The sequence below is a fragment of the Bactrocera oleae genome, chromosome 6, assembly GCF_042242935.1.
Source record: "Bactrocera oleae isolate idBacOlea1 chromosome 6, idBacOlea1, whole genome shotgun sequence".
NCBI classification, from domain to species: Eukaryota; Metazoa; Arthropoda; class Insecta; order Diptera; family Tephritidae; genus Bactrocera; species Bactrocera oleae.
In genome coordinates, this window is record NC_091540.1 from 61,933,718 (window position 1) to 62,135,794 (window position 202,077).

A 202,077-nucleotide genomic window follows, 5' to 3' on the forward strand; every position below is an offset into this window, starting at 1 on the left:
TGGGCAAAATATATTTTCAATAATTAATTACACTACATGTAATGGAAGTCGGCAAAAATTTTTAAATATGGGTTGCCCTGAAGCTATAATACACTGACATATATAAAAGATTCCTTACAAGCACTAAATTTCAGATTTGAACAATTTCTTCGGAGATTGCTTGGACAATAACCCATGCCAAATTTTGTGCCGATATATCGTCAAATGAAAAGGGTTTCCATGCTATATGCTATAGTGGTCCGATATTGGCAGCTCCGACAAATGAGCAGCTTCTTGGGGAGAAAAGGTGCAAAATTTTAGATAGATATTTCAAAAACTCAAAAACTCAGGAACTAGTTCCTGTATCTTCAGACAGATGAACAGACGGGCAATGCTAAAGCATTCAGCTCGACATGCTAATCGTTTATATATTATAATATAATATATACTTTCCAAGGTGTCCGACATGCTAATCGTTTATATATTATAATATAATATATACTTTCCAAGGTGTCCGACGTTTCCTTCTAGGTGTTACAAACTTCGTGGCAAACTTAATATACCCTATTCATGGTATATAGGGTAATAATTGGAAGGTAAAATATTCTAATGAACAATTTCCTAATATTCCACATCAAAAATTATTATTGTAACCGGTAATAACCGATTTGAAGCAGACAAAACTATGTAACTTTGAAAATTTCGAAAAATTTCAATTTTTTTTAATTCACATGACTACAAACATGTTTTATATTCTAATCTCTTCTTTTAAGAGCTTCAAAGATGAATGACCTAAAAGGAATCATGAAATATTTATGGTATATGTATATAACTTATTATTATACAAATAAAATTATTCATACACATACATACGTACCTACTTTAACTCAAAAAACGCCTAACTACAATAAACCCAATTTTTATTAATTTCCTTAATATGATTAAATTTTAATTGTTAAAAGTTGTTAAGTTTTCAGCCATATTAAAATGTTATTTTTAAATCAAAATTTCTTTGCGCTCAACATATTTAAAATCTTACGAGAATTTCGTAATCCAATGACAATCAATCATAAATAATGCAAAACCAGTAAATGTCATCATTTTGTTACCAGATGCAATCAGTAAATGTCATCACTTTGTTACCAGATGCGAGTATTGAAAGTAAACACACATCGTTTTTACTAGAAATTTAATAGGCTTATATACACATTTATACATAGGTATAACATAACAGTAATCGTACCAGGCAAATGTTATCAAAAATCATTAAGAAATTATTTAACCTACTCTTTAAATCCATCGGCATCGATTATTTTCTCATGCAAATTGATAAGAGCAAACAATAGGGTGCAAATAATGTCTGCACCGGCAAGTGCTGGCTAGTCGGACTCAAGTTGCCTTGTAAGTCCATTAGCTAATTTTGAGGTAAGAATCGCATGATTGCACTCGACCAACAAGATCAATCATTTAAAAAACCAAATAGGAATTGATTTTCAAATAAATGTACATCTATATGCAGATATACTTATATGTTTATGTACATACGACTATATTTGTGTGCATAAGAAATAACAGTACATATGCATTAATATGCGTATAGTCAGCATACTTTTGTTTACTAAAGTAATTCATGACACTCTTAATCAAACTCATAAAGCTAACACCTTGAAATCCATGAACAATTTTAATTAAATAAGACAAAACCAGCCACGGAGATGTAGCAATTCTTTCAAAATATATAGCTGTAGATTTAATATAGAATGCATAAACCAACATATTAGCAGTACTAATTAGCTTTTATTTAATTAAACTTAATATTTATGTTTATTCAATACTTTTTCTTTATACTACAATATTTTCAGCAAAAATAAGGTATGCATATATATTTGTAAACAGATATGAGCTTTTAAGCTAAACAAATTTGCTAAAGCTATTAAAATTAAACAAGGATATAAATATTTTAAAATAGAGCATCTGTTCGAAAAGTTCTCGAAAATGCATTACCTTATCAATATTATGGCATACATATATCTAACCCTTCCCGCGAAAATAACGTAAGCGACATTTTGTCAGTTTTGTTTTTTTATACAATTATTTTAACAATTATCAAACGCATCAACACCAAAAATCACATAGTTTTTCGTTAGAGTTGGAAGTTTTTAGTATTCGATTACGTCTGAGTGTTGTACCGACTGAGGCAAATTCAAAGCAGCCGAGATATCGGGAGCATCAATTATGTTGTTAACAACTTTGTAGAAGAAACTGAGATCAGCAACCTGTCGACGTGCAGATTTCATCAGTGGAGTAGGTGTGACTTGAAGATGACAATTTATAGGCCAGTGACTTGCAAAATTTGCGTTGGACCTTCTCCACTTTGTATATCATTACATTTGAGAAAGGGGACCAGATAACCGAACCCATATTCAAGAACAGATAGAACCAAAGATTGAAAAAGTCTAGTCAGGGTGTAGGTGTAGCTGCTGAAATCTATCTAAATATTTTTGGAAAATACTCTCAATTTCATTAGCCGGTGACAGGTTATGGGGTAGTTTGCCATCATCAGATTTCCGGAGGTCTTCACATGTCTTGACGCTAATATCATTGAAATAGGGGGTGCAGTTCCAGACAGACTCTTTTCTCTTTATCCTAATGGCCGTAGCTTCAAACTCTTTAGGTGTGAGCTTATATAGTATCAGAAACAAATACCGCGAAATTGTATACAACTTAAGTTATTTATATGTTTCTTTATTTATTTTAGCTATTATGGCATATGTATATTGTTTTTCATCCAAAATTTGGCTAAATCATATTTTTATTTTCTCTCATCAATTTAGTACCCTCAACCCTCATGTATCACGCAACAGCTTTTCACAAAAACGTTTTTTTGGGGGGAAGCCGCCATTTTTAAAAAAATCTAAATTTGAGCTAATCCTTCGATCATTTCTTATTCTCTTCTATAATGATAATAACTTTGATTTCTCAATTTGAGATAATTATAGGGAGACAAATCTTTATCACCGCCAGACACATTTTTCGAAGGTCATTCTAGAGATCGGCTACGGGATCAAGAAAATCCAATTTTTTTCAAAATTATAATAATTCTTACAAATGAAAGATATGTGCGCAAAATCAGGGATTTGTTTACTTTGCTTTGGGTTTGCCACAAATTGCAGATATTTCTTTGTAATCGAGCTAAATAATCCACTTTAAAAATGGTACAGTGAAATTGTTTCGCAAACATATTATAAAAGGCGCGGTGTGTCAACCTATGAGCTCATCCGTTCATCAGTACTCACTTAGGTATATACTTGTACATACATACATACATAGCTATTATATTTATGTGTATATGATGATGTACAACGATGTAAGTTGTTGACCGATTGACCAAATTTCATTCAATTTTGCCTCTTCGACGATCATTGCAATATTATATGACACACATACAAACGACTACTTTAAAACTTGTACTTGCCCACAATTACCGCGTACATAAATGTACTTACAGCAGACATATATACCCAGATACTTGTATACATGTAAAAACAAATGCCTCATCTCAGACACCTACATTTATATGCGTAAAAGCAACTACTAATCTGGGCTTATACTTATAAATCGGTAAATATGAAGTATGTATATGTATATAGGTACATATATCCATTGTAATTTGTCTGGTTTTGCATTTATTGTTGACACTTCTTCTTCTTCTATCTACAAAACTTATTTAACAGTAAAATGCAGTTAACAATTTATTTTATTATATTAAGCTCAGCAGCACATATTTACATACATACATTGTTTAATGTAGATATACTTTTTCAACATTTGCTTATACACTTGGGTGGAGTGCAATTTATTTATATATTTTTTATTTATTTTGTTGGATTTCCATTTGTTTATATTATCAGCAGTTTGGTACTAAACGACTTTGCCTTTTTCACTTTTGCTTTTAATATATCATTTGAGGCATAACGACAGTTTAAACTTTATTTTTCGGCCGAAGATCCATCGTGTCATCGATATTGTTCATCGAAATGTTCGAAACGTCCGATGGTGTAATTTACGTGTAGATACGAGTATATTATTTAGTTATACTAAGTAGTTGGCGGTCATTAACGATACCCTTTCTGTAATATCAGCGCATATAAAAGCCCTGATAGTCTCTGCAGTAGCCACAGTCAGTTGTGAATTGAACCACTGAGGTAACCAAAAATTGCAGTTCAACGTATTTAACCACATTTGAAGAAGAAGTGAAAATCATCAATTGATTAAAATGAAATTCTTGGCTTTGGTATGTTGCAATCAGCGATAGTTGGTTAAAAAAAGTTAAAAAAGTGATATTTCTTAAATTAAAACTAAAATTTAAAATTAAAAAAATAAAATTTAAGTTTTGAGTGAAAGCATAAAAAATTACATGAGTAAAATAATTTTGGATGGTGAATTTGACATCATATGCAAATATTAATTTTTATGAGAAGTAATAAATTATAAAAATCTCACCAGAAAGAAGGCTGAAAGGAACACATAAAACCAATTTTGAGCCGAACTAGAAAATTAAAACCTCTTTGAGCATTTATAATATTTTTTTTTTTTTGGATATTGGAACATTGGAGTAAAATAATTTCGGATCGTGAATTTAACATTATATATAAATAATAATATTGATTAGCTCTACGACCTAATCTAAATATTAGATACCAGTAGTTAGTGTTATTAATTTTTGTGACAAGAAATTAACCATTATTCAATATCCAGGAATGGAAAGCTGAAAGGATAAGATAAGAAAAGAAAATGGAAACATTTTTTTTTTGCTTTAATCACACTTATATTGAATATTGGAAAATAGCTTTTTATATGTTCGAAAATACTGAAAATATATTCAAGCCTTAACCACTTCGTGAACGCAAAATTATGTCGCGGTTGGAACTTTAACGAAATTAAATTTATTTAATTGTTTAGATTCGTCAAAATACTACTATATTGTTTCAAGGATTTAAGAAAAGATAAAGATATTTTTTGCGATTTTAATCTGAAACTTATAGTTTTCTAAAATTTAAATCATGTATTAAAAATAAATGGGAATAATAATTCACTTTTTTGGAATTTATTTCGTTCAAACTCCAAGCCAAAGCAGGAATAGTTAATAGGAACTATTCCAAGATTTACTTTTTTCGGCATTCTTTCCGAATTGATACGATATAGATACGATCTAATTGTAATTAGTTTAGCAGTCTAATTGAATATTACTCTGTATACAAACTAAAGTTAGTAGTTCTTTCAGCCTGTTCATGAAACCATACCATATCTACTTGATAGTCAGAAAAACCCCGATTTTCGTGAATTTTTTTTTAAGAGACATTTTAGTTAATAAATAAAAAAATAATGTACATTTACAGAATTTAAAGTATTTTAAAAATTGTTGATCAATTTCAAAAAGCCGATCTCCAAGAGCACCCCAAAACAATTTGTCTAGAGCGGAGGAAGTTTTTTATGCTTAAAATTATCTCAAATCCAAAAACCAAAAAAAAAAAGTTAATATAATAGATTAATACCGGTAATGATCGAAGGACTAGTCAAAATTTTGTTTTTTTTTTTAATTTTATTTGTTGTGAAAAAATTTACACTTCATAGTGTATTGAAAAATTTAAAGTGTATTGAAAAATTTAAATTGTAAAAATCCATTTCGCAAAAAAACAAAGTTACAAAAAATTTTTAAAAAATTTAATCAACGTAAAGTAACAAAGAAGGAGGAAATTAATATTTTATCAATAGTGGAAATCTATAAAAACAAATCCTAAAATTTCTTTCGATATTAGAATTTTTTAAGATATTTTGAAAAATATTTTAGAGATTTTGAAATGTGTCTTTTTTTATGAATTTTAGGCATTGTTGGTGTGTTTGCTGATGGTTGCGCTGGTAGCAGCCGCACCCGCTGAAGAATCCCTGCCGGGTGATCTTTACGATCAGGATGAGCAAGGGCGGCAAAACTTCTTCAAACTGAAGAAGATCAAGAAGCTGCTTTTGGGTTAACTATAAAGCATATCCATATGTACCTATATACAAGCACATACCTCGCATGTGCTGAAATTCTTATTTTAGTTGTTATCACTTCAATGTGTTCATAGTTATTTTTACAATTGGTTTTTTATTATAATTTGTTTAGCAACTAATTTTCATACGTAGACGCTGTTAGAAGACCGCATAAGCTCATCTTTTTATTTGTACAAAATAAGGAAATTCTTATTGTAAATATTCAACATGCATACAATCATGGTTCTGTAAATATTGATTATCAATAAATATAACAAAAATGGAAAAACAAATTTTGACAGACAATTAATGTAAAGGTGTTAAGTTCAGGCCAAAAAGCGCTTAAGCGGATATTTGGATATTTGTGTGAAACAGGTTTGTTAAGAATAAAAATTTTCGATTTTGATGGGTGTACATAAAGTTCGTTATGGGTTCAAATTTTGCTTAGAAATAATTTGCATAAATTTTATTTTTACTTTTTTTATTTACAAGAATTTTATATGTAAATGAAGAATTTTGTAAAATCGTTTGTATAATATCAGAGTTTAAACAGGTTAACCCTAAAATTTTGATAAAGAATAGCTTCTATATCAACAAGAAAATTTTAATAAACCGGTTTCAATATTGCTTTCCTAGATATTCTTCTATTAACAGAAATGGAAAGATTTGCAAAATGGTATAAATAGGCAAACATTTACACTTCCCTTCGAATATTAATTAATGGGTTTTTGCATACATTTCACTACCCTAGTTTTTTTGTTAGTGTTATTAAGAGTTTTTTATTCTAAATTCTAGCGATTATTTTAGAAAATCACCTGACAAGGATACCCGAGCGCGTTTGGAAATAAAAATTGTATAAATTTGATTTTTTCCTAATTTTTTTAGTAAAACGTATCAAAATTTATTTTAAGTTAAGGTCAGCAGGCAAGGTCAAGCCCGTGAGTACCGTTTTGAATTTTTTTTTTTTTTTGCTTTGAAAAAATATCTGCTTTTCATATATATTTTTTTTTAACTTGAAGTTCTAACTTATGAATAAGCAAATGTAGAAAATATACTCATATCATATGAGTATATGTAAATACAGCAATTGATTGTTGTTGTAGCTACATTGCATAGCAAAAAACCGATAAAAAAAGTTCATAAATATAGAAAAGGCTATATATACATATACATATATAAACATATATATAAACGTACATACATACGCACTTAAAATTATATTATTTATAATTAGTAAAAACACATTTAGTTATATAAACAAATAAATGTATTTTATTATTTTTTATCTTATAAATAACAAATTATTGAGAGTATTTGAAGTTATGAACTGATATTTTCTTATAGATTTTTTTTTGCTTAGAGTTATCATAAATTTTTAAATAAACATCGTGAAAATACGACGTTTATGGGTATAGTATGACTGAATTTTTTTTTAATATCGGTATATGATGATACTGCATGTCGATGGAATTAACCCAAGAACAACAATTTCTTAAGCAACTTCAATTTCAATAGAACGCTTTTGTCGTCGGTGGCTTCGATAGTGTCGTGAGCACCCTCAATGCCTTCGGGAATGGCCTCTTCTACGGGCACGGCGCTGACAGCCATGAAGAGCGCGCAGCAAACAAAGATGGCCTAAATGAGTTTTAAAACAATTGAAAAAAGATTTATTAGATATGTTCAAAGTTTTTAATTTTTTTTTTTTTAATTTTTAAAGACTCTTTTTTTTTGTATAATATATAAAACATATATTTTTTGAATTTTTTATTTTTCTTTAATTATTTTAATTTTTTTAACACATAAATTTAACTTGTACTTTAATTTTTGTAATTTTCTTAATTTTACACGCACCAATAGCAGGAATTTCATCTTGTAGTAATTTATTTTGTCGAAATTTCTTTAACTCGAAACCGCGTAGATCCAATAGTGAACGTTAACTGATATTCAGTTTAAACTTAGTACTACTATTTATACCTAGCCTAGTTACGTATGCGGCCGGCGTTGACTGCTGGCAGCGACGCTACAGCGGCCGGCTCAACGAGGAACGCAAAAATCTGCGGCACCCACCCTAGCAATGAACGCGCGGTATGTACGTACCAAAACCTATGTACTTATATGTATATAGCTATAGACGTAAATGTATGATATGCGTACTATTTTCATAGATTTAAATCATGTTGGGGGTGCCATTAATCTTTTAACACTTTTGAGCTTTTTGTTGCTTCTTCTTTCTCTGTGTTGCAGTTAGTAATCGTCAACGCCTATTCAATTGTCAACTTTGTATTTGGTTATTGTTTATAGTCTAAACATTTTTTTTACGCAACGAACTAATTCCTTTGTGTTTTGTTTGCCCGTGAAATCACGTACGCACACGTTGATACACATATTTTTATATACTTGCAAATAACTTATCGTCAATATATGTATCAAAATTTAATTTATTTGCATATTAGCATCTTAGCAAAGATATTTGACTTCTAAATTTATGTATAAAATCGCATATGCAGAAAATGTTCTACGGATCATTCTATGTGTAAAACTGGTTTCGAGCCAGCGATTAGGCAAAGTTGTTCTAAATGATCCGTAAAACATTTTCGGTAAATGAGATTTTCTCATTTTATCGGCGCCCTACAAAACGACCCGCTTTAATGTTCATAAATAGAGCCATAAAATTAATTCTTAAAAATCATTACTTAAATCTACACAACATAGTAAGCTCACATTTTGAAGAATATTTTTTTTATTGTTTACAAAAGTTATTAAACTCATTGAAAAAGACAACAATCTGGAAATGCAAACTATCATGAATGCGAAATGATAACCATAAAAGAAGTAGAAGTGAAAGATTATGGAAGAATATTTTTTAAGACATAATAATCTTTGATACAGAGAAAATTACTACTATGTACATAGTGGGATTTTACTGCTATGTAATGGGATAACATGGACAGTAAACAGTTTAAGTTCCATCTCTGTTTTTGGAGCAGAACACCATTTAATTAAATGGGGAGTATAAGTTGTCCTTACGAAATCAAGGTAGGTCCCAACAGGGTGCTCACTTGGACAGCTTAAATTGCCGGTACCAAAAACTCCTATATAATTGATCATAAGACCCTCATAAATCGACAAAGCGTTTTGAGTCTTTCATAAATTTGTTAAGGCGGCTACCAGATGTAACCAAGTTATGAAAAAAATTCAAATTTTGTATCAATATGAGTAGCACAAGCGATGCATAACATGGGGTACCTTCAGAAGCCAGGCCGCAGCTGGACGGTATCCAGTAAAGTTGTCATCATCAAAATCACACGGTTGAATGTACACAAGACATTGGAGAAGTGATATATTACATTCGTGTAGATATAGTGTCAGAAAGCAATGTAGATTGGGCGACAAGTAGTTTCAAGCCTTCAAATCGTCGGAACCTGAGCTACATAAAAGTCTTTATAGTAACAATTCTTAAAGGAGCGCTGCAATTAAACTATATTCCCACGTTATGGATGAAAGTCAAAGAAATGTATATACTAAAGGCGGGCAAAGGCTCACATACAAGTCCAAAGCATTTCAGACCGATTTGTCTTTCCTCATTCCTCCTTAAAAAAACTCTCAGTTTCGCAGCATGCGTATTCTAAAGGAAAATCCACCGAAACAGCACTAAGCTCAGTGGTAGCAGAGATTAATAAATCTATGGAGGTAAAAGAATACACCCTCGTAGTCTTCCTAGACATAGAAGACACTTTCCATAACATACAGTCTAACGCCATACTGAGCGCGCTAAAAGATTTGGGCATCTCTGAACCTCTCGGGAAATCGACTGAACAGGGCATTCTACTTGGAATACTAATTTTAGACAGAACGCTTTCAAGGAAACCAAACTTAAACGGTAGGGTAAAGAAAGCTGTACTGCACATTACACCTCTAAAAGGATTGTGGGACAAAATGGTGATTAACGCTACGGGTAACTTATTGGCTCTAGACAGCAGTCGAAGGCCGATTATGACATACGATATATTGGTATGATAGCCAATAATGAAAAAAAATAGGCAGAAAGGCGCATAGAAACCATACAAAAAGCAGCTAGTATATGCATCAGTGAAGACCTTGGGCCAACGCCAAGTCAGGCACTAAACGTCATTTTACATTAGGGAGTTCTCCCTATAAGTCGCCTGTAATTTGTTCCACTGACTTTCGTAATCTTATAGAATTGAACCTAAGTTAGGTCCCCAATATTGTCTTCCCTTCCAGAGAAGAGTGGGCAAGAGACGAGATGAACAGGGACGCAGGGATAAGCACGGATGGGTCTAAATTCGATAATAGGGTGGGAGGTGGTGTCTTTTCAGCAAAATTAGATGCCAAATCGTCTTCCGTCTACGAGACCACTGAAGTGCCTTACAAGCGAAGATCACAGCAATTAAAGGGGGCCTTCTTGTTCTGACAAAGAGTGTGCTCACTACAAGGAACAAGGAATCACTAAAGTCTCTTAGTGTTTCGTCAAAGGTGAAATAATGCCTTGATCTCTTGTGGACCTATCATCATATTTCACGATAAATCTGCAATGGAATCCAGGAGTATTGGTATTCTTGGTAACTCTGAAGCATATGAATACAATTCGACTCTAGAAAAGAGGGAATTTATATAACTCTGGCTACTTGTAGATATTTAATGGAAAAACATGTTATAAACATAACTGAGGCTTGCTGGAGGCAATCCATAACTTGCTCAACATGCAGGCAAACATGACATGAATGGAATATAGGCCACATAAGAACTCTAATAGGTCATGCCAGCAGACTAGAAAATATTGACTTAGTAGAAGCTGACAGGATGTGGAAGTAGAGGAGACTATAAAACAACTTCTATGCGAATGCTAAGCTTTATATAGGAAACAAATCGCAACTATCGTGAGGGGATTTTAGTCCTATTGGCCTAGGTACCTACCTTTAATATGAGTAGTTTCTATTTTATATCGCTTTTTCCTTTTCCTTACGTTATTTTGCATTTTAGGTGACGGTATGTGTATATTATATTAATATGTTTATACATATGAAATGTAATATACATGTATTCCAACCGAAAATAAATCCATACAAAACATTGAAAATCGTTTCTAATATGAGTCGTAGGCACCATAAAATGGTGTTATAAATATACAAGTACATACATATAGTATATGTACATATCTGAGTAAACATTTACACACACATACAATTAAACCTCTTATTTATAAACAAATGCTCCTAAAATTGCGAATTCACTGATCTCAAGCAGGCAATCGTGTGCATACACACCTAAATCATACACATCTAGGCGACTTGATTTCACTTTTCATTCAAAAATCAAATTCAAATTGTTTAGCATGGTAGTAATTAGTATATTTAAACAAAGGCGCAGCGATGATATTGAAGATAATATTATATTTCAGTTGCCATTGTATTTCAGGTCGTCGTCACTTCAGGTTGTGCATTAAGTAACGAGCATTTATGCATTGAATCCGCGAAATAATTCAAAAGGAGATGTGAACACAAAAATACAAATATTCCAAGTCATTGCTGATAATAAAAAATGTTATTACTTACCAAAAGGCTGGAATGTAAATAAATGCTCTTTTATTCTATGAAGAAAATCGACACAGTGTTTGTAAGTAGCAAAATCACACATTTAAATCAAATAAAATGGAATATATGCCCTTCTTTTATTAAAATTCTTTCAAAAACCACAATGCTGTGGGAAATTCTTATTCAAGCTTATTTAAATTAGCAACATATGATTTGACGGCCATTTCCTGTCAAACAATCGATTTCCGAGTATTACATTGAACATACCATCAGTACGATTTGATACACAAGTTGCAGAGAGCAAATTATATAACTACAATAAGATAACACATTCAGATTTGAAATATACCAGTTCTTCCATGTAAAAGTAATGCAAACAAATAAAATATATAATATATATAAATATTTTAATAAATATAACACTTTTCATCACTTTAAACGCTTCGTTATAACTCTCCAAATATTTAGATTCTTGACATTTCTTCAGTGTATCTCAATCTAAAATGGCAACACTTGTTTAGTCCAGAGAAGAAAAGTAAAATCAGCATAAATCCAGAAAATTTTCTTTATTTTTCCAATTACAACAAAATTACCTCATTGCTAAATACTAAACGTTAAACTGAAAAACTTAAAAAATTCTAAATAATCGTGTAAAAATGACTGGCTCGTTTAGTGTTAAAATAAAATCGAAGAAAGGCCAATTCATTGTGAAGGACTTGACTGCTAAAACAACAATTGGCGAATTGAAAGTAAAAGTTTCACAATTAACTGAAGTCAAGGAACCACAGTTGCACATACTCGCTGGTTTTCCACCTCGTCCATTAGATTTATCGCAAAATGCACATTCTATATCCACGATAGGAGTTAGCAGTGGTGAAACATTAATTGTCGAAGAGAAACCAGCAAATACAGCCGATTATTGTTTAGAAGATGACGAAGCCCTTGCACGTAGATTACAAGCCGAAGAAGAGGAAGAGCAACTACGTCAAGTAGTCGCAGAAGCTACAAGGACAGAAGGTGCCAATGGGCCACAAGCACCCGTTGAGCTACCTAGTGGTTCGAGCGGAAATTTTAATGGAATTTTACTCAAAAAGGTTGTGCCGGCAGATAATTCTTGCCTTTTTACAAGCATACGTTTTGTACTAAATGGCAAAGTCGACAATGAAGGCAGTGAAATGATGCGACATATTATTGCTCAAGTTGTATCTGCTGATCCACAAGAATTTAACGACGCTGTTTTGGGCAAGTCAAACTCTGAATATTGCGCATGGATACAAAAACCTGATTCGTGGGGAGGTGCAATTGAAGTTTCAATACTCTCCAACTATTATGGCATAGAGATCGACGTTGTAGATATACAAAATGCAATTATTAATCGTTTCGGTGAGGATAAAAATTATGGACTACGGGTCTTCCTACTTTTCGATGGTATACATTACGATCCCTTATACATGGAAACAGTAGTAGTGAGTAATAAGCTTTGTACCGATCGACATATTTTATTTATTTAATATTTTATTAATTTCAGGGCGGTGCACCTGCTACTATATTTCCAATCGAGGAATTGGGAGTGTATCATCAAGCGGAGCAGTTAGCTAACGAAGCTAAATCATCAAGACAATTTACCAATGTTGATAAATTTTCTCTGCGTTGCTTGCAGTGCGATGTTATGTTGGTTGGTCAAGTGCAGGCACAACAACATGCAAAGTCGACCGGTCATACTAATTTTGGGGAAATTTAATACGCCGTAATATTTAGTTCGCTCTATTTCTTCGCTTTCTTCGTATTCGCCTATTACGTACTCACATCCTAAGACTCACAGATTGAATAAAATTATCTAAGAGAGACCAGAGGCAAACGAAGGGTTGTCCGGTTTTCTTATCATTTTCACAAAATTGTCATCATAGCTGCGTTAGAACTTCACATCGCATGACATTACTTATTTTTTTAAAGAAATTGTTAATTTATAGATATTTGTTAACCCAGTTTAAATCGGCAAAATAATAATATTTTGAACGTTTTATAAAACGCTAAGCTAATCAAAAAAGTAGCAAAAATTTGCTTCAAGCCAGAATTTTAAGTATATTTAAGATGTTTAAAAATAGTTTGAAATTAATAACAAATTACTCTGGATTGCAAATATGTAATACCCAAATGTATTTATGCTTTATTTAACTAAAAATCGTTATTTTTCGCAGCATCAAACGGTTTTATATATTCATGACAATTTTTATTCATATATATATGAAAGTAAGCTTATAGAAGGAATGCTATTCCGCTACAATTCACTATGGAGCAGGTACCCATGGTGGTGTCATCGGTGCAGGATTTTGTAAATATGACATAACTACCGCACTAACTGATAACATAAAAGATGAGAGCACCTGGGCAAAGAAAGAAAGACACCATGAGCACAAGTCTGCTGATTTAATCTTTATATTTTAGTACCTGTTTTGCGTCATCACTGACCCTTGAACTAGCGAAACTAATACAAGAACAATATAAAGCGAACCAGGCACACCATTTAAGCTTCATCATCAGTCCACACATTGAGAATATCATGCCTAAAAAATACAAGCTTTGTTGCAATTGCATATATATATAAATATTGCTTGTAAGTAATACCCAAAATATTCATATAATCAGGCATAAGATCTTCGCTGGAATTTCCCGCTTGACCTTGGTTTTGTGGGGCCTTATAGCGGTTGACCTTTTCTTTACGGCGTGGATCCACTTGCATGCTCATTTTATCTCATTTATTAAAATTAATTCTTGTGTTGTTACAAATAGGTTAATCACTCGAACATATAGTCGTTGTCAAATAAAAGTAATAAATGAAGTATAAGCAGAGACACAAACCGATTATTTAAAACCAATGTAAACCAAACAAATAGCTAACAATTATAAAAAAAAACTTTAAAATTGAAAAATAATCAGAACGAATAAAAAATACGTACAGTCAAATATGTTGAATTAAATTAATTATATTATTTTGCAAAAAAAAAATTTTTTTTTGGAAAAATTACTTCTTAAATTTAATTAACAAACGTAGAGCTGGTAGCTCTGCAATTTGTGCGTAAACAGCTGATTGCCTTATTTATGAATATTTTTGGAGCGGTTTCTTTACTTATTTTAAGTTAATTTGTGTATTCTTAAGTTCATACATTGCAAATGAAGGTTTTAAAGCAAGGCGCAGAAGGTCGCCTTTACCTTGGTGAATTTAAAGGAGAAAAGTGTTTGGTAAAAGAGCGTTTTATTAAACATTACCGTCATCCAGAATTGGACACACAGATTACAAGACAACGAATCAAAGCGGAGACAAAAGCGGCTACTCGATGTCAAAACGCTGGAATATTAGCACCACGTATTTTGCATACTGATCTAAATGAACGTAAAATTTATATGGAATATTTTGGAGACGCCATCACGGCCAAAGAATTAATTCAACGTGTTGTAGCTGATCATACAGTGGAGACAGCGGAAGTAGTTTTGAAAAATCTTTGCAGACAAGTCGGTACAATAATTGGAAAATTGCATGCAAATAATATAATACATGGGGACCTGACAACTTCTAACATACTTATCAATCCCAAAAGTGAAAATAAGGATTTTAAAGATCACGACGTTATCTTTATTGATTTCGGATTGAGTCATTACAACCAAGCAGCGGAAGACAAAAGTGTCGATTTATACGTACTGGAAAGAGCGCTTCTTAGCACACACAGTGAGCAACCATATCTATTTGATTACATTTTAGAAGCTTACCGTAAAGAATGTGGCAAGGATGAAGGAGCTATTATTTCTAAATTCGAAGAAGTGCGAGCCCGGGGACGAAAACGTACTATGATTGGCTAAAAAGACGTTTATCGAAAAATTTGTTTCATTTTTATTTTATTATCAAAAGCTTGATTGACTCTTAATCCTAACATAGCTTGTAAACACAACAAAAAATAAAACATAGAGCAAATTTTACTACTCTAACCGCTGTTGTGCGTTTTTATCGTTGGATAAAGAATCCTGTGTATCAACACGTAAGTTTTCAATTTTAATCTTTTTTATATATCTTCGAACTTTTTGCTGTTTAGAAAGCTTTTGATTTTTTAATGGCTCAACGCCTTCATATTCATCATCCCTATATTGCTGATATGGATGTTCATGAATTTTTTTAATTGCATCCTCTATCTTCAAGCCAGCAATTCCTTGTTCTTCATAGTAAAGACGCAATTTAGCACAGAACTTTTCGTGTCCCCTTCTAAATGACTTCGTTTTTGTTGAAGGATGCTAGAAAATATTGAAAATTATTAAATAAAATTAAATATAAATTAATAAGTAAATTTACTCTTGCGTCAATCGACCGTGCACATCGGTCGTAAAAATTGTGAAGATGTTTGAGAAAAACGTCGTTTGGTTTGATATTTTCATCCAAACTGATTTGTAAAATTTCGATGACATATGGGAAGTTTCTATTATTAGCTCCTTGTCGCAACATTGCACCCAAAATTTGTATGTTCATGCTGCAAGGTTGTAAACGCAATATAAATGTGTATACAGGAATACTATTATATTTGCCTTACCGTATGCCGTTTTCTTTCATTTGTAGCAATAACTCCCGAGATTCCACTTCTGTTTGACATCCTAACGCTAGCACACCATAGGTAACAATATCAGGCTCTAAACCGGCGGTACGTATCATTGACAACACTTCTTTCGCTCCTTCATAGTCGAAACGCATAGAACGTTTTTTTATTAGAATATTAAAAAAGTCAATGTCGGCTTTTAGGCCAATTTTTCGAACGTATGTTAACAACTGTTTTTCGGCTGCATACGTTGGTGGAATGACCTCCAATAATGTTGTGAAAGTTTCAATGTCAGGCGTAATTTTACATTCCTTCATAAGATTCAGAAATCCTGACAAGCCGCCCAAGAGTATAAAACGTTCATGAGGACGGGAAACTTCCGCTAACGAAACCAGGCTCCCGAGATGAGGTCGTGCTGCCAACAAATTAGGCATTTCTAATTGTTCTGCATTATTTTTAAATTCAATAAGTTGTGATTGTTTCTCCACATCTTGAGTGTTAGATGGCGATATTTCTTTAGGCAGTGATGTCTCTTTTTCTATAGATGTAGCCGTAGCAAGCAATTCTTCACGTTCTGCACATATTTGATTTAATACTTTTTCCATAGTATTCAAGTCACCGAATCCACAATCTCTCACACAACGTAAAACAGTGTTAAAAGTATAATAATCGGGTTTTAGTCCATGTTGCATCATTTTGTGCCAAGTAAGAAGACAATGGCTAAAAAGTAATTTCACAAATTCAAATGAAAAATATATACAATCGTGATTATAATAAGAGTTTTTACCGGAATCCATAGTCTACATCGCTTGCGCAGGCTTGCAACAAGAAATTAAATGTTTCAACATTCAAAGGCAGTTGTTTCTCCATTAACTCATCTGCAAGCAAATATGCGGTTTTTACGTCACCACATCGTCCAAAAGCTTTAATCATTGCATTATAATTTTTTACATTTGGGTCATAACCCTTTTCTAGCATTATTTCACGTAATCTATTGGCTTGTTCAATACCGTAGACCGTAGATGGAGCATTTGCACAAGCATTAAAAAGTGACGTATACGTCCCGCCTTTCACTTTTAATCCTCTTTGCCGCAGTTTAGTAAATAAATTAAATGCTTTGCGTGTGTAACCTGCCTTTGCACAACCGCTTATTAGTAAATTATATATATATGCATCAGGTTTGGCGCGATCTTGCTTTAACATTTGGACTTCGAGAACAGCAATTGCATCTTTGAGTCGTTTTTCGGCTAGATGGGATTTTATGAGACGAGCGTAATCAATTGTTCGTAATACTTTCTTTTTAGGATTATTTGTATATTCCTCTTCCATAACATCCCCAGCATCTTCTTTGATTTCAGATGTTTGATTGTTACCAAATATATCAGCATCGTTGCATTTTTCCACAAAATTGCCTCTATGACTATTTAGTTTATCTTCCTTCATTGAATTCTCACTTCGCAACGGCTCACGGTCTGGAAGACTCTCTTGTTCCTTGTTAGCTTGTCGTTGCTCTTCCAAACCGGCATCTTTATCATAAGTTTTAATGTGCAGATTACGAACACTATACTTTGATTCATCAAACAAACTGTAAAAATTGTATTTTAATTTAAGGTAGTCATTATGACGAAATTCCTGCGACACCTTATTGTTCATACACCACAACTGACGCAAAGCTCCAACCCGGAGCAAACGTATGGCCATTTTATTTATTTTAAAATATCTGTGTTATATTTATATAAAGTCTTTTAAAGTGCATGCTGTTTTATTCATTATTGATTAGAGTGGCCAGGTTAGTGCTAAAATTAGTATATCAAAGCTGATCACTCTTATAATCAATTAAAAGATATTTTAAATATATTTAGAAATTTACTATCATCATTGATTCATCCGGTTTAATGTATTCACGCTTGAATGTAATATTTTACAATTTTTTTTTACAAAATGTAATTTTTTTCCCAACAAGGCACTCAAAAAAATTTGAAATGCGCCTTGAATTGATAACATCAGAGTTGCCATACTTATAGTTAACTCAGCTGTTTTCTGTTTGTTTTCATTGTTCATATTTGTGAATGTCGGTTGGGTGACTCACGCATTTAATAATTTTCAACTAAAAGTTAGAGTAAATTAAATATGTTTAACAATTTATTTGGCAAAAAACCAACTGTTAAGGAACAGCAAAGGGAAAATGACAAAAATCTACGAAAAGCCAATCGCGACATAGATCGAGAGCGCCGAAAACTAGAAGAGGAGGAACACAAACTGCAGCAAGAAATAAAAAAGGCTGCGGCACAGGGCAATAATGATGTATGCCGCATATTGGCGAAACAACTTGTGGAAATAAGAAAGCAAAAGTCTCGGACATTTGCAGCAACCAGTAAAATTACATCGATTGGTTATCAAAATAAAAATATGGGAACAAATATAGTATTAGCTGATGCGATGGGAACCACTGCCAAAACAATGGGAGATATGAACAAGGTGATGCGGCCAGAAAGGATTGCTGCAAATCTTCGAGATTTCCAAAAAGCAAATATGCATATGGAAATGACAGATGAGATGATAAACGATACGTTAGATGACATGCTGAACGAGTCGGGCGATGAAGAAGAAAGTGATACCATTGTTAATAAGGTTTTGGATGAAATTGGTATTGAAATATCAGGTAAAATGGCAAACATTCCATCTACTGGCTCTGGAGATTTGGAAAAAAGTGCACGCACCGAAAAGGATATTGAAGACCAATTGGCTAAATTGCGCTCCTCTTAGTTAACGTTGTAACACTATACAATAAGTTAGTTTTTATAAATGTATACCCTTATGATCATGTGAATTTTAAATAAAATGCTATTACTTAAGACATACATATTTTACTTATAACGAAATCAATAAAAAAAAAACCGTACATTTCACATAAATGCAGTAAATTTATAATCTAGCTGACATACCACCGGCAGCGAGAATGGTTTCACCTGTAATATAAGAAGCGTCATCAGAAACTAAAAATGATACTACTCCACCCATTTCTTCTGGGGTACCCAGACGTCCCATAGGTACTTTTGAGATGGATGCTTCGTTAGCCGATTCAGTTTCGTACAGCTTAAATTTAAAAAAAAATTATGTTACTCTTTTTACATTTACTTTACCTTCCTCATACATACCGCACTTGAGAATTTGGTTTTAATAATTCCTGGTGCTAAGCAATTTACTCGAATTCCTTCGCTAGCCAACTCTTTGGATGCTGCTTTAGTTAATCCAATTAAAGCCGTCTTACTAACGGAGTATGCTCCTAACAACTATAAAATTTTCTTATTTGAGATATATGTATACGTAATAAAAAAAATTACATAGAAACAATATATATGCACATACATTGAAAGCATCGTAGCCAGCTATGGAAGACACAAAAACTATATTAGAACCTTGTTCCTTTCGTAAATAAGGCAATGCCTCCTTTGCAAGTAAATAAGAAGATTTAACATTGATGTCGAATATTTTATCCCAGACGCTTTCCTCGCACTCAAACACACCACCCACTGCTGGATTTGTAGCGGCATTAGATACTAAAATATTTAATTTTCCAAACGTGCGTATAGTTTCTTCAAATAGCCGTTTTCTATCTTGCTTTTCTCCAACATGACATTTTAAGCCCGTAACTTTAAGATTTAATTTTCGTAAACGTTCTACCGCATTTTCAACATTTCGCTCCTTCCGACTGCTGATTACCACAGCCGCACCGTCCTCGGCCAAACGTTTAGCAATTGCAAAACCAATGCTAAGAAAAGTACAATTTTACACATTTTTGCGTTCTATCAAATACATTATTTGTCATCAACATACCCTTCCGTAGAAGCTGTAACTATTGCTACCTTTCCTTCCAAACGTTTCATATTTTCCTCTGTTGCTGTATGAATGCCACTACTTGATAAGTGTTTACAACAGATATTTAAGCTTACACCAGATATATTAGCTAGTTGAAAAATATTTGCATTCAACCTTTAAGCAATGAGATTGAACTTTAAACATTGAGCACATGAACTTACCTACAGTGTAACAACTTTTTGCTTTTGTTATGAGTTGTCGTCTGATAAGAAACATTATTTTCAGAATAGATTCTTATCCTTTGTATAGGAACCTCTCTGACGATAAAAGTTTGAGCGGATGAGTTAATTATTAAATCACGATCGGTTAAATGCTAAATTAAAAAAACACATATATTGATTTGCAGAAGAATTATCTCCGGTTTCTTAACCCTTGAAAGGTAACATTTCAGAATTTTATTTTTTAATATATATCAGCAAAAATTAGTTATTGTAAGCCTTTTCTAAAACTAATATCAGCAACCGATCGATGCAGCGGACATAAATATTTAGGATTAAATATCTGATATTAAAAACTTTTTCTATTTAGTCAATTTTCAAAAGCATTAGCCCTCTCCGTTATGATTAGTTTCAACCTACTTTTATAAAAATGTAAATATATCTTGATTTACTTTTTCTTATATCATGTTCCCAAAAAAAATTTGAAGTGATTAGATTGCATTAAATGTATTCACTAATCTAGATCTAAATTTTTGTATAATGTATATATAATATTTAAAAGCTTAAAAATAATTGTAAGATTGTAATTAAAAGTGAATCAAAAATTATTTCTAAAAATGTGTAAAAAAGGGAAAATGGAACTATTATGTATAAACATGTATATAACAAAAATAATTGCAATTTTTTTTATAAGGAAAAAGGTAACCGATACGTTGGGTAGTGGTAACCAATCAATAACCAGGTTTTTAAACAAATAACCCATGAACCAGTTTTCTGTAACTTATAGGTAACTATAGCAATAATCAAACAAACTATTTTCAGTAACAGATGGCTAACCAAACAAATAGCCATTAAAAATTAACCAAGTAGAGTAACAGATAGTTTTCCAAAATAGTTGGCAAATTAAGGCAGTAAAATATTTGTATATAGCATTTGCACTAAGGAGAGGGAGTATGGCAATCACACCGACTTGTAGTGAAAGAGGAGAAATAGTTACCGAGCCTAGAACAATGGATAGAGTTTTCCCCTTGAAATTTAGTTACTTTTCGCTGATTTAAATTAAGGGTCCTTGGCTTTGTACACTTAATTTTTATAAAATAAACTTTGGATATATTTATAAAACAAAGCATGAACAAGAAGAAAATGAAAATAGTCATATATGCAATTTTTCATGTTACTATATAAACTGCTCTGAGAGCTACAACTCGTCAGCTCAAAAGGTACATTATATGAGATCCAGAAATTTATACTTATAATACGATTAGCTTGAGTCAAAAATTCTGAATCTGTATGCCACTACAACATTCTGGTAACTACGAATTCGCTGTCTAGTTACTTCTGGCAATTTATCGTCGGGTCGATTTTGTTCTATCATTCGTGTTCGTCACAATATTATTTATTTCGTGCAATTTTCAAGAATTTTAAGCGGTTTCCATGACAATAGCATCTTGACACTATTATTGATTATCAAGTTAAGCTGTAAGCAACTTAAATCAATTTTGAGAAGTAGTTTGTGTGTTCAACTTAAAAACAAAATCTTGTAAGACATAAACCATCGATAATTAAAATACACATCGATAGTGAAACGAAAATAAAACTATCGATAGTCCCATTGATTGTTTTGCAAGTTCTCACTGGCGCTGAAAATTTATAAAAAGCTGATTTTGAAATTGAAAAATTCACATCGTGTAATATTTATTAAGAGAAAATATGGGTCGGCTTTAGAATAACGTCCCACGCTTTCGGGGATAAAACGGGTATGGGCGGATAGAGGAGATCCTCCAGATCAAGAATATATATAGATATAGCCGCGGGAAACTTATAGTTTTCGAGATATTTACGTTTAAAGTTGAAAATTTCAACTATATAAAGTACGTATTTTTGCGAGTTAAAATGAATTATACACTTATATTTTTCACTTTTATATCCACTAACACTTGACTAATTCGTTTTTAGAAATTTTTTTTATATTAGATGCTGCAAAAATAGCTTTATTTCAATATTTAAATCATTCTTTAATTTTATTAATTTTGACAATAACAAAATGGTTGTGAATGTCAAAACATCAGTGTTGCCATACTAATATATTTTGCTAACGAAGAAAAATAAAATTAACAGAGAGATTGTATCCTAGATACAGGAAACAACGCAAAAAGAATTTCTGCGCGTAAAAACTTTGGTACACTCCGATGTTTGAAGCGCGGCCGAAGGCCGCCAACGCAAAAATAAGTTCTGCGCAAAAAAACCTTGATACACCCCGGTGTTGGATCGACCAGGGTTATTTTTTTGAAGCGCGGCCGAAGGCCGCCAACGCAAAAAGGAGTTCTGCGCAAAAAAACCTTGATACACCCCGGTGTTGGACCGACCAGGGTTATTTTTTTGAAGCGCGGCCGAAGGCCGCCAACGCAAAAAGGAGTTCTGCGCAAAAAAACCTTGATACACCCCGGTCTTGGATCGACCAGGGTTATTTTTTTTTAACGCGGCCGAAGGCCGCCAACGCAAAAAGAAGTTCTGCGCGAAAAATATTTTGATACACCCCGGTGTTGGACCGACCAGGGTTATTTTTTTGAAGCGCGGCCGAAGGCCGCCAACGCAAAAAGGAGTTCTGCGCAAAAAAACCTTGATACACCCCGGTCTTGGATCGACCAGGGTTATTTTTTTGAAGCGCGGCCGAAGGCCGCCAACGCAAAAAGAAGTTCTACAAGAAAAAAGTAATATTGTCATAGAGGGTATAACATAATACTTAACATCAATGCTTTGTAATAGTTTATTTCTCTAGATTTTGGATACCTGTATTTGGGGTATTATCTGTTTTAATTTCTTTCAGTTCAATTACAAAAGATGTCGATAAGGTAACACTGGTTATTTGAAATTTTGCAACCCTTTTGTTATTGTCAGAATTAATAGAATTTAACAATAATTTAATTATTGAATTAAACTATTTTTGCACTATATAATGTAAAATAAATGTGTACAAACGAATTAGTGAAGTGTTAGTGGATATAAAAGTGGAAAATATAAGTGTATAACTCATTCGAAATGGGAAAAATGCGTACTTTAAATAGTCGAAATTTTGAACTTTAAACCCAAATATCTCGAAAACTATAAGTTTCCCGCGGCTATATCTATATATATTCTTGATCTGGAGGATCTCCTCTATCCGCCCATACCCATTTTATTCCCGAAAGCGTGGGACGTTATACTAAAGTTTTCCCGAAAATATTGTAATGTCATACTTTGTTATTAAAGTGGTCTTTTTTTTTATAAATATTCTTCATTCAATGGAAATAATGGAGGAATTTTTTGTTTTTAAGTGCCTAGCAATGAGACGTTTACTGCTTGCCCACACAATGCTCAAAATAGCTAGTCAATATGGAACAAGTTCAACAAGGTCTATTTGGATAAAGGTATGTATATAAAAATTGGTATTATATGTATTATATGTAATTTGATTCGTTAAAATGCGTATATAATTCAGACTCGTGGCCAAATGTTTTGGGAAGTCGATTGCCAGGTTAATTCAGATGCATTTTTTAAAAGCAACTTCCGAATGAACCACCAATCTTTTAACAAATTGTGTATTATGTTAAAAAGCTTGGAGAAGAAAAACACTAACTACCGGAAGTCAATTCAATTAGAAAAACGTATTGCAATTGCTTTATATGCTCTTGGCTCTTCTGCAAAATACCGAGCAATTGGAAATATGTTTGGAATTGGCAAAAGTTCTGTCTGCAACATTCTAATTGAGTTCTGCCATGAAGTCTGGCGATGTTTGTGGCCTTTGTATTTGAATAAATTCCCAATGAACGAATTTCAATTGCGGGAGTATTTAAATGGTTTTGAGTCTTTGGGTTTCCCTCAGGTTTTAGGAGCTCTTGGTAAGAAGTTCAACTCTTTACAGTGAATTTTTTTATTTATTATTTTTAAGTTTTAGATGGATGTCACATAGAAGTTCGCCCAACAGCAGAAGATGCTGTCGATTACTTTAATGATAAAGGTTGGTATTCCACAGTTCTTCTGGCTTTAGTAGATGCAAGGCAAGTTTTTTCATGAAGCTCGTTCAAACCGTTAACGTATTTCTTTAATGTTATAGATGTCGCTTTCTATACATCAACGTTGGTAGTCCAGGTCGTTGTAATAACTCTTCAATATTTGAGAGTTCATCTTTAAAATGCCAGTTAGTACAATCTAGCTTATTTAATGACATGAGTAAGCAAATATCGTCAGTTAATGTTCCAGTCGTTTTGTTGGGCGACTCTGCGTTCAAACTTGATGAACATTTGATGAAACCGTACCCATTTCGTATAAACCAACCTTTGAATGAAAAAAAATTTAATCATGCACACTCGAAATGCCGCAGAGTCGTCGAGAATGCTTTCGATCATTTGAAGGCAAGGTTTAGGCGGGTTGGCAAAGGCTTGGATAACCACATGGTCAACACGAAAGCTGTCATCAAAGCGTGCTGCGTTTTGCACAACTTTTTGAGTGAGGAAAATGATGAAATTAATGAAAGATGGATTGGAGCACAACAAATCGAAAACCAAACTCGACAAATGCCAGAAAACATCCCTAACATTTCCGAAAATGTTAGCCCAAGGGCAGAGGCAATAAGGCAAGCGTTCGTTTCATATTTTGGTAAGTTCTTGCGTTCAATTTTGAAATATTGTTACAGTTCAAAAACTACCTGAGTAATCAGCAACATTACATACTTACATATACATACGTTTTTTTTTACAAAATTCAGACTCAAACACAAATACTTTTAGAAAATAGATATTTGTATTTTCATAAAGGTATGACTTAAGATTAAATAACAAACATAAAAACTAAAATTCCGAACAATGTACAAAGTCTAACTAAATACATAAAATTAAAAATACTAATTTGACACATAAAAAAAAATTTTTTGAGACTAATTTTGGCGACGAAGGAAGTCTATGAAAGCATCCTTCATCTCGCTAACGTCTCTTGCATATTTTTCTAATATACGTAGCCGTTTTTCATCGGCCTCCTTCATCGCCTGAGTCGCCTTCAAAAAATCCTGCCTCATTTCCTCCATTACTGAGACTGCTGTTTTGTTTTTTGTTTTTCCAGCGTCACTGGATGAAGGGCGATTGAAGGCATTGGAAGAAAATGCGCTAGGACTCGGTGGTGCATCAAGACTCGAAATTGGCGATTCTACTTCGACCTTAACATCTACAGGAATGGGAAATATACATACATATAAAAGACAATAACAACAAACAGATAAAAGCATTGTTCCCTTAAACGCCGTTTCATTAAATTAGTGGCATAGTACGAACTAATGTTTATATATATTTATTTAAAAGATACTGCGTATTATGGAACTTACTCCAATACAATTACAACCTACCCATAATGCTTTGCTCGACACGATCGGCGGAGCAAAAGGTTTTGTAACCGTCTACCGCTTCGTGGCTCGCTGGTGCGAAAGTATTCGAAAGTGGCGATTCTACTTCGGTTTTAATATCTACAGGATTTGAGCAAAAGCTTTTGTATCCGCCTACCGCTTCGTGATCCGCTGGTGCGAATGGATTCGAAAGTGGCGATTCTATGTTGTCAATATCAACTGAAAATATTCATACATATAAAAGACAATAGCAACTGAACAAATAAAAGCACAAAGAAATATTCCATAAAACGCCGTTTCATTAAATTAGTGGCATTGTAAGAACTAATCTTTATATACATACTTATACATATAATAAAGGATCAACGGCGCCGGTCATGTGCTCGCTTGTCATATGACATTTTTTCGCTGAATACTAATTTCCTAGACTTACTCCAAATGTACTTTGGAAATGTGATTTCAATAATTTGAAAGTTAGCGTCGTCACTCAGGATGATCTTGACCCTGAAAGTGACGAAGATGATAGCATTACCATGAATAAGCTTAAACGTCTGCTTGATGACGAATGTTTGAATCTCACTACGTCCTTTGAAAAAAAATGCAACTGTTTTAAGTTGGCCATAGAAAAGGACATCATAGATATCAGAAAGGATGTCATAAACATAATTTATCAGAGCAAACGCATGGGTGATAAATGTGACGGACTTGATAGCAGACAAACATCAATTTAAAATTGACCCAAGAATTTCACCAGTGTTTCAGCACCAACAGTAGTAACAGAAATCAAATCACGTCTCTTACAATATCCCTAGTCCAATGAGACTTTTTTAATTGTCGATTACAACTTACCCATAATGCTGTCCTCGACAAGCTCGGCGGAGCAAAAGCTTTTGTAGCCGCCTACCGCTTCGCGCACAGCAGCATAATGCTTCCACACCGAAGGCGAGCCACCCGATACTTTCTGTTTCTCCTGCCTAAAAATACACAACAAATAATGTTTGTTAATATTTTAATTCTTAATTTATTACCTACCTGTATTTATTAGTGAAATTATGTATTTTAATTTTTATTTCTGTGGCCGTATAATTGTGGCCCGCTGTGTTCATTTCTCTCGACATCTCTTCGTAGATGTGGCTGTTCTTCCTAGTCGATCGAAGTTGTGGCGTTTTTTCTTGCCACAACTGTATTAGATCGGCTTCGGCAGCCTCGTCCCACATTACTCGCTTTTTCATAACACTACTTGCTATTTTCACTTAAGTATTTATTTCACACTTATTTTGCCTTAAATTTTTTTTCACTTTATTTGTTTGTTTAGTTTTTTTACGTCAATGCTTTAAACACATTACGACTGCACGACGCGACGTAACTACAGCAATTTTCTTGTCTACAATGGCGTCTATGTGGACTTACACGTTCAATATATTGTATATTAAACGCGATCCAGGATCGCGATATTTATTGAACGTGTAGCACGCATTATTGAAGGACTGCGACCCCTATCACAAAATATTTTGAAATCCGGATCGAGGACCGTGGATTGACCGTTAAACGTTCAATATTCATCGCGCTTTCCACTATTTTTAACATATTTGTTTCAAAAACTCGATTTATTTCGAATAAATACTGACGTGATAGTTAGTATAGCATTCATTCACTATCCATCAATCTTTAATATCACAATAAATATTGAACGTGTGACAGGCGCCTTTAAGCCAGCTTCTTGAAAATTTTGAAGACGGTAGCGACATATCAAATTGCTGATGTGCACAATTTCATTGTTGCCGTACTAAAATCTTTCACTTCAATGAAATTTAGAATAATGTTCAAAGTTAAATTTTTTGTGCAAAAAATGAGAAAATAGGTCGATTTATTTGTTTTATAAACATAAAGTTTAATAAAACATGTAATATAGTAATTGTGAATAGGAATACTCAACTGTTTTCTCTACGCATTCACAATAATCAACCTATCTCTAGGTAAGCTAAACCAAACTTGGTGAAAACGGTTCTATAAGTTAAAGTTATCATCCAGTTAAATTACCAGCAGTTAAGGATACGTTTAACCACATAGATAAAGTTAACCAGGTATTGAGCAAACGGCCATAGCTATTTATATTAGACAATCCTGTTATTTTTTTAATCCAACTAAAAGATACTCTAAATGCCAAAAAATGACAGTTACTTGCGTTGGCGTAAATAAAGTAATCGCTGCGATGAGGAATTTTTGCATTCGATAAGAAAAGCACATATCTATCAAACGGAATCTTAACAAATTACCGCACAAATTCAATCCATGGGTATATCACTGTTTTACCCCATTATTGTTGTTTTATTTACAAATAATTATCCATCGTGTTGTTGGGACATAACACACAAGTAACTAATTCTGAAAAATAGAATTAAAGTACAACATAATTCAAAAATAAAGGCATGGCATAAACACAAGCTAATTTTTTCCCGTAGGAAGGATACTGATATTTCGTAAAAACATCATTTGAGACATCCATCAACATGAACTCCAACATTCCCAAACTATTTGCAACATCAAGCAAAATTCAAATTAAACAACATGTTCCCAATGGCTCTATTAGGAAAGGTCCTCACGCTATAGAACGCAGTTTAGTTCCAGACGAAGTTGTTATTAAGCGTAGATTCGGTAATTTTAATTGCTTACTAAATCTAGTGATATTAAAAAAGCTATCAGATCTTGACGCGAACTTAAATGAGACAAGGTGTTAAGTTTGATTAAGTTCTTTTGAGACACCAATCAACGTACCAGGATAAATTGAAGCATTATGAAATATTTTCTTGCCGCAGATCTACAATCAACATGCAATCGGTCTAATAAAGTGAGTATAAGCTCGAAAGAAGGGTACAGTATAATATTTTTCTCTAAAGCTTTTAAAAACAACTTAACAGTTTTTTATAGTGTGCAGTGTTAGTATCTAAAAGTATTGAAAACTTAGTCCTTATGTATTATGCGTGAGTTTGTGCAGTATATTTTGTGTCCTATTTTTTGTTCTTTTTACATATTATTTTGCAATGTTAAGGTTAGGTCGTTTTCAATAAACATCATTATATATCTACAATACTTTCAAAGTGTCTTGACAGATGAATCGGATATATAAAATAATTTTTTAACACTGGATAACTTTGTTAATTCAAAACTTTAAACATTTGTGAGAATCACACTCACTGGTTCATTGTAAGTGGAGAGTGGCAAGGATAGAACGATAATATTGTATATTATATTAAATAAATAAAATTCTTTTCTAGCCATAAGAAAAAGCAAAATACTACAATCAACAAATCAAACTCCCTACAACAACAACAGAGCAACTCAAACAACAATCAACATTCCATGAACTCGGGAAAACTTGGCAATTGATATCTTCTGACACATGCGGATTACAACAATCAACTCAAACATATTAAATGATGTAAATAGAAATAGAACTTCATATACAATAACATAATACGTCATAACAATTGAAAGTTAATTTAATAAGTACTTACGGTTTATTGGAAATTTGAACTTCTCGCTTTAATTTACTTTAACGTTTGGAAGATGATGTTTAAAATTTTGTTTAATCTTTTCAACAATACTGTTCAAAGTTCTTACCTATTATCATCTTAATTTATCAAAAAGATAAAAATTAATAAATAAATTAAAAATATTTCGTGGAGTTAAAATTAAATAATTAGCATTGTAAAAAAATATATTCCTAATTATTCAACACAAAATGCTGAAAGCTGCAATGGAAAATTGTTGATATACAAATCAAATTGCTTTTTTATATATCACTAATTTTGGCATTAATCGTGTTCACAGGTGAAGGTTCAAAGCCTTTGTTTCAAAGAGATGATATCGTGGTGAATCCAGAGAGTGTTACAAATACTGCAGATGCTCAAAACGACAAGCAAATTCAAGCCGAAACTAGAAACAACACAGAGGATATTTCCAATCGACGGCGAAAAGAACGTCACATTTCGACTGTAAGTAAAATATAATATGTAAATCTTAATCAAGTATAAAGTTTTAAAACTTCAAATTTTTCAAACTCAATTTAAAAAGGATTCCAGTAGTCCAGAGCGTTATCGAAAATATCACACTAGCCAAAAGAATGAGAGTGAAATTGGATCCAGCAATAATACCACGCGACGCACGAAAACAGCGAAACCTACTAGTGATGGCAAATATGCAGTTCGACGTGACGTATCGCCACCACCAAATCGTCACCGCAGGATTCCTGAAAAAATTCCATATTTTGTAGACGAAGTGAGGGAGCAAGACAGAATTCGACGTAAATATGGATCGACTAAAAATAAATCGCCTCCAGCGTCATCCAAATTTCGACGCAGACGTAGTATTTCAAAGTCACGCTCACGATCGCACTCTCGAGATTCAATGAAAACTAAACAACGTTCACAAACACGCAGAACTTATTTTCGTCGTTCAATTTCAGTGGATCGTTATATGGGTGACAATAGTAAACGGGAACGGGAAACAGAAAAATCACGTACAGATAAGGATTTGGGTGGGACACCGAGCCACTACTATCAACATACATCAAAAGATCGTGCTAAAAATTTGCGTAGACACCGAAGTTCTCGCACAAATTCAAGATCACGCACTCGTTCACGTGAACGTTCGTCGCGCATAGGTACACAAAGTAGCGAACGCCATAGATATCGTCATAATGATAATGACGAAAAGAATGGGAATGACGAAAGAAATCTGCCGCAACCGCAAATCATAACCATACCCGTGCCGGTTCCTGCGGATTTTATGAATTATGGTTATGTAAGTTGATTATGGTTAAGTTATTATATATAATATTATATATACATATGTACGTGACATCTTCCTAATAGCTATTTCAGCTTAGTTTGTTTCGATTTTGTAGTATTTGCAACTGAAATACAGTTATTTGTCCATAGCTGTGAACAATATTCGTCATAATTAAGAACAATTTTTTTTCGATTTTGTAGCCAACCTGGCCGACTCCAACGCAGTGGGCACCGCAACCGTCACGGTATGGAGCTCCCCCTTATCCTATGCCTACATTTTTGCCTGCTGTCTTACCACCATTGCGGCACCCAATGCCACCATATGGATTACCTCCGCAACCCATACGTTACGGTGGACCTGGTTATAGATTACCTTCACAATATGGTGCATCACGCCCTTGGCGACCCAATTTTCGATCAAAAAATTTATAAATTGTGACTGATAAATGTTGATTAAATTTGAATAATATGTTTAGTGCACTACATTTGATAGTTATAGTTAAAATGTTATCAACTTCTGGTGTGAAATTGTGAACAAATAGAATTTAATTTTCAAATTTACATTTTTTCAATCGAAATTTAAATTCAAGGAGTAAAAAAATAATTGTCGCATTCGTGATAACATTTTTAATTATAATTATTTCCAATTGGAGAGCAAGTAGACAATTTAGAAATGCACTAATTCTTCTTTTTAATTTTCTTTTATTTACAAATATATATATTTATATATGTGAATAGAGCAATTATGATTATTTGATATTGTTTTCGATCTTTTGATAAAAATTACAGAACTATAGAAATATAAAATAAGATCATCATATAATATAATAATAAATAAAATATGTAGAGAACAGCATGTTTGATATTTTGATTTGAAAAATATTAAATAAATACACTAGTATAGGAGGAGTTATATCTTACTACAAAATTTCTTATAAGAAACTAATTATTTAAAATGAGAACATTAATTGAAAGGTAGGAAGTCACAAAATGTTTCTATATATTTTGCAATGCTAAATAATAATTTCGTATTGGTGAAAATTCCAGCTTCAAAAGTACTCTACTCAAGACCTGTAGAAATTTGTTGAGATAATATCTAGATCAAGAGCAAAAAATTTAGTGCACTATAATATAAACACATACGTAACATACATATGTCAAAAGGAAGATTTGCCACCGTTAATAGTGTTTGCAATTTGTTCTAAATACATTACTTTCGCTTTTTATTACACTTAATCATTTTATACACATATGCATGCATGAAACTCTTCTAACCTCCGGTTGTAAATATATTACAATACTTATTTCGATTTTTCTATCTTACGGCTGAAATTCACTTTGAATTTTAAACTTTTTTACAAAACTAGCGTTTCTGTTTTTGTCTAATTTATATATATGTGTATATATATATATCTTTGTTATCGTTAATTAAAAAATTAAACTGTTGCGTTGGTATTCACTTTTGATTTCACTTAACATTGGTTTTCGTACAAATTTCTGTTTCACGTATGTTTTAAAAGCCTTCATACCAGATCAACTCGCGGTCGAAACTGTAAGCGCAGGGGTGGATCTCTAAAACGCCAACGCGTCACATACACAAACTTTAGCGTATGATCTTTGCCCAGTAATTCTTCATTGCACAGTATGTCGATCTAAAAATTAAGAAATTGTTGAAAAAATCATCTTTTTTTTTTTACTACAAAACTATCAATAAACATTTATGATAATTTTTTTAACACAATATTTTTGCAAAAGGTATTACCTCTCGATATTTGTCAATGCCATTCAAAATTTTCTTGGCAACCAATTTTTTCAAATGCGTTATAGTGGCTTGTGAGCTGCAGCGTATAAAACGTCGCTGCAAATTTTTAAAATTATTGCTCATACATTCGAGGCTTACGTTCACCTGCTCGTCTAGACGATGGAAATCAGATTCTGCATGTGCTTCGAGCATTTTCTCATCATCATCATGATTCTGCGGCATATCTTTGGGGCAGGGAATGTTTCGACTTTTATAAAAATCTCGTTCTCTTCTCATTTCATCTACATTACAAATTACAACATTTTATTTCATAGCAATTTCTTTGCATTTTTAATTCTTTGGAAATCTTACCTTCTTGTAGATTGGGTACCAACTTATAAACAATATCCTGCATGGTTCGATCAAAGCTGATGTACTGCAGTGGGTGTGACTGATGGATGACCATATCGCAAGTGGGACAGGTTTTCTTTTCTTCCAAATGTTTTACCAAACAACTTTTACAAACTACAATTTTAAATTAAATTAATCTAAGGTACAGATATACATGTATTTGATATTATTACTAACATGTATGTAAACACTCCGTGACGGTTGTGGCATCAATAAAGTAACCACCACAGATCTTGCACGTTATGTGCGGATTTATGGTCTTAAGCTTAACACGACGTTCCATGGCTTCTTTTAATCTTTTCTGCAGTATATAGATCGCAGGAATACTGCAGAGCTTCAGTAAACATTGCACTACACCCCAAATCCACAAATTACCAGTAGCAAATTTAAATAACCTTTTGTGACAACTTAACACTTAATATCGCATGCAATATTTTGGATCAGTTAGATTTCGAAAGTTCACAAAGGTTATACACCGCTGTTATATTTTTCATGCTACACAACGGCAAACACTTCACTCCAATTCACCTTGTGTATTTTAAAAGATTTTGATCGTCAATTCATTTTCTTTACAAGTGTCTTTGATTTATCATTTACATTATAAGACGAATCTAACTATAAACATAACAAAACATAAACACTGATTATGTTATTATTAAAAACAAAGAAATTAAACAATTACGCGAAACCGAAAAATTGACACGAACACGGGCTTTTATAATATTTTTTATTGAAGTAATGAAATAAATGATGAGGCGAATTGGAGGTTGGCAGAACTGACTGTCAACTTGCATTTTTGTTTATTCTTTATCAAGATGGCAATAACGTGCTTACAACATAACTAAATATGAGACATGGTAACTGTGTTATCATTCGTAATTATTAATGTTATACATTTTTTTTGTTATTTAATTAGTAGAGTTCAAGACAGAGGCAAAAGTTTTCACAACAGTCAACTCAAAAAATATTTTTTTTTTTTAAATTACTTCATAGCGTTATACTTAAAAATTAAACCAGTCTGGCAGGGCAGAAATTATATTTTATCAGCTGGACAATCAACAGTCGTGTGAATTTGCAAAAAGGTATATGTTGCAAATTTTGCCATTAATAAAATTGAAGTTTATATCCAGTACATTTGTGAAAGGTATATCTTGTTAACAAAAAGAGGTGTGCTTTATTTAAATAGTTCATGTTTAATTCATATGGTTTTTTTTTATTATTGAATGGTGAATTCCATCGATTTTTTACCGGGCCCACATTACAACATTTTGTAGAAAGCAATATATACATAAATATTTGTGTAGGATTATGTTGTTACTTTGTGAGCATTTACATGAGTGATACCAGTTTTATTATACCCTGAACAGGGTATATTAAGCTTGCCTCGATGTTTGTTACACCCAAAAGGAAACGTCGGAGACTGTTGAAAGTATGTACATAAGTATGTAAGTGATCAGCGTGACGGGCTGGGCTGACGATTTAGCCATCTGTATACACTCAAACGCACGTAATTTTCTCACCACAAAGCTGAGTAGTTTGTAGGAATCACCGATATCGGACAACTATAGCATATAGCTGCATTACAAATTGATCAGATCAATTTACCGTAGCATATAGCGTTCATACAAACTGACCGTTCAATATCAATATAAAGATATTTTTATATCCTTTTCCTATAAGAAATGCACCTGTGAAAGGTATTATAACTTCGGAGCGACAATTTGTTCTTGATCTTTTTCATTTCATATATAATATTGATTATATAAATTTAGTAGATATTTTTACATCCTTTGTAATCAATAGCATAATTTATTTCTTTAGTACCTATGAATTTCTATAACATCCGGGAAATCCTGTTGTAATATTTTAATAAACGATGTCAGTTATAAAATAAAGTCATCCGAAAATATCAAAAAAACCTGAATAGCAAATTGAACTTAATACGAAATTTTACGTATTTGTAATAAAGCCATAATTATAAAGAAATAAGTGTTTATATATATATATATATGTATATGTGCATATTAAATACGGAATACCCATTAGTCACTGAGGGCATGTTTAGATAAAAATTCAAAGCTGCATAGTCTAAAAACCGACTAATGTACATGGCAACAAAATCAACATATAATTATGCAGACCAAAATAAAAGTAATTTATTAATAATTATTAACATAGCAAAACTTCAATGTCGCGAAAAAATTACAATTATTTGTTTTAAGCTTGTATTTTTTTATACTTATGAATGTACTTATTATGGACAAAATCAAGTAACTTTCATTCTTTACAGGGCCATTGCCTTCTGTTTAATACAAAGGCAACACGTATACGCACAAAACGACAACAACAAATATAAATGCATATGTATATGAAACAACTGCAGTAGTACGAGTAATACGTTGCAAAAAGTAGAAAAACTAGTATTTGCTTAAAAATCTAACAAGTGTTGTTTTCCTTTCCACGCTCCTAACCCCAACAAATCACCACTCACTACAATCTAAATCGTAGGGTATTTACTGATACACAAACAATCGTCATCAGTTTCTGATTTTTACTTGTAATTTTATTCTTTCGGTGTTCGATCACAGTGGCGAATTCAGTAAAACAGTGTATCAACATGGTCGGTCGAGTACTGGTCTACGGCGGCAAAGGCGCTTTGGGCTCAGCCTGTGTTTCCCACTTCAAATCGAACAACTACGTGTGTATCAAATGCTTTTAATATTTTTCCTTTTAAGAACTTGATTTGATTGATGAAATAATTATTTTATTTGCAGTGGGTGGGTAGTATTGATCTCAGCGTGAATGAGGAAGCGGATGCAAGTATCGTATTACCTCGTGAGCTTAGTTGGGAGCAACAAGAAGCTGAAGTGTTAACAAAGGTCGGTGACGCTTTAAGCGGTGAAAAATTGGATGCTGTAATTTGTGTTGCAGGTGGCTGGGCGGGTGGGAATGCCTCCAAAGGTAAGTAATCTTATGCAAAAATTTCGTGACATCCTTTGGTACATACATATATGTGATATGTTACTTAGATTTGGCTAAAAATACTGATTTAATGTGGCGCCAAAGTGTTTGGACATCAACTAATTCGGCTGCAGTAGCATCCAAATACCTAAAAGATGGCGGTTTATTAACCCTCACGGGCGCACAACCAGCTTTACAAGGCACATCCGGCATGATCGGTTATGGCATGGCCAAGGCTGCTGTCCATCAGCTAACACGTTCGCTGGCTGGGAAAAATTCTGGTTTACCAACTGATGCCATTGCGGTTGCGATATTGCCAGTTACTTTGGATACACCAATGAATCGCAAATGGATGCCGAAGGCAGATTTTGGTACATGGACTCCTTTAAGTGAAGTTGCCGGGTAGGTCATATGACACAACCATTGGATCTTTTTTAACTAAATTTTTGTTGGTGTGTATTATAGGCTTTTCCATAAATGGACTCAAGGCAAGGAGCGACCAAATTCTGGAGCTCTAGTACAACTGATAACTAAGGATGGTGTTACACAATTGGTAGAAGCTGAGAGGAACTGAATATTGGCATGTTTGTGGAAAAGCGTCAAAATTCGACTCGTGAACGTTAGGGAAATAGGCGTATGATACAAACGTACATACATATGAACATGTATATATTTATCGATTAACAGATCGCAACTTATAGATAATATTAAATATTAATTCCAAAAGTTTGAATTTAAAGTTGATATGAATATATGTACATATATACCAACTCGCTTACAAAGATGTCTGCATTAAATGTTTAAATATATTGTATTGGATATACATACATATTAAAAGATGTGCGCATGTTTCTTTATTGTGAAGGGAAGTCAAAATATGTAGAGATTTCAGTATCTCTCAATAATATTTGATAACCTATAAACTTTGCTTTGTATAAAAAAGTAAAGAAGTAGGGCTTCCAAATGTTTATGCTACGGTACTAAATATGTATGTATGTGTGTATATTAATATAAAGTAAGTATTAATGATGAGATCAAGCAGTATCAGCACAAGACTTTTGAGAATGGTTACAACAACAACTGAATGTTTGAGTAAGCACACTACAGTACCAAATCCAAATGAAATAAGAGGAATAAATTTATAACATTGGGATAATTTAGTTTTTTTTGTTATGAATGTTTAATCTTTTATTATACATATACATATATATAAATAAATACTTAGGAATATCGAAGGGCAGCCCCGTTATACAAAAGTCGAAAAGTCTTAAAAAATATATTAACAAATCAGAATGTTGAATTTATATACTTTTATGCGTTCAATTCACGTTGAATTAATAAATTGTACTCTAGGTTAAATTTCTAAACAAAATTTGCTTATTATATTAATAAAGTAAATATTCAGTGTACATCCGGCATTATTCGTAAATGTTTTTTTGTATCTGGCAACGCTCAAATACACAAAGCAAACGTGAGCTCAATCCAAAATATAAATTTGGTAAAGTTTGAGGAAAAGGACTAATATTTGCAGACAAAAGTGTCTTTGTATTGCTTGTCGCAAATAGCAAGGGGAAAGTGAAGCGATATAAAGGATAAAACACAGGACATTCACTTTAAACTCAGCATCGTTTTGCTAAGCATCTCGTGTAAAGGGCCACTGTAAATTTTTGCTGTAACAATGAATAAACGCAACAATGTGAGTCTAATTACTAAATTATTAATAATAAAATTCCACTTCGAGCAATTTCTGTACTAGGTATTTGTGTGATTGCAGATTCGCTTACCTCCTGAAGTAAATCGTCTGCTATACGTGCGAAATTTGCCTTATAAAATCACATCGGATGAAATGTATGACATTTTTGGCAAATTTGGAGCAATAAGACAAATTAGAGTGTAAGTGTATTAAACATTTTGGTATAAAGTCAAATTGCACATTGTTAACTATGGGTTTTCAGTGGTAACACACCTGAGACGAGAGGAACGGCCTTTGTTGTCTACGAAGATATTTTTGACGCCAAGAACGCTTGTGACCATTTATCTGGCTTTAATGTGTGTAATCGTTATCTTGTTGTCTTGTACTACCAATCTAATAAGGCATTTAAACGTCTCGATGTGGATAAAAAACAAGAAGAACTTAATAATATTAAATCAAAATATAACCTAAAGACTCCAGAGGCGCCTTAGGTCCTGACCTTGAGGAGATTGTGGGAGGGAATTGAGTTGATCTTTATATCGTAAATCATAAAAGTTTCTATAACATTTTTGATTTAATATTGTGACTCTTTCACATGGATTTCTTCAAAATATGAAATTTAATTTATAACATAAATATTATTTTTGCTTAGAAGGCATTTATTTTATTACATTGTTTAAAATTATTTTAAAACTGATGTGGCATAACTCATTGGTATCATCTTATGTCCATCTAAACTTTTTAATATACTTTGTCTTCACAATATCATCTGCAATCATCATCATTCATACAAATCATACTAATTGATTCCAAACATCATCATAACATCATTAATAATAACAAGCAATAAATGTAAAATCGAATTTTATGGTCCTATTAATTTAGCATACATATTGACGTCATTTTAGGAGACATTAAACGTCTCAAAAGCCGAAGATATGATATATTTATATGTTTATATCTTTTTACATACAGTCAGGATAATGGACCATTTAACAATTTCCTATGTTTATATATTTAAAGTGTTTGTCAGTATATATATAGTATATAGATTTGAGAAAAATTATTTCCAATGTTTGCAGTGCCTTTCACAATTAAGATTCAAGTTTAAGTTCATACCAGTGTGGCAACCACGATCTATGCTATTGGGGAAATTCGTTGACAGCTGAAGCATTTTCAGACTGATTTAATATTGTTCATAGATTGTAAATAAATGTAAACTAGGAGATAATAATCAATTGAAATGAGTAACGAAGCTCAATACAGTATAAATGCGCTTTGTCGAATATGTTTGGAACAGCTGCAACATGGAAATACGTACGATCTATTTGCTATCCCCGGATTAGCCAAAAAGTTAGGTGTTTGTACATCGTTATCGGTGGAGCTCCACGATGGATTTCCACGGAATATATGTGGAGTTTGTTATACTCGTTTAAATGATATGCAAGATTTTTTAAAATTGTGTGTAGAGTCTGTAGCAAAGTTTCAGGAAATGGTAGCTAAAAATTTAATTAAAGATCAAGCTATTGTTATGGCTGTGTTGGAAACAGGTGACATAGATACACAAAATGCCGCAATTGAGGATGATGAGCCTACAGATTTTGATCCACTCTTAAATCATAAATTAGAAATTATAGACAATGCAGAGGATGTTTTTAAAATGTTGGAAAACGTTGACAAGGAAGTTATTGATAATGTGGTTGACATTAAACCCGAAGTTTCTTTTAATGATATAAGTATAACAAACGAAAAAAATGTAAACAGTGATAATTCCGATTTCCATGATATTGATGATTCTGACTATGAACCGTTAAACGACGAATGTGGGGATGATAAAATTAGTGATGAGAGTGATGATGAAAAACCATTGGCTGCTCGTTTACGGAAGTCTCGGAGATCCAAAAGAGCACTACGAGGTGACAATATAATCGATGATGGACTTGAAGCGGATGATTACGAGGAGCCAATTAAAAAGAAAAAGATTAAACGAAAACGACGTTCTCGAGTGGAAGGTGAGGACTCATCAGCCAATACTATAGAGTGCCACATTTGTCAAAAAAGGTTCAGAAAACCAGAAAGATATGAAGAGCATATGCGACATCACAATGATAAGTTACCGCACCAATGTACAGTTGAATCATGTTCGAAGGGATTTACTACAGCTAATGGACTCCGACTACATATGGAACATTGTCACGCGGAGACATGTGAAAGCTTTCCATGTCCCGAAGAAGGTTGTGGTCGCACGTTTCCCCGGACACGTTTACTTAATTGGCACTTGCGCAAGGTGCATAAAATAGCGAAAGAATTGCGGGAAGCCAAATGTTATACTTGTAATCAATGTGATAAAATCTTTCGTTGCCCCATGGCACTCAAAAAACATATGTATAAACATGATGGCAAAGAGCTGCCGTTCCCTTGTAACATATGTGGTAAACGTTTCGTAATCAATAGTGCACTTAAAGATCATCTAATGAGACATGCCGGAATTAAAAACTACGTTTGCCCTTACTGTGGTGTTGGAAAAACTACGAGACAAGAATGGAACACTCACATAAACACGCACACACAAGAAAAGAAATTCAATTGTCCACAGTGTGCATATGCATCACATAATAAGCAAAATTTGCGAATGCATGTTAAAATTGTGCATGAAAAAATCAAGGATTACGCTTGTCAGTACTGTGGTAAGACATTTGGTAAGTCGAACGCTTGTAAAATGCATGAAATGACGCATACCGGGGAAAAGCGTTGTGAGTGCAAAGTATGCGGGAAGCGGTTTCTTTATGCCAAAGCTTTAACAAAACATCTTAAGACACATGAGAAGCGTGTATTACGTGCCATTGAAGTATATCGTAAACGACAAATAGAAAACGGTTTTATGCCGGCCGACACGCCCGATATACCTCTTCCCGAATTGCTATCCACGGAATCACACACCCAAGAATCTCACCAAAAAGTAGCAGAAGAGATATTAAAAGTTTGTGCTGAATCTACCGCTACAATACCGAAAAATCCACGACGTGTTGAACGCGTTGATATATCGGAATTGGCAGGCACTGCTGTTAATCCTATACCATCTGTCGCTGTGCCGTCTTGGTCGCCACAAATAAATTTTATGATGAAGGAAGGTCCTTACATATGTCCGGATTGTGGTCAAGGCTTCAACGGTCAAGGAAATCTTAAACGACATCATCGCATTGTACACGAAGGTGTTAAAGATTTTGCTTGCCGTTTCTGTCACAAACGTTTTGCAAAAGCACAAACACTCAAACACCATGAAATGACGCACACCGGCGAAAAGCCACATGAGTGTAGCAATTGTGGCAAGCGTTTCATCCAGTATGTGGCATTGAAGCGACACATGAAAATTCATATGAGTAAACCACCGCCCGTTATACCGTCAAGCGTGTATGAAGCCCGTGAAGAGTTAGAGATGCAGGAGCGTGAGAAGTTGGAAAGTAAACGTAAAAAACTGGAAGCACGTGCTGCTATTGCCGAACTTGCCCGCGAACAACTGAATGAAATGGTAGTACAAGAGCCTGACGATAAAGTGCAGTTGCAACCAGATTCGGAAAAACCACAAGTACTGAATGAAATTCAAGAATTTATAAAAATCGATCCTACATCGGAACTTGAAACGAAAACGTTAATTAATTCGAGCTTAAGCGATTTCACGCATACGGAAATAAACAGCAAGGAATCGTGAGCGAAAAATGTTACGATTTGGATGGAACTGAGACTGCATTGCCTTTTCGTAGCATTCGTATACTTATATACTCAGGTATATATGGAGCCGATGTTATGTGCTTTCCCTGTGAAAGTTTAACGCCGATTTGAGTGGTCATTAAGAACAAGAATTGAGTTTCGTTACAATTTGTTTTTATAATTGAGTTAATTCAATATTGCATATTAATTTATGTATTTTCAAACAAAGTTACGTGTATCAAAAAGCATTTAATTTTTTTCTACGAATCTTAAAAATTTAACAAATCATTAATTGCATATGTGCCTCTTCAAGGGCCACAAACATGCTAAGCAATAAAGATTCGTAATGGAATATACATATTTATGTATATGAATAATGGCGTTTGCTAATTTACTTAAATAAAAATAAGTATAATTTGTTTTGAAGTTACGAAAAAAATATATAAAAATAAAAAAAATATGCTAAAAATTAGACACAATGCGTTATGTTTGTATTTAACGATTACCCAGACCATGCTAATGGGAAAGCAATAAATTAACTGTCATCAACATCACTTAACGTAGGGAGAGGGGTGTTAAGTGAGTTGGATTCATTAAGTGTCGTGCGGGGACTTGTTGCATGCAGGACATATGCAGGTTTTGTATGTCGGGGTCTAGTCTGATAAGTAGAAGTTTAACTTGCTACAATACCCGAAGCGAAGTTGCGTTTGGGTTACTCTGGTTTCACACGGCTACACGATATCTTGTTCTGCAATAGGTGGTGTTTGAACTCCAATTATGCCATTCTCTGGGGGGAGTCAATGAAGCTCTTAATAGTTCCGCTGTGAATGGTGTTCAGTGCGTTGTTGTTGTTATTGTAACGGTTATCTAGTCCCCGCTTGGATGACAAGTAATAGTTTGGTTGTCGTCGAGGTCATCTAACGGGTTGCTAGGAGGCAGCTCCGCTACAAGCAAGATACTGCAGGTATAGTTTCTGCGAAAACACCAGAGCAGAATTTTTTTGTTGAGAAGTATGTTGTTTCTTTACAGGAAGCACGCGGGTCTCACTATGTAGATGCTCGATTGGAGACATCCTGTTATATCCTGTGCTCTGTCAGGTCTGTATCTTCTCTATCTGCATCCTGCTGCATCCAGGCGACCATATTGGAGCAGCATAGTTGATGACCGACCGGCCGATTGCCTTGTATGTTGCCAACAACGTCTCTGTGTCTTGGCTCCAACTGCTGATGGCCAGCGACTTGAGGATCTTGTTGCGGCTCTGTATGTGACAACTTAGTTGATAATTTATATTGTATATATATCTTTTATAGGGTCTCCGACAGAGTGTTAAAATTTTCGAGGCAAACTTAATATAGCCTGATAAGGGTATAAATATACATATAAATAATGTGAAACATCCATATTCAGTCTGGTACAGCATAAAGCAACTAAACAATGCTTGGTTGCGGTCTGATTTGTTACAATGTTTTCTATAATAATTTTTACTTAAATATATGTTTGTGTTTAAGACTCTCTATTAAAACTCCTAATTACTTAAATACTTTAGTCTTTAGTAAAAATAAATTTAACATTTCTCTTGGCTGCTGCAATTTATTTTTAATTTTTAATACCAATTTTCAAAACGTTTTATCGCCTTCATCCAATCTCTCATACGTTCTCTAATCGCCAAGTGATATTGCGGTTGTGGTTCAAAAGTGTGTTCGATTTGACGAAGTTTATGTAGATTGGCAAAACTATTCCATAGACCTATATTATATCCAGCCATGTAGGTCGCGCCCAATATACTGGATTCAATTGAGGTTGCGCGCTCAACGCATATTCCTGTAGCATCCGCTAAAAGTTGACAAACAAAGTCGTTACGTGATACGCCGCCATCGACTCTGAAGTAGCAAGTGACAGCCCATAAAAGAGAATGAAGCATGAATTTATAAGAAAGTTTTAAGTATTATGTATATATGTTTACCTCAGAAGTTTCAAATTGTATTTGCTTTCCGCTTTCGCAGTTTCACATAATTGCACGGTACGGAAAACAATACTCTCCAATATGGCACGCACCAAATGGGCACGCGTCGTAGACAATGTAATACCAATAAAACCCGTTGCCGCTGTTGGATTATTTATAGGAGGCTGGAAGAATATCCATTATTTATCAATAACACATAACTAACAAAACGCTAAAACTCACTCCCAAACCGCTGAAGGCAGGTATAAAATAAACACCATTCGTATCTGGAACTGTTTGAGCAATATCTGAAGTTTCCATTGGATCGTTAAAAAGACCACATTGCTTTGCCCATTCTATAACAGTACCGATGTCGTGTGATGCACCCTCAACGCAGTAAACTGTGCGGGCTTCTTCTTTTGCATCACTGAATTGCCAAGCGACCAACGGATACAAACCCATTACGGAGGCATGACAATTACTGCCAGTGATTAGATTGAGAAAAGCGCCCGTGCCCAATGTTATCTTTACATCACCGCGTTCAAAACATTGTGAGCCCCACATGGCGGCCGTTTGATCACTGATGGAGGCGCTTATAGATATGCAGGTGTTATTCCATTCGGTTCCTAAGGCACTTGGATGTATATGGCCAAAACCGTTGTAGCCATTGTCCACAACTTTAGGAAGCAACGCAGACTGAAACACAAACGTACATAAAATAGAATAAAATCCATATTTCATAATTTATAAAAAAGTAGAGGGTCACTGAGTCATGAGTTTGGGAAAGTTTGAGAGAATATATGTACAATATATATTGATAAAAATAACCTCAATTCCGGAGAGAAACTTTGCAAGCGGCGTCCAGCAAAGCGTAAATGGGTCAAATAGAGCCGTGGCTGTTGCTGAAGTTATATCGCTGATATGATCGATATTTGTTTGTAAGCCATTACCCGATCTACAAAACATTGATCAAAAGCAAATTTTAGAAATCATTATTAATTGAAGTTCACAAGTTTTTCTAACCGCAATTTATAGAGTATCCAGGAATCCAATAGTTCCACTCGTGCTTCTTTGCGACGCAGTGCTTCCCGAAGTCGTGTGTTGGTCTGTACCTCATGTAGAAGTCTTGTTGTGACCTAAACAAGTTGTAAAAGTCAGAAATGTTGAGTCTAGCTTAAATTAAAGTCAAGTTGTTTAAATATATTTTGAATTCTAAATGTGATAGCAGCAATAATGGACTTCTTATTTAGCGTGTTTCTGTTTCGACCGAAAACATTCCTGAAGTAATTAGGAGGTATGCTGCCGAGATGACAGTCCTTCGTCTGATAAAAATCCACGTCCATTCCGGTTACGTAGACCCGACAGCCGCCTGAACGTTGTTATTTTCCATCGGCTTCATAAATCCCTATTCTTTAGTGATAGTTTTTGGAATATTTAATGACATAAAGGCTTTATCTCTAAAAGAGTTCGAAGCTTTCCAAAAGACCTCATATTCCAATAAAGAACTAAGCAACATCTTCTAGGTGTTGTTGCACACATACAAGTATTTACTAAATAAGTTTAGCTAGTATATCACTGGTTTTATTACCTGTGAATTCATCATTTTCAAAACGCTCGCCGCCAAAAATCGATTGCTTCGCGTTATCAAATAGAGTGCATAGGAAACTGTATTTAATGTCTTAATCACAAGTCCAGCATTCCATTGGTCCACCAAAGCATTTGCTCGTAAATCCTTCCACGTAATGAAGTTACTATAGTACTCTTGAGTCTCATGATTCCAAGTAAGGAATGTGCAGCGTTGTGTCGACAAGCCAAATGAATTAATGTCGGAGGGCTTTAAATGGGCTTCTGTGAGATCAAAGTGTAATCAAGAAATAATTTGTATTATTATTCATTAATTTTCGTACAATATATAAGAATAATTACAAATAATTTACAAGAACCCTTTTTAATAGGGTATTTGGCCGAGAGTAATGGGGATTTTTTATAGTATATTGATAGTCCCTAAAACTTTTTACCAGTAGAATATTATTTATTTGTAGAGTGTTAATGTTTGGTTTGGATTAAATTGACGGATAGTAAAATCAGCAATATATAGTACAACAACGTATCTTTCTCCATTTCATTTCGGCTTGAACTGAACTAATTAATTTTTTTCTGCTAATATTTTTGTACCCAGAACAGGCGATATTAAGTTTGCCACGAAGTTTATAATACCCCTAAGGAGACCCTATGAAATTTTTATACGCATAATAGCATATATGGAAATCTGGTTTTTTTTAAGAAATTATTTTCACGAAATTTGGCATACATTTTTGTTGAAGTAAATACTACAATATACCTATGAACAAATTGTTCAGAACGGATCACTACAGCTTTCATACAGACTGACCGATCCAATTCAATTCCTTGTATGGAAAACTTTTTTTATTTGACAAGATATCTTTACATAATTTGGCTTAGATTATTTTCCAAGGTAGCGCTAAAATCTTCGAACATATTGTTCAGATCGGATTACTATAGCATATAACTGTCTTACAAACCGATCTATCGAAGTTAAGTTAAATATCTTTTTATACCCTTTTATGCTATAACCAATGGACTTGCAGAGGTTATTTATTACAGCAGCCGAAGTTAACGTTTTTTATCATAATTTTTTTAATGTGTACATATATGGTATGTATGTATGTGTGTACTTATGTATCGATGTATATTTACAATTTAGTTATATGAATATATTCATTATATATTTACTAGTAATTAAATTCACATTTGAAAGCTACACTTACGTCTCACTGCATTATTAATTACCGCGACGATCTTTGCCCACAGCGACTCTGGTTCGATTTCAAAGTAGCCCGGTTGAGGGTTTAACAAATCAACCTGTGTACACAAACGTAGTTAAACAATTTTAATATATGTAAGTATCTCTGCCTACAAACTATTCCACATACATATTTATGTACATAAATTCTGGTGTTTGTTATTATAAAACAAGTGCAAAATCGAATGCATTACTTATTTACATACCCTTTCAGTGGCGGTGCCCAGAACCTCACAGTTATCATTTGTAATAAAGCAACGCACCGTTGTGGTGCCCACATCCAAAGTAGCTATATGAACCATATTAAGTGATTAAAAGTAAACTATTTTCACATTGACACTTATAAATCGTAGATTTTTCGCGATTCCAATAGAGAATAATAAAATAATTTCAGCTACAACGGCACCTCAATGGATAGTACTTTGATTGTCTACTTTAAATTAAATTGATAGCATCTATATGCATTTATAAACACATAACAATACATATACCTATAACGCTGCGTTTGTATGTATATTTGTATTTTTGTTACTGTATCACTTATCTTCTTTGTTGCTTATCAAGTTTTTTTTCAAGTCACCCAAGTTGTTATGCCAGCAGTTCGGCTTCAATAAAATTACATATTTTACTTAAATTACACATACATACATATACAGATGATATATATGTTGTATATTGTATATATTTATTATGTAAATGTTTTTCTTAATAACAAACAATTATAATTGCAATCAGCTAAAGCCTTTCTTCAGACTGCTATTATCGTTTAATTTGTACACATTGTGTAAATAAACTTCAAATTGACGCGCCAGCGAGTAAACAATGCCACGCGTCGAAGACTCAACTGCTACTAAAGTGGGGAACAAATGCTAATGCGAGACTTCACCCCTATGGAGTTTTGGTGAATGGATGGGCTGTGAGTTTTGTTGTTACGCTGAGAGCGCGTTGAGCGAGTGGCCGGTGTGCTTAAATAAATTTGTTTGCTTATTTTTACAAATATATGCACATATGATATGCATCTTAATTCCCGCCAAACAATTTGCAAGTACATTTTCTATATGCGGGACAAACTGCCTTGAAAACTCAATTATGAAGTTAGCATAGATTACAAAATTTTAATCTAAACCACATGCTCAATATAAGAGCTCTCTCTCACTGAAATTCATACATCTGCACATACATACATACGTACTATATTATAGTATAATAATATAATAACATATTATAGTATTATATAATAAATTGGATTAAGTGCGATTCGTTTTGAAAATTTCTGGATTACCTTGATTACGTAACCGATCTCCAGGAGGACATCCGAAAAAAGGTACGCTAGTGGGGAAGATTTTTCTACTTAAAATTATCTCAAATCTAAAAACCAAAAATTGTATTATTACAATCGATGATACAGATAATATTCGAAGGGCTAGTTAAAATTTTGTTTTTGGCCCAAACGGCGGCTTTCCAAAAAAAGTAGTGTTTTGTGAAAAAATTAAACTTCAGAATGGCTTGAATACCCGAAATTATTATCAAAAATTAATACCTGATAAATATATTTTAGAAGGTCGTAAAAGTTTTCTAGCCGAATCTGAAAACAACGTTTCGAGGAAAACGTGTTAAAGTTTTAGGAGCCGATTACACTAAGTTAAAAAATTCTTACAAATACGCTCGTAATTTCGAAACTATTTTTCGGATCAACTTCAAATTTTTGTAGAATATTTTCAAATATATGTACATTAGATATATATACATGTATAAAAAAAATTGATTTTTTTTAATTCACAAGGGTATCAGCATAAAACCAAGTATTATTACAATGAGAAGTATCCACGAATCCTACACACGCCCAAGTTCTTTTCTCCAAAAGAAGCTGCTCGGAACCACTCTAGCATACGAGGTCTGTTCAAAAAATAAGGTGAATTTTCATTTTTCTCGAAAAAATATTTATTTAATCATCAATTTATATTTTGTCTCCTTCAAAGTAGTCAGCCCTCAGATATAATACGCTTGTGCCAGCGTTTTTTCCAAGCGTTTTTTCCAAACCTCGAAGCAGTTCTGATATTAATTTTTTGGTATGCCCTTGAGCTTTCGCAGTTTTTGTTTTTGTGGCCTTGTCTCTCCTAGGCTCTTCCATCGGTACAATTGGACTTTGGTTTCGATGTCATAACCATATACCCATGATTCGTCACTCGTTATGACGCTTTTAAGCAGATCTGGATTGCCGTTGACGTCAATCTACAATTCCTAAGCGATGCTCATGTGACGGTTTTGTTGGTGTTCGACGATTCTCCATAACAATTTTCTGCACTTTCTCAACATTTTCATGGTTGTGTTGATGTGCTGGGGCGTCCAGCGCGAACGTCGCCATTTACATCTCCTCTACATTATTTGAAAAGCTTCTACCATTTGTAAACATTTTTTTGACTCAGAGTACACTCACCATAACATACCATAACCATATGTTATGCCATTGTCAAACTTTCAAGTGTTTTTGAGCACTTAATTCCATTTTTTACATAAAATTGAATACAAATTCTTTTAATAATTCTTTTTGACAGCAAGAAATTGTCGAACACATCTAACTTTTTTTTATGCATCTCACAAACAAAATAAATATGCTATATAGCTGAAACTGTGAACATATGCTCGAGACGAGTGTACCAACATAACAAAAAAAAATCGATAATCAAATGTACGTAGCCCGCTAAATTTTAAAATTCACCTTATCTTTTGAACATACCTCGTATAGCTGTCAAACAAACGGAACCATCTGAATACAGTACTTGTATGTAAAATTCTTTTATTGACGTGATATCTTTACGAAATTTAGTACGGATTATGGTTCAAGACAACTCTATAATCTCTGAACAAATTTTTCGGGTCGGACCACTATAGCATACTCGTATAGCTGCCAAACGAACTGAAGGATAAAAAAAAGTTCTTATATGGAGTCCGTTCAGGTCGTTCCACTAGAGATTATCTTATTGTTGTTGTGACAGCATGAAATAAAGTGCAGCTGTGGTGACACTTCTTGACAGGACGCAATTCTAAATCCATTACGCTTATGTATAGCCGATTTTTGTTGTAAAATGAAAAGTTGGCTTGCTGTTCGATGATTTTACATTCGAAAAATATAACTTTTCTGTGACTAAATAAAACACGTTTCAGTTTTACTGTTTAAGGTTTTATATTTTATATTACCTTAAAGCATACACATATACAACTATATCTATTATATATCTATATATATTTTGTGTTATATTCATTTATATGCTACTTTTAAGTATTCATGTATGGATAAGTGTTTGTATTGAATATTTAGTTGCATGCATATAAAACTTAACGGAAATTGAGAACTCTAAATATTGCCTGAAACTAAATGACAACAAATTAAGTAATTGAAAAACTGGTCTTAAGATATTTCAATAATATACTTTGATTGAAAAAAAATATAAATTATAAAAAAAAAATTGTTCGGCTTTTAAAATCCAAATTAGACTACTTTTAAAGTTTATTAATAATAAAAAATAACGCATAATGTTGTCGTTGGAACTACTATTGCTTACTAAAAATTTCTTTTTGAAAATTCTTCCGTTAAGAAATGTGTTAAAAAATTTAATTACACATATTATTCAGGTTTTTAGCAGATTTAAGCGCTTGAAATAACTGCAGTTGCGCACTATTTTTAAATTGTTACTTTTTTCGTATTTTTCTTCAACTTCAAGCGGAAAAGTTGTAAAAATTTGTATAAAAATAAATTTAAAAAAAAAAAAATTTTTTTTAAATATTTGGAATTAAAAAATTAATTGTTTTCTTAAATCTGAGCTTCATTCAAACCATTTAAAAACGTTTGGCATTATTCCACACTTACATATGTAACGGTATGTTTGTTTTTGGGCGTAGTTCTAGATAGAATATGTATGTAAGTATTTATACAATATTTATATGATATATTTCAAATATGTATGCTTTAGCAAATGTTTAATGTTTTTACTTTAAATTCGGATAGTAGTATATATAGTATATGTATTTAAGTATGTACGTGTATTATAGTATTGCATGTGTATACAAAAGTAAACAATTAGGAACAATTACAATCATATTTAGAACAGGACGTGAAAATATTTCTATTATCTTAGTCGCTTAATTTGCAAGTAAATGTTCCAAATAGTTCATACTTTTATGGTTGCTGCATATGTATATGTACGTATGCATGTATTTATGAACATAAGTTTAGTGTTTCATTTACGATTTTTCCAATTATTGTAATTATATTGAAATATACATATTAGATATGAATATTTATTGATTGTTCAATCTGTGTTTTTTTTTTTTGTCAATATATTCAAATAACTGTTTTGTTACTCATATGTATTTATGTATGTATTTATAGGCTGCGTTGCGTGCTCAGCCTTGTTGTGTGTTTTTTTTTGTTTTTCTAGAATATTGATATTCAGTTGTATACAACATAGAAGAAACTAAATAAAAAAACTTATTTTTTTACGTGTCTAATGAGTGGCCACAAACATATATTTTTCAATTACACTAAGAGTTTCATTCAGTTTTTATGCATTAGTAATAATACATGAAATAAATACCTTTAATATAAGAGTATGTACTTAAAATTGAAAATTTCCCTATATACGCTTGAATTTTTTTTTAAGGTTTTGTTTCACTTTGCTTGCATTTTTCACTTATAATTCATAAATTTTTATGGTTTGTCTTCAAATAATCCTATCATTTGAATTATAATTTTTTTTTGTTGTTTATTTTACTTATCCGTTAAGTTAAAATCACCCGAGATATATACGCGAACGCGACCAAATTCCGCGATGAATTTGGCTTAGGTACATACGAAATCACGATTATTTGCGTTTTATTTTGTTATATTATATTAATTTTTGTTTAAGTTAAGAATTAGTAGTTGTTTGCTGTTGTTTTTTTTTTGTTTTTGCTTTTGTTAATATTTTTGGTACATTTAATTTTTAATACTTTTTTGTGGATGTTTTCCCCAGCATCATTAGCGCTATTACGTTTGAGACAGCCCTGTTTAGCAGTGTGATTATGTTTAGGTTTATGCCAGACTTTGTTGTTTTCTTTTTTTTTGTTATTGTAAATTATATTGTCATTAAAATTAAATGCCCAAAAATTTCGTTTTGTTTTGTTAAGTACGTGCTCTGTCCAAGGAGGTAAGTGACAGTGAAATTTAATGTATATTTTAAACTTAGAGAGCATAAGGAGTATAAGAGAGAATTTTGTAATTTGTTTTTAACGTTAACCAAAGTGTGCTGGAACAAAACATAAAACAAAATAGTGGACACGTTGAAGACAACAGTCATAAATATAAGCTTGGCTTTGGTTTAAAACTAAGCTCTACAAACATACCTATACTTAAGCAAATTTGGCACTCATACATTCCAATTTGTGACATGCTACAACATTACAAAATAGCTCATTTATAATGCTTTTTAATTTTGAAACCAACAATTAAACACAAAATTCCTTCTCTAACAAAGCACGACTTCTTTTTTCTTACTTTTTGAAATATTAGTATTTTATTACATTATATTATTTTTAGTAGCAATTCTCTTATATTGGGATCCGGGGGCGGAGATCCTTAAATATCAGTTATTAACGCGACGACGAACGAGTATTTTTTATTATAACGCGACTTATGTGATTAGACCTATTTCTATTCCCCCATTCAACGTTACTATTTATTAGTTAATATATTACCACATTTTCAGTTTTATGTTTTTTGTTCTGTTTTTCAACACTATTTTACAATTAAGTTTATACTCATAAAAAAATAAATATATATATATTTTTAAGTTTGTTTGCAGTTTTTCATATGCATTTTTAAGTTTTCAGTTAATATCTTCACAAAATTCTAATTACTAAAAGTCTTCAAAGTATTCATTACAATTTTTAGGTAGGCTAGATTTGTTAAAATTTTAGAATTAATTTCTTTATGATAAAAGATTAAAAAAAAAATTAGAAAGTTTAAAAAACAAATTGAAAACTAAACAAAGTTAATAGTTATTAAAAAAAAAAAATTTAATTTAAATTAAATTGTGTATAACAACACAGTTCTTTCATATAAACTAACTGCAGTTTGCCGTTAAACCTTCATTTCATATAATAAACGAATTAATAATAAATAAAAAAATTTATTACTGGCTTCAATTGCATATTTTAGTATTAATAATTTTACTAAATAAACTTAAATATTTTTATAATAATACTATTGCCATTATAAAATTAAGTTTTTTTAAGTGATACATTTCTATTGTTAACATACATTTTATTTGAATGCGCACCGTTAGTTGTAAGTCTTATAGAACCGGATGAACACTAAAACCGATATACGACCGAATCAACGACGAGTTGGGAGTATGCACGTGCATACTCCATGGACGAAGAGTTAATAACCGAGCGAAATATATAACGAACGAACGACGATTAAAACGCGAAACGCGAAACCGATAAAACCCGAAACGCGCGCGGCTAATGTTTCAATACGAATGAAAGAGTTTGAAAGGCATGTGTAAAAAATGACAGTAGGCAAGAAATAAATTCACATATGTATAAAATGATTGAATTAAAGAAATTAGACTTTTTTAATATTTTTTTGGATCTAAATTTTAACCGCACAACATTGCTTAGAAAAAAATTAATATCCAACAAAAAAAAATTTTTTTCAGTAAACATAATTTTTTAATTTAATATGCTTATAATCAATCAGCTTTCATAAAATTAATTACAATTATATATATAAACTTAAAAACACAAGAAATATTAGCATGTATGCAGGACAACACACCCAAAATTGTTAAAAGGATCTTAATTGATTTACTTCTGCTTCGAAAACTGTCTCTCTCTCTCTCTCTCTTTCTCTCTCTTGATGTAATTAATTCAAGTTATTGCCCAAATATAATGCTTTTTTATTGCTCATTCTTTGTGCAAGTAAATCGAAATCGGTGCAACACCCACCTACACTTTGGAACAAATACTTCTTATGTTGATAAGTTTTATAGTTTAAAAACGAAAATTACTGTAAACAAAATATAAATGCATTAACAATATGTCTTTAATGTGAGAATATATAATATATTAAATTTCAGTCTTCTGGTCGATAATTAACAAAAAAAAATTATTGTAAAAAAATAGTTAAAAAAATGAATAAAATAAATGATAAAAAAAAATAGAATAAAAAAAATAGAATAAAAATAATAGTAATAAAAAGAAATAAGCTATTTAAACATGTATGTATATTTCGCATGCAATTTTCACAAATGACTTTACCCTTTCATTCAGTACTTTATTTAGTAATTATATAATAATTAAGTATATCACGACAGTGTTTTGTATACGCGACGCGACGACACGATGACCCGAACAAACGAACGGATGTTTGTTTTCAATTATTATGTACGTATTTTCAAGTCGATCAAAAAATTGACCGAAATATTAATAAATAAATTATTTTCCCTACAATTTTTAAAGATTTTTTAAGCTACGAAAATCCTACGCAATGTGAAATTAGTGGTGTAGTGAAAAAAAAATATACAAAATAATAATATAATATTACTAACATATGTTTTAGTAAATTTTAGCGCATATTACTAAATAGTTTGTGCCTATTTGTAAGGTTCAAAGCATAATCAAGTACATACGTTAAAAACCAAATGAAAATTTCCACACAACTTTTAACATTGAATTCTATTTTCTTTCATATGATAATTTTACGATTCAATGTTTCGATGGATTTAAATGTTTTTAATAAGGTCGTACTAAATTTTTGTTTTTTATATACATATTATGTAAGTATGTATGTATAAGAGATATATTTTATGCTTATGTTAATAAATGTTAGTTTTCATACGAAGTTATTTATGCTCACAAATATATATTTTGTTCTTCAATAAAAATTTTCTGTTTATTTTATTAGTTGTGATTAGTATGATTGTGTAAGATTTGTGTTAAAGTTGAGGAAAAAGTTTTGATTGAAACATTTTTGCCTTCTAATGTGTTTTTTTTTTCTTTTTACTTTTCTTCAAGCTTAAACCTCTTACATTTGCTGCTTTTCAATTTACGATCTCAAACGTATTTATTATTGAAATACTTTTTTTTGCGTAATGGCGATTAGCATCATATAGTTATAATAAAGGATTTGTGTACTCTTAAAATAGTACCTCAATATCGCAACTTTCACATATATGTATATATATATATATATAAGAGAAAGAGGACTTACGACTGACAAAAATTTTAAACCATCTATTGTTGCTGCATAACAAGCAAACGCTTTTGTAAATTCTTCTCTTTCCATATTGCCTGGTGTGATACAGTAGGCAATGTTGTATTAACCAGTAAGCCGATTCCGTTTCTATTGTAGTTTTTTCCCCAACTCCATTCCCTTTTTTGACTTTTTTCCCGGTACCTTTTTGTTTGGCTACTCATGTGTCTTGTACCAATTTGGTAGCTTTTATGTGTTTTCTCTACTCCTGCTCCAGTTTCAAGCAATTCCCCCAATGTTCAGTACACATTTGCTCTTTAAATGTTGTACATAGCGCCCAGACGCTCGGAAAGATTTGGCGGGAATTGATCGACGAAACGACGCCAATTTTCTTCACCCACCTGGGTTTTGAAGCCATGCAATATCTGTAAAAAACAAAACAAAATCAATAATAATAACAAATAAAATAAAAAAAAGAACATAAAGCACGAAAACAAACGTAAAAAAGGTGACTTTAGTGGTTTTGTGTATTTATGTGTATTGGGGTGTCCCTTATTTTCTAAGCTGATTTCTTTTTTGCAAACGCCCTCTGAACAAGGATCTAACGTAAAGAAGCTCTTTATTTTCAGTTTGAAACGTACCTAAATCATTTTACTTTACCCATTTTTATAACATGTGATTTTTTGTTATTTTGCATTAAGGAAGTAAAAGTACAACTTTGAAGAAGTGGTATTCTAATACAAAATTTTCTGCTCTGCAAAGAAGGTCTTAGTGATTTTTTACGTTAAACCACTCTTTTAAAAGTTATATGCAGCTATTTTTATATATGAAATGATCTGAGCATTCATAGAAGTAATTTATACATTATGTGTCGCTCATACGACATGGTGTACTGTTCGAATACAGTACACTTAATGTCGCTTCCACGACAAGCGAGTCTACGTAACCGGAACGGACCCGGATTTTTAACCGGCCAAGGACTGTAAACTCGAATTCCCGCCAACAACAACAAAAACAATAGTACACTTGATGCATAAGTTTAATTGCGCATAATTTTTAATGGAATTTTATGTAGAGCGAAAAATTCTGTATTAGAATATAATTTTTTCAAAGTTGCAGGTTTATTTGTTTTGGAGATAACAAAATTTATTGCAAAAAATGGGAAAAGTAAAGTGATTTAAGCACGGGTTAAATTAGAAATAAGAGTTTTGTTTTTAGGGCAAATAAATAAAATTTCAAGGGTCGTTTGCTAAAAAAAAACAAAATCAACATGGAAAATAACGGATACCGTAATATGCATGTATAACAACAACTGTTACCTTTTGTATCATTTGATGCAAGTCTTGTGGCGGATTCACCCATGAAGCCACTGCATCGCAGAAGAATATGAAATCTGGCACTACGCCACCGGGATTCACTGTAATCATGTGACACATTCCTCGAAATGCTGAATCCTTCTCATCATTATCTCTTATATGACGCAGAGATGTACACCTGTGTGTGAATAGATAGATAATGAATATGCAATTGTGAATTACACGTAAATATGTCATTATCAAATGAACCGAATTATTTTAATTTAACTACCAGCAGTACAGCCATAATTAGCAATTTTTTTTTTGTATACAAACGTAAAACGAAAAAACACTTACGCTTTTCTTGGCAAATTATAATTAAGTACAAAATGTAAATATTTTATATTACATGTAAAATTATACATATGTAAATGCAATGTGTGGTGGATTACTTTGCTTCATTATTACTTGTTTAAAAAAAAGCAATTGGATTATCAATTTTAAGTGGGAATGGGGAAGTGCTCAAGTAATAGTAGTAGTAGGGTGATTGATTTTCCAGGGTTGGTGGTTTAATTAAATTAATCGTATAACATATAGAAATCATATATAAAGTGTTACACACCACTGTCGTACAAATTCTGGCAAATAAGGAGCCACTTCAACTGGGCACACATAACCTAGACGACCGATTGTTATTGCTAAAAAACAGAAAAAACAGAAATAAATGAAAATCATAAATTATATTACATATGCGTTTAACAATTATACAAATAAGTTACATAAATCTTTTTTTTTTTTGTTTGTTTGTTTTTAAATCAATATTAATACAGGTGTTAATTAACTTTGTAAATATAAACTTTGCTATTCAACTGAAACCATCAATGCTTAAAGAATACAATGTATGTAATGCAATGACTGCTAAGTTACACGTAAATATGTATTGTATGTATGTATATACATTTTTGAAGAGAATTACAACTTACTTACATGTATCATAAGGCAAATGAACTTAATAAAAAAAAACGAAATAACATCATGTGACAAACACTTTAGATTTAGATAATTGAGTGCAATCGAAATTGATACATACAATTGTAAACAATTCGTTCAACATAATAAGTTAAATAAAGCTAAACACTTGTTAGATGTTAGCCAGTATACATTTTGTTTTTGATTGGAACCTGAACCGAAATGCGGTGAATCATTTCTTTCTAACAAACTACTGTTGAAATGAATCGATATTATTTTTTTATATATTTATCGATTTACATACTGATCTAGCTGACGTTTAGTACAAAATATGCCATGAAGTGTGATGAATAGGCAACATTCGTAATAAATGATCTAACTTTAAGTCATAGGTATACTTTTTTATTATTAAATTTTTTTGGTGTTGTAGCAATAAAATGTGTTAACAGTTTTTAATAGGGTAAAAATTCAGGTCTGTTTGGTATACCTAGTATATACGACTGCTACTGAGGCGGTAAAATATGACAATGAAATAAGACTCTGCGTATCTGCGTACATAAAGTAATAGAGCGAATATACGCTTGTACTTAAATTTTCCAGACTTTCTTTAACTATGGTGATATTAAAATGTGCAACTGTTCCCAAACTATGTGTGAAAGAGCGCAGTGCTTTTATGTATTAGTTGTAGTATATACGGACATGGAACAGCCATGCACTCACAAATGTTATTAGAGCAGATAGTTACAGTTGAATTGAGGCGTATATAAAAAATGCGACCAACAATAGCTAAAGTTGTAGATAAAAGTTCCAACTTATCAATTACATACCTGTATTTTCGAGCAGCGTTTTTGGTGTATTTGGTCTGTTTATAATCACGAACAATTCGTTGAGTACGAGATGTATGTACTGTCGAGTTTCCTCACCTAAAATTCATTAATTGCAGTTATACAAATGGGATTAATAAAAAAAAAAAAGATGCTAAGTTTTGAACAAACCTAGTTTCATGCATATTTCACCAATTGCCCAGGTAGCATTATTACATACAGAAATGTAATCAGGATTTAGATTTTGACCCAAAATCGGAAAGAATTCGGACATGAATGGATGCACATGTTGAAAACAGGCTTTTGTCAAGTCGCCCAATAAGGCAAACGATGATTGTCGCACCTGAAGAACGAAATAAAAAAAAGCACATGAAATCATATAAATATATATCTACAAATGTAGAGTACATATGTTTTGTAATACTTACCTCTGGCAGCACATCTTGCATACATTGATAGAGCAATTGCATTATATTACTCTTGACGACTAAAGATTCAATATGTCCATCTAAACCTTCAGCCAAACCTGATAGCAAATCTAATGCAACAATCATGCGCTCCTTATCGGGATGCTCGAAACCAGGATTTGTTTTACAAGCCTATAAAATATATATATACATATGTTTTTTTTTAACAAGTTGTACACTTAAACTCACCATATCCTGATTCAGTGTTTGTTCTATCAGCGATATGCAACGTTGGTAAACTGGTTCGCAATAAGGTAAGAATCCTGACTGCAATGCGGTGGCGATACTTGACAAACACTCCAATAGAGGAAACAAATCCTTATCATCATCCTTAAGTAAATTCCACTTCTCTATTAATGGTGGCATCAAAATGTCAATATATTGTGGTTTATTCAGATGGTGGCCAACCGAATCGGCTAGCGTGCCAACTGCATCATATAGAATAAGCAAGTTTTTATGCTGATATTTCGAAAAGGCGAACACTAGCGTTTTCAATATATATTCTAAATATGGCACCAGTTCAGTACAAGCCTCTTCCTCAAGTGTAGCGAATGCAGAGCAGGCTGCCTCTTGTACGCGCTTGTTGGAATCTAGAATACGCTTAAGCAATTCTTCCATTAATGGTTTTAAATATTGATCATGTGGCTGATTTACAACCCAATTAGCATAGCGTGATAATGTCCAACAAGTGATGGAACGAACTAGCGCTTTTTTATCTGACAAACAACTGATCAAATAGGGTATCAGTTCGGGCAGATGCGGTATCATTCCTTGCATGCAACCTTCGGCAATTGCGCCTAATGCCAATACACCACTCTCCTTGATAACCCATTCCTGGTGAAACAGAGTATCCTTGAGGATAGGCAAAACAATGGGTAGACATTCTTCGCGGAAGACATTTGCTAATACGTCCAGTGCGGCTGCACTACATTTTCGTAAATTCCATTCAGAGAGGGAACTATCGTCATCTAGCACGTCGTCTTCATCATCATCATCAACACCTGTTTCACCGGATTTGATTGTATGCGTACGAGATTTATGGAATCTGGGACGTATGTCCTCCTCTCGATCCGGCACCATATCATCCTCTTCAACATTTCCTTTTAATAGGATAATATCAATTTCAGAATACCGCATTCCGCGTACCAACACAGGTGCCAGTTGTCCCAAATATGGCGCCAACACTTCCTTGCAAATATTCTGCTCAGCAAGAGATAACCAGAATTCCGAAGCTTCAAGGGCCACACCTTCATCTGGGTCTTGAGTACGTATCAACATATACTAAAAGTTAAGATTTAAATTAATATAGAAAATATACTTATTACAATAGTAGGAAGGTATATATGAAGTGCAAACATTTGCTTCAAATTTTTTAAAACTATTATAAAATGTTTGGCAATTATTTATTTACTCACCTCAATAATTTGTGGCATATGCGGCAACAAACGATCCATGCGCACTTCCAACAACATAACCAACCCATGGCATACATTCTTTCTTACCTCGTGATCCTCATCAGAAGATAGGTTAAATAAACTTTCAATGAAGGTGTCTATGTGGAGCATCAAAGCTTGTGATCGATTTACAATAAATTGATTTATACAAGCTATGGCATGTGAGCGAATCTTTGGACTATTGTGACTGAAATACTGCAGGAATTTCGGTATCATAACGTTTAATGGTCGATTGAGTGCTGCCGAATCAAGTATTTCAGCCGAGTCTTCGCATATTTTCTGTAATGCACTGAAAGCACCTTCACACACATTGTAATCTTGTGAATCTAGCATATCGCATAGGGAGGGTAGTAGTTGAGGCCAATTTTGCAGACCGCCATTGCTGGCGATAGTCGTTATTAATATACCAACAGTAGCACGTATTAGCGGTGAGGGATCACCAATAGCTTGTAAACATTCATGCTTTATATATTCGACAATTTCAGGCTGCAAGTTATTTCCATGCATTCGTATATTATTTTTCAAAATTAGACCGCTTAGAGAGCGTGTTGGCTCCTCTTCCGTTTTGAGTTTAGTTAAAACATAGATAAGATAATTATTGAAATCGGGATACTGATTCAATTCCTCCAGTTTCTATAAATTAAAAAATCGCATAAACAATGTAGTAAATATAATTAATATACCAAAATTACTTTTCACATACAAATATTTCTATAACAGACTTTGTAACTTACCAGTTGAACTGCCATTTGAGTGGCAGTGTCCGGAGACTGAGACTGCTTGAGGATTGTAATTATTTGCTGTAAACCTTCGGCTTGCGGTTCCCACGTCATCTTGTCTTGCTTTGTTTTCTTGTAAGGGGTGAAATACCTGTAAGAATTAAAATTTAGCAATGAATAAAAAATAAAGGTTCGCTAAAGGGTGCGCGCTGGTGTCATGCGCGTATCAGCTAAGGGCACACACGGGTGCGACCACTTGGCAGACGAAATATACACTCCTATTTTATATTGTATATATGTATATAATCTAACGCAAAAATTTTACAATATGTAGTAATAATTTGCGAACTGTGCAAATTATATCGATTAATAAAAAAAAGCGGAATATTGAAGTAGTCGTTTGGCATTCAATGTATCATTCACCGTTTTTTAGCAGCTTTTCGCACGTTATTTTGTGTCTGGAAAAGTCTTTTTTATTTTAGCTAATATATACAACATACCTCTGATAAAAACACTAAAAATAGATTACACTTATTTGTCTTTAATTTGGCGACTTTTCAAACTGAAAAATACTATTTTTTCCGCAATTAAAATATTCTTTCACTAACTTTTCTCTTTTTTCCTTCTTGTCTAGTATAATTTTTTCAGGGAACAAAAAAACTTAAAATGAAGTTTCAACTTTCGTGACCTGAGTCGCGATCTCTTTCTAGCTTATAACTCAATAACAGGTGTGGGAAAGGGTCAACGTGAGGTTGCGCGAATTTACTAGGGTTGCCAACGTCTTGTATATAGAGAGCAATTAACATTACTGCCAGCACAAACTATAAGAGGTCTATAAAACTCAAAAAATTATTATTTTTATTTTGCAATTTGTCATATTGTTTTAACTTGTTTTCAAAATATGGTTCTTTGTTATCGCAGTTAATAGCAATCAATCAATGTGATTTCTCCGATATTGTCAATATCCAATAGATATCAGTTCACATATTTAAATAATATCAGAACTAACTATCGATAGAGTTTAAGTATTTTCGAAACATCGATAATAGCGATAGTTTACTAGCAATACTATTTGAAACGCCGGCAAGTTAGTAAAATTGGTGGGATTGTGTATTTTCTGATTTATGTTCAATTTCCGTATAAATTAAGTTTAGAACGTTTAATTCAGTTATTTTATTTAAAAATTGATAAGTAATATGTCCGATGATGAGGACATTCAGTATGTTAAAAGGCAACGCACACTGCACTACGGTTCTCTGGAAGAAGTAGAGAGAAAGCGCCAGACAGCTGCTGTTGCGGGGGCAAGCTCCACAGTAACTGCTGCCACTTCAAGTGGTGTTGTTACCAATCAACTCGAAGATATCGAATCTGATGAAGATTATGAGGAGGTGAAGAAACCAACGGCGCCTACGTTACCACCGACTTCTGGTGCTTTAGCTAATAAGATCGATGATGACTATTTCGACTTGGAAACAGAAGTAGCGAAAGACAAGGAAGCGCTGCTAAAAGAATTTGAACGCAAAAAACGTGCACGTCAAATAAACGTTTCAACTGATGACGCCGAAATAAAAGCTAATTTGCGACAGCTAAATGAGCCGATATGCTACTTTGGGGAGGGTCCAGCAGAAAGGCGGCGCCGTTTAAAAGAGTTGTTAGCTAGCTTAGGGGAGAATGCGATTAAGCAAAAGCAAACCGAAGAGGAAGAGCGAAAGCAACTTCAGAAAGAACAAGAAACAACATGGTATCACGAAGGACCGGAAGCTTTACGGGTGGCAAGAATATGTATTGCAGATTACTCCTTGCCAAGAGCTAAAACTCGCCTGGAACATGCGCGTTCTCTATTAGATGTGCCAAGTGCGACACGTGCAGGCCGATTAGTAGAGCTGCAAAAGCGTTTACATGCATTAGCGCCGCAATGCAGTCAAGTGGGAGATACGCGTCCAGTAAGTGGTGTAGCATTTAGCGAAGACTCTAAATTGATTATGACATCATCATGGTCCGGATTGTGCAAAGTGTGGACAGTACCAGATTGTAAGCTTCTATTAACACTTCGCGGACATGCAAGTTATGTTGGTGGTGTAGCATTCCGGCCAGGCGTGACGCAAGATGATAAAAATGTTGTAGCAATGGCTTCTGGCGGTCATGATGGAGCAGTGAAGTTATGGGGCTTTAATTCGGAAGAATCTTTAGCAGACATAACCGGGCATATGCCACATAGAGTTTCTAAATTAGGGTTTCATCCATCCGGCCGTTTTCTGGCAACAGCTTGTTATGATTCCTCCTGGCGCCTATGGGATTTGGAACAAAAAACCGAAGTTTTGCATCAAGAAGGGCATGCCAAAGCAGTTCATAGTCTTAGCTTTCAAATAGATGGCAGTGTCATAGTAACAGGTGGAATTGACGCATTCGGACGTGTATGGGATCTAAGAACAGGTTTGATTATTTTTTACTTTTCTCATAAAATTTTGATAAAATAAGTTATTTGAACTTTTTTTGGCAGGCCGTTGCGTAATGTTTCTCGAAGGTCATCTTGGTTCTATTTTTGGCGTTGATTTCTCGCCAAATGGATTTCATATTGCTACTGGCTCACAGGACAATACTTGCAAAATTTGGGACTTACGCCGTCGACAGCCAGTTTATACGATTCCTGCACATACGAACCTTATATCAGATGTTAAATACCAGCGAGATGGTGGTAGTTTTTTGGTTACATCCTCTTATGATTGCACCACGAAAATTTGGTCGAATAAAACTTGGCAGCCATTAAAAACTTTATTGGGACATGATGGCAAAATAATGGCCGTGGACATCTCACCCGACTCGCAACATATTGTAACGGCGTCGTTCGATCGTACCTTCAAGGTGTGGGCGTCCGAGAGCTGATGCTAATAGCAACTTTCTTTTTTTGCCTTTTGTCTTTTGGTTTCGTTCTTTATGAAGGACTAACAATCACAAAAAAAGTTACATACTTAATTTTCGTACTGTTGAATATAATAATGTTAACACTGTTAGATTACTCAATTTTTTGTTAGCTTGCTTTGCGAGTAGCAAGTGCATTTCGTGTATCTTTCGATTCGATAACAATAGACCAAATAACATTTTATCGAAGACTGTTGAATTATTTGAAAAAAAAACTGTATGTGCATTGAAAACGTATTGCGCAAAAAATCTTTGGTTGAAAAAAGATAACATAACTGTACGTTAAAAAAAGCATTTAAATGTGTATTTTGATGAAAATGAAAAATGTATGTAATTAATTAGCAAATAAAACTGGTTTGTTATGTATTTAAATAGATGTGAACTGGATTGGGAGTGGAATGAAGAGGGCTAAATACTTCATAGAAAATGCGATGGTTGCATTTTGTGAAAGCCGCAGCTTTTGTGATATTTTGTTGTTGTAGCGACACGTTTGTCAAACAATTTCGGTTGCTTTTCTTTATCTATTTCATTGCGCCAGCTTATGTCCTAGGCAAAATAGTTTCCACACAAGAACTTGATTTTGATCGGTCAGTCTGTATGGCAGATATATGCTATAGTGGTCCGATCTGATAAATTTCTTTGGAGATTGTACCGTTACCTTAGGTAATAACCTATACCGAATTTCGTGAAGATATCTCGTCATATACAAAAGTTTTCCATACAAGATCTTGATGTTTAACGATCAGTTTGTTGAAAACTACATGTAGTCCGATATGAACAATTGGTTCGGAGATTGTATCGTGGGCTTAAACTATGATCCATGCCAAATTTCAGGAAGATACGTTTTCAAAAAACAAAATTTTCCATACAAGAACTTGATTTTGTCGGCAACTACAAAAATTTCAAATTTTTTCCTATAAAAATCTTACTGTGCGTTCTTAAAATATGTTTAAATATACCTTAAAAATTTTAAAACAATTGATAAAGTAGTTTGATTTAATACCAAAAAGTTGCCGTTTTTTTAGGCTGTGACCCTTAATGTAGGAATATACATATATGTATATTGTATATTTACCGCAAGACTATGTATATTATATATTAAACTATAGTTTTATTTATTTTTTTTAATTGTTTTACTTTATTTTTATTTTCAACTTACATTTAAAATTATGTGTATATGGTATATGTATGTGTATATGTATATTAAATTGTAACTAAAATTTAACTACCACAGATAGGTTGCATTACATTAAAATTCTATACATTTTATATTACTAAATAGAAATTAATAACGTATGAAATAAAATATAGTGTAGGTATGTATAGGAGTGGTTCTATGTGTATGTGTGTTTTGTGTTATGCAATAATATATGCTACCATATACGAGTGCTTAACTTAATGCACTGCCTCGACTAATACAGCAGACTGCAGTCGATATATGATGTATAATATAAAGTACACTAAGCAAATATGCACATAACCATATACATATGTATATATGTATGTATGTATGCATGTGTAGGAAAATTACTTTTACTTTTTTAAGTTTTACTTTCAGAAAATTTCTATTGATATCGGTATAATATCGCTTACAGCGCATACATACATACATACATTTGTCATATATAAGAATTATGTAAATTTTTATGCCATTTAATTTGTTTACTGCAAAGTATATCCACTACAAATTAATTGAAATTTACACATGCACATACATACATATGTTTGTGTTCCCTGCTTCCATTTTTCTTACGCTGTAGTTTTTTTCATTATATTTTTTTTCGTTTTTAGAAACGTGCACACATTCATACATATGTATGTATTTGTTAATGCATAAATATTTAGTTTTGTTTTTTTTTCGTTAAATATATTTTTAGTCTATAATATTTTTTAGTCTATAACTGAGATTTATTTTGTTTAAATGTTGACATATTAATAAGTGTTCACTATATGGTACGCGGTTACATACATATGTATATACATGTTCTTAACATTTAAATTTGAAAATGCAAGCAGCATAACTTTAAACATAAATTTACAAGTAGTTTTGCGCATATACCTACATACATATACTATGCATGTATGTATGCACATATATACAACATATGTTAATTGAAGTCACAATATTTTTTTTAAAAATTAGTAAAAAAAAAATCAATTTTATATGTGGCTATACAGAGTTGTTACATATAATCTACATAAGCACGTGGAAACACCCAATTATAATTATTTTTTAATTTCTCTGCCGTCTATATATGTATGTATTTAGTTTAAAATTTTTTAATTTTAATTTTTTTTTATTTATGCTTAGTCACACATTCTAATCCTTGTGCATGCATATCATTAGTATTCAATCGTCGCGCTCTCTTTTGTTTTTGTTTTTCCTCTTTTCATAGTTTTTGCTGCTTATAACTAAACTGTCATTAACTAAACTTTAACTAAACTAACCAATAAATCAACTATCAACAATAAATGCAAAATCGCATTCCTTCGTCGTCAAATTCTATCAAAGCATGTGACGCACACACACACACATTCTGCTTTGCATTTCTCGCGTGCCTTTGTTTTGGACACATTGTGCGTCATGTTCACTTTTCATATTACATATGTATGTATGTATATGCTCATCCAGTTGCTCAACTCATTTTCTATATCTTTAACTGAATACCGTTTTGAAACTTTTTGTTTTGTTTGTAACAAGGCTATAAAGACACTTATTCAAATGTTTTTTGTTTTGTTATTTTTGTTTTTGTTCTTTCAGCTACATAAGATATGTCGCCACGCCTTAGCAACGAAGTGCTGTTCAGACGCTCGTATCCGGCGCTACCATTGACTTTTTGCACTCCGTCTCTGCGACTGTCTGTTTGCCGTGCGGTTCACTGCCGTCTTCGGGCGTTATGTCGATGCGATGCGCCTTGCTCCACACCACCAAATCCATTATGAATGCCAGGAACATTATGCCGGCGGTAATACCTGTAGAGATAAAAAATTATTAAGTGTTAATTAATTAATTTTTTTTTTTTGCACAAAGGGAATTCGACTTGCAATAAAGGTTAAAAAAGATTTTAGATTTGTTGCAGAAATGCGAGTACTTATTGTAGATCATACATCTTATTTTTGGCCAAAATTGTCGTCCATCCACCCCTGTTAATGGCTACCACATCGAAAAAGTTAATGAACATTGTTTGAAAATCGTTGTATTGGCATCAGAGAGATAATAGAGGATCTCAATATCTCTTATGGATCAACTTAACACATTTTGGTTAATGTTTTGGGTATGAAGCATGTCAATGGTAAACTCGTACCAAAAGACCTGAATCGCTTGCAAAAACGACAACGAGTAGTAAAAAATCAGAAAAGTGATGCTTGGCAACATAGTTGAGTATTCTACATTTATCAAACGCATCATTACTGGTGACGAGACGTGGGTTTATAAATATGACGTCGAAACTGTCGAACAATCTAGTGAATGGTGCTAAAAAATGTGCCGAAAGATAAAAAAAACAACAAAATTCGCTAAAGCCACTGAAGGATTATCACAGCCGAGACTTATAACTGTTGTAAAATCCAATCCCATAGGATTAATTGGCAACGGGGTTGCGAATTTTTTAATTTATACAAAATAAAAAAAAGTTATAGTTCAACTGTTAATTCAATTATTTGTTTAGTGCATTATTTGCCACCCTGATTGGCATGCTTGTATTGGCGTAGGAACATTTTTGACAGCGATAATAAAGTTTTGCATTAAAATACGTGAAAATATGTTTTTTGTTAGTCCGGGTCAAATTTGATAGATATTTTAAACAAAGCCTTTTTAAAATTTTCCGAATGGCCTTTTTATAGTCTAAATCTATTGACAAGTAGCGAATAGTTGGGTAGCCAAAAAGAATAATCAAGATTAACCCTTTTGTTAAGTAAAATTCCATTTTGTTTTTAATTTATTACGAATATTTTCTTACCCAAGAAATAATGTCTAAACGTGTCCGAATCGTACAGCGAGCAGGCTCCATGCTTGCCGCACACCGTTTTCCAAAGCAGACACGCCGAATCGACCACTGCGCCATATATAATTGGACAAGGAACGTTACCGAATAATCCAATCGCCGACTGTATGATGCCCATAGCCATGGCTTTGTCTGTAATATTATATATGGATGAAATTATGAAATTATAATTTACAAGCAAAATATTTGAATTATGAAGCAATAATAGAATTTATAATTAAATAAGCATAATGTTGTACGAAAGATAACCTGAAACTCAATTGTCAACAATAATATATGCGATAAATTTTAGGTTTTATAACTAGGCATTACACACACTCGAGGCATTACATATCTTCATACTTAACCTCACATTGTCTAGAGAATTGAGAATATTACGGGAAATTAATGTCCAACATATTTTTTTTTTAATTTGATGATTTTAAAAAAATAATTGTTATATACAAATTAATTTTAACATCTTTAATATTTTTGAGTAAATCTTATACTAGACCCATAACCCCTATTAGTATTTATAAAAATATTCAGTACATGTTGAATACGTCTTAGGGGGACCCCTTAAATGTCAAAATAACTTTCATTTAAATACGTTTAATATTGAACTTTCAGGCTTAAGCAGATTCGGTTTTGAATAATTTTTTTTTTAATATTAATTTCTTTCTGATACACTTTAACGTTATAAAATATGGACATACAAGTATTGTATATGTATTTTCGTTTACAGTTGTTGAGTATAAAAATTTGGGTTTTCGAAAATGAAAATGCACAAATTTTATTTCTGCATATTGGCACCACCCTCATATACATTTATATAAAATTATCCGTTCTAACGGCAGTTGAGTCTATGTAAAAGGTACGTATTCGGATTAATAACGGGTAATGGACTGTGATCTCAGCAGAATTTCCTGAAACTCTTTATGGCATTTATTTTCAACTACAAGAACAAAAATATGAACTCTCAAAATTTATTTTCGAAAAAATTTATGTTTAAATAAAATGATTAAATATTTAAGAAACTATTTAATTTGTCTTAGTTTTACTTACCATTTGGATGTGTGCAACGCATCACCAACAACATGCTGCCCACTTCCGACGTTGAATGCATAAACACACAAACGGCGAATATAATGATGAAGAATATGAAATTCTTACAGTTATTAGCGCAATATCCGCCGATCGCTTGGTTCTTAAAAGCTGTAAGAACAGATAAACACGCGCACGCAACAGAAAGTTGGTTGGGTGGGGTAGAAAGAAGAGAAAAGAAGAAAAATGGGGTAGGTTATGACAGTGACTCGAGGAAATGGGTAAAAAATAATTAATGTATATGAGAAAAAAAATGAAATAAAATGCAATAATTAATAAATGAAAATGAAAAAGCCATGCAAATGTATGTATGTCTCTAATTATACATACATATTATATGTTATATAGAGTACATGTACTTTATAATGAATATTAAAATGTGTACATACATATGTATGCATGAGTGTTATTAATATCTATTTACATACATATAAATATAGTACAATATGTAATATAAGAAAATAAATTAATAGTAATACATTAATAATTTTTGAAAATGTTTAGCAACTTCATAAATTTCAATAAGGGTCTAGCATAAAGATTTTCATTATGAGGAGGTTTTAAGAACACCAATTGAAATGAGTACCCTATCATTTTATAATTATTTATTTATTATGTATAAAATTAATAAATGAACAGCGCCAGCTCACTAAGCTATTATCGCTCTCTTCGGTATAACACACACAAAAAAAAAACGGCAATTTTAAACGCTAAAAATAATTAATTTCATGATACAAATAATTTTTATAAACAAAAAGTAAGAGGCAATGATAGCCTTCACACATAAGCAATAATCATTTTTTATTGATCGAACAAAATAGTGAATTGGAAGGTTTGATTCTCGTTCTTGTTCGGAGTTCTTTAACTTTCTTTAACATCAAGAACAAACTATGTGGCAACCTCGTTTTAGAGAATTCGAGAACCTCTTACCATAGTGATCTGTGATATAAAATCAGCTTATCATTCAAATTTTATTATATTTCCGAAGGCAGCTGAGTTTTAATAAAATTTATATGGTATGGTATAACAAAAAAAAAAAAAAAAAGAAAAAACGATTTTAATTTTGATCTATCATTTGTATATATACATATGGTAGTTATATGCTATAATGATTCGAAATAGTTTCAACAAATGAGCAGCTTCTGGAGGGACGTATATCTTATGGAAATATATTTAATTGTAGAAAGTCCAACAAAATATAATTTATATATGTATATTTAGTTTTATATATTTATTGAACTAATTCTAAATAATTAATGGAAATTCTTATGATTTAAATGAAAAGCAAAATAGGTTGCCTCTGGTGAAATTTGAATTTAGGTAAAATGTTACGTATACGCAATGCGCACATGCTTTGAGCGATTATGGAAATTGTGAGTATACATATGTATCTGTGTGTGTATGAGTATACGTGTAAATATCGCTTTCAAACTTACAATCTGGAATGCATGTACAGTTACTGAATACGGTGCCATTATCAGTCAATGCTGACGCTGTACAACCAGCATGACAGGTGGAAATATATATACGACCATCCATGCCGCAAATGGGGGCGTAATTACCCGTATCACAGGAACAATTGAGGTCACATGCTCGTTCGATCATGGCAGGACTGTAAACGCAAAAGAATTGCGAATATAATATATATGTACATATACAAGTATATAATATATATACTTGATAACGTTGCTTGGAACTTACGAATCACTTGTGGCACTCTTGTAACCAGCAAAATCTTTCATGCTACACCCAACAAACATCAGCACAACCATGCCGGCTGAGTAGAATAACGCTGTAAACGCAATCCAAGCGGCTACGGAACGCGCCGATGGCTTCAACTTTAAAATGACTAAACCGGATATTACAATGCCCACACCCATGACGAGTATGCCACAAAAGGCGGCAATCATGCTGGCATCGTAGGTGGTTAAACGGAACTGTGTTTCGAGGTATTTTGGTAGAAAAGTATAGAGTCCAGCGATTGGTAATAGATGGAAGACACACGAAGCAGTGCGGAACATTAAAATGTCATTTTTAAGTTGCCGTCGTACGGTCTTCGGAAAATCTTTTAGAATAGAAATAATAAGTCAACACTTTAACATTTAGCTTTTGTTTACAAGGAAGTTATAAAACCTCTCAATTTTGGCTTCTCATCCACCTCCACTGCTGCTGCCGCCTCATCACCGCCATCCGTTTTAGCCTCACCAACATTGGGATTCCGTTTGCCGCGCAACTGTTTTGGGAATGAGAACATTGCGAAGGATGACAGCAACATAAGTGTACCGATACCAACTGGCCCCAGCCACCAGGCACCAATCCAACGTGGATCGCTTGCATCGAAGCCGGGATTTGAGAAATTCACATACCAGCGTGTACAAAATGAACCCACTATGAAACCGGATGCGGGTCCCAAAATGCGTACACCAATCGTTATGGCCATGTACATGGGTGACTGTTTACTTGCCACATTATCATCTATGTAGGGTATGCCTAGTGTGGCTACTGCTGTCTGTCCAATACCAGAGCTCAAAAGACTAGCGAAGAATATGCACAGTACAATAACGGTGATTTTTGAGTGTGACGCCTGCTCCAATTTTTGATCCTCATCGCATTCTATAAAAAAAATATCGCAAAAAATTTAAAACAAGAAAATACGTTAATTTCGGTTGCACCGAAGCTATAATACCCTTCACAAATAGAAAAGGTTTCTTACATGAACTTGATTCCGATCTAATTTCGTGAAGATACCTCGTCAAATGAAAGAGTTTTCCATACAGCACTTGATTCCGATTGTTCAGTTTGTATGGTTTGATTGTTCAACTATATGCTATAGTGGTCCGATATTGCGTATATATAGACAGACAGACAGATGGACATGGCTAAATCAACTCAGCTCATCATACTGGTCCTTTACGTATATATTTTAAAGGGCCTCAGACGTTTCCTTCTGGGTGTTACAAACTTCGTGGCAAACTTAACCCTGTTCAGGGTATAAAAAGGATAAGGCCTGAATAAGTGTTTGGACTAAATTTGCGAATTATAAGAGTTGCTCTTGATTATCTAGAGAGAGACTTAGCATAGTACCCGAAACTACTTGAAAACAAGAAAACCCGTTAACTTCGGTTGCACCGGAAGCTAGAACACCCTTTATAGTTAAAAAAAGTTGCCATACAAAAATTTGATTTTGATCGGCCTATTTGTATGATAACTATACAATATTGTGGTCTGATCTGGACAATATGTTCGGAGATTGTACCGTTATCTCGAAGGATAAACTGAAAAAAATTGCCAAAAAATGCAAAATTTCATGAAGATATCTTGTCAAATAAAAAATGATTTTGATCGATCACTTTTAATGGCAGCTATAGCTATTGTGCTCCGTATCGGCGGTTTCTTGGGGAGAAAAGGACGTAAGAAAGTTTCAGATCGATATCTCAAAAACTCCTGTTCTGGGTATAAATATGGACGTATCTACCTTACTTGCTTATTACTTTTGAGCCACATTACTTCAAGGGGAAACCAGTTATTATATTGCAGAATACTGCGCTTTCTGGAGTCCTTATCCATCACTGGGTTCGTAGTGCGCTCGACACTTGAAGCCGGAAAGATCATAAATCGTTTGAAATTAACGACTGACGTAAAATATTATGCCAAGCGAACCATTTCTGACCTTGAACATTTTGAAAAGTTATAGGTCTTAAAAACTTAAGGTTTTCCATTTAGAGATACCTTCAAGATCCACAACATAAATTAATTGCAGCGCACACTCCGATTCCGGTACCTAATTTTCACTATGTCGTAACGTTTATACATATATTTTAAGTGATCTTACCTGAGTTGGAGTTCGTTGAGTTCTGTCCTGGTATACACAGATTCATTTCGTGTGAGCCTGGCACATTGGCCAACAACGCACTGAGGCCGCCTTCCAGTGCGTTCGCACTTGTTGCATTTATTGTGTCATTCATTCCATGCAGTCCATAACTGGCGTGCAGCATTTGACCATGTAAGGCGCGCATTGCCGCATTACCACCATTGCCGCCATTACTGAGAGTATCAAGTGATTGCATCAGTTGTTTGCCAAATATAAAATGCGGCAATGAGCAAGCAAAAGCTGCAATGGAGAATAATACCATGCCGCAAGCGATCCAACGTGGGCGATGACCACGTCCCGCAAAGTAGGTTAACAACATAGCAGTACTAATTTGACCCATCTCACTGGCGCTTAGTAGAAAACCCGTCGTTTTCGATTTAATCTGAAATAGTTTCTCGATGGTAGTGATCACCGACACGAAATATGTCATATACATGCCCTGTAAAATGTAAGCGAGCAAAAAAACCACCATAAAGACATTGGTCGAGGCAAAGTTGCGCGCCCATTTCGGTCGACAGCCAAATAAACCGCAGCCGGGTGCTGATCGATCGCCGTTACTCAACTCGGAATCAGTATCCGATTCATCCGGTTCACGCGTTCGTGTATTTTTTTGTGTGTATAAACCGGTAAGTGGATCTTGTTCATCATACTTGTCTGGTACGCCCAAGCCAATGCCATTCTTTCCGTTCATTAGCGAACCATTATTGTTGCCCTGATGATTAACCGGATAATGTAGCAGTCCATTTTTGAGGTTATTTATTTGTTCGGCATCTTTCCATTCGTTGTTATTACTGGTCGATGTGGTGTATAGTACAGTGGTGGGATCACCTAGAGTTCCATTCGTCTCTTGTCCTGCTAGACTACCGTCTTCCGCTCCATTAATACTTGCTGTGCCAACTAAACTGTTGTCAGTCAAGCCAGCGTTGCCATTACCATTGCTTAGTGCAGCACTGTTACCATTACCGTTAGATAGTAGTGGGGTCCAAGCTTGCGTAGAATCACGTCGTGTTCCATTCTGATAACCATTCGTGCCGTTCGCATTGCCGTGACCATTGTGTAATGGTGTTCCATTCAAACTAGCATCGCCATTGCTGCCATTCTGTTTATAGGGTGTACCAGCTGGACTTGTTGAGGCTGTGCCTGTCTTTATCTGGCGTTGTGGAGACTGAAAATTGAGCATTTGTTGATTTGCCGCGGCCTCGACGTCGCTAGCATTTGCCAAGGAATTCATATTTTTTTGTGGCTGTCGGTATTGGTAGTCGGGGTAATAGGTGTAGGTGTAGGAGTTTGTTGGGGTTAGGGTGGTGTAGCTGAGATATTAGTTGCGGGAAGGATTTGGATTCAATAAGGGTGTAAGTGAGACTTTGTGTTTTCCAAATTTAATAATTCTATGAGATTTCTACTAGATATTCATCCATTTTCGATATCTGCTTTTGAATATTGTTATATTGTTGATAACACTGAAGTTCACCGGTTAGAGCTTCTTAATTTCTTTTTGTATAGTTTTGTATATTGTTTATGCGTTTGTTGTTTTGTTGATGTCTTAACAAAGACACTGGCAGTTTATTTTTAATCTGTTTTAAGAATTATTTGCAATATTTTGTAGCTTATACGAGGTAGTTTTGAAGTTGAAGGTTGTAAAGTTTGCAGCTTCCGTTTTTTATATGGCAGTGTCTGGAAATAGAAAGAAATTAGATTATAAAATTTTAAAAAAATATTAAATAATTTAATTTTACTTAAGTTTAAGGATAAAATTGAATTATTTGTATATAAAGTTTATAATCGGACATTTAATATTTCTACTACAGTTTAGTTTCACTTGCTTATATACTTGTAATCAACTTTTGTCTATACCAAAATTGAGGTTGAAGTCTTTAATGATACCTAAGCGTTTATTATAAGTGTCGAAAAGTATGTTTCATTAGAAAGTTCGGTATGATAGAACTATTGGACTTTTCTTGATCCAGAGGCAGATCGCATATGCCATATATCATTGCCTCAGACGTATTGGAATGAGAATCAATAAAGAGTGGGTATTTAATGGTACCCAATATCTGCAATATCTGTCAAGGTGCATGTGTCCAGCAGATAAACTGATACAGCTATTATGTAGGACTTCTAGCGCGAAAATGGTACACCCTTTCCGTATACCATAATATGCTTTATATATGACTACCGGTACCTAATTTCAGGCAACTGACTAGCCAGTCGCTAATTTTCGTTTATTATGTATTATTATCACATTATTTTATAGTATGCACAAATGTCAAAATGAAAAAAAAACTGCTAAAGGCCAGTTTACTTTAGTATTTTGCTAGTTTTTGAACATGAAACATGTTTTATATTTGAAGGATGACGAGCTGAATCCATTTAGCCATCTCCGTCTGTCTGTTTATATATACGCGAACTAGTCCCTCAGTTTTTGAGACATCGATCTGAAATTTGGCATACGTTCTTTATTCCCTAAAAAGTTGCTCCTTTCTCGAAATAATAGGTATTAGACCACAATATTATCTAAGTCAAACTGATCGATTATAATCAAGTTCTTGCATGGACAACTCTTTTATTTGACCAATTATCTTCACAAAATTTGGCATAAATTGTTCAGATTGGACCATAGCTTATAGCTGCCATGCAAACTGATCGATCAAAATCAAGTACTTTGTATAGAAACTTTTTTATTTGCGCAGGTGATTCTAGATTCACTGAAACCGAAGTTATCAATTTCAATTTAAATTTTTTTTTAATTTTACGAAAATTTCCTAATGAATAATTTACCAAAAGTTTTTTTTTCAAAAATGGTGTGTTCCAATGTACTGAAATCAGTAGCTCTATGTAATAGATTGTTAACTACATAACACTTTAAGAACCACCCTGACACGTACACATATTAAGCTCTAATTACGACGTTAAAATAATGCAATCGCAATATACTATCCACTTGCCAAATTACGTTACAGTTATGTGTATTAATGTATATGTATAGAGATAGTAGAGTCTTAATGTACACAACAGGTGAGGCAACTGAACCATTTGAAGGTTAATAGATAACAAATTGGAATTTAAAATCGCAAATACAACAACAGAAGCGGGTAAGTTCTACATACTTATGGGTGTGTGATTGTTTTACGTGTATAATGCATGCCCTTGCACTTTCGTTTTCAATTAAACTATCAATTAACAATTTTTATTTTCGTTATCTTTATTGCGCGTTTGATATCACTATACTCGTATTGTTTGATTATGTATACTTACCATTACGTTTTTACTTTCCATACAGCACTGACCTTGAAATTTAACAAACCAATTTTAAAACATTTTTTTGTTGTATTTTTGTGCCGCTTTCAAGCGCATTTTCTGTGTATATGTGCCCAATACAACTACAAAAATAATTAGGTTGCTATGTCAAGTAGTCACACGTAGCGAAAGTAGGTAATTGGGTGACTTAAAATGTTATCAATAAGGGTTTTTGCTAGCGATAAGAATAATCACAACTGTTAAACTGTTCACACTGTTTTTTTGGCAATATTTATTGCATTGTTGCTGCAGAAACTAGACGACGTCCAGTGACGACGAAAGCCGGATTTTGACTAAATTCTGTGAAATTTACCGAAAAAATGCACCAACTCAATCGCGCTGGAGAAGCAGAAGAAGAATTGTCATATAACGTTTTGACAATATTTTCCATACTTGCTCACTTACATACACATCTACATATGTATAAAAAAGTGATATAATTGTTTATATGTGTGTATTTGTTTATGTATGCATGGATTTTTTATCAGTGCAGTGCAGCCATTTAAGGCCACAGTCGCACTCGCAGCCACAGTCAGTGTCAATATTGATGTAGCTTGCAAAAAGCGACAAACAAGATTGGCTAGTAAACAATAAAAAAAGATGATTTCTTATATACATACACATATGTATGTATATGTGCATACCATATATACTTGTAATATATTTAAGTATATTTATTTAATTTTTGCGGATGTGTGTGTATCACAAATAAATTATACGGACACAAACATATTTGTATGGTATATATGTACATATATATTGTTGTATTCATAAGCGTGAGTTTCCGAAATGAATTCAATGTCAGGGCAAAAAGTTGCGACCGCGGCGTGACGTGAGCAATGCTTTGGCAATTTATTTTCGATTTTTGGTATTTTTGCATTTTTCGGTATTACTAGTGAGTTTGCCAAATTCCGCTGTTTTGCTTAAAATTATTGGAGGCACAGTGGCTTGTACATATACAATAGATTATTTTTTCCATCTTGCAAATTTTCGGCTTACTTGTTGTTTTTCCTAAAAATGTATGCTTACTAAACATGTTTTTAATGTAGACTTTCTAGACATAACCTTAATTTCGTTCACTAGCTAAAAGTTTATACTAATATATGTTGGGAAAAAAATTTTAATTGACTCAATTAAAGATTTGTTAATTAGCCAATTGTCTATACTAGGACATAATGAGAAAATTTGATGATTTGGAGAAACATTTCTAATTGAATTAATTAAGGGTGTGTCAATTAGCTCATAATATACACTTATTCGTATTGGTGAAAAATCGATTATTTACTCAATTCAAGGTTGATTTGCTAAATGCTTACACTAATGATTTGCTAAATGCTTACACTAATGCGTTTTGCGTAAAATTGCTAATTGACTCAATTACGAACATCTCAATTAGTTAATACGTTTAAGGAAAAAGTTGTAAACGACTCAATTAAGGGTGTGTCAATTAACTAAATGCATACACTAGAGCGTTTTGCGAAAAATTGATAATTGAGTCAATTAAGGATGTGTCAAATAGCTAATTGTGTACTAATATATTCAATTAAGGGTGAGTGAGCTAAAATTGCTAATTGACTCAATTAAGAACATCGCAATTAGTTAATACGTTTAAGAAAAAATTCTAATTGACTCAATTAAGGGTGTGTCAATTAGCTAAATGTCTACACTAGAGCGTTTTGCGTAAAATTTCTAATTGAGTCAATTAAGGATGTGTCAAATAGCTAATTGTGTACTAATATATTCAATTAAGGGTGAGTGCGTTTGCTGAATGCCTACACTAATACGATAAGGTGTACGATTAAGATTATGGCAATTAGTTAATAGCCTATATTGATATGTATAGAGAAAAAATTCTAAAAGACTCAATTAAGGGTGGATTTATTTAGCGAAGATTATTTTTATTAATTTTAGAGAAATATACATATGTATATTTTCAGTCATCGTGGCATGCCAGTAACTTTCGTGGAGCAAAACTACAACTGCTACCTACTAACTTTCACTGATTATTTTACTATATATGGGTATATAAATATATACATTTATAAAATATATATTCAATTATACTTTGAAATAGTGCAAAAAAGAGATGTAGCGTAATTACTTGCAATTTCACATACAATGTAAATAAAAATGGCACATATGTACATACATATATAATATGAATAATGTGCCAAATAATTAATCATAAAAATGTCTGTGTATGTCATTACTGATAATTTATTTTTCGTTATCAAAGGTCGCCTTGCATACATACATAAAAAGTATATACATGCATATGTACGTACATACATATTTACTTCGCTTGCCTTCATGCCATTGTGTTGCACTTTTTATGGGTTGGAAAAAGACGATCTTGCTTTATAAAATAATATAATATTATATATACATATATATGTATATACATATATATATGAATGAACATTAATAACGGCACGTTTCATAAGCTAAATGTGCTGAAAATGTACTCAATCTTGCACTCGTTTATATTTTCGGGCAATTATTGCGTAATTTTTATTTAATTTAATAATATTTAATTCAACGAGTTTAACATGATATCACCGTTAAAGTACAATAAAAATTACAAAAATATAACAATTTGTGGATAAATATTAAAGTAAACAGAATTACTGCCACAATTCTATGGTAATTGATTTAATTGCTAATTTTGTTTTCATATGTAGTAAAACTTTTGTTGTTGTTGCCAATATGACACCTAAAATTGTCAGTTATTATGTAATTTTTAAGCAATTAAGATAAGGCCGTGCAAGGTTGAATAAAATTTGTTGAAACGCAAATATATGTACATACCTACATGAGTATATTTCAGAAAAAGTAATATGACTTTTATTTAAAAAATTGGATGAACAAAAGCTGCTTTTTGAGTTAGAAATTATAAATTAAAATGACAAAATAAGTAAATGTTATAAAATATGGAATAGTCTTTATTTATTCGTATTTTTTTCAACACAAAATTCTAAACCTCTTTTGGAATCCACTGCCTTGACTGTGTTTGTTGTTCATATCGCTTGCGCAAAATTTGGAGACCACTTAGGAATGTGTGCTTTGTTTAGAGCCGCCACTGGATAATATTTATCAAGCCATTTTGTTTGGTATCCATAGCATTTTTTTATATCAATAAATAGCGTTTTATTAACACACAAAGTTTTTTATATGTATTTTTTTTTTCAAAATCACAGCTTACACACTTAAAATATTATTTCTCACAGACCTGGTTCGACAGCTGTATATAAGAGTATCTTTTTAAGGTTAAGTGTAATTATAAAATATATGCATTAAGCGTTGTTTACTCTCATAGAAACGATACGTGACTACCTAATATTATTTAATAATATACTAGTTTTAACTAGGAAGGTGTCTTGATCTATGAAAAACTGTTTCCTCAGTACTGAGCTTATTTTCACATGCAATTACCGTAAATAACTTGTGAAACTCAAAAATTAAATTTTTTTATTTACATATATATAATATAAGAAATTTGAAGCTGATCTAGCTAATACTTTCGAAGATATGAGCGTCCCCCCCTTGGCTCCCAAAACATTAAACGCGTTTTTTTCGAAACGCTGTTTTCAAATTCGGTGAAAAAATTTCACCGAAACAGGTCCAGCTGCTGAGCGACTTCTTAAACATATTTGGGAGGTAATAGTTGAAGGAATACGATCTTCGATAATTATTTCGTTTTTTTAGGCGCGTCTAAAGTGTAAATATTTTTACAAAAAACGACTTTTTGTGAACCCGACATTTTGTCAAAAAAAAATCTTTTTGAGTAGGCCTTCGACCATTACCTGTACACATACATAGTAATAACAATATTTTTTGGTTTTTTGATTTGACATAATTTTAGGAAAAATAATTTTCTTCACCGTCAGACACCTTTTTTCGGAGGTACTCTTGGGGATCGACTATAGGATCAAGGTAAATCAAAATTTCTCAATATGCATCGCCGAATATTAAAGTACAATAAATTTTGTAAAATTATATAGTATTAATTTATTAATTTAATTAAATGCTTTTCAAGAAAATTCACAAAAAAGCGTGATTTTCTTACCTTCAAGTGGATACAACCCCTTAAACGATTTTTTAGTTGCAGTCGTTCTTACGACATACCTGTCATTGTTAGAGTAACGGATTTTCTATGTTTTGATTTCAGCACAAGAATCTTTTTGTTATACATTTTGTTCGTACTTATTTATCATTTCTCATATTTAACTTATATGTTAGAGCCAGAAAGCGTCGGAAACCGCGCTATCGACATCTGAGTGAAATTCATTCCATAAATAATATGAATGATTGCTCTTTCGAATTTATTTTTTTCCGGTTTATTTGAAATGTTAACGATTAAGCACTACATGGATCACTTGTGTATACAACAGTATCTATATAAAAATTAAAAAAAAAAACTCAATACAAACCAATGTTGTTTCGAAAAGTAGTAAGAATTCGAGAATATCGGCGCTTAAGCAAAGAACCACAAGGCAACAGTGGAATGAATTTAAAATAAAAATATAAAAAGCGAACTTGGGAGAGTAAAAAAAGCGAAAATAAGAGAAGAGGGCTGGCTATAGGTATTTGGTCATAGTTGGCAGTGACGAGTAAAGTTCCTTGACATTCTGCGCTGATGCAACAAAAGCAGCGAGAGCAACAACAGCAAAGGTGAAGTTTTGCATACAATCATATAAATATATATTTACATATATGCGATTGTACATAGTACATAAACACATGCAAGAATACACATTTACAAACACACAAACGAAGAGTTGCACAGAAGATGCGCATGCAACACAGCTGCAGAAAGTTCTTTTAACTATGACGACAAGTATGTGACGCCGCTGTTTGTTTGTGTTGTAGTTGTTGTTTGGTAAATTTTGAATTTTTCGACTTTAGTTTGGTCATAATTTGTATTTCTTCAATGATGTTTACAGGCCAAGTTAAGCGCTTTTCGCAATTTACATGCAACGTCTCGCACAAAGCGAGACAATAGCCGCGATCACAGCAAAGCCAACAATAATAATAGTATATGGTATATACATACTTGTAGTATTAGCGACAACAAACATAAAGCGCTGCTGATTGCCTGCTGCAACAACTAACTGGCGTTCTTCAACCTGTGCGTCTGTTGCTACGTCGCAACATGCCGGCCGCTGGTAATGATGATGTCGTTGGCTTTGTTGTTGCTATTGTGTGTTGTTTTTTTTTTTTTTGCCTGCCTGGCCAGAGATCATTCACTTTTGCAGCGATTCCACACGCTTTTGTTCTACACAGATTTGTTTTGGCCGCAGAGTAACCACAACAATAGCAACAACAACCCGGCATCGACTGTAGCCAATAGGTCGAGCAGAGTATGCAACAACACACACCTGCACATACGTGTGATCGTTGCAACAGAACGCACGTGTGCAAATTTAGCCTCACGCTTACGTATCTACACCTGATCGCACACACACACACACACATTAGTCTTGCTTTTGCTGGCACATTTTGAATGTGTTGGGTTGCTGTTGTTGTCGACGTCGCCGTTGCTGCATCCACTTTCAATGCTAACTTCATTTCGTTGCCTCTTCCGCTGCAGTCACTGTTCGCTAAGCTTTGCGTTTGTGTTGTTGTTGTTCATTTTTGTTTTTACTTTTTTTTACTGTAGCTAAGCACATTGAACTCGATAAGTGGTTGATGGTGTCTGTATTGGTTTCTCTTCGTCCGGCGATGACGATTCGTTTGTTTGCTTGCCCTTTCATTCTTTTGCTTATAGGCAGGTAGATAGTTTGATGGCATTTCCTTTGCAAAAGCAAAAAGATCGTGCAAATTGCATAACTCTATACATTCTGGCAATCTTCGTGCGGTTAGTGTTTTGATTGGTGTTGCTTTTAACAATGACCCAGGAAATATGCATATATGTTTTCAATATATTGTAAATATGTGCTCAACCGATTTTGGAAAAAGAAGAATCAGATTTTGGAAAAAGAAGAAACAGAATAGCTGAGCTACATAGACGGGTATAGTTCGCCATTTTTGTCTCAAATTTAAAAAAATTTTACCGAAAGAAAAATGTAATTGTAAGTCTCTCGTAGCCTATTTAAAAAAATAAAGTTTTTTTTGTGAACACCTTCTCATTAAACTTTTATTTCGAGCTAAAGATACGTACGTAGGACTTCGAAATATTTGATTCTGCAAAAATTTATATTAATATTATTATAAAGTACAATTAAGATGAGTCGAGGTCGGGACGAATTCAAAAACATGGGTGAAATTGATTCAATTTGACCCGGACTGGTCCATATAAACTGCGTGCGCAAGCCGCATCGATAAATTTTTTCTTTCTAGATTGGTGCACTCTTTTTTATGTTCATGTGAAATTTGATCACCATATGTCAATTAGTATGTGTTTGTCAGCTGTTTGTTTACGACGCGTAAATTTTGTTAGACGAGATTTATCATGAAAAAATTTTTAACAACGAATTTTCTTGTAATATTGTGATTCTAATCACATCACGGCTACGGAATCGTTCAAAATGTTGCAGAAGTGTGTTTAGGAGTTTACTTTATCACGAACAAAAGTATTTGAATGGCGCAGTGAGGGTCGTGAAGTCATCGAAAACTTTCCTCATGCTCGTCGTACATCTACCTGTGTTAATGACGATAACAAGTTAAAAGATAAAAGTTAAAGGAACAGGTAAGAGATCGCAGAGCATCTCAACATCTCTTAAGGACCAACCGCACCATTTTGGTTAGGTTTTGGGTATAAATTGATTTATTGGAAAATTGGTAACAAAAGATTTGAATCTTATGCAAAAACGACATCGAGTAGAGGTCGCAAAAGAGATGCTTGATAACTTAGGTGTAGGTTTATGAATATGACTTTGAAGCTGTCCAATAATCCAGCGAATTGTGCTCCAAAAACGAGGCGAAACCGAAAAAACCAAAATTCGCTGAAGACACTGAAAGCCATCGCCGCCTAGGCTTATAACAAATGTGTGGAAAATTGGATTAAGCGTTGGCATGGTTATATTGGGTCAAAAATCAAAAATTATTGCGAACGATTTTATTTCTAATCACGATGGTCCCATGCTAGGAAAAGTACGCCTTTCAAGCTGTATAAAAAACAAATTTCTCAGTTTAAAATTAAGCAAAATTTTGCAAAAACCACAATTTTTTCATTTTTAATATAGCATATATTGTTGTACTAGTTTAGTTGATTAGACCTTTGTTTAGCTTAATGGACTAACTAACTACATGCATAATACGTACAACATCAAACAAAAAACCGAAAATTCATTCATGTTCATAAATATATTTGTATGTATATGTGTGTATGAATCGCCACTCACTTTTTAAGTACCGGCGATTTCTTCGCTGGGCACAGCTAAATTTGCCCATACTAACTACAAGTATTTTTCTACATATGTACATATGCGTGTATATACGTATGTGCGTGTATGCGCGGTCTCAATTTTCGCTACAATTCACAAATTCAATGTGAAGGTCAAAGTCAGCGGCAGTGACCAAGCGACTGAAATTAAAGCTAAAATAAACACTCAATGACGGCATTTATTTAAACATTCACTATGTGCCAGTATTTATTTATATATATTTGCATGTGTTTATGTATAAATATTTTTATTGCTTAGTTTACTATAGCATTTGTATATACTTATGTATACTACAAGTTTAAGATGGTGGCGTGTCGAGAGCGAATATTAAAGTCAATGAAAAGTAAACGGTAGAAAAAAGTAATAGCAAAAGCTGGAATTTGAATGCGGCGGGAGCGGCCGTGTTTAAATAGACAAAAAGTGAAGCCGGTTGGAGAGAAAGTAAATTGAATTGAATTAGTTAATTAGATTTATGTATAAAGATCGGATGAGGAGTTTAATAATAATTTCTTTTTCTTTTTGCAGGAGTAGCGTTTTATATGGTAAGTATACTTAAAATATAAATATTCTTGATGAATTATTTGTGTTTATCTTTTTTTTTGTTTTTCGATTTTAAGAACATAAACTTTGATATTTACTGAAGACTGTTGGTATTAATAATTAGTATTATTTTAGTATTTCATATGTTAATTGACTAATATTGAGTTAATCAAATCATTATTGAAATTTGAAAAGTAGTTATAATTGAGTATCATGCTAATAAAGATTTCAGTCAAGCCATTAATTGAGTCATTTATGTATTATTATATGACCTGATTACTAAATTCACTTAATTAAGTAGCTGCTCACAACTCCTTATTTACACACTTTTCAAAATTTCCTTAAATATCTATGGCAAATTGAAATATATTAAACCAAACTCTAATATAATCTGATCCGCAAATTTACTTAATCAAATGACCGCTCACAACTTCTATAATAGAAATGCAAAACATTGCTAATTGACTAAATTAAGATGCTGTGACAAATTTAAGATAAATTATATATAAAAATAAAAATAAACGTTTTTTTTGTGATTTTTTTTAAAGGTATTTTATATGACAAATAAATAAAATAATGTACATATAGAATTAAATAAACTTTAATAACCTGTGATTAATTTTGGATTCCCTTAATGCCGTAGGCAATATCCAGCAGGACTTTCGAAAAAAGGTTTCCGGCAAGTTATAATCTCGGAAACCACTGAGTGGATATAACCACTTAATGCAAATTAATTACAAGTCTTCTGTTTTCTATCAAGTAGACATATGTATAGCTAACATAATAAACTTATACATACATATGTATTGTACATTCCTCAAATTTTCCATTTCGACTAACTTTCAGGATAAACGACATGCTGACCACAAAAATAATATTCATTGTAAAAAAATTGCAAAAGCATTTTCATTCACAAAACGCAAGCACATCCCCAAAACAGCAAGTAAGTGCAAACAATTGGCAGCTTGACAAAAATTAGAAAAGCATCAATATTAATATTTGTGATCAACTATGCTAATAAAATATGCTATAAAAATAAAATATTTTAAATATTCTTTGACCAGGATTCGAACCCGAACATCTTTCGTACCATGATTTCATGTTATATTAGGTTTTTTAATTTTACTGGCTTAATTGTTGCTCATTATCTATGTATATCAATTTTCGTTTTGTGTAAAGTTTGTCGGTCATGTAATGCGGCATGCGACATTTGACATGCGAAAAATAGACGATAAAACTTGAGACGATAGATGAAATGTTTCATTTTAAAAATTACTTCTTTTACTCAGGAAATATTGCGGTAAGCGTGAGACATTTTAAAATAGAAGTAAATTATTTATTTTGAAATCGATTAAGCAGAGTATACTTTACTAAATATAAAAGAGCATTAAAAAAAGTAATATTTGCATTTTGAAATACTAACATAAAATAAATTCTGAAAACAATTTAGAACATCACAAAACGTTTATTGCCACGCTAATTCCTCTAATAAGCAGAAAAGTGAAATGTTGCAATCACTGCATTATGCACTTGAAACACATTCGTATGAACTCAAAGTGAAAAACAAAAAACCGGCTATTGCTAAGCTATAAGAAGGCATACAATGGCGTACAATTGTAATAGTGGTCAAGACTGTTAGCAACATCAATAGCATACTCGATGCTACACGGCAGACGAGCTTGACAATTTTGCTTTCAATGTTATGCATTTGATGTTGAATCATTTGGTTGTTATTGTTATTGCAAAAGTCTGGACTGGACCAGACCAGATCACACAGCAAAGCCGGCCAAGTCCAATAGTCCAATCGATAGCGAATTGATATTGCATCTTGCTCTTGTTGGAACATTTAGAGACGGCAGTGAAGAGCGTCCAAACAGGTAGTTAAGAGTGATAACAACAATAGCAAAAACAGTAACAAACTATAAGGAAACGAGTGCATTTGTAATTTCGCAATAGTTGCGCTTGCGCAATAGACATATGTACATATGTTTATATTACTAGTAGCTAGCTAGTAAGCTAGCAGCAAAAGCAACATGAAAAAAAAACGGCAAAAGCAATGAAAATAACAGCAAATAAGCAGTACGACTGCCGATATCTGTTAAGCAATCGACTGAGAGCCACCGGCTGCCGCTTGCCATAATAATGCGGTATTAGCTTTATACATGTATGTGTATGTGTATTAATGTGTATGAACTTATAAATAAGTATGTAAACAATGATTCGTGCTATTAAAAGTTAGTTTCTTTGCTTTATAGAAATCTTCATTTGGTATTGCTGTAATAATAATAATAAAAAAAAAATTGTGACAGAGGTATGCCTTCAACTTCAAAGAAGATTTAGACCATATAGCTTGTATAATAACAAATTATATATTTGACTTATGTATATTGTATATATTTAGATTTACATATTTACTAACACATTTTCTCAGTTATCGACCTTAGTCTATCTATCCATTTTGATAACATTGTACAAATGGAAGGGCACTATTCGGTGGCTGACGTGTGTGTAGAATTCTTAAAACGATTTGTTAATTTTAATGAGAAATCTCTTTATTTTATGACTTTATTGATAGAAGTGTTCATATATATATAACGGGGATTTTTAGACGTGTGGTTTTTAATGAGGAAATACATTTTTCGGAGTTGGTCCTTTCATAATAAACAGACTTACACCAGAACAACGTTTGCAAATCGTGTAAATTTATTACAAAAATAATGGTTCGGTTCGCGAAACGCACCACGTGCTGGGTCAAATATTGGGTCGATTTAATGCCTATCAGAGACGGTAATTTGACGGTAAGACACCGTACAGAGCGCACCGAAAACGTTATTTCAACTGTGACGCATAGTATTTTTCGGAAGGACCTTGATTTCCGGTCTTACAAAATCCAACTTCTCCAAGATCGTGCGATTTAACACCGCTGGAATTTTTTTTTTGGGGTTATGTGAAATCGCTTGTCTACGTATGTAGAAAGATTGAAGTCTTGGAAGAGAACACTCGGTGGTTCATTGCTGCAAAAAATAGTTCAAAATTGGGCCTCTCAGCTGGAATTTATACGAGCCAGCCGCGGCGGTGACTTGCCCGAAATAATTCTTAAGCCATAATGACAACCCTTATCTTTGAAATAAAGCTAGTTTTTGACTATAACATTAAATTATATGCATTTAATTTCTTTTTGAAAACCACATGTCTATGGGCTAAGTTCAGGTGTAACCGAACATTTTATACTCTCACAACTTGAAAGATCAAAACCGGAGAAAATTCTTTTCAAAGTTCAATAATATATCTGACAGGTTAACCGATATTTTTGGCAAAAAGTTCGCAACAGGAACTGGGGTCCTCACATTCGGTATCTTGAAGCTTGAATAGTTTTATTCCGATTTGGAAAATTTGTGGTCATAAGCACTATTTGTGCAAAGTTTTATCCGGTTATATTGATCGAGTCCTAATTTGTATACTTGAAAGTGAAAGAATCAGTGCCACGCCCATGGCCCCTTTAGTACAATTCCGGGTTTGAAATTTTATGTCTCTTGCTTTTAGTGCTTAGTTATGGCACTTCATAAGTTCGTTTAATGGCGTTTAGTGGGCTTGGTAATGGTCCGATTACGCCCATCTACGAATGCGTCCTCATTTTTTGCCAATAAACACGAGTATCAAGTTTTATCATGATATTAAGTTATCTAGTATTATAGACGGACGGAATTCAAATCGTCTCGTCATCCTGATGATTTATATTTATACATATAACTCCATATCTATCTGGGCTAGTTTTCGGTGATACAAACAACCGTCAGCTGGAAAAACTATTATACTATGTAGCAACATGTTGCAAGAGCATAAAAACACACCCTTTGTATAGTTTGGTTCCACCATGAAAGATTGTTTCTTCAAAAAAATCTTCCAAGGAAGAGTTACAAAAAAAAAATATTTATATGTATGCAAATGCATACTGTGTCTTTAAATTTTTTATTTATGTAAACTCAATGGGCCAATATCCGTTTTACGACTTGCGTCATATGGGCTAGGTGCCCTATTAAATTTTATTTACTGATTTCCTGTATACAAAGTAAAATGAAATGTTTGTAAAAACATGCTCCAAGAGATAAATGTAAATTTATTTTAAAAATTCGTACGTACGAACTCTTTAAGTAAAAAACTGTGTCCCGACGTTTGTACTGTATTCTTTGTTGAATAAAATGGAGATCAGTACAATGAGATGCTTGCCCTGCAGCAAATTCTTTAACATACCATACATATGAAGCAAATTCCGTTAATTTTCGCAGCGCGTGCCCAAATATCAAAACTAATTTCGTCTTGAGAACTTTTTTAGACGAAGATGTTAGAATTTCGGTATGGTGAGGAAGGCTATGTTAGATAACAAAAATCGGAAATTGTAAATATGTTTTTTTGAAAATATATTTCAAAAGAATTCCAGCAATTTATAAACCTTTCTTTCTTCAGTATATCCGGATTGCTTATCTCATGGATTGGTTTAAAAAAACACTTTCATAATAAGAATTCAATTGTTCCACAAATTAAACCATTTTCGATAACACTAGGAGAAAAGGTATTTCAAAACTTTTTCTAGAATTATTTAATGTAGAAATTGAAAAAATCCAATATTGAGGAAATTTTCCAACAGGGTATACACTTGTTCGGATTGTGTACATAGCTAATATTGACTTAAATATGATTCGTCATCGACTCAACGTTGAAAAAAATGCGTGTACAGTTATGGATTGTGTTAAGTATACGCGAAAATTATTCCATTGTCTTGATGTTTCAGTTGCTGTTGAACCAAATTCACTTTACTGGACTACATCAATGACACCTTTTTTTTACCATGTTTCCTTTTTGCTCTTCCTTATTTGTACTTGTGGGTACATTTCTTGTTTACCTCTACGCTGTTTTTCGTAAATTTTAATGTCGTTTCCGAATTTCAGTACATTTGCAATGGATTTTGTCGCGAATTGACATGAAATTATATTGTATTTACTTAACATAAATTCGAATTTGTTGTCTGTACTCGTATATTTGCAATGCGAGGCAGAGAGTAGTAACAAATTGAAAAATTAAACAGACTACATGGAGTGTAAATAACGGTTTCGTATTTTTAGGTTTTTTATGTTTTTTGGTTTTTATTTTTTTTTTATGTAAGACAGGAATAAAAAATATCTTGGACAAAGAGAAATTGAAGTACGAAAATTTGGAAGTGGAATATATGTGTTTTTTTTTTATTCGGTGTCATATTGTATATATCACACTAAAACTTACTTGATTAGGTGGATGCGCAGCATTCATTCTCAAAAAAATTAATTTTAACTGCTGAGGTAATGGTCTTTTTGGTTTTGTTAGCTGTTTAGGGTATGTTAACTGTAGTATTGGTATGAAGAGAACCGACTGGCAAATGATAAATAAAAGGGGCTTTGTGAAGGGGCTTTTGCTATCATACGACAAATAGAGCGTTCTATATATTTTAACTACCTCAAAATGTTGGGTGATTATGTATGATTCGACTCATCTTACAGTCAGAAATGCAGTTGGAGTTGGCTGCTCAAAAATGTTATAGCTCGACTAACCTAACTTCTTTATGAAAATACATATTTAATACGGCAGCACAATGAATCCATATTGTGGGTATAAAATATTAGATATTTGTCCTGGTCAATAAGTTAGATAGTTTTATTAGGTTTTATCAGGATAGGTAAGGCAAACATACTGATATTTATGGTGCCTCGCAAGTTATTCAATAAATCTCTTACGTTTCACTCTGAGCTAGAAAGAGTTCGCTACCGCATATGTGCTGCTTGTTGACTAACGCTTGCTAAGCTTACACTAGGTCCATAGATCCAGTGTCAGAACGCAAGACGGCAGGGGAACATCGGCTCGTTAAAATACTGCTGGAATCTGGGTTCATCGGTTTAACAGTTTCCAGCGATTATGCTGTGATAAGGCATCAAAACAAATCTAATGTGGAAGTAGCTTGATGCCTCTGCTCAAGGCCTGGGTTGCCACTCTGCAATCGGAGTGCATGCATAGCTCCCTGAGAGAAGTTGCACTTTAGAGAAGCACATCTGCTGCTACACTGACGACTGTCATTTCTGCTGTTGATTGAGAACTCCGGACAGAAGACTACCCCTTTAACCTTATCTCTGAGCTACGATCCATCTATTAAAAAGCTTACTGCGCCTCTAATCCAGCGACTCCGCTCCACTCGCATATCTTTCGAAGGTATGTGCGCCACTAGTGTGGGCTCCGCTACGCAGTGCTTCATTTCTATGTTATCAGAAATGCAATCGAAGAGTGCGAGGTTTTATTAGAGGAGCGAAATTTTTTGTGCTTTGTTTTTATACTAAAAATGTTCCTCTATTATACATTTTTTTTTTATTTTGTTAGTAAATTTAGTTTACAGGAATAATTGAACAGATATTACAAAATTCTAAAAATATCTAGAAAATAGGCATTATGTGTCATTCGGTCACAATTCGTTGACTTTTATTGCCAAATTCTTCCATGTTGTTCTCCAAAATTCGATAGATATGTATATGTTTGTATGTACATACATAAATGAATTTATTTTTAACGCAAATACATGCCATTTTCTTTCACGCCGATCTTAAGTACTCGCACACGAATACAATGCGGAATATTTGTACAAAAATACTTATGTATATACATAGGTATATATGCATGTATGCATATGAATGGGTGAATATCTGTTTGCATAAAAAATTTTTAATAACTGGCATATTTATGATGTCTAATGATTTTGGCAAAGCTAAGCTCCAAGTAGTTGGCGTAGCTTAAAAAATAAATTCTAAGGAATCAACGATTGATAATTTCTCTTGATATTTTCCGATACAAAGACTACAAACTACACATTCATTCGACTATAAGTTGAAAGCAATGAACCCAAGAAAGTTACGTACTGTATATTATACATATTTACATATAATATGTACATTTAAGTACGTCGGTAAATATTGCTCAAAATTCGACCACATCGGTGGTAATAACAACTGTTATTCGACTTCTTACATACGCCCACCTTGTTTTCGTGTTCAATGCTCACTGTGGTCCTTAGCAAATCCGCGTGGTGATCAATTTTCGCATACTATATGCAGAGAAAGAATTCTTTTGTTCATCGGTACATTTCTGTGATAATTACTTTTATAAATATTTTTAATGTTAATAAATAGTTAATGCTGATGTCATTCTACAAATGGAGTGCGATGGATTGATGATTTTTAAATGCATTTGTATTCGTCCACTTATGTATTTTTATTTATTGGACTTCTTTTTAATTTATTTAAGAAATAAAATTATCCGTGGAAAAGTATTGAAAAAAACCGCCTTAACTTTGGCTATCTCTTTACAGCATAGAAGGGTTTAAAAATGTACTTATCTCGATTTTGATCCAACAGTTTAAATGACAGCTATATGCATAATTTATTCGGAGACTGTAGACAATAAACCAGGCCGAACTTCGTGAAGAGGTTTTGTCAAAACAAAATGTTTTCTATACAAGGACTTGATTTTGATTGGCAAGTTTGTATGGCAGCTATATTCCATAGTGGTCGGATATTGATGGTTCCGACAAATGAGCAGCATCTTGTGTAGAAAAGAACGTGGGGAAAATTTCAGATCGATATCTCAAAAACTGAGAAATCCAGGTCTGCGGTTTGTAGCATAGTAAACATTTTGTGTAAGAATATATTACTCTGTATTAAACTAAATGAAAACCGAAGCATGTTCTTCTTCTATTATAGGCTATAAAAATATCATTAAAAATCTAGGCCTCGATAATATTGTGCTGCTCATTCTTAAACGATGGCGAAACCCGCTCGTTCCTGGGTAGTATGAAGCTAAAGTTGAGGTGAACTATATTTGGCGCATAGTATATACGAGGTACGAGTTAATATTTCCAAATAAATAAAAATAATTTTATATGAAAATGTCGAAAAGACGTAGATATCGTAAAGTTCAGCTTGTAACCCCCACATTTTGAAATTTATTTTACAAAAAATTAATTTTTTTCCGTAAATGGTATACCAATAATCTTTCTCTGTGTATAGGTAAAAAAAACTATGTACTGCTTGTAAAAAATTTATGAGCAAAGTATTTGCAAATATAATTTGAAAAACACTTCAGAAGTCAAGTGTACTATACATACTGTATGTGTTTACGTTTGTAAATTTATTACCCCACATGTCTTGTTTCTTTAGACTTCAATTTTGACAAAACATGTGGGTAGAAATAATGATAGTAATTTGCATGCGCGTGGTTTTACAAAAATGGAGAGAAATAAAAAACTTTTGACAACAATAAAACTTTGGGCGTTTATAACTTTCAGAGCATTGAAAATTATATAACCTAAGGAATTTGGCAAGTAAAGATATGCATATGTATAAATGATCGTTGAATAATTGGGATACAAATTTTACTTTGAATTTCAATAAAATTTTCAGGCAATAAATATTTATGGCACTTTTAATTAAAACTATTTCAGTACATTAAGTAATTTTGGTTTCAGGGATAGAAAAGAGTAAATGGTTTTAGTTAGCCTTAGAAATCGAGATCTTCTACTTGCTTTTAAAATTATGTTTATTCAGATTTTCAAAAAGAAATTATTTAAGTTTGAGCAAAAAGGTTATAATATTCTACGAAATAATTCCATGTGAACTCTTCCGGAAACAAATACAGAAATTAAAAAAAAAAAATTATTAATATTAATATACAAATTTGATTTTATAAACAAATTAAGAATGATTTTACAATTATAAAAGAAACAAATCGCTGACTGTAAAGCATGTGTATTTATTGACCCAGAACCAATGTTAAAAAGGGGAACGCGTGTTTTAAATAGTACCATATTGTGGTGTAACAATATGCTATAAATCACAGCAATAATATTTTTATGAGATTTCTTAATTTGTGTCGGAGTAAAGATAGTACCGAGATGGCATTGGGACATAGTGAGCATATAGCTTGACTTCGAATATATTTTATTTGTATTAATATATGTTTTTATTGAGCTTCATTAAACCTGTTTGTCTAGATCTAGGTCGATTTTAATAAAACTGTATGTACATATATATATTTATATAAATAATTTTTAAATTTAGTGCATTAAATATTGAGACCGATTTGTTGCTGTGTAATAATTTTACGTTGATGACTAAAGCTTCCTGCAAATTTTACATGATTTCAATATTAAAAAGATCCCTAGGAGTGAGGAGATTTATTGCCACCTACGAGATTGAAAGTGGATCGTTGGAAGATCTTATGGTTATATATCACTGTTAGAAGAAGCATTAACATTAGCACGCTATAGCAGAGGATTTATAATTCTCGTATAAGTAATGAATAAGTAATGCTTGTTTTTGTTAACAAAAAAATTGAAAAATTCGTCTCAGTTACTCTTCGTATTTATACGCCGTTATAAAATAGAATGCGTGTGCTAGTTTTCTTAACATCTATTGTTATATATAATATTAATTACTTGACAACTTGTATGAAGCGTAAGCCCTACTAGTCGGCCGATTTTTTTTGGTAGTTTACGTTAAGTTAAGAGGTTGTTTTTACGACAAGGGCGACGAAGAAGGATCCCACTTGGATAACTAAAAATTTGGTTCATATTACATATATGTGATTTGCCAGATCGTGAGAATATATCAGTCTCATACTACATACACATAATTGACTTGTTCAATTTATACCCTCCGTAGGTATAATACCGTTCACAGGTGCATTTCTTATAGCATCAAACGGTATGAAAAGATCTTTAACATGCTTTTGATCGGTCAGTTTTTTTGGCAGCTATATCTTGTAGTGCTTCAATATCTGCGGTTCGGAGTTGGGAAGGGCTTATTGAAGAAGAAAGGACGTGCTTCAAATCGATATCTCAAAAACTGATGGACTAATTCACGTATATATAGACAGACAGTACCAAATCTACTCAGCGTGTCCCGCTTAGTTTTTTTTACATACACAAACTTAATATACCTTGTTTAGGGTATAAACTTTGATACGTATCGTAACTTTTTTCTTATTCTAAACTAACTAACTGTTGTAAACGGCTATTTTTTTGGACCATGGCAGGGAATCTACATATCAATAAAACTATGGGTGTTTTATGTATATAAATACATACAACCCTACATATGCGCTATTGTACATGCGTTTAGAGCCAAGTTTACTAGCTTGGCTTGTCTTCGAAATATTTAATTGTTGCTGAATTTTAAAATGCAATGCGTTACACTAACGCTTGAAAAGAATTGCGTGACTTTTAATAGGTTTCAACGAAATTTCATATTTTTGGATATGTTCGGCGCATGCATGCATGCATGGAGTGCGCTAAACACGCACCAAATTTTGTATGCGCTTACTTCGAAACATATGTAAGTGTGTGCATTTCCAAAAATCATAATTAAAACTTTAAGTCTGAATACAAATCAGTGAATAATGAATCGGTTTTTAAACGATAACCAAGTTTGTTTTAAGCAGTTATGTATGTATGCATATTTTTTGTAATAACGGTAAACTTATAAGTGTGTTTTGAATTGCAATAAGTAGCGACACACATACAAACATATAGGGATATGTACGTGCTTGTTGCGATGAATTGGAGTTATGCATTTTTAATAAAGAATCCGGTAAGCACACGCCTACATACTTACATACATTGTAAAACCAAAAGAAATAAAATTAATAGAAAAGCGTAAAAAGTAAAATAAATTTTTTTTCAAAATGACTCACTCACCTTTTTCCGTTTTGTGTGTTTCCGCCGGCTTTCCTTCGGTAGATTTATTTTTAGTATAGTTCAAGTAAATGCAGGCGTCGTGATGTAGTATGGAGTTGCTATTGTAAGTATATATATATTTGTGTGTATATGTTGTTCTTATTTTTCTGAGATTATATTCAACACTTTATCAATGCGAAGTTACAAAATCTGAAAAATAGATACAAAAAACGTTAATATAAAAAAGAATATTTTTTAATTTAATTTTCTTTTTTAAATATTATTTTTTATTATTTAAGCGTTTTTACATTCACTTAAAATATTTTCAGTATTTATTCGTCGCATGGAGGAGAATAAGGAGTAAAGCCTATAAGCTTACAAGCACATATATATACATACATAAGTTGTATATACTCATATAAAAATATATTTGAGTACATACATATATGTATACAGAGTATATAGAATTGTAAATATGTGTTGCCTTATGCATGCATTCCCTTGCCTGCCCACATTTGCATTTTCAATTCACGCTGTTGTCGAGTAAGTTGTTTTCCAGTTGTCGTTGCGCTGTTGGGTTGTGGGGTTACGAGTGCGTCCGACAATTAAGCAATAATGCGATTATAAAGCAACAGTCAGCCGCATATTCTGACAAAACTGGGTCATGTTCTGCCTTCGTTCTTTGTGCCTTCTTCCGCTTTTAATTCGTTGGAGTATGAGAACTTACACAAATTGTTGAAGGCATTTACATATACTTATACATAACATATGAGGCATGTTGTATGTACATATATATGTATATGTATTCATTTATATATGCATATCTATATGTCTGTATATGATGTATGTTTTACGCCGTAAAATTTACGGGTATTACATATGCTTGATGGTATTAAATTTTTGTGGTTTCGCAAATATTTTTTTACTACCTGTTCTCTTATTAAAAAAATTGTACTTCTTTAACCACAACATCCCTGTGTCATCTTGAGATTTTTGAAGGGACCAGGCAGAAAAAAAATCTTCGAAGATACAGGATTAACGGTTATGTAAAGCTCTAGAGTTCTCCGTGATCGATTTTGAATGCGGCATGTAAATACTACATTACTTCTTACATTTTTGACACCTTCAAAACAATTTAGCATGGTTTTGAACAAAGCTTGTAACTTTGGTACAGGAAATTAATCCATATTACCGCAAAAGCCACAAAACGCCTGAAATATTTTTCCAAAATAGTTTTTCATGATTACAAGATTTATTGATTAAGGTTAATTCGAGAAGTCGACACGCTTGTAATTTTTTTTGTCTGCCTGAGTTTAGGCAAAAAAAGCTTTTAGATTAGGTTAGGTTAGTCTGGTAGGCTAATAGCCACGCATAGGCCAGTTTTAGTTCTTTGCGATACCAGGTGCAGTTCAAGTCCATGAGGAGTAGTCATCCTTTAGGATGCCTGTGATTGACGCGAATTTCAATAGCTTTTGGTTAAATATACATTTTGTACCCTGAACAGGGTATATTAAGTTTGCTACCAACTATGGTCTATAGCTGCCATACAAATTGATCGAACAAAATCAAGTTACTGTATGGAAACTCTTTTATTTGACAAGATATCTTCACGAAATTTGGCGTCGATTATTATCCAAGGCAAGTCGATAATCTCTAAAGGTATTGTTCAGATCAGATCGCTATAGCATATAGCTGCCATACAAACTGACTGATCAAAATCAAAATCAAGATATTTTTTTACCGTTTTATGCTATAAGAAATGCACCTTGAAGGGTATTATAGTTCGGTGCAGCCGAAGTTAACGTTTTTCTTGTTTCTTAGATAAATAAGAAACAAACACTAAACAATTACCCTTTAAATTTTGCTTATTCTAACTAAAGTGCAATCTTAATTTAAAAAATAGAAATATTATCTATTTTATAATTGTACATATACAGCTTGATTATTTCTCAATATGTAATTGGCACACCGCGACCTTAACACCATTGTCAATAATAAAAAATAAATTGCTAACAATTACAGATTTGCGTGAATTTGAAATAAATTTAAAAATACACATACACACTTACACACATGTGCAAATTATGCTTGTATGCCGTTATTCAGACACATTTTGATTAAACAAAAGCGGCCTATACGGAAAAACCGCTCACGCAATTTAATTATGTCGGTATCGGCTGATTGCTGATTGCAGTCTCTATTGTTGGAACAGCAGCGGCAGCAGCAACGTCTATATTTATTGACTTCAATATACGCAAATATAGCCTTTTTATTATTATTTATTTTGTACATACATATATTCATAATATTGTCTAGTATGGTTTCCCACCGCCGGAATTACTCTTATAGTCGAGCCTAAAAGCACGTCGATATGAAACTGTTTGGTTTTTGCCTTGCTCTGCCACCGCCCTCGCAGTTTCCAAGCACTGACTATCTATTGGGGTTGCGCACACTCGTGCCCAAATGCTCACATTCATAGTATATATTTATCTATAAGTAGCTGCAACTGCAAGTCGGTCAGTTATGGTATATCTGCGTGTTGCCATGTCGACGTGCGTGTGTGTGTTTGCGGAGCGCTTTTGCGCAATTGCGAAACAAACTTATAAAAAGGCCTTGAGCCAAAAAGGAGTGCATGACTTGCATGCACTAGCGCAACGCAACAAAAAAAAAAAACAAAAAAAAATTGAATAAAATATATTGGCGCTTTCGTATATTTGTATATACTCGTATAGTTATTTATGCACTAGCTTATTCTATTTTGTTATAAATAATAAATAGAAATTTGTCGAAAATAAAAATATTGCTTTAAATTATCAATATTTTAAATTTTACATTGATAGTAAAACAGAAAAATAAGTTTCAGCGCTATATTCAAAATTAGAATTGGTTGGTTTTGAATCCCTTACAAGAACGCTTGCCAGCACTCAAGTCATCATTAGGCTCATTTGCCTCCCAAGTGAGTCCTTAAGCATTATAATTGCTGTAAAGGCAGTCAATTATTGTGCTCTCCTGATAACTGTGGTCTTTTAAAAAGATAATACTATTAGACAATGTGGCTCTGTGGGCATGCCATGATCTTAAACCAAATGATTACCTTTTTTTCTTTCTTTCCCAGCTATTACTTTTTTCAATACTCTTATTGGAGACTCTACACCGCATTCTTTCTTTCTCTTCAAACAAATACTTTTCTATAAACTTGAAAAAAAATTGCATAATAACAAGTAGCTTTTTAAATGGCTATATTCACTTGCAAGTAAAAAAAAGAACCCCTTTTCGTGAATTTTTTGGAAGAAGCATTGTATTTAATAAATAAATAAAAAACGTGTGCATTTAAAGAATTTTATGTATTTTAATAATCATTTTTAAAAACTTTAATTCCCGTATCCGGTCAACAGGACGACCGACCTATGAAAAAATGTGTCTGGCGGAAAGGAAGATTTTTCTGCTTAAAAATGTCTCAAGTCAGAATATGTTAAAAATCGAAATTATGATTAAAAAATCTTAATTAAAAAAATATTGAGCCTTTAGGCTGTTAGGTCAGTCTAGAAGAAAAAACGGCCTAACTTGATAATTTATTCTAAGCGTAAAGAAAAGAAATCGAATTTATATATCAAATATATATTTCATTGTATAACAAATATTTATACTGAAATTTATATATGAAATTATACAAAATGGCGGCTAGCGGAGGAATCTTAAGAAGCAACTTATTTGAGAGAGCCTTGATGGGAAATGGCTCTTATAGGACCAAGTAGTGTCAAAAACAGAAACTATAAGATATTAATCTATAGAAAACGTGCTTTACGCAAAATGTAGGAGTTGTAAAAAAGGTTAAATCTTTTAAGGAGAAATTAGTAGTAAAGTGTTTATAAAAATGTTGCAATAATAATAAAAAATCGTAAATAGTTTAGTAAATAAAATTACTGTCAAGCTATAGTTAAAATTACAAACTTATATTGTACATGCGATAGCCTTCGAGTACTATCAGTACTATACAGTGTCGATAAAAGCTGCGGTAGATTGAATTTTTTCATAATTCTACCAATTGACTAATAGTTTTAGGACCATAAAGTGTTCTCTAAATTACAAATTTTTGATTTTTAAAAATACTATGCTGGCCTAATTGCTTAATTTAATCAATCATGAATTTTTAATTTCACGATTGTAGTGCGACAAGTTTATAGGGTGCTCTGAAATGTATTTTATTAAAAGTGGAATATACTAATAGAAAATGCTACCTCTGTTATTTCTGCTATTAATGCTGAATTTTTTATTGATCTGCCTAATACTTGTTACATAATTTCTTGTCTTAATTTGTGATCATTTTACACTCCACTTTGCGATGTAAACACTTTGAAAGCTTTAACTCCAATGCCTTGATACATATTTTCACACTAATATTTCTGCATTATAACGGCTAACATACACATTCACAGCTTGCTATGTTAAATATTTAATTTTTGTTATATCAAAGGAGAGGGCTACCATAAGACTATTTTTGAGAGAATTGAAAAGCATTGGATTACAAAAAAATCCAATAAGCCAATAATAATAAAAAAATACAATAACACACATTTTTAATAATTTTAATTGCATGCTGTGGGTTCACAATTTTATGAAAAATAATAAAATTAAACAAAATATCATACAATTAAGGATTTTCATGCAGCAAATTTACGATAAAACCGAAAGTTAAACTGCATTTATATGTTACAGTTACAGTATATACACATGTACATATATATGTCTGTGTGGCGCGCCGTTTTAATTTTCAAACTTCGAAGTTGAATAATAAATTATGTATAAATAAATCAAATAGTTGTCTGACGATAATAAAACCACTTCACATGCAATATGAACACCAACAACAACAACATCAACAAATAATAACAGCAACAACACCGATCAGGGTTACTCACACACTGTACGACAATAAAATGCAGCAGCAACAAAACGGTGTGCCCGGCTGCTTGCCTGCGTCAATTTAAGCGAAGATAAATGAGAACAACTTAAAAATGGTAAACGACACATGCAATTGCATTGAGATAGGTCACTCACACGACGCGCCACAAGCACATGCGCACGCACACCTATTGACTATATTTGACTGCACATGCAACGCATGCACATATGTGTGTTTTTTTTTATACATACATATAAATGTGTGTGTGTGTTTGTTTGTAGATATGTGTGTAAATATATGCGCAAAGAAATATTGACAAACAGGAGCAGGGGTGCAACTGCAATGCGACACTTGCCAACGGTGCTCTTTGCCATGCGGTGTGCGCGTGTATGTAAGTATGTATATAGCATAGCGAGTGCATAATGAGAGGGAGAGTGCCGGAGTTGAGCAAAGAGACTGCATTTGCAGTGTTGTGCGGCGGATGGTGGTGGTTAAAAAAGTAAATGACTTTTTTTTAGTCATTCTTACATAGAAGTTATGCTGGTTGCTATTAATTTTGCGAACACAAGCTATGCAAGCGACGCGGATCACTGAAAGCTCTCACAAAAATTTCGGTAGCACTAAATTGTAATAAATTTTTAATTGCTTGGAGTAAATAAAATACATAAATATATACACATATATTAATACACTCATATAATGTGTATCAACACAAAAAAATAATTTTAGCCGCCGTCTCATCCAACAAATTCAATTCACTTTTACACTCAATCAAATAAACCAAAAATAAACCGCACTTCAAATAACACGTATACGCCCCCACCAACCCACTCATGTGCAAGCAAGTGCCGTCGCCAACCGCCTGCAATGCTAGACGCGCCTCTTCAATAGCAGCGCAGCCTCAATTTCATTTTCATTTCACTCTCAATTGCAGCTGGTTTGCACACAAGCATACACCGCTGCCACTTCACCGAACTGCTCGGCGGCAAACAACTTTTTAAGAGCATGTGCTCGTGCTTGTATTGTGTGCGCATGCACTTTGCTAACATAAACATACATATTTAGTGGTATATACTTGCATATTGTCTGTATATGCTTTGGCATAGGTAGATATTGCCCTCTGTTGTTTTTTGCTATTTTCTTGCTAAGCGCGCTCTTGTGAGTTTTGGCGAGCGTTGCAAATTTATTCAGTGGTACTAGAAGAGCTAGCTGAGCAGAGAATGCATTTTTGCATTATCAAAATGTGTTTAATTGAGAAACTGTAGCTCACTTAAAGCTAGTTGTTCAAAGAGCCAGTACATATATGTACAGATGTGCAGATACCTATATATATACCTTATATATATGTGTGTGTGTATGTGAAGAGTATGCATGCACTTTGTAACCATTAAGTAATAAATGCACTATAGAAATGCTAAACGTTTTAAAGCTTAATTTTCACATGCATATTTGTAAACAAAGTCAACGCCAGTTTAATTTTAAAGAATTTTATTGTATGTAGACACATTTCTGAAAGTAAATATTGCATTTTAATCGCTTTGAGGGACCTTTGTGTTCAATTAACTAATGGAAAAATGATAGCTATATTAAAAACAATTGTACTGGTAGTTCAACTAAAAATAAATAACTGGTTCTAAATACCGGCTTATAAATGTAACGTTGCTATTTATGAAAGTAATAGAATAATAGCTATTACTAGCTTAAGTTCTTAATGAACCCTTGTGAAAAGTAAAATGACGTAGTACATACTTGTAGTTGATACAATTTCTTATAACTAAAGCATAGTTAAGAACCACTGGTAAGATTACGAGATATCTACAGTAATTTGAATTTTTTTTTCAAAATATATATTCCATAAAGGTATGTATAAATAATATTATATATACTTTATACTGACCATAGGAGGCGCTGTACATAAAAAGTTTTATTTTTTCGAAAATCCAACTTTGACGTTGATGGTGCCCATATTTTTACGTCGCTAGGAACTTCCATATCGTAAGTCATAGTAATGTTTTCAATAAACGCAATTTAGAAATTCGAACACAAATATTTCGATTTTGAAGGCTTATTTTGAAAAATGGAGAAACTACTCTTTTACTTGGAATTCAACCTCCCGAAAAAATTAGTTTGGTGCAATACCCAACCAAGTGTTATACAGTATAATGGATGCCGATTTAATTATATTTCGGGTTTTCTTTTAAACAACATTGAGGTAATTTTGACACAGAATATATTTTATTTAAATTTTTGGTGGGAATGATGGTCGAAGAATATGCGAATCCTTGAGTTTTCCGTGATTTTATGAAACCTTTTGAAACAAACTGGAAAAATATTTTTATTTGTCTTAATTTCTTTGCAAAGTTTGCAATTTAGTAATATTCTTAAAAATCGGTTGACCAAAACTAGTTACATATGTATATATAAATTTTAAATCTTAATATTTTTTCTGATTCTTAATTGCTACAGAAAGGGTAAGTGTAGTTATGTAATTGTACATAAAATGAGTTCCAAGGTTACATTTTGGTTAAACTTTTCGAAAACATGGAATCCATGAACTTTTATCGGTTGAATTTTTTGTTGTGATCGATGGAATATAGTAAAAGTGCTCATAGACTGGGTTCTGTGTCTTCAACTGAATTTAAATTTATTTTTCGTTTCCTAAAAATCTGCTTCAGACGGAAATAAAAAATTTCAGAAACAGTAACGAACTATTCAGTAAGGATTAATTGGGCTTAAAATATATTTTCGAAAGGCAGAAATATAATATTATGGTTTACGGAAAAATAAATGTTTATTTGATTTTTTGAAGATTTCAGTTTTAATTAGAATACTTGTATTGTGCTTTAATGCTTTTTTTAGTTTACTTTAACGAAAATTGCTGCTTACAGTATTATCTTCTATAGATTTGAATTTGGGAAAACATATATAAACATAGTTTTTAAGTTAAAATAAATTTACACAGCTTATTTTTGAGGCAAAGGCTTCTATAACATAAAATCACAAATCTACATTACAGAATTATAGCACGTTTATACAATCCAAACAATTTCACATATCAATATTTTACATTAATGACACTTTTAATAAACTTCTTCAATAGAATGTTATCACTTTTCACTAATTTATAGTATAGTATGTTTATAAATATCTATAAGAAAAAATTTTTATTTAGAATATTTTAATATTTCCTTCAAAACGTGCCTTTCCACACTTTTTTTTTCAAATTCATTTGAATGCGCCAGGAAGCATAATATAATATTATCGACAGAAACTCGATCTGCCTGCTTTCAGTAAAAATTACATATAGATATTATATATGAATCCATAATTGTTGTATGCTTTAAAGCTTATTTAGGGGTTGAAATGTAAAATATTTGTATAAATGAGAGCGTTGACACATTTGTACTACTTTGTGACTAGGCCAACATTTTTCATAATGCACCCTTCTCAACACAGCTATTTTATGTACTACATACCATATGTACCATATACCTTTGTAAATAGTGCCGAAACAGACACAACTGAAAATTGTAAAGAAAAGGAATTTGCCGCTTTTAGCTTAAAACAACATAATATGAAGGTGCCAGTGAGCAAGGCAAAGTATTTTCATTTTCGTTACGCTACCAAAAAACATTTTACATGCAGCCAAGCGAAAATTCGTTTTTAATTGGAAAGAAATTTACTCATATAAACTTACAAAAGTAACATAAATTCCACAGCTATCGGACAATTAGTTTGTGATATAAGGCATTTTAAGTAACACAAATATGGTTTTGGTATTAATCTTGGTGTTAATTGATTAGTTTGTATTGCGGCTATATTCTATAGTGATCCTATCTGAACAATATATTTGGAGATTGTAGCTTTGTTTTGGGAAATAAGTCATGCCAAACTTCGGGTAGATATTTGCAGTTTGTGTGGCAGCCACACACATATATCCCATAGTGATCCGATATAAGCAGTTCCGAGAACTGAACAGTTTCTTGGGAAGCAAAAGACGTTCAAAAAGTTAGTTAGTTCAAGTATATACAGACAGACGGATGAACAGACCGACAGAGATATATAAGTTCTTTATATGTTCCCCTTCTGAGTGTTGCAATCTTCGTGACAAACTTAATATACTCTGTTCAGTGTATATGAAATCAACAAAATGACTTGAAGTGGACCGTAAAATTAAGCCGATCGATATTTCTAACAAATTTAAAGATATCTAAAAACTTCTTAGCCACATCATTAACAAGTTTTGGAGCAAGCGAAGGTTCTGTGCAAATTGCGTGTCGCCCGAACTCAAATTGAGACAAAGTATTGCATTCGAAATCAGCAAATGCGATAGAAAATAGGTTTGAATTACTTCTACATAAACCATTCTGCTCGACCCGCTTTTTTCTATCCTCAGGCAATCGTCGATATTGAGTCTTATTTTGCAACAAATAACAAAATTAAAGTTTTCTATAAAATACATAGGTCATTGGAGGCGATTTAAAACTTGGTGGACACTTGGTTCACTCGATAAAATAAAGAGACGCTCGACGAACCTAGAAGTGCAAGCGCACTCCAATACAAGTATATGTATGTCTAAAAGTTTAAATTGCTACAGTTTTCGGTTTTTCAACTCAAGACTGTGCAGTGTTCTCTCTTTTATCGGAAATTTCTCATCGCTATGAACATTTTATTATACAAATGTATGTATAAAAACAAGGGTTGTTCTAAAATATTGAAAAATAAGATTTTTCTATTGCAAAGGTTTGCAATTAGAATTAGAGTTTACATATGCAACATATTACAATTTTAAATGCAAAAAAAATAAAAAAATTGGAATTAGATTCTCACAGGACATGGTTACAGTGTAAGGGTCCTTAACACATTCTTGGCATTATCAACTTATTGAGTCTATTGAAAAATAAAATAATTGAAATAATCAAGTTATCGAGTTGCATGTCTCATTTATACCTCAAAACATAAATAGGTGTATAACTCCATACTAATATACATATGCATAAATATTTGTGCGCATGAGCAAATAACACTAGTATGCAAGCTGGCATGCATCGTCATCGCCGTATGACATAATTAGTGAAAGTGAAATTAACTGACTGGCGACGACATTAGCAACAACAATAACAACAACTTTTCATTGGCTATGCCAGCGATTGACCATCACGACGCCAACACCAGCTTGTCGTAGCGCCATCCAACGCCTTAAGCATAGCCGAACACCAGTCTAATAAGGTAGCTTTTTGGTGTTGTTTGCTTAATACATATTTTATACGAGTCGGTATGCCAACGCGATGGTAATAATGCACAGTAAACCATACACAAACCACATAGGTACAATCAATATTTGCAGACAAGTGTGTAGAAAGCTTTTCAATTTAGCTTACTGACGCAGTGCGATGAGCTTTAGCTTCAGAAATTGGAAATATTTTGATAATTCATGTTTTTTAAATAGCAAATTTACCTTCCTCAAAAGGAGTTTTAAATTTAGTAATTATATTTTTTATTCACTTATTTATTTTTTGATTTTCAATGAGATTGAGAAAGGTCAAACTTTTATCGATATATAATAACCAAAAATACAAATACTTCAGTAAATCTCCAAACAACACATTTTTGTAAGTTCTTTTTATTCATGCAACACTGTTTCGATTTGATATACAAACACTTATTTGTTTTTGCTTTTTGCTTTTTGATTTTGTATTTGCAATTTTTTATTTCATCTCTTCGCCACGGCATTCACATTCATCAATGGATGCAACACGACAGTTGATTTGTTGCACAGTTGTTGAATAATTTGTTAGTCTTGTTGTTGCTATTGCAATGTCTATTTCCAACTGCAATATTGCAGATCAATGCCATCGGCGTCAGCAACAGCTACAACAATAACAACAACAGCAATCGCAGCAAAATCAATTCACTACACAACCACACATATGCAAACAAATAAACGTTTGCATTTTGTTTTTGTTGTTTTTTGCTTTTCTTTTTTTTTTGTTGTAATAGCCGTGTTGCCATTTATTTGTGGTATGTAGTTGTTGTTGCTTATGTGTTTTATCAAAAATGCCAAATGAAATGGAAATGAAATTCCAAATGAAAACGAAACTGAAAATAATGATTGCAAAATACACCGACACACATGCGTACGCACACCTATATATGTATATGTATGTACATATATACTCACGAGTGCAACACCAAGAAAAAAGTAGCAGCTAGATAAACAAACGGCTGTGCTTAACAGCGATTGCAGTGCACTTGTACGTACAATAACAACAACAAAGTGGCGAATGCAATAATTGCATTAGGGTGCCATAAAATATATTGTATTTGTTAAAAGTCACCTTTTTATAATAACAAACCATGGTAAACGAACTAATATTGTGGAATTTGTAATATACGCATGAAAAAGGAGTATTTGTATTTCGATGAGAACAATGTTATACCACCTAATCAATGTTTTTCCTAAATTGGTACAAACCTTTTCTATGTTCGTGTGAAGTTTGATTTTCATATGTCAATTAATGTGTGTTTGACAGCAGTTTGCTTGCGACGCGAAACGTTTCTCTGGTGATTTTTACCATTGAGAAAAATTTAGCAACGACTTTGTTTCCAATAGAATCACGGCTAAGGAATCATTGCAAATGTTGCAGAAGTGTTTCGTGGAGTCTACTTTATCACGCACATAAACATTTGTCTGGCATAAAGCATTCAGTGAGAGTTGTGAAGTCATCGAATATTTGCCTTCATCCAATAACTTCTGCTAATGACGATAACATCAGACAAGTTAAAAAAACAGTGCTTGAAATGGATAATGAATCGATTCAAGACATTTTGGTTAATGTTTTGTGTATGAAGCATGTCAATGCAACGCTCGTACCAAAATATCTGAATTTTTTGCAAAAACGATGTCGAGTAAAGTTCGCAAAAGAGATGCTTGACAATGTAGCTGAGGTCCTTACATTCATCATATTCTTCATTACTTGTGACGAAACGTGGGTTTTTGAATATGACGTCGCAACTGCCCAACACTCTAGCGAATGGCGCTCTAAAAAAGAGCTGAAAACGAAGAAACCAAAATTCGTTTAATGCTGGCTTCAGTGCAACCGAGTCTTATTACAAGTTTTGGCATGCTTGTATTAGCTGAGGAGCTTATCTTGAACGCGATAATAAATACGTGAAAAATCTATTGTAATTTGTCAGTCTGGGTCAAATTTGATCTGATAGTATTTATTTTTAAAATTTTCATCATTTGTCTCTTACATTTTTTGTAAATGAATTAGCTTTATTTGTAAAAAAAAATTAAATTAAAAGTTTAAATTAAATTAAGTCGTTCAAAAAGCAGAGTAGAGTCATATTGCTTAACCGAAAATACTTTTTTTAAAACAGAAAATTTGTTCAAAACCTAAAATTAATTTTTCGAAATTTAAAAAATTTTTTAAGCACTTGGTAATCATTTAAGATCTATACTTTTCTTAGGATGTTCAAGTCGTCTCTATTTACTTTATTTTTTTAATGAAGTGCGATTTGCCTAGAAAAGCAACATAAGAATAGGGTTATCCTTTCTCTACACAAAACGATACACCCTACTTTACGCAATACGTGTATGTATGTATGTATATACATTTGTATGTGCTTCAATATCATACATACTTACATATGTAGGCTTATGTGAGGTCTTTTGGATGCATTAATGCAGGGAAGACGTCCGCAGTAGCAGCCTTACAAGTATACTCGAGGTGTATGTAAGGTGTTGTATAAACATCACTGTGTGGGTGCATACTTTGCTGCTGTTATTGTTGTTGCCGTGCTATGGCGTTTGCTTGTTGTTGACATAAGTAATGGGGTCAAAAGCAAATACGAGGCATCACTGAATATTTTAGTATACAAATGTATGCGCATGAATTGCATACAAATAAAGGTAAAAAACATATGTATATTATTGTATATATGTATAACAGAGTTTAAAACTTAATTTCATATAATAAAATGAATTTTTATGATTTTTTTAAAAATATTTATTAAAGAGTAATAGACGTAAACAAATATTAAAAAACGTATCCACCAATTTTCTAACCTCAAATTGTTGTCAAAAGACGCTTTGCGAGATATGAGAATTCCATAGATTTTAAAGTTTTTGTTTGATCGCATTATGAAATTTGTTTAAGAGATAATTGGAAACATTTTTTCTATGTTCTATATACCTCTGATTGTTATGGAAGAGTATGGGATATGGTGTAGACGTCCACTGGGATGGCTTAAAAGAGGAATATATACGTAATACAATATATACCCTAAAAGGGTATAAAAAGGTATTTATCTAGATTTTGTATGACAGCTATAGTGGTCAGATCTAAACAGATTGCTCAGAGATTATAGGATTGAACAATCATCTATGCCACATATCGTGAAGATATCTCGTCGGTCTGTTTATATGGCAGCTATATCATTTAGTGGTCCGAAATCGGCCATATCTACAAATGAGCAGCGTCTTTGCGATAGACTAGTCAACTTGATAATTTACATACATATATCCTTTATAGGGTCTCCGACGTTTCCTTCTGGGTATTACAAACTTCGTGACAATACTTATAATACTCTGTTCAGGGCATACAAATAAATGCATATTCGAAAATATTTGAAAACTACACTTCAATTGATGGATTTTGGAAAAATATAAGTACAAAGTCTTAAATTTGAAATTTTATTAGTTTGATTAGCTCCAACAAAAGATGAGTTTTACTAGCTTCTAACTATTTCCGAAGGAATATTTTTTTATGAGAAACCTTTTCATATCAAAGCTATACTCGCAGGTTTGCATTCAGTTTTGAGAATGTACGACAATTAGCGAAGAATTTTGGCCCTCAAAGGTATTATTAGAACAATCCCTTATCTTTAGACGCAACAATTTCGAAATATTTGTGAAGTTTGAGAGCAAGCATTTTTTTTATTCACTCGCACAGATAGCCCTTATCGTTTTTGTCGCGGGCATATGTATAGGTATGTATTTATATTTCAAAATCACTATATACTCATTTACAAAAATGCGCCTTTGCTTATAAAACTAAGTAAATGTTGCCAGTGAGTTGTTGTTGCTACAACGGCGACCGTTAAATTTAATTGCTGTTGCTGTTATTAGTTTCGAACGAGTTGATGCGCCTCATTTAAATAATTTTCTATTATTCTTTTTTTTTTGTTTTTAATTGTGTCTGGTGGCAACAGTGTAAGCTGCGCATATTACACTCATACATACTTACATATGTGTATGTAATGCCTATATATACAAACTGACACATTTAATGCACATATGTATGTATGTATGTGCAGCTATCTTTGAGCTACTTATTTTGCAATTGTGTTATCAGCTGAATTATAAACTTGTTTACAAATGCTATTCAACATGTCACAACTTTATAACGAGCCTTCGCAATTTTTGAACGAGTTTTTATTGCACATTTTGTTGATGTTGTTGTTGTCTACTTGGCACACACATCTCTTGGTGGATTTGCTGTAAAGATTGTCATCTTTATTGTTGTTGCTGTAATGCATTAAGTGATGTTCTCGCATTCTGGTATTTTATATTATTATTTTTTGATCGTATGTCGGCCGCAGTTGTGCACACCCTATACACTTTCACATGTGTGTATGTATGACAGGTTCATATATACATATGTATGTCTAATACTAAGTTTTGCTGATTATGCAATGTTCTTAGAACAGAAGCATGTACATACACGAGTTTGTAAATACAGTTTTTCTATATATGTGATGCCATGATGCCTGGAGATTAAAAGAGTCTATTTGCTGGATGTTTTACATCATTGTTTATATGTACATACAGAAAAATGTATTTGAAAATGCACCATATCTCTGGCTGTTCAAATTATATAATATTATATAATCAAAGTGCTGCTGTCATGTCAGCAGAAAACGCAACAATTTGTATAAGTAGATACATACCAATAACATATCGTCACTTTAAATGTAAAATAAGGTAGTTTCACTTTTCATAAATTTACGATAGAGCAATAAAGATATGAAATAGAGCATACTCATATTGAAATTAAATTTGAATTTTGGTTATAACTTGTTTATACCATCGGAACAAATTCGACTCGGACTGGACCACTTAAACTGTGCGCGCAAACTGGTTAGGTTAGGTAAGGTTAAGAGGTCGATCCTAACAGGAATCTCACTTGAGCAGCTTAGAATTCTTATTTAATGGATCGTAAGACCTTAATAATAGTAATAACTCCTACGACTGCGGCAAGATGAACTTTGCTAAGTGCAATCTCCTGTGTTCTACTCTAAGTTCAATACGATCTTGCAGTAGTATAGCAACGGGTCGTCGACAAGCACCTGCTAAGCGCACGCGAGGTCCATTCGTTCAGTGCTAGAATGCAAGATACTAGTTGGTACAACCTATTAATATTATACAATATGTTCGTGTGAAGTTTGATCTTCATACGTCAATATATGTATGAGTATTTGACAGCAGTTTGTTTATGACGCGAAAGCTTTTTCTGGCGATTTTTACCAACGAAATTTTTTTTTTGAAATTTTGTTTCCAATGAAATCACCTTGAAGAAATCGTTGAGAGTCTATGTACTTTGCCACGGATATAAGTATTTAAATGGCACAAAGCATTCAATGAAGGTTGTGAATTCATCGAAAACTTTCCTCAAGCGAGTGGTCCATATATACCTCTGTTAATGAAGATAACATCGAAAAACTTATAGACAGAGTATTTCCAAATCGTCATTTTGACATCAGAGAACTAGCAGAAGACCTCAACATCTCTTAAGGCGAGACTTAACATATTTTGGTTAATGTTTTGGGTAAGAAGCGTGTCAATGCTAGTCTCGTATCAAAAGAACTGAATCTTGTTCAAAGACGACGTCGACAAAGCCTGAGAACTCTACATTTACTCTCATTTCTACAAAAATGTTGTACTAAAACACATGAAAATATGGTGTTTTTTTATCAGTCTGGGTCAAAGTTGATCAGATGGTATAATATTATATTTAGCATATTGAAGTTCTTGATGATTCTTTGAACCAAAAATCAAGAAACAGTCGATTATGTAATGCAAAGTTAATACAGGGGCTCAAAAAGAACCAACTAATAGGTAACTAAACTCTGCTTTGCCTAAGCCATTAACTAAAACCGCAAAGCAGATTACACAACCATTTTACTAGTACTTGAAGACCATTTGATACAGAAGTAGTGATTATTTATGTAAACTGACAGGAACTAGATCTGTGTGTCAGTTACAATACAAACATTACTACTTGCCACATATATATGTACATACCTACCACATGCCACTTGATACTCCTACAAGAGTGCCTACAATTTACACACACATACACATATGGCTACATATGCATGTATGCGTAATTCCTACTTGTGTAATGCAATTTTTCATTTGACACATCGTTAACAATTGGTGGCAAATTGCTGACAATTGCACGCGGCTCGAGTGCGGAAAATCTAGTTTAGTAGAATAATTTGTATTGCCCTGCACATATATACACACATATACATACAGCCATAGAGCTTGCCCACAATACACTTTCAATTGTTGCACTGTGCGGTGATTGAGCGTGTGCGTTGTGTGCCAGTGGCAGTGGCACTAGTGACGCACTTGCAACATTTTCAACATTTGTCACATTCGCAACATTTTGCGTTGGTGTTGCTGCAGTTCGACTAGCCGAGGAGTATTATGTCAATTGCTGTTGTTTGTATTCTGTGGCACATAAATAAATTGAAACGTGGCAGGCTGGCTAACAATTCATCTCAAGTGATGGACGGCTGAATTGATTATAATGAATGTGAGAATGACAGCCGACAATTGAGCAAGTGAGTGAGTGATTGAGTGAAATACATTTGTGTGTGCATGTATATGTGTAATAGGTGTGTACACATGTGTGCAAACAAAGCTAATGAAATTGAAAATGAAAAGTGATGAAAATTGAAATTAGAATAAATGATGGTATGTAATAAATTAATGTATGCATATACATATATACATATACATATGTATGTATTTAGGTGAGTTAATGAATGATAGACAGCAAGAATAAGTGACTTGTGTGGCATGTTAAAGCGATGCATGTGCTCCTTTGCAACAGTCTTGCATATCAATATATACCATATATAATATATAATACGTGTAGGCCTTGATAAGTCAGTACTATTATGATTCTTCCTCATAGAAACTTGAAATGCTGCTCTGAGCCTTTTTTCAGGCTAATTGATAACCCTTTAATATTTAAAAAAAATGCGGAAACCATTACGCATCACTATTTGCGTACAAAACAAGAAAAAACGTTATTTTCGAAGCTATAATATCCTTCACAGGTGAAAAATAAGTTTCGGGGATTGTAACTTTGCCTTGGACAATAATCCATATCAAATATTGTGACTATAGTTTGTCAAATAAAAAGTTTTTCATGCAAGAGTTTGATTTTGATCAGTCTGTTTGTATGACAGCTATATGCTGTAGTGGTCTAATCTGAACAATATATTCAAAAATTTTTAGCATCATCTTCAATAATAATTCAAGCTAAATTTCGTTGAGATATCTTGTCAAATAATAAAGTTTGTCATACAAGGACTTGATTTTGATCGATCGCTTTGTATGACAGCTATTTGCTATAGTGGTCTATTATCGGCGGTTCCGACAAATAAGCAGCTTCTTGAAGAGAGAAGGGCATGTCCAAAATTTTAGAACGCTATCTCAAAAAGTGAGGGACTAGTTTGCGTACGGGCAGATAGATGTGGTAAATTGATTTCGCTTGTCACGCTGACCTCCTTCTGGGGTATAATTATCACTGAAACTGAGAAGATGCTCTACCACAGGGGATTTAAAATGTTCAGCTTGCATAAATAAGTCAATTCATGCTTCGGCAAAAAAGTATTTATCTGCTCAACAAGCGGATTTTAGCTCGATACTGTTTTTATACAATTTTTCCATATACCATACCATAAGGCCAGATGCAGATAGTACGCAGAATAATCATTAATTATTTTTTCATTACAACTGAATTTCTTGACTCGATTTTAGTCACATATATTTGATCTGTTAATCCTTAATGATGGCTGGATGTAATTCAAAGACTTGCCTGCCTGAACTAGAGATCTTTCTTCCTCTTTCTCTTAGAGTAGTAGTTGGCGACTTTTCACTGTGAACCAGTTATTTTTTAAATCCGTTTAACAAACCATAGGAAATTTGGACTTTTCAAAATATTACGAAGACCAACAAACTGTCCTCGTACGTACATAACTTTAGTTTATAACATGATATTCTATTTAAATATATATGGAATGTTTATCAAGTGTTGGTAATTACCTTATTTGCATAAAAAACACTTCATCACTAATGGTGTTTTTATTGTTATCATTGTTGTAGTGTTGTGGCACAATTGTTGTTAATTTAACTGAAATATAACAAAAGAAAACACTGATTAGTTTCAATTGGTATTGTATAATAGAATTTAAGTACTTATGTAAGATAAGTTTTGTATACCTTTTCTAACCATTTATGTCACACTATACATATAAAGAGCTAAAAAAATAGTAACAAAACGTTCAGAAAATTAAGACATTTTTGTAAGAAATTGTTTTCCAAGAAGATCTAAGAACAAAGAGAATCAAATTATTCAGCATAACTAGTTGGAACAAGGGTTAAATTTTGTCGAGGGGGACAGTTTTCGGAGTTCTTATGATCCTACTCCTTAACAAGGATCCTACTTGTTTATCCCTTTTGTGGTTGTTATTATTACACTTAGGAGCAGGTGGAGTTAAAAATTTTGAGTTATAATATGAAAACGTATAAAATAAAAATCCGTTGAATAAAAAAAAAAAACTAAGCCATTTCGAAGAAGATCTTAGAAAAAAATATATTCTGCATTTGCCATAACTAGTTGAGACAAGGCTTAAACTTTGTTGGGGGTATAAAACAAAAATCAGAAAATTATATTTCCCTGGTAACAAAATGTTATATCAGTTCGAGTACTTAATACTTGGAACAACTTCTTAATCTAATTTATTAACGAAAGCACTTTTTAAACTAAAAACAATTTTTATTTTATTTGCATATATAATTTTCACACAAAAACATATTTGCAATTTCCCTAATAGTTATAGAAAAAGAAATAAATGGAGCATTTATTTTTAAAAATCTTGTACTTGCATGCAACACTGCAACATGTATGTAAACGCCTTCACCGGACAAACATAAAATAGATGAGCTGTGTGTGGGTAAAAACTGGGTCAACGAAATTTAAAAATAGGAAATTACTGTTGGCAAGCGCCTTAAGCATTTACAAGGCAACTTAAATATTTTGGTGATAAAAAAACACAAATTAATTAAGAAAATGCATTAAAAAGTGCAGTGGAAAGTTTATTTTTGGGGTGAAATATAGGTGAGCTCCAAATTAATGCTTTAAACACAAGGGCACCATAAAATATGATATTTTTTTACACTTTGTTCTCTTTTGTATTGAAATGTGAAAGAATAGTAAAGAAGGATTATTTGTGAAAAATATCAGTTCAGGTTTTTTACTACACAATCATATTATATAACCTGGCGAAATAGCCAAAATTGATATCAGCCACCTCAACAAATTTTGGGGCAGGCTCAAAGCGGTTTGTCTATATTTGAGAGTCAAATAAATCTTAGGAGTATTAAGGTAACACAAAGTAAGTATTCTCACATGTACATATCATGTAGTATTTAAAAAATTTCAAAAAGATGTTCTTCAAGACTTAATGTAACCTAACTAAATTAAAGTTAGGTAGGTTAGACTAAATGTTCACCGAGAAATTGATACATTTAAAATCGGTATTTTTTTCCTAAAACCACCCTTTTGGGTTTAAATAATAACAAGATGAAATATCTCTTTTCGTGAGGAAAATTATCAGTTTTGAGTAAGATATTCGTAGGTGTGTAGCATAAAAGTGACAAGAATAAAGCTTAATCTGAAGTGATCAATAAAGGTATATTGTAGAATGTCTATTAATATTAAAAAAAATAAATATCGCAATATTTTAATTGATTTGATTTGTGTGATTACTAAGAGTTAGTATCACAAAAACAGTATAGTACTTTGAGCAGTTAAAAAACATGTGAACATTTCCATCTTTCATACATGCCGTAGTATCTCGGGTGTTTTTGATATGTTTTAAGGAAAAATTAAAACAAAAAATTTAAAAAAAAATCGGTTATTTTTATAATTCGATAGCTTATACTTTTATATATAGCATTCTAAAATTTTAAAGCGATATCTCAAATATTTTTGAGTTATTGGCTTCTGAAGTGTAGTCGCTCAGTTCAATCAGTTCCATCAATTTATCTTTGAACACGTTTTTCTCGTAACAGAATTTTTCGAATTTGTTGCACTATTACATTTTTTCAGCATGTTTTGTATATAGTTCTCCATACAATGACCTACCAGTTTTTTGATCTGACCAAATATAGTTGTTTGGTAAGCCAAAACGACAAAATTTTTTGTACAAATGAATTTCTTTTTTTTTTTTAAATACCATTTGTCAGTTTTTGATTTTTTATCGACTATAGGTCATTGTACGGACGATATCTTTTAAAATTATAATAACATAAATTAAATAATTCTTAAAAAAATATAATATTTATACATTTTTGAATTTTAAAATATGTATTTAATGGTGTTTTTTACGAAAATCTTCAATATTTGTATATGATACATTACCGCGATTGTATTTTAAAGGGATATGCATTCATAAAGCCGACTGAGGATGTACTTTGCGGCGGAAACTTTTGAGAGATTACTCGGAATCGGAGCGGCAACAATAACTCCGACACTGGCGCAATGCGTCACGCTTCATTTGCTTACCATTACCATGCATATATCTGTGCATAAACGTGTGTGTACTAGCTGGTGAGCAATATTGCAACGTTTGCAATGGAGTTTAATATGATTTTTTCTTGCTGCAATGTAATGGCAGACAAGAGTTTCACCCACAACAAAGCAAGGCGCGTACCAATCACCGGCAACGGTTTATACACATACATACATATAGAGTTTTTTCTGCTATGTCATTGTTACTGTTGCACATAATAGACAGGGAATGAATGAATGAATGGATGGTTGTTTTACTATTGATTTCGCGATTGTACGCTCCTATTTGTTTATTGTTTTTGTTTTTCGTCTCGGTTTTATTTTTTATTTTATTTTTTGTGAAAAAACGCTTGTACGAGTCTATCCATTGACAGGCACAGCGTTTTGCCGACAAATTTATTGCCTTTTATTCGACTAAACTTCTCTCGCTTCCTAACCCCTGTCAGTCAGCCGCCCCTTGACGGCACGCTTCACTTTCTATTTTATAGCAAAACAAGCGGCGCGGCGGCAACAATTGCTGCAATGCACCCCAGTTACGGTGGGTATGTGCAACAATACATCAGCAACAATAACATCAATCGTGGCTACAGCGTTGTTACTGTGTTTATTTGCAACCGTAGTATGTATGTATGTATATGGGTATGTGAGTGTGTTTGTGTAGGTGTCATGCCGCAAAATGTAGCAACATGCAATGCATTTTTGTGAATGCTTGACTTTTGCTTTTACTATTTAAGTTGCGATTTTTTCATGTGACCTCCAACAATGCGGTAGGTCGTGAACATCTGTAAATGAAAGAAATATAAGTACAATAACAATGATTGTGGTAATTAAAAACATTAAAGGCTTTACACCACAATCGTGAGTATTTTGAAATTTATATAGCATTGTCCATGTCTCAAATATATGACTAAAGCTTTATCGTTACCATTAATATGATATAATTCCTCCATAATCTAAAAGGGATTGTCAAAAGGAAAGACATATAAAAATGAGTACGTTTGCATTGCAAAAGACATTCGACAGTATTTTAAAGACGTAACGTTCCTACTAGAGAACCAAAATCACAAGAACAAATTTCGTAAGAACTAACAAATATCAGTTTTAATAGGAGGTATGTAGCTTGGTACAATATTTTTTGTACGATGGTTTGTCTGGCGGTTTTCACCATGAAAAAAAAGAACAAAGAATTTGCTTATAATTTTAAACTTCTAATGGAATCACGATTACGGAATCGTTGAAGTTGCAGAAGTTTTTGGGGAATCTACTTTATCAAGAACACAAGTATTTGAGTGGCACAAAGCATTCAGTGAAGGTCGTGAAGTAATCGAAAACTTGCCTTATATGAGTCGTTTATCTATCTCTGTTGATGACGATACATCGAAAAAGTTAAAGAAGCAGAGCTGGAAATCGTCGTGTTGGCACCTGAGAGATAAATCTCAACACCTTTATATGGACTCATCACATTTTGGTTAATGCTTAAGGTATGAAGCGTGTCAATGTTACTACGAGTTTACCTACAAACATGCGGTTTTTACAAAAACAACACAAAAATGCTTGAAAACTATATGCAATTATATCGCAGTATGTGCTTTTGTACAATAATACTTTGTTTGAATTTAGTCACCAATTTCGCACCAATATATATAATATATCATCACTATACCGATATTTCCGATAGAATCACGATATTTTATGAGTTAGATCAAAATGTATATATTTTTATACGATTATTATTTAGTTGCATATTTGGAAAAAGAGAAGCTTTAAATGATTATTATTGTTGTATAATTTGGTCTTCATTAGGATACTGAACAAGAGCTTTCAATTCTTGCCCTTTTTATGAAATGCTGTCTAATAGCTTTCTATATATGAATCCGAGAAAAATATTTTTGGAATCTCATCTGTGTCTTTTGTATCACATGCAATAATAATAGATTATCTGTTGGAAATTATAAAAATCGTACTATAACTAAGTGGTAGGCGATTTCAAAAATACCAACGAGTCTCCCGGAGTACTCGTAGAGGGGCGCCTTTCGTATAGGTAATATTACTCCAATAAATAAGATTATAGATAGTTTTGGACTGACAGGTGATACCCGAAGTCTTCTTAGTGAAAACATAACCGTATAGCCTTGCAGTTTGTACACTTTCTACTGCTTTTCAATATAAAATAATCAGCTCAATTCGCAAAAATATTTTGCCACTTCAGTGTTGCATGAATAAGCTTGTTATATTTGTTAGCTAAAATAATATTTGTATGTACATAAGCAAACATATAGCGGTAAATACAATCGTATACATATTTAGATCTAAATACTAGGGATTGCCAGCATTTTTACTATAAAACAAGGAAGCAAATAATGCAGTATGGGTATCAAAGAGAAACGTATTAAAAAATATTTAATTTAAAACAAATTTGTATTTGGCGAATAATAAAAAAAATAAATTTAATATGATTCAAAATCGGTTAAAATTAACAAAATTTAAAAAAATATATTAACGCCTTATATATTACTTATATAAATTAAGCATATTTTAGCATTAGCTTTTTAGTAGATATTTGTCACTATGATACCAAAATTTATTGGAGAATGCAGTGTGCAATTAAATTTGAGCAAGGTGTTTAGTCAGTCAAAGCGAAATTCATGCAACAAATTGTGTTTTTTTTGCACAGTGTTCGTTATGATTACAATTACCATCCGTAGCGAAACCTTGGACCAACACATTTTACAGCACATCGGATGTCTATAAATATTTTGTGATAGATATACCACAGACTACAGTATGTGATTTCATGCACAACGAACATTCACTTTCAAACTCAGCGAAGCATGCTAAAAAATCAAAACAAACGCTAAAATGCATTTAATATGACGCTATTGTTGTTGTTGTTGCTAATTTCATTATTTTATTGAATCATAGTGAATGTTGATAGATTTTTGAGTAACACTACAGTTGCATTCACAAATTGTAAACATTTTTTAAGGCACACATATGTACATGTGCTTATATTTGAATACTTAGGTATATATATATACGTTTTTTATACCCTAAACAGGGTATAATAAGTTTGCCATGCAGTTTGTAATACCCAAGGTGAAACGTTGGATACCCTATAAAGTATATATGGTATATTTATATGATCTGCGTGACGAGCTGAGTCGATTTAGCCGGCCGGTTTGTATATACGTGAACTAGTCCTTCAGTTTTCGAGATAACGATGAAATTTTGCACATGTTCTTTCCACTACAATAAGTTGGTAATTTGTTGGAACCGCCGGTATCAGACCACTTTAGCATATAGCTGCCTTACAAACTGTCCAATCAAAATTAAATTCTTGTATGGAAAGCTTGTTTATTTGACAAAATATTTTCACGAAATTTGTAACGACTTATTGTTCAAGACAATGCTAAAACCCCCAAACATATTGTTTAGATGGGACTACTATAGCATATACAATAAACGGTCATAACCAAGTCCTTGTATGGAAAACTTTTTTATTTGACGAGATAGCGTCAAGAAATTTGACTTGGATTACTGTCTAAGTTACAATCTGCGAAAAAATTGTTCAGATCGGACCACTATTGCATATAGCTGCGCCACAAATTGACCGATAAAAATCTATATCTATCTATTGTATGAAAACTTTAATACTTGTGAAGGGTATTATAGCTTCGGTACAACCGAAATTAACATTTTTTCTTTGTTTTTATAGTCTTGCAACATGTTGCTACAGGGTATAATAGTTTTGTTCACCTAACAGTTGTTTGTATCATCTAAAACTAATCGAGTTAGATATAGGGTTATATACATATAAATGATCAGGATGAAGAGACGAGTTGAAATCTTGGTGAATGTCTGTCCGTCGGCCCGTGCGTCTATGCAAGCTGTAAATTGAGCAAAAATGTATGAAACTTGGTACACCTATTCCTTGGTAACGGGTTTGTTAAAAAATACTGCGATAAATCTATAAATAAATGCTTTAGAGGCATACACCCGAGATGACAGGAGAAAGCTTTATGGGCTCTGCTGTCAAAATTTGATGATGGGCGTGGCACCACCTACATTTAGGTGAAAACTCATATCTTCAAACCTGCTCGACCGATTTCAACCAAATTCGGCAAGTAACATTATATCGACATTTCTATGTTAATGAATGAAAATCGCCCAAATCAGACTACTTACCATATAACACAATTTTAAATACCATAAACCATATAACTAATATCAAAATTTTCGCAAATCTAGTTGACTTTACTCCTTATATATTGGTGATAGTACGAGTATGTGAGGTACCTTAATGAATATAAGTTAATAAGATACAAATTTGACTGAAATCCATTCACGATTTATCGTATAATAAATGTACAAGTGTATAAAATGTCCAATTACACCCGAACTTAGCTCTTCCTTACTTGTTTTGTTTTTGTTTTTGTTTTCTTCTAATTTGCTAAATTATATGATTATGTGTTAAAACAGCAGGCAACTAACTTTTGTGCATTTTGATTAGCGCTATGTAGAGGAACAAACACACACACGTATATAAATAAACACATATGTATACATATGTATGTAATTGCATGTTGTTGCGCGCCAAAAAGTTACTTCCAGCGTGTGCTGTACACATTGCAAGTATTATTTCATTAGTGAATGCACTCTTACGCGCTTGGCAAATAGGCACTTTGCCTCGCATTGCGATGCGCCTGCTTGCAACAATGCGTAGACCAGCTATTCTGTGCAGCATCTGCAACGGCAACGGTTTGCGGCTTGCACCAACGCATTGCAAAACGCTAAACATGTTTGCTTTAGCGGACTACACAACTGCGTCGACACATGTATATATATATATATATATATATATCTATTTATGATGTTGTAGGAGAAAATACATACACAGATGCCTTGTTGTTGTTGTTGTGATGGTACCAATGCACTGCAAACTGGTTTATCCAGTTTGTGAATGCTTTGCATTCTTCTTACAGCATCCATTAAATAAAAAGTAAAAACTAAAAGAAAACAGCAAACAAAGAACAACAACAACAACGGCAATAAGTGTAGAAAAACGCAAGACTGCAACAACGGTGCAGCAATTGTATCTGGCTGATGATGATAGTAATAATGATGCTGCTGTGCTCTGCCTTGTTGTGCCGTGCCGTGCCGTGTCGAGCTGCTTGCCTCTCCTTTCGCAATGGAGCAATGGGCAATTTTCTAGAGACATAAATTTTGCCTTTCAAGTTCAAGTTGAAATGACTGTGCGCTGCCGCAACGCATCGTGTTGCACAGTCAGCATCAATTGTTTGTTGCTATTATTTTATTTTCTTTATATGCAGTTGTTGTTGTTATTGTTTTCATCTTGTTTGTTGTTGTACAAGCATACAGCAAGTCAGTGCCTGCTCAACACATTCCAGCTTGTGTTACATGAGCTTTGCATGGCGTTGAGTTGAGCGTGGCAGCATGGCGTGGCATGGTGTGGCAAAGTGAGGCATACTTGTAGTGAGGCTTGGCATGCAAGTATTGGCTGTTGCAGCTGCATGTAGCCGCATCTTGTTGCCACTTTTGCGAACAACACTACCAACAAAAATATGAACAACAACAGTACCAACAGCAACAATACCACTAGCAACAACACTAAGAGCAGCAAGAGCAGCGTTGACGGCGGCACCACCAACCGTTTTCAAGGTGCATGCAACATTCACTTTCTATCGCCCCTATGATTCTATCTATTCAAGTTTATATGCTTGCTGCACGATTTTTATTCTTTCACCTTTTATTGCCCGGCAATTGGAAATTTCTAGAATAATTCTTGGTAAAACCTGTAATAATGGTATTACTAAGCCAATTTACGAGTTCTTCCACGGAATTCTAGATTGGCTAGAATGGTGTGTTGATTACTTTCCTTTACTCTGCCAAAGTGTAGTGTGGCATGGCAATCCTCGAGACGTGTTTACATGTATGCACCGACAAATTTATATATTTCTTTATGTTGTAAATAATATGGTTTGTCATAATCGTTTGCGGTGAGTCGCGCAGCAGCGTGTGATGTTACTACTGATGGGTAATTTAAAAATTATTTTCACAATAAAAATGTTTATTTTATATTTATAAACTATATAGCATAGCAGCATGCTTTTGTGAGGATCTTCCGCCCATAAATGAGCGTTATTATAGCAATTTGACTTGGCTGGCAAATAAATGCGGAACATATAGATGGCGGTGGGTGTAAAAAACGTTTATTTTCTTCCTTAAATACCGTGAAAATATCGTCTGAAATGACCAAAAATGTGGTCAATTTTGAGCTCTTCATACTAATATTAGCAGGTGGCGCATTGTGATTTTCAATTTACAATATGGGTCATTCCATGCTTAATCAACAAATAGTTGGACGCGACCACTATCGATTCGAATGGATTTTGGTGGAAATTTTTTTTTATCATAAAACGAAGTTCTGCCAATTTTTTAAAATTTTTTCCTAAGAGTTATGCAAATTGAAAATTTCACTGTTTTCTCGATTTTGAGAAAAAATTCGAAAATTACAAAAATTTTAAAATTTTGAATTCTTCAAAATCGTAAAAAGTAACCGGTAAAATTTTTTTATATTCTACCTCTAAAATATCTAAAGAAATTCTGAAATTTTCAGAGCGGTGTTCTTTTTCGTTTTAAAGATATAAATTTTTGAATTTTGGCAAAAAAGTTTTTTTCTATTTTTTCAACTTTTTTTTGTTGAATTTTATTATTCTATCACATGATTATCGAAATTTGAGGTCTAAAACATTTTGATTTTTAATGGGATGTAAAAACAAAAATAATATTTTTTAATCTTGGTAAGTTTTAAAAAATTTTTTCAAACAAATATTTTTCGAGCCCAAGGTCCTAGCTCTAATCGTAAAAGTTAACTTTTGCCATTTTTTTCATTATTTCACAAAATAATGTCTCAAAATTATAAAATATTTTATTTTTTATGACTTTTGTTTTATTATAAGTCGTAAGGCCCACCCTACTATACACACTTATAAAATTTATTGTAAACTTAGTTTAACAATCTTTATTATCTTTTTATATACATTTTACCTGAACTTGATGCTTTCTACACAAAAGCAATTTACTACTCTCAATCACTTAAACTTTTGTTGCAAAAGTTTGTGCAAAAGCAGGGTTAACATATGTTTGTTTTTCTTTGAAAAAAATGTATATTATCTAAGATATTGAAAATAGAATAAAATTTTCTTAAACTTTCTCATTTTAAGGGAACGCATTTAATAAGCATATCGTACTCAGTTCATTATTCAGTAAGCGAGCAACAAAAAACACTCTCTAATATGGTTGACTTAGAAACAACTGACTTGAAATTTATTGTAGTAACCAAAGCATTCTCTTGTCTCTCGCTTATTAAGAAATGTAGCTAATAAAAATTATATTTTTAAATATTTTTAGTGCTTGCTTATTTTAAATACTTTTTATGCTTCTTATAGGTTTTGTGATGTAGAGTGTCTTGCTTCCGTGCGGTGCTTCCTGGATAAGCCTAAATGTTCGGCGGTCCTCACGGCTCGAAAAACAACGCCTAACGAGCCTCTGACCTCTACTTTGACATCGACTCTGTTTAGAACTTATGTTTTTCGATCCGGTTTGAAACCTGGGCTGATAGTCGAGGTATTCCACCTCCTGAGTATGTGCGGGATACCCTACAGAAATGGCTGGTGTCTAATGCCAAGACTGAATCCCTCCCATTAAAACTTTGGCAGGTCTCAGAGTACGTTTCTCTTCCGTCATCATTAAGTCGATGTGGCAGGTGTTGGTTGAGAGGACTTTGCGCTGGTTCGCAATGAATGCACAGCCACCTAAGGGCATCCGTCAACCCTCGCCTTGGCCTCGTAACAGAAAAAACCTTGAGACCATTAAAGCCAAGAGATGGATAGCGGCTCTTATTAGCGACCCAGTAGAAAGGAATAACGAATTAAACAGCAAAGATTACGATGGAAATGTCATACAGCTCCAAGCGTGACAACTCTTTTATTAGAGTGAACTGAGAACGCTAAGTAATTTTACAGTGTGTTTAAATGGAGTCTTCACTTGCTCGGTTCAGTGTTACCGCTAGTATGTTATTATCTACTAAGAGATCTATTGAATCTATATTTACAAATTCAATGAAACATTGCTTTCAGATAAGATAAATACTTCCAAATTGAGCATTGAACAAACTTTAATTTACTAATTTATTGAAATCGATATTTCAATAAACTTCATCAGTCTATCGTTAAGCGCGTTTTTCTCAAAACTACAATTTTCTAATTTTTTGTAGTGATTACTCGGTGACAAATTATCCGATTACTATCAATTCTATGTGTTCTGTATATACTTGTAGTTCTAAATAAACAGACCTACCCGTTTTTTGATCTGATCAAAAATCGAATTATGACCAAAAATTACCAATAATTTTTTTAAACGCCGCTATTCTCAATTTTTAATTTTTTCTACTATAGGTGATTGCATGGACAATATCTTTTAGTCGAGAATGATTTTAGGTTTCATCTGCGGATCATTGCAGCAATGGAGGACTTTTTTTCACCACGTCAGAGAAAGCGTGTGAACCGAAAAACCTTTAAATTTGTTCCTCAAAAATTTTGCTGTGTATTCTTAAAAATATATATGGTGCATGCATAAGTATGTATGTATATCACATACCTTTAAAATTTCAAAACAATTGATACAGTTGTTTGTTTTTGTAAATTCCCAAAAATCGCCGTTTTTAGGCTGTCACACCAGCTGTGCCCCTTAAAGGTGGTACTTGCTCAAAAACTTATAGATAGTTTGATCTTCAATAAATGGTAAAAACTGCTTTTAACTAATATAAGTTATATTTAATCAAAGTTTATCATAAGCTTTTAAAATTAATTTCACACTAACAACAATTTAAAATTAAATATATAAAAATTACTTTAAAAAATTTTAAAAGGAAATACTAAAATTCTTCGCAAATCATTTATGACTTAATACCTATATAATATATGTACATACATACTTATATACTTCTGCATGCCTGTAAAAACCCAAAGTCCCGCATCCGCACGCATATAGCTTTGGTGTGGTCGCACTCTTCGCGCTGCACTTCCACAGAAAAGCCATTTCATTACAACATACTCTTGGCTTAACTGCACTTTTATAGCTACACACTTTTATATTTATTATTGTTGTAAATTTTGTAGACGATCAGCAGATGCGTTTGGAAATTTTTGCACCGAGAGCGAAACGCAGACAATACACTACCGGTGAACTACAACTACTACAACAACTATGATGCGTGTTTTTGTTGTAATCGCTATAAGAATGCCGCAGCAGGGCTTTCAGGATGGCTGGTCCGGCAAAAGAAGATTTATCGGCGGCAAAGATGAACTGCAGTTGCTGCAGCCAACAACACGCAAATTGTGAAATAAAAAATCTGCAATGCTTTACAACAATAAAAATAATTGAAATTAAATACTAACATCGTGTACTTAGGGCCGAGCATGAATATGCCGGCGAGAAATGAAACTGTGTTAAGAGGAGGAGGAATCTGCATTAAGAGAAGGCAGACGTGTGTAGTATCTACATGCATATGGCGAAGTAACGCAGCGTGTAAAAATATACAACTGCATTAAATATGTATGTATGTATGAATTACTTTTCTGTCTCAATGTCAAAGCCGTCGTGTTATTGAACCAATTTCATGATGATAGCAAGGGCCGTTAGTAGGGTGCTGTGTGCGACTAAATGATGATGATGATGATCACCATCATCATAATGATGATGATGACTATGGTCATGGTGTGATTGTTACTGTTGCGCCTTGTTTTTGTTGTTGTAACAGTGTTGCATTTAACGAAGGACACAAGCGGCATAAACACAGTTACAAACTTATATGCATGTTTGTAAAAGTATATATCCGTATTGCAAACATATGCCACACGAAAATAAACAATGATATTTAATACAATAATGCAACACAGCAGCGATAACAACGACACTAGTAACAATAATACCAACAGCAACAACACGAGCGCTAACAATAACAATCAAGCAACTTGTAACGCTGAATAAGCGCATGCATACATATATACATATTAAATATACATAAATACACTTATAACTGCATATATGTACATATGTATGTGTAGTATATATGCCAGCAGGCACCGGTAGCCATGGTGGAGGCGTCCAATTGGCAGCCTGACTCAGTGACAGATTTTCTTATGCCTTGCATATCAACTAACCACATACATATAAATGCACACATATACGTATATATAAATATTTATACATATTTATATGTGTGTGCCCTGCATCTTTCATTGACATTGAAATATCTTCTTTCAATTTACGCTAATGGATCACTTGGAGCGTGCACATTGGTTGTCAACGTTCTTGTCAGATTGAATTGACAGCTCGGGAATGTTATTTGAGTGGTGAAGTAGGTAAAGTAGGAGCAGCAGAAATTCCCTTAGTAAACTGAATATGCATATGGTGATGATCAATTGCAATCAGTATAACAGGCTATATCAATATATATATATATATGTATGTATATATTAATATGTTTATAGAAAATAGGTGTGTTTTACCGTGTGGGTGTGTAAAAGTATAACGTTTCTTTATATAATACATATGAAAATTATTTTACGACAACCAATGTATACTCGTGGATTATAGGATTATATACTATTTATACATTTCCATAGTTCCTGGGTGGAACATAGGGCATCAAACTAACGAATATATATCATAAATTTCATTAAAAAAAATAAAAAAACGTTTACTTCAGTTTCATCAAAACTACGACACCCTTCACAAGTTTTCTTACAAGAACTTGCATTTAATTGGTCAATTTGCATGGCAGCCAGCTGTGTGTGTCGGATCACTATCCGATCTGAAAAATTTCTTCGGTGATTGCCTTGGAGAATAAACCCTGCTCAACTTTGTGAAGATATCTTGTCAAAAAAAAAAAAAAATTTCGTACCTCACAACTGAGGGACTAGTCGCGACATACAGACAGACGAACATGGTTAAATCGGCTAAGCTTGTCACGCCATTCACGTCATTTGTATAACATACATACAAGTATATATTTTTTAGGTTCTCCACCGTCTCATTCTTCGTGTAACAAACAAACGTTGAGGCAAACTTAAAATACCATGTTCAGAGCATAAATATTGCTGGATATTCAGTCAAGATTATTCTCCAAAATATTTTTTTTTTCAAAAGTTAAAGTTTCCATTATTTTTAGTGCACATTATTTTTCAATTATTTCTGAAAAAGTGTTTAACAAGCTAAATATACTAAATCCTTATTTTTCTGCTTTCTGTCATATTATTTATATTACTGATATGTTTAATTTAAAATACTTTATTGAGATTTGTCCCAAATGTTAAGCTCAATCTCATTTTTGACTTTATTACCCTTAGTTCTTTAAGAAATGGAACCAAACCAAAATTTTAGGATTTGACAAGAATTCGGTATAAATTATTGTCCAAGGCAACGCTATAATCATCGAACAAATTCTTCAGATCCGACCACTAAGCTTTTTGTTCTTGTATGGAAAACTTTTATATTTGAGACATATTACATTCACTAAATTTGGAAATTATTGACCAAAGCGCAATCTCCGAACAATTCATTATATTTATATCGTAGATCTTTCGTACCTGAATCTATACCTTACCAAATGTTTTCCACCTTTATTTTAGAAACTTAAGCTTATGTGTGACTTTCAGCAGGTGTTCGTGAGTAATTTTTGTAGTTCCCATAAAGACTCATGTAATATATTGACGTTCAATTTCATCCAACTCCCATTATCATTTTTTTATGGTTATTTTTAGCCGTTGCCTAAAGATCGAAATATGCATAAATAAACCACATTTCACAAATATCTCGCAACTTTCCACAAAATAACCAAACAAATAGAAATAATAACAAAAACACCTGGGTATACTTACTTATACAAATGTATAAATGTATGCTTCCATATCCATATGCCATAGTTGCTTGTAAATATGTAAAGTATGTATTCAACAAAAAATTGTGTAAAAAAGCGTTTAGCAAATCGCAGTAATAAAAATTCGCTCAAAGTCAAGTTCAATTCAAAGTCAACAATGCGGAGCCTAATTTACGATCATAAATAACAAATAAAAAACACAAAGTGCTGGCAAATATATTCACATACACATATATTCATTAATGCAAAGATGGCAAAAGCATGTAAATATCAACTACCAACACAGTCACTTCACCATCTCTCTACAGATACATGTACTTGTAGGTAGAGCACTTTAGTTTAAAGCGCAGCTCGGTTTGCTATTTGATCGTTCCAGCTTAGAGGATGAAAGTAAGCCAATTCACGCTGCTAAAAATGCCGGCAAGTTAAACTTCTCTTTCGATAAAAAGTATTTTTATTTTGTTTTTGTATTTAAAGAGCATTATTTTTTTTTATTTCAGGTGGATATGTCAAATCGCTCGTTACCATGGCGTAGAAATGCTCATTCGTTCATTCATTATTTAAATACAATTTTCGAAATGTGTGTGAATAGACCCAAATTTACTGCAGAAATTAAACAGATAAATAAGCAAATTAACATATAACTGTCTAATTTGCTTAAAATTTTTTTTTTGCTATTTTTTTATTAATGGTTAACTCTAGATTTCATTTGTATGTCACAGCGAGAGGCTTTCTTTGAGATTAACTCTAAAATGTGTTTCGATTGCAAATATTTTTCATTCTAGAGTAATATTGGTTTAGCGAAAAAAATTTTACAGCTCAATAATATGGTTTCTGATTTGCGCCGGAATATTTTCTTAAACTCGAGTTTATAAGTAATTTAGTGTTTAGTATTAAACACTATTCATAAACATAGAGATGACCACGCAACATATTGTATTTTCCCATAACTCGCCTTAAACACCACTTGGTTGGTGCTTATTGTGACACCGCAACATATTTAATAGCATTTTGGCAAAGTCTTTGATAGTTATCTATTGTATACATATGTACATACATATGTGCATAGAATAAATAAGTGACTGTCATATTGAATTCAGAATTTCTTATACCACTACTTATACAATGAGTACATTTGGTGATTGACTATAAAATTTAAAGACGAATTTATACACTACAACTCAAAAACGGTCTAAATTAAACAAATGTAGATTAATATACAATATGTTATTCGCAAAACAAAGAGCAAAAAGTCTTTAAGACTAGTATAAGTACAAATTTGGAGTTTTCGTGAGAATTTCAGAATATCAACCGAATACCAAGTATTATTGATCAGTTTCATATATATAATACAATCTTTATAACTATTAGATTGGAATCTCAAAAATTTCATTGTCGTAGAAAGCTCATCAAATATTTAGAGCTAGAGAACTACTTGAAAAAGCTCAGTCAAATACCTAATCAGGTTGTGTTATAAGGCTGATATGGATTAAACACATTTTATATACAACTCAATTGGGAAGTTCCGCTTAAAATTTTGTTCTGGGGCCACTAAAAATGTAGCTTAAACTTTTCTTGTGTATTTTTAGTTAACATTGTCTTTTAACGCAACTCTGATAACCAACATATATTTTTATGCAACGCGTCTACTAATAGGAATGACAGGAATTTGACAGCTTGTGGCGGGCATGTTTGTTTGCGGATTTGTGTCAAAATTTTTCAGTGTGTTCAGTAAGGTTTGTAATTTCATCTAGTTACGTTTCATTTTGGTACAACGGAAATTTTCGTACTCCAAAAAATTCACAGATTTATGTTTACGATCCTCTTCTCCGATAAGGCCTATTTCTGGCTTTTCCTCTTCTGATTCACGAAACGCAATTGCATACCAAAAATTTATCTTTTGGTGCGGATTGTGGTATGGCGGCATCATCGGTCCTTATTACTTTCGAAATGAGGCAGAAAATGCCTATTTTACCAAATTTGAGTGGTTTATTTTATTTAATATCATCACGTCGTTCTTGTTGGATGACCCTATGAACTGGAGAGGCTCTAAATATTGCCATAGGACTAAGCCAGCAATAGAAAAGGATTTTTTCTAGGAACTTTAATGATCCAAACAGTTAAGCAAAAGTAGAAAATTTCTTTAAAGAGTTGTATAGTATATATGTAAAGGAGCAGCGGGACGGGGCTAGTCACTTTAGCCATATGTATCTGTATGTACCCAAACTAGTCTCTAAGTTTTTGAGATATTGATCTGAAATTTCGCATACATTTTTATCTCCCTAAGAAGCTGCTCAGTTGTCAGAACCGTTGATATCGAACCACTTTCGCATATAGCGTTCATATAAACTGATCGATTAAAATCAAGCACTTGCATGGAACTTTTTTTATTTGATCAGATATCTTCACGAAATTTGTCGCGAAATATACCCCAAGATAATGTATCGATCTTAAAATATCTTGTTCAAATCGGACCACTACAGCATATAGTTTTCAGATATAGTTATACTTACAGTTGCGATAAGAAATGCAGCTGTGAAGAGTATTATAGCTTTGGTACAGGCAAATTAAATGTTTTTTCTTGTTATATTCTCGATTTGACGTTATGTTGCTACGGACACGAGAAATTATGATGAATCCTTTGACAACCATCAATTTGATTTGTGGTGTTTTATGCAATTTTATTACAAAAAAAGATGATTTTCAAAAGCAACTATTATATTTTGGCAAATTTAAAGAAAATCACTAAAATTACTCAACAATTTCCTACAGGGATAATTGATATACATTTACAAATACATACGCATGCGCAATAAAAATCTGCGCAACGTCAAAATATACGGCTCTGTTGCACTGAATTTGCATATCACCTACTTGTCACAATTCAACTGACCGCAATTTACCATATGTACTACCATTTCGCCTACACCAAAGTTGTTGATGCATTGCTTTAGACAGTCACCGCTCAAACACGCTAACAAAGTGCATACAAATGTGTGCACCAACAACAACTTGTTTAACATATTGAATGGAATAAAAAGTGCATACATACACACAGATATATATATATATATATATATACATGTGTGAGTGTGCATAAAATTTCACAATGGTCACATGGCGAAAAGCAACAAAGACACATTACAGCTGACAACACAAAAATATATATTAGCAACAAAAGCAATTGGCAACGCAAATAAATAAATAGCGGTGTAATGCAATAGCAACAAAATGAAAACTACATCATAATGAAAGTGAAATGCGCCGCGGTGCATGCCACATGGCGCGAAATTTGGTATTCCCCAGCGCCAGACAACGATGGCTCAGTTTAGCGCCGGAGCTGAGCACAGTTAGCCGGCAGCTAAGTAACTACTTGGCTTACTGGCTTGTAGCGACAACAACAAAAAATAGCAACAAAAGGAATAAAAACAATATCAGCAACAACAACAGCAAAAATAATAATAACAACAATCTTTACGGTGGTTTATCGTTTGGGAACAAAATAAAAATACAACAACAAAACGTCAGTCAGGTGTTTACAGGCGAAGAGTATGCCAGGGGAAACGGCACGCGTGTATGCAACAACATTTGTTGTTGTTGTTAGATTGGTGTGACAGTGTGTGCGGTGCAGTGGCATGTTGCAGCGGCAACACCTCCAACATCATAGCCACTATATATGTGGCATTTGGTAGGCCATCGGCGATGACGTTGCAAGAAAAATGTCTAATGAGCGGTTGCAATGTGTTACTGTTAACTACAGCAACAAAATGCTAGTGTTGCGAGTTGGGGGCGTATAAATGATTTGGCTTTAATGTTTCAATGCTGCATGGTCGTTGTTGTTGTTGTGAAATCGCAAAAATGCTTAGCGTGGTTCGCTTTTGTCTACGATTTTGTTTAACAAATTCAGCAATTTAACTGTTGCCGTTGCCGTTGCGGCTCAATGAATTCGTTGTTGATGCGAGGTGCTGTTGCTTTGACTGTTGTTGTTGTGCAAGCACAATGTTTAATGCCCGTAGTAAACAGTGGGATATTGTTGTTGTTGTTGTTGCATTTTTTGCATCTTTTGCAATTTGTTGTCAGTTTTCTGCCATTGAAAGTTAGTTAATGTAAATAACATTAAATGTCTTTGCATTGAAAGTAATACACTTGGTGTCTTAAGTTGAGGTTAAGCACGAACTTTGAACTTTTTGTTGGTATTCAGGTTTTCTTTAGTGTTAATTGAGACTATTTTAATGTGAATGGGAGATTTACAACAAGCGGGTCTTTGAAAGTAATTGCTTGCAAAGCTGAGGTTGTACTGTTACTCGAATATCTTAAGAGTCCTAGGTTTTTGTGCATTTGTTTTTTGACATTTTCTGTTGTAATATGTTTCAGTGGAAGGAAAAGACAAACAATAAATTATCCATTCCCGCAACTATCCGGTCTACGTAACCGTAACGGTTCCGGATATTTATTCATTCGTATACATTCATGTTGTCGCCTTTAAAATAGTCTCCATTAGTTATTATGCACTTATGCTAACGCATCCTCCAATCGTCGACACACTTCTTAAACTCGATTACATTTATTTCTTTCAGCGATTTTCATCTTGTAAAACGACGGCTTTTCAGGTTATTTTTATATTTGGAAATAGTGACACCGGCCATCGTTACAGTATGGTTTTTAGCCAAGAGTTCACGACCCAGCAACGAGACGTGAGCTTTTAACAAACGAAAATCGCCAAGCTCGTAAAAACAAGTCTAACCTTAACGGCTGCTGACTTTGGAAATTTGGTCTAGTCCCTTGGCAATTAGCTATATTTATTTATTATAAAAATAAATTTTTAAGGTTTGTGGATTATTTTGGAGATAATTTTAAGGAGATACTCTTATTTTCAAAGTTTAACTATTCAAGAATATGTCTACAAGAGGATTTTTCAAAGTTCAAATTATTTGCGGATATTAAGGTATTTTGCTGACCCGACATCCAAACTGGTTCAGCCGGAAAGGAAACTTTAAAATGTTTTTTTAAAACGATCTGACTTGCAAGTGTATCTAACTCTTAAAGCAACCCCTTGTTTATAGTGAGTATAAGGAAACTGAAATAAATTAGGGCAGTTAGCAAATAGAAACTAAGAAAAATATAAAATATGGAAAGACTCTTAGAATAGTAAATGAATATGATCGAAATAATTCATACAATAAATCGATAAAAATCGTTAAATATCGATTCAAATTTACGCGAGCTAAAAGTACGTTTACGTTAAAAGAATAAAGGTACTCTACCACTGATAAGAAAATATGAAATAACATACTTCCGTTATGTTACTTAAATAATTACAGGTAAACACACTTAATCATATTATGTTTGATAAGGTGCTTCCCAAGTGAGAGTTATCATTATCTCAACAAAATTAAAGATAGTGTGAATCCCAAATTGATGCAACATCGATTGGCAAAACACAGGTGAGATGATATAAAAACCAACGTTCCAGCGAAGTTGTTATCAATCACTTAAGCACTTCGTTATCGATCGCTTTTAATAACATAAGAAGAACGTTTATATTAAAATTATATAAAATGGCAAATAGGTGTCTTCTAGTATTCGTTTGCCTCTGCAGCATTGCACTGATCGCTGCCTTACCACTGCAAGATGACTCGCAATTGCCACAGCAAGGACACCCACCAGTGTTGGTCCGCCAAGTGCGTACACCCGATGGTGGCAGCGTTGGTGTCGATGTGAACCAGGATAGCGCTTCAGCTCATTACAATCAAAATATCTACAGCAGCGATGATGGCAATTTGAAGGTGGACGCCGCTGCACAAGCCACTCATGATTTCCATAACAATGACAATTCCTACAGCGGCTCAATATCTGGCTCATATAGTTGGTAAATTGATGTTGACAAAATGTAAAAATATTTTATGAGCAATTAAAGTTTAATATATGTGCACAATATGTTTATTGTTTTTGTTATGTAAACTTTATTTATACTATTATAAGTGACTTTGTGAAGTTCACCATTACGTATGAGTAACATTTACAACATAGAAGGTATCGGAGGGAGTGAATGTGATAGAACTTTTAATGTTGGCAATTTTCTGATTAACAAATTTTATAACACTATAATATTTAGTCAATACTAAAAAATATTTGAAGAGAATAACGGTAACATTTGCATTAAGGTATTAACATATTTATGTAAAAAAGTATTACTTATTTGTAGAGACCATATTTTGAAAGGAATTTATATATTGTGCAAATTCGGAGGGTGCTCCCTCTTACTTTTATAGAAGCAGCTTAAAAAAAGCTTTAAAATGTTAAGTGGTGTGATCTTTTAAATTTTTTGAGGAAATTTACCATAGTAATGTACATATATTTTCTTTACACCATCAGAGAGTGAAGATTTCAATGAAGAAAAAGTCTACCGATTTAAACAAAAAGCAGATATTTTGATGTGACAATTTCTGATTGAAAATTACAGGTATTAAGTCAAGATAAGTTAAAAAATAAAATATTTTAAATTCAAAAAATTGCAGTATGTTTGGAACATTAAAAAATAAGCTGACACAAAATTTTGTAAAAGAAATTATTGTAAAAACAAAAAAAAAAGCAATCAAAATACAAAAACTCGGTTTCTTTGAATTTTTCTCATAAATTTTGAGGTAATATGAAAAAAGTTGATACAAAAGTGGTAGATTTTTATAGTATATACAACTTTGCCTTGTATGTGAATTATTTTTCATAAGACTTGCAGTTATGTAGAAGAATTTTCGGATATTACAAGTCCATTAACGTAATGGAAAATTTTATAACTGCGTAGTATTTCCGCTATAAAAACTCACAATAAATACTAGTACAACATCCATTCGAAAATCATTCGAAACTGAGAAAACCATTCACATCAACACATATACCACAAATTGACGAAAAACTCGGCGAAACCTCGAGACGACCCATTTTTTTTACATATATTAATAAAATTTTTATTTTTTCACCACACTCCTACATACATATATTTATAATTATTTAAATACTGTTACATTTAAGTTGCATAATTCTAACACAATAACTGCTTCGCATATAATTTGAAAGCCACTGGAACATACACAGCACATCATTTATGACTGTTGATTCGTCTTCCCAGTGTCTGTATTACCCGTTCTATACCACTGTGGCGGCACAGCAACTGGTCGATGCCATTTTAACTTTGGATCTATAGTAGGTTTTGCAGCCAAAGCCATACCAACAAATATTGCGAATAACAGCATGAAAAATTTTAAATCCATAGCTCACGTTTATGTTTCTTGACAAGCTGTCCGACTTAACGAAATGAACTGTGCCAATAATATTCGTTTGTCGTCTTTTATATTCGAATAACTCGAAGCAACGCTTTGGTACTCTACAATTGCTGATAAAATAACTGGGAATACCCACGAGTATACATTTATTGCGAATGCGGTACTTTAATTATTGTATTTCACTGCTTAATTTAGGAAGCACAATGCAAACAGTTGGGTATATATAAATATAATTGTATATGGGAGTAAGTAGGCATGCATATAAAGAAACATATTATATATTCATAAAGTGGGGTTCACCGTACAATTTTTGTTAAATTTGGGAAGATGTATATTCGCATTTTGTAACAGTTGTTTTTCAGTCTTACGTGTTTTGATAGTGTGAAGTTCAGAGGTCTCATATAAGGTGTGGTTTTAAAGGCAAGTTCTTTCTTTAAACGGAAATTAAATATTATTTTTTAACTTAAAAATATTTTTAATATAAAATTTAAGAATTTTGAAAATATGCAGACATAATGTTGCGTACAATTAGGCGTATTTTTTTTTATCAAAGACACGTACCTTTTACTGTGGTTCTGAAATTATTGAGTTTTTCGGTGAAATTAAGGAACACAACTAGTGCGACAGCCTAAAAAGAGAAGATTTTTGGGAATTAAATTAAATTGTTTTACAATTTTGTATTTATACAAATTTTAAGAATACACAGTAAAATGTTTGAATAAAAAAATTAAACATTTTTCGAGTTTCACGGGATCTCCGACAGCGCTAAATAACATCCTGCATTACTAAATAAAAAAGTCTTTTCTGGAAAATATTTTGCGTACATTAAGTTTATTTTTACTTCAAAAATTAATCAATTTCGGCATGCCAAAATTCTATTTTCGATCAGATCTAAAAACTACTAGGTAATTGTTGGCAGAACCATATACACAACATGCAGAATCGATAGCAATCGGATAACTTGTTTCCGAGTTATCACTCGAGTAAATTAAAAAACGTAGTTTCGCTTTTAAATATAAACTGATGTAGCCGATTGAACTGAACGGCAACACTTTAGAAAGCTTTAATTCAAAAACTATTTGAGATATTGATTTGAATTTGTAGCATGTTATTTTTATAGGCATAACCTTTAATATTTATATATTTTCAAAATATGGAAAAAATCTATTTATGTTTTTTATTAAGTTCATACTAGCAAGTTTTGAAAACAATATATAAAATAATAATACTGCAGTATAAAAACCTTACTTATAAGAAGAAAATGTGGAAAATTTTCAATAAAATATTCAATTTTATAAACTAAAATATTGTACTTGAAACTTTGTGAAAAATTCGATTTTTTGTCATACCCTTTCTGTTTGTATACAATTTTTTAATTTTTGAAATTCAAAATCTGATCCATCTTAAAAGAGTTTACCATATGTATATGTACATAGTTCTATAAAAATATTTGCAACCTATCAACCACATCTCTTTAGAATCGTATATACCACATAAACACGCATGTATTTATATTTTTATTGAAAGAAATCTTACATGCTCCAATTTAGCGATAATAAAAAGGCTATGATAATCTCTATGCCGGCCGCCTTTGGCACCTACATAAAAGCCTACGCATTATCTGCTTATAATTTATAAAACATAAAATAAATAAATGACTAAATCACAACAGCTAAGTTATAGTATGTATGTATGTATGTATAAATAAAAGAAATAGTTTGGATGTGTAGCGTGTCTGAGAAAAAAGTAGTTCAAATAAGTTCGTTGACCTAAACAAAATTAAAGCAAATTCGAGTATATTAACTAAAAATGTGTTTCTTTTCTTTTACTTTTGTTTTATAGTCATTTTTGTTTTACTTTCCTTTGTTTTATTTTTTATGCGTGTGCTATTATTTATTTCCACGCACTTGTTGCTTTGATCGCTATTGTTTTTGTTGTATTATTTTGGTGATTTTAGTTTTATTTTTTAGATACGCAAATGAAACTATTTTTATTTTTGATAACGTAATTCGTATTTCGACTAATACAATATTACTTGCTAACAAACATATGTACATACATACTAATATATTAATAATTTATTAATAAGTGCGTATGGGATCAACGTTTCACATCATAAATTACCATACAATGAGGAAGCCATTCGCCTTAATAAAGAGCAACAAACTTATTGAACACAAGCCGAAACTCCCACACACTTAATCAGTGGTAGTTGGTAACAACATAGGTCGTAATATGTATTTTATAATGGCTGTGTAAGTTATTACTAATCTATGATGTATAAATATTGGAATATAGCGTATATAGATGATATGCTTCTTGAGACTTTAACTAAATAAATTTAAGTGGTGTAAATTGTAAAACGGCAGCGCGGAATGACACGAATGGTAACGTAAATTCCAATCATTCCAAGCAAAATTTTTTGAGTCAGAATTATAAAATACCACCTATCCAAAAACACTTTTTGACACATTTAGAAATTTTTTCTGTTTTAAACGTTTAAATATGTTATGGTTTGCTATTTCTGTTCAGTTTAAAAAGTAATGCCATGGTACTTCAAAAACATTTTCGGTTAGTGTTTTTGTTCAAAAATTTGTAAATTAAAATATTTTTTTCAGAGAAAAATATTAAATAATTTTTTTCCACAACAAATTAGATACTATTGGAAGCTAGAAATATTTCTAAAAAAAAGTAAATTCGTTGCAACTATCCATTTAAATTTAAAATTCTAACTATCTAGATATCGACTAATGCGCAAAATATTCTCAAAATCATAAGTCGATTATTTGGAGTTATCGATAATATTGCAACTCTCTTTGTGTAGTTTGATAATATCTGTTATATTCATTATGATACCTATAGCTAGCTATACCCTAGCTTAAATTTTTTTTGTTTTCCGCATTAATTTTCATTTTCCAACTGACATTCTTGATTAGCTGAAAATTTTGGTTTCGAAAAATAGAAAGTAGTACATAAAATTATAAATTTTACTAAATTTCAAGGTGTACACAATTGCTCACATCTGGTGTATCTTATGATGCCAGAGTTGCCATATTTCCAATTTAAAAATAGGCTTCGAATATATCAACTTATGAAAAGTTGAAATGAAAAAGAATTTGAGTAAGGCCTGGAACTAAAACGATACAAAATTTTGTTCGAAATCGCAGTGGTGACTGTTTTCGAAAAAACTTCTCGTATTTTTTAGAAATCAAAATCTATATACATTTAATAAAGTGATTTTGGCTTACACCCTTTATAACGATTTTATTTTATTGAACTCTGTTCTGTGGAATTCGTCTCTTAAAACAAAGTAACCTTAAACTAGATACATGTCTAAGATTATAGGTTATACTCGAAACGAAATATAAACAGAAATAAGAATGAAAGATGTGAACAAATATCAAATCGATTGATCCTTATTCCTTTGTTAAACGATACAAAGTTCACCGAATAACCTACTTAATTTCATAAAATAAGATATTTCATGAAATAGATCGGATGAGACAGGGATAACACAAATTCGCAAAGTCATTTTCATTTGAACAGTTGTAATAACGAAAAAAAATTGATGGTAAAGAGAATCATAATGTGACAAACTTCTTATATCTAAATCGAGAATGATAAAGATAGAGATTACGCCAAGTGTTTACCATTACAAGTACTTTATTCGGCTTAGGCTATGACCAAGAATTAAAAAAACAAAATTGCACCGTCGACGTCATATGCTACAAGTATATAGCTTTTTTTGTTGCTATGTTGCCTCTACTCATTTTACAGTGTATGACGTCACGTTAGCGCAATCCTGTTTATGTTATTCTTGTATACGAATTAATTTTCAATGTGATCGTTTTTATGAATGATTTGAATCAAAATGACTGTGAAATTGTTTCAACTTTGGTTTTTTGTTTTCAATATTGATAGGGGAATCCACAACACAGAGTTTCGAAAAACACAACATTTTCGTTTGTAACTAGCCACTATTGGTTAGCAGTCGAAAGATTTCTTTGTAAGACTTATACTTTTTGTTGGCAATTTTGTGAAACAATTTATGAAATTTGTAATTCAAAAACTGGTTAGACATTTTATTTCAAAAAACTGCTTAGCAATATTACCTTAAGGCGAATGCACATTGCAAAGTCTGTTAACTCGGTCGAAAGTGATGAATCTGCGCACGAATGAAGCAGAAGTGAAAATGACCCTGAGGGTCTAACTTTTTATCAAAATCAATATGATCTTAATCTAAATACCTATGCATATGTTTATATATATATATGCATGTACATTTATGAATATTTGAGGTGCGAGTTTCCACAGCCGGAGTAAAGTGCTCGCGATATTATCGGATGCAACACACGTGTGAACCATTAGGAAACACCCAACCAGGTCTTTTCACTTTTCGGCATGAATGTCGCATTGTTGTTACATTTGAATGTCTCTTACATGCATACAAACATACACACAGGCATATGAGTACTAGTTACACATGGCCACCGCAGCAATAGAAAGTGTCGAATAACAAAAAATGAGTTGGCCAATTGCTCGCATGGTTCGTTAGTGCACATATAATGTATGTACAAATGTGGGTATATGTATATGCGTGTGTGTGTGTGTGTGGCTTTGCGTTATAGGGTATAAGCAATTGAAGTGATGATCACTTGAACTCGTATGCATAAGCAATGACAGAGTATCGAATAGCTTAAAAAGCCCGCACGCACAACAACAAATCACGCAGACAAATGAGCAATGAAAACAAAATAACCAAACAAAAAAAGGAAACAGTAACAGAAGCAAAAAAAGCTACAAACGACGAATAATATACGCACGCAAGTGACGAATAACTTCAATTCATGCCGGTTTGCCATTATCAATTGGTACTTTCTAATTTGCAATCACTTTACGCCTTAAAAACATGCACCAAAACAACAAAATTAAATTTAGAAATTAGATGTGTTTGTAATGATTTTTCGAAAATTACTTATGTTTGTGGAAGTGTACTGCAAAACTTTCGATGAACACTTAAATTAAAGGCAAAGCTATGGTGGAAGTACTCAGCTCTCATTTTAACAATATAACAAGTAAATTACTTATTTTTAGAACTCTTAATAAAAAAAAGTCAATTCAAAATACAGGGTTGCCAACTGTTTTTATTATTATTAAAAAGTGGTGGAAAGTGAAAATATGTTTGTGGTTATTGATATTATATTTCCGGCCAGTGTTGCCATCTATTTTATTCTATAATTAAAACAAATTTATTATTGACTATAATATTTTTTAACTTTTTATTCGTGATACAGTTGATAGATAAAATAGGGTTACCAGCTGCCGTTAATGAATACTTTTCCAGGATACAATTTTTTAAAGATTCAGAAACGATAAAGAATATAAAAAAGTAAACATGTAAATTCATTTAATAATATTTGTCATAGGGTTGCCATAACATTTTCTGTAAATAAAACTGCTAAAAATATGCTTATTCAGTTTTAATATTAATGTTGTGAAGCTGATATAAAAATATTTAGAGTTGCCATTTGTTATATTTTCTAATTAAAAATTACTAATTAGCCACCAAAATATTTTCACTTATTATTGGTGATGTTAAGTATGTCAACCAAAACAGCAGGATTGCCGTCTACCATTAAATCATATCTTTTTACAACATAAACATTTCTAAAGATAGCGAAGAAACACTTTTCTAAAGAAAAGTGTGAAATATAAAAAAAAGAAAAAAATTTTTGGAACCCAATATTTTTAACGTTAATAAAAAATGTCAATTCATAAAATATATGTAAGTGGTAGAGTTGCCATCTGGTTTTTTGATATTAAAAGTGAAGAAAACTGCTCAATAACATGAAAAATTATTTGAGAGCAGGAATTGATTTTAAAAATATTAGTTAGCGACTAAAAAGTTTGTGAATTTGTTATTCGTGGTGGAGTTGATAAGTATGTTAACCGAAAAACAGGGTTGCCACCTGTAAATAAATTCTATTTTTGACTGCATAAAAATTACTAAAATTTTGAAACAGAACGAATTAGTACCACCAAGACAGAATTTTCTGCGGAACTCATTGAGCTGCGTGTGGTAAGACCGATATGTGTATCTACATCTTTATACATATAAATAGCTTTAGGATTAGTTTAGCCTATACTCGGTGCTGTCTCGTTTTCTTCTTGCTCGGAGAAAAAAACTCTCAACCATCTTTATGTACGAATTTCTCAAAGAAACTGGAAAAATATAAGAATTCAGGTCCAAAAACATTGCAAAGAGCGTAAATAGCATTTTACAACATGGCCATGACTAGCTAGTTACTTATTACATTTTCAGGTTGATGGTAAGATATATAACGGTTACATACTGAAACTTGATATTCACATTTCTTTTCAAAAAATTGACTGACTGAGAGTCTATTTATTACAGAATTATATGCCATAATGTTAATATGCGCACTTCTACTCAATTCAAACCCGAAAATACCTATCTACATATATAAATGTAATTGTTTTTCTTCTATAAAAGTGTATATATATGTATATGTTTGCAATTACGTATGTGCTTTTCTAAATATATGTGTGCGTGTACGTTCACTTGAAGTCAAGTTCAAGGACTGCCAATTAAATAAAATACGCAGCAACAATTGGAAACTAAGAATTGACGAACTCAGAGCTAACCAAGAGAGCGCATGGCATGTGGTGTTAATAGTTGCTAGTGAGTGCGATGTGGTGCGGCCACCAAGCGGACTACGAACAAAGGTGAAAAGCAACAAAATCGATAATCATAATATAATAAGAACGTCAAAACTAATTGCTAGCAATGCAAAAAAAAAAAAATAATAATAATAATAAAATGAATAGAATGAATGAAATCGTAAATAGAGAAACAGATTTGCTCTTATCTGATATAAATGAACGTATATGTATTTCGATTTACTAGTATTAAAGAAAAAAAATAAGATGGAAAATAATTATAAGCCCAAAGGTTATCACCTTTTTCTCTATTTTTTTGTTTTTTTCAATAAATGGCGTAAGTAGTTATACGTTGTTCCTTCAGAACAAGGTGTTAACCATTTTTATGTCAGAAGCAATATTTATGAACGTTAGGGTGGAGCGAAAAAAAATTTTTTCAACCTAACATATATCTAAAAAGGCTAATGTGATTTTAAATCAATCGGTGCAACCGTAGAATGTTTACGTTCAAACTCAGAGGACCTCGTTTCGAGATTTTCAGGGCTGATTATAATAAGTTAAAAAAATGCTTACAAATACGCTTATATCTCCGAAACTTTTTGCGGAGATTATTCTCAAATATATGTATTTACAATCGATATATATGCAAAACCAAATATCAATGTTTTAAAATTCACAAATGGATATAACTCTTTTGTAACCAAAAAAACATACTTAAAATAAAATAATTTTTTTAAAAATTTTTGCTTTACAAACAAATAGTTAATTTTCAAAAATAATAAATAAATAAAAAATTATAAATAATATATAATATAATATATAAAAATAAGGAATAGTACTTAAAAGAAAATTCTATCGAAGAAACCCAAAAATGCAAAAATTTCCCATTACTCATACGCAGTGGTGCACTCTAAAGAAACTGCTTACTTTTCATAAATAACAAATTTCAAATAAAATTATTTGTTTAAACTTTTTTTGAATAGCGCTCTACAGGGTGCGTTGGAAAAAGCAAAATTGAGGCAACCTGTTTTTCTGATTCGATGCACGTTTCAAACGCTTCTTGTTAATATATGTACAAGTATGTACGAATACGACCAGCATAAACATGTTATATAAGTCTGGGCAAAAAAGCGAAAATCTACAGAAGAAGCTCACAAAGAAAACGACAAAGCAAATCATGAATTTTGGTATAACTAGAAATAACCGACAAAGTAAACAACAAAAAAGAGAAAATAGTCCAAATCTCTGCGGAATACTATACTTAATAGGTATAATGAAAGCAAAACTTTGCACAACACATACGAGCATATGCCATATTTATGTATATAACTATGTATGTGAGTGCACAGGTTTCACTTACTTTTGCTTAGAAGCTTCTCTATAGAATCAACCAGCACACATATAACTCATTCTTCAATCATATATGAACGTATATATGTATGTGTATATGTACGTATGTCATATATCTAAGGTCGTAAATGAGGAAACGAATCAAGTTCACATTTCGCCAGTCACGCATGCTCGCCTGGGAAGCTATGCACGTGTATATTCTTCTAAATAATTCATATATTTTTACATATACATAAGTATCTATGCGCATAGATACAATACATATATATAAGCTAATCAAACGATGAACTAGTGATCTGTCAAATAGATATATATAAGATATGTATGCGAAGAACTTGCTGACTGTTGGCTTTGACAATTTGGTTGCTATACCTAAAAGCTCATTTTCGGCTGTGTTGAAAAACAACAACTGAAAAAATGCTGTTCGTTACAAATACGTAGGCAAATATTTGTTGGACTAACATTTACGAATGTTCACCTAAATAATCATAACGAATTTCGAGAGTTTTATGTGACAAATATAAATACATGCATATGTATAACAGCAGTTTGTATGTCTGTATTTGTGTATTAGCATTAAGTAGTTCTTAATTCAGCGCTCGAAACACGTTTCTTGAAAATTTAACGTCTACTAAATGCCAGTATTTTATATGATTGTATATTGAATTGTATACAGAGGCAAATATATTATCATGTGGGTATAAATATTTACATGTATATGGTTATAAGTTTGAATATTAATTAAACAGTAGTGTTGCCAGAGGTATATAATTTTCTTTGCAGCCAACACGAAAAAAATTCTTAAATGAAAATTTTGTTTATTATGGGGGAAAGAAAATCACAAAAACAAAAATAACAACTACAAAAAAATGGTTTCCTAAATATTTTGTAGGCTGTGTCCACTTATATTTACTATTCACTACTTCAGAACTAGTTGAAAGACTGATTTCGGCACTAGTTGCATAACTAGTTACTTTGGTCATATATGTATGTAGTAATTTCAACAGAAAATGTGTTTCACAAACTTTTTCAGAATTTTATATTCAACAATTCTTTAAATTTTGCACGATAGCTGTTTTTATAACCAAATTTTTCAATAGTAAAGCTTTATCTCTTTTAGTTTAGGCTTAATCTTTAAAGGGTATAACAAATATTTAAATTGTTAATGCAACCGAGAATAGGAGATCCATGAGGAATTAAACATAACGTTTCTATCACCCTGTTGAAAAGAATTAACCAATGGTTCTGTGATCTCCAAGTACCAGCTATTAGTTGTAACGAGAAAGTCCTCTGCTTTACCGTTATCTAATTTTTTCTTATGATCGGATAGAAATATATATTTCTCGCTTCCAACTATACATATATATATATTTATATCCGATATATATATAGAGGGAAACGAAGTGGCATAAACCATACAGCTTCTTCAAGGGTTGAAAAACACCTCAGGCTTTGGAACACTAACAACATTGAGCTGCTGGTGTGGAAAAATCTGGTCAAATCCATTAAGTTGCTGGATAAGGCGTAATTAGTTACAACTCGGACGCACAGTGTGTCTAACGATGGCCTAAATGCGGACGAATGCGGTCTGGCACTCCTGCGCCTCCCTTTTCAACAAACCAATCTACGATTTATAGTAGTTTTTATAAGTGGTCTCATCGAAAGATATACAATTTGGAAATAAGTGATTTGTTCTTAAAATTTCGATAAACCCAAAGCTTTTTTGAAACCAAAATAATTAGAAAATATGGTCGAAATCAAAACTTTAAGAATTCATTTGTCATTTTATTTTTCAACTTTTGCTGAAAAAGACGTATTTTATTTATTGTTTAATCACTTTATTTATAATTTCAACATTCTGTCGCGATATTCCAGGAATAAAGATCTAATAACTAAACTCTCTTTTATATATATATTCTCTGCTAAATTCCACAAGTGCCGTAACAATGGCGAACACCTCAGTCTAGCAATAAGAATAAAGAAATTAAAAGCGATTTTGAAAAAAGTTCCTAGAATTATATAATTTGCTACTTCCTTCAAATACGTTGTATTCTATCTTTCTGTGTCTAAGCCAAAATAAAAATAAAAGTGAAAGAAGTGCTTACAAAAAGCTTTTGTTAAAGAAAATTACCACGATTCTGGAATTTAAAATAGCCTTAGAGAACAAAATAAAAAACCGGTTTTTATGATCACTACTTTAAACTCTTTCCTGAGCCAAGATGGGAAATCCAAAAAAGTCTAGTGCAGGAGAACAAATAACGCAGATATTCGGCATAAACAAAACATTAGCGAATGGCTTTAATACGCATATAGAATGCCAAGTTGCTTGTACATAAATATATATATACGTACATATAAACATTTATATATTTATATACTTGTTTGCCAATATTAAAATGCTAATTTTAAATAATTTCGTTAAAGTTTCTAGCAAATTTCGTTACCCACATATATGGTACATGCTAGCGTATATAAATCATAGGTTGAACCTATGGAGATGAAATAAAAAAAAATTATATGAGAAAGATATAAAATATTAAAAAGTTTTAATAGTTTTATAAATTAAAAAAAAATTAACATATAAAATTTTAAATTCTTTTAATTTTTAAAATTTTTATAGTTTTTTTAATTTTTACTTCATATAAATAACAGCGTGAGCCTAAGGAGATGTATGAATATAAAAAAAACTTCATATAAGAAATAAATCAAATATCAAAGAGTTTTAGTATTTTTATAAATTAAAATATAATTACAAAATTTTTAAAGTTCTAAAATTTTGAAATTTTATTATTTTTTTAATAATTTTTTTCTGCACAAAAATAATAAAAATTCAATAAAATAAATTAAAAATCTAAGAGTTTCACATTTTTTTAATATAAATAAAATTAAAAAAAAATTAATTTTATTATTTTTTTACAATTATTTTTTATAATAAAAATAGCTAAAACTATTTGGAACCACCCCAATGCTCGTATTCGTTCATTTAAGTACATACATGACGCTTAATTTAAAAAAAAACTTGTTTCCAAGAATTCGCAAAAAATAAAGCAAATAATGCCTTTTGCGTAGTATAATTTTCAAATTCATATGAATATTTTGTTTTCAACTTTGTGTTCTATTATTTATGCTCACCTCTAATTACCTATGTATGTTTGATTTTTTAGCGCTTTGCTTTTTCTGCCAATTGATTCAACCGAAAACTGTAATTTTTCTTGTTCACGCAAAAGAATATTTTGAAAAGAATCGAGTTCTCTATTTTATAAACTTTTAAACAATCATTTCTTTCCATACAAATGTAACTGATAAATGTAGTTGGAAAAAATTTGAATCAATGCTAAAATTTTTTAAATTTATTAAATCCAAAATATAGAGAAAATTTTCGGACATAACCTAAAAACTAAAATAAAATTGACTTTTTCGTGAATGTTTGAGAACCAAATAGTTGTGATAAAGAGCTAAACTTTCGAGGTTTTCTCATGGCAAGCGAGATCTAGATCTTGTAACAGTCATAACCTGTAACTTTAAGCCAAAAAATAATATTACCAAGCAAAAACAGCTGAAAACAAGTTAGCACACATAATTATTAGTATGTTGGCCCTTTTTAATAGCAACACACAACAACAAAACACATATATCACATATAACAGGTCAAAAACCCTTCTGCCGTAGCACTTCAAAACTGGAAATGTTATGAAAAAATGCTATATTCTTAAGTGAGTATAAGTATGTGCTTTAGTTTTTTGGTTTGTGGCCATCAAAGAGTCACTTAAAACTGAAAGTTGGCCTAAAAACACAGTTAACAAAAAAGCTTTGCGCCAACCAATACATATTCACGAAATAAAAATAAACAAATACAAGCTAAACATAATATATTATATACACTCTAACATATATACATACAAATTAATTGTGCATTGTTGTTGTTGTTTTGGCTATGAGCATAGATATTTTAATCGTGCACTTCGCAGTCGACAAAACATTTTTGACAAGCCACCGACGAATAGCGAAACCGAAATACACTCGTAAGTAAATGATAATGGCTGCGGCGGCGCAAAGTTTCGTACATATGTAAACGATAGACAGCGATGAACACGCTGACTTATACTCGCACTTACAAATAATTGTGTTGTTGTGTGTCTCTGTATGTGTATACAAAATGTGGGTATGAGACCGCCTCGTGATGCTTGCCACTTCTCTTTGCCTTTCTACACTGTTTCTGTCGTTTAATCATGCAATGATTAAAGAGAAGCTTCCAAAATATAAATGTTTTTGTTTTCTTTTTTATTTTTGGTTTTTGATTGCGTGTCGGCCAAAGGCAGACAAACAAGCTTCGATGTGGCCAATGGCGGTGGGAGGAACTGGGTGAGAAAAATTCGTGTAAGACAAACAACAACGTATATGGAATATGGCAAATATGCATATGCAAAGTTGAATATTTAAGTTTGTGCATTCCAAAATTTTTTTTATAGAAGAAAAATGTAGACAAATTTGTGTAGTATCAAAAAAATGTATAAATTAATACAAAAAAACTCAGGAAATAATTAATTACAAGCAAGAGATTTTTTAAAAAATTTAATTCCGTTTAGATAAAATCTAAAAATTGTTGGCGGTCAACAACATTGGTGGCATTGGCTGAGAATCATCTGCTATGAGCTGCTCCCCTGCAGTCAAACTTTTAATTCGGACCTGTACTATCAACAATTGTACAGTTTGAGATAAGCAATAGTTCAGAAGTGGATAGCTTATATATCAGATAACGATATTGGATCACCATATACAGTACAATATATACATAGCTGCTGTACAAATTGAACGATCACAATCAAGAAAAAAACTTAAATCTGTAGAGTTAACGTTTTTTCTTGTTTTCTTTAATTTTCTTTATTTTAGAAATTATTGAATTTTTTTTTTATAATTATTTTGAAGTTTGAGAACTCTGGTATCAGTCTTACCGGTTAAATTTAAAATCAAGTGCCTTTATATGCAACGGTTTTATGTATTTCGGAATATTTTGAACATCTGAAACTTCAAAAACCTTTTACTAAAATAAGGTTCCCAGATCTGAATGATGATCACAAATAATTTAAATTGACTAAAATGTGTTTTTTGAATACAGATTTCGTTATATGTTATCTTAAATTTATTATATATTTAAATAATGTTGCAACGTTATTTATTTATATCATCTAAAATATTTTTAATGAATGTTATAATAAAAAACTCGGTTCCAAGTTATATAAAACCTCTCTGTATTATGAAACTCCTATTGATTATGCTGAATAAATTTTTCGATCTCAAAATACCCAAAGTCTCTTAATAAAGCCTAAACCTGTGATTTCCTTAATGATATTACCAATTTGAAACACTTGAATATCAGATACTTCGTTCACAATGTGCTAATTATAGCAGATGAGTTAATAAGTATAACAATTATAGTAATAATTATAATGTAACCGTTATAGCACCCATAGTAATAATTATAGCAACTATATTAACGGTAATAAGAACTGTGGAAATAATTATAGCTACTATTTGCAGAAACTATTTTTCCAAACTCTGCAAAAAATAATATCAAAATAAATTTACACAAATCACCCGCTTCAATCAAAAATTACACTAAATTGCCAAAATAATACTTACTATTACAAGCATATAATATATATGCATACACCTACCCCTATAAAAATATATGTACGTGTCTTCAAATGTAAGCGCATAGATCGGAATGTTCACAACACAAACCTAACAGTCATTAACATTTTTGGAAGTGAACGAAAATGCAAGTCGACTAACTGGTTGCTGCGCAATACTCCCACATACAAAGAAATACCTATGAATACATACATACATACACACCTAAGCACATATATTACATGCATGCAGGTGGAAAGCCACTAATTTAACAGTAAATACAATTTATGAACACCTACATAAATATTCAATAAAATAACACCTACAAGCTTGCCAAGCTCATATAAATGCCTGAACGCATGCATACACACATACTTGCATATATATATATAGTGTTATATATATATATATATATATATATGTATGTATGTATATTTCAGTCAGTTTACTGCAATAACCGCAAGCTCGCTTTATAACTGTTAAGCTGCAGTCATCTCGGGGTCATTCGGTGCAATATGGCTTGGCTCTTCGCGTACTTGAATAGCGAATTTTTGTTCAACATTATTTTTATTACTGTGGTACCGTTGTCTCGGCATCGCATTAAGCCTTGACCTCATATAATCGTGCACGACAAAATTTTTTGGATAGTTTTTTTTTGCTTGTAAATATTCAAAAAAAAAAAAAATTATATTGTTTGGTAAGCTGATTAGTTTTCGACAACAAATATATTTTTTATGCTTTTAATTTGTTAATACCAAGTAAAGCTTTAAAACTTTTTTTTTCAAATTGTTCAGCTGTTCCTTTCCTAACAATTTTTGAAGTTTTCGTCTTAGGCTGCCAAAAATTTCATAAAATTTTTAATATTTTTGATGAGGTATTAATTTTTTGAGACCAAATTACTCTGCCTTAAATTTCTTCGCGCTTGCTATGCTCAACTTAAAATGTATTTATATTAATTTAATAAATAAATATGTGCGTGCATGTTTATTTGTCAAGCAATTCACGTAGCGGCTATTCTTCTGTCGCCTCTTTTCATTTTTTCAAGTACTTTCTTCTATGTATTTAACACAAATATATATATACACACATACACAAATAAATACCATATACCTATAGATAAGTGCCATTGAGGGGAAATTGAAATATACTGGAGAGTAAGTGAATTATTTCTAAGTGAAATTGCTACGGTTTATTGTCTCATAGCTCATCACATTGCTTATTAAGCCCATCATTTTACATGTCTTCGTTCCAACTACGCTGTCAATTGCTTCACTTTTATTTTTGGGCATCTCATCAGCACTATTTAACATTTGGCTTTTCCTCACAACGCTTAATATACCTACATACATACATAAATTGAAAGGGTTAGGCACGTAGACGGGTAAATTTGGTATTTTGATTCAATTGTTTTTTTTTTTTTTACTAAACAATTAAATTAAGAATTTTTAATTTCTTTTTTAGTTGATCATTAGTTATTCTAATTTTCGCAAACTGCTCTTCTTCAGATCTTAAATAATGGATTTTACCAATTTTATTAAGTAGAGTGTTAATAGTTTCCACTCCGCCTGAAGAGACACATCCAGAAGTCATCAACAACTTCGCTGGTAATTCATACGACGTGGTGCACTAAAATCTATGCTCAATAATACATTGTGACTGACTAGCCCTAGAAAAAAAGGCGATGTCTATAATATACTTATAGATAACAACAATGTGTTCTTTTCTTCTTTTGTAAGAAATAGTAAGTACTACTGGTTATATCTTCATTATACTCTAAATGAGGAGTTATATTCACATGCAACTCAGAAGAAACGCGTTTTTTTTTAATTCTTTGAAGAGGCTATTTAATTTAATAAATAAATAAAAATAATGTAAATTTACAGAATTTATTGTACCTTAATATTTGGTGATTAATTCACAAAAATTTTAAATTTCTTTGATGATTTAGCTGATCTCCAGAAGAACCTCGGAAAAAAGGTGAGGAAGATTTTTCTGCTCTTTCGCCAAGCCAAAAACCAAAAAAAAATTTATTCCTATACATGGATGCAGTTAGTGATTGAAGAACTGGTCAAAATTTTAATTTTTGACAAAATGGCGGCCTTAAAAATAACATATTTTTTGTAAAAAAATTTACACTCCCAGCTTAGAAACTCGAAATTAATATCAAAAATCTTATTAAATCGATCATTAGTGAATCAACTTTAAATTTTCGGAGATATTCTCAAATATATGTATGATATTATATAATATTTTGAAATTAACAAGTGGATATAACCGCATAAGATATTAATACGTAAAGCGTCTTGCGCATATTCTTTGATGTATAACTAAAATAATAAATAAGAATTAACTTTCAGTGCAATCCTAAATGTAGGCAACATTTCAAGCAGAGCGCTGATGACAGTCTGAGTAGCTACACTGAGATAGAAGCAATTGGCTACACGATTCCGACTTTAACAATCATGAATGTATTCATTTATTACAAAGCATTGCGCTGCGCCCTGTAATATAGGGAGCTTTTTTTTAACATGTGGTTTTCAAGAAGAAATCAAAACCAAAAGTTTCCTTCAAGAAATTGATTGTTACGTTGGCTGTACGACTTGTAGCGCCGTCTTGTAGAAACCAAAGGACATCCTCCAAATCACGCACGAAAAAGTCATTAATCATCGCCCTATAGAGTTCTCCATTGATTAACTTTAAGGACGACTACATTTCCAATGATTTCCTTTGCCTATAGAGCACACCCAACCGTGACTTTTTGAGAATGTAACGGCGTCTCAACAACGACTCGCGGATGATTATCATTCCAAATGCGACAATTTGGTTTATTAACGTATCCATTCAACCACAAGTAAGCTTCATCGCCAAAAAATACAATTTTTTTAACTATATTTTCTAAAGCAACCATTTTGTGTAGGAATAATCTTTCTATATTTTAAAATTTTTTTCTTAAGATTACATAGAGTGATTGATGTGGTAGAAACTGTTTCTTCAGCAGAGTTAAAATAATCGCTAAGGCTGATTTCTCAATAATGTTAATGTAAAGTTTGTAACGAAATATCGAATTCTTAATATTCAATAAAAAAAAATTAAGACAATAATATTGCAAGTAAAAAGCGTTTCAAGACGAAAGTAATAAGAAGAGCAGGACTACAAACAAAATAAGACAAGAAGGCGTACTTATACACTGTACTCGCAATATGACCCAAATATTTTTCAATATTTCAACCGGTACTTGATAATGGTTGTGTGAATTGTAAAAAAAAAAATCAAGAAATCAAGTACCATACTTTTATGTGCTTTTCTTTTAAAGAAGAGAAACAATTACGAATTTACATGTGAAATACACAATTATGAAGTATCGAAGTATGATTGCACCCTTTGGCAAGATTTTTGAACGTCTTTATTGTAAGACAAATTAATGCTCAACTGAACCTTTCAATTTTATTTTAATTTTTTTTTTGTCAACTTGATTCTGCATCCTCCTACCTTTCAACCAAATAGTCTGGTTAAAATTTACACTTTCTTTTGAGTACATACATATATATACATACATACGTGTCATTACATTTCATGAATTCTTAATGGATATTCAATGTTGGTCGGTTTCCCTTCGAGCTCTATTCTGAACGCATAAGCGAAGTAGCCAATAAAATACACACACATGCATACATTACATTCAAAATCGAGGCATGCTTCTTTCATACCAATTATGCACTTGTATACATACTAAGTATATATGGTATTTATGTGTACCTTTGCAAAATTTCAATTTCTCTCAATTAAATTAAAACTGTACCTTCTTTACAGTTCTTAAGTACACGTGTTGACCCGAAATGATTGTAGTTTTGAGTTCGAAAAAAAGTGTCGTTTTTTCATTTACTGTTCGCTCTGTGATTTCACTTTCACCCAAAATAACCGAGCCTCACCGCATGTAAAGGTGGTGCGCCGGTCGGTCGGTCGGTCGGTCGGATGTTCGTTCGGTAACCGCAGGCTCGTTGGCTGTTGTGCTCATTCCGATGTAAGTCTCTTAACAAATTAGTGGGTTGCAGCTTCGATCAACGTACTACAAGATGCCGTTTGTTTTGTTTTGTCTTTTTTTCGCTTCAATTTTTTGGAAAGTGTCACTTTTTTGGGGCACATATAGTAAATATTGTGTATGCACGTGATAAAGTTGTTGATGCTGAAAGAGTACCTACATAATGTACATACATATATTAGTAAATGCAGGCATATGCACAGCAAAAATGTGTGTTCGATTGTGGAGATATGTTTTTAGTACTTTTCGGTTATTTTCGCATTTTTGTATGCAAAATCAGGTCAATGAAGGATTTTGTTATTTTTCATTGCATTTTTTCACATTTTTTTGAGAATTTCAGAAAACTTAAATGAATTTCATTTGAAATGGTGGCACACAAATATTAACTTATTTATATAGTCAGTCATCGACTTAGCTACTTAACACTTAATAAGCTTCTTAAGAATAATCAATTTCGATATGGTCTGGCATATTTCGTGGCGTGAAAGTGGAATTGGTTATCTAATAAAGTTAAAATTTCTTAATCTAAAATAATTAAAAAAATACTCAACCTTCCAATTAAAATCGCTGAGGGTATATCTGTTTGGATATATTTCGTCATGGGCATATGTTAAAATATGACCCTCAATTAGTATCAAAATATCGGTCGCTAACTTCGCAAAACAGTGAAACCAATCTTGGACGATAGACAAACATTGGTCCAAAAATCATTCCAGACTAATTCGCTAGAATTTTATATTTCATCTAAGACATCTAAATATAATTTGGAAACTTTAGAGAAGAATAAAACTATATAACTTTGGCACTGATGTTTCGAAGCTGGTTGGGGAATTTTTGACATACATACATATATCTCTATGTTGCCAGCATCTGTGTAGTTATTAGGTGTAGAAAGAAATTGGCCCCATTTGTACTCTTTGGGAGTTTCATTAATTAAATAATAGGAAAATTCACCAGTCTTGGACTAAGTGATTCTTAATCAGTGTAGCGAGCAATGGTTTAAGGAGCACACCTAATGTGAATTTCGATATTTTTATATTTTGATACGTTATAACTTTAAAAATAAAATACAAAAATTTTAAATCGATATCTCAAATAGTTTAACCTCATCTCTATCGATTTATCTTTAAACAAATTAGAGACAAATGATTCGATCACTAACAAATTGTTTCTGCATGTTCTGTATATAATTCTCCAATGCAATGACCTATTACTTTTTTAACCTATTCAAATTGAGTTATGGCAGGTCAAAAATACTAAACTTTGGTTAAAATTTAACTTAATTTTAAATGCCGGTATTCTGTCAATTTTTGATTTTTTCGACCATAGTCTTTGTACGGGAATATCTTCCAGTGCAGTGAAGAAACTTTTTTCAATACAAATATTTATTTTTTGAATTTCCCGAATTATCCAAAATTTGTGAGTTTAAGGTTCATGTAAAACTGAACGCATTTCCTTAGCCCACTAAGGAAAATATATATAATTTTTGGTGTGTCTGGTGTCTGGTCTTCTGTAAGAGTGACTTAACTTAAGATCTCTGCAAAGAAATCCTAGCTTCTGGTTTACAATACTAGTGACATACAAATATGTTACAGATGATTGGTTAAATATATTATCAGCTCGCTCCAGTGATGTTTATGTGATCTCGTCGACGAGAACCATAGAAACATCTTGTTAATATGTTCACTCATAAGTCAGCTGTTTAAAATAAAGTGGTTAAATAAATTTTTAGGTAAATCTACTCAAGAGTCCTTGCATTTTATTGCCTTATGAATAATTCTATATGATTTGACCAAAGTTCGACCGATTGCAAAGTGTTAATTATGTTTTTCTGTTAATTATGTTTGTGCGTTACATATATAGAGAGAGCGGTCTCCAGTACATGATGAGAGTTTTTTATTTGAAAATATAAATATTTAGGAATAATCAAGTCTCAGTAATATTCCCTTGCGAGTTTGTTAGAGTTAGGTACGTTTTACTATTCGGATTTTTATCTTAACTATTATAATACAAATTTCTAACTACTCACCATAATTATTTTTTAATGTAAATATTTACAATTTTGATATGTAATAATATTATATTTTTTACTTACACTGTTTTGTAAATAAATGCAGCAGGTTTTTATTCGAGAGAAAATTATAGTCCAATTGATTTTTATTCACATTTATACTGTTTTACATTGATTTGTATTAATTTTTCTTTTTAATTTGTTGTTATTTAACTACACCAATTTTTTTATTTATTTCACTTGTTATTATGTCGATTTCATTATAATTCTTATACGATATTTCTATGAAATAAGCGATATTTACGACGCTAATAACATTTATACGGCTAAAGCGATGGCAGATAATTCAAAGTGTACTAAAATTTAAAGGGATAAAAAATTAATATTTATGATTCAAGGAAAGATATATATATATAATTAAAAAAAAAAATTATTGCAGTTTAAGATAAAAAGGCGTACAATATATTTTATTATTTAAACCTTCATGAAAATAAAAACTAAATTTCAGTTTTTATTTAAATTTATTTAAAAAAAAATGTTTTTTAAACTTCATGAAAAAACAATTTTTTAGTTTTTATTTAAATTTCTATGATAAAAATAATTGTGTTTTATTCAAACTTTTATGAAAAGAAAAATATTTTTTATTGTAGTATGTGATAAAAGGCCGTAAAAAATTAACTTTTAAATTTCATGACACAAGGCTTCAATTTGCATTCATTATTATTATATGTTTTCATAGTTGTAGCTTGTGAATTATAAAGCTTTCTTTGCTTCTTTTTTATTTATAAATATTATTATAAAATATTTTTGAGCACATTTAATAAATCAAAGTCAATATTTTTGCACATATTTCCTTTATGATTTCATCTCGCTTGAAACGACGCAAATTTTCCGCGGCTTCGCGTTGCAATTTTTGTTATAATTTTCCACAACTTCAAACTGCTTCAATATTTGTGGTTTTTCTTACATATGTCTTTAACACGTTTTCGGTGTTACAAACATTAGCACATATCGCTGTTTTTCGTTTTTTTTTTTTTAATTTGCTTGTAGCTATTTGTATATCACTTTATTTTATTTTTATTATTTTGCTTAAATTTTTCCAAACAACTTGTCGCACAACGTCAGAAATTTAAAAATAGCATTAAAAAACATAAAAAATTAATACCCATTCGGTATACAAACTGAAAAATAATGGAAGCAATGCAAAATATACGAAGCAAAAATAACAGCGAACGCAAAGAACTTTAAAAGCGAACAAATACGCTAGTGTTAAGAAATTTTATGGAATTTCTACATGTGTGTAGATATGTGTTTTTGTTTGTATTACAAATATTTTTATGTTTTTTTACATTTAAACGTGCTTGCGAAATTTAAAACAAAATATTAAGAAGAAGCAAAAATAAAATCATTAAAATTACAAATGAATAACACCGCATTGGTGGATAAACAAAGCATTTGTAAATTTTTCGCCGATCGGGATGAGTAATCACAAAAATAAGCACAAATAAGAGCAGATAAACAAATAAACGTAGATATGATGATAAAAAAGTTAAAAATATACAAAAAAAAAGTCAAACTCGAATATGTATTTTGCAAATGGCAATTTAATACAAATAATCAGCGTTTAAACAAATTAACACACATGTTTCCAAGTTCCAAAATATACCGCATTTCAAAACTCTAAAGAAGCACTAAATTTAACATTTTTGGAAAAAGTGTTTTAAAGTAAACAATTCTTACGACTCAAAACACTTTAGCTGGTGAATAGATATTTTTAGAATTATTCAAATTTATTTTTTAGTAACTATTGGTTTTGAAAAAATGTTAATTTTACCTTTCCAAAAAAAAAAATATTTTCTTCAAAATTGCTTCGAACAAATTTTAGTTGTATTTTTCAAAAATAAAAAAATTTAAATAGTTTCGAAAAAACTGTATTTTATTTCCCAACAAAATATATTTTTAATTTTCAACAAACAACACAACGTACATATTTTCGAAAATATACATTTTTTAACAACACTACAGCTTTGTAAAAAATTAATTTTTTCTAAATAGCGTTTCAAAAACTTTTATTTTTCAACAAAATATTTTTGTTTATACTTTCAAAAACTTCTTTTTTCAACGCTCGACAACGTACATTATTTCAAAAATATTTATTTTTCAACAACTCTTTAGTTTTATGAGCACTGATACTGCACACTGTATACTGGTATTATGGCTGCATGTAGAACTCGAACTCAAACTCAAAACAGTCAAATAAATTGTGTATGGGAAGCCGAGAAATCGCTGAACTTATGTAGATTTTTTTAACTGAATTTCGGGGGATCCGCACTGCAATGCTGCTCGCGATTGAATAATTGCGAATTGTATTTGCGACCAATATTAAATATGCGAAATGCTCAAAAACGAGCGGAGCGGAGCAACGCAGAGTGGAACAGCGTCGTGTAGCGTCAACATTGACTGGCTAACTGGCAGACAGACGGGCCGCACAGCGGACAGAACAGGCCCCACAACGACGACGACAATAACGATGATGATGACGACGACCGCGACGATTATAATGATGGTGATGATGATGATAATGTTGGAGGCGCAACGTAACACGACGATGGCAACCAAATGCGAATATGGAATACGAGTACGAAATATTAATATATGTAAATATGTATGTACATATGTAAGTTTTAAGAGTTTCAATTTTCGGTTTTTGAGTTTTGAGTTGGACTTCCCCTAAAAGTGACTCTTAGTTTTGTGCTCCCGAATGTAAATGAAACAAAAATCAAAAAAATTTAGTCCACGAAAATTACGAAAATGTAAAAGCAACAACAAAACAGTGTTAATACGAATTACAAACCGGCCGAATTTTGCGAGACAAGATAGAGAGTAAATTTTTTGTTAACATACAATTTATTTCAATGTTCTCAAAAATATTGAGTTTTCAACGACAAAAATAAACAAAAATACTAATATATGTAAGTTTCCAAATTGTGTCTACCAAAAAGGTTAATTACATACATACGTACACATTTATATATATAATTATAACCTTTGTGGCCATTTGACTGCCCGACACTTGCCGGCACTTTCTACGCTCTTGTTCATATTTTTTGCTTTCATAATTACACACTGCTCTCTGTGCTCTGCGCTCTTTTGGTTATTGTCTGCGTTCTACTCTTAATTTCAACGAGAACGTTTGATGCCAAGGCACAAATAAAAGTAACAACAGCGGCTCTGACCGGCAACAGTTGCTATCAGAACAATGAAGATGTTCTCTGTAGGGCAGTTATTAATTAGAGAGTAATTATCATGCGGGCCCGCACAAAACAAGTGATTTTTTAGAAAAAAAGTCAAGTGGGAAGTATCAGTTTTTACTTTAAAAAAAATTTTGTTTTGATATTCTCTCTTATTTGGAAGCTTGCAATGTTCTGAAACGTTTTCAACTAATACAGAATAATTTTATTTTTTTTTGAAACGCCATAAACGAGCCCAAAATAGTTTTGAAATAATAGTAATAGATCATATCTAAACCCAGATCGCTCTAAAACTATCCCAATTTGCCCAGAACAGTACAGCTTGTTTTGAAAATGCTACTGAAGTTACAATCCTTGGCTAGATATATTGCCTAGTGGATACGTACCATTTATAGATCCGACTTTATGTATATATCATCTTAGAATTTAATAAGCGATGCGTAGTTCTACTTTTGAATTCGGATGGAGTCCAAATAGTAAAGACTTCTTTGTTTTCTTAGATTATCTACATAACTTCTTCGAAGTGCAACTTCTTTCAGGGAGGTTTGCATTCACTCCGATAACAATACAGGCCTTGAGCTCGTGGACTGAGAGCTGAAAGCTAGTCAAGGAGGGCATGACCTCATTAGCAGTAGTATCAAGGCACTTCCATATTAGACTTGGCTGGGTCACAACGGAATCGCTGGAAACATCTAGGTTGCCATATCTTCTACGAACCAGGCGAACCAGCTGGAAGCTTTTTAGATATGCAAAGGTTTTTTTGATCTACTCCAAGGGGTTCTGGGTTTATGACTCCGAACCCAAAGGAGAAAGGCAAATTAAACCGGGAATAATAATCGTTACTGGAACATGTATCACATGCCTTAGGTTTACTATCTTCAAGATGTTTACATAACAAAAATTGCTAAAATTTATTGAAAATCTGACATTTAAAATATTAGACAGCAATAAGTCAAAATCAAATATTTGCATTCAGAACCGTTAATTTTCTTGTTAGAATAAAGTAATCAAAATATTACATAGCGACGTGTCATTGCTGAGTTCTGAGCAGCAATTGAAATAATTTCGCGGTGAGTGAGAGCTTTTGAAGAGTGTGAAAATGCGAGAAAAGCGGGTATTCGTCTTCTGAGCGCCACTCGCAAATAAGAGCGTATTTTAATGTTTTTATGTAAATATATAGATAGGTGAGTATGTTTATAAATAAAAATTACTGATACGGTTTTATATACTGAAATTGTAATAGTCACAGCGACTACATGTATGTATATACGTGTGTGTGTCGTGTGTTTATATGTGTAGCGAAACGAAAATGAAAATAGGCACAGCGTTTTATTTTATCTTTACTTTCTTAGAGAGCCTACATTAGTGCGAATGTATGTATATGCGTTTGTATGTGTGTGTTTGTATATTTATAACTGTATATGTTTGTTTGCTATGGTGTGTATGTGCTTAAGGTTGTCTGCCTTTCGAAAAGTCAGCGTTGATTGCGCGTGTGTGTTTTTCGTGTATGTATTATGGTTATGTGTGTTTTGTTATTTCTTATTTTTCACTTTTATCTTAAATTGTTTGCATTTTATATTCTAAATAAAAACATTTTTTTTATATGTTTTAAATTTTTTTTATTTTGTATATTTGTGTGCTCAAAAATTGTTTATAAAATTTATATTGAAATATTTTACGATTTGTAAATTAAATAAAACGTAGAAATTCACACATAATTTTTAGATTTAAAATTTGTTAACGAAAATCTGTCGAAAAATAATGAAAATCTTGGAAAATTTATGCAAATTTTTTTCGATTGTTTTAGAGGTAGCTAGACGCATGCTTTGCTAACTTTTTCGTGGCTTCTGTATGGGCTGCTTATCACATAAGTGCTTTTCATGTTTGTTTGCATCTGCATATGTATGTATGTCAGATTTTTCGACGTGATTAAATATAAGCGTTTTTCACTCAAATAAGCTTGGTGATGTGTATAAGCAATAGTTTAAATGCACGTGTGACTTAACATAATTTTAAATAAGTTAATTTTTTTTGGAATTTTTAAAAAAATAGTTAAAATAAAAAATGCAGTTTTTTTGTCATTACAATAATTAATTTGCAGCGTCGTTATATACTTGGATGTATAAATAAATATATTTTTCACTCGTGGCAATTTTTGCAAACTTTTTATATATCGCAGACGCACTTTATATACACATACATACATACACATGTATGTATTTGGGTATATAATAAAAAATAAAATATTAAAAAAGAATTTTCGAAGCCCGTCTTTATTGACGTTTGACACTTGGCAAGTGCTCAAGCCACAATTAAAAACGGCGCCACGCGTACGCACATACCGGCCAACTAACTAATTAAACTAACAAATTTATTTAGCTCTAGGCAAATTAATCACATTATACTCGTCGTAATCTTGTTGTTGTCTGTGTGGCGGCCGCTCACGTTCACACATCACATCCGCAGTGTTTGGCGTTGGCGTCTACGATGTCTGTCATCTATATTTTTTTTTTTTTTTTTTTTTTCGTTTTCGTTGCTGCTGTGTCGTGGTCACACGCTCAATCAATCACCAATCACATTTATTCACACGGCTCTAGAGTGGACGCGGCCAAACGCGTTCGCAGGCGAATCGAAACTGAAAACGAAATTTTTAAAATAACTTCAAATGTACGAAAAAAATGTATACATATGTACAACTGCACATATGTATGTATCGATGTATATGCGCGCTAGCCGTGAATGAGCCTACAGATATGCCACACAATTATATTTTCATGCATGCAAGTACCGTTGTGTATGTGTGTGTGCAACGGAAATGCGTGAGTTGGCGTGAGTGTAGCGGAGAATGCAACGCTCCAACAGGTCGAAGGAGTATAGGCGCTGCGCACGTTTAAGCGCTCTCTTAACAAAACTATGAGCGCAGCAGAGTGCATTGAGAGTGCGAAGGAAAAATTTGTTTTATTTTGAAGTTTTATTTTTACATTGTTTATGTGGGTATGAAACAAAACATAAATAAAGAAGAACACTGAAAAAGTCAAACAAAAATATCCAAAAAGTAAATATTGCATGCATATCTGTTTGTATTTATCATGTATGTACATATGTGTGCCCATGATTGTACATGCGGGTAGATACAAACTGTGTCGCTTTATGACAGTTCATTGTACAGCGGGTATCTCGCAGACCCAGGGAAAATGAGCATATGCTGGGTTAAACTGCGAATTTTCACATAAATTATTGACTAAATGTTGTTTCTTTTTTAACCACCAACATTATTCAATCGTGATTAACAGTTATATATGTTTATACATAAGTTTAAAAAATTGTATATCCTCAATATTATTTTTGCCAAACGGAAACAAAGACATATATATATATATATATTGAAAATACAATATTTCAAAAGTATATTCATATGTGTAAAGCTACATACTAAGCGCTCTTGAGATTACGCTCTCCTTCCCCTTATTCTCACCTTTTCTTTAACTCATTTGTTTATCAAAATTTATTCTCTGCTGAATTGTTTATTAAAAAAACAATTATATTTATATTTCGCTCTTTGTCAAATATATAATTTTTCTCTCTCGCTCTCTTTCTCTAGGCGCTCATAAGAGCCGTACGAAGCATTTATGTGCCTGCATTGTTTCGTTATCGCTGGCTCCACTGTATCCTATGCTGCGCCATACAATTTACGTGTCTTAATTGTGGCTTTAATCCTCAATTAGCTCCACAATTTGTAATATATAGTCCGGTCGCCCTGGCAATGTATACGACAACGTACTTTATATGTTTTCGAAATATTTTTTACCTTGATCAGCGCGACCCTTTGTTTGTACTTGTGTATAGGCGAACTAGTCCCTCAATTTTTATCGATACAAAATTTGTCAAACGTCCTTTCCTTTCAAAGAAGCTACTCATTTGTCGGAATCGCCGATATCGGACCATTATATTATAGTCTATAGCTGCCATGTACACTAATCGTTCAAAAGGCCTTGTATGGAAAACTTTTTTATTTGACAAGATACTTAAGGATATTAGGCATAGTTTATTGTCCAAAAAAAATGAAGAAAAATATCTTCATAAAAGATTTTTTTTCTTTACTTAGTTACCATAATTTGACTTAAGGGTTAGTTTTATCAAATAACGTGTCTAGAAAGAACTAACGAATCGTTTTCCGTTGGATGAAAACCGTTGACCCGTTTTCAGATTTAGTTGTACACATAGTTACTATAAGACATGCACCTACGACGTGTATTATAGCTTCTGGGCGAACCTCGCCCACTATTCTTTCTGTGAAAATAATAAATAAAGTGGACACCTGTAAAAATTTTTAAATTAAAACATGTATAAAACGAAGTAACAGCAATAAAAGTATCGAAGTGAAGTGAATTAAAACAATTACAACGGTTTACAATTTTTTTATACACTAAATTTTACAGAATAAACGAGTTGTTACAACGAGTAACCATATTAAAAAAAATTTAGTTAGTTTTGTAGTTGAAAATATTTTTGAAAAGAGTTGCCAGCTCTTCGAAAATTCATAAAAAAAATTATTAAACGAATGTTATATTCGAACTTAGATTTCGAAATAAAAAACACCATAAACGATTTTTGGCAAAAATAATTTTGTGTACGGTTGCCATCTGTTTTGAAACGCAAAGTGATAAAAGTTTTAAAAATAGTTTTTATACATAGATTACAATTTCTTTTAATCGCGAAAATTTTTAATTGTAAAATAATCATCCTAAAATATGACTCACAGGATAAAGGAGAAACATTTTCATGATGCATTCATGAACAAATTTCGAAATAATTGATAATGACTCATGAAAACTTGCGACTACACTCTAATTCAATACAGTAGGAATATAGGATAATATATGGAATCAAAAGTCTGAGTGTGTATGTATGTAATACTAATGTCATGATGATTTTTTTTATAAATGAAATTAATATCATAATTTTTTATTAATTAAATATGGTAAATTAAATATGAAAAAAATAAATCATAAATTTTATTTCATTTACAAATGTGTTATATACATATGTACATATGTACCTCTAATTTATTGTATTAAAAATCACTAATATAGATTGGTTGACAGCGTGTATTATAATCTGGTAACATTATGTCGGCACCACCGTGCATTCCTTCCAAAATGTGCATTTTTATTTGACCTTCCATCGCCAAAGGTCCTTGGTAGAGTAAACAAAACAGTTTGTACTTAACTACTGGGTAATCCTCAAGAAAATAGAAATCACCGTCGGGCTCCTGCTCGTGGGCAATCGGAATAGCGGTAATCATAGCGATGATGTAGCAAAATGTCAAAAGCAGTGGAATGTTATTGCACATTATTTGTCGGCGTTGCTTCAGGACTGTTTTTACTGTTTAAATTTTTTGATACTGATTTAAAAATTTCTTATTCTTTATGAATTTGGCCTATCAGTGTTTAATGAAAATATAATATTATATTTATTAATTTTTTAATGTGAATTCTATGTGTTGCATCTCTAATCGCTGAATAACGATTTTTTTAAAATTATTTTCACATATTTTTGCAAGATAATAATAAAATAAGAATAAAGGCGATACATGAACATATGTACATATGTTTACAACCAATTCCGGTGCTACTGAGTATAGCAAAAATAGGTATTTACGTTTGGAGGAACATTGTTGGTGGTTTCTAATGAATATTCACAAAACTTGATATTAAATTCAAAAAGCAATTTAAGAATTTATTATAAATTTATAATTTTCATCAATTAATGTGCACCATAAGGCCTAATCTAACTTATTCGTGCTCCACATTTTATGTTGTCTAATTAAGAGAAGTCCAAAAATAAAGTTTATTTCAAAAAATTTTTTTTTGCGGTTCTAATTATTAAAAAAAAATATTTCGAAAATGGAAACTTTATTCCTTATTGGCTAAAAACTGGAAGATCCCATTATCACAAGCTTCTCTTTAAACAAATTTTTACCAGCAAATTCATTCGCCATTGACAAGAATAGTTAGTAACCACTTGGTACCAGGTCTGGACTAAAGAATAAATGCATAAGAACCACCCAACCTATCTCTCAGACCTTCTGGCGACACATTATCGAAGTGTTTGCCCTGCTGTTGTCCTGATAGAACACAATTCCTCTCTCCTTGGCTTGGATTAAGAGTTTGGCCGGTGGAAAAGCAGCTCATAGCAGAGAATTCTCTGCCAATCTCTTCAAGCACAGCATAACCTTCTTTACCAGCAATCCTGACTTGGCCACCGTTTGCATCGGCTCATGGTGCATCGACCACGACCGTTTTCGCTTGACGTTTTCTTAAGTGACCCACTTTCCATCACCACTCCGCTTTTGAAATGGATCGATTTTGTTGGGATTATCGATGTTTTCGACAATTGACCTTCCAAAGCGTGGTGCATCTATGACATTAAAATTCTCGAGCGGAATCGACGAATTAGAAATTGCACGGACTTGGCTTCGACGGTAACAAGACCATACACAATATTCAACTTTTTCGAGTTTGCGCCTTTATCGAAGAAAAAATTTTAAAATATGACATATTTTTTCTCTGCTGGTGTCCATCTTAGACCTCAAACCATACTGAGTCGATCAACCACAAAACTGTCTAAGAATTTTTTTAAATAAAATTTAGATTTCATATAGATCAGAGACTAGACTAGACTAGATCTTATAATTTGTAGATCAATTCAATTCATATGCATCGATATCTGAGAAAGAGAGTTCGATTTGCGTTTGCGCTCTTCAAGATCTGTTCTTCTTCGACACGAATTTCAAGTATTGGCCACTTGCTGGGGAAAATTAAAACGGTCCCGTGAGGTAGGGTGACGGACATGAAGTACATATCAGGAAAATTAAGCAGTGATCACTTTAGTACCTTTCCTTATAACTTAATTTCTACAACAACAGCAATACCTTCTAAATATTTAAAATCAACTTATGTGGTATCACAATCGTTCAACTCGATTTACTGTAGGGTACATGGAATATCGTCGTAATTTTCTATTATTTTTTATTTCGATATTAGTATGAAAGAATGTGTTTGAATGTATTTGTATATATCTCATTTCATTCAAGGTTAATCAAAACTTCAGACAACAAATAAACCACATCCGAATGTCCAAAATATACATGTCTGCATACAAACACACATATGTACAGTAGGTTTGGGTGCACTTACGTGTATGTATGTATAGTATTATATGCGTATGAAAGTGTGAGAAAAAGGTGAAAAAGTATACAGACAAGACCTGGACATTTGTTGATTTGTTCGTCAACAATTGAAAGATGATATAAAATTTGCTATCAAATTTGCTCAAAAATAAATATAATACATAAGAGCATACAGATGTACATATATTTATTTATTAATGCATATGTATGTATATACATGTTTATGTTATTAATTCAATTGAGCCGACATTGACATTGGAAAGCGTTCATATTGAAATATTCTTTGACAAGTGAGAAGTGTCAGTTATTTTGAATGAACTTGAAATTCGAGAAATTGATTTTATTATATATATGTTATATAATGTATTAGGGTATTACCGTCATGATAAAATGAAGTATTTGTCCAGTCTCACTCTTTCAAATGTGGAACCGATTACAGGAGGTTGATTCAATATCAGTCTTTCCGATGAATGTTCTAAAATTAGGATCAAATTTATATTGATTTAATGTAGCTGGTCTCATTTCATTCCCAAAAAAAAATTTAAGTCTGTCCACTTGATGGTTGTTACTACTTGTTTTAGTTTCCAATGAGATGTTGCTTGTGTCGTCGGCTATGATAATATCAACGTCAGGGTTCGCTTATCAGCTCTTAAAAAAAGGAACGAGAACTTCCATAACATCTAATCATGTAACTAAAATGTAAATAGAACCTTCATTGCTCACTTAACTATATATTAACATTGATCAGGAAGTTTTTAGACTGTAGTTGCTATTAAAGGTTCAGTGAAAGAATGAGGGAGCGAGATCAGGGACAATTCCTTGCGAGCACGGAGTCCTAAGAGGGGCTCGATGCTCTGAAACAATGCTGTTACTCCAACAATTCACTACAATCATCTCCAGACCCGATATCGGAGGTTCCGACAAATGAGCAACTTCTTGGGAAAAAAAGAACGAGTACAAAATCTAAAAAACTGTCCAGAGTTAGGCATAAGGCAGCCTTTTCAGCTGCCGGAGCCCTGCAGTATATTTCAAGCAGAGGTCTTTACTATTGGGAAAGCCGCGAAGCTAGCCTCAAAAGCATCAGCAGACAACTGCAGAGTTAACATCTACGTCGACAGCTAAGCAGGAATCAAAGCAATAACTACGTTTCGCATATCGGCCAGAAGTGTTTTGTAAAGCAGGGCAGCAGTGGAGAGTATCGGCAAAACCAAGCGAATTCACTTCTACTGTGTGCCAGGTCACAAAGGCATCGAAAGCAATGAAATAATGGACGAGATTGCCAGCAGTGGTGACATCCAAATGTGGTTGGTCATCCAAAAACGGATGATCAACATTGAAAAACTCAAACATTGTCTATACGACGATCTGGACAGGAGCCAGAATCTATAAAAGTTCGCGCCGAGAGCAGACATCCTAAAGAATGACTACTTCTCATGGACCTCGAAAACTACTTTTGGTATTGCAAAGGACCAAAACTGGTCTATGCGTGGCTTATTAGCATACCAGACTACGCTAACCTAGAATAACCTCAAAAATTGAGGGCCTAATTCGCGCATGGCTAAATCGACTCAGCTCGTTACGCTGATTATTTATACATATACTTTATAGGGTCCTTGGAGCAAACTTAATTTATACTGTTCAGGGAATAAATATTTCCAATACTATTATAACTATTACTCAGATTTGATAAATTCTTGAATATTTCAACCTTACTAATGTCACTACTAATAAATTGAACAGAACTGTTGCATGTATGTATGTCTGTCCGCCCATTTGTATGTACAGCGTACAACGAGTGCTTTTCTCCGAAGAAACCGAATCTCGCCCAGACGACCAGTGTAGGTTTTGGTAGCAATCAAGCAAATACAAGGTGACAGAATAAATATGTTTCAAGGTCTCCGCCGTTGGTTGTTTTGTCTAATAATGCCCTTGATTTCGCTTATTTTATTTTATTGCTATTATTGTTATTGCCTGTTTTTTTTTTGTGTGATCGAAAATGTAGACACAAATATTATCTAACACGACTGAATTATGTTGTTGTATGCAAAGAAACTCACGGCTGGAGTGACAGGAAGAAAGGGAGCAGCGGCATCCACAACAAACCACGCACACACAAACAAACAAACTTTTCGGTACAAATCGAAGAACATATGAGGAGGGGAGCAAATCAGAGTGGCAGGGCAGCGGGGATATCTGCAAGAGCAGCCACCGCAACAGACAGTACACGAACACACACACACTGATTTGTTGTTGTTGTACATAGAACGCTTCGTAGACAGTTGTGTAGACGGTATTGTGCTGTTGTATTATTCTGATTGCTTTCGCTTACTTGTTCCAGCAACCTTTTCAACCTATCCGATCTTTGTGGGGGGCTGGCAGCAACTTGTTCTTGTTGTTGTGCCGGCAAAACTTGTCTGCCAAACAAATAAAGGTGTACGCATTAAATCGAAACACGCGCAGACACTCACCACCACACCAAATTCATCTCACGAGGCAAAAAGGACATTAGAAAAAAATGTTGTTTGGGTTGATAATAGGAGAACAATAAGCTTAGCGCCAACATTTGCAAAAGCTCACATTGCGCACACGTGTGTATGTATGTCTGATTGTGACGTAAGATGTGTGACGGTGCGAATAAATACAAATACATATATATATATATATATTTATATACATATACTATAGTATATATATTTAGCTTGCGGCAGCCTCGACCTTGGCTTTGTTTGCCCAAAAATCAAACAAAAACTTTTGCAAAAATTTAAAAAAGCTTTTTTCAGAATTCTATTTCGATGAAACTGTTTCATTGTTTATGCTTTTTGTTTTGAATCTTCCTTCTTACCTTCGCGTTTGCGCGTTCTAAACGCATACACACACATATGTACATACAATATGTCTGGTTCTAAGCAATCTCTATTATGCCTGATTTAATTGTTGTCCAAAGGTTTTTTATACTCGCTCAAGTTGCTGCTTTGAGTATAATAGTTTAGTGCACATAACGGTATTTGATAATAATTAAAAAATAGGAAGAACGGTAACGTTGGTTGCATCGAAGCTATAATATCCTTTACAAATACAAAAGATTCCGATCGGTTAGTTTGTATGGCAGCTATATGTTATAGTGACCGGATATTGGCGGTTCCGACAAATGAGCAGCAAAAACAATTTTCGTTAAAATACCCTGTTCAGGATATAAAAAAAATTGTTATGTAAATTACAGTACCGTTACAGTTAATTTAGCAAATATAGCCATAACTTCATAGCGGCCAACAAGTACTTTGGTGAACTCGATAATCACAAAAAGTTGTTTTTTTTACAAAATGTAAAGGTTTTTAAAAATATAACGGTATATCCCATAAACAATTGCAGACTGCAAAGGTTATTTTCGACGCAGATTGAAGGGGTATACTGCTAGGGAAGTTCAATTTAGTAGGGACTATAATATAGGGTACTACTATAGGCGAAAAATTGGACCAGGGACGTCCCTCCCCTGATTTCTAGGTTTGAAAAAATATCAAACGGTCTCTTTTCGCGTTTCTAAAATTTGAGAAAGTTTTTAAAATCTTATTTGACTCCTCTGCTGTCTTGGCTTAACATTAGATTTGCAATCAACATCGAGATCGAAAATTTATCGCAAATATTTGGCAATTCTATTAAAAATATCTATAAAAATCGGTCTATATCTCCCTTTTTCGTTGACTTCGGTGAAATTCATATCTTATTAAAAGTAGGAGAGCTAATAACGATCAACAGAACGTAATTTGTTATTAGATCTAATACACCAAATATATTTTAAAATATTTTGACTGTATATAATAGTCTATATAAGAACAGTCATAGTGAAATTTGCTAACAATGTTGGTGAGAATGGATACCTATGTTTAGTTCTGATCGAATTCAACCCTTCCTTATTTAGTAATATAAGTGTGTGTTCCGGTTTTCGTATTGGTCCAAATTTTATGGCATTTAAATTGTCTTTAAAACCGTGTGAACATATTTACACACCGACCACATAAATATGTATGTATTTGTGCATAAATATCTCATATCTTGTCCATATGTATGGCGAAAACCAGTAGCTACTTCAGCGTATAATAATATTTATGCGTTTTCCTAAATTTTGTACCCCATTCTACGAAGTTCAGCTCTGTACCTCTGCACGCCATCGTGTTTGGTCTTTCTGCGATTTAACTGATGATGATGTGATTATAATGGTCCATTACCACCTACCAAGTTATGAGTTTATGTGTTCATTTTGTTAGATTTCACAAAAGTGTTTACCTTTTTTACGATATTCTAAACTCTTACGTGCCACCTTGAGCTTGGCCTAACGTTCCTTAATGCTTGCAACTAATTTATTATGTTTGCACCATTTTGGCGTTAATTGTGCACCCTAATAAATTTTAAGTATGCCAGAGAGTTACAAAGCCTTATGTATATAAACAAAAACTTTAAATATTTATATTTGCATGCCTGAAGCTATTTTATTCATGTTTTTGATTTTTGTTAGTCATTATATAATTTTGGCGGAATTATGTCATATTTCTTTGACGTACACGGTAAATTTGATACTAATTTTTGAGGAAATTAATAAACATACTTTTGAGATATTTGCATAGATAATAATTTCAACTTAGTAATATTTTCTTCTTTTTATTTGTCATCAGTTGGAAATCGCACCCATCTATTGCGAGAGTCTTTCTAAGGAGCTTATGAAATTAAAGATTATTCGAAGAGTCAAAGCTTTGAGAGCCCAAAAAATTTGCCGATGAAGTTCTAGGCTAGCATCTAAAAGCTCATATAAGACTTTCGTTTTTCTAAAGGCCATCACCATCTACATCAAAATTTCGATTCCATAATGTTAACTCCTTAACCAGAACGAACTCGAATTTTTTCTGGCCAAGTACTGTAAACTCAACAGTATTTTTCAAAATTACCGTACTCGTACAACATGAGTTAAGCAAGGGGTAATGAAGGTTAAGGCATGTGGCAACTCAACAAAAGTGGAATTAGATCGAAATTTTTGTGGATTGCCACGTTAATATAAAAAAAAGGTATTGTAATAACAGCCAATAATAATTTTTACTTGGAACACATCTATGACAGCTTTATGGAGATAACTGCCATATATGTGTTCATAAAAATTATTTTTGGCTATTGGCCTCACAATTGATATCGGTAAATTTAACACTCGTAAAAGTAGGGACCCACTGTTGGCAAGCTATGCATAAATGCTCTCCGAAATGAAAATATAAATTTATTACAAATAAAAGTTTACTGCTTCCAAATATTAGTGAGTAGCACATTTGATTGTATATTTTAGGCAATTAAACAGATAATTTCGAAACAAAGTTATTTGTGGGCTTCCCATTGATTTGTGGCAGCGGCATAACAAGGCCAAATCGATTGCTGACCAAACCACTTTCAAAGAAACCCAATCAACTTTGTCAACTTATGTCGGTAGCCGAAACAAATACATATGCATGACCAAATTTACATATTCAAACATGCACAGCAGGAAAAATCACATCGATCAGAGAACAATAATCAGGAGCTACATACCGATATTTTGTTAAATAGGAAGCTAATATTAATCCGATTAGCTAAATTGAAGTTTCCGACTAACTCTAACTTACTAGTTCGGAAACTGTATAGAAAAGACATGCAGAGACATTTTGTCGAATTGCTAGTTACAATTGTGGAAGCTAGCAAAAACGTGGCTCCTGATGTCTATAACTGTAATAACTGAGCTAAGGATATTAAAACTGCACCAATTTTGTGTATTGCATTTCCCTGCAGGGTCGATATACATACATATGTAAGTATATGAGTATGTTGTTAATGTTGTACGTTGCAAACTAACTTAGAAATGGACGCACACCGACTCTAAGGCCACATACGGTCGACAAACTTTGAAATTAATTTGAAAACCGCACATGCTCTCGGTGCGTACTTTTCGATTTTTTTTTTTCGATATGCCACATGTATATATGGTATATAGTTATCTATGTGTATATATTGTATATACACATGTATTTCCACTTCAACTTTCAGCAAAAGGTATTCAATCTTTTGGTTTTGTTTTATTCAGTCTTATTTTACTTTATTGAATATAACATATAGTTTTTAATTTAATCAAAGCATTTCGACGTGTTGATTGGTCAAAGTGATGGAGTGCATTGTCGACTCGAATGGCTTCTTAGCTTGGTTAGCTTTCAGACGAACGTACGCTTGTCAATTGCCAGACAGTGTGCTGCGTGCCGCTGTCGCTTAATGCGTTGCACAGTGTAATTCAAATAAAATACGAAATTAAGACGAAATATATATATTCATTGATAACTGATTGCTGGCATATCGGGACCTCGGTTAGTTCAGGAATAGCTGAGCTCCACTCCACCATATTTTATAATGGCTTAATTTTTGGTATAATTCATTCACTTTAAATTTTAATCATGTTCACAATAAAGGAAGAAAGCTGATTGCCATTATCCTTTATGGAATCGGTAGAGTTCTTATAGCACTAAGTTCATAGTAGTTTGTCTGCGAAAATTTTTTTTCTGACGTGGCAAAAGCAAGTCACCAAAATCTGACAGCTGATTGACAGCGTTTTTCGAATATTAGAATTACGCTTGGAGATTTGACACCGACTGCGTAAATACTATTAAAATAGATTTTCTCTATAACTATTATTTATTATGTATGGGTTGAAATTCAATTCAATGCGTCACTTGTTGAGTATTGTTTTGCATTTTTGACGGCATTGGTTTGATAAAAATTGAGATTTTGTTGCATAAAAGTGCTTTCTGACATTTAGAAGCGGGTTGACCGTCGCCGATTAAAACTACTTCAGTTAGAATATAAACTGTTCCCTAATATTCTCTCTTTGTGGCTCAGAGAGGCTGTTTCATATTTTAAAAACTGCAAACTTGGTAAGATGATTGGAAAAAATATCATTTGATATAATCAGAAATATGTGTCTACGTCTATAACACACCGACTTATTTTCTCGTGTTTTTAATCAAAATCACCCACTGTGCACAAATTAGTTTTGCGTGATAGAATTTCAATAGACGAGTTTCGACCATGGCGTCTTAAAATATTAGCCATTAGAATTTTCCACAGAAATTAAAGCATGAAAAATTACCACAAACTCAATTTCGTACAATGCAACCAGTTACTCGTTTTAAATAACTGTTGCAATGCAATTTTCCGTTTGCATATCAGCGGTTCGATATTGCAATTTTCGCTTTCGGGTGCGGCTCATTTTAGTGGCAAATTTTGAGCGTGTAAAGGAGATTAGAACGGTACTTACATACGTTTTAATGATAATATATATTGGCAATTTTCATTTCAAATTGCAATCAATTGCATTAACAAAATTAGTAATGAATGCAAATATGGCTCAAGCGAACGAACACATCGAAATGATTATAGCTTGTTCTCGGTATTGCGAAAATTCACAATTTTTCCCACAGTTTGCAAATACAAATTCGGAGTCTTTTTAAAACTTTAGACAATTATTTTCCATTATATTTTTCTTATTATATAATAAATTTTGTACATTGTTGGTAATGCAAGTTTAAAGTTTGTTCTCTCTAAAATAACGCAAGAGCGGCCGGATAATAACTTAGGCACAGAAAGCGGGTTAAGGAAGTTGGAGAATTACTGGGTCAATTTTGTAGTGCTAAAAGGAGATAGGGTCGAAAAATAAATTGCTATTTTACCAAAATTTTCATTTTTCTTTTGTAGGCGAAATAGTTATTGGACCACCTTAGTATATAAGATGAAGTAGATTGCTTGTGTTTTTTTAAGGTCGATATAAGAAAATATTGAATTCTTTTTTTATTGTCATAATCGAAATTTGAGATTTAATAACAAAAAGTCATTCGAATATTTAAAATTTTCTACTTCCTTAACTCTTGCTATTGACACATAAGCTTAATTTATACTGAGTTCACAGCTGTGCGGAGCTTCATCCGAAATACGAATGCTTGAACTTACCAATTCATATAAGTTCTCTACATTGTTCTGCTATCATCCGAACACTTCAAATGCCTTCCAAGTTGGGATACCAGAATCCATTTGGCAACCTAGTCTAGTTTTAATTAAGTAAGCTAGAAAGTTTAGTAATTAGAAATCCATTATTTTTGAATTAAATTTAAGGTTTTATGTAACATAGTTAAAATGATCCGATTTAGGTAAAATATGCACAGTTTTATTCCATGACTCACACTCTCATACAAACCTTCGACCCCATTGGCAAAAAAACTGTGATATGCGATTTTTACAAGCTTCTCTTGATGTGAATTTTCACCACCAAAATCATACGCCATAGACAGGAACAGGTAATAATCACTTGGTGCCAGGTCTGGACTAAAGGACAAATGCATAAGAACCACCAAACCAAGCTTCAGAAACTTCTGGCAAGTTATTGTCGATGTGTGTGACCTAGCGCTGTCCTGATGGAACTCAAATCTTCTTCTTCCAAACCATCTTTGAGATAAAAGTTACTTGAAGGAAATCAACGAAACCAAAATAGCTGTTACGGTATCAGGATCATAAACATATATTATATTTGGCTTGCGGTTTCGCATTTATCGAAAAAAAAATATTGTGAATATTTTATCTGCTGGTATCCATCTTTGACGCATACTCTAACAATAACAAAACTATCTGGAAAATTTTTAAGTATAAAATCTTAGCTGTGTAACGTCATATAGCTTAACCCGATCGCATCTATACAACACGTTACACGGATTACTTAATCCAACAATGGAAACATAAAGGATTTATTTTTTTAACACCTCATAAATCTAACTAACGCCACATTTGGAGTATTAGCCGAAGTGCAAAGTTTCCTGAGAGCATGACCAGATGGATGGTACCATTTCTACTTTATACATTTAGAGATAGAAATAACACGAGTCTAGAGAGCTTTTGAACACAGAGCAGCGTTTGTATGCTTATCGCTTGAGAACTGTTGCTTGACCTCTCTGAAAGCTTTTATGATCTTACTTAACAAGATATCTTAAAAAAAAAAAATTAATGGGTTACAATAGTGAAGAAACTCATATCTTCTGTTTACTAGAACCTTCACCATTACTCCTGGAACTAAAAAGTGTGCATTGAGTCAGCCGGTTATACATAAATCATATATACTGAAAGCCAAGTTAAGGTTCTTAACATAACTTATAAAGCTGATGAAGCGGTGAATCTAATTTATTATTATGCATACAAAATATTTAACTGATTTTATGCGAATTCACATTACCTTATCAATTAAGTTGGAATCTGCTTGAATAAATAAAATCGCATAAAACTAATTGATAATGCGATAATGGCTAATAGGCGTGTAATCACACAATTTATAATTCTTTAATTTGAATTTACAAAGGAGCTTTGTGCCAGCTCAAATCAAAACTATATATAATATATTGTATATATAAGGGTATTTTGAGCGAAAATCCCTGCGCTGGCTGTCAGGTATATACACACACCTATAAATATATGCATATACATACAAACTATATACAAGTAGATATACACTTATACATAATTCATTTTTAATTTCAGAACTGTCCCAAATTTCGGCAACGTGAAAGGCAGGCAGCGCGTCACACCGCATCGAAATGCATGAGACCTGCAATATTTTGATTCTTTTTCTTTGGCGCTCCCCACCTGCATTACAAAAACGCGTGTAAAAGCCAATTGGGCACATCGCTGGCCCTAGCTGCTGATAAATTGCGCTGTTGGCTCTTATTCGTTTTGTAATTGTGCGTCACAACAAAATGAGCAACTCAAAGGCATAAAGACACGACCAACAGAATCATACCAGCTACGAAGCTACAAATGCCAAAGAGACATTTGCACAAGCAAATGCGTCATAATTCACGAATTGCTTGTATTGTACAATGTGGTCGAGGCAGGGGACTGAGCACTTTAGTAGGCATCACAGCAATGCGTGCATCATTAAGCGCTTAAACCCGACGATACAGTATCTTTATTAAAAATGAGTTTCGAAAAAAGTACCGCAAATGCTGAAATGGATATTGCAGCGGTGAGGGAAAAGAGAAAATAAACAACAACAACGCCTGCAAGAGAGTTACGCGAAATTAAGAAAGCAATCAGAAATCAGCAAACATGGCACAGGGCATTATGAAAAACGCCAAAAGGCAAGCCAACAAGCTAATGAATTCCAAAGCCGAAACTCAAAACAAAAAAACCGAAACCGAAAACGAATGTAACATAAAACAGCGAATCAGCTGAATGCGACTTGAGTGAAACGACCAAAACAAAAAAAAAGGCGCTGGCACCAACCCGCACCCACGCTGCGACATGAGGGTCGCTGCAGCTTGCTGCATAAATTGTGAGAATTTCTTACTATTGTTATTACTGTTGTTGTTGTCATTGTTGTAAATGCGTTTATGCGTGCATTTGCCGGCTCGTTAACAAATGTTTCGCCACTAAAAAGTGTTATTGACCCTTAAACCGTTAGTGTTGGGACAGCTTGCACTGCGCGCACTGTTGGCACAGGGGTGAGGGCGCACGATCAAGATACTACTATTGCCATAAGTAGGTGTGTATGTATGGATATACATATGTACATGTATGTGATGAAGTAAAGCGAATTGCAGCGGGACGGTGGTGTGGTGACAGAAGCACATCAAAGAATTATGGCTTGACAACAAGCACTCATACGCACAAACACACACATATACATAAAAGTGTGTGATTGCAACTGTAGGCGGTGCAGGCGGATATAGGTTTTTATATCCCGCAGTGGAATATATATTAAAAGGGCCAGAGGACATTGACGTCCACACGCATCACAATCGTTGCATCAGAGACGCCACACCGCAAACACAAATACACACACACACACACACACGTATATGCATGTATAAACTTTTTTGCTTGTATGTTGACCATCGCTTGCACACGCTTGTCCCTTGAGTGTTGCTTGTAATCGGAAGCGTTGCACGCGAGTGTTGCAGCATGGCATATCCATCACCGGCGACGTTGATGGTGTTATTGCCTAGCTGCCCTGGGTTATATGCAGGCAAACATATCTACTTGTACATACATACATGCATATATTTATGTTTTTGATATATGAGTATATGCAGCTTGCAGTTATTGTCCTATCAAGTTCGTCTTGAATTCACGAATTTTGGTTTTTTTTTCGCAAATTTTGCAGCTTTTAAAGTTCTTTGATCCATCTTTTTTAGAAAGAGATGAGCAAATGAAGAGGTTAATAGTTTCTGCTGCTCATAATTATAAATACGATAAATACGCTTGTATTTGAGGATTAAAGTATAGAATTCATCCTTTTACCATTTACACCTTTAACTAATCGAGATATATATAGAGTTATAAATATATAAATATAAACGATCAGGATGCTTTTTTGAAAATTTTTCTTGGTCACTCTCTTAACAAGTTTAATTTACATACTTGTATGTATGTCACAAACTCACTAAAACTTCAATAAGCAAACTTGTTCGGGGTAAATCTTTGCAGCATCTGCTCAGTCAGTGTGAAATATAATCGAAAGATAACGCCGACTCCTACCGATATAACGGTTTTGTTGAAAACTACTAAAGGTGTGATAACTCACTAAATAAATACGTCAAAAGCACTAAATTTTTGGTGTCAAAATTGGACAATGGGCATGGAACTACCCATCATAAATATTATATCTCGGTAATTGCTCGACCAATTTCATCTAAATTTTATGCGTAAAATTATTTTGACATTTCTATATTACATTGTCAAAATAAGCGAAATTGAACGACAATCACGCCTCTTCCTATATACCTATCACAATTTTGAATTCCATCTGATTCTTTAACAGTACAGTGTATAAATCGAGAGCCAATGACATTATCGAAACAAAACTTTGCGGAAATAGTGTCTTTAAAGCTTACAATTTCACGTCTAAAAATTATCGAAACCAGATCATAATTTTTCAAGACCACAGATACCGAATATGTGAACCCCAGAGCCTTCGGCTGAGCTTTTACCGGAAATATCGGTCAATTCGTGATCTGTAATATTCAGAGAGAATCTTTTTAAGATAAAAGTATGCTCATATTTAAAAAAAAACAAAGATAAAATCGTGTCAGTACTTTCTCCAGTCCCCATATACTCGTTCAAAGAATTTTTAAACTTCCGGTTGACTTTATACCGCATATATTGGTCAATATGTGAGACTGAAATTTAAAGAGCGTCTCTTTCTAAAAATAGTGTATCCTTGTGCTTAAAAAGGATAAAACCGGGATAATACTTCTCCTAGCCCCGATATAACAAATATAGGAATTTTCAAGCATCCGGTGCACCTTACACCGATATTAAATGGGTCAGTCCGTAGTCCGTAAGGTATCTCAATGAAACTCAGCGAACACATTTTTCTGGTAATGATATGACTAACTGCATAAAATCGGGTACATGTCAACCCAATATACTAGAATTTCAAACTTCTGGTTGGCTTTGTACCGTAAATATCGGTCAATATGTAAGAAAAATTAAGTGAGCGTATAATATTGAATATATACTTGCTCACATATACTACATACTTTCGTTATGTTGGTCAGTGTGTGAGTTATCTTCATAAAATAGCGTGGAAACATGTTTCCAGTATATTTGAGTAATGCCAAAAGTTAATGCTCATCAGTCCAGACCTAAAATGTTACTAATTTCCGTCTGTGCTAAACGTAGAAGGTTCCGGAGTTTTTGCTATGAAAAGTAGTTTGCTTCAGAAGCTTATGGTTTTTACAAAAAGTTACATAAGGATATTTTTCTCTTTTGGCTGAACCCCATCAACCTGATGAAGAAATACTTTGGAAGGTGAACGAACAAAGTGATAAACTTAACTAGGGTATCGTGTATGAAGAAATTGTTTTTGTAAAATACTCCAAATGAGATACAAATAAGTTCAAAATTAAAAAAAAAAAAAGATTATGCAAGCGTAGTACTAGGATCCATTAGGATCTATAGAGATATATTGAAGAATAAAGTCCGTGGTTACAACAATCGGCAATACGATACTCGAGCGTATCCGAATTTATATCCAACTAGGAATATCTCGGCAGCTTTTACAAAAAGTATTTCGGTAATATTTTATACCAGCACAACAACAACCAAACCAAGTGTAGTGTTCCAATGTCTTATGAAACGAACAAATAGGTTGGGTTTCGGTTCCAAGATTTGGAGCAAAATAATAAGCGCATAATGTAGGCGAGGCGGCTAGTTGCCAGATCAAAAAAGGAAAGCCGAACTAATAGTAATCAATAATATAGAGACTATATTAGTTCTTTCATAAGACTTATTATTCCTACAGGGTATTATAATGGACACATACGAATAAGGACACTACTTTATTTTATATGTAAATAAAGAAATTTTGTATGATAATTTTTATAAAACAACTTGCGGCGAAACAAGTTATGAGAAACCAACTAAAGGTGTATAAAAAATTCCATACATAAATACTTACTAACTGTCATGTGGAAAAACTATTAAAAATCCACTAACAAAACTGAAAGAGGCAACGCAAAAAATTATTAAACGATGGGTGTAATAAGAATTTAAACTTAATAACATACTTGGAGGCATCAATAATGCCGAAATTGTGGTAATGAGACTCGGTTATTTTTTACAACAACGGTGCTGGCACCTTAACTGCCACTTCCATCATCGTTCCACATCGTCATGGTTGTTTTATCAAAACATACAAACGCACATAAATTCAGTGCAACGCAAGTAGCCTCTAGTCACATGGGTAGGGAATATGATGGCGCACTTGCCTCGTATGGCTGGAGTGTTTAAAAGGACAGGCGCGCACGCGCGTTAATATTACAAATTATTTGGTAGGCTGCAACTGAATCAAGGCAGTTATAACCAAGTATATGCCCGTTATTATGTATCCCTTGCAAAGATACAAATTTGTGATAATAAAAATGCATATTTTTCATAACGCATGTACATCACGAAATGCATAACCGCCCAAAAAGTATGTAGGGCACGCTGAACACGCCGACGCACAGTGGGCTGTTTACAATTATTTTTGGGCAAAAAAAATATTTTTTCATGAGAAAACTTCTATGCCACTCTTTTCTGTCTTCTATAAACTTTTCTTTCTTCAAAATTATTTTAATCTGTATATATTATATATTATATATATTTTTTTCAATTCGAAAATATTTGAGTAAAATTTTACGAATAATTCGTTGTTGAATTTTAGGCAAATATTTGTAATAATATATATGGATTTAAGAACTTGGCGACCAATGACTACATTGTTGTGTTTCGACTACCATTTTGAGGTTGTTAGTCTGATTGACCCACTGTGCATACATTATGTGCTTGTCAAATTATTTATTAAATATTCATAAGCTCCAATATTTTTTATTCAATTCGAATTACGAAAATCATGCTGTCGGGTTAACGTTTTCGTAATTGACATGTTTGAAGCAGGTTTTACACAGAAATTTATCTGCATACATAAATATTTTGGCGGCATTAATTTTTGCTTTTATGCCTGTAATACCAATATCTGCATATGAAGATATTTCAGTGTATATTAGGGGTGGGACATATTTACTTATTATGCGCCAGTTAGAAGCTATTATCTATGTAAAACTGGTGAGAAAAGCAGCTTAACACGAAATTATTTTTAGAGAGTAAACATGGGTTAGAACACTGGAATACACCAAATAAAATATACTAATGATTTTCCAATTATCACATATGTAGTACATAGTAATGGTGAACATTTTTTACTTTATTTGTCAGTTAACATTACATTCGGTAAATATATTTGTAAATATGTATACATGCTATGAAATCTTGGAAGCTGCTAGGCACTACCAGCAAACTTTGAATAATAAAAATTTTACAATTTTAGATTATCTTTTTTCCTGGAAAACAAGTCATCGAAAACTTGCCTAACGCGACTTGTCCACCCCCCTCTGTTAATGACGATAACAGTGAAAAAATTTAAGAAATAGAACGTGAAAATCATCTTGTTGACATCAGAAACAAAGCAGATCTTAATATCTCTTATGGTTCGATTCAACACATTTCGGTTAATGTTTTGGGTATGAAGTGTGTCAACGCTAGACTTGTAACATAAGACCTGAATCTTTTGCAAAAACGAAGTCGAGTAGAGGACGCAAAAGAAATGCTTGGCAACATAGCTGAGAACCCTGCATTCATTAAACGCATCGTTGCTGGTGCTGAGGCGTGGGTTTATAAATGTGACGTCAAAACTGTCCAACAATCTAAGAAATATAGCGTTCGAAAAATTGTTGAAGACCATCCCAGCTGAGACTTATACATATATAAACTTATAAGTGTATGAAAAACCGTTGGCATGCTTGTATTTAGTCAAAAGAAGTATATTTTGAAGGCGATAATAAAGATTTGTATAAAAAACGTGAAAATATAATTTTAATGGCAGTCCGGGTCAAATTTGATCATGATCAGGTCTATATTTTTCTTTTACCTTTCCCATATTTTCAGAACTGCTGTTATACAATAGTAATAAAATATTAATCTTCACCATATTTGATAATCACACATCATTGGCGCCGTACCTTTAACAGAAGCTCAACGTCGTACCCCTAATACCAGTGTATAGATATACATATGCATTTGCATACAAATATTTATGTTGGTATGCAGTTTCTGTAAATTATTTAAGATTACAGTTTTTAACTGGACCAAATTTCTTCTTATTTTATTAGCTGGACGATATTAAATGGCAGTTAGCCCTGGTAATAGCCACCAATATGTGTTATTACAAGCAGTTTGATAATTACAGCTTTTGTTATAGTCTGTAGCTGGCTTACTCTATAAAGTTTGAGAGTGTTTTTTGTTTAAAAATATATATTTATTCCTTATGAATAAGTTTTCGTTTTATATCGTGTGTCATCTTGAACAAGCGCTGAGAGCATTGCGCTGGCTTCAATGGTTTTAGAAAAGTATTTACATTTTAATCACGTATTTATGTAAAATATTGATTTCAAAAATGTAGCGGTAAATAAACATTAATAGTTGCGCAAAATTTAAAATTTTCACTGAATTCGCAGAAAAATTCGTTATTTTCACTTTTATAGTAATTTCATCAGTTCCCGCCTATTATTTGTTGTTATTTATGCTTGATTTGCTTAAAATTTCATAAATGCTGATTTTCAGTAATTATATTTAGACTTTGCATAGACAAGCACAATAGTGTTTTTCGTTGTTATTGCATTACAGCTTTACCATTGAACTTGACTTATTGGAGTTAAAGTAATTCATAAATAAATTATGAATGTCGATTTCCACATGATATTTTGCGTTACGTAACGCGTTACAAATTTTGTTTATTTACATATATATGTCATGAGTCGGCTGTTATAGCGTGCGACAAATTCAGTACATTTTTAAATTGAAATAAATAAAAATCAAACATTTTGAGCTATCCAAGTTACGCGTTCCTGAAAAGAATTTGAGTGTATTTATAAGAATTGTTAAACTTAGTGTAATCGAGTAACAAACTCTTAACGCAGTTTTCTCGAAACGCTGCTACAGATTCGATGAAGAAAATATCTACGAAATGGGCTTAACGATCGATATGAAATTTTCTCACGACCATTGACGACGCCAATTGCAGAAATAAGATTTTTAATAATAATTTAAATTTTTTAGAGCTTTATTTTGGAGTGTAAACTTCTTCGCAAAAAACGACTTTTTTATGGGAAGCCGACATTTGGTCAAAAATTAAAATTTTGCCTAGTTCTTCGATTATTTTTGTATTCATATATACTTATAGTAACAAATAATTTTTTTAGGTTTTTTGGATTTGAGATAATTTCAAGCAGATAAATCTTGAACACCGCCAGGCAACATTTTTCGGTGATCTTCCTGCAGATCGGCTACGGAATCAAGAGAATTTAAAATTTTTCGAAATCAGCGATGATTAAAGTACCCATAAAATCTGTAAATGTTAATTTTTTTGTTTATTCATAAAATGCCTCTAAATAAAACATAACAAAAAAAGCGGTGTTTAACTTGCAAGTGAATATAAACCCTTTAATGGAGCATACTGAAAACCTTCTATTGTGTACAAAAAAGGCATACTGGGTGATAATTTAGTGGCCTCTATTGCGAATGAATGGTCTAAATGCTAAATTGAAACATTCTATTTACACATTAAAGCACACTTAATTTTTGAAAACACGTTAAATTTCTCTGCCAAGACTAATACTATCTAAAAAGTTCAACGAACTGATTTAATTTTTTTTGTTTTTGGTTTCACATCGAATTATTTTTTTATTTAATATTTTAGTACTGATGTCTAGTATTTGTCATCACACACATTTTTTATACTGAACACACCACACACTAACTCTAACTGGCCTAAAACATGTGCAAAACCCACGTATTAATCCATTTTGGATCTACGTCAAATGATCTTCACAGACACTTCTAAAAATATTACTCCAAACTACTTTAAAACATTATTTCTTGTTGCAATGTACCGATTTGGTCACCCTCTAAACGTATATATGTATGTATATAACTCGATTAATTTTTATACTCGAAAATTGGCGCTATTTTGAAAGTTGTGCCACATGTATGACATTATATGTATATTTACATATATGTGTTCTTGTATATTTATAAAATTTAAGTGCCACAATATGAAAATTCAATTGCGAATTGTAAATCGCGTTTATATTTGAATCCGCCACAGTTCTTTGCGCATAATTATCGTGCACTAAAACCAAAATGTATGTCTGTAGATCTGTGCTGAACACTTAAAAGCAACAAAACGGCAAATCCGAAAATACAGAATTATATATGTATGTAATTGTAAATTGGTGTGCCGTCGGTCGAAATTTACGAAAATGTGTGCATATCTTATACACTATACATATACTTACAGTTGACATTCAACATACCAAACTTATGAAAAGTTCATTTTAATTATTATTATGTTTTTTAAGGTTTTTCGCAACATTTCTTCTACGGGTAATTTGGCGCGAACCGAAGGGCCACGTTAGCAACAATAAAAATAATAATTTTATACCATATGTTGCCTGTTGATCTAAGGACTAAAATTAACGAACTATCTACCACAACTAGCCTACAGAACTACCGTATTTTTATGAACGTCAGACAGATTTCGTTTCCAAAAAAAAAAAAAACGAACGAAAAATACACTCACACATTTTGTTTTAATAAGAGATAACAAATTAAAAACTTTTTCAAGACAAAAATTCGAATTTTCCCAAGAGAAAAAATTTGCTCCTAAAAGAAAGTTTTTTATATTGCTCTAGATGTGAAAGACGTAACAATGATCCCGAATTTTCATCGTACGATTTTGGAAGTAATCTTCCTGATTCGACGAAAACTGTCAAAATCAATTTCACCTTCAATTTTTATAAATATGTTAAGGTTCCATTTGTTGTTTCAACACTGTACAGCTTCTTGGTGTTTATTTTATTTTTTTTTTGGTTTGAATCTTACAGTATAAAAGGACAATGTAAGTAAAATGTAAATGGGTTTCGATTTCTCCATAAATTTTTTCACGGAAAAAATAACTAGTTCATTTCAAATTTGCATCGTTGCGAATTAATTCAAATGGAGGCAAAATGTTTGCAAATCAAATTTTGTTTAGGCGACCGAATGAAATTCGATTAAATCTAATGGAAACAAAATATATTTGGTATATATATATATACACATACATTTCCGGCAAAACAAAATTTGTGTTGTGAAATTAAAATTTTACCACTGAGTATATATGTTTATATATATATACATGTATGTGTGTTGAAATGTAGTTAAATGAATAAAACTGATCTTTTTAACTCGATTCTGTTAATAACTTAAGAAAAAGGATCACATATGTATGTATATTGGAAATAGTTTTAGAGTTACATCCTTCTAAAAGTAAGCGTTCAACTTAAACTAGCTGAATCAGTTTATCTTTAAACGCGTTTTCTCTAAACTACATTTTTTAATTTTACTTGAGTGTTCACTCGAAGACAACACTATACACTTTTTTCTGCATGCTCTATGTACAGCATGCAGTACTCCAAACAATGATCTACCAGTTTTTTGGTTAGATCAACAATTTAATATTGACAGGTCAAAAATAACCACAATTTTGGGTTAAATTCAAGTTTTTTTAAACACCTCCATTTTGTCAGTTTTTGATTTTTTTTCAATCGTAGGCTATTTTACGGACCGTACGAGATTTAGCGCCGTCGAAGATCGCGTGTAACTCAAAAAATATATAATTTTTTTCTGTGTATTCTATAAATATGTACAAATGTACCATTTATTTTAAAACAATTGATACATTAGTTCTTTTATGATTCTCAAAATAAGCTATTTTTAGCCTGTCACACTAGGTGTGCCCCCTAATAACTATAGGGATGATGAATGTTTCTATTAGAGACTTTTTTTTTGTAACTTAGACCCTTTTTTTTTACAATTATATTATATTCAAGTATTTATAATTATTTACTTTAAAGTTATTTTAAAATTATTAAAAAAGAAATATTTTTTTTACTAAACAAAAATCTGAAAGAGAATCTTTACTGAAAACATTATTTCCTTTTTCTTGAAATATTACAAATAGCAAGTCAATGTCCCTGCTAACGCACGCAAAGTCATAAAAATAATATATAAATATGTATATACACATATACATACATAGTATATACATTATATGTATAAATATATTTATACTCATATGTATGTAGATACATTGTAAGAATTTATGGTGCCATTCAATTCATAAAAGTCTAATATTTCAAAAATTTCGTCGTTAACCACTTTGAAAATATAAATTTCCTATAAACTTTATTTAGTTCAAATGGTGCATACATCCGCAAGCGGTCACTATCAAAAATTGCTTGCCTTATGCATAAGTAATAGAAGAAAAATATGCAGGCAATAATAAAATTAATAAAATGCTGCCGACCCAATACGCTCTATTGCATATTGATTTGATTCTATACTTATTGCTTAAGAACTTGTATGCGTTTAAGTCACGTTCTAAGTGCATTGCATTGCAATGCCATGAATTTCTTAGAATAACCGAAAAAAACAATTTGCCTGTACCAATACTGGCGCGCGTACATGGCAGCAATTGCCGTTAGCATTCTAATCAACGCGTTGACCAATTGATATATAATATAATACACACATACATACATACCATCATACCATATGTGTGCGCAAGTAAGACCATCAGCAGACTAGGAAGCCATTTAGGCATTCGCACCAGGAAATGCGTCGCGTGCATTTTCTAATTTTGTCCATTGGTACGCAATGGATAGGGCGATTGATTGAATCGTCATAATCAATGCGCAAGCATGCGTACCTACATGCATATATGTAGATGTGGACACACTTTTATGAACTAATTGTGCGCGCAAGCTTTTCCGCTATGTAAAATGATTTGTGGTGTTCGGAAAGACCAAAAGGAAGGGTCAATTTAATTGATTATTAACAACACTACATATCTACATACATGCACATTTACATATCATGCATGAGCCCTTGCAGCAGTTTTTTATTCATATTTTCATACATAGATCTTATATATGTATGTGTTTGCATGCAGTGCTGCTGAGAGAAAAGCTGGGCCCGGAGATGAATGTAAAAAATTGTTGTTGAAAAAATCAGCAACAAATTGTTGCAGAGCACCGGACTCCCCTGAGAACTCCTGGCCCAGGGGGAGTTGTCCTCGATCACCCATCCTCTCTTCTTCACTGTTTGTATGTATTAAGAGATTGCTGGGCTCATCAAGAATGAACAAAATTAATATATATACAAATATACCAATTACCATCCAATAGGTCCACCAATATGTTATTTTACATATGGTAGCACTTTTCAATTTACCGAAGCTCTTTATGCTTAACTTTCCACATGTCTATAAACAATTATACGAACAAGTGCTACAAGGAAAATTAGGTCAAAAAAATTAGGTCAAATCTTTTAATACCAATTTACATTCATAGTCGCATTTGCCTACCTGTTGCATAAATTGATATATGCATTATTAAATTTTAAAATTTGTTTTTTGAAATTCTTGAATTAACATAAATTCATAATCTCCCTACATATCAAGTAGCTTCAAAGCGAAAATTCTCAGTGCATTTAGCGAGATACTATGTATATGTATATGTACATACTTATATGTATGTATGAATAGAGATATTCTTCTTGCATAATACGAAATAACTTTTTCAATTATTCAATTTTAATCAATGTTTTGTTATTGTTGTTGCAGGTACTGAAAATATTCGCCAAATTAGCAATATTGATATATGTATTACCACATCCGGTAATAATCATAGATAAATCAGTTGGAACCGGACATGCAAACAATATGTGGACTTTACATATTTTTAGAAATACAAACAAATATCCGAAATAAAGGAATAAAACTAAGTAGAAAACGAATTTTGTAAATTTAGATTATAATTTAGATCTGATAGGCACCTGCAATACATAAGCAACGCAAATAATCCGCAACTTGTATTTCCAATTTGTTTTACACAAGTCTTCACATACAGATTTTGGAGTTGACACTTTTTTTTTTTGCATGCATTACTAAAATGGCGGATATCCGTACATTTCCGTGCAGAATGACGAATTTTATTTCATTCACTAAATTATAGTAAACAACACACCCACTTCCCTTATTAATATTTTTTCTATAAGCGATATACATTTTATATATAAAAATGTTGCACTTTATATTACTAATATTATATTATATATATTTTTTTCTATTACACAAATCCAGGAACATCCACAGCACAAAACATTCCACTTGCAAACATCAACACTAACTAAGATAAGTGTTGTAAATTTGAATATGACATGGAAAAAACAAGGCCTACTTACCTTGTAAAGTGTATTGGAATTTAAAAATAATTGTAAAAGAGACCTCCCTGTGTTAAGTAACGTCTGTATGGGAATTGGATATGTTGTTATTGGAAAATAAATATGGTGCTTTTTTGCGCTAAATTTGGCGTTTAGTTGTTCAAGCAGTTAATAGTTTTCAAATATTTTGTTTGCACTTATTATATTATAATACCGTTTATATGTGATTATACGTGTGGGCATAAACTATGAAAAAGTTTAGAAACCTGTACTAATTGGAATTATAAATTTAGTTTAGTTTTTCATAAGTTTTGGACTTTTGTATCAATTAGAAAAGTGAAATTTTCAATAAGGAACGCCATTATATCAATTTCTTTAGCATCAGAGGTTTGTTAATGCATCTACAACAGCGCAGATCGAGCGTACATATATAATCTTTGTGCAAGGTATGTTGCCTATATTAATTTCATATAACGGACAGATCCGGTGGGCAATAGTATAACAATTTTGTATTACACACAATAGATGGCTGTATATCTGTGCACATATATCCATTTTTTTACTCAAGGCTATTTCATACTTCTTACACGCTGAACAGAGGATATTAAGTTTATCACGAAGTTTGTAAACAAAGAAAAAGCAACGGAGACTCTTTAAAATATATATATGTATATAAATGATCAGCGTGACAAACTGAGTTGATTTAGCCATGTCCGTGTGACCGTCTGTATAAACGCGAACTAGTTCTTCAGGCTTTGAGATATTGATCTGAAATTTTCATAGGTTCTTTTCCTCCATTCTCTGCTTATTTGTCGGAACTGTTGATATCGGACCACTGTAGTATATATCTGTTATACAAACAGACTGATTAAAATCAAGTCCTTATATGGAACACTGTTTATTTGACAAAATAGCTTCACAAAATTTGGTATAGAATATTGCCAAATGTACCGCTACAACTTCCGACCAACTAACTGACCAAAATAAAATATACTTATATGGAATAATCCTGTATGGAAACTATTTTTTGGTGAAGAGTGTTCTAGCTTCGATGAAACCGAGGTTAACGTTGGATTTAGTTTAGTATTAATCTTTGATAAACATTTTGCATCTCTATTAATATATCTACTATTAATACATACACGATTTTCCTCAATGTCAAGTCCTCCGTTCATATATTTATGAACAATTTAATATATACATATACATTACAACTGCAATGAAAATTAAAAGAACTTTTCAAGTTAGATTTTTATATTGAATCTTAATTTATTAAGTTACTACATGTCCAGTTTTACACACCACCACAGAACTCCAGTCCTTATTACGTTATCGTTTAGTTAAGTGCCACAGAAACTGCGAAAACGATTCTTCAGTAGAATTACAATAAACAGGATACCAACGGCCACGGTAAATACTTGGATGTTGATTACTTTGGAATCTAATACTGATTTCAACACATTATGAAAGGTTTGACTGCGCATTTCATTACTGCAGCAATCTTCCATCTTATACTGTTGTCTATCTGCATCCGTTTACGTTCAGGAATTACCTTAAAGTTGCTTAAATATTACGCCAAAAGTCGCTTTAGCAATTCGCATGCACTTTGTTGACTATAAGTAGTTTATACATGAAAAAGAAATTCCGCCAAAAACTTCTTAAAAAAATTAATATGCTAGAAAAACAAAGAAATTTATTAAACGACACAAATACAGCTGTAAAATGTAAATTGACAGTTACATCAGCTGACTGTCTTATGACACTTCAACACGTAATGAGAACTTGCGTTACGTATTTGTAGGGTGAACCATTAATTATGAATATAGGAGAAAAATTCTTTTTTAACTCTTTTTTAACTCAAAATTTAATATTTAAATTTCTTACATCCAATTTAAAAAAATTTTTTATTTTTAATATATAGTAAAAAAAAAAAAACAATATGTGATTCTTACTCCTTGCAACAAATGTTTGGCGAGTTCCTTATCTTCTCTCAATGCACCCAAGTGCTACTCCATTTGTAAAAAGCACCTTAGAGATAAACAAAATGTTTCGTAGTTTTAGTTTAACCGAATTTTTAATATTTCTATGGTTAACCCTACGACTCATCAAGTTAGCACCATGTCTAACCACAATCGCTAGTCAGTTAATAAAATAATAATGTAAACTCTCACAAATTTAAATCTGCAGCAAAGTACCCTAAAAAATACAGACTTTGCATAATTAAACTATATTTCTTTTACATGTTTTGTGTGATCGAAAATCTATTTAATTTCAAATATACATTTCTATTCTTCATTCTCGAAATCCTTTGGATTCTTACGAGACAAGTGGTGGTGCTCACGTTCCGTCAGATCATAGATAAGGTATCCAACAATGAAGGCTGGAAAATAATGTTAACCAAAATATTAGGAAAACTTCAATGCTAATACGTAAAAAGTAGCAAACAACTTACGTGGTGCCACAATGAAGAGATTAGAGCGGATGCGGTTGAAAATGTTGGGCAGACCTTTGCTAATCGCACCAGCAAATGCACGCTGCTCAAATGGCGATAGCTTATAGGTGACAATACCGTGCACTTTGGCCAAGTTGCCGAAGTGGGCTCCAAGCAGGGACGAGGTGATACGCATTTTGTTTGGCTGCTATGTACTTCTACACTGGAATTACAAAGAAACTATATGGTGACTTTCTTGTATATGCGTTATGTCAGCATGCTAAGAGGTGCACAATTATTTGTATAAATATGCAAATTGTAATTATAAACATTTTGCCAAAGATTTCTATCTATTTGCCCTCCGATTTGGGTTATGTAATTTTTTTGGTTTGCCACCAAAGTTCCTGTCTGCACCGGGCGCTTATGAGCGTTTGCGTTGATTTTAGCCAAAATTTGCATATTTATAGAATTATGCTCTATATTGTAATTGAACATTATTTTTGGAAAATTCGCACACCAAATGTTTTATTACCTCGATCAAAGAAAAATACAAAAAATTAGATGCCTTCAAATGGCTCTACACTTCTGTTGCAAAACGATGAACAAAAACACACACGAGGAACGAAACACTTTACAATGGGGATTTTCAGTGTTGCTAATAATGTTGAATTTTGCCCCTTATGCGGATATAAATGAAATTTATATGTTTGTAAAAAATTTAGATTGCTGAAATGATAAATTAAATTTATTAATTATAATTTAAATTCTGGTTTTTGTTTATTGCCTATATTATTTAAAGCATATCTAAAATGTTATAACATTTTGGCATCGCCTTTAAAGCATTGGCATGTCAAAAAGTCTTTGCCTTTTAGCAACACTGTGGCAAAGCAACAAATAAATAAAATATGATTTCTAATTCATAGTATTAAATTCATTTAAGCAAAATATCATTATACAATTATTATGGAAATCCACAAAAGATATTTTTATGAAATTATTTACATCAAATTATTTTGTATTATTGTGCGTTTCCTGGAATTGAAAGTTTTTAGTGAGTATTTTTGAATGTTTTTTATATATTTATGTACGTGTGTTATAACAGTATGTATATATATTTTACATATTTCTTGTATAAATTTATTTTTCACACTGCTTATAAAGGGCAGCGCCAAGTCTAAATTTACAGTTAACAATATGCATTCCATAGACCAACGGTATTATACAGTTATAAATACACCAGTTATATTGTTATTTACTCAGTATAAGAAATATTTATATGGTTCAGTTGGTTATAATGATAAAATATAAATTCTCAGGATGTAGAGTTTGAGGAACCAGTGGTTTCCGGGTAATATATGTATATGTATTTGTGTGTCGTATATGTGCGTACATATGTACATCAAATGCATGTATTTGGTATTGACTCTCTACAGCAAATGATAAATTCTGAATATGGTTTAGAAAAATTAAGAAAATCACGTAATTTTTAATAACTTCGCAATTCAAGCGTTAACTATTGTATATAACTAGATTTGGTTAAATTAATTCTTATACAAATTTAATGAAACTTAAATTTAAAATGAAATTTTATATGGCCAAGGGATGACTAAAAAACATACATATTCTTTGGGAAACGTTTCAGACTGTTACAACAACAACAAATTAATCTGTAAAAATTAACCAAAAATAGCTGTATGAGTTTATAACTGCTCGGTATACGGAACAGAAAGTCATGTATACTTATTTTTAAAACTAGCTGTAAAAACATGAAATCATCAAATAAAAAAGCTATTTAATATTTTATTAAAAATATGCTAATATTGAAAAACGAGCATTTCCTCCTTATGAGTTAATTAAATTTCTGTAAAGTTTATTTAACGTTTTAAAAAACTTGTTTAAGAATATGTGTAACAACATTTCCGTATATGTTCTTTATACTAAGTAGGTGTAAGTATATGCACATACATACATACATAGATGTAAGTGTGTGTGGGTAAAGTACCATCGGCGAATTGCAAGATTTTCAAAAACCCATTTTATCACTTATCACCGTACTGGTTACTAATTAAAACTCATATTTAATTAACTGTAAATTAATTTTCAATGAAATTTAATAATCGTCTCGCTGTTTTGCCAACAACTTCATGAGCAATTATTTGACTCATCAACGACTGATGCAAAGTGAGTTGATAAGGGATGTGAAGAAATTGCCAAATCATTGTGTGATATAAATTAATGAAATACCCATCGAAGCGTACGTACTAATATTACAAAAGCAAAAACAACAAAATATTCTTAAAAAACATTTATTTTTCAGATAAAAAACATGTGTAAAAATTGTAGAATCTTCGTGTTCGGTCTATTGGCACAAGAACTCTCTAGATACATACATATGTATGGATGTACATTTGTTTGTATATATGTATATATATTTACATATACGTATGTATATATATAGAACGGAAGATTTTGTTGAATGCCTTCATGCATTTAAGTACAAATGAATGAAACTTAAATATATACCTACATATGCAACTACGTACGTATGTATTTAGGTAAGTATATATGTATGCGTTTTAGCTGACTTAGTGACTAGTTTTGCGGGAAAAGGCAAGCTAAATGTTGCATTGTTACATACATTTATAGTATATAAGCGGTTTATCTACAGAGTTACATACATAGTATACGTATATATCTGCTTATGTAAAACGGTAACTTAAAAATATTATTTGGTATGTACATATATAAGTATATGCTAATTGCTAAATAATACTACAATGTTCTTATAAAATTAGCTGTGTATGTGTGTGCGTATGTATGTTCGTTTGGATTGTATCAAAAGCAATAGACAAATGTCCAGTAGAGCGCATTGAAAGCCAAAAACATAACCGGAAATAGGAAACGTGAACGCCGATCGATCCACATGGCGATCTCTTGTGGTGTCATTGTTGTAAATGTTGTATGATCAGGATTTGCTTCCTTCTCCTTATCACTCATGCCGTAATTTCCACCCTTATCAATATTAATGACATGATCAGTACCGTTGCTATTGCGCTCACTCGTCACAGAAGCTGTGTCTGCGCACTCGGTGGTAATAATCGGTAGGTTCTGAAAATATTTATGGAATTTTACAGTTATTGTACTTTTCAACCGCTACTACTTCGCCGCATTAACTTACATGTACAGTTAGGTAATTGTTGTAACCCGGATTGGAATTACCCTTCAATACGCTTTCCGTGCTGGATGTTATATTATCGAGACTGGAACAGGAGCGCGTGCGCGACAGATTATTCTTATTTATATCGCGTCTGGTTGGACGCGGTGTTAGCGAGGCCTTCACTATGTATTTACTATTCACTTTTTTCAATTCCACATTTTCTTTGCGTCGCCAAATCGTATTGACGAAGGCAAATTCGACCAAACTGCCGAAGATGAAGAATGTGCAGCCGAGAAACCAAATTTCAGATACTTTTATATAACTGACTTTGGGCAAGGTTTTCGTTTGGGATGAGGACAATGTGATGAATGATAACATAGTGCTGGTGCCTGCAAGAAAATTGCATCAAGTGAAAATTTTAGTATGAGAAAAACATATTATATTGTTATAGATGAGTATGAGATGATGATGGCTGGTTTTTAAAGGAATTTTAAATGCAATCTTACATAAAATTCTTTTTTTTTGCTCCTAAATGTAGGCAACATTTTCTAAAACTAATTTATAGTCAAAATTTTGTTCTGATGACTTTTACAGAAGCCTAAAGCTTTATTTTTATAATTTAACTTTATTTTGCTTGTCGCCTAAAGGTAGGCAACTTTTTCTTTTTAAAATAATTTTCGACCAAAATTTTAATCTTGCGTTTGTTTTTATCGTGAAAATATTTTGGTTTTTGTAATTTCATTTTCAATAATTGACAGAAGTTAAATCTGGCCTTAGCTCCATAATGTAATATTTTTCTGGGCTCCTAAATGTAGGCAACATTTTTGGAAACAAATTTCTGGTCAAAATGTAAATAATGATAGTTGAAGAGTATTTTAAAAGGTCTGAACCTTTTTAGTCCAACTTCCATTCATTGGCGCCTAAAGGTAGGCAACTTTTTTCTTTTAAATTCATTTACGGCTAAACTTTTAATCTGGTTGGGCGACAAATACCTTATGTTCAAAATGTGTACTTTTAAGATTGAGAGCAAGCTCGAAACAAGCTAATTTTAAGCTCAATAAAGCTTAAATATTAAGCTCCAATGGAGATATGAAATTTATACACTGCTTTCTTCTCTCTAAAGAAGACAGCTGCTCGGAGTAAACAGCAGCTTTATTCGAGACAATTTTTCTAGTCAGAGACTGCAGAATTTGTAAACAAAGTCAGCTGATTTATCTTCTTCCGATTTTTACAAATTTTAGAAATTTTCGCTTACACTTTCAATTTATATTGATGTGAGGTGAAAGTTAATTTTCTTTTCGAACACAAATACTATTTAAATACTTACCTAACATGATACGGGGAGGGGACTGATCGGCCTGCAACCAAAATGAAACCCACGAAATTGCAACGATCATCATTGAGGGCAAGAAATAGTCCATCAAATAGTAACCGGTCTCACGGCTAAGATGAACCGTAAAACTGAGTGAACTGTAATTACCAACTGCAAAAATAAAAGAGCATAATAATTAAAATTACATATGATTACATATTGAATATCATAAAGTCCTCACACACAACCAACAATAACCCGATTATAACCGAAACTTTCTCTTAAAGAACCAACAATATTTCACTCACCGAACGATCCATGTCGCAAATTAATACCATCCGAGTTAACAATCGTTTCGTTATACCAAAAGCCTTGCATATAATATTCGGTTAGATGCATTTCCGGATCGAATGAGATCGGCGAATAAGGCTCCCATTTGAGCACCATTTCCGTTTTGTTGTACATCCCTGTAAATATACACAAATTTGTTTCTCATTTGCTCTAAAAAAAGCAACTCTCTCCTTCTCTCTCTCTCTTCAACTTACAACTCTCCAATACAGTCGCGCAGAATTGCTCGTCAAAGGGAAACTTCTTGAAGTTCATGTAACAATAGAGCGTTGCCTGCAAACGCTGCGATATGACGACACGTCCTTCGGGCGATATCGAGGTCAAAACATCTTTCTCATCTGTACCCAAAATGCTGGAGTCACGTTCGTTGGCGAAGAAGATATGCGGCAGCCAAAGGCGTTCGCTCAAATGTTTCTGCCCGATGATATTGTCGTGTCGCTTCAACTCTTTGTAAGCCAGACGACTGTCGTTGAAGCTTAACTGCAGTAGCGCGTGCATTTTAAATTGCAACAAGTCGGAATTAAGATTTTGCAAGAAGTACACGTAGATGCGCGCCGTAACAGTAACGGGCAGACGTTCACCATTCATGCCATATTCTGTAAATAAGTACAAATATTTATTTATTTTGTATTTTTTATAAAATTTTTTCTTTTTTAACTCACCGATTGGTCGCTCCAAACGATCATAACGGCATACGTGCGTTAACCGCTGGATTAGTTGTGTTTGTTGTAAGTTTGTAGCGTTCGAGATTGGCGGACAATCTTCCTCCACTTCAGCAGCAAGTGACGCTCTGGAGAAGGGCAAGCAATAAATAGACTGTATTAATTTGTTACAAGCCGATGTTGAGGATTCAGAGAAATTATGTAGGCTTATAACTTAACTAACACAGTTTTGAGTTTACTTTATTATGTACCTATATTTAGAAGTTGACATATGTATATAAGCTACAAAAAATATTAATAAGTTTTTTAGAGCTATGTGCTAACTTGATATTAATTTTATGTTTTAGAAAAGTATTCCACCAAGCCCCGCTCCATAAGTGCAATTCCAATGACAAAAATTAATAGATTAAATTATGACTTAGTACTTTGCGTAACTACCACTTGCAAAATATAATATGAAGCCGGAAGAAGGGTACAGGATTACAGAAAACTATTATTTCGACGACCATTAACACGATAGTCAGTAACTGGAACGGATCTAATTTTATATCGGACCCAGGACTGTGAACTCGACAGCATTCCTCAAAAATATTCGATGTTGCTACAACAACAATATTTTGTGGACCTTAAGAAAGTAAGAGAAAGAGGTTGACGAATAATTCGGATAATTACAGGTCTAGTCTGTCAACATAGATATGCCGTCTGAGTACCAAAACAATTTTTTTGGAGACCGTGAATCCGTTGGATCTCTGTTAAAGCAGATAAAATCGAAATGTTAAAGAAACCGTGCGCATCGTATTGACATCTCTTAACGGATCGACTTAGTACATTTTGGTTAATGTTTTGGACATGCTATACTCATACAAAAAGATCTGAATCTTTTGTCGTCGGTTAGAGGTCACAAAAGAGATGCTTACCAGCTTAGCTGAGTACCCTACATTTGATAAAACCCAGCATTACAAAGGAGGAGACGGGTTTATGAATATGACGTCCAACAATCTAGCGAATGGCGCTCCTAAAATGATCCGAAACTTCATGGATTTTTCACCACGATTATGCGCCGTCATATTCTAACGTCATTGTGACTGACTTTTGATCATAGACGAAATGAGATTTATCGCCCAGCCACCGTATTTGCCAGATTTGATTCCCTGTAACTTTTGCCTGTTTTCGAAACTTAAATCTTAGTTTCGGGGAACGCGCCATGAGTCGATTGAAGTCATTCGCTGAAGACTGTGAAGGCCACTATAACCGAATCTTATAACAAGTGCACTTGAAATTGGATTAAACGTACTGGCTCTGGAGCCTATTTTGAAGACGATACTAAAAATTTGTATGAGAATTGAAAAAAAAAAAATTTTTTTCTCAGTCCGAATCAAATTCACACATTATTTCTTAAAATGGATTATTTATACTTAGGCTCTTTAACATATAGCTTTTAACCAAGACAAAACCTTTTTTTTCAAATTGGACTTAAGTTACTCTTCCGTATAAGTTTCATTTACAAATAATTGCATTAACAGAAGTGCGAGCGCCCTGAAATATGCAAACTAAATTTATTAATGGCTATACTGCTTAAAATTAATCATTTATTGTTTTTTCTTTTCAATAACAAGCACAGTAACCACATCTTAGTCAAAGTTAACCGGGAAGTATTCGGACGATTTTTAAAATCTGCCTTTTGCATACAATAGAGAGCTATTAAAATATTCAGAGCACACTTCTATGTGCATGAGCCGACATTTATTGGGTTCGACTGCAAAGTTTTGCAAATATGCAACGGCAAACAACATGTTCTACCCAGAAAATAAATGTTTTAATATGCCAATTGGATGGTGTGCTAATTAAAAGTGTCAATTTCGCTGATATGAAAGAGATCAACCGTGACGAACTTACCGTTGTTTGTGTTCAGTTGACAAATGTCGTGCTGTGCAAATATTTATTGAAATGTGCAAATAAAAAATACGCGGCAATAAGCAGACAAACATACTTATATAGGTGTATTTGTATGTATACACTATATATTCATAGTTGTGCGCTTGCATTTTATTGAAGGCATACACATATGTATAAACATACATACAAGTACATACTGACCGTATGTATAAGACTTCAGGGGATTTTGAAAAACTCATAAAACTGTGAAACACTAGCGAATAGTGTATCGACAGTTGAGAAAATACAAACAAAAAAAAGCACATTTTGGAAAACAACAACAACAACAACACGAAAGTGCTTTGGGTCCGTTATCATTGTGGAGTTAAGTTCATTTGCGTATTTCTTTAAAATCTACGCGAAAGCCCAACAACAAAAACAAATACATATAACTGTATATAAAAATGTGTTTGTGCAACTTTTAAGGCATAATCCCGCTTGTTTTTTTTAAACTCTGGAATAATAAATAATATTTTGCTAACCTTCGCTGTCTTAAAGGACAATTTAAATTATATTTAGTTTTACAACCACATTTATTTAAAGAAAAAACAAAAAAAAAAAAATAAAAAATTATATATAATTATTTTGGCTATAGCCCTATATTGTGTCGCATGCTATCGAAACGAAATATATTTTGTCAGCTAAACACTTATCGCTTCTCATTGTTTACCCAATATGCAACACAACGTTTTGTATAAATATTTTCCATTAATTTGTGCATAAGCATCCCGCAATTATTTACTATTGGATTTTCGAAGCTCATTACTGTCATTGTTTTCTTTGAAAAATAAAAAAACTTTAATGTTTTAATGCTTTTTTAAATGCTTTCGTAATCAACTGTGCACACGCATACACTGACATCTACACAGATATTCTATGGCGGTTTGTTTACTCATTGGCGGCACTTTTATTAGAACAGGCAACACACATACACATGCATACATGTGTACATATATGTTATATAAGAAGGTACATAATTAAAAAATTGTGCAAACTGTAAAGAAAACTAATTTTTTATACGGAAATAAGAATTAGAACAGCTGGTATGTGGCTACGCTAAATAAGGCATATTTAGTTTGCCACGAAGTTGCTAACACCCAGAATGAAATGTTGCAGAATCTATAGCAAATATATAGAAATGAACAGCGTGACGAACTGAGTCAATTTAGCCATGTTCGCTTGTTTTTTTTTTTAAATATCGTTCTCAAATTTTGCACACGTCCTTTCCTTACCAAGAAGGTGCTCACTTGTCGGAACCACCGATCAAACTAATCGATCAAAATTAAGTCCTTGTATCGTAAACTTTTTTATTTGACAAATTATCTTCACGAAAATTGCCATATATATCATCCAAGGCAATGCTACAATTTTCGAACGTATTGTTCTGTTCGGATCACTATAGCATATAACTGCAATTCAAATTGCCCGATCAAAATCAAGAAAATCTTCTTATACCTTTTTTTAGTATAAGAAATGCTTCGGTCCAGCCGAAGCTAACCTTTTTTCTTGTTTAGTTTATAATTTTCTACTATATAATATAATTTAAGCTTAAAATAAGTAGAATTTACTTGATTTTTTTATTTTTATATATTTTACTTCTTATCACAAACTAATTACAGAAAGTATTTTTACTCTACAAAATCCTCAATTTTCTATTAATGATATTTATTTTAATACCTACGTGATCATTTGCAGTATTAACCATCAAAGAAACCATCATTTTACTTTCAACATAACAAGTGTTAAGTATACTAGTCAACTGCACTCGCTGCCTAACTACCGCTTTACTCTCACAATCGCTAATACTCTTACAAATTATAAATAACAGAAAAGTGTGTTCTAAAATTATCATATCATATCTAAAATGCAGGCACTACTAGAACTTAATATCCTCACTAATTCATATTAATTGCCTTGAGCTTGCTAACATTAGTGTAAATTGATACCCAACGCACTAAAAAATCTTAGAATTTTAACAGTAACAGAAAATTACTTAAAATTTAATAAGTTTTTTGAAAACAAGTATTTTTTGATTCGATATCAAGTGTTTAAGCCCCAATTAGTCGTTTCTTGCTATAAAAACCATTGCGTCGACCATCACAAGGGTTAAAACTGTAGGCGATCTATGCAATCTAATTCTTTGAATTGAGTCACTATGACTCCGCATATTTGGACTCAGATATTGCTTTAGTGTCAGACTGCTTTACTTGTTTCAATTTGGGGGCTGTTGATCTAAATTGAATAGAAATATGTTAAGACTACTGTATGATAGATTTTCTGTCAAATTGCTGGCGGATAAACACACCTGGAACCTCTCAGATACATTTCTGCATCCACCTTATTTGAGATTGTCTTCTCTTTGAAATATGATTTGTGTTGGGAAATCGGCTCATCACAAGGTGGTTTGGTAAAATATTCAAATATATTATTTATTGCAGAGTTATAAATGTCATTTTTGACAGATGTTCGCTTGACAGTTTTTACATATTGATCTGCTGTAATTGTTATTTTTTCAAGAAAGGAACATAAAATGATTCAGATCACTCCAAACTTATTAAAGTTAGGACATACTGAATCAAAAAGAAAAATAAAATTTTCTTATTGATATTCACTGCTACCCATACTTTGACGGCTTGGGCTTTTCTAATGGCAAATCATCAGGCGCTATTCCCAAATAAGCGAGTGAAATCTCTCATTAGTTTAACAAAATTCTTGTATATATTTTGTTAAAATTATTTTATGTATGTATGTGGATATATTTACGTGTTACCATTCTCACAAATTGTATGAAATTTAGGTTTGAAAAAGTTTTTTGACGCTTGGCGGATTTTGTATTTATTTATTTTTATATTAGCTGTCTTCAATTCACTATTTCTCTGCTCAATTCAACAAAGTTATCGCGCTGAATTCGTACAAAAGAGTATGCGGATACCTCATTAAAGTGGTATAGCCGCTATCTTTAATGCTTATAAATTTTGTTTTGCATATTTTAGATCAGTTTTACTGGTATTGTGAATGATGACAGATTAAGCTCCTTTTTTTCTTGTATTTTTAAAACTTCAGACTTAAAATTAATTATTATAAATAGTTTATAGAAAACCAAAATGTAATCCAACGTTTTTTAACATAATACACATCACGCCACAAGTGCTGCGCCTTTGTTTGAGCATCTGGTATAGTTTGTTCGATTCGTTGGAGAGTAACGCTTGGCGAATAGAAGACAGCTTTTATTAAAAAAGTTATGCGCTTAAAAGGCACATGTTGCTACTCTTCGAGTAATAAAATTAAAAGTATTAAAATTTTTGAGAACGCAATACTCAGTAAAGTATATGTATGCGCTTTGTGGAAATCTCATCAAGTTCAAGTTCACTGCTATCATTGTCCTCTTAACACTACTAAATAGTTATTGCTGTCAGATTTGAGTGTGCTCAAGTCTGTGCTTGAAGTTTGATTTTATTAAGACTTTTGTAATTTCGAGATTTAATGGAAAAATCTTCTAATTAAGATTAATACTAGGTTCTGCTTTGTTCAGTCAAATTTAAAGATTATGGTAGTAATAAATATATACGAGTGAATATCTATTTTGCGCTCATGGTTTTTCATACATACATATGTATAATATAGTTTGATAAAAAAGTTATTAAATGTTGTTTTTTTTTTGACAGTTTAAGAGTCTTTAATACATCAGTGTACAATCTAGTTTCGATCTTACTATATAAAATGTCTCCTAACTTGGAAATACACCATAATTAATAAATTTGATTAAAAACACATCAAAACTTAATATATGGTCTAATAAAGAGAAATTTATTAGTTATGCATTGAATTGAAGGTTTTATTTAGCATAGTTAGAATGATCCGCTATAGGTCAAATATGCATTAACTTATTGCTAATTCCTTAATGACACTCTCATAGAAATTCTCGGCCCTTAGAAAACAAAACGTTGAAAAATTATTTATCATAAACAGGAACAGTTAGAAATCAGTTTATGCTAGGCCCGAACTATAATGTGTTTGCATACGAAACTCCTAAAGAAGCTCCAATTGCTTATGGAGAGTTACTATCAATGTGTGTTACGTGACGTTATCCTTTTGAAATAAAATTCCTCTCCCATTAGCCAAAGCTGGCCGCTTCTGGGTGATTATTTGCTTCAGACAAAGGATCTTTACCGGAACGTATGCGACCGAATTAAAATCGTTTGTGATTAGGTGTTACAGTATCAGGACAATAAACATTATACACATTTTCAGGCGCCAGGCTTGCGTTTTTGTATTTATTAAAGAAAAACTGTAAAATAGGACATCTGTTTTCCATCCTTGACGCGTCCTCAAACAATACTGAGTTAAGCGATCACAAAACAGTCTTAGAATATTTTTTAGTTCAAAACCTTATCTTTCTAGCGCCAAATAACGTAACTAGATCGCACTTATGCAACTCGAGATACAGATTTCTAAAATCATCCAGCGAAAAAATAATGGATTTCTTTTTACTACATACCACTTTATTAACTGGTTTTGTCATATACTATTTTATAGTTTTAGCATGCCACTTTTTAAATAAAAGTACAATTACAAATCATATTAAAATATTGCAAAAAAATTGTACAACTTATGCAAAAAAAAAATTTTTTTTTAGATGATTTGACTGAGAACTTTCCACTTTCTATTTCAGAATACACTCTATTTTCACATAATTTCATAGTATTTATTATGGTAAAGATATTTTGAACTCCAGACTGCCTAAAATTATATTTAAAACATATATTATAGAAACTGTTTGATGAATTAAGCAAGTTCTAATTTTTAATTAACCTATTCAAAACTATAAATTAAAATTGATTTTTAATTATTATATAAATCATCAAGTCGCCAAATTTAAGCACAATTTTTTGTAATTTTTTAATAATTAAGTTGGCTAAAATAATTTTGTAAAATTTTTGTTTCGAAAAATTGATTTATACCACATCAACCTTTCCGGCACCCTGAACGTTAATTTAACACATAAATCATACAACTCCCGTTGCTAATACAATTAAATGCATAAAAAGTTCAAACACACTACACCTTGCACTTTAACATTTTGATAAATTAATTTCTTTAGCGCAAATACATCACCCACTACGCGTTATTTGGGCGAATACAAGTTCCAATAGCGAAAAATACAAGTTTTGAACGCGCCAAAAAATGAAAAACATAAATAAATAAAGAACATGTGTGTAAAAATTGCATTTTACAACGTCACTTAACACATTTTTTACGCACTTTCGATTTTTTTCCCGTCGCAAGCGTTTATTTGAGGTTAACTCGACCTTCAACTAACGAATAGCGGCGTCTCGCTAATGTTTGTTGGTACACGCCAGTGCGTATGAGTGACAATTTGCAGCTAGTACAAGCTTTCAATAGAGATTTCATTATCAATTTACATGTAAGTATGTGTATACATATAAGTACCGGTTTCTAACGCAGTCAACGTGTAAGCAAGCAACAGAAAAAGTACAAAAAAAAAACAAAAACAAAAACATGTTACATGTGTTCACACAGTCAGCTGAGTAAATACATACATACATATATGTTTGTGCACCTATATTTTTATTTTCCATTTAGTTTTTATTTATTTTGGCTGTTTTATTTTATTTTTTTAAGATATGTTTTTTCTTGTTTTTAATTTTGTGTTTAGTTGTTTTTTTTTTTGTTTTTGCGCAAACGCATTTTTTTTAGCAAATATAAAATAGTAGCGCGCCACAAATTCTAGTTCAAGGCGCTGCGAATCTCGTTAGCAGCATACGGACATAACATTATCGGTAATTAGGCGTGTTTTGTCGAACTCAACAAAAATCGTTTGCAATATTTTCAAATGCACTCAAAAGTATTCTCGAAAAAAAAAAATAAACCGTAAGCAATTTCGATAAAACAGTAACGTGAAAAATAGGAAAACAAATTTAAATACATCGCTTATTACTTTATGAGTAATTTTTACGTAGAAACAAGCGTTCACGCTTTGCAGATAAACTTACGTTGACGACAGCTGTGTGGTGGTGAAAATAAAGCTGAGTAGCAGTACTTTGGTCACGATGTGAAAGTGTATATTTCGCATGTTGTATGTGTTTGTTGTTGTTACTTTGTTTAATTTATTTAATGAGAAAACACAATTTTTCAAATTATTTATAAATTAATTTTTTTATTAAATTGTTTTTTTGATAAACTTTTGATATATTTTTGATAAACTTTTTGGTTTTAGTTAATTGTTTATATTTAATTTTTAATTTAATTTAATAATTATTATTTTTTAATTTTTGTTGAAAAAATACTCTTTTTCTAATTATTTGTAAATTTTTAAAATAATTTTTTTTAAATTAAGTTTTTCCTAAAACTTTTTTTTTTTAAATAGTTTTTGTTAACATTATTAATTAAATTTTTTTTAAATATTTTTTTATATACTTGTATGTAAGTAAAATTTTTTCTTTTTTTGCTATTAATTTTTTGAAATATTTGAAATTAAAAATATCATATTTAATATATTTTTTTTTATATCTTTCTAATGCACCAAACAACTTCACAGAATTTTCGCCGCAATTTTTTTCCACGCGGCCAACTTAACCGTATAGGCGTTTTCAGCGCTTATTACTTTTCAAGTTCAATACCTCACTTTATGCTTTGAACAGCTGTAAAATACGTTTGTATGTATGTGCCGTTTTGTAGCAATAAAAATCCAGCTATTATATACGTATGTG

At 32.5% G+C, this 202,077-nt stretch overlaps 21 protein-coding genes, 1 long non-coding RNA gene and 1 other non-coding gene across 40 annotated transcripts; 11 read left to right on the top strand and 12 right to left on the bottom strand.

Moving 5' to 3' along the window:
- Window positions 1–7,256: 7,256 nt before the first annotated feature.
- Window positions 7,257–7,944, bottom strand: LOC106627972 (uncharacterized). The gene is made up of 2 exons (XM_014248315.3): window positions 7,864–7,944; window positions 7,257–7,647 (listed from the first exon to the last, which is right to left on the bottom strand). Exons 1-2 carry the CDS (start codon window positions 7,879–7,881, stop codon window positions 7,483–7,485), a joined length of 183 nt encoding a protein of 60 aa, XP_014103790.1. The 5' UTR covers window positions 7,882–7,944; the 3' UTR covers window positions 7,257–7,482.
- Window positions 7,945–12,050: 4,106 nt separating this feature from the next.
- On the top strand, window positions 12,051–14,399 carry Yod1 (Yod1 deubiquitinase). Its single transcript, XM_014248282.3, has 2 exons — window positions 12,051–13,030; window positions 13,093–14,399. The coding sequence occupies exons 1-2, from the start codon at window positions 12,221–12,223 to the stop codon at window positions 13,303–13,305; spliced, it is 1,023 nt and encodes a 340-aa protein (XP_014103757.1). The 5' UTR covers window positions 12,051–12,220; the 3' UTR covers window positions 13,306–14,399.
- LOC106627944 (protein Asterix) lies at window positions 13,692–14,397 on the bottom strand. Its single transcript, XM_014248283.3, has 3 exons — window positions 14,190–14,397; window positions 14,013–14,128; window positions 13,692–13,948 (listed from the first exon to the last, which is right to left on the bottom strand). The coding sequence occupies exons 1-3, from the start codon at window positions 14,308–14,310 to the stop codon at window positions 13,853–13,855; spliced, it is 333 nt and encodes a 110-aa protein (XP_014103758.1). The 5' UTR covers window positions 14,311–14,397; the 3' UTR covers window positions 13,692–13,852.
- A 244-nt stretch (window positions 14,400–14,643) lies between the features above and the next one.
- Window positions 14,644–15,545, top strand: Tcs5 (TP53 regulating kinase). Its single transcript, XM_014229629.3, has one exon. It carries the CDS (start codon window positions 14,736–14,738, stop codon window positions 15,417–15,419), a length of 684 nt encoding a protein of 227 aa, XP_014085104.3. The 5' UTR covers window positions 14,644–14,735; the 3' UTR covers window positions 15,420–15,545.
- Window positions 15,439–18,079, bottom strand: LOC106614095 (pentatricopeptide repeat-containing protein 1, mitochondrial). The gene is made up of 4 exons (XM_070112059.1): window positions 16,929–18,079; window positions 16,139–16,861; window positions 15,904–16,078; window positions 15,439–15,845 (listed from the first exon to the last, which is right to left on the bottom strand). Exons 1-4 carry the CDS (start codon window positions 17,840–17,842, stop codon window positions 15,537–15,539), a joined length of 2,121 nt encoding a protein of 706 aa, XP_069968160.1. The 5' UTR covers window positions 17,843–18,079; the 3' UTR covers window positions 15,439–15,536.
- Window positions 18,080–18,181: 102 nt separating this feature from the next.
- CHMP2B (Charged multivesicular body protein 2b) lies at window positions 18,182–18,996 on the top strand. Its single transcript, XM_014229630.3, has one exon. It carries the CDS (start codon window positions 18,272–18,274, stop codon window positions 18,905–18,907), a length of 636 nt encoding a protein of 211 aa, XP_014085105.1. The 5' UTR covers window positions 18,182–18,271; the 3' UTR covers window positions 18,908–18,996.
- Dhrs4 (Dehydrogenase/reductase 4) lies at window positions 18,993–20,380 on the bottom strand. Its single transcript, XM_014229627.3, has 5 exons — window positions 20,182–20,380; window positions 19,979–20,108; window positions 19,511–19,913; window positions 19,300–19,434; window positions 18,993–19,237 (listed from the first exon to the last, which is right to left on the bottom strand). Exons 1-5 carry the CDS (start codon window positions 20,234–20,236, stop codon window positions 19,067–19,069), a joined length of 894 nt encoding a protein of 297 aa, XP_014085102.3. The 5' UTR covers window positions 20,237–20,380; the 3' UTR covers window positions 18,993–19,066.
- Window positions 20,381–23,399: 3,019 nt separating this feature from the next.
- LOC106614101 (uncharacterized) lies at window positions 23,400–24,708 on the top strand. Its single transcript, XR_011397133.1, has 4 exons — window positions 23,400–23,585; window positions 23,657–24,056; window positions 24,113–24,215; window positions 24,272–24,708. It is a non-coding gene; the product is annotated as an uncharacterized protein (transcript).
- Window positions 24,709–24,935: 227 nt separating this feature from the next.
- LOC106614097 (uncharacterized) lies at window positions 24,936–26,943 on the bottom strand. Its single transcript, XM_014229628.3, has 4 exons — window positions 26,582–26,943; window positions 26,399–26,523; window positions 25,553–25,768; window positions 24,936–25,374 (listed from the first exon to the last, which is right to left on the bottom strand). Exons 1-4 carry the CDS (start codon window positions 26,779–26,781, stop codon window positions 25,091–25,093), a joined length of 825 nt encoding a protein of 274 aa, XP_014085103.3. The 5' UTR covers window positions 26,782–26,943; the 3' UTR covers window positions 24,936–25,090.
- A 609-nt stretch (window positions 26,944–27,552) lies between these two features.
- LOC106614108 (female-specific protein transformer) lies at window positions 27,553–31,195 on the top strand. 5 transcript variants are annotated; one of them, XM_070112060.1, is made up of 5 exons: window positions 27,553–27,633; window positions 28,012–28,204; window positions 29,381–29,544; window positions 29,624–30,352; window positions 30,541–31,195. In XM_070112060.1, exons 2-5 carry the CDS (start codon window positions 28,060–28,062, stop codon window positions 30,769–30,771), a joined length of 1,269 nt encoding a protein of 422 aa, XP_069968161.1. In that variant the 5' UTR covers window positions 27,553–27,633; window positions 28,012–28,059; the 3' UTR covers window positions 30,772–31,195. The 5 variants fall into 5 exon arrangements, with proteins under 5 accessions (XP_069968161.1, XP_014085125.3, XP_014085124.3 ...); XM_014229650.3 differs by lacking the exon at window positions 27,553–27,633 and adding an exon at window positions 27,713–27,845; XM_014229649.3 differs by lacking the exon at window positions 27,553–27,633 and adding an exon at window positions 27,714–27,952.
- A 327-nt stretch (window positions 31,196–31,522) lies between these two features.
- Window positions 31,523–33,213, bottom strand: l(3)73Ah (lethal (3) 73Ah). Its single transcript, XM_014229654.3, has 4 exons — window positions 32,669–33,213; window positions 32,453–32,605; window positions 32,102–32,382; window positions 31,523–31,991 (listed from the first exon to the last, which is right to left on the bottom strand). Exons 1-4 carry the CDS (start codon window positions 32,772–32,774, stop codon window positions 31,863–31,865), a joined length of 669 nt encoding a protein of 222 aa, XP_014085129.1. The 5' UTR covers window positions 32,775–33,213; the 3' UTR covers window positions 31,523–31,862.
- A 294-nt stretch (window positions 33,214–33,507) lies between these two features.
- On the top strand, window positions 33,508–36,291 carry Dhpr (dihydropteridine reductase). Of its 9 annotated transcripts, none has more exons than XM_036364795.2 (6): window positions 33,530–33,635; window positions 34,782–35,000; window positions 35,080–35,189; window positions 35,266–35,452; window positions 35,521–35,854; window positions 35,918–36,291. In XM_036364795.2, exons 3-6 carry the CDS (start codon window positions 35,109–35,111, stop codon window positions 36,024–36,026), a joined length of 711 nt encoding a protein of 236 aa, XP_036220688.1. In that variant the 5' UTR covers window positions 33,530–33,635; window positions 34,782–35,000; window positions 35,080–35,108; the 3' UTR covers window positions 36,027–36,291. The 9 variants fall into 9 exon arrangements, with proteins under 9 accessions (XP_014085149.1, XP_036220688.1, XP_014085157.1 ...); XM_014229682.3 differs by having other exon boundaries at window positions 34,782–34,995; XM_014229675.3 differs by having other exon boundaries at window positions 34,782–34,899.
- A 600-nt stretch (window positions 36,292–36,891) lies between these two features.
- Window positions 36,892–38,008, top strand: Sf3b6 (splicing factor 3b subunit 6). Its single transcript, XM_014229662.3, has 3 exons — window positions 36,892–37,148; window positions 37,227–37,345; window positions 37,408–38,008. Exons 1-3 carry the CDS (start codon window positions 37,131–37,133, stop codon window positions 37,634–37,636), a joined length of 366 nt encoding a protein of 121 aa, XP_014085137.1. The 5' UTR covers window positions 36,892–37,130; the 3' UTR covers window positions 37,637–38,008.
- Window positions 38,009–38,107: 99 nt separating this feature from the next.
- LOC106614113 (zinc finger protein 708) lies at window positions 38,108–41,322 on the top strand. Its single transcript, XM_070112058.1, has one exon. The coding sequence runs from the start codon at window positions 38,389–38,391 to the stop codon at window positions 40,852–40,854; it is 2,466 nt and encodes an 821-aa protein (XP_069968159.1). The 5' UTR covers window positions 38,108–38,388; the 3' UTR covers window positions 40,855–41,322.
- Window positions 41,323–42,423: 1,101 nt separating this feature from the next.
- On the bottom strand, window positions 42,424–46,480 carry LOC106627955 (glycerol kinase 5). Its single transcript, XM_036364789.2, has 9 exons — window positions 46,337–46,480; window positions 45,826–46,224; window positions 45,585–45,678; window positions 44,384–44,643; window positions 43,819–43,931; window positions 43,624–43,750; window positions 43,039–43,491; window positions 42,817–42,980; window positions 42,424–42,733 (listed from the first exon to the last, which is right to left on the bottom strand). The coding sequence occupies exons 2-9, from the start codon at window positions 45,919–45,921 to the stop codon at window positions 42,457–42,459; spliced, it is 1,584 nt and encodes a 527-aa protein (XP_036220682.2). The 5' UTR covers window positions 45,922–46,224; window positions 46,337–46,480; the 3' UTR covers window positions 42,424–42,456.
- A 2,304-nt stretch (window positions 46,481–48,784) lies between these two features.
- Window positions 48,785–60,243, bottom strand: LOC106614110 (transportin-1). Its single transcript, XM_014229655.3, has 10 exons — window positions 60,084–60,243; window positions 59,599–59,734; window positions 58,826–59,497; window positions 57,600–58,691; window positions 57,372–57,542; window positions 57,115–57,286; window positions 56,947–57,042; window positions 55,773–55,848; window positions 55,175–55,349; window positions 48,785–54,280 (listed from the first exon to the last, which is right to left on the bottom strand). The coding sequence occupies exons 2-10, from the start codon at window positions 59,695–59,697 to the stop codon at window positions 54,173–54,175; spliced, it is 2,661 nt and encodes an 886-aa protein (XP_014085130.1). The 5' UTR covers window positions 59,698–59,734; window positions 60,084–60,243; the 3' UTR covers window positions 48,785–54,172.
- A 402-nt stretch (window positions 60,244–60,645) lies between these two features.
- On the top strand, window positions 60,646–62,874 carry U4-U6-60K (U4-U6 small nuclear riboprotein factor 60K). The gene is made up of 2 exons (XM_014248290.3): window positions 60,646–62,016; window positions 62,084–62,874. The coding sequence occupies exons 1-2, from the start codon at window positions 60,780–60,782 to the stop codon at window positions 62,464–62,466; spliced, it is 1,620 nt and encodes a 539-aa protein (XP_014103765.3). The 5' UTR covers window positions 60,646–60,779; the 3' UTR covers window positions 62,467–62,874.
- Window positions 62,875–64,869: 1,995 nt separating this feature from the next.
- On the bottom strand, window positions 64,870–159,038 carry Oatp74D (Organic anion transporting polypeptide 74D). Of its 6 annotated transcripts, none has more exons than XM_036364781.2 (12): window positions 158,811–159,038; window positions 153,246–153,517; window positions 134,011–134,077; window positions 111,678–111,765; window positions 93,448–93,636; window positions 71,422–73,134; window positions 69,723–70,202; window positions 69,291–69,654; window positions 69,026–69,201; window positions 67,551–67,700; window positions 66,462–66,638; window positions 64,870–65,475 (listed from the first exon to the last, which is right to left on the bottom strand). In XM_036364781.2, exons 6-12 carry the CDS (start codon window positions 72,689–72,691, stop codon window positions 65,306–65,308), a joined length of 2,787 nt encoding a protein of 928 aa, XP_036220674.2. In that variant the 5' UTR covers window positions 72,692–73,134; window positions 93,448–93,636; window positions 111,678–111,765; window positions 134,011–134,077; window positions 153,246–153,517; window positions 158,811–159,038; the 3' UTR covers window positions 64,870–65,305. The 6 variants fall into 6 exon arrangements, with proteins under 6 accessions (XP_036220674.2, XP_036220671.2, XP_036220667.2 ...); XM_036364778.2 differs by lacking the exon at window positions 158,811–159,038 and adding an exon at window positions 155,299–155,619; XM_036364774.2 differs by lacking the exon at window positions 158,811–159,038 and adding an exon at window positions 155,262–155,619.
- edin (elevated during infection) lies at window positions 131,667–132,106 on the top strand. Its single transcript, XM_014229668.2, has one exon. The coding sequence runs from the start codon at window positions 131,728–131,730 to the stop codon at window positions 132,040–132,042; it is 315 nt and encodes a 104-aa protein (XP_014085143.1). The 5' UTR covers window positions 131,667–131,727; the 3' UTR covers window positions 132,043–132,106.
- A 14,149-nt stretch (window positions 159,039–173,187) lies between the features above and the next one.
- LOC118681173 (uncharacterized) lies at window positions 173,188–185,071 on the top strand. Its single transcript, XR_004976863.2, has 2 exons — window positions 173,188–173,970; window positions 184,903–185,071. It is a non-coding gene; the product is annotated as an uncharacterized lncRNA (long non-coding RNA).
- A 1,674-nt stretch (window positions 185,072–186,745) lies between these two features.
- LOC106627971 (uncharacterized) lies at window positions 186,746–187,227 on the bottom strand. The gene has a single exon (XM_014248314.3). It carries the CDS (start codon window positions 187,007–187,009, stop codon window positions 186,842–186,844), a length of 168 nt encoding a protein of 55 aa, XP_014103789.1. The 5' UTR covers window positions 187,010–187,227; the 3' UTR covers window positions 186,746–186,841.
- A 448-nt stretch (window positions 187,228–187,675) lies between these two features.
- Window positions 187,676–188,600, bottom strand: UQCR-Q (Ubiquinol-cytochrome c reductase ubiquinone-binding protein). The gene is made up of 3 exons (XM_014248307.3): window positions 188,465–188,600; window positions 187,954–188,155; window positions 187,676–187,881 (listed from the first exon to the last, which is right to left on the bottom strand). Exons 2-3 carry the CDS (start codon window positions 188,126–188,128, stop codon window positions 187,787–187,789), a joined length of 270 nt encoding a protein of 89 aa, XP_014103782.1. The 5' UTR covers window positions 188,129–188,155; window positions 188,465–188,600; the 3' UTR covers window positions 187,676–187,786.
- Window positions 188,601–190,222: 1,622 nt separating this feature from the next.
- SecCl (Secretory chloride channel) lies at window positions 190,223–201,709 on the bottom strand. The gene is made up of 7 exons (XM_014248303.3): window positions 201,361–201,709; window positions 193,412–193,539; window positions 192,947–193,345; window positions 192,710–192,868; window positions 192,417–192,572; window positions 191,111–191,478; window positions 190,223–191,040 (listed from the first exon to the last, which is right to left on the bottom strand). The coding sequence occupies exons 1-7, from the start codon at window positions 201,438–201,440 to the stop codon at window positions 190,768–190,770; spliced, it is 1,563 nt and encodes a 520-aa protein (XP_014103778.1). The 5' UTR covers window positions 201,441–201,709; the 3' UTR covers window positions 190,223–190,767.
- Window positions 201,710–202,077: the final 368 nt, after the last annotated feature.

What these genes read in the sequence shown, in the direction of transcription:
- LOC106614113 (XM_070112058.1), top strand. Translation starts at nt 38,389, where the DNA reads ATGAGTAACGAAGCTCAATACAGTATAAATGCGCTTTGTCGAATATGT.
- Dhpr (XM_014229674.3), top strand. Translation starts at nt 33,578, where the DNA reads ATGTTGCAAATTTTGCCATTAATAAAATTGAAGTTTATATCCAGTACA. An exon ending in ATCCAGTACATTTGTGAAAG is followed by an intron (nt 33,636 to 35,079) that starts GTATATCTTGTT and finishes GTTCGATCACAG; the next exon opens with TGGCGAATTCAGTAAAACAG. An exon ending in CCTTTAAGTGAAGTTGCCGG is followed by an intron (nt 35,855 to 35,917) that starts GTAGGTCATATG and finishes TGTGTATTATAG; the next exon opens with GCTTTTCCATAAATGGACTC.
- LOC106614110 (XM_014229655.3), bottom strand. Translation starts at nt 59,697, where the DNA reads ATGACGTGGGAACCGCAAGCCGAAGGTTTACAGCAAATAATTACAATC. An exon ending in TGCAAGATGTGCTGCCAGAG is followed by an intron (nt 57,287 to 57,371) that starts GTAAGTATTACA and finishes TTCGTTCTTCAG; the next exon opens with GTGCGACAATCATCGTTTGC. An exon ending in CCAGAATTTGTACGACAGTG is followed by an intron (nt 55,350 to 55,772) that starts GTGTGTAACACT and finishes ATTCACACACAG; the next exon opens with GTGTACATCTCTGCGTCATA.
- CHMP2B (XM_014229630.3), top strand. Translation starts at nt 18,272, where the DNA reads ATGTTTAACAATTTATTTGGCAAAAAACCAACTGTTAAGGAACAGCAA.
- LOC106614108 (XM_070112060.1), top strand. Translation starts at nt 28,060, where the DNA reads ATGAACTCCAACATTCCCAAACTATTTGCAACATCAAGCAAAATTCAA. An exon ending in TGTTATTAAGCGTAGATTCG is followed by an intron (nt 28,205 to 29,380) that starts GTAATTTTAATT and finishes TCGTGTTCACAG; the next exon opens with GTGAAGGTTCAAAGCCTTTG. An exon ending in AAGAACGTCACATTTCGACT is followed by an intron (nt 29,545 to 29,623) that starts GTAAGTAAAATA and finishes CAATTTAAAAAG; the next exon opens with GATTCCAGTAGTCCAGAGCG.
- SecCl (XM_014248303.3), bottom strand. Translation starts at nt 201,440, where the DNA reads ATGCGAAATATACACTTTCACATCGTGACCAAAGTACTGCTACTCAGC. An exon ending in CGCGACTGTATTGGAGAGTT is followed by an intron (nt 192,869 to 192,946) that starts GTAAGTTGAAGA and finishes GTATATTTACAG; the next exon opens with GGATGTACAACAAAACGGAA. An exon ending in CCCTCCCCGTATCATGTTAG is followed by an intron (nt 191,479 to 192,416) that starts GTAAGTATTTAA and finishes ATTTTCTTGCAG; the next exon opens with GCACCAGCACTATGTTATCA.
- Yod1 (XM_014248282.3), top strand. Translation starts at nt 12,221, where the DNA reads ATGACTGGCTCGTTTAGTGTTAAAATAAAATCGAAGAAAGGCCAATTC. An exon ending in TATACATGGAAACAGTAGTA is followed by an intron (nt 13,031 to 13,092) that starts GTGAGTAATAAG and finishes TATTAATTTCAG; the next exon opens with GGCGGTGCACCTGCTACTAT.
- Tcs5 (XM_014229629.3), top strand. Translation starts at nt 14,736, where the DNA reads ATGAAGGTTTTAAAGCAAGGCGCAGAAGGTCGCCTTTACCTTGGTGAA.
- U4-U6-60K (XM_014248290.3), top strand. Translation starts at nt 60,780, where the DNA reads ATGTCCGATGATGAGGACATTCAGTATGTTAAAAGGCAACGCACACTG. An exon ending in TGTATGGGATCTAAGAACAG is followed by an intron (nt 62,017 to 62,083) that starts GTTTGATTATTT and finishes TTTTTTTGGCAG; the next exon opens with GCCGTTGCGTAATGTTTCTC.
- Sf3b6 (XM_014229662.3), top strand. An exon ending in GCAATAAGACAAATTAGAGT is followed by an intron (nt 37,346 to 37,407) that starts GTAAGTGTATTA and finishes ATGGGTTTTCAG; the next exon opens with TGGTAACACACCTGAGACGA.
- Oatp74D (XM_014229666.3), bottom strand. Translation starts at nt 72,691, where the DNA reads ATGAATTCCTTGGCAAATGCTAGCGACGTCGAGGCCGCGGCAAATCAA. An exon ending in AAGAGTGCCACAAGTGATTC is followed by an intron (nt 69,202 to 69,290) that starts GTAAGTTCCAAG and finishes TTGCGTTTACAG; the next exon opens with TCCTGCCATGATCGAACGAG. An exon ending in CTGTACATGCATTCCAGATT is followed by an intron (nt 67,701 to 69,025) that starts GTAAGTTTGAAA and finishes CTGTTCTTACAG; the next exon opens with CTTTTAAGAACCAAGCGATC.
- edin (XM_014229668.2), top strand. Translation starts at nt 131,728, where the DNA reads ATGGCAAATAGGTGTCTTCTAGTATTCGTTTGCCTCTGCAGCATTGCA.
- LOC106614097 (XM_014229628.3), bottom strand. Translation starts at nt 26,781, where the DNA reads ATGAAAAAGCGAGTAATGTGGGACGAGGCTGCCGAAGCCGATCTAATA. An exon ending in AATTTCACTAATAAATACAG is followed by an intron (nt 26,524 to 26,581) that starts GTAGGTAATAAA and finishes GTGTATTTTTAG; the next exon opens with GCAGGAGAAACAGAAAGTAT. An exon ending in TGTCGAGGACAGCATTATGG is followed by an intron (nt 25,769 to 26,398) that starts GTAAGTTGTAAT and finishes GAATATTTTCAG; the next exon opens with TTGATATTGACAACATAGAA.
- LOC106614095 (XM_070112059.1), bottom strand. Translation starts at nt 17,842, where the DNA reads ATGGCCATACGTTTGCTCCGGGTTGGAGCTTTGCGTCAGTTGTGGTGT. An exon ending in GATGTAGACTATGGATTCCG is followed by an intron (nt 16,862 to 16,928) that starts GTAAAAACTCTT and finishes ATTACTTTTTAG; the next exon opens with CCATTGTCTTCTTACTTGGC. An exon ending in CACGGTCGATTGACGCAAGA is followed by an intron (nt 15,846 to 15,903) that starts GTAAATTTACTT and finishes AATATTTTCTAG; the next exon opens with CATCCTTCAACAAAAACGAA.
- LOC106627944 (XM_014248283.3), bottom strand. Translation starts at nt 14,310, where the DNA reads ATGAGCATGCAAGTGGATCCACGCCGTAAAGAAAAGGTCAACCGCTAT. An exon ending in TGATTATATGAATATTTTGG is followed by an intron (nt 14,129 to 14,189) that starts GTATTACTTACA and finishes TGTATTTTTTAG; the next exon opens with GCATGATATTCTCAATGTGT. An exon ending in TCAGTGATGACGCAAAACAG is followed by an intron (nt 13,949 to 14,012) that starts GTACTAAAATAT and finishes TTCTTTGCCCAG; the next exon opens with GTGCTCTCATCTTTTATGTT.
- Dhrs4 (XM_014229627.3), bottom strand. Translation starts at nt 20,236, where the DNA reads ATGTTTCTTATCAGACGACAACTCATAACAAAAGCAAAAAGTTGTTAC. An exon ending in GTTACAGCTTCTACGGAAGG is followed by an intron (nt 19,914 to 19,978) that starts GTATGTTGATGA and finishes TACTTTTCTTAG; the next exon opens with CATTGGTTTTGCAATTGCTA. An exon ending in AAACCAAATTCTCAAGTGCG is followed by an intron (nt 19,238 to 19,299) that starts GTATGTATGAGG and finishes TTTAAATTTAAG; the next exon opens with CTGTACGAAACTGAATCGGC.
- LOC106627971 (XM_014248314.3), bottom strand. Translation starts at nt 187,009, where the DNA reads ATGGAAGATTGCTGCAGTAATGAAATGCGCAGTCAAACCTTTCATAAT.
- LOC106627955 (XM_036364789.2), bottom strand. Translation starts at nt 45,921, where the DNA reads ATGGTTCATATAGCTACTTTGGATGTGGGCACCACAACGGTGCGTTGC. An exon ending in CTGCCTTCAGCGGTTTGGGA is followed by an intron (nt 42,981 to 43,038) that starts GTGAGTTTTAGC and finishes ATATTCTTCCAG; the next exon opens with CCTCCTATAAATAATCCAAC. An exon ending in TACAATTTGAAACTTCTGAG is followed by an intron (nt 42,734 to 42,816) that starts GTAAACATATAT and finishes TTGCTACTTCAG; the next exon opens with AGTCGATGGCGGCGTATCAC.
- UQCR-Q (XM_014248307.3), bottom strand. Translation starts at nt 188,128, where the DNA reads ATGCGTATCACCTCGTCCCTGCTTGGAGCCCACTTCGGCAACTTGGCC. An exon ending in TCTCTTCATTGTGGCACCAC is followed by an intron (nt 187,882 to 187,953) that starts GTAAGTTGTTTG and finishes ATTATTTTCCAG; the next exon opens with CCTTCATTGTTGGATACCTT.